The 223,136-nt window shown below is 36.0% G+C and overlaps 6 protein-coding genes and 1 long non-coding RNA gene across 21 annotated transcripts in view; 3 read left to right on the top strand and 4 right to left on the bottom strand.

Moving 5' to 3' along the window:
• The first annotated feature begins 1,575 nt into the window (after positions 1-1,575).
• Positions 1,576-13,446, top strand: LOC114250591 (uncharacterized). Of its 3 annotated transcripts, none has more exons than XM_028184524.2 (8): positions 1,581-2,122; positions 2,202-2,342; positions 2,666-5,860; positions 5,948-6,086; positions 7,330-7,432; positions 8,289-8,369; positions 9,452-9,565; positions 10,583-13,446. In XM_028184524.2, the coding sequence occupies exons 1-8, from the start codon at positions 1,856-1,858 to the stop codon at positions 10,689-10,691; spliced, it is 4,149 nt and encodes a 1,382-aa protein (XP_028040325.2). In that variant the 5' UTR covers positions 1,581-1,855; the 3' UTR covers positions 10,692-13,446. The 3 variants fall into 3 exon arrangements, 2 of the variants coding, with proteins under 2 accessions (XP_028040325.2, XP_028040324.2); XM_028184523.2 differs by having other exon boundaries at positions 1,586-2,122; positions 9,428-9,565; XR_016324211.1 differs by lacking the exons at positions 9,452-9,565; positions 10,583-13,446 and having other exon boundaries at positions 1,576-2,122; positions 5,948-6,085; positions 7,328-7,432; positions 8,289-8,320.
• On the bottom strand, positions 13,441-26,174 carry LOC114250612 (uncharacterized). 2 transcript variants are annotated; one of them, XM_028184561.2, is made up of 20 exons: positions 25,992-26,172; positions 25,617-25,641; positions 24,492-24,533; positions 24,381-24,410; positions 22,992-23,181; positions 21,925-22,092; positions 20,784-20,947; positions 19,205-19,264; positions 18,817-18,968; positions 18,069-18,177; positions 17,468-17,580; positions 17,214-17,399; positions 16,923-17,110; positions 16,715-16,839; positions 16,533-16,632; positions 14,668-14,827; positions 14,024-14,066; positions 13,740-13,831; positions 13,645-13,666; positions 13,441-13,528 (listed from the first exon to the last, which is right to left on the bottom strand). In XM_028184561.2, exons 1-20 carry the CDS (start codon positions 26,145-26,147, stop codon positions 13,512-13,514), a joined length of 2,142 nt encoding a protein of 713 aa, XP_028040362.2. In that variant the 5' UTR covers positions 26,148-26,172; the 3' UTR covers positions 13,441-13,511. The 2 variants fall into 2 exon arrangements, with proteins under 2 accessions (XP_028040362.2, XP_089589164.1); XM_089733038.1 differs by having other exon boundaries at positions 13,441-13,666; positions 25,992-26,174.
• Positions 26,175-33,993: 7,819 nt separating this feature from the next.
• Sulf1 (Extracellular sulfatase Sulf1) lies at positions 33,994-133,658 on the top strand. The gene is made up of 17 exons (XM_089733152.1): positions 33,994-34,305; positions 79,514-80,325; positions 83,050-83,189; positions 113,401-113,552; positions 115,186-115,355; positions 123,942-124,080; positions 124,495-124,682; positions 125,643-125,807; positions 126,282-126,459; positions 126,656-126,821; positions 127,518-127,669; positions 127,748-129,189; positions 129,367-129,481; positions 131,164-131,383; positions 131,997-132,128; positions 132,210-132,285; positions 132,929-133,658. Exons 2-17 carry the CDS (start codon positions 79,658-79,660, stop codon positions 133,008-133,010), a joined length of 4,185 nt encoding a protein of 1,394 aa, XP_089589278.1. The 5' UTR covers positions 33,994-34,305; positions 79,514-79,657; the 3' UTR covers positions 133,011-133,658.
• A 4,315-nt stretch (positions 133,659-137,973) lies between these two features.
• On the bottom strand, positions 137,974-140,327 carry LOC114241778 (uncharacterized). Of its 2 annotated transcripts, none has more exons than XM_089733154.1 (3): positions 140,255-140,327; positions 139,657-139,773; positions 137,974-139,330 (listed from the first exon to the last, which is right to left on the bottom strand). In XM_089733154.1, the coding sequence occupies exons 2-3, from the start codon at positions 139,705-139,707 to the stop codon at positions 138,515-138,517; spliced, it is 867 nt and encodes a 288-aa protein (XP_089589280.1). In that variant the 5' UTR covers positions 139,708-139,773; positions 140,255-140,327; the 3' UTR covers positions 137,974-138,514. The 2 variants fall into 2 exon arrangements, with proteins under 2 accessions (XP_089589280.1, XP_089589279.1); XM_089733153.1 differs by lacking the exon at positions 140,255-140,327 and adding an exon at positions 139,931-140,214.
• A 3,842-nt stretch (positions 140,328-144,169) lies between these two features.
• LOC114241754 (zinc finger and BTB domain-containing protein ttk) lies at positions 144,170-169,360 on the bottom strand. 7 transcript variants are annotated; one of them, XM_089733323.1, is made up of 5 exons: positions 168,896-169,360; positions 164,798-165,880; positions 148,821-149,240; positions 147,336-147,596; positions 144,170-146,614 (listed from the first exon to the last, which is right to left on the bottom strand). In XM_089733323.1, exons 2-5 carry the CDS (start codon positions 165,657-165,659, stop codon positions 146,463-146,465), a joined length of 1,695 nt encoding a protein of 564 aa, XP_089589449.1. In that variant the 5' UTR covers positions 165,660-165,880; positions 168,896-169,360; the 3' UTR covers positions 144,170-146,462. The 7 variants fall into 7 exon arrangements, with proteins under 7 accessions (XP_089589449.1, XP_028028506.2, XP_028028507.2 ...); XM_028172705.2 differs by lacking the exon at positions 168,896-169,360 and adding an exon at positions 168,141-168,297; XM_028172706.2 differs by lacking the exon at positions 168,896-169,360 and adding an exon at positions 168,053-168,244.
• Positions 168,265-200,632, top strand: LOC149501477 (uncharacterized). 5 transcript variants are annotated; one of them, XR_016324260.1, is made up of 4 exons: positions 168,265-168,371; positions 199,111-199,265; positions 199,837-199,945; positions 200,366-200,632. It is a non-coding gene; the product is annotated as an uncharacterized LOC149501477 (long non-coding RNA). The 5 variants fall into 5 exon arrangements; XR_016324261.1 differs by having other exon boundaries at positions 200,363-200,632; XR_016324263.1 differs by lacking the exon at positions 199,837-199,945.
• Positions 200,633-222,195: 21,563 nt separating this feature from the next.
• Positions 222,196-223,136, bottom strand: part of Fcp3C (Follicle cell protein 3C) — a 1,962-nt gene continuing 1,021 nt past the window's right edge. The window contains exon 3 of the mRNA XM_028172762.2: positions 222,196-222,644. Coding sequence (XP_028028563.2) covers positions 222,471-222,644 — 174 coding nt within the window. The 3' untranslated portion in view covers positions 222,196-222,470. The remainder of the gene's footprint in view (positions 222,645-223,136) is intronic.

Raw genomic sequence — 223,136 nt, 5'->3', positions numbered from 1 at the left:
AACTTAGTAAACTTCTCTCAAACTGTTTCTGGTAGCTGTTATAATAATAATATTAAATTGTGTACCTTAGGAACTTTATTCCTTGTAGCATGTGCAAAAAGAATTGCTCATATTACACACATTACCTAATGTATTATTTTATTTTATAATTATAATGTATTATTTTACCAACTAATGTATTATTTTATTTTTTTCAGATTAGAGCTACATGACCAAAATTTTAATTTTGAAACAAAATGAAAAAAATGCTCTAGCAAAATATGCTAATATATATGATTTGCTAGTGGAGCCATGTGGCATTTTCAATAGCCAAGAGCGCCCATATCTTGTTGCATCTCCTGATGGTGTGTTGGGCGAAGAAGCTATAATTGAAGTGAAATGTCCTTAAGCTAGCAGAAAACATGAAATAAATATAACAACGGTGCCTTACTTAGAACAATGTAACGGGATATTGTCTCTAAAAAAACCTGCCCATATTATTATCAAATCCAAGGACAGTTATACTGCTCAGGCAAAACATACTGCAACTTAGTCATTTACACCTACAATGACATCAAAGTGATTTATGTTGAAAAAGACAATAATTTTATAAATAATATATTAAATAAATTAGATATCTTTTATGAAAATATTTTCAAAGAAGCATTGTATGAAAAATATCTGTATTATAACTATACACACTTGTCGAAATAAAAAATCAGGAATATTATTAATTATTTTTATTGACAATTCCTTCTCTAAAATTACATGAGTAACTCCTCTACTTTTTGTTTCTTCAGAAACTGGTTTCATATTCCATGAAAATATAGATGGTACAGCACCTTTCTTCAGATATTTATGTTATTGTTTGACACCTACAACACAAAGAATAACATTTAAATATACTATCACAAGGAAACCTGACCATAGTTTCAAAATATTTGTTATTGCAATGGATGCAGTGCTTTAGATAGAACTTTCAATAGTAACAGCTGATAATGAACAACAGCTCATGAGGAATGTGTTTCCTCCAGTCTGATTTTGTGTTTGTTAAAAGGTTCCTTACAGCATAAATCTACTTGCAAAATATGTTAGCAACTAATAGTGTGCCTAACTAATTATTATTGGATTTTTTTAATAAGAGAACAGAGATGTGTGCTACACCTAGTCATGCATTATAAATATTTGACAGAAAGAAGCATACCTGTGTATTTACTAATGTTTTCATAGTCAGATTCCACAAAGTGTTTACGACATAACCTCGAACTTTTTGTGGGAGTACTTTTTTCGCGTCAAATGGCCTTTAACCACAGTCTTCCAATTTTCTTGTCTCCATTGATGGGAGGGAATTGATGTACTCCAATTTCTGAGCATATTGGTACAAAACAACGCGTCATTGTGCTTAAAATAATTTTTAATCAAAAATTCCAATACAAATATTGAATGTTATGGGAACAATGCACACCAGCGCCACTTTGACAGTTGCCAACCCCATTTAATTTACAGTCGTTGTGGCCTGTGGGCTGTGAGCTCGTCCACCCACCTAAGCAATAAAAAAAAAAACCTTGGTGCTTGTCGTTAAAATAAGTTGAACTACTAAAATACGTCTTAAAGGACTCGTATCCAAGTCATATTAAAAAGCAGACTCAGAGGCGCTTGCGTCACGTCATGGCTGGCATGAAGCTTGATTGCTTTTCTTGCGAAAGTGAGCTTGGTTTTCTTTCTAAGTCGTGAATGAATGTTTTGACTTTTATTTACGTATCCAAGTTTGAAATAACGCGTTATAAATGATTCTTTACAAGTGTAGACTATGAATATGTTCCATTATAAATAATGAAACATTTGTGACGAAGAAAGAATATTCATCGTTCGCAAAATGAACGACGGCGACTGGATTTGCAGTGATCCAAGTTGCGGAAATATTAATTTTGCTCGTCGGGCATCATGTTACCGATGTAATAAAGATAGGCCTGATGGGGTAAAGCCTTCTAAAAAAAAGCTTGGAACGGAGATCGGAAAGTCAGCGGCAGAAAAGTCTCGCGGCCTTTTCAACGCTGATGATTGGCAATGCAATAAATGTGCCAATGTGAATTGGGCTCGGCGTCAAACGTGTAATGTGTGCAATGCACCAAAATTTGGTGAAGTGAGTGTGTTATCGACAAAGAAAATAGTGAATAGAAATATCAATGAAGTAAATACTTTTAATATAAATATAATTTTAGGTTGAAGCTCGTACCGGTTACGGCGGCGGTTATAATGAGCGCGGAGTTGTAGAGTACAGACGTCGTGAGCATTCTTCCGATGATGAATATGACGAATTTGGAAGAAAGAAACGTAAACGCAAAGCGGAACAACAAGACAAGGTATGTGCTCTAAAAATATGTAGAAGATAAAAAAAAAATGCACTAATACAAACAACACTGAATAACACAGCAAAAGCTAATCATAATACTTAATCATCATTAGTGTGTTCATAGCTACTGATTTTACTAACGTAATGCCACTATTAATTCATACAACGAAGTAATAACATCTTGTAAACATAGTCTAGCTTTGACCGCTTTGGAGAATATTATTTTATTGCCAATTCAGGTGATAATGGACTTTGAAACAGAAGAATTTTGCTCTCAAATACCCTGTTGAAGCACATTGTTACTAAAGTGGAGATTATTTTTCCTGCCTTCAGGTTGGCATCACTGAAGGAGCAGCACCCAAAAAGTTGCCTTCAACAATGCTGCAGATGGAAACAAATATGGACCATAAAATGCCTGTACCTGCTTCAAAGACGAACAATGCTAATAGTGTAAAAATATCAAAAGGCAGCCTTAGTGATAGCTCAGTGTGTGATTTTCCACCACTTACTAAGGTAGCATTCAGAAGAAATCAACTTCAAACCCAGACTAACTATCATAGGCAAGATCATATGTTGCCAACATATAAAACTATCAATCAACCTCGTAAAAGATTTATAAGCTCAGGTGACAGAGACCATGCGGCATCATCAGGCTATGAAACTGGTTCTAAGAGAAGCAAGAGAAGTAGTATTGAGTCAACATGTAATAAACCTTACAACCCTGTAATGGAGAACAGGGTGTCTTCTACTAATAATGATAATGTGATCTATACATTTGCTGGGACAACTCCAGCTGATGATTTTCAAGTCAGTTATACAATTGAAGAAAGAGTGAAGGCTGCGGCTTTTGCTATTGTGTACAACAATTGTAAAATCAGTACAGATAGATTTGAATCATTTTATGACAAACCAGCTCCTGATTTCAAAACAATATTTGCATGGCGTCAGAGATTACTTACCACAGGATGTCTGGTTGACTCACATTTAGACGCAAAGAAAGATGTTAATGAAAAAATAAATAATAGTTCTTTAAAGCTGTCTCCTCTCAGTAGCACTGGTAACAAACTTCTGAATAATGTAAATGTAGACAAAATTGTGACAAAAATAGCCAATCCTGATGAAATTCCAATAGAATCAGATAGTGGTGAAAGCCTCCAAAATGTTAGTCAAACAAAAACAAAGTTTTTGGACCAAAGAAGTGTCAGTGCGGAAACCTTGCTCATTCCAGGCTTAGAAAAAGATGCTCGTGCTTTGGCAAGTTCAGTTAGCACAGTAGAGGGCCAGAGCTCTCAAAGAGATGGTAGAAGTCGTTCTCCTTCTACACATCAAAGAACTAGATCTAGCTCACGTGCTAGTCAATATTCAAATTATCCTGACAGTGATTCTGAGAAATTAGAGAAACGAATAAATACGAAAAGTATTTCGAACAATAAGATTCAGACAAAACTGTCTATACAGGATTCTGATTCAGATTCTATGTCATACAATAGTGAAGATGAAAATTTTTTGTCAAGAGTTTATGGCGAAGGTAGAAAATTAAGACGAAGAGTTCGAAGACGCTCTGCGTTATCCAATGCAAAACTAACAAGCTACAGTCCAAACATTGAGTCTCAGACATTCCAAGGCTACAGTACTGGTGTAAACCCAGACCAGCCATCACTAGAGGCTTCAAATAGGTATACATCTAATTTGAGTGTCATGAATGTAAGAGAACATGACAGCAAACTTGTTGATACAGATGGAGGTTCCATAGAATATGTACCGACAAAAGTTGGTTCCACTGCAAAGAAAAATTACCAAGAGTTTAAAAACAATGTTCGTCGGAAAGGTTATTGGGCCAAAGGAAATGGAGCAGCTTTCGGACGAAACAATAACACATCCAGAAATTTACCACTACAAAAGTGTAGTACCAGCTTTTCGAATTGGAACACAATTAAAAAACCTCCAAAAATTACTGTTCAGACTAATGCCATCCCCTTTAAACATGTAGACCGTAGTACAAACAACTCGTATCCTACAGAAATACAGTGTTACAATTCTCAAACACAGAAGAAAGCTGTGATGAACCAGATTGATGATTTTACTAAAGATGATTTAGATTATACTGCACCAGATGACCAGTACTTATCATTTGACAAGCCATCACAAAGCTGTAATCCAGTGAAAATTCCCACTAACCATGAAGATTCGGATCGAATATTTGCTGTGGTACAGTCTGCATCAAATAATAAAAATAAAAGCATTATGGACATATTTGAAACTAACGAAGTTAGAACTAGTCCTGAAGAAAGTCAAGAAATTGATTATGACAGCATATTAAAAAGATATGAATCTCAGTGGGATGAAGATGATGATGAATTGTACAAAGATTCATTTGATACTGGATTAAATGTCCACAAAACGTCTACACCTCCACAAAATACAGTTGTAGTAGCCCCAATGCAAAGTCCATTATCAAACATGCTGTATTCTGTAGCAGATACAGAACCTCAACCTGACACTTCTAACAAATCTATTACAGGTATTTTCAAACAAGAAATGTTACTTGGTTTATTAAAAGAAATCCAAGTCAATAAATGCCAACAGCTGGGTGAATTAATTTCGCCTCTGAAACCCTGTGACCCTGCTGTCTCTGAATCAGATATAGATGATAGTACTACTGTTCAAAATATTGTACAAGCTCAGCCTGTTAAAAATATCGATCAACCAATAACAGTGAGCAGAGAACCATCAGTTGAAATAATACAAACTGCTAGTCAGGATAGTGTCTGTGATGTCAATAGACACATTATGTCTAAATCAAATGACACTAAAAGTCCATCAAAATCCATAGAAATTCTGGAATCTGTTTCCATACAACCGAATCATAAATATTTCATATCAACACAGAAACTGTATGAAAACCCCTCTAATATTTCAACACAAAGCGAAATAAACAACACTGTCCAAGAATCCGTTACAGAGCCTGTGTTAGAAGTAACCCAAGAACAAACAGCAAAAGTCCCTCCCCTGGATATATCAGATCTTTTGGCTGGAATTAACACAAATAACCTCTTATTAGCTCTTCAGAACTTGCAACAGATAAATCAGAAGTCATCTGCAGAAACTGAAAATGTAGATATAACTGAACATAATTCTTCAAGCGAAGATGTTCAGCATGTAGAAACCATTAATTTAATAAATGATGAAGAATGGGAACGCGAAACAAACCGAGGAGAAAGTATAGAACGACAACTAGAACAGTTACACGGAAATAGAGGAAACACACCTTTTCTAAGTGATATTTTTGACCCAGGACCAGTAGTAATACCACCAAATGTTGCTAAAAATCTCAATTTAAATCTCCAAAATCTCATCCCAGATAAAACTGAAAAAACTAAACATATAAATGAAAATGCTCCAGTTATAGGAAATTTCAAAAGTTTCGCTCTACCGAAACCTATCTTATTAAATAGACTTAAATTGACAGTCAAGGGTTCAGATAAGAATCCTAAAAAGGCAGACGGAAAGAAGAAACAAAAGAAGAAGGTTTGTATCTGTGTATTCTTGGCTCTCAATGTAAAAATGTAAATTAATGACTGTAATTATTAGACTATTTAATCCATTTTGTTCCAGAATAAGACACAAGCTCATCAAACTGAAGATGGGGCCGAACAAGATGAGGAAGATGATGAGGAATCTGGAGATGAGGCAGACCTATCAAAATACGATTTGTGGGGCAGTGATGAAGAAAGGGGAACTTCTTCTAAAAAAGGTTATATCTTTGATCCTTTGAGGTTGTTTTTCGGATGCATTAACACAAATGAACGATAATGTCGTGGCTTAGAGTAAGATACCCAGTGAGCTTTTGTCAAGTTATGCAACTTTTTAAAGTACCGGAACTGATAAACATCTCTATATGATGGCCGCCACCCACTTACAGCCATGAGGTTAAGTCTCAATAGTGTAGTATAACATTTATACCCTTAAAATTGTATCGCATTGATGCTTCGCGACAGATATTGGCACCGTCGTGGTCTCCAACCGTGCGGTCTCACAAAACGCCCTACCCCAAAGAAAAAATCTCGAAACGTATGTTAGAAAATCGATGAAGGAATAACTTGCAATAAAAGTCAAACCTGCATATATTTTTTTTTTTTTTTTTTTTTTTTATTGCTTAGATGGTTGGACGAGCTCACAGCCCACCTGATGTTAAGTGGTTACTGGAGCCCATAGACATCTACAACGTAGACGCGCCACCCACCTTGAGATACAAGTTCTAAAGTCTCAGTATAGTTACAACGGCTACCCCACCCTTCAAACCGAAACGCATTACTGCTTCACGGCAGAAATAAGCAAGGCGGTGGTACCTATCCGCGCGGACTCACAAGAGGTCCTACCACCAGTAATTACGCAAATTATAATTTTGCGGGTTTGATTTTTATTACACGATGTTATTCCTTCACCGTGGAAGTCAATCGTGAACATTTGTTGAGTACATATTTCATTAGAAAAATTGGTACCCGCCTGCGGGATTCGAACACCGGTGCATCGCTTCAACACGAATGCACCGGACGTCTTATCCTTTAGGCCACGACGACTAACTAAAATGTCAAAAAAAATATATCATGAGTACGCGTAATTACCGGTTTAAAGAAGCACTTATATAAATCCGCACTAGTAGGTACGACGATCCCTTTTCTGTCGCGAAGCACACGTCTTCGGTTTGAAGTACGAGAGTGTATTTATTTATTTATTTTATTTATTTATTTATTTATGTACACACAAAAAATAAGACATAGTACAGAGTAGTAGGAAAATTATGTACAAAGGCACTGCTTATTTCTTTAAGAAATCTTTTCCAGCAGACCTGCGAGAGGATTATAAGAATAATAATTAAAAGTGATGAGTCTGTGTAGAACAGATAAAATATCAAATACAACATGAGAATGTACTTCAGGGTGTATTTCTCATGTGAAAGAAACAATAGTTTTAACAGCACTATAAATACGTTTTAGATGATGCAGATAAATCTAAAGTCAGTGAAAGTCTAAAGGAGAGCGTACCCGAAGTAGAAGATAACGGGAAGACAGCTTCACCAGATATAAAAAATAACAAGAGGTACTCGCCCAGTTATTTGTAATATTCAATATTAATGCGTAATTTTGTTGTTGTTATACTAAGGTTTAGAGGTAACGAGAACTGTCTTATAGGAGGAATGAATGAATTCAGATATCTGTTGTAGCTTTTATAACTGTCTTTCATATTACACCACATGCTACAGTGGCGCCACACTAATTGGTCACTTTTCGACGGACAGTTTTTTATAAACAGAGAGTGCGTTCCTTATCTTGACTCTCCATTATTGTTTACTCAATCACGCAATGATAGATGAACGAAGTTTATATCCTGGATTAACACAGAATACTTTTTATATTGTTAAATGACCCAACTGTGGCAACACTGGACATATCTGTTGTAATAAACATGACAGTACATTCGCTTGTTTGTGATTATATGTACCAACGCTTTGTTTTTATTGCTTAGATGGGTGAACGATCTCACGGTTCACCTGATGTTATGTGGTCACCGGAGCCCATAGACATTCCCAACGTTAATGTTGCCACTCCCTTGAGACATTACTTCTAAGTATCAGTTTTATAATACAGCAATTGCTTCACTCTTCAAACACAAATACATTATTGCTACACAGCAGAAATAAATGGTTGTACCTACCCGAAATCAATTGTTTGTGGACTACAGAGTGACACAAGCAACGCTTTAACCTCTGAAATGAAATCTATTGCATTCTTTCTGAATGAAGCCGCGGAGCACCTTTAGTCATGACACAGAGAAGTTCCAATACTTTCACAACTCAATATTATTTTTACTTTGTGAAAATATTTAATTACAGCTTCTCATCACTATTTGCATTTTTAAATTAATCTTACAATGAATATTGATTTATTGTTGACAGACACAGAAGTTCGTCCTCTTCATCAAGTTCCTCATCAAGCTCCAGCTCTAGTCACAGCTCCTCCCAGACTCCAAAAAATAAGTGAGTTTCGCATTACATAGTTCTTAGAACCGAGCTGGCATTAGTAGGATTTCATTGTAAATTAAGTCTTATATTTGGTTATAAAACCTAAAAAATGAATAGTAAAGCAGGCCTATACTCGTTAGTTTCAGCATTGAGAATTCTAAATAGTAATTATTTTATTCGCGTTTTTAGTTTGAATATTTTTGAATTATTGCTGTCTGAAACATATGCCCACATTTACATGGAATTCCAAGGAAACCTATTTATGAAAACTTAGGTTCCCTCACCATTTTCTGGATATAACAATAATAATTAGAGACGTGTGTAACACTTCTCGTCGAACTCGTCACTTGTAACGAAGGGTTCGGCGAGTAAACTAACCCATAGACACAGCCCACTGAGTTTGTCGCCGGATCTTCTCATTGTGTCGCGTTTCCGATCCGGTGGTAGATTCTGCGAAGCATGGGTCTTGCTGGGCACTGTTAGCAACGCCTCCTGGTTCGAGCCCTGAGAGCTCACCTAGACATTAGGGTTACGCTGACATAGTCTCTCTAGGTAATCAGCATAGGTAGGAATAAAAAAATGAAACGCTAGAATTTGTTTTTTAACTTGGCGTTAAGTGGTTGCTGAGCACATGACATGGTTTTAGAAAGGACTAAGCTAAGCTATTATTATTGTCCCGCGACAGAGATAAGCAGGTAGGTGCTACCTTCCCTTGTGAGTTAGATGAATGTGGTGATTATTATTATTTTTTTATTATTTTTGTTATTATGAAAAACGTTTCATTTAATGTTTATTTAATATTTATTTCCCGTTTTGTCTCTCTCTTACCTCGAAGGTTCACTGACATGTTCTTACTTGTTGGTAATCGAAATGGATCTAGTCATTTCCTGGTCTAGAGGGGGGAACATGCACACAGACCAACCTAACCTTAATTATAACAAACCTCAGTTTAGGGAATTACTTGATTTATCGAATATTTACTTGTTCCCTTTTTATGTTAAACAAAATGAATGAAATGTATTATTACGCGACACTGTTCGAATGTAGGTTGTTAAATTGAAATATGCTTTTAGGTTTGACGATTTCAATTTGAATAGCGAACGCGAATCGTCGCCGAAACAGGACAAGTCGCGGTCGCGGTCGCCCCGGTCCCGGTCCGGCGGCCCCGTCCGGCGCAAGTCGCGCGACAGCCGCTCCGCCGGCGAGACTAGGTACCTACTCAACATATTACTCGCCTAATGTTATTGGGAATTTACTCGCCTAATGTTATTGGGAATTTACTCGCCAATGTTATTGGGACTGTAATTCTTGCGACATCGCACGCTTAAGACGGATTCTTAATATAAATGTTTTTGTGTAGATTTGGTTCTTGGGCTTGCGATTTCGGTTCTAAGATCATCATTTTTTAAAATTCATTTACTATTTGGAATATCAAATGTTAGGCTAATGTTAAGCTGTTCATACGATTTTATTCCTCAAAGGTCGAAATTTAACATTCAATTTCAAATAATAATAATAATAATAATGAAAATGTATTCATATCGTGTTATTATTTTTTAAATAATAATTCTTAATGTGTAGTAATATATAATGAAACAGATCACAAGTTAAATGTAACGAATTTTATTGTAAGTGAATTAATCATGTAATAGTTTTATTCTTCTTAGTAGTAATCTTCGATTATCAAATTTTACGGTTTCAATATACTTAATAAATAATAATAAACGGGAGTCTTAACCGTGGAGGAGGTTTTAATTCGATTACCAAATCATATTATTTAATTGTAAGTGACGCACTTCAGATTAAATGAGAGGACATTAAATGAAATTATTTATTAGACATTAGATGGGCCGTATGCTAGCAGCGGGCAGCAGCCTGGCATTGTTGAAGTTCATGGGCGACGGTAACCACTCACCATCAGATGGGCTGTCTCGTCTGCCTACAAGGACAATAAAAAAACCTGTGTTAGATATCTTCAAACGTAAATAGTTAATTACATGGCATAGTATTGTTCTCGTCTGAGGTGCGGCGTCTTTCAGTAACCCGCATTCAGGCTCGAGACAAATGCTTCAATTTTGATGAAAGACAATAAGGTGTGTCCGTCCACAAATGTTCCCAATTGGGAATTTGCTTGTGTTTAAATCGTAAACGGCACGGGCAATGGTTTCGTTGGAGTCGCAAGCTCGGCTGGCATCGTAAAACTAATTTACGAAGCTTCATCGTTGCAGGAGTCACGAGTCCTCGCGGGACAAGGACCGGTCTCGGCGCGACAAGTCTCGCAAGGAGCGCCGCTATAGTCGCGAGGGGCACTACGGTGGCCGCGGACGACACCGCTAGTCGCGTCGCGCCCCACCGAGTGGACGTGCTCAGACCCGGGAACTTAAACCTTACAGGCGCATATTGTATCTGCGCGCTTCCGTCCTGCAACTTCCTCCATCTGTAACTGACGTCACAGTCAGAAAACCTACGGTCAGAGTGGTTTCTGGGCGTGCGCCGGACGCACAGTATGCGCGTGGGCTTAAGCTCCGTCTGCGCCCTCTGTGTTGCCTCTGCAGTTAAATTGTATTTTTTTTTCGGACAAAAGGACCGGAACGCGGCGCCGTAATTATTCGACGACCAGTAAATCGGAATCCGTTCATATGAAGAAGTAAATTCGCGGGTCGAGAACAGTGCTCTATGAAAATTACGAATGTATGTTGTTAGCTTCAAATTTTAACGCGTACCCGTTTGTATCGGTATGCGTCGTGCACGCAAAACGGAGCGTGCAGACGGAGCATTATGATCGTTGACGTTCACACGAGTAAAAAAACATTTATATTAATGCACAAGATCCAAAAAAAATACTTTATTGAAAATTTAAGTTCAGAGTCATTCTTAATTCAATTGGGTCTAATAATATTTATCGGGCCTCGTTCCTAGTACATAAATCATTTTAGTAAGAATAACTTTTTTTATTTTTACTTACCGTGGTTTGAGTCCTTTCTGCTAAAGCACATCCAATTAATATAATAACCATTAGCCGTTTATCGCATAACATTGGGTACCGATGGATTTCTAATGTCTACGTAAAAAAAAGTGCTTTGAAACAAGTGAATGAGCAAACGAAGAGAATACACTATTGTCCCGTTCTGAACAATGTCCACTGTGACAGTGCCGCGACAACTTCATATATAAATATTTATATATATATCAAGAAGCAATATGTAATTAAGTATGCAGAGTTTAGTATACATTTAGAGTCTAGTTCGTATTTTTATATAAAAAAAACAATAGCGGTACATATGTATGTTAAGTGGGGTTACAGATTTGTATTTTTTTTTCGTAACTTGTCGAGAATCTATGATTAGATAAGAATAGAAGCAATATTGGATTTTCATAAAATTTCATAAGACGCTTCGTATACTTTACGGTGTAAAAGCTTAATTTAATCACCGACGTCGTGTCTACGTGAATAGAAAACAATAAATATGAGTGATTCGAAAATTTAAAAAAATAGTTGTTAATCAGCTTGAAACTTGTTGTTTTCAACCATCCTGTTTTAGGGTTGTCGAAACATAAATTGAAATTCAAAGTTTTTTGTTCAAGTACATTCAAAATTGCCATTTGGGTACGTATTGATGAGCGATTTGTACCGAAATAAGTACCAGACAGCCATGTGTGTTTTGATAGGTTTTTGAAACAATAACGCAAAACTGAAAAGCGTGAACTGCGGAAGGTTTTCGAACCAATCGCGTGGTACGATTTCGAAATTTGGGTTTATTTATTACCTTAAATGTGAATAACGCGATGAATGTTAACTTTATCGAAATTAACACACCCTCACACTTTGTGGAAAAGCCTCGAACTTCTTGACCTTCCTAGCAGGTATTAATGGGTTTTGTTACTCACCTTGCATATTCATAATCACTGAGTCTGAGAACAGCGTTGAGGGACATACTGGCGGAAACATGAAGGTCGTGTTGATTGAATTATTTCAAATTGTCAGTCTGGCGTTTCTTCGGATGTGAATGTGTGATGATGGTGGCTTATAAACCCTTTAACCAACCAACCTTAAACCGAACTAATGCAACACAAGTGTGGAAAAACTGAAAAAAATGGCTTGAAATCTTCGTCAAAAAGTCCATCCCAAACTCCAATAGATTTTCTGAGAGCATTCTGAACTTTTTTATTTTTCAAAAGACTGACTGCCTTCGGGGAATCCCGAATAGTCGATTCATTCGCAAACAATCAAATGTACAAAATATCAAACACAACATATTACTAAATATTACTAAATATTAATATTGTGTTATTATATTATCTTTGGATCATTAAAAAAGTGGGGACGTTGGTTTGAGTTGACATGTATTTTTACGAAGTGCTGTATCACCTACATCAAGCCTAGGCAATTGGCAAAACCGGAAATTAGGCAGTAAAATTAGGGTAGTTTGTGATTGGTGATGACGACCTGCTCGCGCATTTGTGTGTGCCAAAGCTCAGTACAGCTTTTGTCACAAATTGAACTTATTAGGCACCAATAGAAACTTGTGTTGATTAATCACGTAAATATATGATTTAGTTATCTGCGTCATTTTACCCCAATCGAAACACGTACCTATGTTACATTAGAATTTAGTTAGGTTTTTAGAAGTTGTGTGAAAAACGAAAATAAATATAAGAAATTTTATTGTGTTTAAAATTAACAGTATCTTATAATAGAAAAGCTGATGTTCGGAAAAATGTTTCATTGTCCGTATTTTATATGAGTTTGCTGGATTAGTAGGTACCTACTTTGATCAAAATTGTAGCGCTCAGTCTACGGTCTTTGGTTAGTAATTTTGATTTTGAATCAAAATGTTTCGTGTGATTTAAAGATAGAATGTCTTAGTGTGATAATCCTGTGTAAATAAATAAATATAAGATGCAATGTGCTAAAAATCTGCTAAATGTTGGATAGTAAGTTTCACTTTTATTTCATTTTTATCCGTATCGTTTTGATGCTTTGTCCGAATGCTTTTTTATGGATACGAAGACAGTTTAGTTTAATCCTTTTTATTGCTACGATTGTACGGCAGGTAAATAAATATATTTCATTAAAACAGTCGAATTTAAAGCAAAATGTTTTATTTCTGAAATCTGTTCTGCACAATATATCTTCGCATTTCACATAGTTTTTATTTATTTAAAGAGACGGTCTGAAACATAACATTTATAATCACAATTAAAAAAAATCATTGGTAAAATGATCTATTTACTACGATGCTATTAAAATATTTACCACTCGAAAAATAGAGTAGAAAAAAAAACTTACTTCCTTCCAGACATCGGCATTCCTGTGAAGTAAAATAAGATAAGGTATGCTGTAATTAAATGTCTCTGAAATGTAATTGTGGTAACAATACTCACGGGAGTAATCGCAGAAGATTTATGTTGCGTCTTATTAGTGTCTGATTTTTTTTGTGGCGACTTCGGTGTACACGTCTGATCAACAGCACCGCCTGCGATATACATAGACATGTAATTATATATGTATAATGTATTATGCATGTAATTATACTCAGTGTCGCAGGCAGGTAGTTTTTTTAGAAATTTAGCAACGACAGAATCGAGTTCCGTTGCGAAAATTAATAGCGAAAATGGGCCGAATACTTATCTATTTTCGGCATTTTATAGTATGTAAAATTATTTACCTGGTCCGACGTTTGCGCTTTCCACGTCAGTCACTCGGTACATCTGAAAGTGGCAATCGTTAATTTGAATCGTTTTATGTTCGTAATCGCACTATAATGAGAAAGGACAAAGGCGTAATATTTTTACGGTCCCCCAATAAGAATAGTGCTCTGTGACGTCACTTCGATGTCGGTGGTATAAATAGCAATCGACCCCCGGAACCATCCTCTACCAATGAAAGTTTGGGTATTTAGTTGCTAGACCCCTATTCTATCCATAAGCCCTACTAAACACCAAAACAGTTCCTAAAGCATATTTAACGAATCCGGTCGCCGCGAAGGGCTCGACGAGTAAATTAACCCTCAGACATAGCCCACTGGGTTTCTCGCCGGATCTTCTCAGTGGGTCGCGTTTCCGATCCGGTGGTAGATTCTGCGAAGCACTGCTCTTGCTAGGGCCAATGTTAGCAATACTCCTGTTTTAACCCCGTGAGCTCACCTACAGGTCAAGGCGAAGCTGAAACAGCTAGCTATAGCAAGGCTATCAGCATAGGTGGGAAAATAATAATTAAAAATGTCTCTATTTTTCTAAAGAACCACCACTACTAATGTTTTACTGTTTTTTTTGTTATCATAAAGTTGGAATTATCATCATCATATTATACCTTTCCGTCATCGCCGGTAGCAAGTCCTGACGACAAAGGCAGCACGTCAGGTCCCCATTGCTTGATGAAGTGTCCGAGACGAGCAACGCGCTGAGCAGGAGTCGTCACCGTATGAGAACCGCCACAGTAGCGGTTGCATAGATGCTTGTCTGACTCCGATCTAGGTTTTTTACAGATTATGACTTAGAAGGCATATTCTCGCATCGCACGAGTCGTAGACGTGATTAAAAGGTAAATTGGAATTTAATCTAATATTGCGTCACACCCTATATAAATCCTTCGTGACGATAAAGACTAACTACTTAAAAAAATTCTTAAAAAGTATTCAAAACATCAGACCTTTGATAGTGTACCATTTGCTAGTATCACATTTGAGTCGTCTATTATCAAAGGTGGCAATCTGTGCATTTGGACAAAAAAATGTTATTGATATGTCAATACAGATTGATTTGAATATAATCGTCTCCTTCAAAGAATACGGTTCAAAATCTGCATTAAATAAAGGTTAATAGTTAACCTGTTATTTATCTAAGATGTCGTTCCGAAGAGTTTTGTGACTGCCAATGGAATACAAAGTCAATAATTCGTTTTTCTGATTTACCAATAATTATCCAAAAGTCAGATTGCCGGCTTTGATAATAGTCGACTCATTTAGAGAATAATAAAAATCGAAATAAAACTAAAATTGTCTATGAATACGTCTTAGATCTTAAGCTGGGTTCACACCAAATCGATCTTGATTGGTCTAATAGTGATTGATCAAAATATATTGGTTTAGCGGTAAGCGCTTAAATAATAATAAAAATAATTCTTTTTTAAATTATTGTTTTAATTTTTTTGAATGATCACTATGCGACCACTACCGCGACTAACTAACTGTCATATCACAATGCTTAACAGCATTGTGTTTTCCGTCTCCTTAAATTTTTACAGCTCATCTTGCATTAAACTATTACCGCAATCCTGAGAAACTCAAATGATGAATTTGTTAGGCACTCAAATCTCTGAGAACATTCTTTACCCCTGAGTACAAATGCACATAACGATGTAAGTACCATTTTCCACCTTCTGACTTGAAGTAGAATGTGTTTACAGGCTCTCGTGATTGCTTAGCATGAGGTTGGCTATAACTATGTACCTATAAAATTTCTTTGAGGTAAGCCTACTCTATTTTTCAAACGAAAATCGTCAATGTTCTATGGTAGGAATAGGCAGTAAGATGGCACCAATCCAAAAAACATATTGTGAAGTTTCACAACATGCTTACGTAGTAGGTATGTTTGTTTTAGGTATATTTTACTATGTTATTCATTTATCGTGGAAGTCGTTCGTAAAAAGTACATATTTCCTTGGAAAAGTTGGTACCTGCCTGAGGGATTTCTACCTACATAGATTCGTCGCATCGCATGCTACGTGTACAGCAGGCTTATTACCTCTAGGCCTTGCCGACCTGGGAATTAACGATTGCAGAAGCTTGAAGAGGACCTCTAGGTAGGAACTTCCAGACCTATGTAAGGTCGTTATGTAAGACGTTTGACCTATTAAATTAAGCCTTTTGTCCTTTAACCACTTAATCTTTCGGACGTCTTAATTGCAAAGGGCAGACAATACAGGGGTAAAGAATCAGACTTGGCATTAGCCAACATCATAATTACATCCGCGGCATCGCTCTATTCATATTTGATTTATAAACTTCGTGATGAAAGATATTCAACGCGAACGAATACCATGGTAAATGCACCTTCAGTTTCGCAGTTATTCACACTCACACATTCGCGTTTATGTGTTATTTATCATGTGTGTACTCGGCGTTTGTTTTTAAATGAAGTGTAAATGAAGGAACAAAGCTTAGAATGTAAGCATACTTTGGTCTTGGTGGCTGTTTTGTCACGTGTTTATCTATGTTTTCCCAGTCGTGCAAGTTACGTTGTGGCAGATTACTTGCCTGCGATTTTCTTATTGCATCTGTGAAGCAGGATTTGTAAAATTATCATCACGCGGTACTCTGAAGAAGATTTTTTGTAGTTGTATTAAAAATAAATCTCACCGAGCTCATAACTAAGATACGGTTTCATAGATAGATTTGCCGGTAGGGGTTTGCTGACGGGAACTGTCGATGGAGCTTCCATTTTCATTACAGCATTCGCATCGCATGAGATGCAATTTACATCTCTGAAGAAGAGCAATGATAATGGTAACAAACAGCATAACGATGTAGTTAAAAGTATTGCACTGACATGCTAAAGCTTGGTCACCTCAATAGCTTCTGTTTCGTTCCCGCCGCTTCAGCTTCCCGCCTCAACGACGCCATTTGTTTCAAATTTTCCTGCAGCTGTTTCAGTTTGTTATTGAAAAAGTCTTTAACCGGGGACAGTTCCATTTTGTCCAATTTCGTTTCAATTTCACGTTGAATGTCATCTAGAGCCTGTTGCCATAGTGCTTCCTGTGCCCAATTAGAATATTGTTTGTATTCTACGCTCACCATAAATATACCTATGTACCTACACATTTTGTGATAAATGTATTAGCAATAAAATATGACACACCTGCAAATTAAGTTTACCGAGTGCATGTTCTAAGCCCCGCGAGAGATCGTCACAAGCAAGTTCAAATTGATTATGTGAAACTTTTCGGGCCAACATTTGAAGATCTGCTTTCTCAGCCATAGCTTCCATCATGTCTTCGCGATCGAGTTTTACTGTCTTCAGCAGTTCTATTTGTTCTAGAAGAGCCTAAAAATTAACAAATACAAATAAATGATAAGAAAATTCAAACGTATCTTCATTAAATCATTTCATACGTTCGTGTGCAGTTGTTTGTCTTCTTTCTCAGATGCCAAAAGTAAGGCAGTTTCGTGAACTTGCTTCAATTGTTCTTGCATATCCTGAACGGTCTGGAAGAGCTGCATTAAACCTATGCCGTTGGTAATTAAAATGTTATTCTTGGACAGGACTATGTAGGTATTATACAAAGTTGTATAATAGTTACACGGGGATGTTTATTGTCATATGTCAAAAAACAATCTAAATAATAAAATACACGCAGATTTACCAAGCAACCTTTACCAACTATTATGTTAAATGGAAGGTTTAGCTGCATTTATTTAATGGTCAGAGGCTCGCCGAGCTCATCTAAAGTTGAGCAGTTGCAGGAATCCGGATATGGGAATGCAAGATGACTTTGTGTCAGAAATAGATAGGATCACCGGTAAACATTTTCTACTCTTCATTTTTTCTTTAATATATCTAATAAATGACTGTCAAATATACATTTATTACCTGCAAATGCTATATAGTTTTTTTTTTCGATAAATACTAATGAAAAGCTACAGCAATTATTGACAAGTTTATTTAGTACGAACGCTTGAAATGTTAGCATTTATTTTATAAGTTTGATTTTACCTTGCAAGTCTTTCACAAGATCTGGTGATAATTTTCCGCCGGTTGGATCTGTCGTCATGTTGACGATTTCTTTATTTATGTACTCGAGTTGATCTTGCATATAATTTATCTAAATGCGTGAGAAGGAAGTAATGTTTATTCTTAAAGTTTAGCGTGATATAATAAATCGAAAAAAAACTGAAGTGTTTAACTAATTATATGTAGAAAATGAGTTCTTTTTTTTTAGATGGGTGGACGAGCTCAAAGCCCACGTGGTGTTAAGTGGTTACTAAAGTCCATAGACATCTACAACATAAATGCGCCACCCACTTTGAGATATAAGTTCTAAGGTCTCAGTAAGGTTACAACGGCTGCCCCACCCTTCAAGCCGAAACGCGTGTTTCACGGCAGAAGTAGGAAGGGTGGTGGTACCTACCCGTGCGGACTCACAGGAGGTTCTACCACCAGTGATTACGCAAATTATACGTTTGCGGGTTTGATTTTTATTACACGATGATAAACCGTGGAGGTCAATCGTGAACATTTGTTAAGTACGTATTTCATTAGAAAAATTGGTACCCGCCCGGGATTCGAATATCGCTGCATCGTTAGATACGAATGCACCGGACGTCTTATCCTTTAGGTCACGACGACTTCATCATTATAGCATCAAACGATCTCATCTTTGATTTAAATACTTTGCATTTTACTTTATACTTTATTTTTTACAGCAGCGAAATACTTTGTAATTTTGTAATACAGTACTCACTTGATTTTGCATAAGATCATCATTTTTATTGGCAATGTCGCAACATTCCTTGAGTTTTTTCTCTAATTCGTTAATTCGTTTTGTCAGAATGTCGGTCAATTTGTCAGCCGTAGGTAATGATCGAGAAGTAGTCGACTGGCGGTGATCGGCACCTTGAACGTATAAGTTTCAGTATTTTCTTCGACTTTCGCAAATCGTAGTAGACTCAAAACTATGTTAAGGTTTAAAATCTCGCCTTTATCACTTTAATTTTATTATACAACATTTAACCTTATTTTGATTGACTTAAAATATTTAATTTAACTATTAACGTGTAGAAATTTGGTCATTTTTAATAATTAAAAATCTGTCGGAGAACCTTATCTCGAATGCACTCAATGCTCTTTACCTGGTGTCGAACTCGAATCTTGTGTGTGTTCTGAAGCGAGTTGACCAGGAAGAGAACTAGCTGAAACACAATTAACTCGTACATCAAAAATAACATAACCGCAGAGCAAAATGTATCTTAAATCTATACTAATATTATAAAGAGGAAAGATTTGTTTGTTTGTTTGTATTGAATAGGCTCCGAAACTACTGAATCGATTTGAAAAATTCTTTCACTGTTCGGAAGCTACACTATTCCCAAGTGACATAGGCTTTAATCTTTTTTGAAAAAAATTAGGGATCCTTACTAAAACTCCAATAATGTAATCAAAGGTGTAAGAAATTTACCTAAAATATTCTTTACATCGTGTGCGCTGCGAAAACTATTGATGATAGAATAAAATAATTTACAACGACTTTGTAGAAAATATTATTATTTACAAAAAGTGTCGCGACAGCATATATCTAACTATTATATCTATGCCGCAATAAGTTTTCTTTTATTTAAAAAAAAAACAACGTCAATATATATTGTTGAAAGTTTTGTATATTGTTGAAATTTTTGTTAAAGATCCAAGCGGAGCCGCAGCGGGCTGCTTGTTGTTATTATAAAGAGAAACAACTGGGGTGTTGATAATGAAATTTTTATTTGTTACTACTCGCGCTTGTTGAAAGGTTACCCATGCGATGGATCGACCAAATCAAGTCGGCAGTTGGCGGCTGTTTGCATGAGTGTACCAGGCTCACCACAAACGCGAGGAGTGGTGATTGCTCTTGAGGCACATAACATCTGCCCACACCAATGATACTGGATGACGACCACGACCGCTCTGATAAGAGTGATACGACATACGAGATACTCGACCATACAAGTATGCAGTGAGGGATTTAGGCTTGATCTCGCCCTAGGCCCTGTTTATCGCGCCACTCTTAATTTTAGAATAAATTTTATTAATTTTGATCCAATTTTTTTTTAAATTTAGAATAACTATATTTTTTTATTTTATTTTATTCTGAACCTATTTTGAAAGGAGGCTGTCTTTACTATCTATGGTCTCTGAAATTTTGGCATTTTAAAAATTGTGTCGGCCCTTATATCATGCCGCCCTAGTCCCGGGCCTCACATGCCTAGGCGTAAATGCATTTCTGCAAGTATGGCATATCTAATACATTCGTAGCGGTATCTTTGACTGAATAAAAGTAATCCGGCTAAACCTGAATCTCTTAACGATAATTTTGAACAAACAATATTTCGACAACTCTTACATACATACGTATGTACAAGTCAGAACATCTACACCTGCTGATTGATCTTAGGAATTTGCACATTTAACAATAAGTTTATTTTTAATTTTTCTGTCCATTTCATGATATAATATTTATGTACGAAAGAAACACTAGAAATCTTTTTTACTGGGATGAAATACCTACTCAGTTTCGTTTTCTTAAACTTTAATAATCGACTGCGTGCGCAATTTCAAAAACGTCACTTAATTGCGTAGTTAGTACAAGAAACTTTTTAACAAGACATATTGCAATTTCGAAATCTATTTCTGAAACAAGTTTTTCTATTGGACTAAATTTAAAAATAAACGTCTCACCGAAGCCGGGAAGTAATTCCGACATGGCGCCATTAAAGGAGTTGGTGAGTTGATCAACGTTGGCTTGCAAATTATGCAATTGGGTTTGTACTGCTGAAAATTCATCCTTCGTGGGTATCGTGACGCCGTCAGTCAACGCGGCTCCAGGTGTCACAGAATCTAGCCTAATTTAAAAAAAACATGGTTTGGTTTTCGGAGTGCCCAGACAATTGCGCATTAAACTAAAACTTCAGTGGCATTAGGGGAATAGGCATCTAGTTCTTCGGGATGATTAATGATTAAGCACTAGGATGTCGTAAATTCGGTGCACTTTACGAGCTGGGTTGAATAGAAAAGTTAGGTATTAATGTAGATACTACGTTGCGTGAAGGTGAACGAAATACAGCTATGGCTGTATCTGCAGATAAACAGTTTCTGTTTACTACTTATAGGTACTTTTTTTTTATTGCTTAGATGGGTGGACGAGCTCACTGCCCACCTGTTGTTAAGTGGTTACTGGAGCCCATAGACATGTACGACGTAAATGCGCCACCCACTTTGAGAAATAAGTTCTAAGGTCTCAAGTATAGTTACAACGGCTGCCCCACCCTTCAAATTATATCGCAAATAAAAAATAAAAAAAAGTCTAATCCCATTGCGCTTAATATAAATTGTAGACTACAACTACGTTTGCTATCGTACGTTATGTTTCGTATCGAGCGATGCAACGGTGTTCGAATCCCGCAGGCGGGTACCAATTTTTCTAATGAAATACGTACTTAACAAATGTTCACGATTGACTTCCACGGTTCCTTCAGGAATAACATCGTGTAATAAAAATCAAACCCGCAAAATTATAATTTGCGTAATTACTGGTGGTAGGACCTCTTGTGAGTCCGCACGGGTAGGTACCACCACCCCGCCTATTTCTGCCGTGAAGCAGTAATGCGTTTCGGTTTGAAGGGTGGGTGGGTAGCCGTTGTAACTATACTGAGACCTTAGAACTTATATCTCAAGGTGGGTGGCGCATTTACGTCGTAGATGTCTATGGGCTCCAGTAACCGCTTAACACCAGGTGGGCTGTGAGCTCGTCCACTCATCTAAGCAATAAATAAAAAAATAAGAGTTCAAGAAAAAGAAAAAAAACACATTTCGCACTAACGCCTGAAGATCGCTGCCTTTCAGGGTATCTTGCAAAGTTGTTGTTTCCGAAATAACGTCCTGTACCAGAGAACTTAATTTGGAAATTCCAGCCTCGGCCGCCTCCAGTCGAGACGACACGTTCAGAGACGTCCACATGTCCGTGATCGCTTTTAAGTTCGTTTGTGATCTGAGACAATAACACGTACACAATTAATTTGACTATTCGATTTAAATTTGAAACACGTGTTTGATGAAGGCGGTTCAAATATAGGCAATAGTTTAAAAAAAACTAACAAAATACGCTTTTATAGAAAATCCAACTAAAAAATTAAAAATAGTTTGTTTTTTTAAACTATTATTAATTTTTCATTTTTTAGTTGAATTTCAATTTTGCCAATATATTTCTTTCAATTTTTTTTTTTTAATTGAATTGTTATCGGTCCTTAATAAGTATACCAAATTTTGAGTTAAGCCAACGTTTTGAAGGGGGTCAAAAACATGTTCAAATATTCCGTTACAAAAATACATAAGTCTGAAGCTAATAAAAGCGTATTAATAAACCCTGCTCATACGTTCTCTTGTCAGGTTGTATTTGAAGTTGACTGTCAATGTAAAAGATAGGACGCGGTATATCTGATACCGTTGAAAGATACACAGGTACCAAAAAAATTTAAACGAAGATGCATGGGTATCTATCCTATCGGTAGGCAGTGGCTTGACTCTGCCCCTGGCTTGCTAAAGTCTATGGGCGACGGTAACCACGTATGCTCGTCTGCCTACACCGACAATAAAAAAAAGCATAAACTATTTTCTATGCATTTCGCGAGTGGTGGATATAATTAGAAAATACTTTTACGCTTTAATCTCATCTTTTTTATTGTCATTATATTATTTCAGATCTTTCGACGTACTTTACAGTTTTCGTGGGGAAGAGGACGATTGAGGTGCTATTCGTTGACCCCCGAATATTATGCTAACTGTTGTAAAATATTCGAAACATACATACTTTAATAACAATAAAAGACGCAATATTATAACGCGTAAAAGTAGTTTTAATTATGGAAAAACTAGTTCAAAAACACAAACCTTACTTCTTCCAAAATGGCTTCGTTTTTAGGCATGCTTCCGTAGACACGGTTTTTCAAGTCCTCCACAGTGGATTCGAGCGTGTTGAATTTGCTTAGTGTCACGAGCGACAGTTTCTCTTGAGGAGTTGGGGAAGCTGCTCCGCGAGTCTGAATCGGTACCGGTGAGTGTTCGCGTGTAGGACTACGCACTATGGATATGAAAAAATTAAAAAAGTAAGTATGCTAGTACTCAATTCAATAACAAAAAATACATATTTAATCATTGCTTTAATATTGTTACGCCGGTAAAAGTAACGCCATCTGTCGCTGAAGAGCTGAACGAATATCGAAGGTACTAGATTAAATCGAGAAGTACCACACAATCTATTGTCAGATAGCTCGAAGCTACTCGACTTGCCCAGAATGTACTCAATAAATCTAGGGATGTCGTATCGACTAGAAAAGCGTTGCAGAGATGGCACGAAGTCAGTTAGTAATCGGAATTACTCGAAGCGAACCAGCGAACGGATCACCTGAAGCGAAGCGGAAGAAGTGAAGTGCGAATTTCAAAGTGTTCGTTGAGTGTTCTAAGTCTTAATACAGTTTTAATTTATACTAAGATGAAAAGAATAACATTGTGTACCTAATACTTTTTTTCCTACCGAACAATAAAATCCGTAGATATTTTTTTTTGCAATTACTGTTGATGAAGCGTATAGAAAGCCCGCAGGTACCCTGTCTATTTATGCCGCGTACCAATCATGCATTCCGACTTGAAGTGTGGGTGGCGGCATTATGTGCTGTGGGCTTTTGTTACCACTTATCCAACCATAACCACTGACACAGGAGGGCCGTAACCTAGCTTCAAAGCGATAGAAAAAGGATGCCTAGATCAAGAATAAAAATTAGTTTTTAAAAATATTAGTTATTTTTTTACAACGATAGTACCACGCGACACAAGTTTCACTATCTCTTTCTAAAACTCTTTATAAAGCTCTTTTGCGTATCATAGCGTTCACGAAAGACAATGGCGGAAAGTTCGTTCAAGAGCCAGCCAGTGTGCGGCGAAAAAAGCTTTGGAAAAGTATTAAGGATGAGTGCAGTGATTCTAGGTAGTATGAACGAACCTCCCAATGACGGGATAATCTTAAACAAATCCGTACGGGTAGGTACCATCATCCTGCCTATTTCTGCAGTGAAGCAGTATGGCTTGAGGGTGGGTTAGCCGTTGTACAATTAAAACTGAGATTTAAAACTCAAGCTGTTTCAAGGTGGCGGAATTTACCACTAGGTATGCCGTGAGCTCGTCCACCCATTTTAGGAATAATAAAATAAACTCAATCGGATGAAAAACGCTTAAACGCGAATAACTATGGATATTCATTTCAAATAATATTAAAGTACTCACAGGGTGACAAGCTTTTCTTGATTCTTTCAACTGTGAGGGAAAAAGAAATCGTTATTATTTAATATAATAAGAAAGAAAACGCCAAAAATATCTTTATGTATTATAACTTACCGACTAAAATTGTATCAGGTTCTGAAGTAACTGGTGACACCTCTGAAAAAACACGGGGAGGATATAATTAACTAGACGTAATTTATGTAACCGTAGTTTCAATAGCAAAAATAAAATTCTTAATTCGACCTAATGCATCTAACGTTTTATTCATTGAGTAGTAAGTAGTATTGAGTAGTAGAGTATTCAGTCTCATCTATATATATAAAAATGAATTGCTGTTCGTTAGTCTCGCTAAAACTCGAGAATGGCTGTACCGATTTGGCTAATTTTGGTCTTGAATTATTTGTGGAAGTCCAGAGAAGGTTTAAAATGTAGATAAATATGAAAATGCTCGGAATTAAATAAAAATAACAATTTTGTTTTCCCTTTGATGTGTCCCCCGTCGGACGGATTCCTTTTGTTTGTTTTAAGTTTATTTTATACAAAAGTTTAGGTGATTTATTTATTGATTGAGGCACTACGAAGTCTGCCGGGTCAGCTAGTCTTTAATAAATACGCCAGGAATCCGAGACATTGTTACGTAATTATATGCACCCTTTTCCTTTAGGTTAGGAATAGTTCTTCCTAATCCTATCATTAGTTGAACATCAGATTTTTAGTTCCAAATATACCTCGATATATTCTCCAACCAGTGTTTCAAAAGAACATGATTTTTAATTGAATACACACACAGTCATCTTGGCCATGGCATTGAATTTTAGAAATTAAAAAATCAAATACGCTAAACAAGAAATGTAATGGTAGGTTCATGGGTTACGTGATCATAACGCCTTTACGCTTTAATCTGATAATAACTGACCGATACCTGCAGGAAACCGCACAGCATTTGATATAAAATAATTGAGTTTACATACAAAAAGTGTTTTAAAGAGTTTTAAAGAGTAACAAGAAGCAGTAAAATTTCGATTATTCCCATATACCAGACCATATTGTGTTTTCATAGTGCCTAATGTAATTTTCTAAATAATTTTAAACCAAAATCTCGTTAAATATCGTACAAGTGGCTTGCCTGTATACATACATACTCGTATATATCGTCTGCTTCAGAGCATAATTTTTTATTTACATAAGCAAAGAATATCCTGAAAATAATATAAATTAAAAATAAATCCCAGAACTTACCTATTTCAGGTTTTAATGGTGCGGTCTGAAAAGGGAAGCATTTTCATTGTTAAAAAACATTTTTAGTAAACTCAATTTGGAATTACAGGTGTACGCTCGTTTTGTTTAGTAAATTACTTTCCTGAATTCTTACGAAGAATTGCCTCGTTTGATACTGGCTAGTGTTCCTGTTTTGATATAGTACTTGATGTAGTATCAGTATATGATAATAATATATTAGTGGAAGGGCAGGAAGATATTTGGCGTTCGGGGACTGAATGTAAATGTTCTTGTAAATGCATTTGTTTTCGATACCTCTAACGAGAATAACATCATAGCTTGGGGTTGTGGAACGTGGAAAAAATTATTAGCAAACTCTAGAATTATCTTTATTACCTTATCTTTGTCTTCAGTATCGACCACATATTCGCTGATCGCAATGGTTTGTGTGTTATCTCTGCCTATTGGCAAAGTGATACTGCCTTTCAGCTCTACGTTTTTGCCTAGGACGCGTAGCTGCTGTGCCAGGCAGTGCAGGACCGTTTGGAGCATATTGAAGTCTACAACTCCGACCTTCAGGAAGTGCAAAGTGTATAAACATTTATATTCTATCAGCTGATTGAAATTGCTAACGGCCCACGTGGTATCTTAAGTTACCAGAGCCCATAGATTATCTATACAGCTCGAATGCAACCTACCTTGAGATATAAGGTCGAAATTTCAATTTTATTGTAAAACGGCTGTCCTACCTTTTAAAGCCGAACGCGTGTCAGCTTCACGGGCTCACAAATGATTTATCGCCGGCGTAGCTATTAGAATTAACTTCGTAAGCGGAAAACTGAAGCATCAATATAGGTACATTGAGCCATCAACGAGAAAAACTTGAACGAAATAAATAATATGATTACCATTTTCGCAAGTCATGGGCGTAATTATAATTACTTTTACGTTTTTATTGCCATTACATATTTTCTGACGTTTCGAGTACTTTACGGATCACGGGCGACTAACACGATGAAAGCAGTTTTAATTAATTAAGATTACATAATGGAGATGAGAACATAGAAACGATCTACCAATAATTAGCAATAAAGTCGTCGATCGATTAGCTGTGCCCGCCTATTTAACTATAATAAAACTGTAAAATGTCTGTCTGTTGCCTGAGCGTTTACGGATGCTAATTTCCACAGTAATGGCTGAACAAATTTAGATGTGTTTTTCAATGTTAAATTCACTTAAGCTGGGTTAAATTTTTGTGTTCATTTAATATGATTCGGTTGATAATACCAATATCAAAACTAAACATGTATTTAACTAAAAATGATAAAACTATAGATGTGTGGCGGTAGCTATCATACAATGCAAGATATTTGATAGATGCCTGAATCTCGCTTACGACATTTTCAAGATAAGCTTGCATAAATACAAGTTCCGAACAACAACATCCGGACCCCCCATGATCTGTAAGCGGAGTAAAATGTCCCTTCGGAACAAGGTGACACGTTACAAAACTTGCATAAGGCCCGACTTACGCGAGTGTGGTGTTCGCTCACGCGGCCCGCACACACAGACTAGGGATTGGTGTCTACCCTATACCCAATCCCTACAGTCCCGCTTTTGTAGGTTAGCCGTCGGAGCTCCGTGGTTCGTGAGGAACCTACACGACAACCTGGGCCTCGAATCAATCCGGAAATACATGAAGTCAGCGTCGGAACGGTACTTCGATAAGACAATGCGTCATGATAATCGCCGTATTGTTGCCGCCGCTGATTACTCCCCGAATCCTGATCACGCAGGAGCCAGTCACCGTCGACGCCCTAGACACGTCCTTACGGACCTATCAGATCCAGTAACCTTTGCATTAGACGCCTTCAGCTCTAACACTAGGAGCAGACTTAGGAACCCCGGTAACCGTACTCGTCGAACTCTACAAAGAGGTCGACCTGCAACCTAACCCATGCATCAGCTCGCTGAGTTTCTCGCCGGATCTTCTCAGTGGGTCGCGATTCCGATCCGGTAGTAGATTCGTTCGCGAAGCAGTTGCTCTTGAGTTGTTAGGCTTCCTTCCTTCCTACCGAGCAATATCACCCACTCGGTGGAAGATCTTCCCTTCATCATTTAAGCCTTCTACAGATGATATATACTATATGACGGCTGTGCGAAATGGCGCAAAATTTACAAATAAAGTATTGGTAGTTATTGTTCAACTGGACTCAACTATTAAAGTAGAGTACAAGTAGTACCTATAAATCGAAACAATAAGCCGAATTAATATGTCCAATGATAAAGTTCAATACCTCTGGAGTGCCGATTGCTAAATCTATCATCTCACCGATATTGAGAAGAACGCTTGTATCTTCAGCTGAGGACAAGAACATTTTAAAATTGATTTTTGTACATTGTTGATAATGTATAAATTATCAATTTTTTATATTTTCTCAAGTTATTAAGATTGGACAAATTATTAAATAATTATTCGTGACTACGATAACGGCCTATATACACGGAATGCAGCGTATTATGAAGAAATGAAATAACTTCGAACAAACACGAGATTGGTCCATAGTGGTTTAATCTAGTTCTCAATATTATTTTACCTGTCATTTTGTTTGATAAATTCGTATTTAAAATTGATATCAGAAAATTGTATTAAATTAAAAAACAAACTTCAAAATTATTTTTTGTATTCAACAAATTCGAAAATCTTAGTAAACATTATCTGTTTTGACACTAGATTTATAAACATTGACGTTGAAGTGTGATGTTTGTCAGTAATTAATCAATAGACTTAATAGTGAAACAAGTATTTACTTGTGTATCTATGACGAGGTGTACAGCGCGGCGGCGTAGGTACATATGACGTCACCTACGCAGTCTTAGAGCAGGCAAATATTAATTCAGGTGATGCCCGAGTTTTGCGAGTCATCGATCTCGCAGACGGAGGCGGCGGAACGGGAGAGGGAGAGCTCTTCTTTCCTTTCGGCGCCGTGTCGCCGCCGCCAAGCCAAGGGACGGAGAAGGGCGTTCGTCCAGCTCTGGCCCCCGGGTGGAGGCAGCCTCCTCCCGGCGATGGTCATGGGGTGACTTGAGGGGGTTGAGGCTGTGCCGCACGCTACCGTCACTCTAGCGCGCTGACACCAGGGGGCCGGCCGCGTCGCCAGCAGGAGTCTGCTATGCGGTCCGCAATGCCGTCTTCGTTATCGTCACCGAACATACTGTGGAAGAGCAACCTGGTCGGTGGTGTATGGTGTATCGCGTTTTGACCCGGCAGGCTGGTTCTTACCCAGCGGGGTATCCCGGAACATCAGCGGCATCGCCCGGGCGGCCTGGTAGGGCCGCCGTACCGCGGAGACCGGCGTCGTTGGCCGTCAACTATCGCCTCGACGACACGTCGGTCTGGCGTCCTGAGGGTGGCGCCGCGAGTCTGGTTGTAGTGTTGACCGCAGGAACTCCCTACTCTGACCGGGTTTTGACCCCGGATGAAGATCGGACGTCGGGTGAAAGAGTGCAGGAGAGTCGTTTAGTGCGATAGGGCCTTAAAACATCCTTGGGCCGGCGGTCTGCTCCCAACATCTGCAGATTATCAAGTCCTACATACCCCGCGCTCCTCCTAGGCGCGGGGACCTCGTTAGAGGTTCGACCCCCGGCCCGAATAAGAATAAAAAAGGCAAATATTAATTACTAGTGTCTTATGACTACGTTTCAAGTTGACTATCATTAATATGGCTGGGATTTTTCGCCTAGCCGTCCTTGCGAATCTGGAAAGGCTTCTTCTGGACCATTAGAAATCTCTTCATCGAAAATAAATAATTAAGATCCAACAACAACGTATGAGAAACACTCGAACAAAATATTAATTGAAGATAAGAAAATGCAAATCAGGTAGGTCGTGAACTCGTTCCATCTGGTCCAATAAAATAATTATCATATTAGCAGTCACATTGGTGTATATAGATCTCCACACCACTTTAAGTACACAGTTAATATGCAATCGATTATAACTAGCGAGGTAATTGTTGATAATAGGCTATAAAGCGCTGTGTTTGATAGCTCGTGGGCTTTAAGGTAACCTTTCCAAAGTCGAATTAAAAATGTGCTACTAAGATGAAGTCGTCCTAGCCTTAAGCTTAAGACTTTTATTAAGTGATATGATTATGCTGATAGACAAATTCTGAAGATAGGTACTATTTATTCAATGGAATTACATATTTAACACGCATTTGCATTCTTTAAAGGTATATAAAGCATAGCATTTATCCCGCATTATGTGGGATCGGCGCAGCATGATGTCTTATTATACTGCCTAGGGATTTGCTGGCCGCCTGCAACACGTCAACCCTGCAAAGTAAATTGTCCCTTCATAACAAGGTGACACTACAAAATTTGCATACGTTCTGTCATGACCTATGCAAGTGTAGTGTTCGCTCACGCGGCCCGTACACACATTGACTCTCTCCAGGTCATGTAATCCCGTTTCAGCAGGATAGCCGTCGCAGCACCGTGGTATGTAGACTTTCACAACGTCTTAAATTTAGTGTCGATACGTAAGTATTTTATGGAAGCGTCAGAACGCTACTTAGACAAAGCGACGCGACACGAAAACCTTCTTATCGTAGCCGCCGCTAACTACTTACTCGACCGCAACGGGTCAACGCAAAGCGGCCGTCGAACGAAACTTGTATTGTCGGATCTCCCGGATTCACTCTTGGTGCTTTTAAGACCCTCAAGCACACAGCCCACTGAGTGTCTCGCTGGATCTTTTTAGTGGGTCGCGATTCCGATTTGGTAGTAGATTCTGCGAAGCTTTGTTCTTGCTAGGGCAAATTATCTCAGGTTGAGCTCGTGAGCTCACTTAGTTGTCCCGGCGTAGTTGGAATAGCCTTTTTGACTACCAGCGAATAAGCAGGGGAAATATTCCAGTATTGCATAGTGCCATAGGGAGGCACTTTTCTGTTTCTTCTTTTGGTGTTTCTTCTACATTTTGCGTTTTTAGTTTTATAATTTACATTTAATTATTATAAACATTAGCATTAAAATTTAGATTATCAAATATCAAGAAAATAAAAATATCCCAATTTATTTGTTTTTCTGTATTTTTATATTGAAAGATAATTAAAAATGAAGGAGTAGCATCATGTCTGCTTCTTCTTTTTCCTGGCATTTTCCCTGTCTAGTGCCACGGTCCGATTTCCTACTTAATCTCCCTCCACTTGGCCCGGTCTTCGGCATCCTTCTGGGTGAGGTTATTCTCCTCCATATCCGTCTTTACAACATCCAACCAGCGTTTCTTGGGCCTACCCAAGGAATAGCATCTGGAATAAATTGTAATCCTGGACAACTTATACGTATGAGTATTTACTAGTTGCAGGGCGTGTCGTATTCCCGAACCGGTAGGTACAATATCTTACCTATTTTTTCCGCAAAGCACCGTTTGAACAGCTGTTTTACAAAGCACAATTAAGACTTCGGCTTTATGATGTGGTGGCATTGGATATCCAACCTTATGCCTCTAATCTTTAAGGTTTTTTAAAGCCATTTGAAATTGTATTTTGTATTTAGGTAAGCAAGTGATTATATCAAGCGGCATAAACATTTTTATTTGGCGGCAGTTAACAAACCTCACGGGTATGGATCGTGTCACGTCCTTACAACGCAGAAGGATATCGTAACTGATTTCCAATGAACAATAATATCACATCATCATAGCAGGGCTGTCAATATTATTATTTTTTTGGTTACGTTTGACGAATGTATCGTTTCTATAATTTTATTCAATGCTTTGCTTGCTTTGTTTTGTTTATTTTAAGAAAGTAATAAAATAGTATGGATTCAAAAATAAAAGTGAAGTAAGCTGGAAAAATACTGATTACTTAATTCCTCAAATGTTTTCCAATATGAAAGGTATAATTCAAATAAATAAAAAATACTAACGACCTAGTTTGCATCATGATCATTATCGGATTTTTTCTCCAGACATTTAACAAGGTGGGTATTAAATCAAATTAAATAATTATTGTAACACAAAAGGCGTTATTAATAAGGATCTTTTAGTAAACAGTGCGGTAACAGCTACTATCGTTATTAATAATAAAAACTTAACTAAAATTAAAGTCAAAATATCTATTTGTCAAAATGTCTATTTGTGTTAGTCAACATAGTATCTATTTGTTTTCTTTTGCAATAGAAGCGAAATTTGACTGGCACGGTAATATTGAATCAATTCCGAATTCAACTCGGTATAGTTGGTAGCCCTGCTCGTTCGAAAAATAACTGCGGTCATTATTCAAGGAAAAACTCGTCCTTTTGTCCGTCGCTCAAGACCGAGTTCCCGTTAAGGTGCTGCATTGAATTTATCGTCCAAGTCCACGAAGAAATGTAGTCTAGAACTCGTTTAATAGGATTCAAAAGTATCCTGTAAGCTTTTTTAAGCTCCGGAGCGCTGAATTCTGATCGCAGTCTATTTCTTATTCATTTTATTTAATCGGATATTTTAATTAACTAACCAATGCCAACTTCACTAAAAATGCGTTCTTGTAATTAGCATATGATCTTCAATTGGATCAATGAATTTTGTAATGTAACGGAAGAAACAAGACGACTAAATCAGCTGAAAAAACATGGAGATGATGATAATTCTTACTCCTCCTCCTTGCATCGACAATGCTGAGCGTCGTGGCCTCAAAGAGGCTTTCTTGGGAAAATACACATGGTGGGCCCCTCGTCCTTTCACGGCAGTGCTTTTGGAAGAGATTTAGTTCTTCAAGGCCGCTGTAGCCTTACTTGGGTCCGGCTAATTTACCGTCGCCAGACATTCGGCGTTGTTATTCGGCTGTTTTATGGTGGAAAGGTCGAACTCCAAGTCAACCCTCCTCTTTTCTCATCCGGGCTTGGGGCCGGCATTGGCAGAGTTGATGATAATTAATTAAGCTTAATTGTCACATTATTAGCCATGCACTTACTTCTTTAGTGAATAGTCATGTTGTATATACATAAATCAAATTAATCCTGTTTGTAATGTGACGCTAAAGATTCATTTACTAAATTAAAACGTTAAGTGTACAATATGGAAGGATCTATCGTGCGAAGTACAAGTACAAAATCTATATATTAATACGTGAAGCAAAAACTTTGTATCCCTTTTTACGAAAATTGCGCGGACGGAGGAGTATGAAATTTCCCACACTTATAGAGAATATAGAGAAGAAGTGCACAATGCTAATATTTTTTTTAAATAATGCATAAAAGATACATTAAATCAATAAAGAAAACATTACACACACTACATACCATGTATTTGACGCACACACGCATGCATACTATTTACTGTCAAACTTTTGTTCTTGACGTCTGTGGTCAAATTGAGAATAGAATAAATATTGTTTGTCTTTATTAAAAAAAAATATAGTGTAGTTTTGGCGAAATTTGTGATTATAGAAGTATAAAATACAATCATAATAGTGTACCAACCTATTATACAATTCCAATTAATTATAGTCGAATTTCGACTACTGCGGGACCTCTAGTATAATTTAAAATTCCAACTGTACCTGTTTAAATTAGGTACATTAAAAAACAGTATATTTTTGTGCAAATTAATGGGATATTTTATATTATGATGTAAACATTGTTAAAATAAAACAAGCATCGACTTTATTTTCGTATTTGCTAAATAACGACCGACCTGAATTGCTTGATTGTTTGAATTAGACCCGAATGTTCGATGTAATTTGTGTAGTCGCAATTAATGCGAGTATTTTACACGGCGGTCGTGTGTGCGTAACTTATGTAAGTGAAATTTAGGGCTTGTTTGTAAAGGAAGTTATCTGAGTAAACAATGCACCACCGTGCAGGTTTCCCTCGAGTTTGTATCCACAAATATTGATATAGGACGTCTTACTGAAGATAAGTCGAGAAAACAACTGGTAATTGAATCGAACATTGGGAACCAAGGCACAAGTTTGTATCGGTGATTACACGTGAACCGCTAAAACACTCCTTGTTTATTTGGTTCATTATCATCGGATGCGTGTAGTTACTTCGACACGGTTAGGTATCGCCGTGGATCGCTCTTATCGGCGCAGCACTGCAATTTAAAAGATTTCCAATGGTAGATAATTCATCTAAATTACTGTTTGCGGCATGCGAACACCATTCTTGTAGCGTGTGAATGAGTTCAGAATATCTATTCGTTTATTTGGGTAAAGAACGCCGCCCTAACTATGATCGTGCGCGGTGAGGTAGTCGCATACCTGGCTGAATGTTTATAAAATACGACTCGATTCACGTTTCGGCGAAATGTTAGGCTTCTCTTATTTTTTATCAGCAGGTGACCGACTGCGCGAGCGGGACGGGTATCTCCTCTGGCGCGGCTCGAAAGCTTTCGAGGATCATGAGTTCTATTCGAGAATCGAGATAGTCTCGCGTTGGCTCGGTTTGGGGCCGTACGCTTCGCGCGTCGCTCTGTCCCCTCACAAGTTAAAACGTCAAAAACTTTACGTAAACACTCGTGTATTTAAATGCCTGTAGTTGCAGGATAAAGACTAGATAAATATCAGTAAGTTTTTAGCGCGTCGTTAAAGGTCTTACTAACTGTTTTCTGTTTTTTTTTTAAAGTATTTTCTCGATAGAATAAGATCGTGTATGTAGTTTCGTGGATAATATCGGGATCGAGTGCATTCGTGAGACAGGTCCTGCTACATCATTACGATCGGTGAGTTTTGTGAAAGATTGTCGTGTGTGATGCGTGATTTGTAATTAAATAATTTTAATATCGCCGTTAGTAAATCGGCAAAGACGGAAATATTATTTACAATTTCCCTATGCCTAATTTTGTTTTACTTGTGCGTATTATGGTGAAATGAGATTATGTTTGTAACGTAGTTGCAACAGTCTTTGCCCACTGGTTAAAATTCGAGAATTAATCCGTGACATCTCAAGATTTCGATTCATTTAATATGTAATTAATATAAATTTTGTTTTGTTTTTGACACTCTTGTAAATGTGGAGAAAGAACTGTTTCCTGAATTATATTTTAATTAAGACGAATTCTCTCGAAACATTAATAAACAAAATAATCATTAAACAAACACACAGAAGCAAAATGTATCGAACTGTTTTGGTCTTTCGCTGTTTTAATGTACCTATTTATATTAATATGATCGTAAGTTAATAAAAGTATCTCTTAATAATTTTATAACTATGAAGAAAGCACAATCCAAATTGAGTACATGAATATTAACAGATGTAGCAAAAGTCCAATATTATAATACATTTTTTTCATTACATATATAACAAATATTAACAAAATATATCACTGAAGAAATGGACACTTTTAGAAATGAAGGTAGGTCATAACTGGTTGACATAGCTTATGGAGGTCGGTAGAGCTAGAGGATTTGTGATGTTGTGGCAGTCCAAAGGATAATACGCTCGGTGTACTCACATACAGATTTTTTTTCCTACATAATCTGATAGCCTTGAGAGGCTATTTCAGCGTAACTAGTAGGTGAGCTCACGGGGCTCAAACCTGACGGCGTTGCTAACACGAAACCTAGCAAGAGCCGTGGTTCGCAGAATCTACCAGCGGATCGGAAACGCGACCCACTGAGAAGATCCGGCGAGAAACTCAGTGGGCTGTGTCTGTGGGTTAATTTACTCGTCGAGCCCTTCGTCGCAAGCGACGGGTTCGACGAGAACGATGACCGGTGCTTGAGGTACCTAAAAGCACCGTTAATGGATCGGGAGGATCCGAAATGACGTGTTTTGGTCCATTCTGTCCGCAGGATCGGGAATGCACATCAATGATACGGCAACAACGGTGTTGTAATCCCTCAGGCAGCTACCAATTTTCCTAAGGAAATCAAATATGTGTACAAGCATGTGTTCACGAATGACTTCCACGATGAATTAATAAAATGAGAAACTAATAACGTGGAATTAAAAATAAATTTTATAAATTTGAGTTATTACTGCTATTGCCTTTATCCCACGTTATGTGGAATGGGCGCGGCATATTCACTAATCAAAGATGATTAGGGATTGGGCATTACTTTTACGGCTGGGCGTCTGCCTGACGTCAATCCTGCCTGAGGTTACCGTTGGCATAATGTTAGCCAGAAGAAGTGCCTTAGCCGCATTTTACGATACTCCCGGGATGTTATGGGTCGATCCAATTCTAAGTCGGGTACCGCATCACAGATTAATAAATAGATAAGTCCGTACTTAGTACTGTCCTGTATATTTTTACAAAGAATCAGACATTCAGCCCAATTTGACCGTATACCTTATGTTTAGTTGAATAGCGGCTAACAACACCCATGTCTGTCAGCTACTGTAACCACTTAGCACGAGATGGGCGCATGCACGTCCAGCCTAGTGAAATAAAAAATAAATAATAGTATAATAATATACATTTTTTTATTGCTTAGATGGGTCATAGTTCACCCGGTGTTAATTGGTTACTGGAGCCCGTAGACATCTACAACGTATATGCGCCACCCACCTTGAGATATAAGTTCTAAGATCTTACTTTAGTTACAACGGCTGCCCCACCCAACACAAACGCATGACTGCTTCACGGTAGAAATAGGCAGGGCGGTGGTATCTGCACGCGCGGGCTCACAAGTGGTCCTACCACCAGTAAAATATACAGTATACATATAGTAAATAAATAAATAAAGTAATACTTATTTTCAAATATTACGTTTTTTTGATTGTTTTAAATAACTTGATAGTATTGATTGGTCGAGACATAAGACATAAATCAGATTTTATTTAGCATTTACTAATTTGTGGTTCTTACAATTTGCCTAGTGACCTAGAGAATATATTATATTAATTAATTAATATAAGACAAAATTGATTTAGTTGTACTGGTGCTAAGATTTATTTTATCAAAAATGGTCCTCCTCCTCCTCCTCTTCTCGCTTTCTTGCGTCGCTTTCCTCATGACGCGATCTCGCCGCTTCATCATTCTATCACGTACGATTTCCCTCCATCGGCTGCGAATCTTGGTTTCGTGAAGGGTATCGTGGAACTTGATGTTCAAAGAAGATCGAATTTGATCCAACCATCTCGTGGGATGCGTCCTCTGGGATGGTTGCCTCTTGACTATAACCACCAGCAGTTCGGGATTGTGACTCTCTTTTCAAGAAATGTGTTCAAAGAACTCCGGTACTCTGGGAAGGCATATGATGGAAGGCGAAGTTTTAATGTTTGGTTTTCTTTAAAAAAGGTACACAATATATTTTCAGTTACGTAATTATTTGTTAGAAAACACATCTTTATCTCGTATATTCGACGATAATGAATTTCGTAAATAAATGTTTAGTTACGTTTTCACACAATTAGGGGCTAGATCTTGGCTAGATACATTAATTAACTACTATTCGGGAAAGCTTTCACGAATGCATTTTTCATAGTCTGTTTAGAACTAAATTCAATTATGAAATTAAATTAGTAGCGTTGCAGTTTAGTGTATGTAGTACATTTAAATAAATCCTTTTTATCCGACTACTTCAGACCGAGCTTCATTTAGCCGTCGGTATTTATTTTCATTTGTATTTTTGGGTTTATACCTCTTTATATACCTAGTATTTATTTAATAGTATTAATTTATTTAATACTAGGTATTAAATACGAGTATATAAAATAAAAAGCATCATCATTTATTTTTTGTAGGTTGATAACCTAGACAATACATAGTCCTTTCTAAAATGTAGCAAATGCAACCTATTCTCTACTAATATAATCGTTATTAAGCTTTGATAGTATCTTTTCGATTTTTTCCTGTGAGATATTGTTTAGCTTGTTACATATTTGATCCGAAACATGTACGCATACTTGTCATATTTTACCAGCGGCATCCCCATGTCGAATGACCTGTTGGACTACGGCCGCGCCCGACAAAGACCACACGATGTCCCGATTGAATGACAATAGGCCTTGATACGGTCCACTGACGCGCTCGGCTTTGACCCTAGAAATATCAATGTTACCAGTTTTAGAAGTTAAGTGCATTATTTTAAAGTTGAAACGATAGTTTGACGAAAAATTCATGTGACAGAATTCGAAGGCAAATGAAGAATAGTGATATTTTTTACTTATTTTAAAAATAGGTAAGAAACGTATGTGAGTATATGCGCCATTTAATACGTGAAATATATTGAGATAGCTACTAAAATACGATAACAATATTTAAATTTATTATTTTATTTTCAAACGATGACAATCCGCCATCACAAGCATAACGACCTATGATCCTGATTGTATCACTGTATAAATTTATGTTCCATCCGAACCAATTTTCGTGCACACTTTTAAATCGTGTGTCATGGTTGAAGGTCATTTTTTTAGTTCTTAATGCGTACCACGTAAGTTTATAATTACGCTGATGCACTATATGGTTGTCAAATATTTGTAAAATGAATTCCGACAGTTGTTGTTCTGGTTCACGGTGTTATTATTGTGAATGTAATTACAAAATGTAATGATATCAATATGAATTTCTGTAAAGGGTACCTACATAAGCGATGTTGTATTTGACACAGAGTCAAATGTGAGGAATTGTGTGAAATGAATCTTTATGAATGTTTTTTTTTCTTAGCACTGCTCGCCCTCGGAGTAGACTTCAACCTTAAACCCCGGCGCTATTGCTGATCCGATTGATAAGACTTTGTTAATATTTTCCTTCTATACGCAATACGGCTATGTAGTGTATTTTTTCTCATACCTACACCGAAAATTCGGTTTTCGTCCCGCTGTACAGGGAAGAAAGTGTAGGTAACTTTTTCTCCCTGGGTACAAGTGCGCATGCGCGTTAGGGTCTACGTCTGCTCTCACGCACCTAAAATTCTCCGCCATTGTTGTGCTCGGGTAATTTGAAATATTGTGTTTAGTGTAAAAGTGAAATAAACAAAATGCAATAAAATTTAATGCAATAAAATTACTTTAATAGTGAAGTATTAAACAAAGATGAGTTCATCAGACAGTTCTTATTCAATTAGTAGTAGTTTATTTAAAAATTAGACATTAGTCAAGTAGTTATAAAGTTTTAATTATGTTAACGACTAGAAAATTATATTTCAATCACATTTTAAATTTTAATTGGTTCTGAGTTATAGATCTCTATTGAAGAAAAATTACAATCTAAACTAGGGTACAGACCTAAAGGAAAACGCAGAACTACACGTAATCTTTTGGGAAATAAATCTTATGTTTCCGTTGTCGAGATCTGTGCCTGGGTTAGAAGTTTTGGTACCAAAATACCATTTTTTAAGAAATTTTAACGAAATTCATTACTTTGTTCGAAAAACTAATTTTAACAGTTCGTTTTTCGAATGGACCAGAATATTTTCATTATCTTCACTAACAGTAGTTGGGTAATATCTGGGTTGAGACCTATATTTGAATCAAATTAGTCATTTGGCGTTTTCGACTACTCATGTTATCTATTCTGTATAACGCTGATTAGTGCCTACTGTTTAGGTGCTACCCTAACGAAATGTTTTGATACGAAATATTGCAAAAAACGCGGCTATAAGAAGATAAGAAAAAATAAAAAAATCGTAATGTTTTTCATTCAAATAATTATCTTTATGATCATTTTGGAATATATATGGTTTGACCAATGAAAATAGTTTTTTTTACGAAACCTTGACTCGAATATGAAATTGTTATTTTAAAAGTTTTATTCATACCAAATAACTGTTATCATTAAAACTGTTTATTTAACTAACTATTAAACAGAAAAGGTTTATCTTTCCGTTTATTATTTTGTTTACTATTTCCGTTGTTTCGAACAATTAACAGTTTAAGACGGAAATAATAAACGGGAAATTAAATCGAAACAGTATTTCTAATGTCTACGACACGCGGAAACCGACGAATATACTGTAATGATGAATTTTGTTGACATTAATGTGATTATTTAGGTTGCACTTTTGCGCATTTTTATTTGAACTTTTGTTAAAAATGTTTGGATTTTAATAAAAGAACATTCTCAAATAGAATAAATTGGCAGTTTCATTCAAGAATGGACTGCGACAATAGAAAGAGCGAGTCACTGTTATTGCGATGCCTTGCCATAGGGTAATGTGTCAACTGGGCATTGCTGAAGTCCATGGGCTACGGTAACCACTCACCATCAGGGGGCAGTACGGGTGTAAATCCAGTCAAATCCAAGCCAGGCAAAATATTAGTTTTTCCAATTGGGTTAAGCAGGACAACGTTCAAAATAGTACTTAAAGTGGTTTGTTAATGTTAGTGTCGCTCGCTGGAACCTTTCTAATCTGTTTGGGTTCTGACCTCGGATGGAGATGACGGAGCACGGAGATAATGTTGGTATTACACCAAAATCCTTTCCTGAAGCACCAACAGCATCTGTAAAAAGGTCTAACTCCTCGCTGAGTGTTTCCGGACGGATGTTTTCAAATGGCGATTCCAATTCGATGACGCTGCGTGATATAATAGGCCTCATCCAGTTCTTGGAACACTCCTTCCTTCCCGGCTTAGTCTGGTTCGCCCACCCACTCTGGTGAAGCTGTGAAGAACACTGAGCCAACAGTAATCCTTTAAAAACACCAAACAAAATTATTTGATACTAGCGACCCGCCCTCGCTTCGCTTCGGAAACATTAAAACAGACATGAAACAAAAAAAAAAAAAAATGAAAAAAAAAGTAGTATATGTTCATCAGGGACAATGTCGGCTTCTAATGGAAAAAGAATTTTTCAAATCGGTCCAGTAGTTTCGGAGCCTATTCGAAACAAACAAACAAACAAATCTTTCCTCTTTATAATATTAGTATATATCTATTACTATACAAAAATCGGAAACTGTAAAAAAATCGATGGGAATTAAAACGCTTAAATCATGATATTTGGGTTCGCGGTATTCCCGATTAAATGTGTTGTTTTCCCTTTACTAATATTTACCTATTCCGAAGGGACCTTATCTGCTGCGCTTTCTTATCTTGTCTTTGGGTATTACAGAAGCTCTAGTGTTCATAGAGATTCAACGTTACCGTTATCTATATCGTCAGCTTCCATTTCATGGGTCTCCAAGGAGTCTAGTTGATTCGTGATTTCTAAGATAGCCGATAGCAGTTTTATAGAATACATTTGTGATTTTAGGTACCTAAATATCAGATATTTCTGAAATCGGTAGATCGAAGTTTATTTCCGATCTTCAGGTCGCAAAATAATAAAGAAACAACATACAAACTTTTGACTTATAAATATCCAAATAATAGGATTAATAAAAGCAAATAGCTGAGCGCAATCATTCTCGGGATATTAATACCAGTTAACCTTCAAGTGTTAGACGTACAGAGTAACCTTAAAAAGTTCTATCGCCAACCGTGTCGGTAGGGCGGCAACCCCTTTTATCTAACGCGAGCTCGTGGTGAATTCTCACAAAAGAAACTCGAATGTTATGAATGACTGGCGTTCTTTGTTGTCATTCAGTTTTTTTTTGTTACTTCAGTGTGAAGTTTTTCGAACAATAGAACAGTACAGACCTCGTTTATTAAGGAAGCTTGGGGCTTTTTAACACGCTGCCAACTTCGTTATGTTAATGATTCGTACTTCGATAATATTCCCTTTAAACGCTACCATAATTATTCCTTTATTCTGGGAACTTTGTTGGAGTAAGATTTATTAAGTACTTTATATTCGCAGACTTCTCCTTAATTCGTAATGAATCCCACGAGGTCGAGATGAGTTAATAATAGTTCTAAGTACGAATGATAGCTCGCCATGTCTGATTGTGGGCATTCGTTTTTGTAGTCATAGATGGATGTGACAAATATGGTATAGAAGGGGCATGGTCCACCCAATATGGTGCAGCGGCATACCTGAATAATTAATTAATTCCGAGTGGGCAAGTGCAGGGTTATCTCGCGGCTGATTTAAGGAGAATGTCGACAATTTATGTATGCTATTAATCACAGACTTTATTTGGTAATACGTTAGAAAGTTTCTTATGGAAGATGTTTAGCTCATTATTACCATATATTTAGTATTGCAAGTGTGAATTATGTTACTTAACGCTGTGTTTATATGTTACAAATATTGATTTAAAACGGGGGCATATTTTAATCTCATATATTGTTTTATATATAATTCATAAATTATCGTTTCGTATTGCTTACAGTTCATTTAGTACGTCTTTCAAGTTTTTCGTATAGACACTTACACGTAGAGGCCTTTCCAATTTCACAAGGACAGGTGCAAGGGCTCAGCCAGGAGGGGTGGGATTTGCTAACAGCTACCCGAGCACCTCCAAGGGAGATCTAACAACTTAAGAGAAGCTGCTTCGCCAATGAATCTACTACCGGATCGGAATCGCGACCCGCTGAGAAGATCCGGCGAGAAATTCAACGGGCTGATGCTTAGTTTAGGTGTACAGGTTTAGGTTTAGTCTACTTTAGAGGATACTCTAAACTAGACAAAACTCTATTTTATTGTACAAAAATAGTCCCACTCTTCAAAACGAAAAACATGTTTGCTTCGAAGTAGAAACATGTATGCGCAAACTACCCCCGCGGGCCTACAATACGCCCTGTTACCAGTATCAAATATTACTTCTACCAAGTTGAATATAATTGTAGTGCTCCGAAATGATCAACGCTTCGAGCATAGTGAAAAAACAGTCATTAGGATCTCGTTTTACCTTATCCACAGTTTCTCACTAGATCGGCGACAGATAAAATGTTTTACGATACTTTTATGGGTTTGTATCGGCCTGTTACCGTCTAATCTTGACAATGATCAACTTTCTTTTACTACCGATCGCCACATTATTCTAGTCATTAGATTTTATTTTTTTACCGTAGATCTAGCTTACAAGAATGCTGTTAAAGACTGAAGCAATAGGGCACAGTTTGCCTTAACATCAAATTTATTCAATGGGTCTACATAGGTGTGATTCCGTGAGGTGGTTCCGAACTCCAAGAAGTAAAACTAATTTTGTTTATAATTTTATGCTATGATCGAACGAAATCAAAGAACTAAAACATGACGCGGTAACCTGAAATCCACCACACAATTTTGTTGAGAGGCTTATAAAATAGTCATTCTTATGGAAGCTACAATTGATTCTACAGAACTCACGGAGAAGCACTCGAATCTTATTTATTTCTTGCCTACCGCCCCCATTCCTCACTCTGGACACATATAAGTTATTATTTTGTAGTGCTAGTATGCGCTGTATGGATTAAAATAACGTGGAATAGCAGAAAATGTTGATGTCACAATTTTGTCATCATATTTTTTTCTTTATTTAGACATTAAATCAACACCAAGCAAGGTGTAGGTACCTAAGACTGGGGCTAGAGACTTCAGCGATAGGAAACAAATCGCTATGGGACCAGGCATGAGCCTTAACTAATAATTATCTCTGGTTTAATTAAGTTTGTTATCTTGAATTAAGTGGTTTTTTTTACACATTAAAACATGAACATATTTCACACTTTCCTAAGATAACGAATAAGGCTTTTAATGTAACAGTCGAGAGTCAGAATTGTTTCTCACGAATTTCGTATCGGCTATACGGGTAGGTACGTAGTCTTTTTCTGTTTAGCCTCGGTCGGCGGTACAGCTTATCCCGGGGAGCACTCAGCACTTATCGGGCGATCCATCCGAGCCCGCCATGTAATGGAAAAGCGTTGTCGCCTTCGCGTCTCCCAGAAATGAATGCGATCTTGTTCTGTATTGTAGTTGCGGATTACATTTAAGCATTGAGGTAGTTAAGTACTTGTTTAAGTACATTATTGTGGTACGCCTTTTAGGAGCCTCAGTAAATGCGATGTTTTTAAAAAGAGCGTCTTGCTTTGTTTCAACTCGATCTGCCGCATCGTTGTTAAGTTTCTTCATACATTTAGATAAATTGACAACAATATTTTATAATTATTTATTTTTAGATGCTTTAATTGTGCGTTCATAATTGCGTGTTTACGCAATAGTTCTTCATCTGATTGTCTCCAACCTACTACTTCTCTTACTTCTCTCTCATCTCTCTGTAGCAGTACAACTACCTGTTCTCCTCCTCGGTGTTCATGCAGCTTTAAAACATACCCTTCGTCATAGGATATTTGAGGATCGGTTTGGGTGTGCTCCTAACGAGTATTGCTTATGCCGAAGTACGATGAAGATAATTAATTCAATTTAATAAAATTATTATCTTAACTTTTAAATTTTGGTGGAAGGGTGTATTGGGAGCTCATTCGAAATAGTATCTCGTAAGTCATTATTGCTTATACGACAAAGAGTCTCGCGGTGATTATATTAAACGCCTAACAGTCGGCTTTAAGTTCGTTCGTCCATCAACGCTAATCAACAAAGAATACTGGTAAATGCACAACGACGTATGCAATCTTAAGTAAATATTAGATTCTTAATAATTCTTTGTTTAATTTTGAAGAAGATAACCAATTATGGAACGTAAGATACCATCTAAATTTGTCCATCTAAAACCGTAATATAAGTAATTTAAAACTAAATTTGAATTATGTATTTTGATTTGGTAAACGTTTGAAAGTAAGGGAAAGCCGTATTAAAGTAATTTCAGTATTAGGGTAAGAAGCTTTGGATTTAAGACGCATCCACACGTAGCAAGGACAAACATAAATATCGTGTATTTGTCGTGGAATGTCACGTTAACGTGGATTTATACTTAGTGAGCTTTTAGGAGGATCGTAAAATTTGTGTACATTTTATTTCAACTTTGCCGGGAATGTATTTCATCAAAAACTTTTCCTGTTATTGGATATGAGAAAAACGTATATTGGAACGGAAATTAAATTAGTAGTTATTATTCACTTTTTTTTTATTTCCTTTTATTTTACGAATGCGTGCGTAGTTTTATTTCGGTTAAATTGGTTACCGTTGTTTTTGGTATATTTTATTATTTTGACGCAAAAAAATATTTTTCGAATGTCGAAGTTGTATTTCAACATACTTCAAGAGGTGATTCTCCAGCATTCAATCACAAATAATAAAAAAATCTAGAAAATAATTAATTGATACTAATTAAATAAAATTTAATAAAGCTAAAGACTGTATGCCAGAATGAGAAATCGTATTGTGCGACTAATCTTCGTTGATTATCGGAACAATTTTCGAATAATAAAATATATTCTAGGGCAGTCCTAGACTAGGACTTGCTGGTTCTAGTCATGCGTTTTTGCCTATTATTGGTATCGCATGAATCCTGCATGATAGTGTATTGGCAGGGACGTCTTAAATTAGGCTGGGGCCCTTGGGCACACAAGAATTTGAGGCTCTATTGGAAAGTCAAAAAAGCGAATTATAATAACATTTTTTTACTGAGTATGACCATTTATTATAGGTAATCAAATACGGTATGATATAATATGTCATTAATGATATTAGAATGCTGCTGGTTTTTTGGTTACGATCGCTAAATGGTGTACTTAGTGAATTAGGTAGGATGCGTTCGGAAATATTATTAATTAGTACTGTAGGAATAGGCGCAGTCATCGATATAATGGCGTAGTATATGCCTTGTAAACACCTTCTGATAAGATTACTGATTTGTGAAAAAAGTGTAATGTTTTGAGAATAAATGTGTGAGAGAAATTGTCGGTCCTTAGGGGCCACCTGAGAATGGGGGCCCTGGGCACGGGCCCCGTGTGCCCTTATGGTAAAGACGGTATTGTGTATTGGTAGCCTTTTCGTAGCGATTACGAAACGGCTCTGAGTCCTTTTCACTTCCTTAGGTCAAATTTCAACCTTTAACATTATCGAGTGATAAATAACTATTATCTAAATGTCTTAAATAAATTACAGCTACAGGATATATAACCTTTGTAACCTTGAACCCATTATAATTAATATGAGGGAACAACAATATTGTGATTCATTAAATCACAATCGGTGTAGGGTGATTGTACTCACTTTACGCACGTCATATTTATACGGACATAATGTATCACATTGACTTCCACGGTGAAGGAATAACATCGTGTAATAAAAATCAAACCCGCAAAATTATAATTTGCGTAATTACTGGTGGTAGGACCTCTTGTGAGTCCGTGCGGGTAGGTACCACCAGCTTGCCTATTTCTGCCGTGAAACAGTAATGCGTTTCGGTTTGAAGGGAAGGGCAGCCGTTGTAACTATACTTGAGAAAGTTTTGTATCTCAAGATGGGTGGCGCATTTACGCTGTAGATGTCTATGGGCTCCAGTAACCACTTAACACCAGGTGAGCTGTGAGATCGTCCACCCATCTAAGCAATAAAAAAAAACATTGTTTGAGTGTATAATTTGCCAGGGCAATATAAAGGTTAAAAATATACTTTCGCCTTTTCTTTACACATTCATTTTACGACTTGAGCCTGAAGGTTTTCGGGCATTTATAGAATTAAATCATATTACAGCAAAAAAACAATTCTCGCTTGAGATATTAATAATGGGCATGCTGTGCTACAGTAATTGCGGATTGGACCGTTCATATCCTTTAATTGACGTGCAAACTGTACAAAAAATGGTTGAACGCAACATCGCTATGTGTGACGTCATTTGTGGCGAAATAAGCGACGAGCTCACCATAGAATACACTAATGTCAAATTATCCACATAATATTATTTTGTGAATTGTGGTCAGTGTTGATAAAAATATAGAAATTATCAATTTAAAATGTCAATCAATGAATTATATGTCCGCAAAATAGTGATTCAATGATAGTTTGTAATAAATTGTCATTCTTTTAAACCTTTTTTTTAGTTTATCTTGTTCTTATTGATGAAATTTGAATATTACTACCTAGTCTGTGTTTTGGTCAATGAATGACGCGGTGACTATCCGTCAGACGTCCGTCAAAGTTTTATTAAAGACTTGTTATATATTAAGTTAATACCGTATCATCAGACTGAAAATCTTTCGCATACCCATACTTGTATCGCCGGTACAATAAAATCGCATGTTATCGGTTTCGTTCCCCGCTAATTTTTATATAACCGTGCTAGTGGTTTGCTGAAGGAAAACTTATTAATTAATTAAGACTAGAGGCCCCGTAGTAGTCGAAATTTGACTATAATTAATTGGAATTGTAAGTTTGTACACTATTATGATTGTATTTTATACTTCTCTAATCACAAATTTCGCCAAGGGTACACTATAAAAAAATATTAATAAAGACTAACAATATTTAATCGATTCTCAATTTGACCACAGACGTAAAGAACAAAAGTTTGACAATAAATTGTATGCATGCGTGTGTGCGTCAAATACATGGTATCCAGTGTGTGTAATGTTTTCTTTATTGATTTAATGTATCTTTTATGCATTATTTAAAAAAAAATATTATCATTGTGCACTTCTTCTCTATATTCTCTATAAGTGTGGAAAATTTCATACTCCTCCGTCTGTGCAATTTTCGTAAAAAGGGATACAAAGTTTTTGCTTCACGTATTAATATATAGATTTATAATGGTTATTTAAAATTATTCCGGGACGCAGACTGACCTCGGCAGATTTTGAACACTGTGACGTCACCGGTCTTCGTTAACATGATGGAGGAGATATTTATTCTCAATGACGGGTTTATCAATTCATTAATTGGTATATTGGTTTTCTTTAACTACCAAGATATTTTAATTCTTCGTAACCAAGATATTTAGTTTGAATAAGGCTTAATTATGAATTAGGGAATATCAGTTTATTACTAATCTCTAATACGTAAAGTAACAAACAACTGTATTATACAGTCACATTTCGGAGATAGGCAATGGACATTTATACCACTTACTCAGTATGTCACTAAAAGAAGCGTCAATTAGAATACAGTGACTCTCCTTATTTCGTTGTCTTATTAATATTCTATACGGAAAACAGGAAGGAAATAGAGGTGGACTTTTGTTTGTGTCTTGGTATTGCCAATTTATGCTAATGTCAATTTGGCGAATACGCCTATTTTTTATTTTATTTTTAAATGTTCATGGCTCAGATATGTCGTTCTTCAAATGAGGCTTCCAAAGAGTACTCAGAGGTAGGCAGAGACTTGGCTATGCTCTTAGGATCAGGTGGGTCATACACTCGTCTGCTTACTGTGGCCATAAACAATCGTTCGTGTTGTATCGTGTGATGATGCTACTATGCCAGGATTGTTGTTAGGATATGTATAAACTATTATATATATTATATGTATATGTGTATATGTATTTGTGTATGTATTTGCATTTTAATATAAATTTCATTGCACCCACCACTATTTTCACTGCACTACCTTTAGTTGACTGGTTGAGTGTATCCTTAGGCATTCAATCCGCCAATGTAAATTTTTCATGACGAAATAAATATGTAATAATTCTTCAAAGTACGTAGTTATCGAATTTGATGAATGCTATCATATAGTAAAACCGAACATGAAAAATTAAATCTGCGCACTTGTAGGCACTGCTATCCTGCCTTCCTTTGCGAAGCAGTCATGCGATCTGGCACGAAGGGTGGGACAGTAATCGTATACCGGAACGGGAATCTGATTTATTTTTAAAAATTTAGCTAAACGCAACTCCATTATCGGTGACGTCTTTTAAAAAAACACGCCTTAGTTAAAAACTAACGGAATGCTTTGTTTTTTCGCAGACTACAGCTAGTATAATTTGCAGAGTAACTTTATTGAAATTTCAAGGTAATTAATTCTTAATGTTTTTGTATAATCAGGATTGCTTGTAACGTTTCTAATATTTCATTATCATTAATCAGATACTTAATTATTTCTTGGTACATTTTTGTTGTATTTTTGTTGTGCTATGCGTATCAATGAAAATTAAATAAAACAACATTATGGGAATCATAGAAGAACGTTTGGGGAGATATATACGACAAAGGGAAGATCTTCCACCGAGCGGTGACATTGCTCGGTAGACCGACGGTCCGAATGTTGTTGTTCGGAACTTGTATATATGCGCTTTATCTTGAAAATGTCGTAAGCGAGATTCAGGCATCTGTCAATTATCTTGCGTTGTATGATGGCTACCCGCCACATCACTCCCCTCCGAGACTGGAGGTCGTGTCATTTTTTTAATTAGCGTTGTCCGTGCTGAGATTAGCTTGCAAGGGCCAGTGCTGCTCGAAGCCTGCGGTGAGTCGAGGCTGAGCTTGAATGCTGCGTGCGTGTCGCCAGTGCTGCTCGAAGTTTGCAGTGAGTCGAAACTGAGCTGAATGCTGCGTGATTGTCGCCAGTGCTGCTCGAAGTCTGCGGTGAGTCGAGACTGAGCTTGAATGTTGCGTGCGTGTCGTGCGTAGTCCATGTGATGCAGAGCTGCCACGCCGGAGATGTGTGACCCCAAGCGTTGATGATCCGGTCGTGGGCTGCGATGAACTGTAGCGGCGTGATGAGGCAGTGAAGTTGCGTGCCGTAGGACCAGGAAGCGCGGTGAGTCGGCTGCGATGGTCCTGTTGAGGCTGCGATGCTGGCTTGCTGTGGGACGACTGTCAATGACGTGTTTTTATCTGCGAGAATGCGGGGATTGTGGTAGCCGAAGTTCTTGATGCGCTGATGATGAATCAGAAGGTTGCGTGTTCATATCTCGTCGGGGTCACCAGTTTGGGGAGATATATACGACAAAGGGAAGATCTTCCACCGAGCGGTGACATTGCTCGGTAGACCGACGGTCCGAATGTTGTTGTTCGGAACTTGTATATATGCGCTTTATCTTGAAAATGTCGTAAGCGAGATTCAGGCATCTGTCAATTATCTTGCGTTGTATGATGGCTACCCGCCACAAACGCATTGTTTTAAGTTATTATGTTAATACACTCGGACTAATTCATGTGTACTATAATAAGATTGTTCAACTAAAAAAAAAAACTAAATGATGAGACTACCCAATCATAAGCTAGTTGTGAAAGAAAGAAGCATTTAAATAATATGTACAAAAATCACAAACAAATCACAAAAGAAACACAAAAAAATCACAAACGGTTTTTTTTTCCTACCTAATCTGATAGCCTTGAGAAGCTATTTCAGCGTAACCTTAACTAGTAGGTGAGCTCACGGGGCTCAAACCGGAGTGATGCTAACACTGACCCTAGCAAGAGCAGTGCTTCGCAGAATCCACCACCGGATCGGAAACGCGACTCACTGAGAAGATCCGGCGAGAAACTTAGTGGGCTGTGTCTATGGGTTAATTCGCTCGCCGAGACCTTCGTCGCAAGCGTTGGGTTCGACGAGGACGGTGACCGGTGCTTGTGGTACCTAAAAGCACCGTTAATGGATTGTACAAACGTCATCTATTTCCAAACTAGCATGTCCTATACTATAGAAACAGACGCAAACTGATATGTGTATTAATACAAATATTAAACACACAGACAAATTTTAAACAAACCTGCTCGTCACACGGATGTTTGTCCGAAGCGGGAACTGAACTCATGACCCCCAAGTTCATCAGTCAGGTGCGCTTACTGTACACAACACCAACGAATTTTCATATTTAAAAAAGTACACAGCGATGTTCTTTATAAAATACTAAACTTATTATTTCTGTATTTGTACTGATTTGCTTATTTCTTTCTAACCACTAGTTTTTTATTTTTTATTTTTATTTATTGCTTATATGGGTGGACGAGCTCACAGCCCACCTGGTGTTAAGTGGTTACTGGAGCCCATTGAATACAAACATAGTAAATGCGCCACCCACCTTGAGATATAAGTTCTAAGGTCTCAAGTATAGTTACACATAGTTGTTATACATAGTTGACAAAATTAAGGATTCGGTATAAGTAATTTTTATTTAAACTTAGCTTTCATTTCTTTCATCTCTAGCTCTTCATATCTATTGAAAAAAAATCATATTCTTAATATGTTCATTTATTTTTCTAATATGTTAAATGTTATTGTAATCGTGAATTCTTAAAAGAGGAGTATTCGTTAAGTTGCCTGTATTAAAAAAGTATCAGCGTCACTCCGAAATCCATTCGAGACTCGATTTAATTAGAACAGCAGGTGTCCTCGCAATTATTCACAGAAGAAATGTGTCTTTCACGGATAATTAAAATTTCACGTTTAATTATCCTGTTGATTGCTCAGTAAGACCGGATTTGTTTTGTTCTTTAAGTTCTAAGATGTGTTTGATTGTCTTGATTTCACTTGTAACTAACTGTACTTTACCTACGTCACCTTCAGCTATACTCTATCATTGTATTTAAATTTTTATTAACAGAAAAGCCTTTTAAAGCCTTTATAACAATTGTGACTATACATACATAAATACGACCTTTTAATAAAAGTATAGGTATAGTTTATACACTGTTTGTCTTTTTTGATCGTATTTAAAGTTGACAGCCATTGAAAACTAACGATGCAAGTAAATATTTAAAACTTCAGTTACCTTATGGTGATTATCTATATATATAAAAATGAATTGCTGTTCGTTAGTCTCGCTAAAACTCGAGAACGCTGGACCGATTTGGCTGATTTTGGTCTTGAATTATTCGTGGAAGTCCAGGGAAGGTTTAAAAGGTGAGAAAATATAAAAAAGCTCGGAATTATATGAAAACAAACAATTTTGTTTTTCCTTTGATGTGTCTCCTTGATGTCTCTTTTATTTATCGATTGAGGCACCACGAAGTCTGCCGGGTTAGCTAATTATTAATAAAAATTAATAACATAAATGATAGAAGAAACTTTACATCAAATTGTAAAGATTACACAATAATTCATATATATGGTTCTCGATTTAAAAAAAGAAAGATCTAAAATGATTTCAAGAATTTCATCCCCATCCTAAACCAAACCGGTTATGGCCAAGGAAAAACGTCGCATAATATGTCACGAGCAGATTCCCTATTCAAATATTTGGCGTCAGACGTCAGTGTGGCAGTTATTAAACGCCCCAAGCCCCAGGGAGACTTGACAGGTTTCCCGGGTGGTTTCACCTACGAAATATTCGACTCGATTTATTTTAAAATATACCGATTTTTCGAGGATTCCCATAGATACGGGGATAAGCTTCGGTAACGCTCGAAAATTTGCGATGCGAATTTTGTCTGTTTCTCTTGAAACTAAATAAATCGTAATTAAATATTAATGTAAATTTTAGAACGTTCAATCCTTTGAACTTTATCACCGCCCCGGAAATTATTTCCTAAATTTGCAATTTTTAATGGTGCGATTAGGAAGCTAATATCAGAAAGGTATTTCGGTAACTTTCTACGGTAAAAATTTATCTCTTTAGTCACATTTTTTAGGGATTCCACAGACGTTTTTAGTGCTGGTAGGACGTCTTGAGAGTCCTCGCGAATAGGTACCACCACCCTGTCTATTTCTGTCGTGAAGCAGTAATGCGTTTCGTTTTCAAGGGCAGAGCAGCCGTTGTACTGTAAAAACTGAGACCTGAGAACTCAGGTCTCGAGGTAGGTGGCGGTATTTACGTCTTAGGTGTCTGTTGACTCCGCTAACCACTTAATACCAGGTGGGCCGTGAGCTCGTCCACCCATTTAAGCAATAAAAAAAAACCTAGCCTTAATTTTGGAAGCTGGAACGCATGACTGCGTTGCGAGAGAAACAGATAGGACGATGGTACCGATGTTAGCTGGTTCGAAACATTTCCTGCCATCAAAAGGAAAGTGGGCCGGCTCAAGTAGGAATAAGTGGTATAAAAATATATAGGTATGCTTATGCTGTGTGCACAGGTAGGTACCATCGCCCTGGATTGTTCTGTCATGAAGCACTCAGGGTTCCGGCTTGAAGGTGGGACAGCCGTTATATAACATAATCAAGACTTCATCTCAAGGGGGTGGCGGAATTAATGTGGATGATGTCCATGGGTTCTGGGAATGGTTGGCCTGTAAGGTACATGACTAAATTTAGTGATAAATAAAAAAAAAAACAAAAAAAATATCTGGACCGTTTGTGTGTCTCTAGGAATTGAAAATCCTAATCTGTACGTGTTATTATAATATCCATCGATTCGTTAATACCAAATCCTAGTCCGTTTTCTATCTGTGAACTCATAACTTATCGAATCTAAAACTGTTGCTAATTTAATTCGATCCATTAGGTTATATTTTGATTAGTTATCTCAATAAATTTTCCATAAAATTAATTTGATACTACGAGAGACAACGTGGAATTTCGGAATATTAAATTATTCTTGGCATTAAATCATTTCGCGTTTAAGGATCTTGTAGGAGTTTCGAACACCTGGCGTGATAAAATATTGACTAATAAAAAATTATGCATACCAAAATTAAAATATTCCTTTGATGTTGAATAACAAATTATCGAGAAAACCAATTTAAGTAGATATTTATATCACAGTACCAATTTCTTACAAATTTATTTATTTAAACATTACAATTAAAAAAATAACATCAGTAAATTAATAGTTACATCTTATGTTTTTTTTTTACATTTAAGTATTTTATTGATTTGAATTTACAATACTATGTGCAATTTTTTTAACTAACTTAACTTATTACAACTGATTACTTCCAATATTTTAAAATATTGGATATTTTCGATTAAATTATCAATACGATTTACTAAATAAAATGATTTGTTTGTTTGTCTTCCTAGAATTCAAACGTTTTAAAAGCATGGTGTTAAAATATAATCAGACATGTTATAAATCGACGATTAAATGTCAATAAACTACATATATGTCAGATCTTATCGAATATGCAAAATGTCGGTTAAAGCTGTTGTTATGTAGCACAATGATTTGGCGCCATTTGTAAGTTATGTTTTTTTGCGCGTCTAGTCTGTGGGGAATTTCAATCAATTTTATTTTGTATCTGTAAACACTTTTATAGAAGATGCAGGTTACTTCTTAATTAACCGAGGTTATTGAACACGGTCAATCAAGTCAAACAGCGATGATTTGTTACTAGAAATAAAATACGATTATGCATTTTGATTGCATTTTTTCATGTATATTTTTTAACTTTTTGTTTAGATTTGCTGATTTTAACAATTGCTGACAATTTTAACAATTTGTGTTCGTTATTGTAACGAAAACAAAAAGTAGTAATAATAAAATCTATGGGTAATAATTTTTTTTCGATATTCGTTATTGTATTAATTTTGGAATGTCCTATATACTTTTTATTTTATAAGCAGCCATGCCAGTGTCGCGTTGTTGAAAACTTTGATCTTAAAACTTTTTCCAAGGCCTGGTATGAATTTATGACTTTAAAAATATATGTACTTTTTGTTTTGTAGCTCGGTTTTTAAGAGTATGTAAAACTCCACAGCACCGATCCAAGTACATTTTTTTTGGCGTAGATGGGTGGACGAGCTCACAGTTCACCTGGTGTTAAGTGGTTACTAGAGCCCATAGACATCTACAAAGTAAATCTACAATCTACATCTACAAAGTAAAACCCACCTTGAGAGATAAGTTCTAAGGTCTCAGTATAGTTACAACGGCTGCCCCACCCTTCAAACCGACACGCATTACTGCTTCACGGCAGAAATAGGAGAAGGGGCGGTGGTACCAAGCAAGGTGGTGGCAAGCGAAGTAAACTCTTCATATAAAGGTGACACTCTACAAAACTTGCATACGTTCTGTCATGACCTACGCAAGTGTGCTGTTCGCTCATGCGGCTGTACACACATCAATTCTCTCCAGGTCATCGAATGCCTTTTCTGTCGGATAGCCATCGGAGTACCGTGGTATGTGAGGAATGTAGATCTGAATAGAATGTAGGTCACGATGACCTAGGTAATACCGATACGTAAGTATCTTAAGGAAGCGTTAGAACGCTACTTCGATAAAGCAGCGCGACACGAAAACACTCTTATCGTGGCCACCGCTAATTACTTATCCGATCGCGACGGGGCAACGCAAAGCTGCCTTCGCCCGAAACATGTCTAGTCGGATCCCCCGGATTTACTCTCGGTGCTTTTAGGCCTCTCAAGCACCGGTCACCGCCCTCGTCGAACTTGTCGACTACGACGAAGAGTTCGACGAGCGAACTAATCTTTAGACACAGCCCACTGAGTTTTTTGTCTTCTCAGTGGGTCGCGGTTTCGATTCGGTGGAAGATTCTGTGAAGCACTGCTCTTGCTAGGAGTAGTGTTAGCAAATTGTCTCAGGTTGAGCCCTTGAGCTCACCTACCCGTCCAGGCGTAACTGGAACAGCTCCTTAGGCTACCAGCGATTAAGTAGGCAAAAAAAAGTGCAACAGTATACTACAAGAAAGATTTTCATCAAAATGACGCAAAATTATAGAACTTGCAGACCATCTAGTTTTTATTGCCATGTAGGTTTTAGTCTAAATATAGTTTTGAACATGACATCAGAATGCGCGTTCGCGTTTATCTATTATTAACTGTGGATAAATGAACATTTGAATTATTGTTGAGTTGCAAGCGTGTCAGGGAGTAAAACCGGCAAATGGATCAACAAAACAATCAGGACTCGCGTGCTGTCTATTTGTGTTCTAGAACAGTCGAAATGGAATTTTATAGTGAATTTCAAACACTACGCAAAATGTGGAAGTAAATTAATTTGATTTCTTTTATCTTAGCTGGGCACATAGATGAATTCACCCCACATAATTTAAAGGTGCATCTTTGGCTTATTTCAAAAAGGGGAAATTCTAAAATGGTCCGTTTACTTGTTTCTTATGGAATCTTTGAATATTTTTGTCACAGACTTACCAGCGTCAAATTAACTTGACTGTATGATATGTAATCAAGGACCGATGATAATAAAATAATATTATATTTTCGCTCTAATATTCTGACCAGTAACAACAGGATAACAATAAAGATTAAATTAATTGTGAGTGCGGTAGTAGTTATTTAAACCTGTTTTTTCTAATCATTTAACAGTTGATATAAGGCACATCACAAATACAGATTATCATGACACAGAATACTTCTTCAAATATCAACTTAGTGAGTTTTGTAGTCTATACCTTAATGAACATGCTATTCAATCCATCTACATCATGTAAACGCATAGGAAATGTTAGCAATTTCCCGGCTAGTGATCTCAGTCGTTTGCTGCCGCAATGTGCAGGATCAAATGAATTTATTAGCGTTGTTCAGCACTGTATTTGATGTAGGCAATTTGTTTGACTCGACAGCACGGAACGCGGAATTTTTAATTTGTTTTCATTGGCGAGTTTACAACACGAGCACGTTGGGGTGAACGCTGATTTAAAAGGTTGTTTTTTTGTGGAATTCACTAATGCGATGCCGATAATTGAAAAGATTACATTCTGTTTAGAGAGCGCAGAATTAAAACTCAATTAGAAAATGTTCTTAAAGGTTACCTCGTATTCATTGGTTCATTTTGGTCATATTTGTAAATTTAAATGTACGAAATATGGATCATTCTTTTGGAATAAAATCGTATCCAACGATCCCAATATACCGGTGTTCAAATCCTGCAGGCAGAGGCATAAACTTTTATAATGCAATGCGTACTCAAGTTAATATTTTGTAGTAAAAATCGAAACAAAACCGCAAAAAAACTTTCGTAGTAGATCTTCAGTTCTCAGGGTGGGTGACGGCATTCACGTTGTGATGTTTATATGCTCCGGTAACTACTAGGTGAGTCGTAAGCTCGTTCACTAGTCTATGTAATAATATAATAGGTAACAATTATAAATTAGGAAGCTTTTCACACTGTCGGTCCCAATTTAAATTAAGAAAGGTTTTTCAGTACAACGTACCTAAACCCCAAAATATATTGGTATTGGTATCTCACACCGACCGGAAATCGAAACCGGATCTTGAAGTGTAGCGTCAGAGTCACTCACCACTTCCACCAATGAGGCGATCAAACAAAAACTTAATAGGAATGTGATTGATATTGTTACTACCCTACAGCTTTCTGACAAATGAGTATGAAGCAACAAAACCGAAAAATTCATACATATTTCGTATATTACCTTGTCAAGGACAATGTCAAAAATTATGAAATTAATAAAAATAAGTGCTTAATGAAACGTAATAAATTCATCGTATTATGTTCTTAATGTTCAGGAAATACGTACATGTTTATATTTGTATCCACACGAGTCTGGTGTTTCGAAAAAAAAAAAAGAAAATAAACCAAGCAACTGCCGGCTAAGGTCACGACAGATGATATGTCTATGTTTGTTTAGTCTATGGCTTTACATGACTTATGCTGTGGATTAGGGTTTTCAGTAACGAAATTACTGTTGGAGTTTCGTCGTATTTAAAAATATAATATTTGCATTCGTGACCCAAGCATCATAGATATTTTAAATTAGTTCTATCGTTATTATGATAAATCCGTGCTTTTTATGTCAAGACATGTATGCTATTGTGTATTGGGAAGATTAGTAATTGTAATAGAGAGCTGCATAGTTGTATCATCTAGTTTTTTTCTTTGAAAGTTCATTAAGGTTTGTTTGACATTATTGATCACATTTGAACAATATATTATGAGCTTTTATTCTAGGTTAAATTCGGAGGGAACCGCATGTATATAGTTTTGTTATAAAGCATTTACAAAGTGTTTTTTCCTCAAAACAAAGGATTTTCCTAGCTTTTGATAGCCCTGTTAAACCACTAAAGGCGAGAAATGTATATTTGGTTTTTGTTGGAAATAGATACAGATAGATAAACCTTTGCGTTCAATTATGAGACTTAACTTTTTCACGTTAAGACTAAATCGCTTTGAAAGAGTCTGATAGTTTCCAGGCGCGGTCGTGCAACTAAATCGAGTTCGCATAAAACGCAATTTTGCGAAGCTAAAATACAGCGAGCACGGCTTTATGAAATTACTAAACCTTTCAAAAATGATTCAATAGAAATTAATGTTTGTCGGGATCGTTTGGCCTTTTGAAATACAACGAAAAAAGAGTAGAAGTTTGAACATAGTTTGTAAATATAAAATTTCAGTTGATTCATTATAGTTACCAATCTTTATTTACATAGATGAATGTTTTTAAAGACGTTCTACATGTGACTATGTTTGTAAGTAAATTCAAAATTAAAGTTAAAAACATTTAAAAATATGTATTTCAATGTGTTCCTAATCTGTCTGATATTTTTGTAACTGTTAATTAATCATGATTATGATTTTCATTATACTCGTAATAATGTATAATAAAATATGTATAACATCTGTGGTTTTCGTGAGTCGAAGACACAAATAAAACTATTTTTATGCTTTAATCTCGAGTTTATTGTTTTTGTTCAATTATTTTAGACATTTTGGATACTTTTTAATTTTCAATGTATTCTGGTATATGTAATTAAAACATCGTCTATTGAATTAAACAGAGGGCTGATTGGGTTGAATTTGAATTAGGTTTTTTTTTATCGAGTCTCAAGAATATAGTCATAAGATCGGACACACATAAAATCAAATTTTCATCTAATATATTTTAAATGTATAGTTGATTTGATTCTAATATGCCAATAGTACTATATTTATATACAAGATAAGTAACAAAATTATTGTAATAAAAGAGGTAAAGACACCACGGAAAGACAAAAAGTGCAAACGATTTTTAAGAAGGTAGTTATGACCTTGTGCTTCTATTCACATGTATCAGTACTCACATTCAAGTACTTGCGACAAAATTAAATATACCTAAATGACTTAAAATAATAGTGCCTATGTTAATGTATGGTATGTTGTGATTTTTAGAATTCGTATCACTGCTTCTGATAGTAGGTAGCTTAGAAAATATTTTGTTCCTCATACTAAATAAGTTCGTCTGCAAAACTTTTTTCCATGGGCATATAGCAATAAAGTATTGCTAGCTGTGCTATAATTCGTAATTCAATTGTATAAATATTTTTGCATTAAAATTTAAGAGCTTCAAGTTTTTAACAGCTGCCTCGTCACAGCCTTGTAATAGATCTTATATACGAGGCCAGGAATATTTCGAAGAGCTTCATTGAAGACTTTACTTGCAGATATAGCATCAGAATCCAGTTTTTTTATGTCCTTTGGATTCGTCTGGTCTACGTAGGGACTTGGGTTCTCTCTTACTTATGTACTATACTATTTTTGGGGAGTACCCTGAAGAACTGTTTGAGATGATCCGATCGTCTTGTTTTTACCACCACACCGCCCAGCATCGAGGTAGAGTTCATCCATACTACCTAGAACCACTGCGTTCATACACACTGCGTTTTCAGAGATCGTTTCGGTCAGGCAGCATTCGACTTTGAAATGAACTTTTTTCCACTGTGTTTCTTGAATTCTATAACATGTCTCTTTGCAAAAGAGGTTTGCGTAGGGTACTTTGCGGTAGGCAGCGGCTGGGCGATTCCCCTGATATTGATGACGTTCATGAACAATGATATCCACAAATCATAAGGTCGCCAATCACCATGCGTATCTGCCTACAAGTGCAAAAATATATTGATAAAAAAAGCAAGATCTCCACAGGATCCTGTTCCATAACACTGTAGTAAAACTCGAGCGGTATTTGTAGAAGAAGACTAGAGAATCAGACACTTGATATAGGAGGTTAAGAGTCCAACCATGAGTCAGTTCGTCCACTCACTTTTCCGAATGTAAAGCTTCAAAGCAGAGGAAAACTTCTCAAAATGATAGTGGCCTTAGAATCCGCCATACTTTTAATTTCCGTTACGTTTTATGTCTCCTTGTTGAGCAGGTCTCCAGCAGCGATATCTAGCTGTAATATTGACTTTATTAGACGCTGTTAGACGCCATATGTGCAGTCCACAATACCTCGACCGTGGGAAAACATTAACAATGTTTGGATAACTGTTTTTGCCGATTTATTTACTTAGTTTTTAACCGGGAATTACGTTTAAAACAATGTTTATTAGTTAGCACATGCGGTGTGTTTTTACGCAGAATTCTATGTCTAGACTATTTTTTTGGGTTTTTGTTTAGCGTTTGTACTTTATCAGGCAAGATGCGTAGTTTACCTGTTCGTTTTAAATATGTGCTTAACGTGCTTAAGAATGACTTCTAAAACGAAGAAATGAGGGACATCGTGGGTATATTATATTATGAAAGCCATAAAACTTTAAATTTGCGTAGTTTCTATATTGGGAGCCTCGACGAGTTGGTACTATCTACTCATCCCGACTAGTTTTGGTGCAAAGAGGTCATGAGTTGCAATTTACATCCGCCTTTTTAAACATAGTGCGAATCCTTTTTGTAAATACGCTTGTGTATCATAAACATTCAAACAAAACATGAAGACGTCAGCATTTAGAAATAGCAATGTAATCTCCCATAATATATTCATGTTCATGATCAATTTTTTTTATTTACTAACATAATAAACTCCAGACAACAATTAACTTTTATCGGTAACTTGTCCCGGTTTAATTACCCAAGAATTTAGTTTCAGGAGTCTTAACGAACAGTAGTAATGAATTCACTCGCCGCACAATCTACTGTTACGTTATTAGACTAGTAGTCAATGTGTACACCTTATTATTGAGAAGTCAGCGTTCGAAAACACGATTTTAATTATGATTATAGCAGTAATCAAGTCCGATAAAGTCGAATTTAAAACATTAATCACCTCATTAAATATACAATTTTGACTACGACCGCTTATATCAAATTTATGGTTGTTTTTATTGCTATTTAATAGTTTAAGTTTTTTTTTGCTAGTATTACAAAGGGGATTGTATATTTGAGTATTTGGTTACTTCTATCGCGAAACAAAAGTGCTTTTCTAGTCATTATTAGGGCCATAGTAATTATAATACAATTGAATCTTAGACTATATGTCTCAAAGTTGACTCTAGTAATAAAACGCACTCTCCTAAATGGGTCGCCCGTCATTGTTACCGTATTTCTTAATAAAAAGTTCAATGATGTTTCAAGAGATTTATTATGATGTAAACTTAAATAATAACTAACATTCTGGAGTTACATTGTATTAAATACAAGTTAATTACGAAAAATGTTACCTTTATCGTCATTGATTGAACTTAATTCAGTTGAACTTGATTAATTGTAACATTTTCAATCATGTTAATGAACATTGGAACGAAGAAGCGAGGTAATCTTGAAGAAATTCGAAATTGCTGCGTAGACTTAAATAACATAAGTAATTCGAAATCCGTGCACCAAACGAACGTTTCAAAGGCTTATTTTGGTACGAAATTGTGGGTCTTAAAACGTCTTGTTGGAATTGGTTGTACGTGTTTGATTACTTGTACATGCTGTGTTATTTTAGGTGTATTTAATTTGTTTTCCTGAAAATTTGAGTTTTGACTACATACGTATGTATGTAGTTTTTTTTTTTTTTTTTGAAAAAGTTGATACGTAGGTACTTGATTGGCAGACTGATGTCTTCTTTATAACATATGACTGACATACAGCCAAAGCTGCTGGCATTTTATATAATTAGTGTACATTAAGGAAACATTTGGAAAATTTTAGACGAAATTTCATATATCCGCTTTTTGGTTCGACATATGAGTGTTGAGATTTTTAAAAAAAATAACCTAATGAGTATGAGGTATATATTGATGGGAGGGAAGGGTCAATAGGCGTGAATTAAAATTATAAAAGCCTTAAATTCAATACTAAAGTTTTTCATGGATATTTTTTTCTGGTGGTAGAACCCAGAGTGGGATCGGGAGGGATTCTTTCTGTTTCTGATGGCGGTTCTGGTTTGAAACAGTTGTTATGCAATATAATTCATACGGTTCATATCTGAAAATTGGTAGTTTTGTGTTTTGAAAACTATACATTCCGGCCCCCACTAAAATAACACTATGATATGAATAGTCAGTTGGATTCAAAATTATTTCTTTCATAACTTACGGATAAGAAATTTATCGAACTGCTAATCTGATAGTTATTTCATAGGCCAGACAGGATAAGTTTACTTACTTATTTGGTATACAGTAAAACGGTTGTATATGCGGTAAGATTTTCACCAGAAATGGGAGCGGAACGTACGATAATGGGAGGCGATTCATAAAAGCGACGCCCTGAGCGGTACCGACGCTGTAATGGTCGGAGGTAACGGGCCAGCTGCTATTTCAACGTTGGAATGTTTTGTAAAATAAGACAAAACGGATATACGACATTTATTTCACGTTCAACTCTACTAGCGCAGGTACAATTTATTATTGATTCGGGGTATTTAATATGTGCTGAACCTCGTAGTCGAACAAAGTAAATGAGACACGGTGGTCAATTAAGTGACTAAAGTATATTCGGATTATAATGATTATAATACTGGTGGTAGGACCTCTTGAGTCCGCACGGGTAGGTACCACCGCCCTACCTATTTCTGCCGTGAAGAAGTAATGCGTTTTGGTTGGAAGGGGGCCAGCCGTTGTAACTGAGACCTTAGAATTTATATCTCAAGGTGCGTAAATGTCTATGGGCTCCAGTAACCACTTAACATCAGGTGGGCTGTGAGCTCGTCCACCCATCTAAGCAATAAAAATAAAATTAAAACGCAACGGGCTATCGACAGTCCAATAATGCCGAGATTGACTGTAGACGCGCTTTAATATAATTATCGCTTAACATACATAGGTATAACATACATAGGTAATATGGGTACATATGTAGCCTCTACTTGTGTAAGTTCATAAATTAGTTATGTAACGTAACAATTTCCACACGTCCAGGTGGTAGTGCACATTACGAGATTGCATAGATACATGTAGGTATGTAGGTAAGGTCGCGAAGCGGTTATTCGTTCAATAGGTTCTCCTCGTTTTGGTCTGAAACTGTGTGCCATCATTATCAGAAAAAACAATATTATACTGTGTGAATACACGCAAACCAATGCATTTGTAATTTAAGTTCGATTATCTACCTTTTTTTAGGGAATCTCATATTACGGAAACGGAAGCCACAGGCTCCTTGCTTTTGGGCCCGGACTCCTTGATTTCCCACCTACCTACTAAATTGTTACGGAATAATAAATCTATTATCTTAGTACTTTTTATTTAGTCTCATTAGCTGTTAGTTTCGAGGCCAAAGCTTTTGACTTCAAGGAGGCAGTTTTCAATTTGACTATCCTGATTCCAAGCACTATCAAACAGAACACTAAGCATATTGGTAAATTTCATTACTAAATCTATTTAAATTTTATCGGTGCTATACCGTATGTACAGCTTGTGGTTTTATTAACATGCACCCCATAACTAAGGAGTGGCTTCACCACCCCAAGTTATTGGCACATTGTATCCGTCTGCAATTTAACCAGAGTCGCTAGTCGCAGCGGGTGCTTAATAAAGCTAGATTGAATCGGACTTAATCCACCTGCAACACTGGGGCGATGCGCTTAATTAAGCAGTGTACAGAAGTTTAGATTTACACTGCCATGTCAATAGTAAGGTTTTTTAAAGGAAAGGGATTTTAAAATAAAGAAATGTATTTTAATTTTTCGTTTAATAAAGATAAATTTGGTTGGGGAGATAATACCGAAAACAATCGTTGATATTTTCTAGAATTTTATACATGCTATAATTTTTCTTGATCCTCCAAGAACTCCAGATAAAGACGAGGCTTTCTACCATCTGCCTACGTAGAGTTCTGGAATACTTTGGCCACATTGCAAGAAAGGATCACGGCAGCTTGGAGAAGCTAATGGTGACTGGCAAGGTGAACGGAAGAAGACCACGAGGTAGAGGCCCGACACGTTCGACTGACCAGATCCGCACTATCCTCGACACCACAGTTCACGATGCTCTACACTCGGCGGCAAATGGCGTGGAATGGTCCGTAGTAAGTAAGCTCTTGTTGCGAGGAGGTGGTCACGACCCTCAGTATTGAGGAAACCGAAGCAAGAAGAAGAATCATTTTTCTTGGCGTGAACGAGCAGACGAACATTTATTAATACAAAGGTTGAGTTTACAGAGTTTACAGATGTCGTATATATCAACACCTATCTTACCCTTCAAACCGGAAAGTATGCTTTGCTGTTGTAATAGGCAGGACGATGAAAACTGCCCCCGTTTGCAAAGGCCTATGAATGGGAATTATCCAAGTACATATATACATTTTTCGGAATTAATTTTCAGCATCCAATAATGTTTATTCAAAGTGGATGGTGCTTTTAAGAAATGTTGGTACATTTTCTATCTAATGAGGCTAATATGTGCTTTCTGTAGTCTTTCTTAGTCTTTTCTATTTAATAATAATTTGTGTATATATTAAGTAATTCGAATGCTTTCCTGTTGGTTCAAACTTACTATATTAACTAATATTTGTATGACTAAAAATTCTTTTAAATATAAACGAAATATTGATATTGCATTCCACCATTTTGCTGAGTGTCTACATAAATTGTTAAACTTTCAATTGAAAGACACATCTGCGTTAGGACCAACACGGCTGCACCAATTACGCAGCAGCTGTAGACGCCAATATCAATAAGAGCCCTATGAAGAAACTTGCACTGTTAACTATTACACTACGTCATTCATTCAAGCCAGTGATCGTAAGCATAGAACATATTTCGCAATGTCATCGTCTTCTTAGATTGTGTGAATTTCAATTGCACATTTTACTTCAATGTAATTTATGTTGGTACGTTATTGAACTTAAATTGTTAATGAAGGACTGTTCTAAAAAAATATTTCGACATTTCAGTGTTGGGATGTTATTTCTTTTAAAGATTATTTTTGTAAGGGTTGTTTGTATAGTAAATTTAGAAATTGGTTTTTGAAAGTCATCGATCGTGATCCGATCAAGCATGGTTTTACCGAAAATGGTTTTTGAATCAAAAATAATGATGGTGTATTAAAAAAATATCTCACTACAGAAATATGTTGAGGATCATTAATATAATGAAAACACATAATGTCACAATTTAATTCTTATTTCACATCACAATAAAGTTTGTTTTATCAAGGATAAGTTTACAGAAACGTAGTATTCCATTGTAAGCATGTACTTCTTACAAAAGCGTGTAAAGCACTGACTGAGAGTAAGTACTAAGATCAAAACATCTTTAACTCAAAACCAGCTAACATATTCATATTTAAGTACAACAATATACTCACACAAGTACTTAGTTGAAGGTGCAAAACAAGAGTTACAATCTACATACATAATAATATCCACATATAGATATGTAGATACCGACAACTAATATTAGACGTTGAGGCTGATCGATGCAGTTGGAAATACACAAGATTGTACATAGTTTTTGCTTACATTGACAGGTGGTAAATGACTATTGTCGACCATTGTATCTCAAATGTACACTGTTACATGCATTTATTTCAATTTGAATCCTTTGGAATTTTTGTTGTTTTCTCAATTATTTCTGACCAAAATGTATTGCCACAAGACATTTTTGTATTTTGTTTTATATAGAACAATTATTTAGTAATATTTAAATATCGGTATTGCCATAAAATGAATAGTTTGAAAAATATTGATTTTTTATGTTAAAAGTGAGTTTCATTAAGTAAGGTTTTTATCGTCTTAGGGATATTTTTCAATAATCAGATAAGAGTTATTAAATTAAACAGTAAATTTTATTACAGTAACATATCTGTAGAATAATAATAGCCTTAAAAATTAAAATGTCATTTTACGAATAAATTATTTCAATTGAATCAAGCTTACATTTATAAGTCGGGCTATAATGTACGCGATGATTAATAATAACCTTTATTAGATAATTGAAAAATTAACTGAGTGCCTGTCGAATTATGAATATAAAGTTTTTAAGGGGAATCGATAGAGGAAATATCTTTATAAAGGGAGAGATAAAATTGGTTGGTAGAACGACGCGGCGAATGTTTATTCGTAAGCTGGATAAATCTATGCGTGATTCAGGCATTTGTAAAATATCATATATTCTGTCGTAGCCACAGCTACAAAGCCAAATTGGAGATCTTGATATGAGCTCTTTAGTTCCTCTGTAATACGTCAACTTGATAGTCCCAGTCTTCAAGTGGATTGCGTCATTGCATGATAGCTTTTTTGTTCCTAATCTTTAGTTAATTAACTTAGGAGTTAAGACTTGAGTACTTCATTCATTTGGACTGTAAAAGTCATGAGAATTTCTATAGTGTTACGTTTTAGAGAAATTTATATTTCATAATAAATTTTATTTTGAGAAACTCATAAATTGTGTGTGACGCACACTTTCCTATTGTAAATTTATCGCTGTTACGAAATTTGGTCGCATAAGAAAAAAAATATGTTTCTAACAGCTGAATTTATGTATTAATATTTAATTTTGTCTTGAGTAAAACTTACATTTCTTTTAAAAATATATTTTATGTTTAAAATTATCCTGGTAAAATATTCATAAATTGCTAACTCAGAATGCATCAGAACAACCTTCATATATCAAAGACGTAACTAACTTTATAAACGGAAAACTAAACTTAAGAATATTTTTAGTAGTATAATTTAAATATGATGCATTATTAGTTGCTTGGAGAAATCCCTGTTTGCGTGGTTCTTAAACGATACACTAATTGTATGCGATACTTATTTTAAATACAGTAATGAATAATTTAAACAAATTTCCAAAATTAAATCATACGTCAAAAATATTTTAATTTCAGTACCAAAGGCTAATATTTTACACAATTACAGTAATTCAGACAGTTATGATAATTGATTGCGTGTTTAAGGACAGTCTCAAGCTACACGTGCTTATCGTGGGCTTGAGCCGATACTTTAGAGTACTGGAAATATGTAATGTAGGCGTTCTCAATACGGTCTTAACTGTAATTAAAATGGTTTTTATGTATACTTACAGCTGTATATCGTTGTAGGTCACCAAAAATATTATACGGTATTACAAATTGAGGATATCAACATAGGGATTGATATTTTTAGTCGATAGTAGAGAGTTTAGTAGAGAGATATTTGAAGTCGTCGTGGCCTAAAGGATAAGACGGTGCATTCGTATATAGCGATGCACTAGTGTTCGAATCCCGCAGGCGGGTATCAATTTTTCCAATGAAATATTTACTTAACAAATGTTTACGATTGACTTCCACTTTCAAGGAATAACATCGTGTAATAAAAATCAAACACGCAAAATTATAATTTTCGTAATTACTGATGGTAGGACCTCTTGTGAGTCCGCACGGGTAGGTACCACAACCCCGCCTATTTCTGACGTGAAGCAATAATGCGTTTCGGTTTGAAGGGTGGGGCAGCCGTTGTACTTATACTGAGATCTTAGAACTCATATCAAGGTGGGTGGCGGCATTTACGTTGTAGATGTCTATGGGCTCAAGTAACCAATCAACACCAGGTGGGCTGTGAGCTCGTACATCCACTTAAGCACTAAAAAAAGGGATATTTCCAAAGTTTGATTGTGAGCATTAAATATTTATCACGATTGACTCGGTGGTTCAGTAGTTACAACCTCTAATTGTTGCGCCGGGAGTCGTGGATTCGACTGGTAAAATATTCGTATGATGAACAGGTTTGTATACTCTTTGTCTGGGCGTCAATTATCTATATGTATGTATGTATGTATGTATGTTTTTTTTTTTTTTTGGTCAGGAGGAAATCGCCGGACTTCCGCCCTCCACTGGGGATAGAGGGCGGAGCATGTCAGAGTCGAACTGACTAAAACCGCCTGTCGCTCAACAACCAACGTCCAAACCTCGCATGAGACAGAACTCATGAAGAGGCAAAGGGGGGAAAGTGAAGCGTTTAGTGCGGAGCACATCTCTCCCATCACCCTCCCCCTCGGGACGCCGGACCGGCGGTCGTCGGCGCTACGACCACCAGCCCTCTCGGTCGGCAGGCTATCCGAAGCCCGCCTAGATGGCGCCGGTTAGAGTGAGCATGTATGTATGTAGGTCTCTGGTACCCATAACACAGGGAATCCTAATTTGTTGCCCGATGAGATCATCCAGAGTGACATTGGCTAAAATGTTATCTAACAAATCAATCGTGTTTTTTTTATTTATTATTTAGAACCCAATATGCCGTCAATTTGGCCCAATACGAAATTACAAGACTTGGTCTCGGCCTATCTAATTTATAGTCATTTCGGGAGCCTATAGACATAGAGGTTTAATTTTCAATTCGTCCCGCTAACCTCCTGTACTCTTCAAATAAAGTGGTGACAGGAAACCCCAGACCACGCGCAGGTAATTTGTTTAATTTGGTTGTTCATATAGCCCGCTGAGTTTCTCGTTGGATCTTATCAGTGGGTCGTGATTCCGATCCGGTAGTAGATTCTGCGAAGCACTGCTCTTGCTAGCTAGGGCTAGTGTTAGAAAATTCTCTCAAGTTAAGCTCGTGAGTTCACCTACCTGTTTGGGCGTAGCTGGCTACCCTAATGCTAGACTATCCCTAGGCTACCCAGCCAATAGGTAGGGAAAAAAAGGTTGTTCATTGTTGGGCTCTTCAAAGAAAATCGTTTGATAGAATGTTTCTGCGCTACGCAGATGACACCACTCTGCTTGCCACAACAGAAGCAAAGATGACAGAGCTTCTGAACGGGATGGAGCACATAGGGTTGGAGATGGGACTCGCCATCAACAGATCCAAAACTAAAATCATGGTCGTTGATCGCACAAAAAAGTTGGAGCTTAGTGGAACACTAAACCTTGAGCTTGTTGACAACTTTATTTACCTAGGCTCCAACATTAACAATACTGGATCCAGCGAACCTGAAATACGACGGCGTATTGGAATGGCAAAAGGAGCCATGACCCAGCTCGGTAAAATCTGGAAGGACCATAACATTACCCAGAAAACGAAGACAAAACTGGTGCTCACTCTGGTCTTTTCCATTTTTCTATACGGAGCGGAGACCTGGAACCTTAAAGCAGCTGATCGCAAACGCGTGGATGCTTTTGAGATGTGGTGCTGGCGAAGAATGCTCCGGATACCTTGGACAGCGAAGAGAAGCAACCAGTCTATCTTAGATCAACTGCAGATAAGACTAGACTGTCCACACTCTGCCTTCGCCGCGCACTCGAGTACTTCGGTCATATTGCTCGGAAAACACCGGATAGCTTAGAAAGACTATTCGTGTCAGGGAAGATCGAGGGAAAGAGACCGCGCGGGCGCAGTCCGACAAGGTGGTTCGACCAAATCCGCACCACACTAGAGATCCCATTCCACGACGCCCTTCATGCGGCCAATGATCGGAGGCGCTGGCGGGACATCACAAGGAGTAAAATCATGTCGAATTATAATGGTCACGACCCTCAGCAGTGAGGAAACGACTTGAGGAGGAGAATGTTTCTGATACAGGCTGGGAAGAGCCATAGCTTATACATAATTACATAATAACATGAATTATTTTCTCACCTCACAAATACCTTGGTCACGGCAAAATATTATGTAATTTTATATTCATTTATGTGTATTCCTTAGTCTTATGCATTCCAAGTCCGTTCTGAGAAGTGGGTGCAATGAGAACGCACAAATACAAAACCTGTGAATAAATACTACAAATAATCACATGTGAACGTGTATTCTTTTAAGTCCTCTGTATTTAAAGAAGGCATTAAAATTGTAAAACCTATAAGAACACACGTATTTACTTACGTACGACACGAAGAATAGAAAATTAGAAATAAAACAAAATGAAGAAAGAAGCACAAAACGCTTTTAAATTATTCATAACAAAAGACTATACACACGAAACCTTTCTCCATTTTTATGATCAATAAAAAATATTGACGAACTAATTCCACGGTGGAACAATGATATCGTGTAATACTTTTATTTGACGGGTTTATTGACTTCCCGGTGTTACAGCTCTTGCAGCTGCTGCAAAAGCCATAACACACAGCCACACAAATTTCTCAATTTTAGTACTAACTAAAATTATATGAAACCATGGAAGATTCTAAGGGTTCTTAATTCTAAGGAGTACCATCTCAGTGAATTAAAAAGTGTCTGCTGAAAGGGAGCGAATTAAAGTGGCGCCATAGTACCAAGTGGAAGGATTTTAAAAACAGCGCTATAAACTGTCACACTTCATTTCAATCTAGCACATTTCTCTATGTTTAAAACTGCTATATTCTTATCATTTCCACTGCCTGCATTAGCGCTATTTCGGCGAATCTTCCAACAACAACTTGCTGTTTACAGACAGACACTTCTTCAACTCGTCCCCTATACAAGATGGTGCTCCGTATCTCTACTATCCATATATGAAACGTAGAATTTTAAATATTTTTAATAGAAAAAAAAAGACGGTAGTTAGTTATCACAAAATACTAATGTCAACGAATAACGCCTTAGTTCGTCCATGACCACGAAAAGTGCGAAATATTCGAAACGTCGGAAAAACTGTAATGACAATAAAAACGCGATATTAAATCGCAAAAGTAGTTTACATAGTAACTACGAGAGAGAAATAGCTCCATTAAAAATCTCTCAATTTACGTATATATTACGTATATGGGTTGCTCTGAAGAATTAAGTAAAGTGATCTTAACATGACTTTTTTTACACTATGCGTTATCGGAATATAGTGAATGGAACAGTCCCTACCTAATTGTTGGTAGCCTAAGGGGCTATTTCAACTAAGCGTGTACTGGTACTCACCATCAGGCCGTCATAAATTGTCTTCAAAGGCGGTAAACATTTAGAATTCTGCTAAAACAAACCAAACTCACAGTATACGGTACTAAATGTCTATATACACATGATAATTACATAATACACTAGGTAACCTACCTACCTTCAAAGTGATTCTGTTAAAATGTAAAATTTTACAGAACTCATTTCGTGATTAGGGAAATTTCTGTAGGATGCAGTCTCAACTCTAATCTTTATTGCCTTTATAATGATTCCGGTATAAGAGGATCATTAAATTTTAAGATATCATGAGATAAAATTAAGCTATGACTTTGGACGGCATCCGTTTGAATTTTAACCTAAAGGGTTTGCGAATCTTGTTTTTTTTATCGTAATGACGAATCTAAAATAAATAAAATGGTACAGTATTTAAATAAATTTATAAGGGATTCAAGGACACATAAGTACCTGCTTACTTTATTTTATTTTCTGATATCGAAAGTCATTAATGGCTTACGAATTTATAACTTTAGATGGGTGAACTAGATGACGGGCTACGTGGTGCTAAACGGATTGTTGGCGGTTGGTTGGTGGTGGTGGTGGTGGTTGTGGTTGGTGGTGCATTCATGTTGCAATGCCTTCACAATGTGACTTTCGCGACTAACCTTGAGAAATGAGGTCGAATATTTCATAGCGGCTGTCCTACTCTTTGAGGATGACCGCCCACGCCATGTCGGCGTTGGCGGCCGCTCGCTATGCGAGATTCCTCCTCCGGCCGGTGTTGGCCTCCAGGTTGCCGGTCAGGACTAAGCTCGGCATTTATAAGACGTATGTCCGTTCCCGTATCACGTACGCAGCTGCGGCCTGGTATCACCTCATCCCGCAGGGTATGCGAGATAGGTTACAGGTCCAGCAAAATCTGGCTCTTCGCACGATAGTAGGAGCAGGGCGTTACGTCAGAAATGCCGTAATCGCCCGGGATCTGGATGTGAAGTCGCTCGAGAAGTTCATCCGGAGGCTAGCTCGTAATCTTTACGAGCGGGCTGACGGTGGACCCCGCGAGCATCTCCACAATATAGCTCCCTTGCACGCCAGACCACCTGATGGTCGGGCGCTACCAAGGGAGCTACTGGAACCCCCTTCTATGGTAAGATAGTCGGCTTAACCGGAGTGATATGGGAGTGCTCATAATGAGTGCCCCCATGGGACTGAGCTGTCCCCACTCGTCACTTCCCCCCACATCGTTGGGGTGCCCCCTATGGGGACCCATTTCCCACCCCGTTGGGTGGACCACTCCCCCGTCTGGGGAGTGTTGTAACACGGCCCCTCCCCGTGACGGTCTTCCCCTTCTGGGGAGCCCGGAGCGGGTGAGCGCCTTACTAGTGCCGCGGCTCCCCCTCTGGTTTGTAGAGATGGGGCCGGTGGCGGGCCCCTTGTATTCGCTGACTGTTGTCCCTGTGCTGTATATAGTAGTGTAGTCTAGTTTAGTTAGCTGTAGTTAGTTTTAATTAATTTATAAGGAAAAAATAATAATTGAATAGGACACAGAGGACAGCAGCCGGCGCCGGGGTGATACCGCCGCGGGCATCGAGCCGTCACCAGACAGCCCATCGTATTATGTATATGTATATATCATTTTGTCGATGTAGTGCAGCCGTGCACACTGCGAACAGCGTACCTCCCCCTACTACTCCCAGCATCATCTTCACCCCTGCCCTGAGTGGCAGGGAGCGTCTGCCCGGGCAATGGGGTTTGCCCCAAGGCCCGTTCCGTGCCCCCGTCAGGGGGTACGACGACCCCTCTTGCTTTGGCTGTCCTACTCAAATCGAAACTCCTGAATGCTCCTCAGCAGAAATGGGCATGATGGTAGACTTACCTGTGGGGGCTTACAATACGGCCTAACACCGGTTAAACGAATTTTTCTATTGTAAGCTAGAGACACTAAATTTTAGAATCACACAATAATTAGGCGCATTCTTACAATTTCTTACAAACAACGACTTCATTAAGAAATAGTAGTAATGCGTTTCGGTTTGAAGGGTAGGGCAGCCGTTGTAACTATAATTGAGACCTTAGAACTTATATCTCAAGGTGGGTGGCGCATTTACATTATAGATGTCTATGGGCTCCAGTAACCACTTAACACCAGGTGAAATATGAAATCGTCCATCCATCTAAGCAATAAATAAATAAAAACAATTATAAAATTGGTTCGTATTAGTTTCCGTCAAACGTACTTTTTCGCTTTTCGTACTGATGTTTTTCATGTTTAAGCTTTTCCTCCTTTCTTCTTTGCTTCTTGATGCGTTTCTTCGAGGATTCCTAATTATTCCTTGACCAGCTCTATTTTTTTTAAATAATATTTATAACGGTCCGCGTTATTTTCGATCTTCTGTAGTACTTCCCTCAAAATCTTAGAGCCCATAGCTGAGCTTGAAAAAGCAGTCTCCGACTGCCCTTTCCAGACTATCACATGCTCTCGTCCATTTACACAACTCAGTGAAATAATGCTTACATTATCAACATGAGCAATTCGATTGTATTTGTTGACTATCTGTTGCTGTTTTCATTTAAATCTCTCAGAGTTCTGTTATAGAACATCCTACTACACTATTTAAGGTAAGTTAAGCTATTGTCTGGGTGTTTTCTTCTTTTTTAAGTAAGGAAATTGGCTTCTTGTGATTGTTTTCAGTATCGAATATAGAAAAATCTCCATTTGTTAAATACATATTCTTTTACATGAAAAATGAAATGGAATGGAATGAGATTATGTTGGATAATAAAATTTAGAATGAAAATTCATATGAGATGGGTTGAAGTAAAGTCTTAAAATGTTGCTGAATTACTTAGACTACAGTGGCATTTTGGGAAGAACCTGAGAAGCCACTTCTAGCGGCTTTGCTTCAATTTCCTGCATTTGTGCAGTTTCATGCTTGCTAAACATTTAATAAACCATGGTTATTACTCGTTTAGCCATGAATTGATGAAACCATGCATTGATGAAATGATTGAAACATTCAATTAACAAAGTAGAACAATTTTCTTTCGTCGTGTTCCCGCAAAAAGGTCCTCTGGATGTTTTAAGAGATGAATGTCCGAAATTTCCTGCCATTCTGACTAGGCGCCATATTTATTTAGAAGTAGTATAATATATATTTATTCATTTCTTGTAGTTATTATTGATTTATGATCTTTTATTTGTCTTTAATTTTCATGCATTGTACCTTTATTAGGTACTAGCGACCCGCCCTCGCTTCGCTTCGGAAACATTAAAAAACACATGAAAAAAAAAAAAAAAAAAAAAAGTAGCCTATGTTCATCAGGGACAATGTCGGCTTCTAATGGAAAAAGAATTTTTCAAATCGGTCCAGTAGTTTCGGAGCCTATTCGAAACAAACAAACAAACAAATCTTTCCTCTTTATAATATTAGTATAGACAATGCATGCATTATATTAAAAGATTTAAAAATAAATATGATTTCTTGAGATATTATTACTTACTTATTACTTACATTTTGTCTTATTACATACTATTTGTAGAAATGAAAACATCATATCTAAAAATTTATCATTGGTTCGGCGTGAATAATTAAAAAAAGAAGTACCTAATCGGAACTGAAAATGAAATAAAAATTGATTGTTTTTGTGGATTCATTAAACGGATTTACATAAAGCGGCATCCGATCCCAGCAGAACTTTAGCAATTGGTGATTAACTTAAAATTTATTAGGGTTCATTAACATTGTTTCCAAATGAAGTATTTTGTTCAGCGTAAACTTTGCACGACCTCAGATTTGATTAATGAATTTTACAGAATGTTTGATCTTTTAAACGCGGGAAAGACGTAATTTCCTGTTTGTTTAATTTTATCTCTGTTTTGAATATATCGTTAGGTTGAATATATCTAATAATACGAACACACAAATGATTTAAGACGTCTAAAGTATAACTAATTATAGAAGAAACGGCGAGAACGCATCCAAGTGAACATGGGCAACCTGGGCCCAATCTGCAAAATTAAGTACATTTATCAAATCACATATCGTCTTCTCGCATTAAAACTGTATAATCTCAAAACTTAAAAATTTTACAGGAGAGTGCTTTAAAGGCCAAATTATAATTTGCGTAATCACTGGTGGTAGGACCTCTTGTGAGTCCGCACGGGAAGGTACCACCACCCCGCCTATTTCCGCCGTGAAGCAGTAATGCGTTTCGGTTCGAAGGGTGGGGTAGCCGTTGTAACTATACTGAGACCTTAGAACTTATATCTCGAGGTGGGTGGCGCATTTACGTTGTAGATGTCTATGGGCTCCAGTAACCACTTAACACCAGGTGGGCTGTGAGCTCGTCCATCCACCTAAGCAATAAAAAAAAAAAAAAAAAACTGATAGAATGGTTTTGTAAATGTTAAATTTCTAAAAATGTGTGTTTTGTGACCTCCAAGTCTTTTCTTCTTCTTCTCAATCGTGTCACTCTTGACAGAGTGGTCGTGATCGTCATGTGGTGTCTTGTCATCCAAGTCTTTTATATTCACATAAAAGTCAATGCGTTTATATTTTTCCTCTAGATTGCGAAACTACTGGATGGATTCCGATGAAAATTTCAGGAAAACTTCAGAATCGCCTAGCGGGTGTGAATTTGCGTAACAATCGGATCAAAATCGTCGCCGTTGATTACTTCCCCGATTCACACAGGAATCAGTCTCGTCGACCAGGGCGTTGACCTGGACACGTCCTTACGGGTTCACCGATCCACTAACACAAATACGTATTAGACGCCTGGAGTTACCAGCAGACATAGGGACTTTAGTAAGCTGGGGTCACGATTTCGATCCGGTAGTAAATGCATTCGCGAAGTCGCTGTCTTGAGCTGATCTCGTTCGAAGGTCCTAGGGCAGCTGTTAGCAAATCCCACTCCTTAAGCCGGTGCTCGCCAACCTGTCTTGGTAAAACTGAAAAGGCCTTCATTTCATCAGGAATACTTCCTTCCCAAAAATATAAGTAAAATATAAATATAAAATCTTAAGTTACGGCAAAACGAATTAATCGAATTCCCTGAAAATTTTGTGTTTTTTGAATACATCTAGCATCTGCGGTCTTCCCATAAAAAAAAAAAAAAAACTGTACCGTTTTATAAGACATAGTGTCAAATACATCGAGATGCAATACATTTTTTTCCTTTCTAGTAACACTGAAACACGAGATACCATTAACGCTGGAGTAATAACTGTCCGCTTTAAGATACGCTAACATTTCTCGGAGACATGTCTTTAGGCTCTAACGATAGCAGGAAATGTTTACCTCTCGTTAACAAGTGTAGTTGAAACATCAAAGGTATACATAGCGACGTAATGATTAGCGTCTATTTTCAATCAGGTTTGTTCCAACTTTGTTCCAAAAACAAACACTATAAAACCGTTCACTTGTAGGCATTTTTCTTGCGTGTAATCATTCGCGTAAGACGACATTTGCTCCAAAGATTCCAAAAGCGATTTCGGAAATAAATCTGCGGCAGTGCAAATCAAATAAAAAAAATATTTAAGTATTTATTTTTTCTATAATTCAAAGTTGCATTCATTACAGATGGTTGCGAATTTTAAAATCAGCTATAAACACAAGGCTTCCGTATTTTATACCCGTCTCCGGGATTTTGGATTTAAAATTTATTACTTTACCTTTTATAATAAATAAGGAATTGGTCCAGGAACGCAATTGCCCATTATATATATTTTATGAATTGCTTAAATGTGTGGACGGACTCAGCCCACTTGGTGTTAAGTGGTTACCATGGTGGCCCATAGACATCTACGACCAATACCGTCTTTACCATAAGGGCACACGGGGCCCGTGCCCAGGGCCGCCATTCTCAGGGGGCCCCGAAAGACCGACAATTTCTCTCACACGTTTATTCTCAAAACATTTTTGTCGGACACATTACACTTTTTTCACAAATCAGTAATCAGAAGGTATTTACAAGGCATATATATACTATGCCTATAATAGAAGATTTTGCTCAACAGAAATCCCGAAAGAAACCGTTATCGAAATCGTAACCAAAAAACCAGCAGCATTCTAATATCATTAATGACATATTATATTCTATTTGATTACCTATAATAAATGGTCATACTCAGTAAAAAAATGTTATTATAATTCGCTTTTTTTACTTTCCAAAAGGGCCTCAAATTCTTGTGTGCCCTAGGGCCCCATCCTAGTTTAAGACGTCCCTGTCTACGAGGTAAATGCACCACCCACCTTGAGATATTAGTTCTAAGGTCTCAGTATAGTTACAACGGCTGCCCTTCAAACCGAAACGCATTACTGCTTCACCGCAGAAATACGCAGGGTGGTGGTACCTACCCGTGCGGACTCACAAGAGGTCCCACCACCAGTAGGTAATGACACAAATTATTATTTTGCGGGTTTGATTTTCATTACGATGTTATTCCTTCACCGTCGAAGTAAATCGTGAACATTTGTTAATAAGTACGTATTTCATTAGAAGAATTGGTAGGTACCCGCCTGCGGGATTCGAACACCGGTGGATCGCTAGATACGAATGCACCGGACGTCTTATCCTCTAGGCCACGACGACTTAGATGTCTGGGTCTTCGCAGGAATAAGGTCGATTTTTTTTTAATTATTAGGTATTTTGGATATGAAAATTTAATGGAAGATAATTTAAAATAGTTTATTGTCGCGCTAAATATCATTTCGCCAGTGCTTTTCAAGCCTGCGGCTCTCCTTGGAACTAGACGTAGGTTTTAATTTTCCAATTGGCATGTGATATGGACATATAAGTTCGAAATTGAAATTCTTTTGAATTTGAAATTTAATGATCCGTTTCCAATTTAGAGTGGCACGTAATCGAAATAAATTGAACTGAAACTGCCTCAGTTGTAGACGAAATCTCGATCGATTTAATAGTTAGTGTTACACAAATAGAGCCCTGCGTGCTCCCCGCGTGTAAACAAGGAGAAATGTCGAGCGAAAATACGCTTATGGGCACACTTGTTTATTCGATTAAAATTCTAAACGAAAGGTTAATTGAAAGATACGACTTAAGCAAACTATTTTTAAGTTACCAAGTTGAAATGTTTTGGATCACCGACCGATTTTCTATGTCTGAGACCGTATGCTTGTTTAGTTGTATGCTTGAGTTGTTCGTGAGCCCTGAAATAGTGTGGTTAAGTAATAAGCAGCATTAAATATTTTTTAATCAATGAGGTTAAATGATTTGAGTAAATTTTCAGACTTCACCTAGCATCGTTATCTTTTTATTGTCCATAAATTTTGTGAACTTTGTAAAAGTTTAAGAGGATATCATGTCCAAGATTTGGAACAAATAATGTTTTGCGAGCTTAATACCTACGGGTTGATGTAAATAAAACCTTATATTCTGTTGTGTCTTGTCTTAGAGTACCCCGCTGGTACATAGGGCCCTCACAAGTTGTCTCCACTTGACCCAGTCTTGCGCTTGCTCCTTGACATCACTCCAGGTCTTAGGTCGGCAGTCCCCATCTCGCTCTTCACGATGTGTAGCCAAGTATGTACACGGCGACCAGGTTTTCGTCTGCCAAGCGTTGCCACTCAAACGCGATTGATGCTGCGTTGACTCCACTGCGCCGTAGAGTATGGTCCTATCCAACGCCATTTCTGATGGGCAATGTCTTGCGCGATGGATGTTTGGTCACATTTAGTCCAGAGGTATTTATTTGATATAAACTAAATATCTAAACCTTATATTATAAAATAGAAAGACACCTTCTTTGTATTTAATTAGATAGCTTGGTAGTGCAGTATTTAGAAACCCTTTCTGTTGTGCCGAGGGTCATAGGTTTCATATCCACATCGAGCAAACATTCGCGTGGTGATCAGGTTTCTTTGCTCTTTACCTGGGTGTTTATTACCTAAATATATATATCATGTCAAATATGTCATTCTCTGTTTCTCATAGTACAGTTAATCCTAATTTAGCGCTGGATGACCAAGTGTGAATTGTTCCCGGCTACTTATGAATTTTTTGAAGTATATTCTTAGTTTTATATCAATCTTTTTTTAAATAATGAACTCAATTGGCTCAATGTCATTCATCGTCCGTCGACGTCATCGATTGCATCAACGGCCCCTATCAAGGATCAATTACTTTGACACATATAATGCGCTTGGAGCGAAAATTGATTTACTTCCGTACAGAATAACGTTGTCTATACTGTTTATATTATTATTGTTCTTAGAAAATACAAAATTTTGAAAGAACAGAAATCATTTGAGATAGGTATTGTTATTTAAGAAACAGCATTATGACTTTCTTTCAAATTTACTGTTCTAACAATAATTCCAGTTACTGACTACTGTTTCAACATTTAAAATTCTTAGATTTTAAATGAAGCTTACAAGATAACACATGACTTATTTCAAAACGAGATAGTTTAAAAACAAGATTTTTATTTATACGAAATAACATATTACATTATTGTACAAGAACTTTACTCAGTAGATTCTACACTCGGACTTTATAACCTCATAACACAGCTTCGTATAGTTGTCGAAAGTGCTATATCGTTTCGATATGGTAATTTATAAATTACCATCGATCCGCCCGCCACCGGAGCAGAGTCCATCCATACTATTTAGAGCCTGCAAGTAGAGCTCATCCACAGTGCGTTTCCAGAGATCATTTTTGCCACATACCATCCGGCTTTGGAATGGGCTTCGCCTATACGGTGCTCCCCGAGCGCTGTGGTATGTCATTCTTCAAACGAGCCTTGTGAAGAGTACTTAATGGTAGACAGCGGCTTGGTTCTGTCCCTGGCGTTATTGAAGGCCATGAGCGACATTAGGTGGTAGGACCACTTGTGAGTCCGCGCGGATGGGTACCACCGCCCTGCCTATTTCTGCCGTGAAGCAGTAATGCGTTTCGGTTTGAAGAGTGGGGCAGCCGTTGTAACTATACTGAGACCTTAGAACTGTATCTCAAGGTGGGTGGCGCGTCTACGTTATAGATGTCTATGGGCTCCAGTAACCACTTAACACCGGGTTGGCTGTGAGCTCGTCCACTCATCTAAGCAATAAAAGCCACTCACCATCAGATGGGCTGTATGGCTCGTATGCCTACAAGTACAATAAAAAAAAATATAAATCGCTTGACATGTACATAATACTCGTATTGGAATGTTCGTTTGTAAACTTGCCAATTAATTTATAAGCGTAAAATCGTAGTAAGAGTCCACAAATCACTGTATTGGCCACTATTAATCTTTCAACCCTCGTGTTGGGAATTTGGCAGTTTATTTAAAGAGTTGACCCCAGCCAATAAAAGTTCAATCTTGTTAAAAGCAGTACGCGATCGATGCCTTGGCTGGATACTATGAAATTGCTCTAGTATCGGACGGTCAGGGTCTAGCATGGTCTTCTAATTGAATTCAATACATGGAATTAAATTCTTCGTTAATTGAAGCGTTGATCACATTATCACATTTGAATAATAGTTATAATTAGCTTTGTTTTGTTCTAGGTGGAATATCAAAATGGCTTGTATGAAAAAAAGCAGTTGTCGACGAACAAAGCAGAAAATAGTGTCCAAGAAATAATATAAAAAAGAAACTTCACAGAATTTAACTTTAATTATTTAACTGTTTAACGAATATATACATTCACAATGAATTTTAAACTGCTACCATTTCTATTAACCTGGAACCTTATAATGGTAGCAGCTAAACGAGATTCCTTTGAAACTCAAGATTCGACAAGATCTAGAGAGCTGAGGAACAAAGAGAACAATCGTAATCGAACTACTTTCAACGGAACATTAACAGACCTGCCCGACAGAAGAAACTTAAGGCACAGGAATAGCTCCAGATACCGAGGCGATAGACGACGTGCTTGGGAACATGAAATAAGGCGTGATCGACGCAAGGGCTCCGACAGATCCGAAAACGCCGATAACCGAACATTCGAACCGTACAACACTAGAAAAGAAGAAAAAGCACGTAGAACCGACAAAAACTGGAATAAGAGCACCGAGAAATACCCTGCACGTAAACTGTTTAACCAAAGCAAGGCCCAAGACCGGTTCCACCATACACCGGTTAGGGAGAACACGACGCGATCTAGATCCAAGACGCCTTATAAGTGGCAGAGCGGTGGCTACATACCGTACCCACAGCAAAGGGAGAGGAAACCTAACATCATTTTGATTCTCACTGACGATCAGGACGTCGAACTTGGTAGTTTGAATTTCATGCCGCGGACTATGAAGGCGATACGGAGCGCCGGAGCGGAGTTCCGTCACGCTTACACGACCACACCGATGTGCTGTCCGTCAAGGTATGTTTAAGTTTTACAACTAATCCTTAAATCGACGTTTGAAATAGTTTCAACAAAACCGTTTCAATGTTTTTATTATATTAAAGAACAAGCTGCAAAAATTGCCTTTTAAAAAGTAAAGATCAAGGAACTTCTTAAATTAATCATTATCGGATAACTCTGTTCGCATAGAGACCCAAGAAGTTACAATGGTGCAACGGTTGTTCCATAATTCAAACCGGAACGCACTTATTCGAATAAGTATAACAAGCATAACAAATAACATAGCATTGTAATACGCCCTACTAATCTAAGAGCCAACAATAATCAATAAAATATCCGGGACAAATTCTAGGGTCAGCAGACTAAAGCACATAAGTCAAAAAACTCTACTTTACAGGAATTAAAAAAAACTATTTAGAATCTTATACATTAACAAACTTAATCATGTTTATTTGAATTATATAAGTCTATAACACTAACTTATTATTAAAATTAAATATTATAAAGTAAATGTGATTATTTAATAATTAGATGACTTAAGTTATAAGGAACACAATAATAGTATGAGTTAAGTGAAAAAGATCAACAATTAAGATATATATTATAATAATATAAGTCATAAATATAAATAACAACTCAATGTTTAAATAAAATTCTTCTTCTTCATCGAGTTCTAAAATATCTGGATCAGTATTTCGTAAAGTTTTCAACGTGGGAAGACTTATGTAAAATTCATGGAAAATATCTGGTATTAAAGGGAGCAGCGAAATTAAATCTTTTTTTTTCTCGATGGGTATGGGTAATGGCTGTATAGATATTATATCATCAGTTTGAGAACCCCCTATGGATGATCTCCTTTTCATAGCAACTGTCTTTATAAAATTGTCACTTTCATCTAACGGTTTCATTAAACATCCTCTGCAGACAGGTTCACGTTTACCATGCACAGTAAAAAAGTATTTTTATGTCTTCATTCTAAGCTTTTGCTTTTCAGGTTCAATAGCTCGTATTCTTTGCTTAGATTTATCTTGAATTTCCATTAAAGACGCCAAGTATGCAGATCTTTTTGCATATGACCCCATTTGCCAATATTCTGTAAATATGGCATGCCTATCAGTTAATGGTATACGTTCTTTACATTTCATTCTGCAAACAGGTAACTCTTTCAAATTCAAAAGTATAACACACTAGTTGAATGTCAAAATATAAATAACAATGTTATCTCTACCACCGTTTCCAAAAAAAGCCACAGTCCTGAGAAGAACCGGCGAAACAAACTCGGCGGGCTTTTTTTTTTGTTGTTTCTCAAAAAAAGTTTTTTTTTTTCAATGTGCGATCTGATATACATTTTCCTTTTAAAGTTCTGTATGCCTGTCCTAAGTTAAGTTTTATTTTTTTTTCTCTTTTTATAGTACGTATACTCTTTTTTGGAGACACATTAGGATTCATTGAAATTTCATCACAGGTACTTTGAACTTGATGTGGTTGGAAGTCTCGGTAATTCATAACATGGATCTCGTACAGAATCATCACTAGAGAATTCAAGTACAGAATAGTATGTTAAACTACTGACTTGACCTGATGATGTTGACAGTATAGGATCGTCTACTACTAGGTTCTCTGTGTTCAAAATCGACTGTTGATTTACATTTTCTAAAAAAGGACAAGACAATTATCTATTTATAATGATATAATATTGATATAATTACGTAATTTGCAAATCATAATTTTGAAGATATGTGAAAATATACCTTCATTGCTTTCCAGATGAGTGGATAACGCCATTTCAACTAATTTCTTGCCTCTTTGAATATTCATCTTAAATAATTAAAATACTTAAGCACTCACACACAACTAACTAACACAACTAATTATCCAACAAACTGTGCACAATCGACAACATTAGTAAATTAAAACCACTTACCGAAGTATTGTTTACGTTTTAAATATTTTTAAGTAACTACTTTCTCTAAAGAAATGTTACATTTTGATGTTCTTTATAACATAAGTCAGACTTCTTACGTTAATAACTTTGTACTTATGGTGTTCCTTAGAACATAAGTCCAGTTATGTTTTTTAGTTCGTTTGATTATCTTAGTATTTGATAAGGTTGATACAGAACGCCGCTTGAATACACCATGAAATACTTGAGTTTGATTTATGTGCTTTAGTCAGATTGTGTGTTGAGCAAAATGTAAACCAATGATGTAATAAAAAATAAATTGAAAATTTTGACTTATGTGCTTTAGTCTGCCGACCCTAGAATTATACATCAGATAATCGGCTCGGCAAACGATGACTTCACTTGCATACATACTTATATACATTAAAGTATATTAAACATCAAGTTATAGAGCACCATCATCACACTAATATTTGCTCGAATTTTAATCAAATCCACGTTCCTCTAGCAGTCGGGGGCCCTAGCTATTGTCATCATCATTATCATCATCAGCCCACAGTCGTCCACTGCTGGACATAGGCCTCTCCCAATCCACACCATTAAGCCCGGCCTTCGGTTCTTCTCATCCACTTCTTTTCGGCCATCGTTCCTAGCTATTAGGCTAGTTTAATATATTGAGAAAGTGCTGGTACGGGCAGATGATCTAGTGGCAGCAAGTTGGAGCAACCGACGTCATATATCCGCATCTTATGATCAATATTCACAATACGTCTAAGATTGTTTCAATCTATGATTGTTTCTTATCAGTGTCAAGCGAATGGTTTGTTTTTTTGTTTCAGGAGCTCTTTACTGACGGGGGTTTACGTTCACAACCACAATGTTTACACCAACAACGATAATTGCTCCTCGCCTATGTGGCAAGCGACGCACGAGTCCAACACCTTTGCCACATATCTATCTAACGCCGGCTATCGTACAGGTAAGAAGAAAAGCGTAAGACTTCGAATTTAAACTTTTATCTTTCTCTATTAATGCCACTACATTTAATAAATGTATGTTTAAAATTCGAGTATAATTTAATGATATCTTAACGTTACTTTGTGCACGTGTTTTTTAACTAGTTTCTTTTTTATAATCGAGTGGCGCATGGCAACCTGTAATACAGGTTAAATGATATCTCAGACACCAATTATTCACAGTACTCTTAATAAATTACTTTATTATTTAATGTTTAAGATTAATACAGTTATTTGAGAAGGAAAATAGTAATAAATATTATTTTAATTAACTTCACAACCTTGATTTCAAGGGGAGAGATTAATGCAGTAATGTCAGTGGAGCCTTCATCTTATCTCCTAACGTTAACCTTAGTCAAAAGTGTCAATATTTGCCTTGTCTTATCGACTCCAGTCTTTGCACACTAATTTGCAGTAATCAAATTTTGCACACCAAAGTATTCAATTTAATTTCAGTTAAATTCAACCATATTTCGCTTTCATGTTGGCTTTTGAAAGTGTAAGAAGGTATGTTTTACGTACTCCCAGAAGGTCATTTGGACTGGTTTAAGCAGTCATAACAAACTACTAACATATGGCATACGTGTAATAATTTTCAACATGATTCTGCTAGATTGTTATTGCTTATACGACTGTTTTTAGTGTTGATAAATTTTCTTGTGATTTATAATTCTGAATAAACTTTACTGCCTTCCGAGTGGTTAAAAGTATAATATTATAATTAGCTAAAATAAACATAAGATCAATAAAACGATAGTTTTGATTTGAATATTATTTTAGAATATGAATATTCTGTATCTATTCCGTTTGACATTTAAAATTGTCCAGTTAAATCTACACAGTGACATACAATTTAAATAATTAAAATCTAATCATGCTATCTAATCTATGCATCACATCAGATAAACGATACAAACTTAAAATTTAGTTTTGAAAAGACATGTTAGTTAATTAGTTTTGTCAAAACAAATCGGGTTAGCTTTCGATGTTTTGTTAAATTAGTAGAGTAGAGAGTAGAGACATTCCACTGTTAGATTAGATTAGAGAAAGACCAATATATCTTACGTTAATCCTAATATTATTATTAAGATATAAAATTTTAAATTTCAGAAATCATTATGACACACAAATAAATAAAATAAAGAAAACACAGCGGAAAATATGTTCTCTTATTATATATACTTTTTCGTGTTGGCTATTTGCTGTTGTTACGTGTTTATAATGTTTAACGACCACCAGAACTCATTAACAAACTATGATTTACTTGATTGTGTCCATATATTTTTATGTTGCAATTAATCGATAGTGCATATTCATTTTATGTTGATTATCTTAATCTTAACAGTCCTAGCATCTTATTATGAATATTCTATAATATGAATCCGCAACAGGCTCGCTGAAGTTGTTATAAAATTAGTAACACTAGATGTGTGTCAGTAATATAATAACCAAACACCTGAGAATGCACTTTATTGAGCTCTCATTACGAATGCTTTATAATTTTTTTTTATTACCCTAGTAGGCAGACGAGCGTACGGCCCACCTAATGGTGAGTGGTTACCGTCGGCCATGGACTTATGCCAGAGGCATAGCCAAGCCGCTGCCTATAAATATCTATGAAACGCGTTTTTTTTCCTACCTATGCTGATAGCCTTGAGAGGCTATCCCAGCTTCTCCTTGACGTATAGGTGAGTTCACGGTGCTCAAACCGGGAGTGTTGCTAACACTGGCCCTAGCAAGAGCAGTGCTTCGCAGAATCTACTACCGGATCGGAAACGCGACCCACTCAGAAGATCCGGCTAGAAACCCAGTGGGCTAAAACCCGTTAGAGTATAGACGTAGAGTATGAGGGTAGAGAATGTGAGTTTTCCTAAAAACTGATTTTGTGTATAATGGTTGTGATCGGTCATTGATGTCAGCAACGCCAGCGAAGCTGCTGTCTTTTGCTATCTATACAGCCATAAATATTTTTTATACCACGTTTAAAGTAGAATATGTCATAGCGTACAAATGATATCTAGTATGAACGTAACGTTGTCAGGTGTTAAGGATGAATTTTATTACGCTTAAACATAGTCTAACCTGGTGGTCTAATACCGAAAAGAAGACTACGGGATGTTTGGGAAAAAAAATAGATTGAGAGAAGCGTCTTTGTAAATCGTATATCGATAGAAACATTAATCGGGCTTGGGGTCAAATACGAAATACACGAATGTGAACGGTAAGTGTACATAAACAAGCGCTATCTGCCTATAAATAAAGCAAAGTTTATATGTATTAAATTGCTGTAATTTTTTATTTTTTATGGCATAGAATATGAAAATGGATTTTTATTAGTTATCTCAATTTTCACAAAATTTAATACAGTCATTACGTCATCTACGTATAAGTTGAGTGGTTTTTTTATCATCGTACATACCTAACGCGCTGATGTTTATTAAGACAAAAGACAGCTCGTATGAAGACGTATGTAATACCTGAGAGCAGCGAGAGCATTGGACGCTTATCCTCCCGCTATAATGACGCAATAAGGTTAGGAATGCCGTCTCCCTGACTCACACTTTCATAACACCTGACCATTTTACGACAACATCAAAAAGTAAATGAACTGAAAATGAAATTTCAATGAAGCGAACAGAATTAGAAGCTATTGTACATAGCTATACATGTAACTATACTTGAGACCTTAGAACTTATATCTCAAGATGGGTGGCGCATTTACGTTGTGGCTGTCTATGGGCTGCAGTAACCACTTAACACCAGGTGGGCTGTGAGCTCGTCCACCCATCTGAGCAATAAAAAAAACCCTCTTTATTTCGACGTCTAATAATAAGCTATATCCTATCGCCTGCAAATTAAGTCTGATTTCTGAACAAATTTCTCGACTAATTAACTATTTGTAGTAATAAAACTCAATCGAAATTCTGTTTTTAAAACAGTCAGATGTAACAAATGCGTCTTTGAGCGTCGAACGCAACGTATTTAATTTTATGCTGATAATTGCAGTTTCACGATATCTATAAAATAATAAATTTACTTACGAAACGAAACGTACCGCTTTCTTTAACGATAAATTAATGAACGTGATATAGTTAGAGGCATTTTTATGTTCAAATAAAAATGGATGGGATGTGCTCATATGTGATATTTGAAATTCTTTCTCCATGACCGTGATAGAAATAAAAATTGGATACAAAATCGTTACATTGGATAATTATATTATGTATTATATTTTTCAAGTTGTATCCACCTATTTCCGGCCTTAATTTATTTAAGGTGATATTATGATCGAAATTTTAAGCGAAACTTCTTTGGTTAGAAATCCGGGTGGCTTACGCCAAAGGCACTGTTCACATCAGGCGAACAATGGCAAAGAATTTAAAGTTCTGAATTCCTTGCAATCCATAGTTAGACATAAATTCCTTTCGTATTAGATATGCTGATGTTATTCACGTTTACTTGCTCGGTCCATGCAGTTCTTGCTTGCGAGTTGTTGTAAACTAGCCTCAAGCTATGAGACTGGTTGTAACTGGTAAAGTCTATCTATACTGCATTAAATTAAATACAAGCTGAGGGTGAAATATTAGTGCAGGCGCGTTTTCATTGAAACTTTATAAATGTGACTTTGAAAATTTTATTTCTTATTTTACTGCACTGTAAAAGAGAAAGGTAGCTGTGGCGTGCTTAAGACGCGAGAGGATTTTAAGATGCGATTGGTGCACATTTAGAATTGATAATACCTTCTGATACATTCGTTTCACGAGCAAAATTTAAGTATAAGGGCCGCTATTCGTTTTAAGATATAGCTTTTATGTAATGGTTACTTTATCCTATAACCTTACCCTTACCTTACCTCCTTAAACCGGAACACATGATTACGTCGATGTCGAAATAGGCAATAGGGAGGTTATTAGTTGCCAGAAGCGGCGAATCTGTTGAATTATTCATAAACTAAATATTATCATTTAGTTTTTATCGCCTAAACACGTTAGCAATATTTTCACACGAGAACAAAGACATAAAGTAAAATTATGTCAATTTTTCCCGACGCTAAAACACAGCGGTGGCCCGATCCTTGGCCGTAAATCTTTGTCGCTGTTATCACTGGCTAGATTGCTTTTACGGTCGTAAATCAATACGGGGACGTTGCGGTCGACAGATAAACTGCAACATGCAGCGTCTTCTGATTTGTTCTAAATATTCGTGTAATCATAGCGGAGGCGTAGTGCGCACGTGGGTCGCCGGACGCGGGCTATTTGGCCACTCTTCGTCGTTATGTACGAATAAATGTAGATGGAAGTGTCCTTGTCGGTATTTGGGGAGACCGATCGTCCGATCTATTCCATCCGGCTGAGATACAAGCGAGCGATGCAACGCGTCACTTTGGGTCGCGTTTGTTAGTTTTTTACTTTGATCTGTCAAATCGTTGAAAGATGTGCGTTAGTTGCTGTTAGTAAATTTTGTGTAGGATCGAGTTTATTTTAGGGGTAGACCAGAAAATCTTACAGGATTCCCACTACTTCTACTACTATCAGAACTTATTTTCCTACTTATCATTCTCCGAAATTAATTTTTTGTTGGGGCTTATTATTATTCCGCAGTGTATATGTATATTCACTTCTTGCATACTTCTGTGACGAAGCAATTTTGCGATTCCAATTTTAAATCAAGCCAGATCAAACGGACGTATCATCGCTGCGTTTTGATAGACTTCAAGTCATTGCAAAATGTGTCGGGTTCTTTATACTTACATCGGTTCTAAGAAAGTGCACGGCATTTGAATAAGCACTTGTTATAACACAGAGCACGTGTTAGCAATTTATCACCCAGCTATTAAGAGAACATTTGGCTGGTAGATTTATGCTTCAAACGAGGTATAATAAAGTCGCGCTTTTCCCTTCCGGGTTGACTAGTGGGCGAAGGGAACGCCCACAGTGAAACTGACGGACTAACTGTGATAAAACCTAATCACTTATATTGTAGCTTCCGTTTTATAACGAAAGCCGAGACGAGTGGGAGCAAATTGTTATTTGTCGTATTAACATTTCTAATTTGCTGTTTAGCCGGTACTGGCCGGTGCCTAACTGGTTTATACGTTGAGATAAGGGATTGTCGCGATAATTGACTTTTAATTGACAGCTTTTAGCGTTTGTTATCCGATTTAAAATTAAAAGCGTTTTTAATTATGTTATTAAAGTGTGTGTGTGCGTGCGGTAACTCTGTTCTGAACCTGAAATAGGTTGCGTGTGAGTGTGATTTGAGTGTGTAAATAAATATCTGATAATATTTACACTATGCCATAGTTATTTAATTTTATACTTTTTGTACATTCGGGTTTCAAGTATTTTTTTTGTTTTCAAATATTTAGTACGTAGAGTAAGGTTAAAGTAAAGATGCAGGAGTGCTCAGATGATGATATCATTAGGTTACGACGAATATTAATTATATTTTATTTTATTACGGTTATACTTATTTACCAAATATTAGGTTCCAAATAGTAAAAATCATTAATTTAACACGACAAATTCGGAAAGTGTACATAAAAATTAAAAACGGTGAACTCGGTGTTGATGTATCGTGCATATCATTTATATAGATTTATAATCGGCGGTACAGGTGTTCCGTGTGGCGGCAATGTTGTATAAATATTTCCACGAGCGAATGGTGCGTGGGCACAGCGCCTGACTGTCTAGGCTGCCCGCTAAATATGACTCGATCAACAACTTCACAAGACACATCATTGTTGAACAACCGTTTTATTAATCACCTAAATCGGTGGTTCAAGAAACTGTGGTCTTATTTACTTTGGCAATGTTTCATACCATTTTTTTATTCAATAAGAGTATTAAAATTCTGCCGCGCCGCGGTAGATCGAAAAGTTGTAATTCAACGATATTGAGAAGTCTCAAAATTTTCAGTCAAAGTTGACATTATATCTCATGGTAGGTGTAGGTATTTAGGTTGAGATGTCCCGGCTCCAATACGCAAAATGTTGGAAAAAACGGTCACATTTTGTTAAGTAAATATCACTCTGAAGAGCGTTTTAAGATTATCCATCTTACATTACACAGTCAGCAGAAACAGTCTACGAAGCGGTGGTGGTAACTACAAGAACTTTATATATCCATGACGATAAAAAAAGGTTTTTTATATATAAATAAACCATCTATAATATTACCAATTTTAGCAGCGGTAGCTATTTGGTTTTTAATAGAGGTCTCTTAAATCGTTGGTTACTAGCTGTAGTGTCGCCATATATGTAGTATCATAATACGATTGGAACGTAAGACAGCGTTCCACGTAGTAAATAAATGTAATAAAATAGATATGATATAAAATGTGATTCCGCCGCTCTGTCTAGTGTAAGTAGGTCTGTGTTTGTAACTACGGAATGTTCACCTGACTCCTAAAGTCCATGACCTCTTTGCGGTCCACTCTCACTGCTCGGAGTACTTTACATCGTTGTTTCTGAATTCGAACGGGACTTCAACGCGTTAAAAAAAGCACTTTTTTATTTCATTTTCATTTAAGTGGCATCGTTGGTGGTCATACGAACGTTTAGGTACTTGTTTTTTAAAGGAGCATATGTTGACGTATGACGTTTGACTTTGAAATATTTAGCAGTCTGTGGTCGATTGATGACGTATGACTTTCAAATATTTTGCAGTCTGTAGTCGATTGTTTTTCATAATAAAATATGTATAGTGGAATTTAGTTTTTGTGTTACGCTTTATTTGTCATTGAGGTATATATAGTTTATTAGGGAGGAAGCTAGCAGCAATAAATGTCTGCCAATTCATGTGCTTGGCCATTGTTAAGTCTCATACCCTCCTAAGTACACCTTCGACTAATCGGTCAGATATACTAACAGCAATAATTAATTCTGCAGCTATAGTCGGATCACGGTAAACGGGTATTCTAAACTCATAGACGATAACATTAAGGCTCACATGCCACGCGGTCAGAACAGGCAGGACGATCGTTCTACTTATGCGGCTCGCAATACATCCTACCAGTAAGACAGAAACAATTACAGAGTAATTACAGAAACTTATTATATAAGACTATAGTGATCAACAAACGAGACAGATAACAAAGAAAACCGTATAACCAGAACACCTTGAGCCCTTATAACGTGGGAATGCTTGGTATCCGCGCCGCTCTGTCTAGCAGCGTCGATGCAGTTGGTTTACCTTCCAACATCACTATTGAATGTCTCATTTAATTTAGACTAGTATATCGCCACTTTTTTTTAATTTAAGTTTCGGGAAAGAGTACAGCGGTTGACTGGGCTTTAGGCATTCTCTATTAGTTAACCATGGGTGGGTTAGGGAGCACTGTGGTAGGCACATAGTTTTACTGAAAAAAAAAAAAAATTAGCAATATTATTGATACACATGTATAAAGCACGTGTTAGAGAACCGCAAGTGGCTGCCAATTTTTTTAACGTAGTACGTATTATTATAGAATACGTTAAAGAATATTAAGTACGTACCTTTAAGTATACCTTGGATGGGTGGACGAGCTCACAGCCCACCTGGTGCTAAGTGGTTACTGGAGCCCATAGACATCTACCACGTAAATGCGCCACCCACCTTGAGATATAAGTTCTAAGTTCTCAACAGCTGCCCCATCCTTCAAACCGAAACGCTATACTGCTTCACGGCAGAAATAGGCAGGGTGGTGGTACCTACCTGTGCGGACTACAAGCGGTCCTACCACCAGTAAATCTTCTTTGTCTTTGGATGTCTTTCAGTCGGTGATAATGACGTTCAAAGATTCCCTTAGGTCTGATGAGGACACAATAATTTCATATCTTCGCTCTAATCTCCTGACCAGTATCCATTGTTAGTTAGGTTTGCTGGGCATTTAAAATTAACATTATTATTTCTCACCCCCACAAATAATCTCATCATTAACGCCCCCAAACTGGTGTAGGGAGCCCAACACTCATATAAATATTAGCCTATCCATTAAGTACACGTATTTTCTACATGGATACCAAGTTTCAAGTCAATCGGATGCACGGTTCAGTAGTTATAACGGAACATCCGTAAAACCACTGTAGATTTATATAGTAGTATAGATTGTACTTAGTCTGGCCATAAATACAGTTACAATAAAAAAAAAATTAAAAGATGTGGTGTTGTGAGACAACAGGTAGGAACGAAGTTCCTTCGGCTAATGTAGAATCGACACAATTTGCAAAAAAAAATCATGCTCAATTTTATGTAGGTTTTCTTGAGTTTTCTCTTAAACTTTGCTGATTAGTTTTTATTTAAGTATAGGAATGTATTTAGGAAATTCAGTATTTTAGGAAATAATAAATTACGTAAAATAGAAAGAGAATGGATGAGAGAACGAAAAGAAAGAGGGAAAAAGAGAAAGGTATTATACACTACTCGCTTGTGTATGCGACTGTCGCGCCTGCGCACGTCTCATTTAACGGTTTTATTCCACGCACTTTTTTCCACGGATTTTTTCCACGGATTTTTTCTTACGGTTTTACTATCACATTTTTTTCAGTTCGGTCGCGCAGCAAAATCCCTATCCCCTCCAAGCCTGCCATAAGGAACTTCGTTCCAATAAAAAAAAATCTATTGCAAATAACATTTATTACTTTTACAGTGTGTTAGTTTAATACATAAATATAAAACAATTTAAAGTATAAAAAGCTTATTTGAAGTGGTCTCCATTGGTTGCAATACAGTCCTTTAAACGTTGAGGCCAGTTATCAATAGAAGCACGCACTCTTTCCATGGGAAAATTTTTCACTGGCAATCGTACGGATTGTTTTAGGGACTCCAAATTATCATGGCGTTTAGAGCAAGCCGTACTCTCTAAAACTGACCATAAATCATAATCCAGCAGATTAAGATCGGGACTAGACGACGGCCAGTCTTCAGCTCTGATGAAGACCGAAACGTTCGTTTCCAACCAAGACTGCGTAGACCGAGCTTTATGACCTGGCGCCGAGTCATACTGGAAGGATCATTCTCGATTATTGAACATGGTGTTGTTAAGGGGCTTCACTACCTTCTCAAGAATGGTATCTTGATACATTTGTACCGATGTTTTGATACCTTTTTCACAAAAGTATGGCTCAGTCACTGTTTCATAGCTAATACCCCACCAAACCATCACTGAAGTCGGATAGTGCCCACGTTGCACTCTGTCGACTAATTGGGAAGCTTCCTTAGAGCTTTGAGCATAAATACGGTCATTTTGTTTGTTAAAATGTTGCTCAATTGTAAAAAATTTCTCATCCGTAAAGAAAAAAAATTTATGACCTCCCTTTGCGTACTGCTTCAGTAGTTGTTTCGATTTTACCACCCTATTCTCTTTTCAATTATCACTTATGAAATGACCAGTACGTCTCTTATAGGCTGCAAGTCCTAAGTCATCTTTTAAAATTCGCGACATGGTTCTAGGTGTCTTCATCTCCCGAGATAAAATCTTTTGCTTTCGGACAGGATTTCTTCGAATTCTTTCCCTTACTGCTTTGACCACCTTTTTCGTACAAACACTACGTGGACGGTCAGATCTGTTTTTGTCACAAACAGAGGAGGTCTCATTGCACCTATTAATAGCTCGGTACACAAACATTTCACTAATACCAAAAGTATGGAGAGTTTTAAAAATTGCATTTGGCTCCCTACTTTGTGTAATGCAATCACAGCGATTCGGTTCTCTTTATCACCCCACTCCATTTTAATATCGCAAAATATTGTACAATGTATTGGCGCCAAAATGAGAAAACTCAATGAGCAAACATATAAAAATGACAGATTCCAAATTCAAATATAATATTTTGTTTATTTTTAATTGTAACAGTGTTTATGGCCAGACTAAGTATAATTAAATGCCTACAAAAATTGTGTCCTGCGATGGTAGCTGTTGAAAAGGTCCTTCGTTGAGTGGGAGCTAATTCTGGATGTCGATTCATGTTATGCTTACCATAAAAAATATCTTGTCATGGAAAACATGTGAAAAATAAACACCGCCTTAGTCGGAGCGATTCTAATTAATCTTGAATGATTTAACCTTATCAAACATACATACTATATTTTTTTATAAATACATCAATTTAGAAACATAATCTGCAAATCGTTTACGATAGTTGTAGTTATAAATATTTAAATGTATTATGCGACGGCTAATATGTCGTAACGAAGTTAACTATTTCATCATTACGAATTTTTTTATAAACATTTTTTTTTGGACACAAAACCTTCGAAGTGTTTTTAGAGAAGCTGTTAATTTTCGTGTTATTTCGTTAGACTGTTAGTTAACAGTCGTTGAAGGAATGTTTGTCTACTAACTTTCTCGTTTGTCTTTGGAAAGCTGCAGTTGATTAGTTAGAACTCGTTATAACAAATAGGTAAAAAGCATTAAAAGTGTACAATTTCCAAATAGATTCGAAATTGAGTTAATATGCGGTGTTAAGGATCTCTAAATCCCCCTCCAAACAAGTTTTTATTCCCGCCCACCACCGAGCTTCACTTCATCGAGCGATCGCGAACACATATACATCTTTAACGATTACATTATCTACTACAATATTGCACTTCATTATTATTTGTTCTACAGTTTTAATCTTTTAATAAACCTGTAAATACGAGCCAAATCGTTTCATTGAAGAGAACAACAAGACATCCAGCAAGGAACATGCGGAATCATTTGGTATCACCACTATTTTTCCCATAAACACTGTCAAAAGAGCGTAGTTTAGTTTTCGTTTTTTTTTTTAGCTTACTTACGTTTTGACTACTATTAAAAAAATTTATACATAATTTTATCTTACTTTGAAAGACAGATAATGTAACTAGTGAAAAAATATAAAAAATAAATGTTGCATAGATGATTAATATTAAAAATATCACATGTTAAGCCTTTAAAACATTCTCCTGTAAAATTAGTAAGTTTTGAGATTATACAGTTTTAATGCGAGAAGACGAAATATTATAAAACCCTAGTATCGAGTGTGCATTAAAGCAAATATAAAGGGGGTAACGAAGAGCAATAGAACATGAACCAGCTATTTTTTTAATTATTTTCTGCCTGTTTCGCCCGCATCACCTCGACTTGTTGGATTTGGAGGAATGAATATAGGTTGTCTCTTATTTCACATCTGAGTACGGGTCTTCGACCACGTGATGTGAGGTGTAAAGTGTAAAGCATGCTGGTAAAGTTGGGAGCGGCAAAATAGTCAGCAAATAAAAGGAGTGCTCTGTAGCTTACAAAGGTTCATTTAAGCTTGCAGCTGATTTTAAGACGAGATTATCAGCATGTGAAGAATTTTTAATATACTGAGGTTTATTTAGCTTGGTAAGCGGGTATATAGTAGGTATATTTCACACTTTATCTCATTTAATAGGGCTTATTGTAGCGATATTTGTTTAATATATACTATATATAATATATTTGGTTGCATAGATGGATCAATGATCTCATGGCTCATATGGTGTACAGGGGTTAATGAAGTTCACAAGTTTCACAAAGAGAATGCCGCCACCCATCTTGACGCACGAGGCTGTGGTCTCAATTATTTTACATAACGACTGCTCCTCCACGCTTCAAGCTGGTGCGCAAGGTTACTTTGCGGCAGAAATAAGCTGAATAGTAGTACTTTGGTACCGACTAAAAATACGTCCCAAAATTAAGTTCTGTAAGAATCGTTTATTAGTAAAAAACCGTTGTCCGAAATTCTGATCTAACTATTAGTGTGGTAAGTATTCTCTCATTAGGCAAAACTTACTCCAGAAACAAATTATAGCACGACTGAATATATTATAAAGGTGTATCGATTTCATTACTTTACACACACACAACTTTGTTTTGTTAGTTTATTTGGTTGTATTTTATGTTAGGAATATAATACATGTATAGTTTAGTTTTATAACATGTTTATTACCGGTAAATTGGGAGCACGCTATTAACCCTTTAGTTAATAGCAATTTATGCCGAGAAGAAATCAAAAAAACTGTTTGAATGACCAAGCATTCAGATCGTGATATTTGTATGGGTCCCGGTAGCTGTACCTGTATTATTTAGTACATTCAATTTGGTTTTTGGGACACGTCGACATAATTACACTTACTTGTTGGGTTTAATAAGGTCTAATTTCGCATTTACTATTTCCATTATATTTCATTTTTGACGTTTTGAATACAATTTTCGTGGTTACGGATGACTGTGATATTATTCAATTATAAGTAAATATTGTCCTAACCACCGATTCATTTAAAAAAATATGATTTTGTTGTTTTTTTCCGGCCAGTACCGAAACTTCTCTGAGGTTAGTTCATCTGTCCTGGTTGGTATTTATTTAAATTTAAAGTCATTTTGTATTTAAAAATTCATAAGAAACTTTTGTGAATTATATAATAGATGAACGTCAGATAAATATCTTGTGTTACAACTATTCAGTTAGTGTTTCGCAACGCATACTTGCGTGGGACCAACGTCTTAATGACGGCCCTTCGTAGGTCGTGGGTGCAGAGTGATAGGTCAAATGCAGTTCTAAAACGAGACGTCGATTTTGAAGACGATAACGAGACTGTAAGTGCCTCTACGCACGAGAGCAAAAATACGCTCGGAAAGAAAAAAAAAAGACACGAAATGAGCCAACGCATGTCGGAGCGTTTACATTTAAATTTAATTTAAAATATATATATATAAAAATGAATTGCTGTTCGTTAGTCTCGCTAAAACTCGAGAACGGCTGGACCGATTTGGCTAATTTTGGTCTTGAATTATTTGTGGAAGTCCAGAGAAGGTTTAAAAGGTAGATAAATATGAAAATGCTCGGAATTCAATAAAAATAACAATTTTGTTTTTGCTTTGATGTGTCTCCGTCGGACGAATTCCTTTTGTTTGTTTTAAGTTTATTTTATACAAAAGTTTAGGTCTATTATTTATCGATTGAGGCACTACGAAGTCTGCCGGGTCAGCTAGTTTAAAATAAAAAGCTAATAATAAATAGTGTGTTATAGTTTTTTATTACCAAAAAACTTAAATAGCTACTACGAAGTCCCAGTACTTCCTGTAATAATTTTGTACCGTATGTTCCATGGGGAGTGCTCTGAGGAATTATTTGAGATGATCCCATCATCTCGTTTTTACTATCGCACCGCCCGCCACCGGAGTAGAGTTCATCCATACTACCTGGAGCCACTGCGTTGATCCACAGTGCGCTTACAGAGATATTTTTGCCACGTACCATCCGGCTTTGGAATGAGCTCCGCCCCTTGTGTTTCTCGAGCGCTTTGAATTGTCCTTCTTCAAACGAGGCTTGTAAAGAGTACTCAACGGTAGGCAGCGGCTTGGCTCTGCCCCTGGCATTGCTGAAGTCAATGGGAGACGGTAACCACTCACCATCAAGTGGACCGCTCGTCTGAGAAGGGAAATAAAAAAAATTTATTATAGTCACAGTATAGAGAAGAGGTACATTCAGAGCTAGTTTTGACCCTGGAGTTAACGATATCAATAAAACTTTTATAGATGGTCAACCATTGTGTCGCAATTATCACGATTATAAAGGACACGAAAATCGTGGAGCCGTCTTCTACGTACTAGGATTTAAGTTATCAAGACAAAAGTTAAAGAAACGTGACCGAACGATTGTTACGGTTATGACAATCAAAGTATTTTATTAGAAACAAGCTTTTGTCCGCGACTTTGTCCGCGTGGCATAGTTACTTTGGCATCACGGTAAATTTTACCCCCCACTTCATTTACGTAGAAAGTGAAAAACATTTTTTAATTATAGAATGTTAAGGAAGCTATGTAATTTGTAATTTTTATTGGTGCTCCACTTGTATTGGTCTTACCGTGCTATATAGCCTTCCTCAATAAATGGGCTATCTAACACTGAAAGAATTTTTCAAATCGGACCAGTAGTTCCTGAGATTAGCGCGTTCAAACAAACAAACTCTTCCGATTTATAATATTAGTATAGATTTCAACATCTGTTTGTTAGCTGTTTTTTAACGTCTTTGTCGAAGCACTAGTGCGAATCAACTATTATTACTGTTTATAATTCCCCTTTTATAGATGAAAGCTTTTATTTTAGACGTTTTCGTGTCCGTGAACTTGAGTTGGATTTCATTATGGAGATAATTAGTGAAGCGGATGGGACGCGTCAGACTTAGTTAACGTCCGTCATCCACCAAACGGTCTTCTTGTTCATTAAAAATAAAAAGTATGATATGATGACGCAGTGTAAGATGCAGGATAAAGTTACATCGTGTAACACTAACGATTCCGAGTACAAAAATAATTGTTTCTTTTGTTTTGTAAACTGTTTTCTATCAAGTCTATGTAGATTTAAAAAATATATATATTGAAAGAACACACCAAAATTTATAAGGTAGAACTAATCGAAAATAGAATATGTCAGATAATATAATCACGGTGCTAATCTATACATATAAATAAAATTGGTGGGTCTGTTTGTAATATTGAAATAGCCGCTTTTTACTACATGCATATGAATATATATACGGTACATACACCAAAATAACATTTTTTACAATTTTTGTCTGTCTGTCTGTTTGTTCCGGCTCTGGAACGGCTGGACCGATTTTTACGGGACTTTCACTGATAGGTAGCTGATGATAAGGAGTAACTTAGGCTACTTTTTTTAGACTAGCTTCGTCCAGCGGCCTCACCCGCGGTACAACAATAACCGCGGGTAATATCAGCTATCAATAATAAAATTTAATGTTTCCGGGCGGGTCGCTAGTATTAAATATATTTGTGTAAATAATAAATTACTCAACTGGTCTGTGTGTGGCGTATTACTGTTGAGTCTCGGATTAACTAATCAAAATTAAGGAAGCATTCATTTCGTTCAATTCGGAGGTCACTAATTGAATATAATTCGACTTTTTCATAATTGCGTCTGCATCTCAAAGATTTTGTTTCGTAATAATACCGTTCGTAAATTATGACAATTGCGCTGTTAAAATATAGCGGTCTGGATGTCCTGCTTAACGGCCGGATAGAGATTAATTGTAAGTGCCTTCATCATCGTAATAATTAAAGTCCACTAATAGAAAGCTTTTTTATCTTCTATTACACGTGCGGATTGTCGTTCGGTGTTCGTGTGATTCCGTAGGTACCAATCAGCTGCAGTTCCAAGTTGTGGATGATCTGAGGATGTGATTAACAGCAAAAAAACCTAATCGGCCAACGCATGACAGCTAGACTGTGCCCGAATACAGATAATTTCACATTCGAAAAGTTAAATGAATTAATCCGTCTCATGTAGTTTGCTGAGAATACAATGGTTACATGCGTAGTATTTTTCGCGAGGCGTGTACCTACATGATTAAAATTATTTTCGTAATCACGTACAGTCGTGAACGAAAATTCTATAAAGTATTCGAAACGTCAAAAAAAACAAAAAAAAAACGGCAAAAACGCGAGAATAAAACTCTAGAAGTAGTTTTAATTAATGCTTACCAAATAACGTAAAAGTGTTTTTCTCTTCGTAAATCGTGCATTAGCTTTAAAGTATTATATATTACGTTTTATCGACTGATAATAAATAGAGACTCAACGTATACAATCTGACGTTACAAAGAAAGGTATCGAGGTACCTTTTAACGTTTTTACTAGAATATTGCGTTTACACCTACAAGTGGGCCGATCCGTAACCGCGACCTGTATTTCAAAAGTGTCTTTTATAACCTTTTAAGTCTTAAGTAGCATTCTGTATTAAAATACGTAGTATTATGTAAATTTAATGTAAATTAGTATCAATAAACGTTTTATATGATAGTACATTCATTCATTACGTTGGAACGCATGAATGGCCGGGCACGAGTCCGCCCACGGTTCAAGCGGAGTTGTAAAGTAGTATAAACTTATTGTCTCTCTGTAGGCGGAGACATAGATTTTAATTTCAAAGGCTTCTAACAAGTATAAGATGCGTACAGGTGAATTCATTGGAAAGTTTGAGTGAGATCATTCGATATACCTATTGCGTGCATTCGATTCAGTGAATCTCAAGATAACAAACTATGTGTATAATCATGAAGTATTTCCAGATTTTGAAGTCGTTGCATCTGTACAGATTACCATTAAGCGGAGGTTTCCGACGTAATTATTAACTCATTTGATGTATAATACTTTATTGTCATAATTCTAATGACTATGTCAATGAGTGTTTGAGTTGAAATAAAAGCACTATTTTTGTAAATTTATTAAAAACTAGCTGTACCCGTCCGCTTCGCTGGGCATTTAAAATTAACATTATTATTTCTCACCCCCACAAATAATCTCATCATTAACGCCCCCGCAACTGGTGCAGGGGGTCCAACGCTCATATAAATATTAGCCTATCCATTATGTACATGTATTTTTACATGGATACCAAGTTTCAAGTCAATCGGATGCATGGTTCAGTAGTTATAACGGAACATCCGTAAAAACTACTGTAGATTTATGTATAGATAATATGGTAAGTACTACGAAAAATCATCTCCTTAAGATGTTATGTTAGATATCTCATCACACTGTAACATAACTGCTTCGAAGAGCAGAGTGAGGCACTTCCATTGGCAAGCCGCCAGTTCCAAAATACATGGTGTCCGACCGTTACCATCGGTCACTCATAGAAACATGAAAATATGTTTTTTTTTTAATCCTTTTTCAGCGCTTTTGTAAAGGAAACGCCGTTACGAATGGCCTTTGATCAATTCCATGTTAGTTTCAAATTATGGGACGTTAATTTATGAAGCGGAGAATGTTAATAATCTTCATTCGAGTTAAATATATTTTCGATTGCTATTGGATGAAACATTAATAAAATGTGTTGTCTGTGTGTGTGTTTTCAGTACATAATAATATACTAGTGACGGTGGAGTGTATGCCTGCACTGGTAGGTGCCACCATATCTCTTATTTCTGCCGCAACGTTGTGAGATTTCGACTTCATGTCCAAATGTGGATGACGGTATTCACATTGTAGATACTATAGCTTTTGGTAACCCTGTACGCCAGTTGAAGTGAGGGCTTCATCTTCATAGATAATAACTCAAGCACTCAACTAAAATGTTTTCGGGCGTCGGCCACTAGATGGCTTCGCTTCGATTAGTTTCTCATTGCTCCTGTTGATGACAGTAACAAATTATCTATCCTATATTTTATTTTTAATGAAGGATTTTGTAAATTTTCAGAAACCACTAATTGTTAAAATTTAATCAATTTGTCTATAAAAAATAAAGACTAGTATGATTTTTTATTTTTTTTATTTTCTGTGCTTAGTTACACAATAATTAAATGGCTTAACTTTAACAACATATAAGCTTAGGGGCATCCGCTACAAGATATCGATAATTTTCATACCAAAAAAAATATTTGTCTTAAAGTATCACAATTTCAAGGTCCTGTTTATCTTCTCAATAAACAAAATTGAAATATTATATTGAATATATTATTTATATTTCTAAGCGTTTGTGCTGCAGCGCTTAAAAAGCATTGGCTAAATTAATAATATCTAAGAAATAATAATTAAAAATCGATTTTTTTTAGTTTAATTCAGAATATTTTGAGTTAATTCAGCTAGTTCAATGTTAAAAAATAACACGAGTGTATATTAATATTAAGTGTATGTACTATGGGCACAGTGAATAATTAATATTCAGCACTAAAAGTGTAAAATGAATCTGTATTTAGTTAATGGAGTAAGCATTCCCTATATTATGGTTGGAGGTTCATAATGCACTTACGAGAATAATCGTGTGTTTGTATTAAAGAAAATAATCATTAAATTGTAATGTATAATATAATAGTTGATAGAACATACTAGATCGTTAACAATAACACGATCATTTTAGTCGTCGTTACAATTGTTGCTTCAGTTCGGTAGTCACAATCAGGCGAATCACCATTGTATGCCTAATTGAGCTGTCAATAGTCGTCCTTGGCGCGATCCAAATGATTGTTCAAACACTAGTCCACCCACGTGACTCATTGCTTTTTATTTTGACATTAACCATTTTAGCTGGGCACACAAAAATAAGCCTTTTGGTAGCTCTGCGCTAAATACGCTTACGGAAGCTAGAATCAAATATGTATAATGTAGCTTACGTTATAATTTATTTTTATCAGTTCTAAATGACTTTTGGTAAGTTTTTTTTTATATTTTTTTATTAATTAACGTATACAACTACCAATATATCATATAATGTTATTTCGTATAATGAACAATTTTATGAAAGTAATATTTTTGAATATTTATCTTTTATAATTTAATATCTGAATATTTAATATCTGATAGTCCAAGGGAAGTCGCTTAGCGAATGCTACGATTACTGGATGAGAATCGCGTCGCTCTGAGAATATGCGACAACTAACAAGAAATTCAGCAGGCTGATTCTATGGTCTAAGTCTCGCATCGAACTCTTCGATTAAAGTTAAGTTCAATTATTGTCCGGAGCACGTATGTAGGTATGCAAGATTATACGTGAAGCAAAAACTTTGTACCTATCCCTTTTTACAAAAATTGCGCGGACGGAGGAGTATGAAATTTTACACACTTATAGAGAATATAGAGAAGAAGTGCACATTGCTAATATTTTTTTTAAATAATTCATAAAAAATACATTAAATCAATAAAGAAAACATTACTACTATGCATACTATTTAACTTTTGTTCTTGATTTGAGAATAGATTAAATATTGTTTGTCTTTATTAATATTTTTTATAGTGTAACTTTAGCGAAATTTGTGATTACAGAAGAATAAAATACAATCATAATAGTGTACAAACTTACAATTCCAATTAATTATAGTCGAATTTCGACTACTGCGGGACCTCTAGTATAATTAAATGTATGTACGTAAAATACTCAGGTATTTGTCAAATATATATTGTTCTATTATAGCTACCGCTACGTGTTTATACGCACACAACGTTTCAAGTACACTATTGTTTGGCCTCTCAGCACGACAACACAACCACTAAATTCCACGTAAATGTCCAGCAATTATCGTCTGCGTGTCTATTAATTGACAACAAAATAAGGCCTTTCAGTTTTAATTTACGATGCTTATTGGTCGATATTCTAATAGACGTTATCTAAGCTGTTTAAAGGTATAAATAATGCAGCGGTTTACAGATCAACATTTTGATATCCCGCCCTCGTGGGTCGAAGGTTGTCTTGCAATCATATATACATATATAATCAATCTGCAATTCTATAATTTCACTTGTATTTTTTTGTTAGCACCGAAATTCGATACCGCGAAAAATTATGTATTTGTTTTGCGAATTTATCAATAATTTAATTGTAAAAAATGTGTTGAATATACTTTAAAAAATGTAATCTGTGCTTCGTTATCATTTTGCAGTTAACAAGCAAAAGGAATAATCGCTGGGTAGCAAAGCCTTGTGCAAAGCGTGGGCGCGTCGTGTCGTCTGTCTGGAAATTTTATATTACGTGATATCTTTTAAATAGGGGTGTGTGTTTGGCAAAAAATTATATTTGTGTCGAAAAAGTTTGGTCATTCTCACTATCTTGTTTTCCAAGGAAGCCACGTGTTTACTTGTAATAGTAACTGTTTCGATTTTAGCAGGGGATTGAAGTTTTCCTATCATGTTTTTATTATTTGTAGGGAATACGAGTTATTGGAAATGCTTTTTTAGTGCAAAGCTTAATGGCCTTTATTCGAATAAATTTTGTAGCATGAAAGCTAAGTTTGGAATTAGGTAAGACACGTTTTTATCATATTACTTCAACATTATTTATTGATTCGCTTAAATAAAAAATATAAATCTTTATTTTTATGTCATTCTTCAAATTTATAAGTAGATCCACCGCGCCGCTTTATTTGGGCGTTGGTAAATATCTAAAATCAGCGTGGAAATGGATGCAAAAATGTTTATTTTGTTGAGGACCCATTTGAATAATATTCTTTTCGTAGTAAATTGGAAACAGGTTTTACACTTGCCTAAATAGGTTGGTGACGACAGCCAGTAACGTATGGATTGTTTCGTTAGTGCCGCGCTTCTCAATGGGATAGAGAACGGTATTAGTTTTTTGTTGGAGTACACGAGCAGACGGTCAAACTAATCAGACCGTCCACCTGATTAATGGCTACCGTAGCGCATTTCTGCCACCTAACGTGGATCGAAGTATTTTTTGTATAGGAATACTGGTTCAGACATACTGTTTTTATTTATTTATTGCTAAGATGAGTGGACGAGCTCACAGCCCACCTGGTGTTAAGTGGTTACTGGAGCCTGTAGACATCTACAACGTAAATGCGCCACCCACCTTGAGATATAAGTTCTAAGGTCTCAAGTATAGTTACAACGGCTGCCCCACCCTTCAAACCGAAACGCATTACTGCTTCACGGCAGAAATAGGCAGGGTGGTGGTAAGTAAAAAAAAACATACTGGAACAAAATTATTTCGCGACAGAAATCAGTAGGTTGATTGTAAATACGCACCTACATATATTACGTCATGTTTGTATTTGTGTATCTATATTTGTCGTATACGCGCTCCTAATCCATTCATCTGATATAATGAAACTTGGTATAGGCAGTTGTTGTTTGCAATTCGAGAAATATTTCTGTCTTAGTAGGTACCATTAACGATATGACGCGCGAGTAATGTCAACAAATTTTAATGTCGATGTTTTTCATACAATTATCGATAGAAACAACAAAGAGTAATCAGGCTCCGTTGGTTATCTCGAAAATTGGCTTCTGTCCAAGGATCGAACTTCGACGGAGTGTCTTCATTATCTACCAGCTCGCCTATTAGGGCATGACGATGTCTTTTGTGTGCCCACATACTAGGTACTTATTATTTGTGGGATCATCAGGCGTGGGTAGGTTTTGACACAGTTGCTTCAACGGTCATCTGTTGTATGTCACCTTAAATTTCGAGATGTTTCCACACATCCGTTAGGTAAACTAATTAAAAAAGATCAAATCTAATAATATTGTGTTGTAACTATACTGAGACCTTAGAAATTATATCTCAAGGTGGGTGGCGTATTTACGTTGTAGATGTCTGTGGGCTCCAGTAACCACTTACCACCAGGTGGGCTGTGAGCTCGTCCACCGATCTAAGCATTAAAAAAACCAAAAAAAATCTGTCTTGTATCTATGTAGGTATATTTATTCTATCTATGTAGGTATATTTAGAAAAATCCTGAGCTTCTTGCCGACTCTTCTAAGTGATGAAATTGCTTTAAACTATTTGATTAAAAACATTTTTCTTTCAATTTTAAAGGCTGACTGACCTACGTTCTTTCTGAAGTTTCTCTCGAATATATTTGACAATAAGTTATAGGAGAGAATTACGTACGATTATCGAATACGACCATCTTCAAAACGCTTCAGAGAATACACCTCACCTATGTATTTAAAATTGCTCTTTTGAATATTTATGGCCTAAGAGATATTTTGAATTTCACTAATGTGATCAAGTACACAATCATTAAATGATCAGTTCTCCTTGTTTTAGTAGGCTAAAAACAAAGTTATCAACATCTTAAAGGCGAACTGATAAATAAATCAAATTTATAACAAAAAACAAGGGAACAAACCGCGGGCCTAATGTTTTGTCGGTCGCCCAACCTCTTTTTCTTATACGTCTTTATTTTATTGTAATTACTAAAACAACACTAAAAAACTAGCGCCAACTAAAACTTAACTTATGATTAATACGTCAATAACACACAATATATATACACCAAAAGAAAGAAAAATGAACTTGTATGCTTGAGTATATTTTTAAGAAAACCTCAATTTTCTTTTAAAAATAACAGAATTCATCTGTAGAATCTCTGATTTATATGTCAGAGATGATATTATATATGTCAGAGATTCTACAGATGACATGTATTTAGTACATGTATTTACTATCAATTTATTTTCTTTAAGCTCTTTATACTGAAGCAGTTCAAGTACATAAACCTAAACAGAATATTAAAATGTATTTATTGTCCTCGATTCATATATGTGGTAGACTATTATACTTTCAATTTGTTCAGCATAATAAATAACACTTAAAACATATTATTATTGTCGGCAAACCTCATAAATTACTTAGCAGTACCAAACAGATACTGTTGAGATGATAAATGTGTGATCAATACAAAAATTGATGGCCTAGGGATCAAATATGTATGCGGGCGTTGAATTAAGCTTATTTGTATTAATATTCATTATAATTATTGTGTAGGTTGATGAATAATAGAGTGATGCTAATACTACACTTAAATTCTAATTTTAATGCTTATTTTAAGTTCATTATAAACTCTTTCGACAACTTTAAAAAAACCCACTGAACATTTTCAAGTGCCGATGTATTACGGAGAGAGGCAATATAAACGGCCAACTTGAATATTAAAATTCAATCCATGTCATTGTCAGGTATATAACAATAACTAAGTTTTTTATTAATGACCATAATACCAACTAGATGATGACCGCCATCTTGTTGTGTATTTAAAGCAGTTAGTTGCTCTCAATTAAGAAAAATAGTATTATTATTCGCCAATAGATGTCGGGAAGAGTCATAAAGTTGATTATCGAAAACACGAATAAAACAACATTTTCTGAAAATAATAAATAAATCGTAGCTAGATCGATTTATCGCCCCCGAAATCCCCTGTATACTAAATATTATGAAAATCGTTGGAGACGTTTCCGAGATTCAGATTATATATATATTAATATACAAGAATTGCTCGTTTAAAGGTATAAGATAAGATATAAAAAACGCAGCTATTAAATTAAATTTCGTCTGAGTAACACAGTAATTAAGAAACAATTGGAAGTGAAGTGAGGGGCTCAGACGTGTGCCCTGAGGCGCCCTCGTTAGCTCTAAGATCTCTAAGATGCCGCCCCGAACAAGTGAGAACTTCACACAAACCACTTTACACTCCACAGACATCGTAAATCCCTAGACAGTGAACGAATCTTTAAATTGTGGCACGGTGAGAATTTGTCACGATCAAATTATTTCAATGCACGGGTCTTAGTGAAATAATAATCGGGAATAATATTTTTTTAAAACCACATCTCTTAGTTTTGATTTTCTAGAAATCACGATTAAACCACTATCAGTTTTTTATTTTACATTTACTAAGACAACCAATATATATTTTTAGAAAAATTTCATTCAATCTACTGGTCTTAGTGAAATAGGAATCGCGAATTTTTTTTAAAAACCACATCTCCTAGTGTTGATTTTCTAGAAATCACTATAAAACCACTATCAGCTTTGTATTTTACTTTTACTAAGACAACCTATACAATGGCAAATAGATAACTACACAACTATATAACTGTTCTTACTAGGTCTTATCTTTGTATAGTTCTCATAAAGAATTGGATATTAGGACGTCGCGTGCCACGTCCCTGGTATCAGCAGTAGGACATCTCGTTAGCGGCGAGGCTTGTAATCCGTTCTTCTTGCCCTGATACCGTTTAAACTGACCTGTCGTGACACGGACTACTACGATAAGGCCATTAAAGGCATTGCACGCCAAATTACGAAAAGAAATGGCGAGCTATTTTTAGAAGTAAATTATTTTGGGAAATAAGTCATTGCAATGTTAAAAATAACTGGCTGGCGATAGATATTCGAGAAGAGATAAATAAATAAATAGGTGAATAATTGGTTTATCTGTATAAAATGAAAAGAATCCACTTTACATCTATTATGAAGTTAAAGTTTATGACTTCCACTGGAGTTATAGGGTAACCGACAGGAGTTTGAAATCGATATTCCGATAATCCAAAGATTAATAATTCTTCAAAGCAATTATTGAGTACTGCCATTTAAACTTGGCGCAGTACGTTTTTACGATGCCGGGTGAAACTTTAATGTAAAATGATAATCCAATCTATTCATGGTATCAAATGAAGGAAGCATTCATCAGTCATGAATGGATTTGAGCTGAAAGTCGTAACATAGCATTCCAGTTCATTCCATAAACTTAAATATGTTTACGTGAAAGCCATTATGATTATGGTTTGAAGAGATTCATCTATCAAAGTAAGATCTGTTATTAGTCGAACTTTTATTGTATTACTAGAGCGATCTATAAAGCATATATAAGCATATATAAGTTTCAATCTGAAACCAGCAAGAACCGTGATCATCAAGTATTTAATAAATTAAAATATTAACGTAGTAACTTGTAAGAATCAAATAGCGGGAACTTTTGAAAAATGAACTTATATCTAGTTTATTTTTATTTGTTTAGGTCGAGATTGCATAGAGGTTGAAATTGTGCATGTAAACAAATCATTTCAAATATGTTATTTAGTTACAAAATTGAGTCATTGGATTAAAATTTTTCAGGAAATGAAATACGTGGAATGAATGTTCAACTTGTTTACCAGTTTCGTAAAACAAAGAAGAATGCGTTCCTACGAACTGGTACAAAATTTTGTTATTAAAACGAAAGGAGATTCAATTTCAATTTTGCCGTTGAACGAAAAGCTCTAGAGGGGCTCTCTTAAATCTGTGGGCTTAGGTTTTTTCACTTCAATTTTAAGCCCGCTTTGGAAGTGGCATTCAATTTCTAAATATGTATGCATATATTTTTTCATAATATTCAATTGTTAAATATTAAAGCATAGCAACATTTCGTTATTAAAATAAATTTCAGTGTTTTTTTTATTGCCCTTGTAGGCAGATGAGCATACGGCCCACCTGATGGTGAGTGGTTACCGTCGCCCATGGACTTCAGCAATGCCAGGGGCAGAGCCAAGCCGCTGCCTACCATTCGAAAATATATTTTCAAATCGGCTTACGCGATACGCGATTCGTTCATGTTACTAATTACTCATCATTTCTAGGCTGATTTTAGTTTATTTCCTGCGCTGTACATCAGCTTTACCAACCAAACATACATTTTGCAAGTTGTTTTATGTATTATATGCTCTCTATCTTCTTCTATTACTAACGAGTATTTTTTTTTCTCTATTGCTTAGATGGGTGGACGAGCTCACAGCCCACCTGGTGTTAAGTGGTTACTGGAGCCCATAGACATCCACAGCGTAAATGCGACACCCACCTTGAGATATAAGTTCTAAGGTCTCAAGTATAGTTGCAACGGTTGCCCCACCCTTCAAACCGAAACGCATTACTGCTTCACGGCAGAAATAGGCAGGGTGGTGGTACCCACCCGCGCGGACTCACAAGAGGTCCTACCACCAGTGATTGAATATTTGAAATATTCCAAGACTTCAGAAAGGGCTAATCGTTTTTTTATATCGGGCAGGGCAAACGAGCGAACGGTTCTACTGAGAACCACAGCATCCGCAGCAACACACAGAAGGATTGGTGGTTAAGAAATTTGTTAAACCTCGTTCAAAGCACACTGCCTAGTGTCCGGTGAAAATCGTGAAGGAAGTTCATTCCAGAGCCCGATTCTCCTTGGCAAAAATGTACTCGCAATGCGCTCTCTGATTTCACATAGCAGGAATGAATTATGTTATTCGAAGTTGTGATAATCAAAAAAGCGATAATTAGTTCATGTAACAGAATTCAGTTTATAGCGTGGTGAATCCGAACGTTTATGTACTTGATTTAAATAATGAAAAAAAAAAAAAAAAAATTCCTCAGATCATTTTCAGATCATTTCATATAATGTGCTATTTTTACTGGTGGTAGGACCACTTGTGAGTCCGCGCGGATAGGTACCACCGCCCTGCCTATTTCTGCCGTGAAGCAGTAATGCGTTTCAGTTCGAAAGGTGAGGCAGCCGTTGTAACTATACTGAGACTTTAGAACTTGTATCTCAAGGTGGGTGGCGCGTCTACGTTGTAGATGTCTATGGGCTCCAGTAACCACTTAACACCAGGTGGGCTGTGAGCTCGTCCAACCATCTAAGCAATAAAAAAAATATTTTTTTTTTTATTAAAATTTATTTATATTTATTTATTTCTAAAAAAATAATTTGCATATATTTTTTTGCGTTTTTATCTGTAATGTACCGATGTATAGTTTTTACTATTGTATGGAGCTAAATCTGGATAATGTTATCAGAGTTGGTTGGTTAGATATTAGAAGTGGAAGAACTAGTACACGATTATAATAACAATTTAATACACACTGGTGTGTTTGATTTTGGAAAACGTGCAGACTGGATAAGTTATAGAACTTATGTTTCAAGATGGGTGGCGGCATTTACGTTGTTGATCTCTATGGGTGGTGGTGTTGGTAGTAGGACCTCTTGTAGGTCCGCATGGATAGGTATGCCTATTTCTGCCGTGAAGAAGTAAATCGTTTCGTTTTGAAGGGTGGGGCAGCCGTTGTAACTATACTGAGACCTTAGAACTTATATCTCAAGGTGGGTGGCGCATTTACGTCGTAGATGTCCATGGGTTCCAGTTACCACTTAACACCAGGTGGGCTGTGAGCTTGTCCACATACCTAAGTAACAAAAACAAATAAAAATATGGGCTCTAGTAATCGCTTAAAACAAAGCGGGTCGTGAACCCGTCAACATATCTAACTAATAAAAGAGAAAAATAAATACAACTAATTTCACTGGTATATGAGTATTGTATGGATATGCATGCTAAGGTTGTTCGGTGTCGACATTCACTTTGTTACCGTTAGCCTCTGGTAACAATACCTTGTAAACATTCCTTCCAAGTAGACCTTCCAAGCTCTTAAAACGTATTATGTATAAACAACATTATTAGAAAATGCTTGCGATAACAAATTATTTTCGAAATTATATAATATTTAGTCGTATGTTTCAAAAGGTATTAATATAAACATGAGTTCGTTTTTGAACATACTTAATCAATTATATGAATTAAATTCCACGTTAACTTTATCATAATATAATTAATCAACAGTCATTGTAATTTGGAAATTTTTGACTACTCTCCGGTTGCTTCGAGAATGCGATTGATTAAGACTTAAGACATGACAAATAACAAAGAAATAAGGTCATTTATAATTTCGTATTTAAAATATTAGGTATAGATTATCAAATTCCAAATACACTCTTATATAAAATAGTATCTGGAAACAGCAACACCCATATTCATTTTTGTTTACAAAGAGGATTCCAATACACTCTGCATACATACTAAATGTGCCCCACCCCTCCCTCCTCCTTCAGTCGATCGCTCATTTCTGAGCATCGTGATGCGCCCGCCTGTGACCTTTTTTTGTAATTTGTAGCCACTTTTGTCGGTCAATAGTGAGTGAAGTGCGTGGGTCAGTCTCATGTCCAGATACTCGGACACTTGGTCACTCCATCTTTTTCGGCTCCGACCTCTGGATCGTCTTCCATCCACGACTCACAAAAGGTCCTACCACCAGTAATCATAGTTATGTAACAGGAGTTTTAGATTAGTGGTTATGTTGTAAGCCCGTGTTTCTATATCGTCCTATTTAGTTACCTATTTCTCTCTCAAAGGAATTATGTCAGGTTGGAAGACTAATACAGTCTTGATCTATGTCTTCCTGTCCTATGTTTACCTGTCACTATGAGTCTCTCTAGGTTGCCCTACCCCACGTCAGATTAAAATCAATCTGAACCTATATAATCTAAATCTATCCCATTGTATCCGAGCGAACTTTCTCGAAAACCAGAAGAAATAAACAAACAGACAGATAAAAAATAATGTGTGTTTTCGTTTTAATTAATTTCAAAATAGACTTTATTTCGAAATCATGGACGCATACTTAAATTTTATTTATTTTTATTTACATTTAGCTGCGTTCCAATTCATGAGTATTTTCTAAACTGAACCATATTATTATAATTTAATTAAAGACAATTGTATGAGTAATAATTACAAAGCTCGTGCTCTTTGCCAAATACAAGTTCTTGGAAAGCTCTGAGCGGGGCACGTATCTGGACTTTATTATGACATGTAGCACGACAGTAATTGTTCCATCCAATAATACAGCTTTCAGTATTAATAATCGTTACTAGGAAATTAAGCAGTTCTTTGTTATTGTAATGATAAACTAATAGCTTCTGAGATACGTTAGTGATATACTTAGGTACTACAAAAAAAAAATAATGTTAAATTAATCAGATTTTATGTCTATAGAAAAAAGTATAGTAATCGACAGTAATAGGATAAATGAGTATTAATGCAATGTTATTTCATTCAGAATTTTTTCTAGCAGAGAATTATTAAGAGTAGTAGTTACACATCATGTATGAATAAGAGATAAAGAGAATATAACTACATATATAATATAATTATAATATTATACTTGCTACTCAGCAGTACATACATTTTAACATACCAGTGATTGTAAGTTAGACGATAGAATTTATTTAATAATGTAATGGCTACGTGAATATTTATTTTGTAGATTCGCGGATCTCTGCTTTTTGTATGTAGTATTTAGATTGGAGAACCAACTCAGGGTCCAACTGTTGTTAGGTGATTACCGGAACCTATAGACATCAACAAGTTTAGTTTTATAGTATAATATATACGACATTCGGATATGTTGTATTGTCGTATATATTACGATAATATATCGTATCGAATGGGAATGCAGAAATAGGTAGAGAGGTAGTACCTTTTTTTCGGGCTGGAACTTCCTACTAGGTACCCGTATCTAGAGCCCTACCACCAGTAGTACAAGATTTACACTGTGTTTTTTTGCTTTTAATAAAACTTTGTCAGTAAATTCCACGCGTTGTTCGAAATTTTAATGAAACAAGAATCTACACTGTCGCACGCTTGTACAAAACACAGAGTACATGTCAAACATAATCATTTTTGTTTTCGCAGCACCCTAAAAATACAAGCGCATTCACTAAAAGCAGCGTGTAGGTACGTAATATGTAATATGTAGGTGTACAAACATGAACCGTCACTGGCGTCTACCCGCAAAATGTTTTTGGCAACTTTTCACATCCATTTGCGGCAAAGGCATTTTCCCTACACGATTTAAACGTATGAGTGTTTAAATATTAAATATGTTTTTAGCTTAAGATGAAATATTCTTCGTTATTTGAGAAGTTAGTAGATTTTCGAAAAACTTTTTAGGGTTTTGACTTGTAATTTTGTTGTTGGCAATAGCTACAATGATGAAACGAAGCCTAATCGAATATGAGAGATGATTTACATTCCTTACGTGTTTCTTGTGCACTCTTCCGTAGACTCAACTTAAGTTAGTAAATTATCTAATTCAATAGCCGTTAAAAAGTAAGTTAAAACGGGGTTTTATTCAGTGTTCCTGTGGAATTCACGTGATTACTGTCTTGTTACGCCTCGTCTTGGCCAAAGTAATCAACGTTACTTCACTGGAGCCAGCTCGACGAAGTAATACCCGCCTCAAAATTAAAAGCCAGCCAGCATTCTTTTTAATGTTGCCAACAATGATGCCTTTTTTTATACTTATACACTACCAACATCATAGATTACTAAATTAAAAATTCGTTTTGTATGCAAAAATATTTTTTATCTGTAAATAAATTGACAACTATTTTACAGTATTGGTGCTGTAGTGCATTTCTATTTATTTAGTTACTACTATGGTAGGACAAGGTAGGGTATGTTATAAGACAGCACGGGTAGGTATCCCTATATCGATTATTTCATTCTTGAAGTAATCGCGCATTCCGTCTTGAAAGGTTGTCTATCCGTTATGATTTCTATGTATCACTTAACCTTAGGTAAGCTGTGAGATCGTTCATGTAAAGAAGAAAAAAAAAACAAATATATATTTGCGGAATCGGACTGTTGAATATGGAACATCTGTTCCACAATTATCATTCCTAGAATTGCTAGAAAATTCTCCAATATTATGTGTGTTGGTAACAAAAACGATGCACACCCCAAAAATCGAATATATTTTAAAAATATGCTGACTCCGACAAGGGCCGAGACCCAGAAATTTCTTTTGTAATTTCTTTCGATTAGATCGTTAGTAACCAAATGAATTATTTACATTGAATGTGTTAATTCTCATTGAATTAAAATCGAGCTTTTAATATCCAATAGTGTATAGAAATTATTGCATAAACAGATCTCAGATCAAACATACGATATTCTCCGAAGACAAGTGAGTACATAACAATTTATTGCAAGTCAATTTCGAACTGTTATAAATTGTTAATTTCCCTCGAAGAAAATCGAAAAAGAGAATCGATCTCCACGAACAATGCGTTCTCATCAAGTTCCAACGATTGTCCACAGGTTATTTCGGCAAGTATTTAAACAAGTACAACGGCTCTTACATACCGCCGGGCTGGCGCGAGTGGGGAGGCCTCATAATGAACTCTAAGTATTATAACTACAGTATCAACATGAACGGAAAGAAAATCAAGCACGGAGACAATTATCACAGGGTGAGTATAGTTGTATTATTAAAGTTTTTTTTTATTTTAAGTAGATTAGGGTATTGCAGAAAATTAAAATGTATTTGCAATGAATGATTTAATCTGTTAAACAATTAAAATTGTGTACACAGTTAAACAAGTTAGTAACTAAAGACATAATATGAACATTTGAAAAAATACGCGACGAATCGTCGCGAGGTCGTCGTGGCCTAACGGATAAGACGTCCGGTGCATTCGTGTTGAAGCGATGCACCGGTGTTCGAATCCCGCAGGCGGGTACCAATTTTTCTAATGAAATACGTACTCGACAAATGTTCACGATTGACTTCCACGGTGAAGGAATAACATCGTGTAATAAAAATGAAACCCGCAAAATTATAATTTGCGTAATTACTGGTGGTAGGACCTCTTGTGAGTCCGCACGGGTAGGTACCACCACCCCGCCTATTTCTGCCGTGAAGCAGTAATGCGTTTCGGTTTGAAGGGTCGGGCAGCCGTTGTGACTATACTGAGACCTTAGAACTATATCTCAAGATGTGTGGCGCATTTACGTTGTAGATGTCTATGGGCTCCAGTAACCACTTAATATCAGGTGGGCTGTGAGCTCATCCACACACCTAAGCAATAAATAAAATAAAAAAATCAGAAATTGGTATTGATGTTGAAACTGTAACTGTTTTATATGAAGTCATCTCGCGTTTTTTATTGTTTAATGATCAAAGCGTAGAAAAGAGATAAGAGATTAAACAGTAAAAGTAGTGGTTTACGACTCGCGAAAATCACAGAAAATACTACTTAGTATTGATGCAAAATTTTCCTAAGACAGTAATGCTTTAACTTAAAGATTGTTAAAGATTCACAACAATTAATTTTAAGATTTCACGAACTTTTTAGGGCTGTTTCAGCCGAGAAATCTGGATATAAGTCGATATGTTTTTCCCTACCGACACCAAGACGGATGGACAGATTGGCCTTAAAGGGTGATTGATCCTGCTGGACAGCATTCGAATCGGAATCAAATCAAAGATCAAAGCAAATCGGGTCCTTTTTGACTAGGTATCCTTAAATTCATGACAAACTGACTAAAAGTGAATAATGGGATACATTTTTAAATTTTACTAGCTGACTCGGCAGACTTCCTAATGCTTCAATCGATAAATAAAAGACCTAAACTTTTGTATAAAATAAACTTTAAATAAACAAAAGGAATCCGTCCGACGGGGGACACATCAAAGGAAAAACAAAATTGTTATTTTTATTGAATTCCGAGCATTTTCATATTTATCTACCTTTTAAGCCTTCTCTGGACTTCCACAAATAATTCAAGACCAAAATTAGCCAAATCGTTCCAGCCGCTCTCAAGTTTTAGCGAGACTAACGAACAGCAATTAATTTTTATTTATATAGATTTACGTTTTAGTTTGATGTAACCTTATCTAGCACCAGAATAAACAATTCTCAATCAATCATAAGATACTTGGGTTGTGTTAATAAATGTTTTTTTTTTTTTTTTTTTTTTCCTTACGGCCCACCTGATGGTAAGCGGTTACCGTCGCTAATGGACCTCAGTAATGCCAGGGGCAGAGCCAAGCCGCTGCCTGCCAAAGAAGTGACATTCCATTATATTGTTACTTGTTTTCAGGATTATTATCCGGATCTGATAGCGAATGATTCGATAGCATTCCTTCGAGCATCCAAACGTCGTTTTACAAGGAAACCTGTTTTGCTGGTGATGTCGTTCCCGGCGCCACATGGACCCGAAGACTCCGCGCCGCAGTATTCCCATCTTTTCTTCAACGTAACAACACATCAGTATGTATCACAATCGTTACTCTTATACCTTTAAATGAGCAATTCTTGTGTGTGTATATACTTATATACTAATTTAAAATAAATAAAAATCTATTGCAAATAACATTTCTATTGCAATAGATTTTTACTTATTTACAAAAGCTTCCTTAGAGCTTTGAGCATAAATACGGTCATTTTGTTTGTTAAAATGTTGCTCAATTGTAATATAATTCTCATCCGTAAACAAAAAAATTCTACCTCCCTTTGCGTACCGCTTTAGTAGTTGTTTCGATTTTACCACGCTATTCTCTTTTAAATTATCAGTTAAGAAATGACCAGTACGTCTCTTATAGGCTGCAAGTCCTAAGTCATCTTTTAAAATACGCGACATGGTTCTAGGTGTTATCTTCATCTCCCGAGATAAAATCTTTTGCTTTCGGACAGGATTTCTTCGAATTCTTTCCCTTACTGCTTTGACCACCTTTTTCGTGCGAATACTACGTGGACAGCCAGATCTTTTTCTGTCACAAACAGAGGAGGTCTCATTGCACCTATTAATAGCCCGGTACACAAACATTTTACTAATACCAAGCGTATGGAGAGTTTTAAAAATTGCATTTGTGCAATTGTAACAGTATTTATGGCCAGGCTAAGTATATATATATATATATATAATCTGAATCTCGGAAACGGCTCCAACGATTTTCATAAAATTTAGTATACAGAGGATTTCGGGGGCGATAAATCGATCTAGCTACGATTTATTTGCAGAAAATGTTGTTTTATTCGTGTTTTCAATAATCAACTTTATCGATAATCAACTTTATGACTCTTCCCGACATCTATTGGCGAATAATAATACTATTTTTCTTAATTGAGAGTAACTAACTGCTTTAAATACACAACAAGATGGCGTTATCAAAAAAAAATACCGAGCAAAGTTCGGTCATCATCTAGTCACACATTATTAGGTAGCCCGCTGAGTTTCTGGCCGAATCTTCTCAGCGGGTTGCGATTCCGATCCGGTAGTAGATTCATTCGCGAAGCAATTGCTCTTGAGTTGTTAGGTCTCCTTCGGAGGCGCTCGGGTAGTTGTTGGCAAATCCCACCCCTCCTGGCTGAGCCTTTGCTCGCCCACCTGTCCTGGTGAAACTGGAAAGGCTTTCGGGCCACTAGTAATCTTTCAATCATTAACAAAAAAAACATTATTAGGTAGCTCTTTCTATTCATGCACGGATATCAGATAATTAAATGAGAATCCCAAGGAATTAATAATTTATTTCTCAAAAAGTCGACTCAATAAATATTTAAGAGCGCATAAACTTAATCCAAAAAAAAACATTGTTAGCTTTGAGATTTTAAATTGATAGTGAAAATTACTCCAGTTAATTAATACAAGATTTATATTAATAATACAAGAGAATGAATACAAATTAATTTAGAAGTCGTCGTGGCCTAAAAGATAAGTCGTCCGGTGCATTTGTGTTGAAGCGATGCACCGGTGTTCGAATCCCGCAGGCGGGTACCAATTTTTCTAATGAAATACGTACTCAACAAATGTTCACGATTGACTTCCACGGTGAAGGAATAACATCGTGTAATAAAAGTGGAACCCGCAAAATTATAATTTGCGTAATTACTGGTGGTAGGACCTGTTGTGAGTCCGCGCGGGTAGGTACCACCGCCCTGCCTATTTCTGCCGTGAAGCAGTAATGCGTTTCGGTTTGAAGGGTGGGGCAGCCGTTGTAACTATACTGAGACCTTACAACTTATATCTCAAGGTGGGTGGCGCATTTACGTTGTAGATGTCTATGAGCTCCAGTAACCACTTAACACCAGGTGGGCTGTGAGCTCGTCCACACATCTATGCAATAAAAAAAAGACAATAAAAATTCGAACGATATCAAATTTACCTGTAACATTTTCTCAGAGTCAAGTTTGAATAGCAGTTTGAAACGTTGACTCATTAAATCTACAAGAATGAAACCGCGCGTCCTCTAAATGTTTCCACAAAAACACTAATTGCTGCAGCGTTTTCGCGACCGGCTCGGCCCCGTCTTGCTCCTCTTTAAATATTTAAGGAGTTGACCGGGTTTTTGAGGTACCCATAATGGTTCACAGCAAACATAGCTTCGGCATTGCTGCTGTGGATTTCGGGTTTCAATTATTTTAATAGAAGATGATGATTTGAATGAAACTGTTTAAATAGGCTTTTAAATTTTGGGGATTGTTAATAAATACATTATCTCGAAATTTTATCTTCGGACTTTTAAAATATTCGCCCATCTGTCTATTGTATTCCTTATACAATATTAAAAAAAGCTAAAACCACTTAGTTACCTCCTCAATATTTTTACTAACCAACTTTACTACGGATGCACAAAAAAAAATCATTGAAATTGCTTTAATTAAAATTAATGAAATATCTTTTAATTTTATCACTATATATCAGACTAGCGACCCGCCCTAGCTTCGCTTCGGAAACATTAAAACACACATGAAACCAAAAAAAATTAAATAAAAATAAAAAATAAAAAAGTAGCCTATGTTCATCAGGGACAATGTCGGCTTCTAATGGAAAAATAATTTTTCAAATCGGTCCAGTAGTTTCGGAGCCTATTCGAAACAAACAAACAAACAAATCTTTCCTCTTTATAATATTAGTATAGAAGTATACATTACTCTAACCACAAAACAGCTTGACATAAGTTCGTTGTCAAATAATCAATTGCTCAGTAGATAGATAACCACGTACAGGCTCTGTCTCCAAATATGCTCAAGTAAATCCATGTACCACATTTTTGTCGTTGAGAATTCTCCTAAACTTTTAAATGTTCTTGCGGCCAGCACTGCGCCCTAAAAATGTGTCTCCACTCCACCCGTTGAGCGTTTATAATCCCAGTTGTGAAGTTTTAAATTTTAGCGTTCTAAATTTTAAGGACGGTTTTGTTGTTTCTTTCGTAACTTTCATGAGTTATGACGTCCTATGCCGCGCTAGTTAATTCTGTGGAGAATTTATAAAAACTGAAAATAAAAAGATAACTGGATACTAGTCAGCTTATCACTGTTAAAAAACGCTACAAAATATTATAGGTTTTCGACTTTGGCAGAGTAAAGTTCTACCAGGAAAGAAAATAACGAAAATGTTTTTGTCTTCCTTCAATTTCATCTTCAATCGTACAGATGCGTTCTATTGTGCTCATGCCACGAATCTTTGGCAAAGTCCGTATTGTCGGGACGCTCTTTGAATATTTCACAGGCCTTTTCAAATTGGAAACTTTTCATAGTAGGTGTCCTCCTGTAGACTTACGAAGCAAGATAAGCACGTGTCATCTCCGCCGCTCGATTCACCAAGAAATGTAGCATTAGAGGTACAATCAACGTCAAACGTGTTTTTGTTTTCAATAAACAAAATGTTACTGTTGATAAGTTAAATAATTAGTAATATAATGTAATTCAGATTTGTTTTTCAACAGCAAAAATATTTGTACAACTAAAATAGTTTTTAGATTTGATTTAATATTAACAACACTGGCTAAGTTACTAATGATACTAAACTTATATTTTCATCACTTAGTTGGTTTCTCTAAAATTTATTTTGAGTTGTATTTCTTCTTCTTATGGATGTAATCAACAACACGGTTTGTTTATTTCTTGATCGGGCCGAGTTCGCTTGAAAACATCGACGTTTGACCTTGGATTCGTGATTTATGAGATTGTAATTGCTTCCAAACAAAATATTAATAAATAATCGTTTAGATTCTGTAGTAAAAAAAAAATGTATTTCTTAACTTCTATTGGTTTTTGTGTATCTATCTATACTTTTCTTTGATTGATATCTGATTTCTAAAAGGTTTTTTAATAAAAACCGAAATCTTATTGTTGTGAGTTTCGCTTGAAAGAGAACCCCTAAGCAAATTGTCCCATTTCAACAAAAGGTCACAAAAGTATTTTATAATTTTAACAGAAATTAAAGTTACAATTTGACACTTTTTGATCTGTACAGTATAGATAAGGCCGACTAAGCTTTGTTGTTTTCATTTTGAATCAGATCTTGACAAATTCATGGGTTTTAATTTTAAGACGTGAAACCCTATTTCCTTTTTAAAGTAATCAGTGTTACTTTTTATAACATTACGTATCAGTTTTCAATTTTCGTGCCATCAAAATAGGTAGACATTTCAGATAGGAATATACAGACATATAAAGAAGAATTTAAACAATGTATTTATTATTATCATAGATATTGTAATGATACTTTATTTATTATACTAATTAGCGTATATACTTTCACATGCAAGACATTACAAATTTTATTTATTTGTATAAATTCCTTCTCATCTCATATTCGTTTTGCATATTGAATATGGTGACAGAGGTTCACAAACTTTGGACATTTGACAAGGCATGTTGCTGATTAATTTCCATCTTTCTCCATATATTATGTAAGTTAGGAGAATACCGATTGAATCGAGTCAAGTATGTGTTTGTGATGAATGAAATATTAGAGTTTGAAGCCTTTCGAATCCCGCTTGCGCTCAGGATCTGTCTATATTTAAGCACTTCAATGACATCTGGATCTGCGTTTACTTGATTTATCGGATGAGGAATGTATTAATTTTTTTTAAATTTTAATAATTCAAAACCGACAACAAAACGATTGCAGATGCCAGTTGCCATGTGCGGTTAAGTAAATGAAATTGTGAACTTTCGAATTTGAAATATTATAGGTATTTTGTGGACTTTTTTTTGTTTTTTATAGCTTAGGTGGGTGGACTAGCTCACGGCCCACCTGATGTTAAGTGGTTACAGGAGCCCATAGACATCTACAACGTAAATACAGCCACCTACCTTGAGACATAAATTCTAAGGTCTCCGTTTTTACAGAACAACCCCACCCTTCAAACCGAAACGCATTACTACTTCACCGTAGAAATAGGCAGGGTGGTAACCTACCCGTGCCGATACACAAGATGCCCTACCAACAGTAGTTACGCAAACTATAATTTTGCGGGTTTGATTTTTATTTCACGATGTTAATCCTTCACCGTGGAAGTCAATTGTGAACAATTGTTAAGTACGTACCTATTTCATTTAAAAAAATTGGTACCCGCCTGCAGGTTCGAACACAGATGCATCGCTTAAAACGATTGCACCGGGCGTCTTATCTTTTAGGCCAAGACGACTTGTGAAATATCAAAAAAACATTAAGTATTTATGTTTGTCCTAGAGACACTGAATAACTTATTCTGTCTATGTAAAGGTGTTATTTCCTACACGCTTTCACTGACTAAGAGTTTCATTTACAAAGTAGCTTAACATGTGATGAAGAAACATTAGGTATGCCTTGTTGGTTTGTGGTTATTGAGTCTCATAAGACCCGGATTAGGTTCTTTGAAGGAAGTTTCTTAGTTTCTTTCTTAGGAAGCCATGTTCTTTGTGAAATATATTTGGCTCTGGATAGCGGGTTGGCTCCATGTTCGTTCTGACGTCTTCAACGTCGATAACAAGTCACCGTTAGGCTGTATGCTCACCCATCTACAGTGGCAATAAATAAAAATGTTGTTTCCGGTATCCACAGCATGGAGCAAATCGTAGCTGCGGTATATTGAATCTTTGAAATCTAGACAGTAGATTTGATTGTTGTAGTGTTTTTCGCAATTTTGGTTAAAGTTACGTAAGAATGTTCAACGGATCATTGACCCGGTTAATGAGATTTTTCTTACCATGAAACCTAATGCTGTCACCGAACACAATCATACAAACATACTTACAACTTCCTTATCCGCTAAAATTTGAAAGGAATTCGATAATCGAATTAATTCGAAGGAGTTTTCAATATATCGTTTTTTTTTTTTGTACCGGAATCTATTCGGAACTTCCAAAATAAGAATGTTCTAATAAACATTTTTACTGACGAAGGTTTCACATTTAATCCTTATTGTGTCTTTTATCAGTTAGAACCTTACAAAACACAGATGGATACCATACAAAAATAATGTATGATATAAGCTACCTGTTTGCTCGTGTGAATAGAGAAACACGAGCGAGCAAGCAGACTTTGGAAAAATGTAGATTTAAAATAGCTTTGAGTAAAAATTCACTATTGAAATGCCAGTAAATAGCAGCAAAAAACATTTAATATCTTAAATTGAATCCTTTGACGGTCCTTGTCCATCTGCCAGATATCGCTTTTAACAATGAAATATCGCTCATTGTACTTTTTTCGTGTATTTGTTCTGGTTATATTTTTATACAGCAAACCTTATTCAATCGGTAAATCAATAAAATATATCATTTTAAATTGTAAAAAAAATGATTTAATAATGCGTCACACTGCACACACATAACACGCGCGCACACACACACAAACAGACACACATACGCATACACATACCAACACGCACACACACACACCCCGCACACACACACAGCACGCACATCGCACACGCGCACACACACACACGCACACACACACACACCGCACACACACACACTCAATCGCACATACACACACGCGTGCGCACAAACACACATGTGCACACGCACACACGCGCGCGTAGACACACACTCACACACACACACGCACACGCACACACACACACACACACACACACACGCACGCATACACACGCACGCATACACACGCACACACACACGCGCACACGCGCACACATGCGCACACACACACACGCGCACACATGCACACACACGCGCACACACATACACACCCGCGCGCACACGATACACACCAACAAGAATATTGAATAGGCAGTTCAGTCGTAACAACATAATTAAAATCAAGTTGACAGTTTAACATTAACGATCTAACCCTTTGTATTCGAGTGGTACGCTTTATTTCGTTTTGGTTGCTTATATGTATTTATTAACTGTTGTGTTTTATTTGACTTCTGCAGTCACGCAAAAACTGGTCCCGATCGTTCAGTTGTTGTTTGAAAGCAACGCCGCGCCGCCGCGCTGCTGTTTGATATAAATAAACGATATCTCTACACCACCCTTTGCTATTGATTGCTTATTTGCTATTGTTAAATACCAGTGAAAAGTTACTTAATTAAACGTACTTAAAGATCGAAATTGGTTTTTAATAACTAAAACTATTCTTACGATATAACCTCGCGCATAGAAGTAATATGCTATTAACAATATTATTATGGTATTATTACTCTAAGACCTGGCGTATTTTATTGTCGGACGATATTTTGCCTACGGATTTTAAGTTGAGCTACGAATGTCGTTCATTGCTCGGACTCGACTATTGTAGTCAATGTCAACAATCTATCAGATTTTGACGACATATTTTTCACTAATTCAGAGCGTGTGCTATAGAAAAATGATGATCAAAGTTGAACCGAGGGATGAAAACCTATCTGGTTTAACCATTTTTGCAACTTTATAGGAGAGACATTTAAAGTTTAAATATTTGGAAAAAATATCATAACAAGAAACTTTTTCAGCTATTTGAATGCAGTAAACTTAATTGATGTTCAATTAAAAACATCAAACTGTGTTGATGCTAATTACTACATAGTATAAAACAAAGTCGCTTTCTCTGTCCCTATATCTGTCTGTCCCTATGTATGCTTAAATCTTTAAAACTACGCAACGGATTTTGATGCGGCTTTTTTTTAATAGATAGAGTGATTGAAGAGGAAGGTTTATAATGTTTATATGTATAATAACATCCATTAAATAGTGGAGAGATCAATAATAAATTATAGTTTCCGAAGCGAAGCGAGGGCGGGTCGCCAGTACCAAATAAAACGTACCTTTAATTACAAAAATAAATGTCGCGTATTAAGCGAAATGTCGCTAAAACCAAATATCCTACCACCCTTCGATACCATAGATAGATAAAGGATCACTAAACCGCAATTCGCTTTCAACAGCGGTGCGGTATCGTGACCGAAACAAAAATGGAAATGAGTCAATTTGGTTCGGCCGCACAAAAGCTTCGCCGACAGGCGTTTTTGCTTTTTCGTTGTTTTGATATTCTCGTCGTTTCATCCCTAATACAAGACGCATTCATTCACCGGTGCTTTGCGACAAGCCGGCGCCGGTAACCGGAGTCGATCTCAGTTCGATCGCAATTTAAATATTCAGCCGATTGGCGTACTGTGTGGTCGCGACGCGAAACCCGCCCCGGGCGACCGCCAACAGATACGAATTAAAAAAAATATACATTCATTGAAAGCTAATCGACATTAAAATGTTTGTAAAACTTTTTGTAAGCCTTCCTTAATATCATGATCACTGCGGTCGGTAATAGAATGGTAAGCATGCACGATCTCATTGGAAGGCCAAGCAATTATCTTTTTATTTCATACTTTACGAAGGCCGGATGACCGTTATGTTTTCAATATTGATATGCAAAACACTTTTCAGTTAGGTTTTGAATATCAGTCGTGATAAAACGATTTATGGATTATATTTTTCTATAAAATCGAAGAGACCTAAACCTCTAAGTCGATCACTCTTTAACTAAAAGATAGAACATTTTTAAATAATTAGATAGCAATTCGAATTTCCCCTTGTAAAATTTATGTAAAATATCAGGTATTGGAGGGTGAAAGTTTATATTTTCCACAGCACTCCAACGTACGATATGGCTCCGAATCCTGATAAGCAATGGATTCTTCGCGTCACCGACAAGATGAAGCCCATACATCGCCAATTTACCGACTTGCTCATGACCAAGAGGTTGCAGACATTGCAAAGTGTTGACATGGTAAGGAACAAGCTATACTGATTAATCGGTGACTAAATTTATGTGCTGGTAAAGTAAAGTACGCATAAATCAAGCAAGGCTTCTTAGGTGTATTTTACTGAAAGTACCCGTTGATTTATGTAATTACTAGTAGGCTTAGTGAGATGAATAGTTTGTTTATTTTGCCAATGCAGATTTTTAATGGCGTGAAATTTAATAGTTTATTTGTATACCTATACATATATCGTAGATACATATTATGTAAATGAAAATCGACACTAAAATGCTTTTTACGGCTGTCACAATATTATTGGCCATATCTGAGCTTTTATTTTGCGGAAAATTGAAAAAAAAACACAAACAAACAATATTTTCGTTCGCCCTCATATAAATTTATGTACATAAATCACACAGGATGTATTTTTATTTTGTTAGGCAGTAGAACGAGTGTACCAAGAATTGAAATCACTAGGCGAACTGGATAACACTTATTTGGTGTACACTTCGGACCACGGATACCATTTGGGCCAGTTCGGGCTGGTAAAAGGCAAGAGTTTCCCGTTTGAGTTCGACATCAGAGTTCCCTTCCTAGTTCGAGGACCAGGAGTCGAGCCTGGCACGGTGTAAGTGTTTCAATTGTTAAAATGAGTGGACGAGCTCACGGTCCATCCGGTGTTAACTGGTCACTGGAGCGCATAGATATAAACACTATAAATGCAGCCATCCACATCGAGAAAAGAATACCAAATCTCAGTTTTTCAATACAACGGCTGCCGCACCTTTCAAACCGAAATACGTTACTGCTTTATGGCAAAAATAGGCAGGATGGTGGTACCTACTCGTGCGGACTCACAAGACGCCTTAACACCAGTATTTTTATAAAGCTGATTTTCTATACTCGGGACAAATAATAAGTCGGTTTGTGGAATTGATGTTATATTTTATTTGTAGTCCGACAATAATAATGTGAAAAAAAATTGAAAATGATAAAAAAGGCGCCAAAGTCGTGAGTGAAAAATGCACAGAAAATAAGTTTAAAAAATGATCATAAACGTCATTATGTCTTTCACTTCGCGCTGTGTAGATCTTGAACACCGGGTAATGTTTTCTGTGTAATAAATTGAATTTGCGGTATTTCGTTTTTAAATATTTTACACATTGCTGCATTATTCAACGCTGGTTGGATACAAAGAATCTAAATTCTGTCTTCCTTGTGATTATTTACTGTCACCCACGAACATCGATCAGAATGTTAACGCTGCCGTCCCCCACCTTGAGAAATGAGGGCGAGGCTTCAAGCCGTAGATGCTAACAATATGGCACACCACCAGTAGATGCTGGCATTGACATTATACTCAATGAACGCTGCATCCATCTTCGGTGAATATCTTGGTCGCTTTTTACAAAACCCTAGGGAAGATATGGGGCGGATTCGATACACCGTCTCTAATATTGCAATATTGATTAATACAACACAGATAATAAACATTAGCATCGGTTAATAGTCATATAAAATCTACTTATAGCTTATAGAAAGGTACGGAAGGGAAAGTTCAATTTGATGTGTTTATAAAATTTTCCAGGGTCGACGATATAGTATTGAACATAGATCTGGCACCAACGTTCCTTGATATGGGTGGAGTAGAAGCACCCGCTCACATGGATGGAAGGTCCTTACTGCCTTTACTGCAGCCGAGGAGACGTCGTGAACAGATGTCTTATTGGCCTGATACTTTCCTTGTAGAAAGGTAAGAATATGCATATGAAAATTGCAATGTTAACTTCGAACCAGAATAAGTATCTTGGCTTTGTTAAGCAAGGAATTTTATTATGTAATTTAATACCTTAGTTGTTTGTTAGTCGGTCTACTAATGCATTATAATGTACAATAATGATCCGACCTGGGTTCGATTTCCGGTGTCAGAGTCTGAAATATATTTGGTATCCATGGTATTGGCGTACTTGTTCGTGTTTTGTATGTATTTCCAACATTTATAACAAAGGACTTAACAGTGCGATGTTTGAAGAAAGTGATTAACATAACTGTCTTTCTAAAAGTATTATATTTAAAATCCATTTCTTATTGAGTTATATTTTTTTAACTTAGGTATAGTAAAGCAAAGTCTATTAAAACACATGTAGCATGGTTTTTTCGTGAATATACTTTTTTAACCCATTTTAAATTAACAGAATTTCCTACTTTAAATAACGTTCGTTTGCAGCTCCGGACGCCGTGACATCTTGGGAATGGGCCATCGCTCTCGAGAGAACAAATACAGCTTTGAAATGAATAGGTATCCTGGGACTACATTGCAGCCTCAAGCATCTTCTGAAAGCGCAGACTTCGAGGAAGAGACTGACGATGACGACTTCTTGACCCTCGATAACGATGATGATGCGGTACTCAACGATTCTATAATATATTACGATTTTAATAATATTTGTGAACTAAACGTCGGTATGGTAGAAGGAAGATCGCTATAGATTTATTAAAAAAAAAAACGTCAAAGAAGTAATTGCGAAAATTTGTTTTCCTCACGTTCCTCGTTCACGTTGAGTTCGATATAAAAATCGACGTCATTATTCGTATTTTCAGGAGAGCGCAGAATTTGATACTTTAGAAAAGGAGAAGTCTTCGGAGCCACTTATCACAAACGAAAGTCACAATCCAATTTTAGAGGCCACTCTGGAAAAAGCTCTCGACGCTGGAGATAACCTAAATACTCAGCCATACATGATGATGTCGTCCAAAGATTTTTTGCGTGAGTATCAATTGATGCAATTCGTTTCTATCTTATCTTATACCTTTAAACGAGCAATTCTTGAATATTAATATATATATAATCTGAATCTCGGAAACGGCTCCAACGATTTTCATAAAATTTAGTATACAGGGGATTTCGGGGGCGATAAATCGATCTAGCTACGATTTATTTTCAGAAAATGTTGTTTTATTCGTGTTTTCAATAATCAACTCTTCCCGATATCTATTGGCGAATAATAAATAAATAAATAATAAATATTTACTAACAATCACGCCACGTTAATTGGTCCCGTGATAAGTTCGTAAAGAACTTGTGTTACAGGTACCAGATAACGGAAATAAATGTAAGATTTTTTATTATACACATACATATATTTAATATACATCCATAACCCTGGAAAAGACATTTTTTATTTACCATACAAATATCTTCCCTTGGCGGGATTCGAACCCGCGACCCCCTTGTGTAGTGACCATGTCACTTAACACAACACCAGACGGCCGTAATAATACTATTTTATCTTAATTGAGGGCAACTAACCGCTTTAAAGACACAACAAGATGGCGTTATCAAAAAAAAACCGAGCAAAGCTCGGTCATTATCTAGTTTCAAATAACACGCACACAAATTTCCACAAGATGATCGTAAACCCTTTCATATTAGGTTTTTGACCGTATTTTAACCATTTTTCAGAATCCAGCAATGCAACTATATTTGACACTAAAACAACACGATTAGCAGTTGATTGCTCCAAAGCTGAACTCCGTGCCCCTTGCGCCGCCGGCAGAAAATGGAAATGCGTTCTAGTCAATGGCAGATGGCGTAAACACAAATGCAGATATGACGTATGTATTTTCACATAATAAAAGTGTTAATAATTTTATAGTACAGAACTAGTATTGATTGTTAACAATCAATTTCAGAATGAATACACTATTCCGCAGCCGAAGATGAGTACAAAGAAATGTGCTTGTTTCACGCCCAGTGGGCTCGTTTATACCAGACTAGAAACTGATGGCAATATTGCAAGACGACCTAGTGATGTAACCAAGGAGAGTAATATAACCAGATCGCGCAGATCCATCAGTAACGATGTTTTCGAACCGAATACTGTTGAAACTATTCTCAAAGAGAATCCAAGCATAGGACATTTAAGTTTCAAAACTGAACCAATCAATGAGCTAGAAAACAAAAATATGCAAGATAAAATTGATAAACTAATTAAAGAAACGCAAGCTTTTATAGAAGCTTACGAAAAAACCAAAGACAATTTAGATCATAAAAGGGTCAAACGACGAGCACGACAGTGGAACCAACATAACGGAAAAAAGCATAAGAACGATGCACTGCTTAACACAAATGAATCGTCACTTGAATGTAAAATAGAAAAAGATGGAAGGGTTAACTGTTCGCAAATTATCTATAATGATTTGAAAGCTTGGCAAACGAATAGATTAAGTTTAGAAGACCAAATAAGGCAGTTGCGTACCAAGCTTGAGGATTTAAAAGAGATCAAACGACACTTAAAAATTACTAAGCCAATAACTGAAATACACACTTTGAATACGCCTGAAATAAGTAGTCATATACACAATAAGACAGCTATCTATGAACACACTTCTAAGGAACACCTGAAAAAAACCAGAATGCACAAACTGAAAACAAAACAGAAAAACAATACATTAATCGATAAAAAAATGAGACAGTCGAACGAATATGTTTTTCCTACAGTACACGCCAAAGCTAAAGACGTCTTTGATATTCAATTACAAAATGAATCTAAACTTGACGAATCCACTCATACATATATGAATATAGGTGAAGGTGTGGCTCTAAGAGAGAACTTGACAAGTATTTATAACACGGAGCTGCCAAAACCTCAGGTTACTACGATAATTATCGATGGAAATTACCAACAGCCTAATAATTTAGACAAAGTTGGTACAGTATCACTTGGTATTGTACCTACTACGGAAATCGTAACTACGACTGCTTCTTCAAAAATTTTCGATACAATGAGCAACAAAAAAGTTTCTCAAGAATACACAACAGAAAAGGATACAACGTACTTTACTCAAACGGTGAATTACTACAGTTCAAGTATCGATAAAATATTGAGGTCTACAAAGGCTTTACACACTGTAACAACAACAACTGCCAAACCAATGGAAAACGCGACCCACACTGCTTTAAATTTAGGGCCAACGAGATTCGACGTATCAGAATACGAACAAAGAAACATGAATAAAGGAACTTCTAAAAGCATTGATATTTTGGAAAAGCCGCCCGATGTCTTTCAAAGAAGGTTGCATCCACTCTTCATTGAAAATGAGGACAAACACGTATGTTATTGTGAGGAAAATAGGTGAGTATTAATTACTAAAATTTTTTTTTAAAGTATAAAATATCAAGTATTAAAAATTATTAAAAAAATTATTCAATTTATTAATAGTATTTAAAAATAAGAAAAAATATATATATTTATAGGTTTTAGTTATATTATTTTTGTTTTTGTTTCCTTATATTTAACATTCTACTACAGGAAATTAAAAGGACCCGGTCAGAGCTATATGGAGGCAGCCCAGAGAGCGAGAGAAGAACAAAGAAAACGTAAAGCCCAGTTGCTTCAAAAGAAACTGCGGAAAGCCAAAAAAAGGGTAAATTCCCTAAACTCATAGTAATTTAGACCTTTCTAGTTATTAGATAACCATTATTATTATTACTTTTCTTTACTTTTTTTTCTCAGCAGACGCTGGTACGTATTTATTATTTACGAGCCTTAGCCAAATAAATAATAAGGAATAAGTATATTTAATGCCCATTAGTTGAGATTTCTTCTTTTTCCAAAAACTTATTATTATTAAATTTATTATTATTATTTATTAATATTTATTTAAAATCTTATTAATTACATAATATTTTTTAAAAAAGATATTAAAAATACAATTTTTAAAAAACACTATACCTAGTCAGGTCATAAATTCTGTCACATGTTTAATGTAAAATAATTGAAACAAGTTTATTCATTATGTAACCATTCATATACCAAAATGAACTTAACAAAACATAGATTCTTATTACACTAAAGTTTATTTAAAATGACCTCCGTGATTTGAATACAGGCCTTCAATCTGCGCGGCCAGTCGTCTATCGCAGCACGAACGAGGTCCATGTCAATATCGGCGGCTACTTTAATCAAGGATGTCTTGAGTGACTCCAAATCGGGATGAGGCTTTGAGCACGCCTTTTCCTCCAAGTGTTGCCATATCTTGTAATCTAACGGATTCAAATCTGGACTGGAGGAGGGCCAGTCTTCGTGCCGGATGAAGTCGATTTCACGCGCCGCCAGCCAGTCTTGTGTGCTCTTCGCTCTATGAGCTGGCGCCGAATCTTGTTGGAATACCCAGTGCCTGTTATTGAACATGGTATAAGAAACAGGTTCCACAAGGTTCGTCAGGACTGTATTTTGATACACAACTGCATTCGTTTTTACACCTTTCTCACAAAAATGTACCTCTGTTAAGCCCCAATAAGAAACTCCCAACCATACCATGAGCGAGGATGGAAAATGACCTCGTTGGACACGCGGAATACGGTTGCTCGCTTCTTCACTACTGTGTGCGTACACCTTATCATTTTGTTCGTTGTAGCTCTCTTCTACGGTAAAAAAATTTTCATCCGAAAAAAGAATTTCCCGATATTTTTTTCCCGCGTACCGCTTCAACAAAGCGCGGCATCTCTTCAGTCTCAGGTCCATTAGACGAGCATTCAAACGATGTCCTGTTTTTCTTCGATATGCCCGAAGCCCTAAGTCTTCATTTAACACCCTTTTCACCGTGGTTCTGCTTAACCCCATCTGAAGGGCCAACAGTTTCTGCTTACGTTTGGGATTTCTTTGAATTCGCGCCTTCACAGCTTTTATCACTGCTGGAGTCCTAACAGACCGAGGGCGACCACTTCTTGACCTGTCATCTACACTAGAGTCTTCATTGTATCGTTTGATGGTACGATAAACGAATCTTTTGGCTATATTCAAATTTTTCAGTATGTTAAAAATTTGAATTGGCGCGTAACCGCAACGATGCAACGCAATAACTGCAACACGGTCTTCTTTAAGCGTCCACTCCATATTTAAAAATGAGTAAAATTCTAAAAGTTATACATTTTTATTTTCATGAACAATTCGAAATTCGAATTCAATAAACTTTTTTGTGGCCAGCATTCTAAAAGAAAAGTTTTTACTGTGTGACAATACTTATGACCTGACTAGGTATAAAAATTGATTGCCACTGATGGCGGTATCTACGACGGTATATTATTATTATTATTTATATTTTAGGCAGAATTGGAAAAACTATGTGAATCTGAGAGAATGAATTGTTACCGTCACGACAATGACCATTGGCGCACGGCGCCGCTCTGGACCGCGGGACCATTTTGCTTCTGCATGAGCACTTCTAACAACACGTACAATTGCGTTAGGACTATTAACGCCACACATAATTTGTTGTACTGCGAATTCATAACTGGACTCGTTACTTACTACAATCTAAGAATAGGTATGTTCTTTTTTTTATTTTAAGTTAGTGAAACACGGTCACGATGCATTGTGAGTAACGCTAAATGTATAATTATACATACATGAATTTGTTGAATCTAAGACTAAGAAGCATGTCTGCAATTATAATATTAGGAAATAGTACTTTGTCTATAATCTTGACGCAAATGCAAGGAAGCAAATTAATAAAGTTTGTTTGCAATTGGATGAATGGTACAACAGCATATAGCATACGACGAAAAAACGATAATAATTTTGATCACCACAAGCACCGGTCACCGTCCTAGTCGAACCTGTCGCTTGCGACGAAGGCCTCGACGAGCGAATTAACCCACAGACACAGCCCACTGAGTTTCTCGCCGGATCTTTTCAGTGGGTCGCGTTTCCGATCCGTTGGTAGATTCTGCGAAGCACTGCTCTTGCTAGGGTCAGTGTTAGCAAAACTCCGGTTTAAGCCCCGTGAGCTCACTCACACACGTTAGGGTGAAGCTGAAATAGCCTCTCAAGGCTATCAGCATAGGTAGGAAAAAAAACTGATTTTTATAAATTCAATTTTAAAAGAGGTAATAATTATTAACTTTCTAAATCAATGACAACTTTAAATTTGTTTCTAGATCCATTCGAAACTCAAAACAGGGTTAAACATTTGACGGCTTCCGAAAGGGAATATTTCCACAATCAGCTGCAACAACTTCTCAGCTGTCGTGGGCCTTCATGTCGAAGATTTTCGCATTCGAATACTCACGGTAAGCTCAAAAACAAATATTAAATATATATTTTTGTCTACACCATTAGGTACTTTGTAATGATATTTTTTTCATGTTTAGGAAGCCACGAAGAATCCGTCAAAGGTTTCGAAAACAACTACCTTCACAGAGGCGAGCCCATCGGATATAGCGAAAGGTATTTTGATAGTAGAAATAGAGTCTTCAAAACAATAAAGTAAAGGTCCTTCATCTGAAATTTGTTGGTTGAGCACATAAGCAAACTGCATAAGCAAACATTGAAATATTTAGGTGAAATTTCCTATAAAAAACAAATAGTACCTATTGAAGTTGCATTTCATTACAATAACAGCTAATCTATTTATGTCGGTAAACCAATAATACATGATACACACAATACCGCCCTATAATATAGTGTATAGAAAGTACGAAGTTACATTCAAGTACACTTACTGCGGAAATAATCATGAAGCCAAAGCGATTTTTAACAATCATTAAGTAAGACGATATGAAGACTATCAGTTCACTTATTTCTTCCGTTTTGATTGGCATATTTATAATTTCCCACTGCAAGTCAGGAACTTTATGGGAGCGTCATTCCATTTAATTGAAAACTAGGTAGATCGTCACTAAAAACGTCACGTAGACTTAGATGAGATCGTTAATAAACCCACATTTCTAAAATCTGGGTTTTTACTAGCAGTCTTATTTATTTCCTTCCTCCTCCTCCCCTTATTCAGTCTGACGCCAAGGCGAGGGAGCTCAATAGCATACAAGTATATTATGAAAATGTATTAAAAATGTTTTTGTATTATATTCAGATCATGGCGTTGGAACAGTTACAGTCGACGATACGCTAGAGCTCGTGAATTGCATCGACGAAGACACATGATGTCCTATTAAGCTGTACGGAAAATACGAAAGGACAATTTACAAGAGCTGCTAATTTTCTGCAAAGAACACTTCGGTGACATGGTCGAATTGACGATATACGAAGTGCTGACTGCGTATTCTTGATTTAAAGAATCCGTAGAGTTGAGAAAACATTGAGAACTATTTATTAGTGTTCTCAAAATTTCATCGTAAACATAGATTTTGCTAATCGTGACTCTGAACGTGACTAGAATTTTAATAGTAATCGTGTATTTATAAGCATGCATCGAATATAGTAGGGCTTCCTGTAATGGGCATACCGAATGTAATGGTAGCCAAAATGGTATATTTGTTTTTTTTGAGTTTGAAATTATTGTATTAAAACTGCCTTTCATGCCTATTGTCAGTTTTTAGAAATAGAGCGATTAATTATCTAAGTATAATCAAACAGTAGTGTCACATGATATTTAGCTTTAAATCATGTTCTGATTATAATATAATCCTTTACAATTTTCAAAGTTACTTGATGTTTTTTGTAGGGTTTATGCCGTATTTATTATTAGTATTTCCAGTAGTTTATTAGCTATCTTTCAGATTTATCGAAGTGATATGAAACAGTTGCTATTGTGATGATTAAATGTGTGTATCAATTTATTGTAATATGAAAAAAGAGTTCCACTCTAGTGTTTTATTTGCCTCTTTTTCTATTTAATTACTAGCTGACCCGGCAGACTTCGTAGTGCCTTAATCGAGAAATAAAAGAGGTAAGCTTTTGTATAAAATAAACTTTAAACAAACAAAAGGAATCCGTCCGACGGGGGACACATCAAAGGAAAAACAAAATTGTTTGTTTTTATATAATTCCGAGCATTTTCATATTTACTCACCTTTTAAACCTTCTCTGGACTTCGACAAATAATTCAAAACATAAATAAGCCAAATCGGTCCAGCCGTTCTCGAGTTTTAGCGAGACTAACGAACAGCAATTCATTTTTATAACAGATTTTTTTAAATTTAACCAACAAGGACAATTAAAAAAATTAAAATTCAACGGATAGGGAGACGAAAACTTGTATGACGCGCGTCGGCGACAAAGATGCTAAGCGTACTGACGCGACAGGGCGATCGCGGGAAGGTGAGCGGGGAAGCGGGCGGAGCACCGCATTCCAGCCACGGAATAGATAAATAAGGTTGGAATGGTAATGTAGGCGGGGCAAGCGTGCCACAGTTATGATTCTACAATCATAACTCGACCGATTCTTTCATTCCCGCGTTTAGTGCACTTCGGACTACTTGGGCGAACAGATCTCCGCTTTATAATGCCGTGTTGTGCAATTATAACTTGTAAAACAAAAAGTCAGACCTCAAATATAGAGCGAGGAGGTATGTCTTTCGATCGGTAAGTCGAAATTACCATTTAATTACAATATTATTTGTCTAAAACATAAAAATATACTGAGCATTATGAAATTCCAAACATTAACAATATTATTGCAACAAGTTATAAATAACATACATTGCGCGATGTGTACTCGCCCAATGAATGCAATGACCAAGTCCGCTTCCAATGTACTACATGCATTGCGTTCTCTATAATCGGATTTTTTATTAGACGAAGTAAACTGACGTTTACTGTGTTGTCAGTTTTTGATGAAATAAAAATAGTGTTGTGACAAAGTGAACGATTGAAAAAACTCCTGAATTAATGAAATTGCCTCGATTGTCTAGTGAGTAGTTAGTGTGCCGAACTGCCGATATCGGGCACGGGGTTCGAATTTTAGCCGTGCTTTGTACATACCAACGAGTTTTCGACGAAACATTATGTTCCTATGGTATCTACCTGTACTGAATACCGAGTGTTTTAAACATTAAGAAAAACATTGCGAGGAAGCTTGTAAGACTGTCCTATTTCCAATGCATCATATAGTTGAAACTATAGATGTATAAAATATAACAATTATAGGTACATAGGTAATGAAAAAAAAAAAAAACTGATTGTAGTTACATACTACTAGTAACATATTATTATATTGGATCACTTTAATACAATTTTATTGTAAAATATAAATAATATTCTTTTATAGTTTGAAATTAATGAGTAACTCTTCACACTTATTGTTCATTTATGTGATTGAACGAGAACTGAACGCATCACATTACTTTAAATATAGCATCATTATTTCACAAAGTGACATTAGCTACTGTCAGCTGGCTTCGTCTAATTAAAAATCCGACTATACACTTCAATCTTTGAAATTTCGGCCTTTGCTCTGATTGGCCGTGGTGCATGGCGCTAGTTTGTCGATAGTGAGGTGACCATGTGCTGAAATAAAATCATCGACAGAATTCTCGACTATATTTACATTTGACATGGATAATTTTTCTATTATTTTATATTTAAATAATGATACCTAGTATATTCTTAGTGAGACGTATTTTGAGTAAAATAAATATGTATTATTATTATTATTGAATTATTATCATTGAATTTATGTGAAGGTATAATATAAAGGGACATGTAGACCGCTCATTTACGGGTATTTACTATATTGTCTAAGACGTATTAAAATCTAAGTAAAATGCTATTTGACTTATGCAATAAATTATAAATTTTGGTTTTCCTAAAGAACCTAATGCCAGGGAACAATGGATTGACGTGACAGGTAGAGGAAACTGGAGACAAAGACGAGTACTATTTGCTCTAAACATTTTACTGAAAATGATTTTACCATAAAAAAATCAGAATACACTTAGTTTTTTTTATATTGCTTATATGAGTGGACGAGCTCACAACCCGCCTGGTGTTAAGTAGTTACTGGAGCCCATAGACATCTACAACGTAAACGCGCTACCCACCTCGAGATATAAGTTCTAAGCTCTCAGTATAGTTACAACGGCTACCCCACCCTTCGAACCGAAACGCATTGCTGCTTCACGGCGGAAATAGGCGGGGTGGTGGTACCTACCCGTGCGGACTCCCAAGAGGTCCTACCACCAGTGATTACGCAAATTATAATTTTGCGGGTTTGATTTTTATTACACGATGTTATTCCTTCACCATGGAAGTCAATCGTGAACATTTGTCGAGTACGTATTTCATTAGAAAAATTGGTACCCGCCTGCGGGATTCGAACACCGGTGCATCGCTACACACGAATGCACCGGACGTCTTACCCTTTAGGCCACGACGACTTCAAACGACTTCGACTTAGTTTTGAAAAATTCATTCGCAATTAATAGCAAACGCCAAGTGCTTAACAAATACGTTTTATTCCAAGGACAGTGACTATTTGTAATTAATAAAAGTAAAATAGTTTTTTTTCATATTTATTTCATGAATGAGTATATCAGAGGAAGAGTGAAAGTGGCCCCGGTAAACAACAAATTAAGGAGCGGGCGGTTAGCGTGGTATGGACATGTGATGCGTAGAGAGAAGATGCATGTGACTAGGAGATGTATGGAAATGGTTGTGCAAGGTAGAGGGGGAAGAGGTCGACCGAAGAAGACATGGATGGAGTGTGTGAATGACGATATGAGAGAGAGAGAGGAGTGAGTGTTGAGATGACGGCTGATAGTAGAGAATAGAAGAGAAAAATTAGCTGTGCCGACCCCACCTAGTGGGATAAGGTGGAGAAAAAGAAGAGATTTATTTCATGTTTCATTTTTCCCCATTAATTCATCAGATAATTTATCGATAAAGAATATCGGTTTTATCAAGCACTAGCGTGTATGAACATTTTTACTGCCTTTTTGCGTGTGCGAGTGTGTATGCCTACGGGAGTTTTGTGCTAGTTTGCGAACGAATATCTGTCCTGAGATTTATGTGTGTTTTTGTTGTGTGCGAAATACTTGTAATCATAGTATGTGTATGTGTAGAAATTAAAATAGTGGGGATGAAGCGGCGACACTGGTCCTAATACAAAATTAGAGCAAAGGCTTTTCCAACCTTATCTATTCCATGATTCCAGCGAGGTGCAAACTTAGCTTGGTCGAGTAAGGTATGAAGTTTCACAATACTGGCATTTTTTAATTGTAATTTATGTATTAAATTGGCAGTAAATTTTTAGCTCAAATGATTTTTTTTTCAAAAATATGAAAATCTATTTTCTAATTCAGCAATTTCTATTTATTTATTGATTAGTGTTTTTTGTTTGCACTAATTTGTAATATTTTTAATTATGTTGCCTAAAAAAATACGAGTAATTAATGAATAAATAGTTCCGTAATGCCGCACTAACAGCTCACAACATTAATTAATGATGTGGAGTGAACACTACAAACGAACACACGATTCGTTATTAGTTTGAACGATTCCAACATGGATATTGTAGTCTAAAAAAGGAACCACGTGGTCGCCCGGAAACTACGATAGTGGAGGCTGACGATTTGCCTGAGTGAACACCAGCTTTCAACATTAGCATCAAAACAATCTTTGTTTATATGCATCAAAATGCCAAAGTAAAAAAAAGATAAGAGAGTGCCGCACGAAATGAATGATCGCTAGCGCGACGAACGCCTAAGGTATGTCTTGCGCTCAGTCTCCTCCCGGTGATGGTCACGGGTCAACCTGAGGGGGTCGAGGCTGCGCCGCACGCTACCGTCACTCTAGCGTGCTGGCACCAGAAGAATGTGACAACGCGGTCCGCATTGCCGTCGTCGCTGTCGTCGCCGAACATACTGTGGAAGAGCAACCCGGTCGGCGGTGTATCGCGTTCTGACCCGGCAGGCTGGTCAGCGAAGTATCCCGGAACACCAGCGGCATCGCCCGGGCGGCCTGGTAGGGCCGCCGTACCGCGGAGACCGGTGTCATTGGTCATCGACTATCCGTCGGTCGGGCGTCCAAGGGTGGCGCCACGATAGTTGATGACCACGGGAACCCCCTTACTCTGACCGGGTTCTGACCCCGGACGGAGATCTGGCGTCGGGTATAAGAGTGCAGGGGTCGTTTAATGCGGAAGGCCCCTAAAAATGTCCTTGGGTCCATGGTCTGCTCCCAACATCTGCAGATCGTCAAGATCCACATAACAGACTTCGTAGAAGTTTAAACTCCCAGCCCGAAAAAAAACCTTGCATTGCCAGACATACAGGCGAAAGAATTTTGTATGGTATTTGCACTGGCAAATAAAATATTCTTCTTGATAACTGTAACTAGTCATCCTGTTAGTTAGACCCTAGTTCAACACCTAAGCAATTTCCCAAACGAAAATTACCCCTAAAAATGTCAAGGCCACCAATTGGTGGTCAATTGTTTTAATTCATCACAGCACACACTTAATCTTATATAGGGCCAGGCAAACACACTATGAAGTTTAGTGGCTTAAGATTAAGTGAGCTGTAGAGAACTCTCTACTTTGCGTTGCCTTTAAATTGAATAAGACTGTGATATAATTAAGTATTTACCTTAGTAATTCTGCTTAGTATTTCATAATTCTGCCTAGTACTTATACTAGGCAGATTTATGGACATACTGTTTAATTAGGTCTTAAGTCTTTAATTATAACTAATTTTAAACATAACATTCTCATGAATACAATTCAAATATCAAGTATGGTATCTAAATCAGACTCTTCGGTTATTGAAAATTCCATTGTTTTTCTTTGGTTTAAAGTATGCTTTGAGTCTTCTATTTTAAAGAGATTTTCATTATTTTCACTGAATTGTTTCCATTTTGATTCTTTAACTTGACTTTTAGCATTATTCAGCTTATTTCTTTTTACAATCTCTAAAGAGTTACAGAATTTCTTGCATTGGCTTATTTTCAGATTTGTGTCTTTTAATATGCAACTGTCATTGAAAAGCTCATTTCCTTGACATTCCATTTCATTATCATTATTTATTCTTTCTGCAGAGTCTTCAGTAGTAGTAATGTTTTTTTTATTTATTGTATCTAAAGGATAATTAAAGTTTGGGTTTCCATCTCTAGGGTCGCAAAATTCATTGCCTATATTGATTGTAATCTGTTCTTTGTTTTTATTTTTATAGTGATTCTTCGTCTTTTTACGCTTATTAGGTAATTCTGAAATAACTTCTTGGTTATCGGGATAGTTATTATCATCTGTTCCTTCATAAATATTTTCAATTTCATTATTTATAGTAAAATCTGTCCATTTACTCTTCTTTTCAATGTTTTTATTTGAAACTTCTGTTATTTCAGTCTCAGTATTTTCATCTAAACTTTCATTTGGCGATGTAGAATCGTAGAGTTCATCAATCACGCCTCGAATCCCATTCAATTTCTGAACTTGTATGCGGCAGTCCTTGCTAGTGCCAAGACCATAATGCCTTTTAATAGACTGCTTCCCACCACAAAGTTTACATTTCCATTTATTTGACTTTTTACCTTGATGAACCTGAAAATTGTAACAGTTCATCAAATCTTATTTTTAACCTTAAAAGTGCAGACACGTTATAATAATTCGAGAGTCAATCATATAGTAGTCACTAACTAACTGTCATAACTTCTGGTCTCGGGGGTGTGGTAGCTATCATAGAATAGAAGACCTAAATTACGATAGCATTTACTGGGTGAGCTAGCTTAAGCAAGTTCCGAACAACAACCTTTTGCCATAAAAACTAATAATTTTTCTAATAAAATATGGTTATGCCATTATTTAAAAACAAATAAATTAAATAATGTGATACGGCACTAATCTTATACGTAATTGCTTATACTTACTTGAAACACCGAACACTTATAGCATCGTAAAACTTGAAAAAATTGTGGCATTTTTTCGTAACAGAATAAAATACTGGATGTTATTCTACAAATAGGCTGACTTCGTGTGTTCGATTCCTGATTAATAAGTAGTTAAATTTGTTACTATAAAATTGTATGGAGTGATAATTTTTTTTTTTTTTATATCTTTGATGGGTGGACGAACTCACAGCCCACCTGGTGTTAAATGGTTACTGGAGCCCATAGACATCTACAACGTAAATGCGCCACCCACCTTGAAAATGATGATGAATGATTATATGGATGAAATGAGGTGAAGTTGATTTATTTGAGGCTGCAATCAATCGGGATGAAATTAAATAAAAAGAAATGGGTGGAATGAGGTGAGGAAATATCGTCTCAGTAAAATGAGTTTTACTGCGACTTTTTCAGTGAACGTTTTGGAAGATCCCGAGAAGTTACGTCCAGCGGGGTTGTTATAGTTTTCTCATATTTAATTTTGTGCTCTTTCACAAATACTAAACTGTTATTAAACCACCGTTATTACACATTTAAACCTAATGAAACACTAAATTCTTATTTAATATATGTGTATTACCTATGCACTAAATTAACAGAATAAAACAATTTACACAATTTTGCAACTCGCGCTCCAGTCAAAAAGCCTAAAATTAAATGTAACTAAAAACGTTCAATAATTAGATAGGCAAAGGGAACATTACTCAATGTTTTGCGGAAAAGCCAAAGTCATATCTGTTGGATGATTTGAAACCAAAAATCTCTGTGAAATTTCGAAAACATAGGTACCTACTGAAAGTTCAACTGAGTAGTCACAATGCTTTTTGTTAAATTATTTTGCTTGATCTTGTGAAACGGGGGAGATTTCCTTGTCCAAATGAAATTCAAGAATAGTATGAAAAGAGAGCTTAGTGGTAAAATTAATATAAATGCAAAGCAGAAATGCTCATTGGCAAGGCTTTCTTTTTAATTAAATGGGAATGGAAAACCTTTTTTGTAGATTTTTTTTAAATAATTTGAAGAATGGCGTTATGGCAATCTTTAATATAGTTTTAAATAAAAATTTAACCTCAATTCTGCTTGGCCTATTACACTTTGCCCATAGCCATTAAGTTTAAATTATAATTAAAACCCGCTTAGCTGCTGTAATACCATCCTTAATGATAATCTATGTCGAATAATCATTTAAATGTAATTCGGGACTTTTTGGCGGGAACGCGAGGAGTGAAGTTGTGTGATTTGTTTTATTTTGTCTATTTAGTGTTTCTTTAGGTTTAAATGTGTAATAACGGGGGTTTATTAACTGTTTAATATCTGTGAAAGTGCACAAATGTGGGAAAATTAAACAAAGCCGCTGGACATAACTTTTCGGGATCCTCCAAAAGTCCACTGAAAAAATCTCAACTATTTTACTAAGATTAGATTTCATCCCATATCATCTCATCTCATTTCATTTAATTTCATTCCAGTTGATTAATGTCTCAAATTAATCATCTTCATTTCATTTCACTCCATATCATTTTTCTAAAAATAAGAATATAAATTAAAATAAGATATGACTTAAAGGTCTTTGTTACCAGGTCATAAAATTCCTTAAAAAAATGTAATTCGGACTTTTTGGCGGGAACGCGATATGGATGGTAGAGGTAAGGAGAACTGTCTCATATAAGAGAGAAGCTTGAAAAAGTGTCCCACTTTCAGCACTAAATAACAGTTCAAAAATCCTCCAGAATGGCGCTAACATAGGCATAGGGTGATATGAATTGAGCAGTTTTTAACTGATTGAAGTAGGCTGAGTTAGGAAATTTAATATATTTAATGACTAGAGTAGTTAGTGACCGTGTAATATACAAGACCTCACAATATGTTTACGTAGTCCAAACTAATTTCGTCAATATAACTTATAATTATTGCTGTGGTAAAACGTAGAGACATCGATTGCATTTTCTTGTCAGCTTTAAATAAAATACTTTTTGTAAATTTGTAGTCCTTACAGTTCTTTCGCCCTTTTTTATTTGTCTATCTTATTCTAATAACTTTCAGCGCCGTTTTTAATATTTACCCGGTTGCTACTGTAGCGGCACCCTTATTTATCAGATTTTAACTGACACTTCTTTAAACAGAGAGACAGACGGTTCTCCTTACCACTATCCACCACTATCCTCCATAGAACGCGAGGAGTGAAGTTGTGTGATTTGTTTTATTTTGTCTATTTAGTGCTTCTGCATATTTAAATTTGTAATAACGGTGGTTTATTAACTGTTTAATATCTGTGAAAGTGCACAAATGTGGGAAAATTAAACAAAGCCGCTGGACGTAACTTTTCGGGATCCTCCAAAAGTCCACTGAAAAATTCTCAGTAAATGACGACTTGAGATTATACTTCATCCTATATTATCTTATCTAATTTCATTTCATTTCATCCCAGTTGATTAATGTCTCAAATTAATCATCTTCAATTTATTTCATTTCATTTCACGCCATATTATCATCTTCATCTCTATATATAAAAATGAATTGCTGTTCGTTAGTCTCGTTAAAACTCGAGAACGTCTGGACCGATTTGGCTTATTTATGTTTTGAATTATTTGTCGAAGTCCAGAGAAGGTTTAAAAGGTGAGTAAATATGAAAATGCTCGGAATTATATAAAAACAAACAATTTTGTTTTTCCTTTGATGTGTCCCCCGTACTTCGATCAACAATAGTAACTATAAACTAGTTACTATTGTTGATCGAAAAATCCCTAAAAAAAATTGTAATTTTGTGTGAATTGTGTTGTGTACAAATAAACGTAAATATCAATAATTTTATTTTTATTTTATGTATCAATATAACCCTAACTACCTTAAAGTGCTTTCATGTTACTAGGTTTCTTGATCTCTCTTTAAGGCTAGCTTTAGAAAAGGCAAAAAAAACATGATATTATTATTTTATTCGTAGATGTCATTGTGGGCTCAGTGAATTTGTCCACCCTTTTTTTATTTTCGGATTTTTCTATTTTTAATTATTTGTTCGTCGTTTGTTCGTTAATGTTCGAATGTAAAAGTTGTTTTTTCGTCTTTTATTTATTTATAATTAATTAAACAAATTATCACCCTTAAGTGGGCCCCCTTTACTAGATATCTTTATTTTTATCGCTCAGATTAATTAATTTTGATCAATCATCGTTTGTTCGACGACTATTGGTGATTGTTCGACCATAAAAAAAATTAAATTCCTAATTATTAATTATTTTATATCTAATACTAATATTATAAAGAGGAAATATTTGTTTGTTTGTTTGTATTGAATAGGCTCCGAAACTACTGAACTGATCTGAAAAAATCTTTCACTGTTTGGAAGCTACACTATTCCCGAGTGACATTTTTTTTTTTTTTTTTTTGGTCAGGAGGAAATCGCCGGACTTCCGCCCTCCACTGGGGACGGCGGGCGGAGCATGTCGGAGTCGAACCGACTAAAACCTCCTGTCGCTCAACAACCAACGTCCAAACCTCACATGAGACAGAACTCATGAAAGGCAAAGGGGGGAAAGTGAAGTGTTTAGTGCGGAGCACATCTCTCCCATCACCCTCCCCCTCGGGACGCCGGACTGGCGGTCGTCGGCGCCACGACCACCAGCCCTCTCGGTCGGCAGGCTATCCGGAGCCCGCCTAGATGGCGCCGGTTAGAGTGAGCTATCCTACGGAATACCCCGCTGGGTCAGAACCAGCGTGGGTCGAGGATAGCCGGCCTTCCATCACCCGGATGCTCTTGCGTAAAACGCGTGCAGAGCAGCTTGCACGACGTCTTCTTAGGTCCCCCTCGCCGGTCCCCAGACCGACATATGAGGGGGACCCGAAACACTTAGAGGGCCAGTGCTTGGGCGATATCCGCCTCCCTGGCCCCCGCTCGACGGCGGCGGGCTTGCGCGTCTCTAACGCGCCCCGCCGCCTCCTTCTGCGAGATGGTGCACTCGCAGAAGTCGAGCATCGCCTTCCACGACTCGTCGTCGCCGAGCATCGATGCCACAACACTCGGCAACGACAAGTCGTTTCCTATTTTTGCGACGAGGACACGGCGCCACCCCTCCCATGCGGGGCAGGCGACGAGCGTATGCTCTGCCGTGTCCAAGTCGCAATCACAATGGTGTCCCGAGTGACATAGGCTACATTATTTTTTTTTTAAATTAGGGATCCTTACTAAATCGCGTGCCCTGCGAAAACTATTAATGATAAAATTTAAGTGTGGTATTCCGGTGCACGTTCAATTTTATAGATTACATACACTTCATATTTGAGTTGTTTGTTCAATTTTCTCTGGACTTAGAACCACAAAATACGCACGAACTGAATGAAAAATTGTATAGTTTTTTGAAACTGTAAAATATTGTTAAGAAATCTAATTGTAAATTGTATATTATGTTGTATGTGTACCTATACATAAATAGTGGAAAAGTATTTCTCCTCTTTAAATGTGGAAACGGTCATATTATATTATTTGCAATGAAACTACAACTTCTATAGTTTCTGGACTAGTTTAAAGTAATTTATAAGAATTTTCTACAGACATTGAAAAGACAAAATCTTACTTTCTTAAGTCTATTATTAAAACTATTGAATTACGTTTTAAATATAGAAGACTTAGTAAAACGATGTCAAAAAATACATAGACTAAAAGAAAATTAGCGCATGAAAAAACAATTCAACGTTAATTAGGCAAAACTATTTGCACAATCTACATTCAGTAGGTATGCATCGACATATATTTTTGTAAAAAAATTAAAATTATTTTATTAACGTATCATTGTTATAACCTAAAAACAAATAAAATACTTTTAAAATATGTACATGTTCTGTAGAAATATTATTACAATTTTTTTTACACAACACCTATTAGGTAATAGTGTAAATATAAAACTTAAAATACTTATGTAATACTTTGTGGTGGACATTATTTTTTGGCACCATATTTCGAATACAAATTTGGCAATTTTTTGGTAACATTTGGCACAATATCTGATAAAACATAGTACCTATCTAAACATACACGTTCACGTGAATTTCAATAAAATCTCGTATCCTATACTTAAACTGAATTTAAACAACATTAGTCTTTGGTTTTACAATATTAGTTTGTAAGCTAAACGACGATATGTACAAAAATGTTAATACAAAATTTATGTTCTCAATGATAAATGTTGGAAAATGAATGTCACGGGATCGCAGTTTTAAAAAAAAAATTTTTTGAGTACCTAAAATATTGATAAAATACTGACAAAAGGATGAAATTTAGGAAATATTCATCAAAAAAGCAAGAATTAACGTTACCTACAAATGTTGATTAATACTGATTTAGTTTTGATCGAAATTCTATTTTTTATGTCGACAATTTCCACAATTTTTTTTATTGTATAGCAGTAACGATTCGCATTTTTAGTCCAAGATGTACCAAATTTGAAACAACCCTAATTTATTGGAAGAACTTTTTAAGTCACCATGTATAATTTTTTTTACTACTAATAAATATAATTTTATTATGATTATCCAATCATTCTGTTAAAATCATTACAAAAATTCGCAACGAAAGCAAATCGGACGAAGTGGACAGATAAAAAATCTGTATGGCGAATACTGCGCGACCAATTGTTTTCGAAACATCACAATATTTTTATACACAAGCTACCTAGTAAATGTAGCTTTAGGGTGATTAAATAACGGTTTATTCGTTCTCTTCTCGTAGTACATTCTTAAAATGTACTTACCTACTTCGATTTAGATTTATTTATGCATTAACATAGGAATGATAACTTTCTTGAAACGTTTTGTATCATCTTTGTTTCACTGAAGTAGATACAGTACCTTTAAGTGTATTAAAATGAGTCTTCGTATGTCGTAGTTTCGATGTTCAAATTTTCTTAACACAATATATAATATCCCACTTTTAAAGAAGTAAGTGTAATATTATTAATATACATATATATACAAAGTGCGAACTTACTTCTACAAATATCTGAATTATTAATGAGCTTCAACGAGTACTACATTCAGTTTTTAAACGCTAATTGTAGATTGACATTGACATAAATGAGGTGAATAGCATGTAAAAACGACTTTATTCGGTTTCGTTAAAGGCTAATTGAAAAATTATGCCATTTAAATGCGTTCTGGAACAATTTCTTGACATTATATCTTTTAATATACAAAAAGTATTGTTGTAGATGAGTGTATAGTAGACGCTAGAAGATTGGATAAATTCAACGACTCATATCATCGGTCACCTATTGTAATATTCATGTAAAATAGGAACTCTTGAATGTCATACCAATAAATAAGTTTTAGTTAGATCGGTGTTTCCAACGTGGGGCCCACGCCCCAAAATCTGTATTATTTTGAATTTGAATTTCAGTTTCTTATTATATGTTTTGAAATACTGTGTTTTGATAACAATTTTATAGTGATTTTTTCCTAAAGCCGATCATTTATGTTTCTTAAGTGAACAAATCAATATTAAATGTTAAAAATTATGTATGGGGCATGAAAATTTTAGAAATGTTACAGTGGAGCATGGCACGAAAAAGGTTAGGAAGCACTGGTTTAGATTATGTAGGCGCATCACAGAGATGACTGAATTATTCCGCAGTAGAAAGTATTGGAGTTAAAAGTATTGAGAAAAAAATATATTATTTACAGTAAGTACCACGGTTAATAACAACGGCTATTCTCTTATAAATAAATGAGCAAACAAGACGAGTACAATGCTGTCCATGCATAAAGGAACTTCTTTCCGAATTATAATTAAGATATAGGGGTTAAGTTACGTTGGCTCTTCGAGAGTAGCACCGGCGAGCAGGTCCCGATACACCTTGCGCTTCGCATTCTCTTCGCACTCTATCTATGATCTCAGTTATAAGTTTTTCTTCGCGAGAGCGCTTTTCCTCAAATTCAGCCATGTTAGTTTGTTCTGAAATTTATTTAAATAAATTATGTACATTTTAGTGTATGGTCAATTTACATGATGTACCTGTTCAATTTCTGAACGTCAAAGTGTCAGCGAGTGACTTCCGCCATGACACCAACTTTCTTTCAAATCCAGCCGCCAAAAGCAACGCATCAATCTTATATTACTTTAACTTGTTGCTCTTGGCGGCTGGAAAACTGAACACCGGCTGGATAACGCAATATATCAATAATCTTTAATTCTACGCTTCATAGTAGTAACTTAGTAAGTTCAGTAGATTACGTTTGCAATAAAAATCTTGATTTTTTTAATAGTGAATAATAGTAAATATCTGAAATCTAAAATTAACTGATCTCAAGTATTCGATCAGGGCAGCGGTACCAAACATATAATTTACATGACGTACCATGTAATGGAAATGAAAAAACGTTGGAGCTCCATATACCTATATTTTAGTATCGTGAAATTCATGAGATTAATTCATTATATTGGCTACTTTTGACATTTACTCCATTGTTGATTGTTAATAACTCAATATACAACATTTAATAAAGTATAACTTATACCTACGTTACTAAAATAGAAAAAGCCGATATTTTTTCACCGGCTCTTCTCAAAACTGTCATTTTGGTACTAGTGGAAGATTTTTTTTTAGAGAAAAGCGCAACCCGACATTCCCATTTTAAATTCTTGTGAAGTTTGTTGCGTAAACAGAAGATCTTACCGCATGTATTTCTTCGGCGATGCGGTTTCTTCTCAACGGTGCGAGGCGGTGCTCTCACCACTGTCGTCGTTAAAGGGTTCGGAACACTCGATTTGGGTATTTCCAATTCTAAATCCGGTTCTTCCTTCACGTTCGGTACAGGATTAATAGGAGTTTCGGCGTGTGCTTCGTTTTGTAGAGCTTCAGCTTGCTCGTTGGTAAGCACTGGATTGGAATCCGCTAACAGTTCGCTGTGTCTGCTCGTTATATGACCGATGTAACCTATCAAATTAACCTGATTTGAATTCAATCACAAAGAATTACAACTTATTTTTGTTTAATCACCCATTAAGAGCTGCTTCTCTGTAACTTTCCATAAAAGTGATTGAACACGCTGTATATGCATGATGCATGTTAATCATAATAAATACACAATCGAACCCGTTTGGATCATCTATGTAATAAATATCAAAATCAAAGAACGCCTCCTACAAGGTAAGGTAAGATTTGTAGTCGTCGTGGTCTAAAGGATAAAACCTCCGGTGCATTCGTATCGAGCGATGCATTGGTGTTCGAATCCCGCAGGCGGGTACCAATTTTTCTGATGAAATACGTACCCACCCTTCATAAGTGACTACGAACTATGTAGATACATACGTGTAGAGTGACTGTAGTTACCTCTGCGGGCAAATAATATGCTTAAATAAACAAAGTTATTACTTTTTCGGGATTGATTCCACATTTTAAGTCGTCGTGGCCTAACGGATAAGACGTCCGGTGTATTCGTGTTGAGCGATGCACCGATGTTCGAATCTCAGGCGGGTACCAATTTTTCTAATGAAATACGTACTCAACAAATGTTCATGATTAACTTCCACGGTGAAGGAATAACATCGTGTAATAAAAATCAAAGCCGCAAAATTATAATTTGCGTAGTTACTGGTGGTAGGACCTTGTGAGTCCGTACGGGTAGGTACCACCACCCTGCCTATTTCTGCCGTGAAGCAGTAATGCGTTTCGGTTTGAAGGGTGGGGCAGCCGTTTTAACTATACTGAGACCTTAGAACTTATATCTCAAGGTGTGTGGCGCATTTACGTTGTAGATGTCTATGGGCTCCAGTAACCACTTAACACCATGTGGGCTTTGAGCTCGTCCACCCATGTGGAATCAATCCCGCAAAAGTAATAACTTTGTTTATTTAAGCATATTGTTTGCCCGCAGAGGTAGCTACAGTCACTCTACAGCTACACGTATGTATCTACATAGTTCGTAGTCACTTATGAAGGGTGGGTATAGAATATCCATATAATTGAAACTTCGAATTCTTGTTTCTAGGTGAGTGGGCACATTCACATGATTATATATCTAAGGGCTTTGTTAACCAAGCTAAAATACAAAGAACTTCTGTTCTGAGATTTGCACAAGACTTGATTAAATTACTTTTCATAAACTGCATTTATAGGTATTTAGACCTTTAAGGTACGTACATATATAAAAAAAGTTACCTTTTCTACTTTTGAAAAAGACAAGACACTGTTCACACTGGAATAAAGGGGCCGGATTCAGGGTTTGAATGACATGCAACTTGTATTTATGCCTGTACCAATGAGTGCGGCTCGCTAGAACTTCTCCGCACAGCTTGCAAATCACACTACCGTCATTATTTAACAAATATTCTATAACACCGGGCTTAGTCTTCATTGCGTCTTTATTTTCTTCTGGCACATCATCTTGTTCTGTTCTAGAATTTTCAATTTCATTCGTATCGGATGCAAAATGTACAAGGGCGTTTTGTTTTTCGTTTTCTATGATCTCCGATTTACACTCAAACTGTTCACAATGCTCGACGTTCGAACTGTCGGATAACACCTCGAGTGTTATTATCGGGCTGTTGTCTATACCATCCTCGTAGACGTAATGGAACTCTGAAAAAAACATGTAGGCAATATTAGATTTCCGATAATTATAAATAAAAGATATTCAATCGTCCATTAAGTGGAAAAAGAAAATAACTGAAAAGGGAACCGGTAGCCGCCAATTACTAGATGCGGAGTGAGCTGGTCTGCTTATCGTACTAGAAAATAAACATGAATTGGGCAATATTTTATAGTTAAACCTCTCGCATCCTGCAGTGACTTAGGTTAGGTTTATCTGAAACACTGAATACTTCCGAATTTTCCTGTGCATTTCCAAAAACAATATTTTTTATACAAACCTTTTCCGGACACGATTCAAACGAATACTTTAATAATTTTTCGCAGTTACAAACAAAGTACTATTCGTCGACATTTGAATGTTGTGCTAACTACCGCCTATAGATCCGGTATCAAGCAGTAAAAGTAATCTTAATTATAGGTATCTATGACACGCGTATACCGAAGAAAATACTGCTTCTCCTCATAATTATAAACACAAATGCGAAGAAAACGATCGAGACCTGGTCAAGTGATTCTCCGGTATACATGTACCAATTGATTTTCATTTATATAAATCATAAGGTCCTAATTCATTGTTTACGGTAAATGGTCAGCATCTGCTTATTACGAATACTTTATGAACTGAGCGTGGATCGTCAGAGACACTTCATAACGGAACATGAAATTGCCTTTCATCAGCTATAGCTAACGTTAATGACAATGCATTTACATTGTAAACCTCAAATTTACAACAATTAAACACTCAAGTCTACCACAAATCGGATCGATTATGAAATTACAAAAGCTGAATATATGTATATTATAATATGCTTCAATTTACGGTAATTCTTAACTGCACCCCAGATATTTTCATGGTACAATCACTAAACCTAACCCGGTCCTGTCTAAGCCAATATCGGTGTATAGGGAATATCTACTACTTATGTTGAAATTGGTGAAGATGACATCCATTGAAAGAAATACAAGAACACAGCAAGGAAACGATCGAACTGTAAATACTTAATATAAGTTTAGTATTGGTAAATAAAATAGCTAAACGTTATATGTAGTTACATATATTTATAATAAAACAAGAACCTCTTTTTTTTTAAAATCGTTGATAAATTGAATACGCAGGGCAAAATAAACGAACAGCGAAAAAATGTATTATTTGTTTATTTAGTGTACATATTTTCACAATTAATCTATAAGTTGGTAAAGATTCCTCATTTTAAAAATACACTTACATATAATTTGCATTATAAAATATAAAATATGTATATGTTTTTTTGTATCGCTTTCATCAATTCATTGTTAAAGCTATGATATTTTATCGCAACTTTTATGTTACATACTTACGGCTATTACTAGTAATCAGTTAAACTGCAGTAGTGATTTTGTTAATTGCCATATTTTTTAAATAAACTATCGAATATCTAACGGTTTTATACGCTACGATTTTAAAATTCATAATAGTTAGGGTATTTATACAAACACAATATTATATGGCCGACATTCATCGCATTGTAGACGGAGAAAGTTAATAAAAATTACAAGGATAAGACATAGGTACAAAATATATATTTTTTAAGCTTGAATTAATTTTTGTCAACAATTAATATTTGTAAGAAAAAATTGCTTCTACAATATTTGTATGTACAGAAATTTCAGTTTTGTAAAAATATATTTGTGCGAAATGAACAATACAAGTTCTATAATTACATATATTTCAAAGATAAGAAAAACTTGTTTTATTTAAATATCTAGAAAAATGTTCAACAGTAAATCTTTTACATTGTTTTATAAGATTAAATGGTAAATATAAAATTAGATAAGAAAAAACAGAACATCCGTATAAATTGCACGTTGAGTGAAAATTAATAAACTATTATTGTTTTTTATTAATACATACTTTGAGTGGTGACTGTGAACAACTGCCATTAATTTTACCAAGAATGACGTTTGACGTTTCCCAAAACGTCACGAATCACTTCATGGAGAAAAAAAAACGTCAAGTCTGGACAATCGCGCACGAAACTCGCCTTCGGGAAAGTCTTAAAATATAGGCACTTACATTAAGATGCAGTTAACATAGACAAACATAATTGCAACTAATTTTAAAACATATATTTCCATCTTAAAATATACGTGTGTAATGTGGAATATATAATTTCAGGCTTTAATAACTATCAGTTAATTTGTGCGATTAATAAATCTATAATAGGCACGAAAAAAAAGACATAAAAAGTTCACCAAACCCTAAATTTTAGTGCGCAGTGTACATAATACTTGTCACTTATCGATTAAACGAACTTAAATTAGAAATAAATTTGCATTTTTACGCTGCCTTGCAGCACGTGAAGAAGTGAAAAGTAAGATTTAAAAATAACTCAACAATGAAACATTCGCCAACTTAGTTAGCACTAATATCACAAAATAAAATACTACAAAAAAAGATAAAGGACAGCTTCAACATAATAATAATGGTTTACAGAAATAAAAAAAAACATAATTATTGAAAAAAAGAGAAATAGAAAAAAATCAAAATATATATGTAACACAAATAGTTAACTGTGGCTGAACAACATTTCAGCTTTTAACAATTAAGAAGAAGAAAAAACCAAACACCTTGAAAACTTCTGCAATCCTGTTTTGTGCGGTTGACTGGCGCTGTCGTACAAACTTAATTACAAATCACACAGCAAATTGTTAATACCTTGTTGGCGAGTTTACAGATTAAAAAAAAAACTGTCATTGAAACACAGAACAAATTTGAAAAAAAAATTTAGGCTACTACGTTTATGGCCACGTGAATTGTTCCATCGACCAAACCGATGTCAAACAGTCTGCTTATTGCGAGTTTTTAACGTTCTCGATAGCGTAAAAGTTAACCCAGTTTTGTCTTCAGTTAGAACAGCGCCCCTAACGGCAAAGGTAGGCAAACGATCCCATTCTATACAAATATGAGGTAACTTTTACGCTATCGAGAACGTTAACAAACTCACACTAAGCACACAGATAGGACATACATGCGTGTACGATTATTAGCATTACTAAGGCAGTGAACAGACCTGTTCCGTAAGGTCAGTCGAATCCGCGCATCAGCTGATTTGAATTGTTTACATTGCGCGCGTTGTAAAAAACACTAGTAACATAATAATATAATTTCCAAAAATAAAACGTACTTCTTCATTTCCGAGAACTTTTCAAATAGGATCTATTTATCACCTTTTAGTATAATTTCTCAGATAACTTCACAGTGTGGGAGGAGCGACGGTAGTCCTCACTAGTTTGGTGTAACCTATATTGAACATTTTTAACATCAATGAAGCACGCTTATGCCGTTAGAAACAAAAAGACAGAAGACAATGATACAATTTATGTATCAGCTACTTATACGATAGTCAGTGTACTCGTAAAACGTTACCTAAGTGATAGATTGTTGAAATTAAATTACAATCAAAAACTTATCAACTGCGGACAAATCTCGTGATTATATATTATATACCGTGTACGGTCCGGTCCGGTCGTTACGCCCTTCCTTTACTGTGAATTCCTCCACGGCATGTCCCTATTAAGTGACAGGAATAACAAATAGATACAATCATGTACAACTACGTACATTAGAACAAATTATAAAATGATAAAAGGAAAAATCTTTACGAGTAGGGAACTCAATGACTTAAAAGGATTAAAAGTACAATTTGAGGAGAAACGAAGGGACCAATGTCGGTGTAAAATGATTTGTGTTTCAATAACATTTTCGACTTGAAAAATAATAATCTAAGAAAAATACTAAAATATATACAAAGAATGTGTCTTCCTAAAGTAAAACTCTGGTGTAACAACATAATGTGCGCTAAACAAAATACAAATGTACGGTTCTTAAGCCAATCTTTAAGTAGACTTTATACTTAATACCTATAAATTTTAGTATCTTTTTAATATTACCTAACTTATTAAATTGCTCTTATATACTCTCCACAAATATATTTAAAAAAAAAAACTTAAGTTTAATAATGTAATCATTAATCATAAAATATAAGAAAGTGAACTTAAAATTTAGGCAGCTGTGGACATTTGCTTTTCAAAAGTATATCATAATAAATGAATATTTTATTGTACATAAACATCTGCAAATTAACATAATATTGACACTAAATTTGACATTACATGTTTTTTTTAAATTAATAACCCAAAGTATATTGTTGTTAAATATAATTTGTTCATAATACAAAGCTTAGGATTCTGTGCTTGATTTCAGAGTTGTAATTCCACACAGGTTGTTGCCACCATCCGGTCTATTAGTTCCGAGTTAATGATTAATGCTGTTATTCCATTAGAATTCATATTACGAACACATTTCTCTAGGGGGCAGCGTAGCTGCTGTGCACGAGTTTTGTTTAGAATAGCATGCTCAATAAAAATAGTCATGTAATTTTTTTTTTAATTGGCACGTTGTGAGCAGAACATTTTCGCACATTTGAATACAAATCGTTTATCGATTTAGTTTCATAAACTATATTTTTAATTGTTTCGTCAATTTTTCCTTATTTCTGACAGTTCAATGAGAATATTAAGATAAATTTCTCGTTTCATAGATATCTCCACAGCTACACTAGTCTTATACTAGTCAAGTATATTAGGCGATAAAAATTAGTATATTATTTCCCTTATCAATGGAAGAACTGCTGATTTCGTTTTCAGGCCTAGACTAACTAGTACCTCTAGTAACTAACTTAACTATGAACTAATTTAGTACATATTTAAAATATAGAAACTTTAGTAGGAAATATTATATTTTAGAGAAGGGCTGTCTGTGCTATGGCACATTTATACGAAGATATCTCTGATATAAAATATACTTCTGTTGTCTTATAAAAATCTTACGTACATAACGTACTGAACAGTATACAAACTAATATTTATACATATATGTATATATAAATATATATCTATTAAATGTAATAAAACTATCTCAAGTCTTTAATAAGAATAGAAATATAAACAATCTTGTAACATAGACGCGCGTCTCCCATAATACCGGCACACTAGTCAATTTATATTGCTTTCATCGTATAATATTTTATAATAATACCTATTCACTTTCTAAAAATCATACAATTTAATTACTTAACGGTGTTACTTTTTTTGCTATTTTATAGACTTTATTTTTATATTCAATTAAATGTGACGTCTTGCGATTCTTGAAGAAGTTAGATAAAGTACTTTTTAAAACAGTCTTTGGTCGGTTTTCGCGGTACGTTGAATAACTACAAAATATGGGCACTTTTCTCTAACACTTAATCGATAACATATAAAATCTTTCTAAAATTCATATATTTATCAATAACGGATTTACTGGAAGGCACAATTCAGACTTGTACAGCACCCGTCTAACGCTATTTTCAGTACAACGTTTAAATTTAAAAAGCAGCAACTGGCCTCGTCTATAATATTATTGTCTAATATTTGCACAACCATACTTCAAATAAGTTAACGATATGAGCTTGTAACGACGAACTTCCGATATAAATGCACAACAGTATCAAATGGAAATATAATATTTATAAAATGTTTTAACGAAACATTAACATGAAAATTTATATCCAAAAATATAACAAACAATACTATTGTAATAATTGAACCGCATTGTTGATCGTATTCCTATATACTTTAAATAAAAAGTCACGATCAAACGTCGCTAAGGCACTCTAGATTGTGCTAAGAGAATAATCCTTACACACGATATGGAATCAAACATAACAATCGTAGGTCGAAGCACAGTTCAAGCCTGAGCGGGGTCTGGCGAGGAGTGCGTGGGCGTCGCCGCGTGCGGTGACCCTGAGCCCATCGCCTCCAGCTTGATGCCGGGAGGGAGCTGGCCCTCCATACCGGGGAGCATAAAAAACGCATTCGGTGGATACACACAGTCCTTAGGGACGTAGCAGTCGTGCGTTGTCTTCATGTGGTTCTTCATTTTGTCAGGCCTCGAGAACTCCTTGCCGCATACCGGACAGGGAAACACTTTCCTCTGCTGCCCCTCGTGGTACAAGAAGGCGTGCCTTTGGAATGAATATTTGTTTTTGAACGTTTTCTGGATGTTGTCCTTGGCGCACTCGGTACACTGGTAGACTCCCTCGTTTATAGACGCGTATCTGAATAAATTGAGGCCTCTTACGGACATTTCCGTGAGTTGCTCCGCGGGATCGTTCGATGCGGAGTTGGCTCGTCTTCTGATCCGCCTCCTGACCGAAGGCCTTTGCATTTGGTTTGCTCCAGTTTGTAAGGTGTTGTTATTAATGGAATCGTTCTGGTATTCGTTTGAAGTCGAGGCCTGAGTCGCTGGATTAACTCGTATTTTTCCATGAGCATCACGTGAGGGAGATTGCGCGTACTTTGTGTCTTTATTGTCAGAGTCAGGTGAGCCACGCCCTGTAAAAAAAACAGTGGTCGATTATTTTTTATCTCTTGACTCATAGATTCGATAGTAGACGGAAACTATATAGAATTTCAACGTTTGCTAATTTATCTACTGGAAGTGAACATGCCACACTCCCGTATTTGCTTTCTACATTAAAATTATCAAATAATTATAAATAAGCAGCAGCTTTATTTAAGATACATCACTATTTAGCACGTACGTATATTTGTTTGTATGTTCCGGAATCTTTGAACGTGATTTTCACCGACTTCAAGATGTCTGATTATCTTGAAAATCTGTACACGAATCAAGGACCGATGACAATACAATAATTTTATAGCTTCGCTCTAATATCCTGACTAGTATCAACTGAATAAAAAGAAATGAAATTATTCGTTAATTAGCTTTACTACTTGATTTAAAAAAAAATACATTTGTTATTTTGTAGTTTTCATGAATCCAAGATATTATGAGATTATTATGACATTATCACGTCAGGCTCTTTATATACTCTATATATGCATGTATATTCTCTTTGAATCGTGAATCAGTCTGTAGCCTAAAACGCTTAATAGTATTTCGTATTGTGTCGTGTCATTAGTTATCCTCACTTATGTTTTTTTTTTTTAATTAATGTATGACTCACTGCTATCTTCCCTATCCCACCTTTCAATTCGAAGCTCATGGCTGTTTTGCGACAGATACACACAGGGTTGTGGTATTTGCCTAACCGTGCCGACTTATACATAGTTACGCTCTACTATCAGTAATTACACAAATTATTAAATTTTTCATGTTTGATTTTTATTACACGATGGCGGTCCTTTATGGCGGGAGTTGATCTTGAAGACGGTTACTGCTTGAGGAATTCGAACATCGGCAATACGAGTACACAGGCCGTCTTAAGCTACGAAGAGTTGTGATGTAGAGTTTTAAACGTGGCTTGTAAATTGTAAATAAATAAAAATAAACAATTTTTCTTATTGTGACAACAATAATGGATAATCAAAGCTAGAATTCATTATTCAGGTACGACTTTTATACTACCATTTTGAGACAAACTATGCCGGAATAATTTAGAAATTGTCTGGTTTATATTTTACTTTTTTTTAAACAATTTTTTTTTTGTTTATACTCTATTTAGATTACAGTTCTTTTCGTTTGTCATGAATTCGATACACCATGATCTGTAACGTTTTTTGTACGTAAGTATTAAAAAAAAAAAACATTTTTATGTGTTCATATTCACGATTAATATAGACATAAATAATGTTTATTATAAATAATGTGCCAAGTCCGTTAGTTATTTATTTGTTTTATATAATTTTATTCTCACTAATAAGCAAATATGTGGATGCTGTGAAGGAATTATTTTTACCGAACCGGTGGAATAGCCGTTGTTGCAAAAAAATGAAAATATGGAAGAGATCTTGCCTAATGTCTCAAGATGACGGCGGCATTAACATTAAGTTGTCCATGAGATCCACCTACCTAACATCAGGTTGTTTACGGGTTCTTCAGTCCATTTATGTCTTATAAAACTTTAAGCGATTTGTTTGATTAAATATTTAAAGTAGTCAACAGAAAGCAGTAGTACCTTACCTTAGTAAAAAAAATCTTATAATTAACTATGTCATGCAACAATCAAAGTAGGAAAATATAACCATTTTTACAATGGTGTTAAATTCTACAAAAATATTATAACATAAAATAATATCTATATGGCATTCTATGGCCTGAAAACAAGGGAACAAAAGTAAAGAAAATATGAAATAAAAAAACAAACAGAAAATATATTAAACTTTATTTGTTCAAATCGAATGACGAAATAAGTATTACACCATTTTTTATGACAAAATAAAAATGAATGACAGAAATTAAAATGATATGGATAAAACCTTCGATAGCACGCAACTTTTTAGTGGAGAGGTAAATAAAATATATATTTGTTTTGTAAATCAGAACAATTCACAATTTTAATATTGCACACCCAAGACGGATTCCAATTTTGTTGCATTACTACCCAGATATTATCCAAGGAAACAACCTAAAATAAAAGAATATCTAACTAGGAAAAAAAAGAAATAATATCAATTTTCGAGCATACGTACATACTACAGATTATTATACTATTTTTAATAGGTATAATAAAAAAAATCAGTCCTATAAATAAAATCGTTTTACCAATAAAACAGAAATAAATCGAAGCAACCGCGAATTTTTCTTTTCGTAAACTCTTCTGTGGTAGAGACACACTGCTTAAACTATAACTAAAATTAATTTTTAAATTAAAAATAAATTAAAAAATAATAACAAAAAAATAATTAAAAGATTTCACTATTACATAATAGGACTCAAGTGTTTGTATTTGGAACTGTTTCGGCAAGTTCAGTAAGTAGGTACATAAGTATAAAAATAACGCTTCTGTTAACTTCGCTCTTAAAGTCACATGAGGTGGGTGAGAAGATTACCTGCAATAATTGAAAACGAGCACAGCTAATATGAGCCGATTATTTAATACGCACACTTTGTTATACGAATCGCGTTTGAAATTCAAAATAAAAAAGTACCCACAAAATATCTAACTAATCAATTTAAAAGGAACCAGTTATTAGCCTCGTCGTTAATTTGCGAAACACGATGAAGAAAAAAAAAAGAAAATAAACAAATCGTAAGTAACACTTTGTACTGAATCAAAATACTTAACTGCAGAGCGTCAGTTTGAGCAACATAGAAAGCGTTTTAACATAATCTAGCTCTAACCACACCATCTAAAACGTGAGAGTAGTGTAGGATAACATACCTGTTCAGTCCTCTCGTTGTGACTATAAATGTTCCTAGTTCACTCAGTTGTTGACAACACTATTTATACACCTACAATATTATAAATAACTTAAAATTTAATCTATTCTTTACTTACTTTACCCGTGTTGTTACTTTGCTACTAATATATAAATATGAAACATAAGTGAAATCCTTCGTCATCGTTGCAACTAAATCACTAAGCTGCCATCGAGCAGAACTCCGTTATCTTGCTAATTAAAACGAAGTGGCAAGACTTCTCTCGGTGTCTACCAACGGTAGACCTATTTCCCAATTAAAATAAAATTATTACATAGTATAACAAATAATAAAATGGTCATTTAGAGTAAGAACTAAATAAAAAGATCAACAGAGAGGACAGATCACAAATAAATAGTAATAATAAAGACTTTGTCATTACAATGAAATAAAAAAAGGGTTTACAAAACAAACAAATCGAAACAAAACAAGAATAACGTTAATTGAAAATATAGAATAATTTTTGATGTAACTTTTATTATTCTCTTTAAATCTTCTAAAAATAGTAATTAACACCTTACTTGTATATACGATGGTATTTCTTTTACAAACAAATAATTCTATTTTTGTGTACCATTTACTAAAACAATCTAAACGTTACGTTTTTGCACTGCTATAACGGCTATGTGCATTTAACGGAAAAAAAAATAGTTATCCGCTTAAAATATAAGCCTGTTGTTAATAAGCGCGGTGTCACAATTCTCAGCTAATTCCATGTTTTGTCTCTTCGATCGCGTTTGAAGAACACGCATTGACACAATTAGGTTTAACACCACGATTATTAAAAGAGGGTAGTCGTGTATTTTTGGCTTCAAATTCTATAATATTACATTGTGAGTCAATTTCAAATGTATCAATCACCAAGTAGCTACACAGTGTACGTTTGCAGCTATTAGAACCGACTAAAATTCCTGAATCAAACACATACTGTTTGTACATTTTTAACCGCATGTAAACTAGAAGGTAGTTCGGTTTTAAATAAATTGAGAATAACGTGCTACTAAATACAATTTTAATAATATTCAATGAAAATCGTGTCATTGAAACCGATCTAAAGTCTATATACTGTATCTATTGATATTTAAAACATAACGTTATGTAGTAACAACTTCATAGAATAATAGATCCATTGAAAACTTCATTAAAACTGTTAATTCTAAAATAATCTTCAATTTCAAACGCTTTAACTCTGTGTAAGTGATTTACTAAAAGCTATTTATTTAATATATTATTTTTCATATATGAATCTGATAGAGATAGGTTTTTGTGATCGCCAAAATTATAATCCATACGGTATTGGCATAATTAAAGACGTGTTTAAAACAACAATTTCAACAAATAATATTTTATCTATGATTAAATATATATATATTTATATATATTATACCCTTTATATTTTAGGGACATTCCATTTTATGTCGCATCAAATGTGACATTTCTTAAGTATAATTTAGCACCAATTAATGATATAACGTTAAAAAATAAAATAAAAAGTTTCTTTTCTTTATATTGAGAAGACAAATATAACTTCGTAACTTAAAAATATTATAATTTGTTTTTTCATAATATTAAGTACACAAAAGAGTAGGGGAACCTCCTGAAGCCGAAATAATATACAGCCTTAGTATAAATAGAAAAGAAAATTAATTTGCATTTTTATTCTTAACGTCTTCGTGAACTAAAAGATAAGAAGCCTGGTATACTCACTACTAGCAATGCAACTATGCCGGTATTCCAATTATTTCAAGGAAATACTACACATTATTTACAGTATTAGCACGTATTCACGAACAACGCTCCGAATGAAGGTTTGATAACATGTGTAAAAAAATAAAAACTGAGTATTTTATAAATTTGCGTATTTTTTTATCACTCTCATAGCTATTTCTGCTACGAGGCAGATCTAATGTGTAATTTGGGCGGCGACATTCATTTTGTGATGTCTATGGAGTCACATAGCCACTTAAAACAAGGGTCGTGAGTTCATTTATTCATTATTTCTATGCAATACATGAAAATCCAGCTAAATAAATTTTTATTTTATTTTTGATTGTCATTTCCTTAACCCGTAATGTACAGCGAACTTAGAGACTAGCGCTCGAAAGAGACTATTGACTCCGCGCTACTCTTCATTTATTATCGTAATACATTACACATTATTTTCACAATGAATTTTTTTATTTAAATAATCGATCAATTTTTTATCCAAATTTTATGATATATGTGGAATGCAAAATGTAGGTAATACATAACTTTACTAAGGCGTTTTTTGTGTTACTCTCCTTGGGTGGTCCCCGTACACTCAGCATACAGAAATTGAACATAGGTTAAATTAAGTTACAATTTAAATATTAGTATCTTCCCCTCTTCAATAAAACTTAATAATCGAAACAAAATAATGAAACGGGTTTAAGCTTAGGCACTGGCTAAATTGACTATAATAATTTAAGTGATTTTTTTTTTGAAACGCAGTAGCCTCATCTTATTAAGTATAAATTTGTCCCTTTTAAGTACCTATTTATGTTCAAGATAAATTCATTATAAAGATTATGAAAGGTTGGTACAATAAATTCGTTTTCATGAATTTTCAACAGTCTTTGTATTGATTTTTAAAGACTTTCTTCGCCCGAGATAAATTTTGATTTCGCCGACGTTACCAAGTATTTGAATTTCTTAACATAACTTCCAACTAAATGGGAAACATGAGATGATGTTTCTTAAATATACATATGTATATAATTATATAATTTACTTTTTTAAATTTCAACTACTTGGATCTAAAAAGGGTACCTATTATATATTCCTAAGGAAGCTTCAAGTTAATATTGTAAACGTTGAATAATGAAAATAAATAAGTAGTACATAATATATTATTTGAAATATCTTAATAGTCTAGTAGTCGAGAACTATAATTTATCATTTACAAGTAAAAGGCACACTAATAGGCAAGCGTTCCCTGGACCTACATTTTATCATAGGTATTGGAGTTTTGGTACTAGGGTCAACGAATTAACGTGTCATCGAAGATGAATCGTAAAACTTTACTCAACACATTTCTGTTGAATGTCCAACAATTTTAAACTTTCTCTTTAATACGAACCAACCTCGTGGCCACCTTTATGGAAGACTACTTTTGCTTCTAATTTTAATTTAAACAATTTATAAGTACCACTCCTTATATTTTAAATATTTAAGGCATTTTCATTTCTACTAAAATAGAACTTACAAATCATCTCATGATTCCATTACTTAGAGTTCATTCAAAGCACCTTGCTAAGATCACTTCAACAACAACTCCCATGTTGTATGGATTAAAAATATACTTTTTAAATATAATATTGTATGTAATAAATATCTAATAGCATCTGATTTCTAATAAAATTAAAAGGATATTTTTGTTAGTTATCTCAAACAGACTGTAATGCTATCGATCAAAACGTAGGCCTTCTGCATTTTCAAACCGCGTATACCGCCACTCATCTTAATGGAATCTGATAGCATTATGCCACTTTGCTCCAAATCCCTATGTTATGGTATTGTCTTTGACAAATATATTTCATCACTAAATAACGATGGAGGTAAAGATATTGCACCCTAACCTGTATGATGATATATATATTTATATGATTGTATTTTAAGTAATATTTTATATAAATAGTTTTAAATAGAATTTGAACAATAGAAGTCAACAAGTTTGGGGCTCTGCTTCTTGTCGAGAAACTAAGTGCACAGAAACTATGCTATAGCTGTTGATGCTAGTTGAACGATCTATTATCTATTTTCTTTTACATATCATATAGATTTATTTGTGTAGATAATTTTATTTAAATATACGTATTCGAGCTGCATAACATTTAAATCAAATATTTCAACATTGATAAACTATTTAAAATTAATCTTAACAAAATCTACATAAATAAAATCATAGCCTGCGTTGAGTTTCACTTCGAAAAAGTCAAATTATTTATAACTAAAATCACTAACAAGGCAAGTTAAATGAAAATGCATATTGACAACTAAAACGTTCACAATGGCATTAATTTTAGTCTTTTTTGTAAGGTCTAGTCTAGCCTCTTTGAATGAATACTTTTTTTTTAAATCGAGACGAATAACCTACTTCGAAATACGGATTCGATAGATTTTAGAGACCATGCCATTGATGTGTTATATCCAAAATTATAACTACTAAACTTAAACTAATTCAGTTCAATTAGAATTTCGTATTATATTCAGCACACACACTGTGATCAATTACGTTTCTTTCGAACATACGATCACAAGAAGTAGTTAAATTTGTACCCTGAAATTTTGTAAGTATAAAATTAAGTAACAAGTAAGTGCAAAATAACAAGTAAATCATAGAAAATTCTTTGAATCTCTTTAAGACAGCACTCTGAGAAACAAACGGAACAACATAAATAATAAATAGATAAATATTAACAACAAACGACAATCGTCGCTAAAAATATCAACAAACTTATTGATATACTCAGGAAATCTAGAGCTCGACACTTATTTAATCGCAAACTACGAAATATGAACTATTAAGAATTTATGTTAGGAAATAGGATGAATAAAACCCTACTCAAACTAGTCAGATCTTATTACTCCTATGACATATAATAATTACGATAAGCCCCCTCCGTTTATGATTTAAGACTCCTGTTTCGCCATTTGCTCGTTTGCGTTGGGCTGATTTTTATGTATGATCTTCAAGTGCGCAATCATGTTGTCCTTACGCGTAAATTCTTTGAAACAAATAGGACACGGGAACACCTTAACATCTTTCTTATGTGAAGTAACATAGTGTCGGCAAAAGTTGCTGATGTGTGTATAAACCCTTGCACATATTTTGCATCGGAAAACGTTTTCCCCCTCTTTGATACAATAGTCCCTGACGGACTCGTTCGTTTCTTCGTGGTAATTGCCGATACTACCCATATTGTTTTTCCTTATTGGCGAAGGAAAAATGCGATGTTCCCAATTTGTTTGCGACAAATCAGACGTATCATTGTTTGAGAGGCTCAAGTTGTTTTGTTCTAATTCAGCCGCAAACAATTGTGTGGCAAGAGCTGGCATCAAGACAGTTTCAGGAGGAAATTTGTCAAAAGTGTTTAATGCGGGGTTCAAATTGGATAAGCCCGATAGCTGATTAAATAAGTTTCTCGCTCTAATTTTGGACATTTGGGGTTGTAGTTTTTTATTATTCTTTGGTTTTAAGTTACGGCTTAGTCGACATTTTTCATCGGAATCTTTAATGGGACCATCCTGAGAATTGGAATTTTCGCGGCTTCTCTCGGGATTATATTTGTATTCGATCGGTTCATTGTAACCATCGTTCGCGTCATTATTGGGCTCTTGCTTTATTGATCCATTCTCTATAGATAACATTGGTCCATTTGTGGGATCGTTTTGTTGTATTTCTTCTTTCGATGTTTTTTCAGGATCTGAAATATCACAATTTCAGCTCACAGAATGCTTTCGTTTGGAGTTAAATTTAAACATTTTTTATGTGTTTGATGGAAATATTTTAGCACTACATAACAATGGCAAATAACTCAAATTAATATGTAATTATTGATGTAGTAACTATAATATTTCCAATTGCTTTATTACGTAGGAAAGCTATTGGGAATAAGCCTTGTTTGATTTCCCTTTTTATCTTGTACGATATGCAATGATTATAATTTGAAAGTGTTAAGAAAAGAAATTATTAATCAACCCATTAACCACACCGGATTCGCCCCTGGCCATTCCTCTAATAGCTCTCCCCAAAAGCAGAAAAGCAAGCAATAGTTAAACTGACGGTTTATAGAAGAAAACAAGCGTCTGTTACTTGTAAATGTGAAAATAATTTCATAGATCATCACTTACCCCACGTGGATAAATTTTTTATTATTAAATTTATAATAGCTCGATATCACTTCACTTTTTTCACTTATTTTCCTAACCTCAAAGCTTATATCCCAGTAGCTTTTCCCTTTTATTTCAACTTCAAATAATGTAAAAATGTTAGATTACCGAAAAGAAGATTAATGTAAGTATTTACAAAAATAGAAAACAACACCGTAAAATGACAATTCGCGAATTCCAACGGTGCTTTCTGTCACAACATGATCATCATCATCATCAACATATAGATGATATAAGTTTCCACACACCTGAATTATTAAAATATTCAATAGTCGTACATTAAATCAGGTACGGACAATGAAATTAATTGGTTGATCTTTTTTCTGTACACAACCATGCGTTTCATAATCTTATTTGATCAGCAGAAAATTTAATAAATTTTACGTACCTGCAGACTCGGAGTCTTTGCCGGCCGTCGGAGTTTCGGTCGACTGAGCGTCGTCTCCTTCGTCGATTAGAAGTGCTTCACCGGTCTCCTCGCCTCCTGAAGTTCCACCATCCTCAGCACTGAACCCGTCCATAGACATCTTTACTTCTAACATTTCAGGTGAACCTCTAATCAACTGATCTCCCCCTCTGTTAGGTGGGGCGTGTGAAGCTGCTTCCGGGACAAATTCTCCGGGTGGACTGGCCGCAGTATTTAAGGCATCACTTGAACTTCCACTAAGTTTCCTGGGCCGACCACGCTTCCTTTTAGGCTGCATTAAGGCATTACCTAATAATGGCATTAGTAAATTAGGAGGTGCACCTCCAGTTGGCATTCCAGCCGCCGGTCGCTTCTGATGCATGTACGGATGTATTCTGTGCAGTTGCGGCGGAGGCGTGTGGGCGGAGGCATTTGTCTGCTGTTGCTGAATTAACGAATTAGTTAGTGCCGGAATATCACATTTCTCCTCGTTCACCTCGGTCAGACCCTTTATTCTCAAGCTCTCAGCAACTTTGAGGAAAGCCGTAAGCCTTTCTTGGTCGACGCTCACTTCTCCTCTGTACATAAAATCTAACAAACTTTTCATATCAGAGTACGGAACGTCCTTTAGTATAACAATAGGATGTTTTTCTTGATGATTGACAAACAAGGCTTGGAAATATGGGCTGCATGCCGAAAGCACCATTTTATGTGCTTTCAAGAGCTGACCATCCACGGCCAGAGTCACATCTGTGAATGTCTCGGCGTGTAGTAGCTGGTCGAAAACCGACAGCATATTCGACTGGTGGTTATTCCACCTAAGGCAAAATCTTTGCGTAGCCATTTTGCTCTTTATTCCTTCTTTGGAAGATATGATTTACCAGTTCAATCTTAATATCTAATAAACCAACAAATATTCAAAGATGTAAACATAAGTATCTCTCTTTTGTTCCATGAACAACACAACAAAGCTTCAACAATAGATAATGTTTAGTTTTAAATAGCCATTTTCAATGTTCACGTTTGACAGTGCTTAGTGCAGTTTGTGTGACGGGCGCGGGGGACCTGGAAAGATACAAACAAGGAATTACAGTATTGACTGTAGTCGCTAACATTTTCTTAAACATTATTATATATGTATGTATTTTAGTTTACGTCAGCAAGACTAAGAGCTAATGAACGAAGAATTTTCTCTACTTTCATGTCGATCAAGAATAATTAGGTGAAGTAATGATTACAGTATTCTGAGCATTAGCAGTACTTTTTGTCACGCTATTATTCGATAAAATTCACGCAATACATACGGCTTGGAGGAGTGAAAGGTATTTTTATGTAGATTTAGAATCTCATTCGACCACTATTTCAAATAATGTTACAGTGGTCGTCTGAAAACTCAAAAATACACGATTTTGTGCTAAGTATTACTAGTATATTTTGTAATTAGCTATATATTGCTGAACTCTCTATCTAGTTTATGAAGTTCAAATGAGTAGTTCATTGATCAGCCATGAGTAAGACTTACTCGTACTATATTGCAAATTTGTCACATTTGCAGTGCTACCAGATACCGTATTTTAAGTCATAAGACTTATTCGTTATTATTAACGTGTTTGTATTTATTTTGTAATCGAACCGCACATGTTGTTTGTAAATTATTGCTGCATTCTTTACTAACAAATGATTTACATCCTGTTCTATAAAAGTCACTCAAAGAAAAAGAATGTTTATCTATAACGCAGCTCTGATTTAACACTTTTCCATATACCTAGTTAGTTCTCTTTATTTCTATTGCGATATAGTGTTTTGAACGTGTTCGCGTGGATACGTCTATATTATATTGTTGATACCATAAAAATTGTGTAGTAAATGCTTAGCGTAATTTCTAGTGTCAACTCTATATGTCGTTAATTTGGCTGTCAATTTGAATGACCAAAAACCCAAGACCGATAAATATCGTTGCTGAGAATTAATACTTTTTTTTATTAAATATTATCTGTTTAATATATTGTAGCTAGCTAGTATTCTACGTCACTGGTAGTATATAGTTCTTGGAATTTTATTCAGAAAATTATATACATTGTGTTCCGAGTTCAATCTGCCAACCTTTGATATGTGGCATTGAAGGCACGTCGTCACGTGCTATAAAATCCTAAAATTCTATTTAACCACTTGAAGGAGTTCTTCTCAATTTTGATATAGTTTTTCCTCGAGGCTCAAACCTTTTTCTTGTGAAAATTTAAATAAATTATTTAAGTAAAAGATATATTCATATTTTTTAATCTGTGCCGAGACACTGTTCAAGAAATTCAGTTTCTATGGTTTTGTTCTTCAAATTTGTATTACTAATTACTACAATTTATTAAATAATCCACTTTTAGAAGATACATAAATCCGATAAAATATGGTGCTAATTTATTGAAAAGGTTTATGCTGTAAATTGTTTCGAAATTAATCGCCAAAAACTTTTCAAAATGCTGTAAATAGATCTCGTCGAATCTAAAATAGAAAGATCTAAAGAAAGAATACGTTTTATATAGTGGAAATTTAAGCACCTACTAGTTTTTAATATGTGTAAGTTAATTACATATTGCCAACATTTAAAAAGATTTTTAATAAAAGTTAAATTAGAATGAATAAAAAAAATCTATCGGTTCGCTTATAGTATACAATGTTTACAACTTCAATCCCAGAAACATGAAGGTCCGAACAAAACACAGGCTTTAAAAAAAAAGATGAGATTCACATCCATAATACAAGCCAAGGTTGATAAAATCGAGGGCGCCTCTAGTAGCGGCGGGAGGGAGACTGTGCACCGTCGGACGCACTGCAGTCAGTCAGGAAAACATTCATCTAGCCACCTATTTGATATCTATATCCTATACATACATACGTATATATTATATATCCTACATCATTACAGAACTAATACGGACTATCAACAGTATTAAATCACAACATACGATTTCGCTGGTTTCTCAAAACAAAGCCATGAAAAGTCTCATAACAACATCGTTTAAAAAAAATATCGCAGCCTTGGAAATAATTCCAATTAGATTTTAAATCAGAATCTAATTGGAATCGTCTGGATATACGTTTAAGACGAAATAAAGCACGAACGGCCTGTCCACATCCACAGGTGCTGACCACAAACGTTATCGCGGTATAAACGGGCGCTCGAATTATTACTACGCACCCAGTCGAGCGCGTTACATTACGTCATCACAATGGCATTATTACCTCCGATATCCACATTAATACGACCGATACGCCGAGATAAGCGCCGTTTGAGAATAATTATAGCACTGCACAACATAAGAGAACGTACCACACGTATCTGCACCACGATCAACTCGACCCTTTTATGGGAATGAGGATCAGCCCTTCCGCCATAGTCCGAGTCCGCGTTTACGTCGCACCCCGCTCACCCGACGACTGACGGCCGAGCCCGCAACCCCGCGCCGCGAACGACTCGCTCCGCGACTCGAATATCTCTCACAAAAAATACGCCGTCATCATCGAAATGGCGGCAGCGGATATATTCAGCGCAGGGTGCACGGTAAATTATTGATTTATTGAAATGTATTGATTCCTGTTTCCCTTTCACAGGAAAAATCATCCCTACTCGCTGTCTACATTTGCTTCTTTGTGTATAGTAATACTGTGTTGTACACTGCATTTGTTATGTGTTAATATTGTTTATTATATTTTATTAAACCTAGGTATATTATATTAGAATCAGATACAAATCCGATAAGAACGTATATACAAGAACTTTACAGTTTCTTACAAAAAATCACTTATGCTCTCAATTTTTTATTTCCGTTCAGATTTGTTTGGAAACAAAATTGCAAGACGTGATCATTACATGTAGATCTAGAGTTATCTAATGTATATTTATTTACTCATCTAACGATACAATAATTTTATTATCATCTTAAAGATAACCACTACAATTTTAATCTTAGTTAAATTTACATTATAATTTTAATGTTTTAATGGTTTTAACATCGCCTGCAATTTCTAAAACACTGCATTTTCACAGTCTTAGTAGTTCATACATACAATCCTTGGCTAACCTACCTTTGCATAGATACCTATTTGGAAGGGATGCGTTTTCCACGTGAAAAACATCAATCCATTGGCAGTGTCGCCATGTCAGCAATGTTGGCCGTCTCTGTCCCGCGCGGGCGGGGTTGGAAGGACGCCCTCTACGCGGCGTCCGCCGCCGATGATAACCGAGCGCCGCCACTTTTCGCGACGAATCCACCCGAGTCCACACAGAAAATAGTTCGCGGGGCGCACTAATATTTTTAAGTTTCAAACACACTCAAGCACTAAAGTTAGTTTTACTGATAAAAATTCTGTATTGGAGTTATGAAAACAATTAATTCCATGTGTATAATTTAAATTAAAAGTCCATTTTTAGTTCACGTGGTCGTTACAAACTGTTTCAGGAAGTTAACAAAAAATCCGCGCACGCTCAGATCTCGGAAGTATTTTCAATAAAAATGGCCTGCCGCCTCGGCGGGAGGAGTGGCAATGGGCAATGAGGTCGGTACCCTCTCTCTGGCACCCGCGCGCGCCCCTCCCTGCCGCTACACTCCAGCACAGGGTTAGAAAGTTTCAAAAGTTAATCGTGGAAAACACGGACGCTGGCGTCCTGTCTGTAGCATGCGTCAGTACAGGCAATCAGGACAATCCCATGCTTGAGAATTAATACCCTTTCGTTATTGAATTGAAATAATAATATATTCTGCGTTAAGCTCACAAAATGGATACAAATATAATTCTTAAAGTAATGTTAGTTCAAATTAAGAATACTAGGAGGCTATAAATTGAATTAAATTATTTAAATTGAATCACAAATAACTTTTTACATGTTACAAGCGGCAAGAACATTTCAATTATCAGTTCTTATCATCCGACACTCCCTCTGCAAATCAGACAGATCAGGGCCATATTTCTAATACTGACTAGAATTATCATTTGTCGTCAGCTTATCAACAATCTGCCATATTCTAGATGTTCTGTGAAAATTGCCAAAAAATGCCATCGAATGGATTTACATCGCCCATTAAATGTTAAAATGTTAAAATAGAAGCAAATGATATCATATACTTGTACAAAAACCATTTCGCATGAGAAAAAATGTCACTGACATAGAAATTAAGACCGAATGTTGAGGTTGCAGAAAATTTAATTCCATTTAAGTTGAAGTTTCAAAAAGAGGGCGCAATAGGTGCAATATACCAGGAAGTATAGGCAAGGCGCCATCGCACCTGCCTGTATCGATTGGCCGGAGCGCGAACTATAATTCAGTGGTGACCTGACCTAGGTCATCGTGGCAGTGTTAGCTGAAGTCCTTACAGTCAGCTGACCCAGTTTTCAGGCGGCGCGGTTGGAGAATAAAAGCTCGCCAGCACACTTTCCCTTTATTAACAGACGTGCCCTGGAATAAAGATGGAAATTGTCGCTAACGTGTAAAACTGTTAGAATTTTCTGACACGAATCTAGCTACTTTAATTTTTTGTAGTTAACATGGATATACCAAATAGAAGATGCATTATATTTTATGTACTACATATTTTGATCTTGTTATTCTATCGTTAGATATAACTAAAGACGAACTATAATCTCACTATAACTTGGGTATTGTTACACTACTTTCGTGCATTTACTACGATAAATATTTAATTGAACGTGCAAAAACATAGATTAACGGTTTCCTTACGAGTGCGAGTGTGAGTTACTTCATAATAACCCTCTTTCTAAAGTTTGGATGTTTCGAGTGTCCAATGAATCAGCAGATTTTGCCGTAACGGCCCCCAGCGAACGGTCGACGGTAACTGTTAAAGTCGCGAATGGTAAAAGCTGTGAACAAAAAGAAATCCTTTGGCTTTCTAGCTGAGAGGAAGCGTATGCGTACACCGTAGACACACATTTTCTATGTACATACTATGTTCTTTGTTAATAATTAACAATTAATTTTAATCGAACTCATACTAGCACAGATATTAAGGAAACCTTAATGTATTTTAGGTACATTTTTCATATTTTGGTTTCTAGCACAGAAAAATACTGCGTGCTATTGAAATGAAAACCGCAAACTATTCAAAGCTAATTATCTGGACACTTAATGCTACTAATGGCGCTTTAGGAAATAAAAACTTAGTCATTAACGAACACACTAATTAGAAATTAATACGTATTTTTATAATTGTTTCAAATAACTGAGAATTTCAACAGGCACCGGGATCTGTAAAACCAAATAAAACATGAATGGTTTTTTTTACAGTATTATAAAAATCAAATTTCGATCGATAAATTTACCAACTAAATACAAATTAAACCATCTACTTTATATTTCGTATTCGTAACAACACTATTTAGCTGAACGGACAGAAATATCGAAATGTGTCCTAGATAGTCATTGCAACTTTTGCTTTTTTGCATCCGAATTGAAAATTGCACTGTAATCGATGAATTCCACGGGTCTTTAACCGCTAACGAAACCACACGAACACTCACTAATTATAGGTAAAAGTTATAGTTTTATCGATCTTGCTTTTTATACAAAAATATCAATCACAATATTGTGAAACTTTGCTGTTTCAACAATAATACATTTAAATACATAAAATTTATAATTTTAGCATACCAGAGGAAAGTATTCAGATTAAAGCTAGCATAGAACACATCGATAGTTTAGGGGTTAACGACAAAGGGAAGATCTACCATCGAGCGGGTTAATTGCTCGGTAGACCGACGGTCCGATTGTTATCGTTTTTTTTAGTGAATAACACTAATAGAATTGTAGATTGTAATTGGACATTTTGACTTTCATTCCGTATTTTCAGTAAGTAATTCGATAGCCAATATTAATTTCGTTATGAAATAAATTAAAGTAAGCTTGAACTATCTATTTTACTGTAATTAATAAATTACTCTTAATGCTACTGATAAAATTAGTCCACATGTCCATAAGCTAACCTATTACCTATTGATTGTCTTCGGTATCCATTAAGTACACCTGAGGTAGGACCGCTTGTGAGTCCGCGCGACCACCCCGCCTATTTCTGCCGTGAAGCAGTAATGCGTTTCGGTTTGAAGGGTGGTACAGCCGTTGTAACTATACTATGATCTTAGAACTTACATCTCAAGGTGGGTATGCATTTACGTAGTAGATGTCTATGGGCTCTAGTAACTACTTAACACCAGGTGGGCTGTGAACTACGTAGTATTCAATTAAACCATAACATTATTTGTATCAGGCTGAGATCAAATAGCAATAGAAGTAAAGATAGTTTTATTGCCATCGAAGACCAATTACGGTTCCCCAGATTAAGGACACTCTTAGAACATCAGCAAGCAAAATCATAGCCAAGTTGCTTCTTACGGCTCAGGGGTTGTTGGAACCTTAACCCAACCAGCTCTTTGTAGAACTTTTGTTTGATTAGACACGAAACACCTACTATTTCGTCTTAGGACTTCTTTTGTTTTGTTCTTTTTTTGAACTTCGTTAAGGACTCTTCTATAGTCTACGTCTATATATACGTCTTCTATAGGAATCTGATTCAGGAGAGGTGGCCAAAACATCTATTTTGACTATTAAACTAAATTCATCCCCTTCTCAAAGTCACCTCAAACAGTACTTTACTTGAGAGCACAGTTCCTATCCCTTGAGAGAGTTTATGATGGGGCATATTATCCAGACCTCCTGCTTAAATCCACCTATCAATTTACGCCATCAATGGACACTATGTCATAGCAGCATGATGAAAATTGTAAGGACAGCCAACGGTGATGACTGACTTCGTCCATCAAAAGGGATAACAACCTATTTACTTGTAGAGTCCCTCAAGATTTCGTAAGATGTACTTTGACTAAAGAGTCTTCTATGAGAGTTCTATGTCACACTAATAATGGCGTTCACTATAAAAAGGCTCAAAGTGAGAGCCCCATTCCAGCAATCCAAGACTGTACCTAGTACATTGACGAATTGAATTAAGTTTACAAGAATACCAACAGTTGAACGAAAGCTATATTGTCGTTGATCAACTGGTGATGATCTAAATGATAAAATGTTCCTTTTCAATCACACGATCCAGTTTGAATGGTTGGGCACCCAACCCATGGAAATTTCAATCTTACATCTCAAAGTGAACAGCGGCAATCGACTGGTAGGCAGCTGCTTGGCTGTGCCCTTGGCATGGCTGACCTCCATGAGTGATGGTAACCACTCAGCATTAGTGTGCCGTATGCTAGCATACCTACTAGGGCACTAAAATAAAAATAAATCAAGTCAAATCCCTATTCTCCAGCTACCGTTTGCACAAGATCGCAAGTTAAGTCTGCCAATCTTAACTTATAAATTGAACTTATGTATCGTAAGCATTTTCCTTTTGTTAGATCGTTTGCAATCATTTCAGGTGCACGAGTATTCGATAAAAATGCTATAAAACGCAAAACACAGTCAATTGTAAACACACTGAATACAGACATACAAGCATCATTTATTATGTATAAAAAGTGTGTTTTGAAAAGGTAACGAACTATAGTCGAAACATTAATAAACAAAGCACGAGCTGCCTGGAAATCTATTATACTTAAAATAGAAAAAAAAAATATTATTTTTGTGGAACCCTAAAGCTAATAAGTGTTGCAAGTAGGTGGTAGGTAGAAGGGCCTGTCCTGCTAGAATTGGTTCGTCTAACGGTGCGAGTTTCGGTTCAATGACTCGATTCGGACGCTCAATTTTCGCCGGGTACTGTTAGATATCTTGCCGAGAGCGCGATGCATTGATGAGAATGTCTCGCGGCGATGCTGTGGTCCACATGACAAGGAGTTTTGGAATATAGATTTTCAAATTAAAGGTAAGAACTGTTGCGAAAAAGATTTATCGTTCAATAGAAATAAAATTAAATCAATCAATTAAGTCCATCGTCGAAATAAGATTAAATGCTTGTGTAGATGTCTATGGGTTCCGGTAACCACTTAATATCAGGTGGGCCGTGAGCCAGATGGCTCGTCCACACATCTAAGCAATAAAAAAGGAGTATTGTCGTAAACAAAAAAAAAAAGTATTTTAAGAACATTTATATAACATGAATCAAAGTTTCAAAGCCACGAGTTTTAATGTAATAGCCTAAACTTTATCAATTCGTTTTTTTTGCCTTCATTATTCATGCCTTGAGATGAAAAAACCTTGTCAAGGAACAAAACTATATTATGTTTGTCTTGAACTTAAAATATAATACGGTAAATAATCCATATGCCTACGTATTTTTAGTTTTTCATTGCTTCAAATGGGCAGACGAGCTGGCGTTAAGTGGTTAAGCTCATGAACACCACTTTTAAGACATGAAGACGGAATCTCTATTGCTTTGACATAACAGTGATCTCTTTATACTGGAACGCGCAACTGCTCTTCAGTAGAAAGAAATAGACAAAGGTGGCACCTTGCTGTGCGTCAATAGTTAGCGTCAGCAATGTCAGGGGCATAACCAAGCTCGTTTGAAAAAAGACACAATATGGCACTCAAGAAATACCATGTAGTGGAAATTCATTTTCGTGTCGGATGACATGTGGCAAAATAGATCTTTGCAAACGCATTATGAATGGATCAACACAGTGGTTCCAGGTTGTGAAGATGCGTTGTACTACGAAGGTAGATGGTGCGATGATAAAATAGAGATGGTGCATCATTTCGAATAATTTCTTACAGTAGAGCTCATGGAACATAGATACCAAACACATACATATAGAACCTAAGCCTCTATATAGATTCAGACACTAAGCGATCAGTGAGATTATAAAGTGAATATGTGTGTGTATGTATTTTGTTACTATACTGACTCAACAGTTCTACACCCGTGGGTACGTTACTGGCCAAACAGTACAAATAGTACAGGTCTGCAAATTCCAAACACGGGCAGTAGACAGCACCTACCTGTCTCATATTACAAATAGGAAAGCTCGGAGGCGATCGATAATGTCTGAGCAAGGATTCCAAACACGAGAAGCATCTATAGTTACCTATACACTACACGGGTGTTATTCATAAAGGCTTAATAAACCTATTTTAGTAAGACCGCTCAATAATACTGTTTGTCCCTCTCTAACTATCTGTTTTGAAGCAAGAGCGACAATATAGAAATATTATGTAGACACTGGGTACCTACGCGAATTTTCCAGTCACTAAAAGGCCGTAGGTCATAAAAATGTCTGTTTCGCACTTTAATCTAAAAGTCTTATTATAATTAGATACATGAATTGCAATTAATAATGAAATTATTTTATTTATTCAATCTCAAAAAACCTTTTAAATACATATACAAAAAAGGCATCGAAAGGAATACATGTGCAAATGAACGTCTTCCCTAATAATGATGTTATTCATATTAATTACTATTAAAAGGTAAAACAAGCACTGTTTACTGTTAAATTAATAAAGTTGCGATATATCTTAATAATAAAACAAAAAAAAATCAACCGATAAGATATAAAATCGATATCACTGTTATTCTAAAGTACCTTGAGCAAATATAAAAAAAAAAGTTTAGGTAAATTTTGATGCAAAGAGAAATATAATATGGCTCACATCGATGTCGGATTCTTGTAATGTGTGTCAGCGCAATAAGTGGAGGGAGCGGCTTATTCCTGCCTGACCAACTCCCAGTTCCGAGAAGGGCTAGTGAGTGAGAGCTACCATTTGTGACCCCGTCTAATCGTTACGATAAAACGCAGGTTGAGTTGTAATAATTTAAAAACAAATACATACATGTGTTGCTACAAATTACAATTGTTTTTTAATAGTGAATAATTTGAATCATGAATAGAACTGATGGATAAAAAAATTGAATCTACCTACGTGTTTATTGATTTATACGAAAAACAACACAAATTTTGTATCTAAAAATGTACCTTTATTTTTGTTAGTACAAAATACAAGTTACTACTCGTACTAACCAGCGTAGTACACTAACAACAAACAAAAAAAAAGCCTCTATCTACTTACTTTCAGAACTACTTATTTTCAGGATTAGACATATGAATTCACTAAAGGCATTCATTGGGAACAATAAAATAGGGAAAAAATCAGTTTCGAACACGATGATTTCATGGTGACAGAAACGGTATTGCCATGTACTTACCTGTCACTGCTTCGAAGTACTTGCGCGTACCGGTTTTAATGGAGAATTCGACCTCATGTCTCAAGTTCGGTGGCGATATTCACGTTGGTTTGTCTATGGGCTTTGCTCAACGTCGGGTGGTCCGTGACCTCGTTCTGCACAACTGCGTCAATAAAAAAACAATTTCTGAATGCTTAAAACGGGGACTATAGTAGATATTATGCGTTATGTATTAATAAAAATACAACACACAATTGTCTTGCATGATATTATAGATTAACAGATTGTTATAATTATAGCACGCCAATTTATTTTTGTTCAAAGTCAGTTATATACTTATTACTTCTTATAACTTGCTATGTACAATATCATAATGAAAGGTAACGTCTGGTTCTACTAGGATAATGGGTTTTTAATTTGAATAGTAATAAATGCTAATTTTTATGACATTTATTAAGTATTTATTCCTAATTAATTACTGCTACAGCAAACGATAAGTTATGCGAATAAGTTAATCGATGGCAAACGTAATCGTACCATTAACAAACTACTCAATTACCTACACGGAGTTTTGTTACCCAATTTTTATCGCTTGTAAATAAATATACATCATGAAAACTTATCTTACTGTGTCATGTCTTCTCGCGATTTATCGGATCCTACTCGCTCAATCAGGGACACCTGTCGGTGCGCGATGAGATGTTACTGATTAAAGCTTCAAGAGGTTGATCGCGAAAAACGCGCAGCTAAAACTTATTATATGCTACTTTTAGTTTATGCATTTAAAAGCATCAATGCATACAATTGATTGTGACTTTGACCTTATATCTTTGTGAGTAGCGGCATTCACGTTTTTGATGTGACAGTGATCTCACTTGACTAATGCGTTAAAAATATGTTTAGCTTTGGAAATATACAAACGGACTTATGTTAACCATGTTCTGTGTCTAGCAGCGTATGTTTCAGCTTTTATAATAATATCAACGGCGTCAAATTTGTTATTTGAATGGTTCGCGCGTTCGATCAGCGGGTGTGAGCAAGACATCATTACATCCGTATCGAGTGATCCATCTGATATGAATAGGGGTCTCTAGCCACGATTGCGGCGAGCCATGTCCCGTTACCGCTCGGCTCATTACTAAATCCATCTCACGAAAGCTCAAGTTTTGGCGTTGAATCAATTAACCCTAAATGATATCCGGTGAGCGTCGCAATCATAGTGTTATTTTAGAATAATTTTTTTTTAGGAACGTCGCTGTCTGAACGTTTCGTTGCGTTTCCACTTTCTCTCCTGTACAGGACAGTGCAAATATTTTGTCAATTTTATTGCTGAAATGAATATTTTATTGTGTAGACTTCTCCGCCATAAGCACATTCATTGTTTTACGTACTGCAAAAAGTCACTATTGATTGTGAATCCATGAAGTTAAGGACTAAACGTACCTACATATTTTTAACGGACTTGTACATCACCTCAGAATTTTTTTCTGTTTTTTTAATACCCTTGTAAGCAGACGAGCATACGGCCCACCCGATGGTGAGTGGTTAACGTCGCCCATGGAATTCAGCAATGGCTACCGTTAAGTACTCTCCACAAGCCTCGTTTGCAGAAGGATATGTCATAGCGCTCGGGTAACACCGTGGATGGGAGCTCATTCCAAAGCTCATTCCCAATGGTACGTGCCAAAAAAGATCTCTGGAAACGCACTGTGGATGACCGCAGTGGCTTCAGGTAGGTGAATCGATTGTGATGATTTGTTTTTATTTTTATTTTTTGTTTGTATAGTGTATTTAAATAGAGTTCATCCATACTACCTGAAGCCACTGCGGTCATCCACAGTTCGTTTCCAGAGATCTTTTACCATTGGGAATGAGCTTTAGAATGAACTCCCCTCCACGGTGTTTCCCGAATGCTATAACATGTCCTCCTTCAAACGAGGCTTGTGGAGAGCTTTAAACGGTAGGCAGCGGCTTGGCTTTGCCCCTGGCATTGCTGACATCCATGAGCGACGGTAACCACTCACTATCAGGTGGGCCGTAAGCTCGTCTGCCTGCTGCCTTATTGCCGGTATAAAAAAAAAAAGAAAAAAAAGAATAGAATTTACTTAAATTGTATATTTTATTTGAAAGATAGTTCTTCTAAAACGGTCCCTGTAAACGTTTATCAAGATCTGATTCATAGTTTTTAAGTGGTCCTTAATAACGCATATTTAATTGATTTCGACTACATTGATAATATTCATATTTTTTTAAATTATTTTAGTGAAATCTGTAAAGGTTTTCGTTCAAGTTTTTTTTTATTTAATAATATGTCGTACGACTTATTGCTGATTAGATACTGTAATGTTTAGAAGAATCCTAGAATGCGGTGAGCGTGGAGGCGCTCGATTGGATGGGATTGCGTAAGTCTCGAGTCGATTTCTAGCTCCCACGCGACAAGGTCATCACTTCGGAAGATTGCTGCTGCAGTCACACGTTATTTGATTCCGTAAATTGTACATGAAAACCTCCTGTAATAAAAAAAGACAGCCTAAAAGTGACCATGTACATTTCAACTTATACATATTCGTAAACCGACTTACGTTGAACCTTCAATATGAAATAGCTATCAAGAAGTACGCCGGAAATATTTGTGCAACATCATTCAGCCCGGCTTTAGTAAAATTTTATGTTAATCGCTTAGATTGGAGATATCATGAATTCGATTTACCGGATATATTTACTTGTCTAGTTAACTAGTCAGGTCATAAGTATTGTCACACAGTAAAAACTTTTCTTTTAGAATGCTGGCCACAAAAAAGTTTATTGAATTCGAATTTCGAATTGTTCATGAAAATAAAAATGAAGAATTTTAGAATTTTACTCATTTTTAAATATGGAGTGGACGCTTAAAGAAGACCGTGTTGCAGTTATTGCGTTGCATCGTTGCGGTTACGCGCCAATTCAAATTTTTAACATACTGAAAAATTTGAATATAACCAAAAGATTCGTTTATCGTACCATCAAACGATACAATGAAGAGTCTAGTGTAGATGACAGGTCAAGAAGTGGTCGCCCTCGGTCTGTTAGGACTCCAGCAGTGATAAAAGCTGTGAAGGCGCGAATTCAAAGAAATCCCAAACGTAAGCAGAACCAGTTGGCCCTTCAGATGGGTTTAAGCAGAACCACGGTGAAAAGGGTGTTAAATGAAGACTTAGGGCTTCGGGCATATCGAAGAAAAACAGGACATCGTTTGAATGCTCGTCTAATGGACCTGAGACTGAAGAGATGCCGCGCTTTTTTGAAGCGGTACGCGGGAAAAAAATATCGGGAAATTCTTTTTTCGGATGAAAATTTTTTTACCGTAGAAGAGAGCTACAACAAACAAAATGATAAGGTGTACGCACACAGTAGTGAAGAAGCGAGCAACCGTATTCCGCGTGTCCAACGAGGTCATTTTCCATCCTCGCTCATGGTATGGTTGGGAGTTTCTTATTGGGGCTTAACAGAGGTACATTTTTGTGAGAAAGGTGTAAAAACGAATGCAGTTGTGTATCAAAATACAGTCCTGACGAACCTTGTGGAACCTGTTTCTCATACCATGTTCAATAACAGGCACTGGGTATTCCAACAAGATTCGGCGCCAGCTCATAGAGCGAAGAGCACACAAGACTGGCTGGCGGCACCTGAAATCGACTTCATCCGGCACGAAGACTGGCCCTCCTCCAGTCCAGATTTGAATCCGTTAGATTACAAGATATGGCAACACTTGGAGGAAAAAGCGTGCTCAAAGCCTCATCCCAATTTGGAGTCACTCAAGACATCCTTGATTAAGGCAGCCGCCGTTATTGACATGGACCTCGTTCGTGCTGCGATAGACGACTGGCCGCGCAGATTGAAGGCCTGTATTCAAAATCACGGAGGTCATTTTGAATAAACTTTAGTGTCATAAGAATCTATGTTTTGTTAAGTTCATTTTGGTATATGAATGGTTACATAATGAATAAACTTGTTTCAATTATTTTACATTAAACATGTGACAGAATTTATGACCTGACTAGGTATATGTGTCTTTTGTTTACCATTTCGTATCGCTTTTGCGGGGATTTCATCCATGTTCTCAAGCTGCGTGAAGCTGATGAAATACGAGGCCCGTACGTTTCATTTACAGAATAAAAAGAAGCTCTTTTTATTACATTTGTTTTTCTTTCTCCTTCCAAGTGCCTGCTACAATTATATAAACCACGAAATTAGCTACGTTCTTGTTCTAAAATGTTTCCTTTCTTTTAGGGTTTTTTTCCGAATTCTTGGTAGCCTAAGGGGCTATTCTTCTAACTTCGCGCGGACCGGTAGGTGAGCTCACGGGCTCAACCTGAGGGAATTGCCAACACTGGACCTAGCAAGAGCAATGCTTCGCTGAATCTACCACCGGATCGGAATCGCAATCCACTGAGAAGATCCGGCGAGAGACTTAGTGGAAGTTTTCTCTCATTACCGAGGACCACGACTCTCTTGATGCAGTTTGTGACTGTTCCTCTCTATAAACTCTATACAGGTGCTGTTGGTATTTCAGAGATGATTTTTGTCAGGGTACCGTCAACATAAAATAGATGGAGCGCGTATTGTTTAATATATTGATGTATTTCTATATTTCAGCGAAAGTCACAGAGAAGCGTGGTAAAAATTCGGTAGTCAAATTTACAATTTCATACGTGCCTCAATAAATATTTCGGTATCAACTGTTTATAACATATTTGTAATGATCAACACGAAATTTTAGTAAAATATTTGTCAATAGCAATTGTTATGATATGATTTCCACGTAATCTAATATTTGGAGTGATCAGTGCGCGCACTCCGCACGGCCCATCGCCGTCACACGTGCTTTTGATTCGAGAGGATTCGGATTCGATTTTATTTATTTATTCCTTAGATGTGTTGACGACTTAAAATCGTGCTAAGTAGTTACTAGAGTCCATAGACATCTACAACCTTGACCATCACACACCTTGAGACATGAGTTCGAAAGTCTCCATTCCTCCTCCTCTCTTCAGCACAGCGGCTTCCCCACCCTTCAAACCGAAACGCATTACTGCTTCAGTGAAAGTGAATCGTGAACATTTGCTAGGTACGTATTTCACTAGAAAAATTGGTACTTGCCTGCGGGATTCGAACACCCTTGCATCGCTGGATATGCTTGCACCTAGACACGTCCTGACGGATCCATCAGATCCAATAACCTTTGCATTAGACGCCTTCAGCTCTAACACTAGGAGCAGACTTAGGGACCCCGGTAACCGTGCTCGTCGAACTCGTCAAAGACTTCGACGTGCAACCTAACCCATGCATCAGCCTGCTGAGTTTCTCGCCGGATATTCTCAGCGGGTCGCGATTCCGATCCGGTAGTAGATTCATTCGCGAAGCAGCTGCTCTTGAGTTGACAGGTCTCCTTCGGAGGTGCTCCTGGCTGAGCCTTTGCTCGCCCACCTGTCCTGGTGAAACTGGAAAGGCCTCCGGGCCACCAGTAATCCTTCAATCCTAAAAAAAGGTAGACATAGTATGTCCATGGTGTCTGGAACATGAGACACCCTTGAATGATAGAATCCCGCAACCCGAGTTGCGCAGTGGCCCTAAAGTACATAAATTAATTTCAGAACTCGCTGTTATTTATGAGTTGGTCATTATTCATCATATTTATTTAAACTTAAATCATACTGAGTTCATTAATAGTAAAATTAGCACCAATAACTGATTCTCAAATTAAAATAGTATTGCAAATAGACTTTAATCACATCAGTGCAATTACGCTATAGTGTCAGCGACGGAAAACTCACTCATTAAACAGTATTGAATATTCAAACGACATTATTATTTAGAATGTTTATAATCTAATTGACAATACAAAATTTTAGCAAAAAATAACATAATGTAATCAAGCAATAAGTAAACAGATTACGATTTTGTTAAACGCTGTCACTTTCCCCAGAATGTTATTTTATTATTCGGTGTTATGTTGTGAAATCTTCTTTGCAATCATAATGGCTGTTTGTGCAAAGCCCTTTAACGAGCATTTTACGATTCGGCAAAACGAGCAAAGGCTTATAATGTAAACAGACAAAGTACAAGCCTACAAAACATCTAGGTAGTTAACAAGTAAATAGAAATAATCTCTGCCACCACCATCGCGAGACCTTGAATGGCGACGCCTACATACCATAAGTAATGATTCACACGAGAGCTCAAACAGCGGGACGTTCAAGTGAAGCTAAATAATAATAAAATAAATCTAGTTTTGATTTAAAAAAGTCGATAATTTAATTTTGAATGATAATAATATGGTTTTAGTATTTTTTTATAACTAATCTGGATATTTAATAATAGATGGTGAATATTTCAATTAAAAAAAATAAAACATTTCGGCTTCAAATCCTTGAGTTAAATACTTGATAGAAAAAGAATGAAAAAACCTAATGGAGAAATAAAACTTAAAATTATCGAATACTCTAATTAAATTTCAATATAAATCAACATCAAGAAGGAATAAAGTATTTTATATGACGGGTCTTTACGATAATCTTCGTCGTCTACCCGTGTCTTCTGTCTGTCTGTCATCTGTTCTGTCCATACTCTACATACCCGATCCTGTAGACCGAATGGTGGTAAACATTCGACGTCGCCCAAAACACGTCATTGCGGAACCTCCCGATCTATTAACGGTGCTTTTAGGTACCACAAGCACCGGTCACCGTCGTCGTCGAACCTATCACTTGCGACGAAGGGCTCGACGAGCGAATTAACCCATAGACACAGCCCACTGAGTTTCTCGCCGGATCTTCTCAGGGGATCGCGCTTCTGATTCGGTGGTAGTTTCTGCGGAGCACTGCTCTTGCTAGGGTCAGTCCTAGCATCACTACGGTTTGAGCACCGTGAGCTTACTAGTTAAGGTTACGCTGAAATAGCCTCTCAAGGCTATCAGCTTAGGTAGGAAAAAAAAAAGCTCTGCCATCTTTGTGACATCTAATTTTTGAATAGTTGATTTATACACAAAATGTTTAATGTTATGTTGATCTGCCGCGTCAATTGAGTTCTGATGTAAACGTATCTTTAGCGGCCTAGCACAACCTGCGCTTCACTAACAACCGACTAAATAAGGTAGACACGCCATACGTTCGAGATCAGACGATCTAGTAAGCACGCGATTTGAATTCTCAATATTGTTATATTAAGACGGCACTTAAGTGAAGACTATCTATCACTAACATGCTTAATGTTGAAGATCATACCACATAAGCACGGATACGCTTAGTAACTATGACGGTTAAGATTCACATATCCGAGATAAAGTTTTGTGATTGGACGTTACTGAAAGAGAAATTTCTATGAATTTTATTGCCTTTTCCGTGAAAAGGGAACGCCTGTTTGAAATAATACATATAAAAAGGAAATCACAATCAAGAAATACGAAAAGCATGGGTTTCATTACACATTGATTGGCATTCCATAATTCTTGTATATTCATCGCCATTGATGGATGAACATTGACTCTGTAGATTTCGGAAAATGATTTGTCATAATACCACTGACAAATACATGTCTATTTATATCACCAAAATTATTTTTATGATTTGTTCTCAAACTGTTCTTTTTGTTTTTCCTCATACAAAATCGAAAGCTACCACTGAAGATTTATATCAAAGAATACATAAGTACATAAGTAAGCTACCACTGAAGATTTATATCAAAGAATACATAAGTACAATTCGCAATGGCTAAGTAATTTCCAAATTTATTATGACGCACCCTACTTAATTATTACAACGAGCAAATAAATTACATATAAAACGCAAATAAAATTAAAAAGTAAACGTATTTTGAAAACATAATATTTAAAGATCTTTAACCAGTAAGAACAATGCGGTACGATCTTATCTTAAAACTCTATTATTTCGACTTCCCAAGCAAAGTTGCGCTGAATTAACTACGAACCGAGAATTAACGCCGGATTTGTGTTAAGTTACGGTATTATACGCTCACAAAAATTAAAAAGAAAGGGGCATAGGATTGTTAAAAGTTGCATTAAATGTTAGAGCCATTATGTAAAACTGTTCGTTGCTTTTTTATTTTACTGTTGTCTGTCTGGTGATTGTAAATGATTTTTGGTGCTCACCGAGCCTATTATTCAATGGTTATCGCCTATAGCGCAAAATGTCAACGAACTGCGGATATATTATAATATTTCTGTTTTTCAAATATTTTGAGTGTTGTGGGGTTGCGTGGTACTTTACTGTCCTTCTCTATCTGCCACAGAAGCAACCATGCGTTTTTTATTTGAAGGGTACGTTTTATCAATGTAATTATATAATGTTTTATCAACTTGTTGCCTCTGGTTTGCCGTTAAAATAATAAAAAAAGCGCTTAATTGACCGTGCCCCTGGCATTAATGTTGTCCATGATGAATACATACACGGATGAGCCTTACGCTTGTCTGACCACAAGGGATTAAAAAGTATAACGAAATCATATGGTCAAATTATTTAATATAATTATTAGAACAGCAAGATTATATCAAAAGTTTAAAATTAATCCGAAATGAAAATTGAGGTCTGTCCAACAAAAAAAAAAATTAATGTCACTGACCGCTTACTAAATCCTGGAAGACGGAAGTCGAAAGAGCCGTTTAGAGATTAAGGTTACATTGACATTGTATTAGTTAATTTAGAACAGATTTTATAGAAGTTACATCAGAAAACAGCAAACAAGACTTGCAACAACTGCAAATAAAAAGAACACGCGCTTGTGTTGTTTTTGTGAATAAATATTGGTAAAAGATCGGCTACGAGGAATAAGATAATCTTTTCGTATTGTGAGATGTGGAGTGCTACGGACGCTACGTTTAAGCCCGAGGTATACGAAGCATCTGTCCGAAAAATGTCTCTATCTCTCTCTAACGCGCTTGAAGATCTAGTTTCCAGCAGTTTGCGGAGAAGGTCTCATAGGTGAGCGCAGAGTTTTTTGGCTTCCGAAAACATGCCGGTACGGTCTATGCATCTGAGTTTAGCCGGCTGGCATTATAACGCATTTTTATCATTGAACCATTCAAAAACTAAATCTTCTGTTTGCAGAATATTTTTGATATCTATTCTCAATACTTCTAATTTTTTTTATTGCTTAGATGGGAGGACGAGCTCACAGCCCACCTGGTGTTAAGTGGTTACTGGAGCCCATAGGCATCTACAACGTAAATGCCGCCATCCACCTTGAGATACGAGTTCTAAGGTCTCAGTATAGTTACAACGGCTGCTCCACCCTTCAAACCGAAACGCAATACTGCTTCACGGCAGAAATAAACCTCTAGTTACCAAATATATGAAAAGTTTTTTCCGTAACTCATAAAACGATCATTGTTCACTGGAAATTTGCTCCTGACTGTGGTGAACATAAACACAATTTTCGTATTTACGATCATTTCAGTACAGTTGTTAAGAAAAAAACTAATACGCCATTTACACTTTTCCAATACGGGAACCGTGATTCCGATTTTGTAAGCGTCACGTGACGCTGCTAATCATGAACCAAATAATATTGAAACATATTCGTTTATAAAGTTTACACTGTTATCCTAAGTGTCGTACTAGAACATAAATATTGAAAATGATCAAGAACTTTGTCGATTTCATAGTATTTTGAATAATTAGATCGTTTAGAAGTCGTCGTGGCCTAAATAAAGGATAAGACGTCCGGTGCATTCGTATCTAGCGATGCACCGGTGTTCGCATCCCGTAGGCAGGTACCAATTTGTCTAATGAAAAATGAAAATAAATTTTACTTGAAGCTAAAAAATATTTGAGTCTCGAAAATCGTGGCTCTCGCTCATACTTACGCTCGGTACGCAGCGGCTTGGCTCTGCCCCTCGCATTGCTGAAATCCATGGGCGACGGTAACCACTCACCATGAGGTGGGCCGTATGGGTGGCTCGTCTATCTACAAGGGCAATAAAGAAAAAGAACAGTTTTTTTTTTATTGCTTACATGTGTGGACGCTCATGGGCGCTGGACGCCGAATGAGTGGCATTGCATTTTACATTGAATTTTTAGGACTGGTTCTGTAGTGTATACAGTGAGATCCATTGGTAGGGCTGCTAGGATTTTTTGAAGTGTTTCCGTCAACCCATTCGCTACCGGTGCAGAGGTCATCTCTAGTATCTATTGCTGCGTTTTTTTTCAATAAAGAAATATTCCCAATCTCTCTCCGAATTCGAAACATAAATCACGTACTTATGTCGCATTTCTCACTTCGCAGTTACTCTTGTAACTGAACCCGTCTATTTAGTGTAAAAAAATCACCTATATTTTCAAATTATTTTAAATAGCTGCTTGAACAAAAATGATGCTTTTAGGGCTATTTTAAACTAGTTTCCAAATGATACAAGTGTCATTGCCCTTTGTAAATTATCCATTAGGTACCCCTGGTTAATTACCTAACCCACATAGGGTATTTCTATTTCTTAAAAACCGCAGATTACAGCGACGGTGTAATGTCGTAAAAAAAATGGAATATATTCACTCGCGAAACGAACTCATCAGAAACCTAATAAATGTAACAGAATACCGCACTAATAAGTGCACTAAAAGTCACAGACGTCTCTGTATTTCGGTCTTTCTCCTTGTACACCTGTGTGTTGTTTCATAGATATGAATCTGTGTAATCTTTTGTATCCTAGAGAAGTTTTGATGGCCCCGAGGTATAATGCAACGCGCACGCACGTGAGAATGAAGCGTGTAAGCGACACAGCTTTACACATTTACCGCGAGTCAGACAGAGACAAGAGATGTGAAATCAGGGTGGTTCCATGGGGTCATCGACCCATTGCGACACGAGTATTGATGATTTTAATCATTTGGATTTTGGGACAAAATCTCCGTTTTTTACGCCCGGAAGAGTTTGCCTCGCAACTAATTTAAACACGAGAACCTGTTTCAATTTATGCAGCTGCATCATACTTAGAATAACTGAACTATTTTTCTACGAAAACGTAACATTTTACATTCTACGAATGCTTTTTTATTTATATCATTTGAAGTAAGTACGATTTTTGTATTGCCGTAAATAAGAAGCAAAAACTCAACTGTCGGTAAGTGGAGCCGGAGCAATTCGCAATTCACAATGTGAATGCCACCACCAGACCAGGTCGAAGTTTCGATTGTCATTGTATGAACGGTTTTTAATTTAAACCGGGACATATAGATTGCCTCGCGGTAAAAAAAAAACGTTACTTAATTTTGCGTTAATTTCAAACTTAGAACGTGAAACAGGTTTAATTTTTATATTTGTAATTATTGTTTTTTTTTTCAAAGTTCTGTCTTGCTTTTTTACATTATTACGTATTAGATGTTACCTACATCTAAATTAAAATAATAATTAAAATATAAATTACAAAGAATATTTCGAATACTATCAATATTTACATAGCGGCTTTTATATTTTCTGTCTTCGTGGGTATCAGAATAACACTGTAGATTACATTTTATAAAATTTTGATAGGTTGAGAATGAAAGAGGCTTGTCCGGCAGTGATAACATTCAAGAAACTTAGTATCTATTTAAATAAGTTACGTAAGAACGATTACTGTCGAACGATTTGGACAGCACGATGGACGCACCGACATACAGATCGGGCCGATGCCATTGTATGATAATCATGACCTTCACTGGCTACCTATCATTTTCACCCCCACATACATCTCTTAAAAAATATGCATAATTGCTATTTAATTTACGAAGTATGAATGCAAAGTATAAACTTTCAGAATTTACTTGTTGAAATCAATTCGCAAAAATAAGGTTCATTAATCTCATTATTGATATCCTGTGAATTATTTGATCAATTTATGATAATGTAATGTTTGATTTTGACACAACGAATGGATGTATTTGAAGTATTTTCACTTAAAGTTTTAAGTATTTCAACAGCGAAGCGTCGTGAAATTCCTGTTCACAAACTGTTCGGAATTCGAGTTGTTACCAAACATTGGCTAACTGTCCTTCTGCCCGTGAAGGGTAGTGACCGCAAGGAAAGTATGGCTACGAACCCAGGCGTTATTGCGCAAGCCTTCACGTTCCACGTGTATTAACTTAGAACCGACGCAGGTGATTGGAGGGCTTCCGATGGTGGCCTATTCCGAACATTAAGCCTATTCGAGATAAATGTGGCACCAATTTCTATTTTTAGATTCAACGATAGTAACAGTGAGTGACCAGCACGGACGGACATGTTCGCCGTCTCTCAAGTAGTTTTGAATGTATTTATGTAACTAAGGCGATAGTGGGCCGTGTACCTAAAGCATGACTGGCGTTATGCAGAGATGACCACCTTTCTTCGTGGCTTGCGACCCGACGGCTTCGGTTACGTCCGCGTCTTGGGACTCGCCTTGCGCAAACGCGTCCCACACGCGTGGATCCGAAAGGCGCACTCATCATTCTTTGCACCGTTAGTTTTTCCTACTTCTCAGCAGGTATTATAGTCGTTCATATCGTAAAAGTAGGAATGTTTAATTAGAGAAAGGGCTTCACGGTACTCGGAGCGTTCGAGATGTTTCGGGGGGAACGTCGTTGTGTAGTCGCCGTTCTAGAGAACATTGAGATAAAGTGAATAATTTATTCAGTGTTTGTTGCAGCAATGAGTTCTTTTTTACAGAAAAGACACAAGAGTAACTAGCTGATCAGTTACAGATATAAGCAATGCTAGGGACGCAGCTAAGTAAATTCGAACCCCAGTTTGTCATCTGATGTTGAAATAAAACACTACGAGTAATTTAAAGAGTTTATATTAAAAGCTTCCTGTTTACATTCGCACGAGGAAAACATTTAATGTGGTAGGTAATTGTGTCAAACTAAGTATAGAATAGCGACCAACAGATTGTGTTTCAATTGTGATCATCAGGTTTGAGCCCCGTGAGCTCAGCTACTAGTTAAGGCGACGCTGATATAGCCTCTCAAGGCTATCTATCAGCTTAGGTAGGAAAAAAAAAGTTTCAATTGTGAATCTGAACACAACAATACGTTACATCAAGATTAATAATTGCAGTATTTGTGCACATAGCAACGGGTGTGGGTGTGTGTGTGTGTGTGTAGCGAATAGATCGCGTCGGGGTGACGTCAAGAGTTGAAGAGCGAAAAGTCCCCAGAGAGCCCTGTGCGGCGGCTGCGCGAGCGGCGAGAGGCCCCTGCGGGTGCGCACCGCCTCGCCCTCTCAGCTAGAGCGACAGCGCCTCGTGCCTCCCCCGCCCCCACACCGCACTCGCGCGGGAAAATTTACTGTAGTGTAGATGACACCTCTATAGCGCGTCGTCCGACTGCGGAAATTGCTCAGGATTTACGCCGACGCCATATTTATGATGCGTTCCGTTTAAACAATAGTTTTTTTTTTAATTCTTTATTAGAGCCATACACACCTATTAAGTTAAGTCGGTTAAACAAATATTAACTATAAAAAAAATAAGAAATATAAATAAACTTTGTAAATGAACTTACCTAAATAAATGAGTAATTATTTAATTTTATTCACAAGAAATAAGTAGTTCAATTTACGTTCGAATATTATTGTAAAACCACAAACTTGTAGGAGATCAATTGTTAAGAAAAGCTCATTACTGGCTAGGAAAACTGTGAACGGAGTCTATTTCGAGAGAAGGAATAAGTAAAATGCATGTAAAACAATCTCCAAAGGCAATTTCGTGTTTATCAAAATAGAACCGATAGACCATAATGGGAAACCGAAATATGCAATTCAACAACTCCAAAATAGGAAGAAAACAGTTGGAAAATTACAACTAAGTTCAGAAACACAAAAATTTTAAACTGCTTTTTTTCTGTTTTAAACATTATTAATTAGTACCTAAATGAATGATCATATTAATTTTTTTTTTCATATTCCATTTTTTTTTCTATAATTATTTTCATTAAAAGACAAATGAATATTATATTATTAACAGCGAACAAACTAAACCTTAAGTATAAATGCATGCGAAACAAAGAATTGTAAATACAGCGTATTAAAGGAAAAGTAATTCAATTTGCTTTAAAAAATTTATTTTATTAATGACAGTCAAACAGTGTCGCGCCTTACAGTAGTTATACTAGTAATTATATATATTAAAATTAAATGTAACTAAAGACTTGCTGTGTCCTGCGGCTCCACCTTTCTGATTGATTTAAATAATTTACGAATCATGTACAAAATTTTAACCATCTATTCGGTGTACGAGTTTACATTATTTGATTTATGGATTACCTTTCATTGTTTTACTAATGATAAAGCAGTATAAGAATATACATAAATATGGAGAATTTATAAGTATATATGTTTCGAATATAATATCGAGGAGTGCAAGGCTAATTGGTTTAAGCCTTTTGAAACTTTACGAGAGAGCTATTTAAAGTTTAAAATAAAAATAAAAATATCATGAAAAAAGTTTTTTCGGCTATTTTAGTGGTGTAAACATAATTTAAGTTCGATGAAAACATCAAATTCTTGATGCTAATACTAAATAAAACGGACCTTTAATTATAAGTTAATTAATAATATTAATTAATTATTATTTAATTATAAAGATAAATGTCGCTTAAACCAAACAGTCTTTCGCGTTCAAACGATACGTTCTCGAACTAAATAATGATTTTCATACGCGAAAAACATAACTTTTTATTTATTCTGTATAATACGTCTACGTAAGCAAACAAGCTTCTAATATCTCCAAGTGGATAAAGAAATTCACGTTGTGATATTTATTGACTGTTACAATCACTTAACATCAGGCGGACCATAATCTAGCCGTCGAAACTACAGTTAAGAAAAGAGAAACAAAATTAAAATGAGCTCTAAATCATCGGTAAGTTGTTTGCACTGTGTCACACGGAATAGCACGCGCGCTCCATAAGGTTAGTAGAGTGTAGTGCGCTTATCGTGCCGACTTGCGGACCCTGCCGTGACCTTCTGATTATTGTAGGACACGTTCCCTCGCGTCCTGTGTGATCACACCGCACCTCTACAATGTACTCACAAATTGTCATTGCAGTAACAGTTGTTCAGTTTTTGCGTTACCACATTTAAATGATGCGCATATTACGAGAATGTTTCCTTGCAATTCGATGTTATTTTATGGATGCACGTGTTTATTAAGTGATTGAGTTAGTTTTTAAACATGATTTTTCGGGTTTGTTTGTTATTACACCTTCATCGTGGACATTTGTTAAGTACGTATTTCATTTGAAAAATTGGCACCTGCCTGCGGGATTCGAACACCGTTGCATCGTTTTACACGAATGCACCGGGCATCTTATCCGCAAGGCCACGATGACTAACTAAAGTAGCTCTTGTAACAGAATTAAGAAATCTCAGTCCACTGAGTTTCACGTCGGATCTTCTCAGCGGGTCGCGTATCCGATCCGCTAGTAGATTCATTCGCGAAGCAGTTGCTCTTGAGCTGTTAGGTCTCCTTTGGAGGCGCTCGGGTAGCTGTTAGCAAATCCCCCCTCCTGGCTGAGCCTTTGCTCGCCCACCTGTCCTGGTGAAACTGGAAATGCCTCCGGGCCACTTAAGTAATCCTTCAATAATCAATAAAAAAATTAGGAATTATTTCAAAAACTGATCTATCCGATCAACCCTCCGATTACTTTCAAGGACAAAATAAATCCTTCAATTGGTCGCTGTATGGAGTACATCAGTAGAGCGATGAATCGTGTTTCATCGTTAAGCCTTGAAAAGTAATGATTGGCCATGACCAACATAAACCAGTGTTCATGCCGCCAACTTTAACCAACGCTTAGTATAGATATGATCAAAATGACCGAATAAGAAAAATAAAAACAAAATTATATTTCACTTAATGGTTAAGTTTGAGTCAGTTCAGTATCTTTTTTAACATTTAATAAAAAAAGATATTAACTTAAGTAACTTCTTGCTTTAAATTTTAAATGAGTCAATGCCGTGGAATAATTATCAGCGGTGGTAAATAAGAACTGTTCCATAATATTGTGGTGAAGCCTAACTGTAGCTGGCATATTATATAATAAAATTTAAAACTTCACGTTGTATGATAATTCCGGGCGATGTGACTCGATTTCAATAAAATATACTATCACAAATAATTACCACGCAATTATGTTTGACTCATAAACTACTTCATTACAGTTTAAAGTTGGCTAGAGATTTTGATTTTGTAAGAATTATTAATGTTTGTTTATCAATAATTATGTGATTAAGTTTTGTTTTACCCCACTTTTAAATTAACAACTTAAAAGTGTTACTTAAACGTAATTAAGAATTGTTTCTTGAGATAAATAGGTGGATAGTTCTACCTGCTCAGCTTAGAATATGCTCTAAAACCAAGTAACTTGATAATTTCGACTCTTTTCATTCTTCGACTAGCGAAAACACACGTTTAGTTTGTATAATTTTAAATGTAATTAAATGCATCCCACGCTTTTTTTTACAATAAAATCATTTTTTCTTACACTATTTTTAATTAAAATTTATTAAAACTTATTTTCTATTTTGTTAGTTGGATTTTCTATAAAAACGTATTTTGTTAGTTTTTTAAAAGTATTATTTGTTTTTAATTTTTTAGTTGAATTTAAATTTTTATTTTTGTTATTGAATTGTCATCGGCCCTTAATAAGTATACCAAATTTCGAATAATCCGACGTTTTGAAGGGTGTCAAAATCATGTTCAAAGATTCCGTTATAAACATACATACGTCTGAAGCTAATAAAAGCGTATTAAAAATACACATTTACCTTCTTACGTATAATCATAATAACTTTGAAATTAAATACGACGCTATTAGTAAAATGTTCGTAAAAACGGAGACCACAAAATTAACCGGATATTTTCACAGTACATTAATTTATGGGGAACGTACTAAGGTGCATGTGGGGGACGCGGGATGCCGGAACACTAACCGGGGTTTATTTGATTGTGATGCAAATTCCCTTCTTCCGGCGAGGGATCGCGGCTGTGACCGGGGGTCGCGAGCCCCTGCTCACAATCAATCTGATAGACTATGATTACATATCTATATGAATATTAAACATACTGTCTTAGCGTCGAAATGCTACTTCACTACATAGTATAAAACAAAGTCGCTTTACCAATATATCTGTATGTCCCTATGTATGCTTTAAATCTTTAAAACTACGCAACGGATTTTGATGCGGTTTTTTTAATAGATAGAGTGATTGAAGAGGAAGGTTTATAATTTTTATATGTATAATAACATCCATTAAATAGTGGAGAAATCAATAATAAATTACAGTTTCCGAAGCGAAGCGAGGGCGGGTCGTTAGTATTTAATAATTTGGACTTAAATAGAATAGCTATCAAAACGATGTGCAATATTATGATACGGAAACAATAAATTTTAAAAATAGTAACATTTAAACAAATATATTCAATAGACTACAAGACGCATGACCCACTTATTAAGTGATAACGGTAACTGTGAAATATGGGCAATAGCTTAGAGACTGCCAACCACTAAGTCCACACTCATTGAGAAAATAATTTTCTGGTTCGGTAGCTTGAAGCACAAGGTCACCTTATTATTCATGTCATAGATGATCTTAAGAAACAATGATTGTGTGGTCACCTCGACTGCTTATTTGCCAATTATAGTGTTTGATACCACCGTTTGGACAGGATGAGAGGGCTCAGCATCGTGACGATGAAGGTCATGAATGGCGGTCGTCACGACCCTCAGACATGAGGAGCACGACTGGAGAAGGAGAATTTGTGTAACTAACCGGATTTTTCTATTTAAGAAATGAATTGATTTAAAGCGGGCAGAGGATCTGACCTAAGTAATACTTTTTATATGAAACCATTATAAGCAAAACATTGACTTTCATTGTTATTATTCATTCGATCCTTGACTCATTCAATATTTTGAGAATCACCCGGAAGATGCATGAAAAGAATCAGTATAAAAGTGTAATAACTTACGTATGCTGCAACAATTTTACATAAACTTATCGAAACTATAATAAATAATTATATAATTTGTTTTTGTAAAATTGCGACCTCTGGAAATAAGAGCCGGAAAAAATAATTCCGAGACAAATTTCGAAAACATTTAGACTTAAAAATATTCGGATTGAACAAACGTGATCAGCTCGAAATATATTTTATTGTTATTTTGCAAGAATTAGTTAATATTAATACCATTTCGTTTTTTTTTTTAAATTAAGATTCAACTTACAAAGCCGCGTACAGATTCTGACTGACATCTTTATAATTTCAAACGAAGCGAATTTAGAATTTATAAAGTCTTGTACGGGAATGAGGGACGTTACAGACCGTCGCCCAAGCGTGCGCGGACGCAGGGGGCGGCCACCCCGGCGCGGGGTCGTTCAACTCCCCTGTCGGCCCTCCCCCTCACCCGTCGCCCCTACCTCACAATCACAGCCCTTTGTGAGCTCTCGCCAAGGGCTACTCACAGAGAGCAAGGACTGCATTTCTTTGTTTTGAAATGCCTTCTAACTCGGAGCCGTCCAGGCAGGTAACTACCACCGCTATTGGACACGGCTGGTTTTATTTTGTATTTTTTACTTACGTACAATTGTAATGAAATTATTTTAACGCTCCCAACCGGACTATAAACTCGAACGAAACACGAGTATATCGAATTTAGGTATTTCATTACGAACGCTTTAACATTCGGAAGTGTGAAATATTCCACAAAAAATATGCATTTAGTTTAGTAAAACTATTAAAGAAGCTTCATATTTTATGTATGTACGTGTGTACTTTGTTTGCAACACGTGGTTAGCTCGCACGTGGCTTTTTATATTACTGAGATCATTGAAACGCAACTGTCTGTGACATAAACGACATTATACAATCAAAATTTTACATACAAAATAAATAATAGGTCCTCTAATGTCATTGTTGAATTTACATGATGAAATTCGACAATTATCACTGAAACCTAAAAAAATTAGGTTCATAACATTTTAATTGTTGTTTTACCATCGACAGTTAAAAAAAAACAGATTATTCCTAAAAACATAAATATTGAAAACTAGCTGACCCGGCAGACTTCGTAGTGCCTCAATCGGTAAATAAAAGACCTAAACTTTAAACTTAAAACAAACAAAAGGAATCTTTTTGACGGGGGACACATAAAAGGAAAAACAAAATTGTTATTTTTATTTAATTCCGAGCATTTTCATATTTAGGTACCTTTTAAAACTTCTCTGGACTTCCACAAATAATTCAAGACCAAAATTAGCCAAATCGGTCCAGCCGTTCTCGAGTTTTAGCGAGACTAATGAACAGCAATTCATTTTTATATAGGTACATATAGATATTAAAACTAGTACAACTATTTAAGTAAAATGTGAAAAAGAAAATCAGTTTACAAAAACAAAGGAGACAATTGTCTTCGCATATCATTTGTTAGGTTAGAATAATTCATAAAACTAAAATTTTTGTACACAATAATTACCTTCTCGAAGCACATACGGGATATTGAACTACATGCTCTTTAACTGCATAGTTGATATAGTATCGTCCTCCCCAAGTACTGAAGCGAGTAGAGGCAGTCTCCCATGGCACCCCTAAGTGTAATAAGTTCTAATGTTAAAAGCACTTTTAAAACATTAACATTCAAACGTGGGGGCGCAAGTTCAATGGAAGCAACAAGTGAATTAATAAATATTCAACGTTTTTTTGTTAAGAACTAAACTGAATGTATGCGTATGTACCATATTTCTCGAGTTTCAAAATATTTCTTTTATTTAATAGCAAAAAGTAACAAAAAATTGACTATCGTTTATTTACAATTTGCATTAGCACTTACGTTGTAAAGATTTTGTACATACGAGTAGAACAATGTTGTACGGTTGTTATTTTATTATCCATTGTTTTCATGATTAAAACACTTTGTTGGAGTTTGTATATAAATGTAATGGCAGGCAACGCTTGACACTTGATTAAATTTCGAATATTAGAATTATTTTAAATGTTTAAAAAACAGGTCATTGTATTCTCGTAAGAAAATGTCAGTACTTCTCATCTAGACACAGCAAGAGAAACATGTCAGAGTTTTATTAAAAAATATAAAGATAATAATTTTATAATGGTGTAAAAGTGTTCAAACTATATGCAATAAATATAATTATAATGAAGCAGTGTGTTTTTAAATAGCCCCTCATCACGTACAGAACCCAATCCCCTCAAATTTAACTATCCAACACACTTCTTCTACATGTTAGTGTTTACGTGATTTCAAATAAGAAAATATACATAACTAGCGGCCCGCTCCGGCTCCGCTCGGGTTTTTAACAAAAATTTCAACAATATTTGACTTTGTTTTATTTTTTAAAATAAAAGAACACTTATTGAGGCACAACTATAATAGTTAGACATACACTGTCACGACACATTTTGTAAATAATAATGTGTTCTACAAAGTCGTAGTACATTATTTTATTCTATCATCAATAGTTTTCGCAGGGCACGCGATGTAAAGAATATTTTTGGTAATTTTTTTACACCTACATTGTTACAATACATTATTGGAGTTTTAGTAAAGACCCCTAATTTTTTTCAAAAAAGGTAAAATAGCCTATGTCACTCGGGTATAGTGTAGCTTCCAAACAGTGAAAGAATTTTTCAAATCGGTACTGAACCGATCGGAGCCTATTCAATACAAACAAACAAACAAAATTTTCCTCTTTATAATATTATTAGTATACATAATAAATACTAAGTCGCGAATCATTCACACTGTTGGTATTATTCTAGAGATAAGAATCAGTTATCAAGAGTACCTACCGTAAATAACCGAATACCAAAAAGGAATAATAATTGATTGATTGATTTCATTCGATGTAAGCCAAGCTTCTTTTTCCTTAACACATTAACTGCCAGAGTAACAAAGTCGTAAGTTACAGAAAGAAATTCATTGCCAATTGATGTTATGGGTCTAAATATATATATTCTGTTAAATTATGGGGTCAATCAAAGACAGGGTTCCGTAGAAAAATACAAAGTGAAACAGACAAACAAGCTTATTATATCGGTCATATTACTTTAGTTACCTATATCCAGAGAGTTTAAGTATATTTAAATCAATGCCTTTTTTTTATTGCTAGATGGTTGGACGAGCTCACAGCCCACCCAGGGTGGGGCAGCCGTTGTAACTATATTTGATACCTTAGAACTTATATCTCAAGGTGGGTGGCGCATTTGCGTTGTAGATGTCTATGGGCTCCAGTAACCACTTAACATCAGGTGGGCTATGAGCTCGGCCACCTATCTAAGCAATAAAAAGTAAAAAAAAGGGCTGTAACAACCAATTAATACCGGGTGAGCCGTGAGCTCATTCATTCATATGAGCTACAAAATTATAATATCCCAAGACACAAGTTCTGCACGCCTAATATATATTTTTTGGCATTGGCCTACATAAATAGATTAATCGTTGAATGAAACGCGCACACGTCGGATACAATCTTCGATCGTCCTCTATAAATACTAATGACCTTAAAAAACAAAAGTGGGTACACCCTTCTCCCCGTCGAAGCGGTACAAAAACAAAAAGAATGACGCACCCTGCCCGCATACCGACGAGCCCCTACTCCCGTCGTATTGAACTGAATTTACTGCACTCACAGAACAATAAGCACCACTTAAAAACAAGTATTCGAAGCGTTTTAAGCCCTATAAACCGTGGAAATTAAAATTGATTCGACGTTGTCACGGAAGCCGAGGTGCTTTTTCGATGTGCAAGGGCGGAGCATGTGGGTGATAGGCTCAAATAAACTATTTACTGTGTAATTAGCACTGTTATTAACCAAAAATCAAAACAATTTGCGCAAAAAAAAACCGCTTGCTATAAACATATTATAAAGCATATTTTTTATTTCATTCAATCTTAATCTTAAGGATTGAGAACTTGTGAGATTGGAAATTCTGTGCTCAATAAACTTAACTGAGCTTTGGGAGCTTTAAGTATATTCTCACATCAATATTTTCACCAAGGACACAAATTATGTCATACTAGACTTAACAATAAAGTCGTCAATTTATCCGAATGAAATCAAGTGAATAAATACAGTGATTTTAAATTTACATGTACATGTGTATCATTATGAAATTAGAGTGACTATTTTAAGAACACGTTGATTATATTACGTTTTAACTAAAAGTATTTGTGTTGAAATTTTTCAGGATAATAAATAAATCATAGTAAACAAACTGTGTCCTCCCACAAATTGTAACCGGACACCAACGAATGTTTATGAATGTTTATCGTTATTAATATTAAAACAAACACTCCCCCGAGCCGGTTTAATAACCTGTCAGCCATCGCGCCCCTCGACGCTTATCGCCGGGTTTCGATGTCATACGACAAGTGCTAGTGGTTTCCACGTTTCGTGGATTTTATTTGTTTACTAGAAGAGCCTTTATCTTGTTAATAGGGAATCTGAAGGAATTAGTATTTCGAGGGGTGAAAGGCTTAAGCGACATTTCGCTTAATACGCGACATTTCTCTTTATAATTATTATTAAAGGTCGGTTTTATTTGGTATCAGCATCAAAAATTCGATGATTTTAATTGAACTTCAATTTAAGTTTAGTCCATTCGAATAAATTAAGAATATTTTTTTTATGATATTTTTTCCAAATTTTAAACTTTAAATAGCTCTCCTGTAATTTGGCAGAAATTCTGCTTATACCAAATTGCCTTTCGCCTCTCGATATGAAGACTGGAAAAATAATTAGTTATTGGTATTATTTAACACGTTCTAGGAAATTGTGCTTGCGACACCAAAAAAATCTTCAGTAGCTGTATGATATCTCTGATTATATATAGTATCTCTGATTATACGAAGAGTTAAACGTGGTGTAAGCAACTTTAATAGCAACACTTTCTGGCAGATTTTACTTCTTACGTCTTCTTTAGTTTTTAAAGTATCTTGGCTCATCATCATTCTTCTGCCTTTCTCCCAGTCACCTGCGGTCGACGCAACATGTTTTCTCCTTCTATACTCCTCTATCATATACAATTTCCTCTATTATACTTTACTATTTTTATATAATATAGACACATGAGTTATTTTTATATGGAATGGGAGAACTCAAGGGCTCATCCAAAGCTAGCTAACAGCTGTGCCCTTCCAGTGCCCTTGGAAGAAGCCTAAGTACTCAAGTGGAGCTGCTTTACGAGTGCATCTACTACCGGATCGGAATCGCAGCCTGCCGACTAAGAGGCCTGATGGTGGGGGCAGTGGCACTGACAGCTGCCTGTCCGGTTCGGCAACCCGTTGGGTGCAGAGGTGAGATGCACATCACTTGCAGCTGGTCGCTATGTCACATCCGTGGCTCGGACGTAGGCCGTTGGGTGACAACAGGCTTCAATTGCTTCAACATGGGCTTGCCCCTTACCGCCCATGATGTATGCGGAAGTACAGGCTTGCTTACTAGTGGTAGGACCTCTTGTGAGTCCGCACGGGTAGGTACCACTACCCCGTTTTTTTCTGCCGTGAAGCAGTAATGCGTTTCGGTTTGAAGGATGGGGCAGCCGTTGTAACTAACTATACTGAGACCTTAGAACTTATATCTCAAGATGGGTGGCGCATTTACTTTGTAGATGTCTATGGGCTCCAGTAACCACTTAACAACAGGTGGGCTGTAAGCTCGTCCACCCATTGAAGCAATAAAAAAAAAGCAATTTTTTCCTCAGCCGAAAAAAAAGTATAAAGTGAAATGTTTGAAAAAAAAAACAAAATATGTATATTCCAAAAAATTGCACTATAATGCAGATCGTATTAAAATAGTATCTATTCATTTTTAAAACTCTGAACCTAAAAAACCTATAAAAAACATATCAGTTCTTGTCTCTTCCAGTGAAGATTATTTCAATGTTTCATCAACCAAGTCACGGCGTGTCACGTGACAGCACCACCGACATGGGGAGTGAATTCATTCATATTTTTTCGCTCTAATGCCCCCAACGGTAATAAAATGTTTTGGCATAGCTCCTAATCACAGTCATAAAATCACTGTTTGCTATTTCACAAGCAGTTTTGTATTTCACGGCGTGATTTTATTCAAATTGGCACTAAATTTGCAAATTAATACACATGCGAAAGGAGAAATTTCTTGTTTAAAAGGAGTAAGAGGCAGCTTACCTCTATCTGCTTTACATATAGAATTCTCGTTAAATATTGATTTTATTTATGACCTTCTACACAAAGAACATTGATGACACACTTCGCAATGCAACTTATAAGCTAACATTTACCATGACCTTCATGCGTAAATATTATAGTTGCTTCTATGATATCTTCATTTCCGATACAGTTAAAAAACTTCGCTATTTACAGATCGAAACCATAAATAACTAAATTAACACAGTTATTTTTGTGTTCAGCAGTTGTCCACAATTATGGCCGCTATAAAAAGCATGAGGCTCGTGAAAAGCTCCCACGAGATGCTACTGGAGCCCTGCGAGGGAAGGGGACGAGCATTCCTGGGAACGGCGGGAGGTGGCCCACTTTTGTACTTTTTACCGTCGACCAGCGAGGGTGGTGACCGACTGTGTTTTTTTTGTCTGAGTTTTGCTTGTGTTTGTAGACTGCCGCCGTCTTATTGTGTCCATTCTATTAAGCATTAACGTTGACGATAAAATTGAAATTTGGAACCGCATATGTTTTATTTAAAGAAGCTTATGTGTTTTTGAGAATAGTAAAGACTTTCATGTGCTGCGACAGTGATGCTTTTTCCTACAAATACGGTACTTGTAATAATACTTTATTGAATGAAATCTTATGAAACTAGATTAAAGTTAAGATTTATAAAAAACAAATGTCAATGACCCGGGAACCAAAGCCCTCAATTTTGCCTAAAATAAAGCAATCATGTTATAGGGCACCACCCATCAATTAAGCGGCATGATGCGGGCACTATCGATATATCGACAGGGGGGTGGCTGGCTGGAGCCCCCACCCCAGCCAGGACACAGTACCTAGTTATCTGCGCCGATCGATATATGCCATGGAAAACTACAGATAGGTACATTATATATATTTCGCTGCAGGCTGCATACAATTGGGCAATATACACGTCATTTGTACTTGAAGAAATATGGAATGATATGGAATAAACTAATTATTCTTTTATGCATGTTCACGTTTGAACTCAAACTAGCATCTTGTCTTTGTCTCTGTTTAATTTCGATGAAGTTACTTGATATTTTTTATTACTTTTTGAGATCATCTGCATTTATTTTTGTTACATGGAAATCTGTGGATTTGCATTTCAATTTGATATAAGGCAATTCAGCTTAATAGCATTTTCTAAAAAGCCGTGTCAATTGAAACATTTTTTATTATTTCGTTATCTAGCTAGATATGTTTGTCATATAATATATACACACACATATCTATCTATACTATCTATACTAATATTATAAAGAGGAAAGATTTGTTTGTTTGTTTGTTTCGAATAGGCTCCGAAACTACTGGACCGATTTGAAAAATTCTTTTTCCATTAGAAGCCGACATAGTCCCTGATGAACATAGGCTACGTTTTTTTTTTTTTTTTTTTATTTTTTTTTTTTATTTCATGTGTGTTTTAATGTTTCCGAAGTGAAGCGAGGACGGGTCGCTAGTATATTAATACGTAAAGCAAAAACTTTGTATCCCTTTTTACGAAAATTGCGCGGACGGAGGTGTATGAAATTTTCCACACTTATAGAGAATATAGAGAAGAAGCGCACAATGCTAATATTTTTTTAAAGTAATGCATAAAAGTTACATTAAATCAATAAAGAAAACATTACACACACTACACGTATTTGACGCACACACGCATGCATACTACTTATTGTCAAACTTCTGTTCTTAACGTCTGTGGTCAAATTGAGAATAGATTAAATATTGTTTGTCTTTGTTAATATTTTTTATAGTGGCGAAATTTGTGATTATAGAAGTATAAAATACAATCATAATAGTGTACAAACTTACAATTCCAATTAATTATAGTCGAATTTCGACTACTGCGGGACCTCTAGTATGTTAGAAACTTCATGATTTCTTTGAATTGAACCATGAAATCATTAGAAAAATAATGGATACCTGCCTGCGGGATTCGGACACTGTTCCATCGCTAGATACAAATGCATCGGACGTCTTATCCTTTAGGCCCCGACGACTTCAAACTTTATTATAACTTTGATAAAAACTTCAAATTAAAAAAAAACGCAATGTCTAAACGTTAATTACGAGTCACAACGCAAATTTCAACATTCTTCTATGATTCTTAAAAACATTTAAGATTTCATTATTTTAAACGCGAGCTAGATATTTTTATTTTTCTATTTTTGTTGCAATTGCAATTTAGTATACTGCTGAAAATGAGGAGCTTATGACATTTACAAAACCTACCTACAAACGCGTTTAAGGAATTTACTATAACGTTTGAAGCTTAAAGCAAATCCTAAGAGCCTTTGACCTCATCTCGCATAAAATCCTCATTAACCTCAACTGCACCTTAAAGTACCCAATCACTTTTGTAATTTACGTCTCTAGAGTTAAGACAATTTAAATTTCTCGTTATTTTCAAAGACAAGGAAATGGATACGTCGAATAATCAATACAAATCTTAAAGTTTAAAGCGATAGTAAAATCCGAAAACTACGCTACAAAATTTATTTATTTGTGTTTCTGAGAATACCATTTTCTTAAGTGTGGTGTTAAGGAGGTACGGAAACTCATAGATATTAAAATATATTTTTTAAACATGATTACCAACGCCCACACCGAGAATTCAGATCGAAGTCACTATCGCCTAGGAATAACGCCTGACCTTCCAAACAAGTGCGTTCTCACAACACACCCAACTGCCCGTAATTAAATGCCATATTCTATTCTTACGAAAATATTTACAATCAAGGAAACTTGAATTATATTTAATAAGTACACCATCTTGTTGGCCCCACATTGCTAATCGGCTACTTTAATAAATTGAAAAGATCTAACCTAAAATAGATCTAAGATCATGTTAGGTAACAACGACAACATCACTATTTAATAATCTTTCTCCTACATTAGCCCAAAGGTCTTCTTATTCTTTGTCTCCTAATCCCACTAGGTGGGGTCGGCAAAGCGATATTTTCTATTTCATTCTCTTCGATCAGCCGTCATCTCAACACTCACTCCCCCTCTCTTATATATCGTCATTCACACACTCCATCCATGTCTTTTTCGGTCGACCTCTTCCCCCTCTACCTTGCACTACCGTTTCCATACATCTAGTCACGTGCATCTTCTCTCTACGCATCACATGTCAATATCACGCTAAGCTAACATTTGCCCAAAGGTCATCTGTACTAAAATATATTGAGTATGCAAGTTTGAATTTTTGTTACTCAGTCACGCACAAATAGCTACAGGGTTTTGTGTGAATTTTCTCACAAAGATATTGATAACCCGGATTTAACACATCGGATACTTTTTATCATGATAAGCGACATGATCTGGGCGATGCAAGCTACTATCTATCTACTTTAATAAATACGAGTGTATGTTTGCTGGTTCGAGATTTTCAAAATCTGTAAATCGACTGCTAGTTTTTGGTCCGAAGAGAACTGGCCACTGAGTTTCTCGCCGGATCTTCTCAGTGGGTCGCGATTCCGATCCGGTGGTAAATTATGCGAAGCACTGTTCTTGCTAGAGCTAGTGGGCTTAACTGGCGTCTGGGCTTAACTGGAATAGCCTCTTAGGCTACCAGCGAATTGGTAGGTAGGGTAAAAGAAGAGAACCACAAGAAACGCTATTACTCCGGGAAAATGCAGAACGTTATAATTCTTCCTAAATTACAAATTTAAAGTTTACGATACCGCGATGCACGTCTAGTAATGTAATAATAAGTGTAATATGATGTCCTATTAAACTCTGATATTTATTTTGTAAATTCGTTATGTATTAATAACACGCCTAGACTTCAAACCTGTTACGCTTAACACATAAGGGAATGAATTTAATTTACCAATATATACTTAGTCTGGCCATAAATACTGTTACAATTAAAAATAAACAAAATATTACATTTGAATTTGGAATCTGTCATTTTTATATGATTGCTCATTGAGTTTTCTCATTTTGGCGCCAATACATTGTACAATATTTTGCGATATTAAAATGGAGTGGGGTGATAAAGAGAACCGAATCGCTGTGATTGCATTACACAAAGTAGGTATAGCCAATTGCAATTTTTAAAACTCTCAATACGCTTGGTATTAGTAAAATGTTTGTATACCGGGCTATTAATAGATGCAATGAGACCTCCTCTGTTTGTGACAGAAAGAGATCTGGCCGTCCACGTAGAGTTCGTACGAAAGGTGGTCAAAGCAGTAAGGGAAAGAATTCGAATTCATTTCGAGGTCATAGAAAATTTTTGTTTACGGATGAGAAATTTTTTACAATTGAGCAACATTTTAACAAACAAAATGACCGTATTTATGCTCAAAGCTCTAAGGAAGCTTCCCATTTAGTCGACAGAGTGCAACGTGGGCACTATCCGACTTCAGTGATGATTTGGTGGGGTATTTTAGCTATGAAGGAGTGACTGAGCCATACTTTTGTGAAAAAGGTATCAAAACATCGGTACAAGTGTATCAAGATACCATTCTTGAGAAGGTAGTGAAGCCCTTTAACAACACCATGTTCAATAATCAAGAATGGTCTTTCCAGCAAGACTCGGCGCCAGGTCATAAAGCTCGATCTACGCAGTCTTGGTTGGAAACCAACGTTTCGAACTTCATCAGAGCTGAAGACTGGCCGTCGTCTAGTCCCGATCTTAATCCGCTGGATTATGGTTTATGGTCAGTTTTAGAGAGTACGGCTTGCTCTAAACGCCATGATAATTTGAAGTCCCTAAAACAATCCGTACGATTGGCAGTGAAACATTTTCCCATGGAAAGAGTGCGTGCTTCTATTGATAACTGGCCTCAACGTTTAAAGGACTGTATTGCAGCCAATGGAGACCACTTCGAATAAGCTTTTTATACTTTAAATTGTTTCATATTAATTTTATGTATGAAACTAACACACTGTAAAAGTAATAAATGTTATTTGCCATAGAGTTTTTTTGTTTTCCTTTGTAACAGTATTTATGGCCAGACTAAGTATTTGAGCTCTGTTTCACCTATTCATAATAATCTGAAAATGTTGTAGGTACTCAACAAATTCTGCTGTACAGTCTTTGTTTCGCTATAACTGAATATATTACCAATAAGACCGTACATTTAATTTTCTTAGTATTTTATTTATCTAATAAAACTGCTGATCAGAACATGCGGGTTGCGTTCAGGGATTATTTAGAAACTATTACTTCCTCTTTTATCCGGCCATTATAGTTGTATCTTTAGCGGATTTATCTACCTTTGCTTTTATTAGGTTCGATGACCAGATGACAATCCGACGTTTGTTTATTTCATGGATAGCTTTAAGCGGTTTTCATCTTTTCGATGACCGAAAAATAATAATTAAATATTTAAGCTTCGAGAATAATCATTGACCCAAATACAATAAGAGAATGGAAAATAAAAATACCGGTAATTAAATTAATAAAATTTAGTATAAATAAAAGTACTGATGAAATTTATTTAAATACTAGCTGTTTGCCTCGGCTTCGCCCGCTTGGTCAAGGAAAAATGCCAGAGAAGTTAGTTTCCCGTGGGAATGAAATATATATTTTTCGGGATAAAAAGTTGCCTGTCTCAGTCTTCTTACCTAAACTATAACTTTAAAAATATCACATGAAACCCTTGCATCGCTTCGACGTTAAAGAAAGAAACAAACACAAAAACATACTTTCACATTTATGATATTAAAGTATGGAAAAAGGATTACAAAAAAAGATAATAATATGGACTCTGAATATTTCTACAAACACATGTTACATATTGTATTGAATTCATTCAGACACGTCCCACTCGTACATTGCATACGCATCTACTTAGGGTTTCATAACATTCTCTTCTCAGCGGAACTATTTTATGCCTATAAAATTTCCTGATGCCAAAAATTTGTTGTACCTTGCTCCAAATGGAATTGCACTGAACCAAAATAGGACTTAATATTTAAATTTAATTTTACGAAATCACGTTCTAAAGAACACCAAATGACTAAATTCGTTGCCTTGAATTCGAGTCTACAAACGCACCTCATTCAAAATACATATGATTATCTGCTATTTTTACCTAGACTACATTGTTGGGCTATGACAATCGTACGGTAAATGATTGAACTAAAACCTCGTAATAATTTATGCTCATTCTTTTTTTAGAAATTTAAAATAGTAGATTTAGTTTATTAGGTTAAACAGCACGAAGGGACGTTCTTATGAATCAAATTCATGTTGTATGTGGTTCCTCTTTCTGATAGATATCTATGAGCTGTTTCGGCGGCTTGAGGATCTATGAGCAAATTAAAATATGTTAGTAAAGAATATCTTGCATCAATGTTATGAAATTCTTATAGAATCACAAATCAAGAGCAATTTACAAAACAGATAACAAGTCGTAAAACACAATGACATGATAATTCACAAATTAATTAAAGTTACATTAATCGATTAATGAGAAAACCTGTCCTGTGAAATTAATGAACTGGAAGTTAATGTAAACTAAAATTAATTGAAGATTTCAAAATTATCTTATGAATGTTAACTTATTTGAGAGAAATGTATATTAGTGGTTAAGGCGGCAGAGTCGAACACCTGTTTCTGGGTCCAAGTAAGCCGAAGTTATCGCCATGCGCTGACGCAACCAAAACAGGATCCACCTCCCAACAAAAAAGTTCCACGGCCACTATTTCGAAACTCGTGCGCACCTAAATAGAGAAAGGCATCTATGCGCTTGTACATCATTTGTAGAGCCGCTAGTCGCAACCCACGGGGTACGGGGTGAATGCCCTTAATGTCCTCCGTCCTCCTCGACGGCTCTTCCCTCCCGTTCTCGCACGCGAGAGTCCCTCTTCTTTCTACTTTGAAAAGAGGGCACGTATTTCGCAGTTGTTTTGTAATATGAGCCTTAACGCCGTACGATAAAATCTAAATCAGAATGTATCTTTGATTCGGTGTACAGTTAAGGGTGTGTGCGCACGCGCATTACGTTTGTATTCAAATGAGGACAGTGCGTTCCGCGCCGGAGAGCACTATGATTGTACTTTTTTAGTCCGTGAGCCGTAATCAGCTATAAGGAAATGGGCATCCTTAGGGGTGGCGCTCGGAGCACCATGCTACTTCTCTATTGAGGACACGATCTCGTTAATGTGAGACAATTACTCGCTCTGGAACAAAGGCAATTTATATAATAAACGAGTCTGGACGCCACTCTATTGGCGTCCATTTAAAATAATTATTCACAAACGCTAGAAGTGGATGCAAGGATGGCGTTGATTTCGTTTACCTACAGTATTTTAATTGAAAAGCATTATTCGTTCGTCATTCACAAATTCAAAAATACATAACTAGATAGAATTTAATACCTTAATACTTATACTGCTATTGTCAAAACGACCGTTCATTGTATGAAGTCGGTTTTAATCCGTATCAGGTCTTTATTTAATTTATTGCCATTGCATGCAGATACGGCCCATTAGATAAAGGGATATTATCGTCGCTCACGGACATGAGCAAAGTCAGGGAAATAGCCAAGGTGCTACCTAAAGATGCCTAAGATGCCTGAAACAAATCGCTGTGAGCTATAAGGCGGTACTTACAACAGTTTTCTTCGGGGCTAAGTGCCTTAATCTTTTAGGTGTTAAATAAAAAGGTTTTATACCGCAAGTGGGCTAAGAATTTTCGTAGAAAAAAAAATAACACATAGGTCATGTTGTGTTGTGACAAAATAGTGAAAAGAAAATAAGAACATCAAGGAAAAACGCAGCAACATTTATGTCAATTCGTTTCTACCGAAGCCTAAATCAACGTGGGTTTAAGAATCCACTCTTTATAAATGTTTGTTCATTAAGCACATTGCGATTATTGACTGATATCCGTGGTGCAGTAACGCCTCCGACTACTCAACCGAGGGTCATGGCTTCGAATCCCCCACATTGAGTAAACGTGTGACGAAAAATTTCTGTGGTCTCGGTGTTTAATATCTAAACATGTTTTTATTTAAACGTATGTAGATAATATGTTCATAAGTCTCTGGTTCCCATAGCACAAGGAATCGTAATTTGGGGCCAGACGTTAAGAAATTTTTTGCTAACATGTTAGTGGAAGGTTAAATTAGAGATAGACTTTGTAGCGTCCATGATGAGTATAACGTATTTTGCCATAAGTGCTGTTTTTCCTTAAAAAAATATTTAAATATACATATATACATATGTTTTTATGTTTATTTGAAAAGCCTAAATCAGGTATCTATACTTGCAAATATGGCTTTTTTGTTATATAGCTTGGTGTTTCAATTAATCATTTAAAGAAATCCTAAAACGGTCGACCTAATTATTTGTAATACGTACATACATTAGAATCAATTTATTCATTTTCATATCTATATTGCAAAAATAAACATCTTTAATGCTGAGAAATAAGAAATCATTTTGAATAATTCTCAAGATCGTTGCAAACGCGCTATGTCATCCGTACGTACACTAGGTAATCATTTGTCTAGTTGTGGGCGGCGCGACCTTCACTCGTCCTGCCAACCGGATGATTTTCCTACTCACATTGTGTTTTATTTGTATGATACTACTAATGAAGTTAATTATAAATTTGTTTCCTCAATGATCAGTCAGAAAACAAGTATTATATTTGCAAAGTTACTGGTGTTAGGATGAGCCGGAGGATTAGGAGCTTGCACGGGCGCATACTATGAAGAGAAAACAGTCGTACACAATATAATTGATACCTCAATATCTTATACCAAGGTGGATAACGGCATCCACGTTGTAATGTCTATGGGCTCAGGAATAATATAAGTCACAGAAAAATGTTATCCACGTTGTAATGTCTATGGGCTCAGGAATAATATAAGTCACAGAAAAATGTTTTCTGTTGTAGCAAAAAACTAAATCAGATGAAGTTGTGCGATCTAATAAAAATGGTTACCGATTTTAGGGACATTGGCACCACGAGTATAGTCACTATGTTACAGAATGCAACAAATAAAATATAATCTCGTTGAAAGACATTTTATAGTATTTCAAAAATACTGAAGGGGAAAGTTCATTCCAGGATTTAAAAGGTTGAAGGAAATTGGTCAATACACTTAGGTACTTCAACGGCGAGTTATACAATTTAAAAAATAGATAGCATCTGCGTAAGCTCCTGGAATCATCCCAAATAGTGTTCGCGTTCCTTACGAGTATAAACCATAAGTAGGCCAAAAAGATCGAACAATTATAAAAAAGTTTCGTAGCAAAAATCAAGGTAATTCGAAGACAAAATGTTTTCTTTACACTGTTTATTTTATTTTATTAACCCTAATTCGATAGCAAAGTACTAAACATTGACAATGACAATCTAAACGTATTTAGCAAGTCTTAGATCTACAGCAAACATATTTTATCGAATTGAAATTTAATACAGAATAAGAGACATATATTTCACATGTAAGTGATATATTTTTTTAGTACCAGTTCAAATAACCCTAGGTCTAAACACATGCACGCGTTTTACGCAAGAGCATCCGGGTGATGGAAGGCCGGCTATCCTCGACCCACGCTGGTTCTGGCCCAGCGGGGTATTCCGTAGGGTAAGCCACTCTGACCGGCGCCATCTAGGCGGGCTTCGGACAGTCTGCCGACCGAGAGGGCTGGTGGTCGTGGCGCCGACGACCGCCAGTCCGACGTCCCGAGGGGGAGGGTGATGGGAGAGATGTGCTCCGCACTAAACGCTTCACTTTCCCCCCTTTGCCTTGTCATGAGTTCTGTCTCATGCGAGGTTTGGACGTTGGTTGTTGAGCAACAGGAGGTTTTAGTCAGTTCGACTCTGACATACCCCGCCCAGTATCCCCAGAAAAGGGCGGAAGTCTGGCGATTTCCTCCTGACCAAAAAAAAAAAGGTCTAAACACAAAATATAACCTCATCAAGGTCAGATGGTAGGTAAAATACGACCTGATGCCATCTTTCTGATAGAAAAATGTGCCAGGTAAATTAGAAGCCCCTGACAAATAATCTAATAAACGTCAGCACTATTTATGTTATTCATCCAAGTGGACCACTCTTGATATTCTCAGAATTGTTAAGCATAAGTACCTACCTACTCAAATAACAGTTGATTTATTTATAAAGATTTGAGAAACAATACACAGAAGTAAAGTAGTGAGAGACACTTTTTTTACTGGTGGTAGGACCTCTTGTGAGACCGCGCGGGTAGGTACCACCACCCTACCTATTTCTGCCGTGAAGCAGTAATGCGTTTCGGTTTGAAGGGTGGAGCAGTCGTTGTAACTATACTGAGACCCTTAGAACTCATATCTCAAGGTGGGTGGCGCATTTACGTTGTAGATGTCTATGGGCTCCAGTAACCACTTAACACCAGGTGGGCTGTGAGCTCGTCCACCCATCTAAGCAATAAAAAAAAAAGACAGTGTTTGTACCACTATCGCGTGTTTCTACCGTGGTGGTGCTTTGAGAACAGGGTGTTAAATAGTCATAATCTAAAGAAATAGAGCTCCAACTTCATGTTTCATATGAATGACGGCAATCAAATAGTAATTCCACTAACCTCCTATTTTTTTATTGCTTAGATGGCTCGTGCCCACCTAGTGTTAAGTGGTTTACGGAGCCTATAGACATTAACAATGTAAATGCCGTCACCCACCTTGACACGTGAGTTCCAAGTGGTCGTTTTATAGTATAGGTAACTGCTGCCCGACTCTTCAAACCGAAACGGATTACTGCTTTGTGGCAAACATGTCGAACTACCTTTCAATTGTGGGTTAACAATATACTAGAAACCGCCAGCTAGCGAGCGCAGTACGCTGGTATTATTCTCAGACATGCGGCTGCTTATTCCCATGTGAACCTCTTAGTCGCCTTTTACGACATCCACAGGAAGGAATGGAGTGGTGGTATTCTGGGCCCGATACCTCAAAGGAGCCGAATATTTGAGACAGTAATAATTTTATTGTTCATCAAACTTACGTAGCAGATTATGTCATTGCTTTTACATTTTATAGAATCCATAAACACATTTAAAATGTGCTTAAATTCAATCTGCGCTAACGCTTTGCACTATAGAGAACATGAATGAATTTTTTTGTTAAGCAAAAACACAAACTTATATAGTGAGGGGCTTTAACAACGCCTCAGAGTTAGTTGGCTTTGATTTAAATCTATATATAATTGAGATTTAAATACTAATAGGCTTTCCAAAAGAATATACGACTGAATATCAAACGGCTTATGAAAAAATGAATGACCTGAATGAGATCTACTGGTATGGGGTGTAAATAGCTACACCATGTGTGCGGTTAGAAAATGGTTCAAATAATATGTATATAGGACGCGATCCGAAACCGGTAGGGACATTTTAGCGGCTCGGTGATGATGGATAAACACATCCTGAATCACAATACAACACTCATGACTCACCTTATGTTTTCCAAGTCCTTGTCCTCTCCAGCGGTCCTTAATAGTTTCTCACTGGCGAACGGGAGGCGAGCACTTCACAATATTGAAGAAAGTTCTGATACCATGCGATAGTGGTGGTAAGTATGGTAAGTATGGTGAGTTTAAGTATACGAACGGGCCGTCCCTGAATTTCAAATTCAAAATTAAGTTCTTTAGTGATCCATTTTTGATATTCGTACGCCTTCAGGCACGAGTAATTGGATCTCAACGAGGCGGCGTCACAAGCATGTAAAAACTAAATCCAAAACTGTCTTGTAGATAAGAAAGCGCTCATCCGCACTATTTGCTACGCATTCCTTTCAGAAGTCACCTCATAAGATCTAGGCGATTGAGCCTCGATACCTTAACGATAAAATCAAATTAAAACGATTTTATTTTGACGTCTGATCAATTTGGTTAATACCGAGGAACGTCCGTTAACAAAGTGGACGGATGATTTGACAAGGTTGCAGGCACACGGATAAAAATGTATGTGTGAAACCTATGTTCAGTAGTAAACGTCTTCCGGTTAATTTGATACAGATTATGGTAATGACGGTTGATTCCATTAGTAAACTGTTATTAATTAACACTTTGAAACACGGTGGATTCCACTTTCGATATCGCAATAATGTGACAGCAGCACATCATTCTTAAAAATGCGAGAAACATCATCCTTGGAACGAACTTCCAAATCGCGTTTCGCAGGCTGGTTCTGACCAGCAGGGTATCCCGGAACACCAGCGACAGAAGCCGGGCGGCCTAAACGGCATCATTGGACGTAGATGATCGCCTCTCCGTCCTCGGGGTGGTGCCGTATGGTTGTAGTGTTAACCGTGGCCGGGGTCTGTTAAGTAATTAGCGGTGGCCACGATAAGACAATTAAAAATTGAATTATTAAAGACGCGCCGTCTTATTCATTTGATTGCCTCGTCGCAGAAGAGTGATTGGTACCTGTATTTAAATACACTTACTTATTATATTATATACGTAATAGTAGCGAGCCTTTCAATATGAATCAGAAGGTTTATTAACCGTTAGAAACAGACAACTCTTTATTTATTTGTAGAACTAGTTTATCTAGTTTTAGATTCATTCCAAAACAACTCCTGTGTAATCTGTCTGACTCCGAAATTTATAAAAAAACAAGACTATTTTTTTTCATTAATACATCGGGCATAATTTTATCAAATTTTACATACGGTATCAGAAATTTAACTGTAATATGTCGGTAAAATTGTATTCAAAAATAATTTTGCATATAGAAACAAACTGTGTAGTTTTTAACATAAATTAGTTGTAACATAGACTTTACTCAATTACTACTAAATTTCATGTATAGCATAGCACCATCAATGTTTAATGTGAATACAATAAATATAGATTACAAAAAAAAAGGATATCAAAAACGAAATGAACCTAACGAAACGAAGCACAAAAGTTTTCGGTAATGTTATCTAATGTATCATTATTACTAGAAGATGTTGTGAACGTTACGAATCACACATCCCATCAAACGGACATTCCACTATTCAGCAGTCAAATGTCAAGAGAATGTTTGTCGAGGAATGGAAAGTGGGCGCCTAAGATCTTACCAATCGAAAAGGCGCACACTGCTAATCATAAAATTTTAAAATTAAAAATGTCTTTTTTATTGCAAATGTCACAGAGCGAGCTCCTAGCCCATTTATTGATTCCGCTGTAGAATAGTAAAAAAACATCTAAACAAAATTAATTCATCGCCGCACAAAACTAGATTATTAAATAAGCACTTCAAGTAATTTATGTACAAACCTCGTCCCACGTAGATCGCTATGAAAGCTTCCCAAAAACTCGTATTAATATACGTAACATAAATATTTACAGCAACTTAACATCTTAAAGAAATCAATAATCAGAGGTTTTTCAACAAAAATCATAAAGCTTTAAGAATAGGTATACCGTTGCTCCAGAACCTTTTCAATAGTTATAATCTTTAAAACAACCACTACACTTCCATGGATCAAACATAGAAGAAATACGCGTGTTTTTACTACAAGCTTGTATTTGGAAAGTTATTTGGAAATAGCGACAACAAGATTTCAATTTTAAAACGATATATCATAATTCAAGCTAATTTTACTGATGAATTTGACGTTTATTCTTTTCATTTTATTATTTCCGAAGAATCATGGCCACGGAAGACTAAGGTGCTTATTAGCCGATATTTGAAAATAGAAAACCACCCTCTTTTTTTTTAAAAGATTAAATCGTAACACATCAATCACCCTTGATACACAGTATTCATTTTTATTTAAAATTAACACGACAATAACTCATTTACTGCCAATCCAAATACGTCCTTGCGAGAAACGGTTAGAATACGAAAAATCATCTCACAGAAAACACAATCTTTGATCAAGCACTTTTATTAATAATTTTAAAATCGTCACGTTTATCGTCACTTCATTCACAAATCGAGCTTCAATTTCCATTATCCGCAGCTTACACAGGCTTTCGAAGACATCTAACTTGTGCTAACTTTGCCAACGTGACCTTACTTAAATTAATTTTCGTTGAAAACCATTGCTATAAAATAGATACATTGTAGTTAACAATCAGATTAAATTACAAAATCTCTTAAAAGAAATAACGTTTAGGTTTAAGTAACCCTTCATAATATGTAGTTCAATTATATTGTCTTCGAATTGGGTAAAATCTTAGTTTTCTTAGCTACGCTAATTCGATAAGCTCCATCCACTGATGTTCGACTGTTGACAGAGTCCATGCAAGCCGCACCGTGAATACTACCCAGTTCGAATCTCCAGATTTAAAGCCTTTCACTGCTGGTAGGATGTCGCGTGAGCCCGCATACCTTCGTAGTACCACTCTGCCTCTTTCTGCCGCAAAGCAGTAATGCATTTTTGAAATGCTTGCAATATAAAACTCAGAATTACAACTCTTGTCCCAAAGTGGGTGGCGGTATTTACGTTGCTGATATCTATGGGCTCCACTCAACACTAGGTGTACTGTCGACTTTATTAATTTTTTTATGTTATTCTTTAATTGTAAAAATCGTTCGTGAACATGTGAACACCTTGAATTTTTTTATTTTATTTTATTTATTGCATAGATGGTTGGACGAGCTCACAGCCCACCTGCTGTTAAGTGGTTACCGCAGTCCATAGACATCTACAACGTAAATGCGCCACCCACCTTGAGATATAAGTTCAAAGGTCTCAGTATAGTTACAACGGCTGCCCCACCCTTCAAGCCGAATCGCATTACTGCTTCACGGCAGAAATAAGCAGGGTGGTGGTAATAATAATAATTTCTGCCGTGAAGCAGTAATGCGTTCCGGTTCGAAGGGTGGGGCAGCCGTTGTACTGTAAAAATTGAGACCTTAGAACTATTATCTCAAGATAGGTGGTGGCATTTACGGTGTAGATGTATATGGGATCCGGTAATCACTAACTACTTACGAGATTCAAATACCGGCATAGTCGCATCACTATGTACCTATACCGGGCTTCTTATCCTTCGGCCTCGATGACATCTGACCCGCGACACACTGTAGTTCGAAAATGAATACTAATCAGTGTTCTACTTAAATACACATGATTGATGATGGTGATTGATGTGATTTAAAATTTGATTATTACTACTGAATGCATATTTTTTATTCGAAGTAAATATTAAACCTCAATGAAGTACATAATTATTTAGAATAGTTTAATAATTTACATAATTATTAATCACAGATTCAATCAATACTCATCATAATAATAAAATAGCCTTAAGTTTCTAATAATAATCATTGTAACTGTTTAATTGGCAGGAAATCTCTGTGAAACGAACAAAAAAGCGAACTTGTTCTTGACAATGTTCTGTAACTTTTAAACTGAATTTATTTACTAAGATTAGATTTGTCTACTAATGACTTTGCATCCCAGCTCGCTGTGTCGGACACGACAGCGCAGTCGCAATAAAATATTACTTTTTATGCTCCTTCGAACAACACGTTTGGAAGAGGCCATTGCGTAAGACACACACTCGTATGTGATGTACCTCTGGGATTTGTTCGCTTCAATGAAATCTAATGATATTGAAATTCTTTTGAATATTAAACTAGCGAACATTATTACAATAGTTTTGCGTGAAAAATACTGTAACATATAAATACTGATATAAATTACTTTAACTTAATAATTTACTAGTGGAATCTGGCCATGATCTACTGTTTTTTTTATTGCCCGTGTAGGCAGACGAGCGTACGGCCCACCTGATAATACTTCAATATCCTTAAATATATGAATAACAAATATCTGTTGACAGTAGGCGCGCGCCACCTGCCTGATGTCAATGTGTCAATTAAACTGTCGGAAACATTCAATGAAGTGCCATCAAGAAAATTACCAAGTATCACAACACTAGGGTAAAATGTAATAGGCAGTCAAAGTGAACAAACATGCAGATTCATTCATTATAATGTATTTAAAAATGCGTCGTAGCGATATTTATTTCTGGCGAGCTTACGGCTCACATGGGTAGTAAGTGGTTACCGGAACTCACAGACATAACAACCTTGAAACGTACGTTCGCAACTGTATTGTAAAAAGGCCCCTAAAGGGCCTTTAGCTTAATAAGCCAAAGCTTAATAATCAAAGGCCCCTGCTGGCTAAACCTTTGCTTGCCCACCTGTGCTGGTAAAACTGGAAAGGCCATCGCGCCACCAGTAATCATTCCTTCATAAAAAAACAATCTTTTGCTTGACAACAGAAGTGGGCTGGTTGTTAGGGCCTGGAGTGCGAGAATATAGTTCCAAATATAGCAGTGTATGATAAACACAACAGTTATACGACAAAAAATACGTTCGTATTCACTCAAGATATTGTGAGGATTCTAAGGATAAACTCTAAATAAGTTAAGGAATTAAAAAAATACTCTTTTTTGGGCGATCATTTAGAAAATTACAGTTACTTTTTACAATTTTTAGACCGTTCAACCACAAGTAAACTTTATTGACAGAGTCAATGGACGGTGTCAAGCGTCAACAGTCATTATTTGCCTTGATTACTTTCAGACGACTCAAAACTACTTTCGTTGAACGTGGAACAAAATATTCAGGACAAGAGCACAATGTTTTTTTTTCCTCATAGCTCGAGACTAACGCAATTTATTTTCACGGGCCGTAATTTGTTATTAAACTAACCAGACTCGCCCAGATGTAAAAGCAGTGATTAAATATTAATCGCCTACGGTAGCACAAGTGAATCGAGGTTTTTTTTTCATTTGCTACCTTACGTTACTATAGACGATGGTCTTGTTGACCCCGATTCTCTCTACTGTCTACGTAGTTTCCATTCGCAATACTAAAAAGTTGTGAACAGAGCAGCCATGGGCGGGACGGAGACATCGGCTGCCAATATCCAGCCTAGACAGACATGTCACCTGCGTTGGAAAAGCGTCTTTATCTACTGTAAACAAACAAATCGCGCGGGGATCGGTAGCTCTACTAAAACGGTGAAATTTTAATGATACATTGTTGATCGCAGACAGGAGAACGGTTTGCGTTATTAAAGAAGTTCTTGCGCTAGAACGCATTGCGCTATCAAGCACCGTTATCCTATTTCCTCCATCCTTTATAATCGACGAATCGTATTCAAACGCAACAGAGGCAAGCTTTATAGTGTAGTGTAAAAGTAGCACGGTTCAGCTATGTGATGTACCGTCCAGTTCGCTTACGCAATCCATCTAGTAGGTTAACTGGCTTTTTTTTACGACACTACCCACAGGAATCAGACATATCACTTATCTTCAGTCCAATGTATCACGTAGGCCGCTTAATTCATTAAAAAATTAAGCATAAATAGAAATGAAAATTTCAGCGCGTCGATGATTGTTGAGTTTTGTTAATTAAATATAATATTTTAGTCCTCTCACGATACTTTTTAATTGTATATATATACAAAAACTTTTATCAAATGCCAACAGCCGTTTCTTTTACAGTGTACAAAAATCATGATTTTAATATCACAACAATACAATACTTGTGGCTGTGAAACAGCTTCTTCAATTGTAATTAATACATAGATATTAAAAAATACATTCAAGTTTTGTATAAATCAAGTGAATAAAAATTAGGTTACATTACATTATGATATCTTAGTTTAAAAAAAAACTACTAAAGAAAGAAAATAGAGAAAATACTAATTTACTGCAGTTTTTCAAAAGTGTGTTAACTGAGTTAAATTGTTTTAATCTGAAATTTTTAGCTATTCATTGTAACATTTTAATTTGTCACCCATTTTATTTTTCTACTATTGTACTGCCTTTTACCTATACTTGAGGTGACATTTATCGTGTGCCTTATTGTTAATTCACCGATGCTCTCAATTAGTAATGTCAAGTTTTTTTGGTACAACTTATTAAAATATATAATAATAATATGTTGCTGCTTAAGCTGAAATTTTCACACATAGAAATTAATATCCATTACGTCTTTCATAGCTTCTTGAAGAAAAACCTGATAAAAAGCCTTAAATAGGAAATGTATATTTTTAAATAATTGTACATTAGTAATTAAGTAGTTGTCTTTTTATCGCATGATCATTGTATTTTTATTTTATTTTTTCGAAGTCAACTTATCATATCAAACAGAACGGTTCAACTGATATACTAAACCAACTTAAACCTAACACATAAAGCAGTACTTGAGATTAATACGAGCAAGTATAAGTAGTAGCCTAGATTCAGGTGTGTTCACAAAATTAATGTTTTTCAAATGGTTTCGCATATTTGTAATAAATAATAATAAAAATATCCACAATATGGTCGTAACGGTGACCACGAAAGCCGAAGTTTAGAGCCCTTCAGAAAGTGTGTCGACAGAGCTTTCCTCTCCGCCCCGCGCTTCTGAGATGACAAACCGGAAAACATTATGCATACACCTTATAGAATTCATACTTAGAATAAAGCTCTTCATTGAATACAAAATACAAGACTAGAGAAGTTAAAATTCTTCACCAAAATTATGAACCTACATACTACTACTACTACTATCCGTCCCTGTTCCCGTTATCTGGGGTCGGGTCTCCTCACTCTTTGGCGCCAGGCTGATCTGTCCTGGGTTTTCGGTTTTGGCAATTGGGCTTTCCTAAGGTCTCTTTCGATGTTTGACCACCAAGTCGATGGCGGGCGGCCTCTACCTTTCTTTTGTTCTGGCAAACTTGATACGATTTTCACTAGAACCTACATATTCCCAAAAAAATAATATTAAGTAGAACTAATGTTCCAAACAATTTAATCTCTGATCGTTGTATTGGCAACCTCATTTTTATGGTCTTAGTCAATCGAACACACAATAGTTTTATTATCTAATGTTTAATTCATTTATACTCTAACCTAAATGTGTATTAATTGAATACCAAAATAATAAGTGAGAGTCCATTATTTATTGACGTCACAGTTTAAAAATATAGATAATTCGTTTTCATAAGGACATCTGTAATCAAACAGTAATCAATCAATGAAAGACAGTAATCAGAATTAATGTTTATTCTTAATGTTCAGTTACCAAAATAATTTTAATAGTTTAATAATAACCGACAGTGTCAATAACACTCAATTTACCAATGTCGTCTTTAAATGTTAAGGAACGAAGAAAATGCACTGGAAAGTATGAATTAGAAATGATTCCCACAGTTCGACGTATCTGTATATGGATAATGTACCTGCCACACGAGTAGAACTCATGCAATCACTTTTATAAAAAGTCTCTTGTGATCATTTGCAAGAAAAAAGTAATTATCTATGTCTATGCTTTTGCTAGTATAATCCTTTGAATTGCTTTCAGATAAATGAAAATTCGACCTTTTTGGTATGTAGGTATACGAATAGATTAAACACTTCACCTAAGAAAGAAGTAAACAAAAAGCCGTTAGGCAAAAAAAAAAAAAAAACACAAAATATCTACAATATTTCTTTATGACATCAACTATCTAATGTTCTATAGTAATTTTATTACTTTGAACAACTGATCGAGTCCGACCGGTCTTATACATTGACTCCTAACGCGTCATATCAATGTGATAATAGACGCTTTCCTTGTCCTCAGTGTAGGTTATTGGTTAACAAATATGGGAAAAGTATTACCATTAAACATCATAATAGTAATAATATTTGTTTTAACATAGATTCAGACATAAACAAAATCTTATAGTTTACTACTAATCTGACAGATGTGGAAATTAGAAAAATAAATAAAAAACAATCAATTACTAACTAACCTTACTACTTGATACAGGTAAGAAAATTGGTCAAACGCCGTGATGAAAGCGGACACGTGAATGTGATCCTATATGTTAATATTTAATTCGATGACCTTCACGCTTTTGGAGTTTAGTGACTTTTCTGGAGGGCAGTGTTCTTTGTGGAGGGGGGAGGTTGCGCAACGCATTACAATAACGCGACGCGACATTACGCGCTGCGCCCGCGCGTGGTCATGCGCTGGACAATTCTGGGAATGCTGATATATGTATTATGTCGGTAACTTACCGGGGTTGCTAATTGAAATATCGCGCACGATCTCAAGTTTTGTTATTTTTACGAGTGAACTATTATTATTCATGCTATTTACAGCATGAGGTGCTCGTAGAGAGAAATAATATATCTTGCTTGGAAGCCACGTGTGATATGTGCAAATACATGTGTCTTGCAATATTGTCAAAATTTTCTCTTGAACACTATAAAATATATAGCATAATTTAAATGTAACTAACCGTCGGTTGTATATAAGCGAACACTATTTAAGTAGAACATGCTTATTACACTATAAAAACAAACTTGATTTTTCAATTCAAATCAAAAATAGCCAAGGAATAATTTCGTCCTGTCTTTCCGCATTGCTATTATTGTTCATATTCAAACCACTTCGAAAAGTCACTGTGAGAGGTAGCGACTTTGTTAAAATGCTTGAGCGATGGCGACAATTTACGATCGATGCGATAGGCTGATAAGGCCTTAATGGTTAAATTATAACATACATTTTAGATCATTCAAACTTGAATGTTTCACAGTCAGCGTCATCAAAGTTTTGCTGGTTTATTATGGAAACCGGAAACATACATACGGGATAAGGATAAGGACATCCAAACGCCGAACGCTAAATATCTCTAGCAACGATAATGATTGACTCCGAACGGATATCGAAGCTAGAACCCACGGCTCATTACTCCGAATGTGCTTGCACTAGAGTCACTTGACCAACGAATCATAGTTATTCAGTATGTAAGCACAATAAATAGATGCAAACCGGCGGAAAGGATATAATCGAAGGAAGGAATAGGAAGAAGAAATCTTCGTTAATGTATGTATAAACAAAGACATCGGACAGGTACGTAGAGATCCGGGAGTGACGGGACGGATAGATTCACTGACCCCACACGCACACATTTTATCAATGCGTGGTCTTTGACCGCCATCTACATGTGAGGGTGCTAGACAAAGCGTTAGATTCGGGTATGTACTATGTATATTCAACTAAAATCATTTTGCTGGCGGAAAGAGACAGGCGTATTCCGTAGCATCGTTCGGCTCTGTGACTCGACTAACTACTCATTTTAAATGTCCACGCGGCTTTTTTGTTGCAAAGTAAAGTTAGCTCAGCGTGACATACTGTTTTTAGACTCCTTTCCATATGGAGTCTCTCGAAACTACTATAAATAGGAATTCCCACGCGTAAAGATGCATTTATTATAGCGTCGTTCGCTTGTTTTATTTATCTTAACGACGACCCGTTTTACGTAATAGGACCGTTAATTTTAAATTAATGAACTTACAAAGAAATACATATTTTAGAAAAAGCTTGTACTCATACATAATTGAAATGAATTATACGCTCGTTCACGCACTTGAGCTTTTAATCGTATTTATATCTCTATACTGCTTACCTAACAGCGGTAACGTACATATATTATTTATGAGCTGTTTTAAAAGTAATTCGAACGCGATAAAACAAAAAAAATGCTAAATAATATAGTCGAGAACTAGTTTGACGTGTTGTAGACAGCCTGTCCTAAAACTCTAGTGGTATCTATATTTATCCGGTCGCTAGGTACAAAAAAGTTTATTATAATATCTTCGTAGAGAAGCAGTCCAGTCGTCCACGCAAGGATGCGCGGGCGACGCGCGTTTCTTTTTAGAAAGTGGCACGTGTCGGGGTTGTTCACCCTGTGCGATCCGGGTCAGACACGGCGCCCTCGTCCCGCACCGCTCCCCCGCTAGGTACCTCGCTCATACCGCTCCACACTAGTCCTTGATAAGGGACACATCATTGACACCATAATCTACGCCAACGGCAACTGGGTCAACGGATAAGGCACTCCTTGACGCGCCTACGGCTTGCAGGATCCGATGCTGATACGCTGCGCTATCGGACTGCGAAATTTTAAGTAGAACATTGCGGCGTCGGCGATAATTTACGACTCTAAGCGGAACGATGACGTTTCACACATCACAAATAAATTATTGTAATTTATCACATACGTAGCTGAGAATAATTGCTAAGCGATGAAAAGTCAGTGCAATCTAACGCACCTTATGAATTTCACCCACCAGAATTAGATGAAATAACTAATAAAAAAAAACAGCAAATTTCTCTGAAAATAATTACTCGGTTTTAATTAGAAGAAAACATTAAGGAAATAATGATATGCACATTAAATTATAACTGACATAATTAATGCAAAACAATAAAATATACAACGATTAAATAATGTGATGTAGGTGGGCGTAATTACTAATGTCTCTCTTATTTTACGACATATTCCGTTGCCATCGAACAACTGCTACAAATTAAAAACAACTTATACAAAAATGAAGAATAAATAGTTAGTTCTTTTTTATTCACCGTTATTTTTATGATTGTATTAGCATTTGTGATGTTCTCCGTTAGTGCAGCAGAATTCTTTGCCGGCAGAAAAGCTGGTGGGAATCCAGTCGCCGCCACAGTTTTTCACAAACAAGAAGGCCTTTTCCCTATTGACATCGCGTTCTACAGCTCCACAGATAACTGGACCCGCTTTGGGAAGATACTTCAAAATCTGTTGATGTTAACGACATCTGTGAGTCAATTTACGAAGCTACTTCTGAATTACACAATAAATAGGTAATGCTTCCATTCATGCAACACAGATTCACATTAAAATACAATGTAGCTGGCTGTCCATGTGATAATCCGGTACAATATAGTACAACGCCCGGCTTATTTCTAACTGGAAAGTATTCATAATATTGATGAATTATATAGAATATTTTATATTATTGAAGCGTTCTATGTACCGGCCTAATTAAAAATCAATTGGTATTCGAACAACTTTAACACAAAATTAAGACTACCTAGTTTTTTTTATAACGCAGACGGGACAACCAGCTCATAACCGGAGCATACAAACATTAGTACGTGAAAGCCGCTACCAACCTTATGCTGTGATGTTTAAATCTAAAGCTTAAATCTCAATTAGGTATACAGAATTGCCTGCCATTCCAACTGGAATGTATTACTGCTTTGTTTACAGAAATAGGCATGGTGGAGG

Source organism: Bombyx mandarina, chromosome 15, assembly GCF_030267445.1.
Source record: "Bombyx mandarina strain Sakado chromosome 15, ASM3026744v2".
Taxonomy (NCBI): domain Eukaryota; kingdom Metazoa; phylum Arthropoda; class Insecta; order Lepidoptera; family Bombycidae; genus Bombyx; species Bombyx mandarina.
The sequence above is the reverse complement of the archived record's forward strand: the minus strand, read 5'-3'. Positions and strand labels throughout refer to the sequence as shown.

Coding starts and splice junctions, on each gene's coding strand:
- LOC114250612 (XM_089733038.1), bottom strand. CDS start 26,147: ATGCTCCAAACGGTCCTGCACTGCCTGGCACAGCAGCTACGCGTCCTA. Junction 17,400..17,467: donor ACAAACAACTGCACACGAAC/GTATGAAATGAT, acceptor GTTAATTTTTAG/GCTCTTCTAGAACAAATAGA. Junction 16,840..16,922: donor ACGAAACAGAAGCTATTGAG/GTGACCAAGCTT, acceptor GCTCTTCTTCAG/AGATGTAAATTGCATCTCAT.
- LOC114241778 (XM_089733154.1), bottom strand. CDS start 139,707: ATGCCACAATTTTTTCAAGTTTTACGATGCTATAAGTGTTCGGTGTTT. Junction 139,331..139,656: donor ATAAGTGTTCGGTGTTTCAA/GTAAGTATAAGC, acceptor TACAATTTTCAG/GTTCATCAAGGTAAAAAGTC.
- LOC114241754 (XM_089733323.1), bottom strand. CDS start 165,659: ATGGCTACGCAAAGATTTTGCCTTAGGTGGAATAACCACCAGTCGAAT. Junction 149,241..164,797: donor CAAAGACTCCGAGTCTGCAG/GTACGTAAAATT, acceptor TGTTTTTTTCAG/AGTTCCATTACGTCTACGAG. Junction 147,597..148,820: donor CTTTTTCAAAAGTAGAAAAG/GTAACTTTTTTT, acceptor TTAATTTGATAG/GTTACATCGGTCATATAACG.
- LOC114250591 (XM_028184523.2), top strand. CDS start 1,856: ATGAACGACGGCGACTGGATTTGCAGTGATCCAAGTTGCGGAAATATT. Junction 2,123..2,201: donor ATGCACCAAAATTTGGTGAA/GTGAGTGTGTTA, acceptor ATATAATTTTAG/GTTGAAGCTCGTACCGGTTA. Junction 6,087..7,329: donor GGGAACTTCTTCTAAAAAAG/GTTATATCTTTG, acceptor AATACGTTTTAG/ATGATGCAGATAAATCTAAA.
- Sulf1 (XM_089733152.1), top strand. CDS start 79,658: ATGAATTTTAAACTGCTACCATTTCTATTAACCTGGAACCTTATAATG. Junction 127,670..127,747: donor AACACAAATGCAGATATGAC/GTATGTATTTTC, acceptor AATCAATTTCAG/AATGAATACACTATTCCGCA. Junction 132,129..132,209: donor TTCGCATTCGAATACTCACG/GTAAGCTCAAAA, acceptor TTTCATGTTTAG/GAAGCCACGAAGAATCCGTC.